Genomic DNA, 288,358 nt, shown 5'->3' with positions numbered 1-288,358 from the left:
ATTGTTCATCTTTACATGAACAGCGTCTCTGCGCCAACACAAATGGTGACAAATTCGCATGCCTTCAAAACAGTAGTGCTGATGTATGGGAATGAGCAAATCTGATATATATAAAACACAGTGTGTATGCACTTAGCAAATCCAATAAGGCCTCGCTCCGCCAAGCAACGCGTGCTATAGCTTAGCAACGCATAGCTGTACTTAGCATTACTTACTCTATGCATCTATGTGTATGCGTACATTTATGTTTAAAAGACACATACACATACTTGCAGGTATCCTGAGTCCAGCATTATACACCAGCGCTGCCTGCCTGGCTGCCTGGCTGGCTGGCTGCCTGCCTGCCTGCCTGCCTGCCTGGGTGCCTGCCTGCCTGCCTGCCTGCTCCTCGAAATGTTTAAACATGTTAATAAATTCAAATATCATATATATATATATATATCTGCAAACAAATCATACATCAACACAGGAAAAAATCCCCAACACATTAGAGAATAAATCAATGTACTCACCAGTCATCAGGGATAGTATCAACTACAATAATGAAGATATAACAAACACATAAGATCCCTTGTACAAGGTATAATAATGAGCACCTATATTGTACTTCCCCCAAAACTAAGCACATATGATAAATATCTACTATTTCTTTGCCATTAGGAGGGCAGGCTGGCTAATTGTCGTTTTGTAACACTGACAACTACCACACTGTACTTATTTGAAGGGGTGATTTTTACAACAATTGGTGTGTTCTGGTCAACTAGATAAAATGTACCTGAAGTATCTTTGCGCCACAGAGTCCCGCAGCTGGTATCCCCTCCGGCATTCAGGGGCGCGGGATGGGCGCATGGGCGGATCTTGCGGCTCAGATGGTACCTCCCACTCATCAAAGGGTATCTCACGCCGCACAGCAATGTTGTGGAAAAATATACACAGGCCCACGATCCTCGACACCATTTGAGGCGCATACTGTAAGTCACCACCAGTGCGGTGGAGCACTCTAAATCGACCCTTTAAAAGGCCAATTGAGCGCTCCACCACTTGCCTGGTGGCAACATGCGCCACATTGAATGCCTCCTGTGGGCCCGGTGCTGGGTAGCTGTACGGCGTAAGTAGCCAGGGCGTACATGGGTAACCGGAGTCACCCAGAACCCACGCATCACGGCCTTCCAGCTCTTGTAGTCTTTGCCATATCCAGGTTTGTCGGATGACATGAGAGTCATGGGCACTTCCGGGAAACTTCGAGTTGAAGGCGAGAATCTCCATGGATGGGCCACATACCACCATCACGTTCAGTGAGTGGAACAATTTGCGGTTCCTATATATCTTCTCACTTCGAGATGGAGGCACAAATGGTACATGGGTGCCATCCACAGCCCCTATCACATTAGGGAAGCCAGCAATTTGATGGAAGGCCTGCTGGCTTCTGCGCAGGGTCTCGTGGCAAATGTCATGGCCATGAAGTGCCCCTTGCGCCTGAACATGGCCGACGTCACACGCCTCAGGATTCGGCAGAAGGCCGGCTGAGATATTCCAGCAAGTACTGCCACTACTTGTTGGAATGATCCTGAGGCGCAGAAATGCAACACCGCCAGCAGCTGTGTGTGAGGCGGAATTGCTGTCGTGATCCCGTGTAGAGGTTCCAGATCACTCTTAATTAACGAGAGCAGATCCAGAATTACATGTGGCGGTAACCGGTACCTAGTAAGTACCTCATCATCGGGCATAGCAAACAGAGTCACCCGTGTGCGATAGATTCTAGCACGTCCTGGCCTCCTTGGGCGACGAGTGGGGAGAGCCGCAAGTGCCCTTAGCCTCCTTTCCATGTCCCGCAGCATTGCTTCAGCAACCTATAAAGAAATGAACATAAATACTGATGCACCTATGCACATAATGGCCATATCCCACTACAAATAGATTTGTAGGCTTCAATACGTACAATAGATGGCCGCCCCGTAAAATCCCGAAGATCCATTTGACTCTATAATGATGTAACAATAATATGAACTCAATACACACCGTCCTAAACACACAGATGCTTACAACATCGAACTACTAAACACTACTTGAGTATCAAAGGTGTCTGCATTTGTTGCCGACATCATGTACTATGAGACATTCCAGCTATTGCTGGGACATGTTGTCCTGCAATAGATGAACACACACAGGTTTCAGACCTGTGAGTGAAATAGTGAACATGTGACATGTTGCAATAATGCTACAAAGACTTTGCTGGCCCAACAATCTGTAGTCAGTGAGGCAATGGTGCATACATTCATACACTTACATTGTTAATGGATAACATATCTACAAGGACCATGGAAGAGCTTACCTTAGACCCTGACAAGTCCAGATCTGGAGACAAATGATTCTAGCAGCAATTCACTATTTATAGGCCTGTCACATGTGTGGTCTATAACAGTAGTGATGAGTATTGCATGACTTGTGGCCTGGATTTTCTAAGGGATTGGGCTACTTTTAGCTTGCAATCAAACGCCACAATACCACAGTAGTCATGAACCAAATGTCATGTCATGCTAGCAAATAGCATGTGTATTGTGCGATAGTCACAGGTGTAGCAGAAGATTCTATGCAATGTTAGAATTGGTGACCAGTATTTCATGTCGAAGTTTCGCCAGGTTTTACACAATGGAATTTCCGCAACCGTATGCGGCGCGAAAAAACAGCGACGTACGCTCGTGCACGGAACGCAGCTGCCGCTGATGTCCGCCAAACAGGATACACAAACAGTATATAAAGGTGTATTAGAAGGTGACAATGTTGTTGCTAACATGTCTGGATCACAACCAGAGGTGGACCCAGATCTGCAGCAACTATTTGACCAGATGGACTCCAGCACCACCTATGTGCCACTGCACATGCAGCCAGTGGGTAATGAGGAGGCTGCTGGCCCTTCTACAGCAGGGCAACCTGCACCTGACCATTCTACAGCAGGGCAACCTACACCTGGCCCTTCTGCAGCAGGGCAACCTGCAGCTGGCTCATATGCACCATCAGCAGAATCTTTTGGAACACAACCGGGGACTTCACAAGATAGTACCATGGCCAGCACTTCAAGTGCAGCGACACGTGCCAGGGGGCGTGGCCATGGACGTGGCAAGGGGAGAGCGAGGGCAACAGAGGAACCAACTACAAGAAATAAGGCATATGAAGCACAGGAGCTTGCCATCCTTTTTCCCCGAGCACGTGATTGGATTGAGTGTCCATCGGAGAAGCTGACACACACACGCAGATGGAAGATTTGGGAACAGATAACGGCAGAGATTAATGAAGTAGCGCCACAAGTTCGTGAGACGGACCATGTGAAGAAGAGGCAAGTTGTTTTGTGATACATGTGCCCAGTAATAGACAAGTAATGATTGAATTCATGCTTAGATGGATTTTGCAAATGGCCCGTGAGGTTGTTACGATACACAGACATTATTGCCATGTTATTTAGTTGAGAGTTAGAGTATGGTGATTGTGAATGTGTATTGTAACGGTTGATATCATAGTTGCATGTAATGTTATCTTTTGGACATTAAGCACATGTCGTAATATGTAGCACAGAGCAATGGCTGCAACAGCAAACATCTGGAGTGACATGTATTAATATGTCAACTTACATTGCAGGTGGCAGGACTTCAAAACCAACCTGAAGAGGAAGATGACCAAGCGGTGGGAACACAGCCAGACATCTGGGGCCGGGCCCATGCCATCAGGGCTAGAGCTCACCCCCCTGGAGTTGATGGCCGAGAGCTGTATATCAGTTGAGGAGGTCAGGGGGGTGAGCACGATGGATAGCGAGGCCCCAGCTGAAGTGTTTGCGTCTTTTCTGGAAGGTAAATATTGGTCATGCCATAAGCTTGTGCAAGTAATTATCTTAGAATGTGTCCTAATTGTGTTTATCATTTTCCACAGACACCCCACTGCTTGGTGACGACTCTGGTCAGGAGGTGGAGGAGTCCGTGCCACCTGGCCCCAGTGGTAGGCCTGTGCAGCAGCAGCCATCGGCCCAAGCCGATTTGGCCAGGTTGGCCCAGATGCTTGGGGACATAAACCAGCAGGGAGAGTTGGCATCAGAACGGATGCATAGGACCGAGGAGATCATGGCGAGCTTGGTCAGCACCCAGCAGGCCATCGCTGGGAGCCTGCAGGCCATGGCTGAGGCGCATCAGGCCATGGCTGCAAGTGCTCAGGTGCTGGCCGAGCAAGCCACCCGCCAAAATGATCTCCTCCTCCACCATAATGAGCTTATGGTGGAGCTGGTTAACAGCAACAGGGTCCTAATGTCATCCGTTTCTGGTGCATTACCACCAGCAACACTCCCTGCTGGCAGGAGGGGTAGACCAGCCAACCCCTCACCAGCATCTGCTCCACCTGCCCCAGCATCTGGCCGTGCCCGAAGAGCTGCTGCACAGGCCAAGGAGCCTACCAAGGCCAAACGTGGTCGAAAATGAACTTGTGGCTGCATTAATCTCCACCGTTATCTCATCCCAAATCTTCCATTGTACTGTGTGTGTCAGCTTCTTGTGTCCAATCACGTGCTGAGGGTAACCAGATGAGCCCTTGCTTCCAATGTCCTTTTTGGTTCCCCTGTTGCCCTCTTTTGCCTGCCATTACTGTCAGCTGCACTTGATGTGATGTTGCTAAGTCCCCGGTTGTGTTCCAAATGATTCTGCTGATGGTGCATATGAGCCAGCTGCAGGTTGCCCTGCTGCAGAAGGGCCAGGTGTAGGTTGCCCTGCTGTAGAATGGTCAGGTGCAGGTTGGCCTGCTGTAGAAGGGCCAGCAGCCTCCTCATTTCCCACTGGCTGCATGTGCAGTGGCACATAGGAGGTGCTGGAGTCCATCTGTGTGCAATTATATTTGTTTTGTATTATAATTTATTTTGTTACATTCCTGCCATGGTTTTTTTTTTGGGTATTTTTATTTTTTTGTCATTGCATCACAGTGGCATTGACTGTGAAATTTATATAAATAAATTGCTTTACTTTACAACAATTGTGTGGTTTAATTAGTACATGTCGCATACACATGTGTATTGCTAGTATTAATATTCAGTCATGTCCATTGTTAGCAGGTTTAAAGTGTGTCAGAAGTACAGCATATGTGGGTGATTATTAAGGTTTCCTTGAAGCAGCAATGGTTTCAATTAAAGCACTGACAAGCGTCCTATTAGTGATTAATGAGTAAAGGAGTCGATTTTATTGGGTTCAGGTGTTAATGCTTGTAGTCATTAGGCGGTCCGTTCGCCTCCCGCAGGAACGAGTGGTGTCCGCAAAGCAATAGTGGCCTTTTGGACACCGCACATTTCTTTCCTTTTTGTTCGCGTGCATTCGGAGTGGTATCCGAATGTACGCCCCCCAACATAAGTGTACTCCCCCGTGTCCGCCCATGTTTCCGCCCCGTTTTGCCCACTTTGAAACTACGCCCATGTGTCATTCCGCATGACGCCCATAATACGCCCATATTTCCCGAATGATTGCGGTGAACAGTTTTGTACGGGATTTGCCCGAACAGGTACGGAGTCAAGGCGTGGCACATGCGCGTGGCGTTCTCCACGCATGCGCAGACGCCGTAAAGACGCGATCCGAAAGTATGCGGTAAAGTACGCGTCAATCAGAATAAGGGCCATAGTTGGTGAGGTTTAGAAAAGACAATCAAGTTCAATCTAGAAGATTTCCTCAGGTGTATATGACCTGGATAAGGTTTAAATGATGCATATAAGGTCCTTGCCTATCTATAATAAACTTGGATCCCCGAAAAACCCCAAATGGTTATCCAATAACTGCTGAGTACACTACACTTTCTTAAACACCTCTTTTCTAAGAAAGGCAAAAGGTACCTAACACCGCGCCCTAGTGACCCAAAGCAGCACCTCTGAAGGTCCCCTGTTAGCTGGAACCCAGGACAGACAGAAATACAAAAAGGATCAGGGTGCGCTATGGTAAATCATACAACTTCCTTTTTCAAAAGTACAAATATTTAATAAAAAAAGCCACCAATTTGGCTTAAATGGAATCATACAGAGTTACACTGTCATTTTACAGAGTTTCTTTACACAATATGTTTACAATCTGATATAGAAGATAGGCCTACAGAAACTCTGTAAAATGACGGTGTAACTCTGTATGATTCCATTTAAGCCAAATTGGTGGCTTTTTTATTAAATATTTGTACTTTTGAAAAAGGAAGTTGTATGATTTACCATAGCGCACCCTGATCCTTTTTGTACCTCTTTTCTAATGTAAACATATCAAGCTTAGCCTTTCGTCACCCCAATGACTCCATTTTCTTTATTAATTTAGTTGCTCTTCTCTGAACCTTTTCAAGTTCCAAGATGTCTTTTTTTATGGACTGGTGCCCAGAACTGTACAGCATATTGCAGATGAGGACGTACCAATGATTTATACAGCAGCAAGATGACACTATCTTTCCTTGCCTCTATGCCTTTTTATGTAAGCTAATACCTTGTTGGCCTTTGCTGCTGCTCCTTGACATTGAGAACTGTAGTTGAGTCTAACTATGAGCACCCCCAAATCCTTCTCCATGAATGATTCTCCTAAAATTTCCCCATTTAAGCAAAAGGCTGCTTGCCCATTTTTTGTCCCAAAATGCATAACCTTAGATTTATTAATAGTAAATCTCATTTTAAATTTTTCCGCCCAACCCTGCAGTTTAATTCACTCTGCAGAGAGGCCGCATCCTGGTCTGATTTAATTTCGTTATACAGTTTAGTATCTTCTGAAAAAAACTGACACTTCTTAAACTCCTTAAACCATCTCCTAGGTCATTGATAAATATATAAAAAGGAGTGGCCCCAGTAACGAACCTTGCGGTACTCCACTTAAACCTTTAAACCATTTACAAAAAGGTCCATTTTCAACAACTCCCTGCTCCATTTTCCAGACAATTTTTAAGCCAAGTGCAGAGGTTGTATCCTACACCCAATTCCCATATTTTATCAATCAATAAATATAAGCTGGTTCCCACTTATAAACTTATTGACCCTCACATAATCCTAAATGCTATCCCTTATAATACCCTCCAGTAATTTCCCCACTATTGTGTTAGTCTTATTGGTCTATAATTACCTATATGTGTTTTATTACCCTTTTTAAATGAAGGCACTACATCAGTAATTTGCCAGTCCCTAGGCATCGAGCATGATGAAATAGAATAATTGAAAACTAAATATAATGACCTAGCTATTTCTGAGCTTAGTTCCATTAGTACCCTTGTGTGTCCATCAGGCACTGGGGAAATATTTATCTTAATTTTGCATAGACGCTTACGGACTTCTTCCTCAAATATTTTATTTTTGTTTCGCAATGCTTCCGCCACATGTAAAAACTGATTAAAAGAAATAATATAGTACCTCTGGCTTTTCCTTATCATCATTAATCATTCCTTCTTCCTTAGCCCTTAGGGTACCTAAATTAAACATTTTTTAATCTTTTTCCATTGATATATTTAAAATAACTTTTTAGGGTTTGATTTGCTTTCCATTGCAATTAGCTTTTCATTTTCCATTTTATCAGATCTGATTTCTTTTTTGCATGATTTATTACATTCCTTTTATAAATGGGAGGTCTACTCCTTCCCATCAGATTTAAATTAACACACCTTATTTTCAATTGCAGCCCATACCTTCTTATTTAGCTACATTGGTTTAAACTTAGAACTTTTGCCTTTGTTTCCCATGGGAATTAACTTTTGAGTGTAAGTTATTAGCATTTTTTTAAATGCCTCCCAAATGTTTTTTTTCCTTGAAACACTGCAACAGCTTATCATTTTCAATCCTTAAACAATGCAAATGCAGGAGAAGGTGCATGCCACCCTCTGCCTGCATTTGCGATAGCTTAAAACTTTGGTCGCGGTGTCAGTCTGTGGCTGCATGTTTCTTGTTTTCCAAACCAGACATTTGTTCTCATTTTCTATTGTCCTAAGAAAAGTAGCCTGATAGGTGGACAGGATTTGGAATGACATCAGAAATATTTCTGTGGTACTTGTTTAGTTTCAGGGTGGCAGTTACGTAGTTTACGTAGTACTGTATTGAGAATACCAATACAGCAATATGCTGCCTACGTAAACTACGTAACAGCTTCTGTAGCCCTGAAACTAAACAATGGTTAATATCCCCACTATCTACGTCATAACCCCAGTATCCACGTCGGCGTGGAGTCGATTTTATAAAGTGTTGCGAGCGCAGTGAGCCACCGAGAGTGAAGCGTGGCTACACGGCTGCTCGCCACGCTTCGGGCTCAGTGGCTCGCTGTGCTCGCCACACTTTATAAGATCAACTCCATGCCAACGTGGATACTGGGGGTATGACGTGGATAGTGGCGATAGGACGTGGATAGTGGGTGAAATATGTGTGTGTGTTGTGCGTTATACTTACCCTCCTCTGGCCCGGCCACCACATCCACTGGGTCCCTGCGACCCCCAGATGAGTCCCCCTCCTCCGGCAGTCACTCCCCGGCGCCATGGTTCAGTCCCCCTCCTCCGGCACTGGCAGCGGACAATGTACGCCATCATTCAGTCCCCCTCCTCCGGCACTGGCAGCGAACAATGTACGCAAATAGCGTAGTGCCGCTGGGGGAGCAGAGGCAATGCGCTGAATTACGTACATTGCTGGCGCCAGGGAGTGACTGCCGGAGGAGGGGGACTGAAAGCTGCCGCCTATCGCCCATGACCGTCGCCCGCGGGGATCGGCAAGTATAAAACGAACCACCAACCACCCTGCTCCCGCTGCCACCCACCACCCTGCTCCCAGTGTAGTTTCACAGCGGCACCTGCTATGCTGACAACGTAGCTTAGGCTACGTTGTCAGCATAGCATAGAGCTGCCGCCGTGAAACTAAACAAGTATCGTTTCTGCTAAGTTTATCATGAGCACAATGAAGTTGTTTTTGGGCACATTCTGGGCATGAAATATACCTGTATTAAGTATATCATACTATACTTTATAAATAGGACCATCCATTCTAACTTCATTCTATGTAGAAGCAGCAAGCCAACAGGTAAAAACAAAAAAGTCACAAGTTATGTACAGATACAGTACCGATCACTGGATGTCACCCATGACGCAGGAGTTGTGAAAGGCACACCCGTACATTAACCAGCGTAGTGTGCCATTTCTGAGTCACAGATGCGATTACTGTACCAAATGGGCACTAGTGGCCATATTGCAGCCACAATGAGTGTGGCTACATCTGCAATGGGACAAGATATAGGAACGCTTGTGCACCTTACCAATACAAAGAGAACCACAAAACCGGTAGATGTTTTGCTATACAGAGAAAAGGAGAAGAGTTGATGAAAGAATGAATGTGAGGCTTTATGTGCACTTTTTTAGCCTGAACTCCAATGTTGCTGAACTAGTTGCATTATGGGTAGTTCCTCCCCTCTGTTCTTATATAACCCCTGCATGTTATTATTTATTTTTACGTCTACAGTACAATGGTTAATGTTTCTTTATTATGCCTTTTCCCTTCAGATGTTCACCTGGAAAGAAAATGACATTTATTTTGCTATAGCGAAACATATGATAAATGAGGTGAGAAGAATAGCTAGAGCAGAGCTGAAGATGGATCTAATATTCTGCTAGGTGACCAATTAAAGAGCCAGGTGCAAGTGAAGGAACCAATGCTTCAGCAGACTGTTAGTTAAAAGCTTGAAAAAGAAGAAAAACCAGTCAAATGTTAAAGGGCAGCAGAGTGTTGTAGGAGTGAAAACATAGACATGTGCTATGCATTATGCTGAAATGCTTGCCAGTTTCTGAAGTTCCTTATAAGAAAGCCAAGTTATTGGTGCTCAAATAGGAGATACTGCATGGGGCATTTATAATAAATTATCCAGTTGAACTACAGCACATATGCCACCTGGCACTGACTAGCATTAACTTATTGTTCAAACAAAAGTGATCTAATCATCGCCCTGTGATTGATAGACATATTTCCTAGACCTAGTTGCATTAGTCCAACAAAAGCTTTCCTCCTCCCAATACAGCCAGACACATTGCAATTCACCTAGTTCAAGCCACCTTAGTATATGCAGCCGCAAATTGTCTTGATTCATTCCTCCCCTTCATTCTCCTCTGTGTGCCCAGACCACCCAGAGTCAATTTCCGTCACATGAGATGCACCACCTATCATGTGGCACGCAGACAGGGGCCCTTATTCAGATCTGATCACAGTACAAATTTGTTCTCAAAATGGGCAAAACCATGTGCACTGCAGGTGGGGCAGATGTAACATGTACAGATCATTAAATTTGGGTGGGGTGTGTTGAAACTGAAATCTAAATTGCAGTGTAAGCATAATGCAGCCAGTATTTACCCTGCACAGAAACAAAATAACTCACAAAAATCTAACTCTCTCTATACGTGTTACATCTGCCCCACCTGCAGTGCACATTGTTTTGCCCATTTTGAGAACAAATTTGTACTGCGATCAGATCTGAATAAGGGCCTGGATCTGGTTGAAAAAGGTGAATTTTGGGGAAGGGTAATTTATTAATGTGATATTTTAGGGGGATGGGTTTATTGATAATGGTGGAGTGAGGGTAGGGGTTAATTATTTAATTCTGAGTGGGAACTATGTATTGTTTAATAGGATAAGGGTAATATGTGACATCATGGTGGTATGAATAGAAGATGGTTTTAATTTAAAGATGAGCACTGACTCCCATGTTTTGATGTCATTTTCAGTTTTGTCAAAACCACCCTCAGTTGTTCTGGTTTTAATTTGGGATCTTTTTTAGAAATTTAAAACACAGTTAAAATCATACAGTATTATTAATATCATCAAATATGTATTTTCTAGTACTTTCCCATCAGTTTTGAACATTTCACAGCTCACAATATTGTTTTCTCCAATATTAACCAAAGGCTGCACCTCAAGCATATGGCGGTCTAAACTATATGCCCTTTTGGAATATTTTCATTAACCAAGAAAAGCCTAAAAGTAAAAGCCTAGTAGAAAATATATATTATTCTATTAGTAGAAAACTAGATTATCATCAAACTTACCCCAGCAAATCAGAAGCCTGTGGCTTTACAGGTGATTAGAGCTGGATAAATTAATGGAAAAGTAATGCATTTATTTATTTAATCTTAAATCAGACACATGGAACAAATTGTTAAAAAAACAAGCTTCCAAATGTGAGTATCCAAGACTTAATCCAAAGTAAATTCAGTTCAAACACAAGCAGGTGAACCCTGTGCACATTGGTAGCTACAGTGGTGCTTGAAAGTATGGGAACCCTTCCGAATTTTCTACAGTTCTGCTAAAATTTGGCCTAAAACTACGACTTAAATTTAAATAAAGAAACCCAAAGCAATCAAATAAGACAAAAAAATTCAAAAATTTTTATTGAGGAAAATGGTCCAATACACAGTATTACAATATACAGTATGTGAAACTTTAGGCTTAGCAGATATATTAGGTGTGAAATTAGAGTGAGAATGACAATCAGGTGTGAGTGGACACCTGAAAAAAAGAAGAGGGTTCTATCAAAGTCTGATGTTCACATGTTTGTGGAAGTGCATCACGCTATGAATAAAGGAGATTTCTGAGAACTTCAGAAGAAGAGTTGTTGATTCTCATCAGGATCATAAAGGTAACATAACCATCTCTAAGAGTTTAGACTCCACCAACAGACATATGGAGGAAATTCCAGGTGAATATTATCCTCCCCAGATTTAAACCAACAAGATCATGCCAAGAGTAAGGTGTCTGATAGTTTGCAAGGTCACAAAGTAACCCAAGGTATCTTCTAAGCAACTGAAGGCTTTTCTCACATACGGTAATGTAAATGTTCATGAATCCACCATCAGAAGGACACTGAATAATAATGGTGTGCATGGCAGGAGTAAAAGAACATTCATCTTCAATAAGAACATTGCAGCCTGTCAAAGGCCTGAACTTTAGCCAATCGAAATGTTGTGGAAGGACCTGAAGCAAGTGGTTCATTGGTGGAAACACACCAACTTAACAGAGTTGAAGCTATTTTGTATGAGGAATGGGGTAAAATTCCTCCAAGCCGATGTTCAGGACTAATCAATAATTACTGGAGGCGTTTATATGCAGTTGTTGCTGCACAAGTATTTTATACCAGATACTTAAAAAAAAGGTTTACATTATTTTGCCATTCATAGATGTAATAGCTGATATGTAATATTGGGTAATTTTCATCAATAAATAAAATGATTAGGTCTTGTTTTTTTGGCCCATTTGTTTGATTGGCTTCCCTTTATCTACTTTTATGACTAGTCTGAGGTAGTTTTAGGCCAAATTTCTGCAGAAATATAGAAAATTCTGAAGGGTTCACAAACTTTCAAACACCACTGTACCTAATGCTCCTGTTGGAATCTAGAGAGGTCCTTAATGTACGAAGTTGAGCCTTACAATTTTGGTACGCATAGAGGGCATCCAAGTAGTTAGCTCTTTCACATGGGTGTCGCACAAGGCTGGCACAATAGAATCTTCACCTTGACTTTCTACAGCTGCTTGATCTTGACTCTCACCATCTTCACCCAGTGTGAAAAAGTATAAGCTTTAATAAGGTCCTTACCGCACTGTGACTTCCATATTTTCCTGTTACCACAATATCTTCTTTAATTTCTTTTGCAGCTTATCACATCTTTGTGACAGTGCTGTCCCTTCTCCTTGCAATCTATTTGGGTCTCTACTGCTCCTCGTAATCTATTGAGTTCTTCTCTCCTCCCTTGCTATTGTTGACTTGAACTTACTCCAGTGGCACCATTTAGAGGGTGCAGGGGATGCAGTCCGCACCTGGTGCCCCGTCTGAGAGGGTGACAACAAAATGCAGGTTGCTCCTCAGTATCCACTGCCAGATTTGTCACTAGGCCCATGCGGCATGTGCCTAGGGTGCAACACCGATTACAGGCTGCAGGCTGTGACCAGGGATGTTCCTAGGGTCCTCATGCTGTCTGCTGTCTTTGGGCTGCTGCTCCTGCTGTGGCATAGAGTTCCGTACAGGGCAGGGTATAACATCGGAAGCCACCATGGGCCTGCTAGGTGCAGTACCTGGATGACATGGACTTATTTGCACCAACTTCCCAGAGCCCAAGAGACCCCCAGTGTACAACTTTCCAGAGACTGCCCCAATCATTGAGCAGCTGCCAGCCCTGCACAATCTGCTGGAGGCGCCGCTCAAAGTAGCGGGACCGGGTCAGGCTGGCAGAGAGAGCCAAGTAGGCTGAAATGCAGCAGGGGGCTGGAACGGCCAAAAATGTCATGCCTAGGGGCGGCCTGACCCTTAAATGCGGCCCTGTCAGTATCCCGATCCAAAATGCCGCAATGTGACAATATTGTGCATCGTCCGGTTTCAGGTCTTTATGAAACAGGTGTGTTTGAAGCCCTGCAAAGAGAAATAAAGTACTCTCTGTTTTTGGGGGCACGCTTTGAAATTAAAACGTTTATTTATTACTTCATTAAAATTGATTTAGACATGACAAGACAGACATACATAAAACATATACAAATTCCTGAGACTCCAATTTGCAGAGTTCTCTATTAATTGTGGGTGAGTGAGTTACGGGTAGAAGATCGACCAATCTAAGTCCAATGATGGTTGGGAGCTACCTTTCTCACACAATTTTTGAGGTACCACAGTATATGGAGTGGATCGCGAATATTTGTTTATATGGTAATATGACTTATTTTACACCAAATTATCACAATAATTTTTTGCTTTTCAGGCCCAGAGTGTTTGAAGCCCTGCAGGCTGCTATAGAGTCTTTTAAAGCAGTGGAGTTAATATTTATTTATTAATAGTTTTTTATATAGCGCACACATATTCCGCAGCACTTTACAGAGAATATTTGAACAGTCCCTGCCCCAGTGGAGTTTACAATCTGTATTCCCTACCACATGTACATGCTCATTCATTTTAGGGTTCATTTTTTTTTGTTAGGAGCCAAATAACCTACCAGTATATTTTTGGAATGAGGGAGGAAACCGGAGTACCTGGAGGAAACCCACGCAAGTACGGGGAGAATACACAAACTCCACACAGTTAGGTTCATGGTGGAGATCAAACCCATGACCTCAGTGCTGTGAGGCAGGAATGGTAACCATTACACCATCCGTACTGCCTTATCAATATCAAAGAAGGGAAGCAGCACAGGTGCTTCATTGGATATGAGAGTGTAAATGTATTTAGAGGCAAGAGGACATAGGAGGAACAGAGAGAGCAAGAGGGATGTTGGAGTGTTTATGGGTAATCATCCCCCAATTTAAGCTTTGTTAATAAAGTACATTTTCTCAAAGCATAAACAAATTATAGGTTGCGTTTCTGTAAAAATATATATCAACATATACCACTTTTGTACATGCAAGCCGGGTGCAACCCGGCTTGCAAACCCTTTCCCACTTGCTCCCCGACCTGGCATAAAGATGGACGGGTGATATAATCGGGATGCGGGGCCGGGCAGTGCTGGGAGATGAGAGCATCTCTCCGTGGTGGTCTCTGTATTGCAGTGAGTGGGACCCAGGTTGCATCGCCCATGTTTACCCGTTTCCACTGCCCCTGGACCTAGGAGCATCCCAGGTCCAACCCATGTAACTACCCGGGTTGGTGTGCCGGGTCAGTCGACCCAGGATTTTGCATTTCCACTAGCAAAAATTCCGGGCCGATGCGCATCCCCACACATCGACCCGGGTTATTTTTGTTAGTGGAAATGGGGTATTAGTAACAATAATGAAATTGGGTTAAGGTGAACTGAGATAAGATAACTCTTTGGATTGCCCCTTTAAATCCACTTCCAGAAACCAATTATAAAAGTATGGCCGTGAAAAGCACCACTTTAACCATGGAGTTTTTTTTTTTTTTTTTTCATGAGCTTTGGGAACATCATAGGTAAAGAAACAGAAAGAATATCAGGAGCCATGCTTCATGGCTCAGTCCTGTCATGTCTCTTTTGTGAGTTGTTTTCAGTCTGTTTGGGTTTTTACTCTCTGGTGGCCTCCGGTGGTGAGGGTGTGCATTTTCAGCTCAATATTCTGTGAGCTTAATTTATGCACAAGTCTGATAGGTAAAAGCTCGTTATCACACCTTGGAGCTGTCTGGATCTCTCCCAGGTGAAATTAATCACTTGAGCCCTTCATAGGGGATTCTCTCTAGCACCGCTTTGCTAGTGATAGCTTCTAGTGACCAGCTTCCTGTTTCCTGTGCAAGTAGTTGCTATTTCCAATTCAGTTACAGAATCCTGTCTGTCTGCTCCAGTCTGTCCCAGCCTGCTCTTTACCATCCTTAGCTGCTGGATGTCCCATGGTCCGGCTGTGTCTGTTCCAGGTCACGTAAGTGCTCCAGTGGAGCCTGGCTTGTTCTTTGTTTTGTTTTTTATAAAGTTCTGGCAAGCTGCCATATTCCTTTGTTGCTTAGTTTTGTCTGAAGTTCCTTTGATCCAGTTCTTCCAGGTGTGGAGAGGCCCACGGTAGTGGGCATACGTTTGTTTTGAGGTGCCGTGTGTTTTTGTACTTGTTATTTACTCTGACGTGTTTTAGGTTGGAGGCACCCCGGTTCAGTTGTGTCCGGTGACTCCCCGTCATTGGCCTGGTGCCGTTAGGCAGGTTGTTTCCCCAGGCAGGCCCAGTAGTTAGATTACCTTTTGACTGTACCCTTAGGGGGTCCCAGGTTCTTTGTCCTCTCACAACTCCTGGCTGCACCGGAGCTAGGGCGGGCTTAACTCACCCTTTCAAACGTGGCAGCTATAGGCGAAGCCTAGTATCTGCAGGAATCGGTCACCTTACTTTGGGGCTCAACAGAGTCAGCGTAGAGTCCCGCCATGGCTGTCCTAAACAGCAGTTCCGGCTGCGGGTTCACACCTGAAACCGTAACAAATAATCCATTATTTAACCGTTTGAGTGCCAACATCTCTGTGGGAGATGTGCAAATATCCGCAAAAAAATCGCTCACATTTGTTATATGAATTTTTTAAAAATATTATATTTACTCTATAGGGTAAGCATTTTAGGCCATTATGATGAATAAAAAAGTTTGCTTGGCAATGTTTATACCTATTTTGAAAAATTAACTTGGCACTAACTTGACAAAGGGTTAACATAGGATGTCCTATCATAGGAATTCTGGGAACTGAGACAGGCCTTACTATTGGGAAGTATAATTGTAATGCCACAGTCCATGGAAGGCTCTCGAAAATACTATTTTTTCAACTTATTTAAGCTGCCTTGCTTAATGTTTATACTGCAGGTTTTGGGAAATGTGCATGCTGGTAAGGTTTTTTATTGCACGTTACTGTATGAACAAGGCATAATTATAGCCAATGTAAGAGTATTGTTTAGTAAACTTGAATACAGTTTGTTAAAAGCCAGACATATAGAGCTAGCTTTACTACAATCTAAAGGTACCTCTGGAAACCATAATATAACTATGCTGCAGCAGAATCTCATTAATGACATCAGTAAGAGACTTTTCTTGAAGTTCATTAAACATAAGGAACTTGTAAAAACTTGGCAAAGCTTAAACACGTACATAAGACACATCAGAAGAACAAAGCATGATGGAACAGGACAAAGTACAGCAGAGGGAAAATGTTAACCATTCAAGAAGGAAATTCTACTGTATAGGCAAAAAAGATAAGGAGATAAAGAAGGATAAGACACGCCAGATGAATTTAAGACCAATAAATAAAATTTCACACAAAGAGGCAAAATGATTTATATGAACAACTTACAATAAGCAATCTACCACAGTCGGTTGTGTATTTCTCTGCAATGTTATAAAAAGTCTAACAGTGTGAATCCATTGGCAGTCAGCACACACATTTAGGCTTATTTCACAATAACTGGTATTGATTGGCACGGCAAACTCCTGGACGGCTTTATAGCCGTGCTGGGAATGACAGTGAATGGATCCAACTTCTACAAGGCAGCCGGGCCCTGTGAAAGGACCCAATCAACTCTATCATTTACTGACAATCCCATCAGGGCAAAAAGCCTTCAAGGAGTTTGCCGTGATGGTCAACACCGGCTAGTGTGAAATAGGCCACACTGAAACTTTGAGCCGGATGTAAGTACGATTTTGGCTGCTGTATGGGATGCCGGCTGAACTCAGACATTGCTTAAAAGGGACAGTCATTTACAAGGCAAATCCATGCCTTGTACATGATTTCCCTGTTTAAAAAAACAAAACACATCCGTCTTAGGTCGGAATCCCATACAGCAGCCGAAATTGGACTTCATTACATCCGGCCCCTTATCTGCAAACAAGAAAGTAATGCATTGATTACTCTGATAACGGTTTGTCAATTTCTGGGTTATCAATCTAAAGGACAAAATGTTGTCCTTTGTATTCTTCGATTACCAGTAAAATTGACATCATATTTTAGTTAAATCCATTTTATAATAACAGAGAATATGGGGAGATCAGCTCTGACACTGAGATTTCAGTTTTGAATTACTAATTTTATTATTTTAATTGCTTCTATCTTGATTCCAAATTAGCATATTATTGTTGAAAGATATAATGATTTCAAAATCATGGACATGTATAAAAACTACATTTAAACATGATTAATGAAATTAGCTGTGCTAAAATTGGTTTTAAAGAAGAAGCAAGATACATGCAATAAACTTTGTGGTGAGTCACAGTTTGATACTCTTACCATAGATAAAATCAGCCTGAATTTTGTTTGTAAGTAAAGCAAAAAGAAAGCAACAGGGCAAAAACATGCTGCACTTCAGGTGGGGCAAATTTAATATTTGAGATTCAGATTTGGGTGGAATGTGTTGAAACTGAAATCTAAATTGTTCTATAAAAATAAAGCTGTCTAACATTTGTGGGCTACATGCAAAAGAAGCCATGGCTTACCCTGCACAGAAATAATATAGATGTACTTGCTCCCCTTGCATGGTGGATGTGGTATGGGGGTCCGACAGTCATGATTCCGAAGGTCATTAGACCGATGTTGGAATTCCGACTGCTGGTACAGCGGGGCAAATCAAAAGAAGCCCCCTGCGGGCTCGTTGCGATCCCCACAGGTTATATTCTCCCTCTATGGGAGAATAGCCCCTGTAAGTTGGGATTCCAACTGTCAGGCTTTTTAAGCTGGGTACACATATGTACAATTTCATTTTTCTTGCGACCGTTCGATCGACCGAATACACGTTCGGCCGTCCAAAACATACGACCGTTCTGCGCGTACACATATGTACAATTTTACTTGCGACGTCTGATGTACTCCCGTCCAAACAATCGCAAGAAGAAGTATATGAGAGACCCTGTAACCCTTTGCCTGCTGTTTTAACTAATGTGCTTTTAATGCCTCACTGCCCAACACTTTAGAGGCATCACTTTAAGACATTAATCAATGTTGAAGTTTTAATAGTGTGTTATGGTGCCCTGCAAAGAGCTTCCAGCCCACTCTATTAAAACTTCAACATTGATTAATGTCTTAAAGTGATGCCTCTAAAGTGTTGGGCAGTGAGGCATTAAAAACACATTAGTTAAAACAGCAGGCAAAGGGTTACAGGGTCTCTCATAATGCAGCATACCACCGTGCTTTGTCAAACTGTCAAGCATATCGATCGAACGTGCGTACACACTTCACTTTATTTCCAATATGGAGCCGTCCTGTCGGATGAAATATTAAGCAGCAAAGAACCTTCGACCGACCGACCGTGGACGGCCAAGAGCGTTTTTGGCCGTTTATCGATCGCACAGCAGCAATTGGGACAGCGTACACACCTATACAATCGAACGACCGTTTGCCCCCAGATTGGAAGAACGGCCCGACGATTGTACATATGTGTACCCAGCTTAAGAGTCTGGAGTCTGATGTTGATCTACTGACCGTCGTTATCCCAACTGTCGGGAGGTCATCCAGCACCTTGCATGGCAACATGGTTTGTTCCAGATACAAAGTCACTTTATTGTTTGCTTTAATTACTAACATATATGAATCGGGCCCAGTGCTCCCTACTTTATTTTTTCTAAATAAAAACACACAGTTCTACACATTGGCCCTTATTCAGATCTGATCGCAGTACAAATTTGTTCTCTAACTCTCTCTGCACATGTTACATCTGCCCCCACCTGCTGTGCACATGGTTTTGCAAATTTTGAGAACAAATTTGTACTGTGATCAGATCTGAATAGGGGCCATTCAGCGGCGTAACTATAGCATCGCAGCCCCCGCCACCGCGGGGGGGGGGCGCTGTGCATGTGGGGGCGCCGGGGGCTGCGGTGCTATAGTTAAACCCCCCCCCTCAATCCCCCGCAGACTTACCTATCGCGCTGGTCCCGGCAGCTTCGTTCTTCTGCTGAGGACCACCACAAAATGGCCGACCCCCATATAGCACACAGTTCTCTGAAACTGTCTGCTGTATGGGGGCGGCCATTTTCTGGTGGTCCTCAGCAGAAGAACGGAGCCGCCGGGACCAGCGCTATAGGTAAGTCTGTGGGGGATTGGGAGGGGGTTTGCATGGGCGGCGGGGTGCTTGGCGGGGCGGCGATGGGGGGGCGCCCCCCCTAACGGCAGGGGGGCCCAAAACGTAGCTACGCCACTGGGGCCTTTACTCCACCATTTAAAGAATTTTACCTCTTTAATCATTTATGCTTAATCTGAAGCTCTTGCTTAATTTTTAAGGTGGTCCCTTAAATACCTCCAGAAAGATCCTTGGTTTCTTAACAGCCACTGAGTTAGGTCTACCTTGCTCTGAGAATGCTAAAGCAATATATAAGAATCAGAATCCTGCTTGATAGACAAGATGGAGGATTGGCCAACAAGGTATCCTTATTAAAGTTGTATAATGTCTAAAAGATGAAATTTGATTAACAATGCTGTAGAAAACGCTTTCCATAATTTTCATACATCACTATACGGAGCTCAAATAGGAAAGCAGGAAAAAACATCATGCATTAAAATTAGAGATGTGCACCGGACACTTTTCGGGTTTTGGGTTCTGATTACCTTGAGGTTTTGGGTTCTAATGGGTTTTGCCAAAACACCTCCTAAGTGTTTTGTGTTTGGATTTCTTGGGTTTTGGGTTCTGATTTTTTTGTTAAAAAAGCATAAAAACTGCTAAAATCGCAGAATTTTTTATTTGTTTTGCTCCTACGCTATATTAACCTCAATAACATTAATTTCCACTCATTTACAGTCTATTCTGAACAGCTCACACCTTACAATATTGTTTTTAGGGCAAAAGGTTGCACCGAGGTAGCTGGATAACTATGATAAGCCACACAAGTGTGCGGCACAAACACTAGACTGATATGGCACACTTAGCATACCCTCTAGGCTGATACTGCACACCTAGAATTACCCCTGGACTGATATGGCACAGGTAGCATCACCCCTGGACTGATACAGCACATTTAGCATCACCCCTGGACTGATATGGCACACTTAATAGCATCCCTGGACTGATACGGCACACAGCATCACCCCTGGACTGATATGGCACACAGCATCACCCCTGGACTGATACAGCACATTTAGCATCAACCCTGGACTGATATGGCACACTTAGCATCCCCCCTAGTCTGATACGGCACACCTAGCATCACCCCTGGACTGATACGGCACACCTAGCATCTCCCCTGGACTGATATGGCACGCTTAGCATCACCCCTGGACTAATACAGCACACTTGGCAGCACCCCATGAATTATACGGCAGACTTGGCTTACCCCAGGAATTATACGGCACAGATGGTGGCACCCCTGACCTGATACAGCACACATGGAATTATACGGCACAGATGGCGGCACCCCTGGACTGTTACGGCACACATGGCAGCAGGCATGGAATTATACGGCAGACAAATTCCTGCAGTAAAAATAAAAATGTGTATTCTTTTAATTATAAAAAAGAGCAGCACACCTTACTTAGCAACACCCCATGAATTATACAGCACTCTTGGCTCACCCCTGGACTACAGCGCATTTAACAGCCCTTGCAGTAAAAAAAAAAACACCTTAAATTTATTTTCATTAAAAAAAAGGGCAGCTCCCCTGGTCTGATATGGGACACATGGGGCACCCCTGGAATTATACGGCACACATGCGGGCACCCCAGGACTGATACAGGAAACATGGGGGCACCCCTGGACAAATACAGCACACATGTGGGCACCCCTGGATGGATACAGCACACATGTGGGCACCCCTGGACTGATAGTACTGGTAGCCAGTGGAAACAGCAGATTGGAATTATATACTGCAATAAATACTGGTAGCCAGTGGCAACAGACTGGAATTATATACTGCGATAAATACTGGTAGCCAGTGGAAACAGCAGACTGGATTTTTATATACTGTTATAAATAATACTGGTAGCCAGCGGCAACAGCAGACTGGAATTATATACTGCGATAAATACTGGTAGCCAGTGGCAACAGCAGACTAGAATTATATACTGCAATAAATAAAATACTACTAGCCACTGCCAGTGGCAACAGCAAACTGGAATTATATACTGTGATAGGTACTGGTAGCCAAGGGCAACAGCACACTGGAATTATATACTGCAATAGGTACTGGTAGGCACTAGCCAGTGGCAACAGCAGAGAGCAGACTGCAGCAGACACTAGGCAGTGCAGGGCAGGCAGTGGCACTAGCAGCACCAGTGGACTATCACACTGTGACTGACTATACAGGAGCAGACTCAGCAGAGGCAGGCCCCAGCACAAAGGAGAGACAGAACACAGCACCAGTCATCCTTGCAATGGTGATGTCTTGATCACTGAGCAGTACACAGCAGCACGGGCCCCAGCAGAGACCACACACAGCAGCAGCACACCCTTCCCTACCCTTCTCCGAGATTGCAGTGAAGATGGCGGCGCGAGGTTGCGGAATTTAAGGGTTCCGTGATCTCGCGAGAATCCGACGCCGGGCGATGACGTTTTGCCCGTGCGCCCGGATTCCAGTCAGGCGGGAAGCGCCGAGCACTGCTCATATCCGGGCCCGGATTGATGACGTCCGTGCTGGCTCGGATCTGGGGAATCCGAGCCCGCACATCTCTAATTAAAATATGCAACATGTAAATGTACTTATGGACAACAATAATTTCTTTCAGAGTCCGCTCTCGTTTAAACTCATAAGCTACAGTTGTTTTGTTCCATATATTTATCATGTAACTGTGCAGTGGTCAACATATGTGTGCTACATCTTTCCTTGATAGATTTTGTTTCAAGAAAATGTCCATCTATTTCATAACTCAAATTTAATGTACAGTACATCTGTATGTAATAAAGTTATACATGACTAGAAGGGTTTGATTGGTTGCTGTTTGGCAAAGAAAAAAATGATGAATAGTGAGGTTCAAAAAATACTTTGGAAATATAAGAAAACTATTTAATATAATAAATGAGTATATTATACATTAACAAAAATAATGAACTAATAGAAGATAAATAAAGTTATTTGTTTGGCTGTTATCGAATACTATATACTAGGATTCAGTATATTTTTTCGAGATTCTTAATGTCAACATTATTGTTTATTAACATCAACACTAGTGAAGCCAATGGACACTGATGAAATGTTGAACTTATTGGAATGTTGGCAAAATATCCCTGGTGGACTAACTGTGACCTACCTGGTTCCTCGGGTCCAGTGGCCTGAGTGACTTGATTTGACTGAGTGACAGTGACTTGAGGCCGTTAAAAGGATGGGTCTTGCTAACCCCTAACTTTTTCTTTAGTCAGAGATGTCGCCAGGGTTAGGTGACAGACCCTCATGCATTTTGCCTTAACACCCCCCACTGTGCAGTAGGTGTGGCAGTTCAAAAAGAGGAAATGGCTCAATTAAAAGGAGGCCTGACCTCACAGGGACCACGGATGTTGGCTGCCAATGGATGCTGGCTGCCAACGGAGACTTGACTGACTGCAGTGTCTGTGACAGGAGCCAATTGTGGCAGGAGAGTATCACAAAGCAGCACCCAACTTCAATCCCTGCAGAAGAACCGACACCTTAGTGTCACTCCTAGTGATGCCAATGCCCCTAGTGTCTAACCTTGTCCTCCCCTCCTACACTCTAACCATAACTCTTCATTGAGTGCACAATCATAACCCCTCCTTATATACTAATACATATTTTCTAGTACTTGCAGAATGTTGATATTTCACATGTTCGCATTTCACAATTCAACAATTACGAGATTCTAACTATCGACATTATGACGATTTAATGACTATATCCCCTATAATGCTTCACTTAGTGATTAAATAATGATAATGACACTTGACACTCAAAATGTCGACACAGTTCAAAAGTCTACATTTACATTGTTGACTTGTCAGTCTTCCACTCCCACTAGACCCCTGGTATTTTTTATTATCTCGTCCTTTCCCAGATACAGACCCACCTTTGAACAAACTGCTCTCCCATGAATTAACAGCAGCCAAATCGCTTATTGCCAAGAACTTGAAGTCTCCTGCAGCTCCAACCATTCCTGCTATAAACAATTATGCATGGTTTGTTGCAGGCATGGAAAAGATCACATACTACCTACACGATTGCCCCCATATATTTGACCTGATTTGGGGTCCTTGGCTCCTAGCAATGGCTGGTCATCCCCCGCCATAAGAAACCCACAGTAGTAGGTGATATCTCGATCTACAAGATATCTCAGTGCCGGGACCAACCCCTGGAGTCCTACCTAATAATAATTATTTCTGTATTGGATATCTCTGTACTGTACTTCTCTATATCCGAATATTACTATATACCCTCAACCCCCTCCTCTTGCGTTACCCCTTTCATTTTCTTTTCTTTTGTTATATACTAAACTGTAAAATTTATGGAGAAATGTATATTATTATTTATTAGCAGTTTCTTATATAGCGCACACATATTCCGCAGCGCTTTCCAGAGAATATTTGAACATTCACACCAGTCCCTGCCCCAGTGGAGCTTACAATCTATATTCCCTACCACATGTACATGCGCCCACACAGACATTCTAGAGTTAATTTGTTGGGCGCCAATTAGCCTACCAGTATATTTTTGGATTGTGGGATGAAACCGGAGTACCCAGAGTAAACCCATGGAAGTAAGGGGAGAATATACAAACTCCGCACAGTTAGAGCCATGGCGGGGATAGAACCCATGACCTCAGCGCTATGAGGCAGCAATGCTAACCATTACACCATCCGTACTGCCCAAAATCGTTATGATTTGCGAGTGCGAATCATCAGCACCTAATAGGATCGACCCCATTGTTTTGCTGTTTACAATTAAGTAGAGCGAAATCAAATTTTGCAGATGAGAAAAGTAAAATAATGAAAAGCCTGTAGTAGATGGACATATTTAATGGTGATAAGTCCAAAAAGTTACGGATTATGCTTACGATAATTCCTTTTCTTCGGAGTACTTCATGGCAGCCACACAATGGGTTCATCCCTCTCTCCCCTCGCAATTAGACAGGTAGTTTTTCCCTAGGACACGCCCCTTCTTCCACCAGTACATAGCCAACACCTTCCCCCCTTGTCTCCAGTCTTTTGACTCGTCTCCGCCACCGATCCTAGGGAAAAACACAAACACGGGGGGGGTAATAATATAGGCTGCCATGAAGTACTCCGAAGAAAAGGAATTATCGTAAGCATAATCCGTAACTTTCTTCTTCTTACTTCATGGCAGCCACACAATGGGATATACCAAAGCAGTAGGGTGGGCTACAATACCTTAAATCAAGGCCTGCTGTAGAACTCTGCTTCCGAAAGACTCTTCAGTTACATCCAATGCATAATGCTTTGCAAAGGTATGTATGGACGACCACGTCGCAGCTTGGCATATGTCTTTGACCGAGACGTTAGCCTCTCTCGCCCAGGAAGTTGCCATCGCCCTAGCCGAGTGTGCCCTTATGCCTTCTGGAACTTGTCGGCCAACTTTCTTGTAGGTGAAACAAATAACTTCTTTGAGCCACCTTGAAATAGTTTGTTTTGAAGGCGCAAATCCTTTCTTTGCTCCTTGCGGAATCACAAACAATGATCTCGTTTTCCTGAAGCTTGCTGTACGATCCAAATAAACTTTGATTATTCTCACCATATCCAGCGTATGAAGATCTTTTTCTCTTCTAGTGGTTGGATTCGGAAAAAAACATGGCAAAATAATATCTTGACTCATATGAAAAGATGAAACTACCTTCGGAAAAAATGAAGGTTTGGTTCTTAGGACTACTTTGTCCGGAAATAACTTAAGGTAGGGTTCACAACATAGTAACGCATGTAACTCCCCTACACGTCTTGCTGACGTAATAGCGACCATGAACGCTACCTTCCACGTAAGAAATTTTAGCCCCGATCTCTCACATGGTTCAAATGGGTTCGCCATGAGACCGTTTAGCACTAGATTAAGGTCCCACTGAGGAATCACTGGTCTTACTCTTGGACGGATTCTCTTGGCTGCTTGAAAAAATCTTTTTATCAATCCTTGGTCTGCTAATTTCTTATCCAGTAGGACACTAAGGGCTGAAACTTGTACCTTCAGAGTTGCTATGGATAGGCCCTTATTGAACCCTTCACAGAGGAACTGTAGAACATGCGCCAGTCTAGCTTTGGGAAAAGGGAATTTATGCTCAGACCATCTCGCGAAGACTCTCCAGATTCTATAATATATACCGGAGGAAACTTTCTTCCTTGCTTGAAGCAGCATGTCTACCACGACCGCTGACAGGCCTTTATCTGTCAGTTGCTTCCTTTCAAACTCCATGCCGCTAAATGAAGTTTCTGCGGGTCTTGGCACATTACTGGGCCCTGCCTCAGAAGATCTTGTGATACTGGAAGAAACCATGGCTCTGCCACCGCCATGCCCTCTGCCATCGGGAACCAGGCCCTTCTGGGCCAATATGGAAGGATGACTATCGCCCGAACTCTCTCCGACCTGATCTTCCACAGTACCTTGTGTATGAGTGGGAAGGGAGGGAAGATGTATACCAGGGAGAACCGCCATCTCTGGGACAGTGCATCCACGCCTTCTGACCCTCGTGCCGGGTGCCTGGAGAAGAATCGCTGAACTTTCGTATTCTTCGGAGTCGCCATCAGATCTATCTGTGGCTGGCCGAATCTGCGGACGATTTGTCTGAAGACTGAGTCCTTCAACTCCCACTCTCCTGGCAGAATTTGAGTCCTGCTTAGGAAGTCTGCCAGCTGATTGTCTTCCCCTGGTACGTGTAATGCCGAAATGGATCGGAGATGTTTTTCTGCCCAGCCCATGATCAGCCGGATCTCTTCTAGCAGTTAGGGACTTTTTGTCCCCCCTTGCTTGTTGATATAAGCTACTGTCGCTATGTTGTCTGAGAAGACTCTTAGATGGGAATTTTCTATTTCGTTTGAGAAGAATTTCATGGTCATGAAGACTGCTCGAAGCTCCCTGTGATTGGATGATAGATCCGATTCTTGGACGGACCAGATACCCTGGGTAGTTCTGCCTGAGCAATGCGCTCCCCACCCTGTGACGCTTGCGTCTGTTGTCAGCACTACATACTGTGGGCTTGAAAGAGACATTCTTCTTAACACCATGTACCTGCTTCGCCACCACTGAAGTGATAACACCACTGCTTGAGGGAACGTGATGTAGCGTTCCAGCGAAACTTGGTTTCTGGTATAGGGTAGGAGATGCCACTGCAACGTCCTCATATGCCACCTGGCCCATGGTACCACCTCCACTGTGGACGACATCATCCCTAAGAGACTTATTGCTAGTCTCAGCGGAACCTTTCGATTCTCCTGGATTACCTCCACTAGCTCTTGAATCTTCTCGCATCTCTGACCGGACAGGGTGACCTCGAACCGTACTGTGTCTATGATGACGCCTAGGTATTGGATGGTCTGTGTAGGACACAGATGGCTCTTGTTCCAATTGATCAGCCACCCGTGCTCTTGTAGGAACTGGACTACTATCTCCGCATTTCGGACGGCTTCTGCTTCTGATTTTGCTGAGATAAGTAAATCGTCCAAATAAGCCCATATTGCTATGTTCTTCTTCCTCAGACACTCTATCATGACTATGAGTACTTTTGTAAATACCCTCGGTGAGGATGTGAGACCAAAGGGAAGGCAGGTAAACTGAAGATGTTTCCCTCTGACGCAGAACCTGAGAAATTTTCTGTCTGGTATATAGATAGGGACATGGAAATAAGCGTCTTTTAGGTCTATTGAGACCATGTAGTCTCCCCTTCTCAGACCCATAAGGATAGTCTTGGCTGTTTCCATGTGAAACTTGCGTTTCCAGATTCTGGCGTTCAGATCTCTTAGGTCCAAGATTGTTCTGAACCCTCCAGAACTTTTTGTTACCACGAACAGACGGGAGTAGAACCCTAGGCCCTTCTCTGTCTCTGGAACTGGCTCCACTGCCCCTGAATCCTCCAGATCCTTTATACTTAGGGCCAGTGCCTCCTGCTCTGCCCTCAAAACTGGATTTTTTTAAACTAAAAATGTTTCCCTTCTGGGTCTTGAAAGAAATTCTAGGCGATACCCCGTGGACACCACCTCTAAAACCCAGGTGTCTTGTACCGTTTGTTCCCACATGTGGGCAAACTGCAGCAATCTTCCGGCCACCTGGAAATTGTCCACGGGACACAACACGTCACTGTTTTTTATCGCCCCTTTTGACTGTCTGTCGAAAGAAGGCTCTGGAGATACCCGAGGTATACCTCTCCCGAAAAGGCCTCCCAGGCCTATAGGCCCTGGCTTGCCTGAAACTTTGCCTGGGGAAATAATTGAAACCTCTTCCCCTCTTATCTTGGGGGAGTCTAACTGACTTCCCACCCGACATCCTCTGTATCATCTGGTCGAGTTTACTGCCGAAAAGGAATTCCCCCTCAAACGGTAAGGTTGCCAGCTTATTTTTGGAGTGGGCGTCTGCTGCCCAGGACTTGAGCCACAGGGCTCTCCTTGCCACTACTCCAGAGGTCAACGCCTTCGCTGAGTAATCCAGCACGTCTAGGGATGCCTCACATATATAGTCAACAGTGAGTTGAATTTGGGCCAAACTGCTGACCATCTGTTCTCTAGCCACCCTATCCTGTAGATCTTCTTGTAAAGAAGCGCACCATATTCTAAGGGCTCTGGCCAAAGAGGCAATAGCTACCCCTGATTTTATAGAGGTGGCGCTAGAGATGTGCAGTCTTTTCAAAGCGCTCTCCATACGCTTCTCCATAGCGTCTTTAAGAGATGCGCCGTCCTCCAGGGGGATAGTGGTTTTGGTGGTGACTTCGGACACCGCCGCATCAATTTTGGGAATACTGCACCACTTTAGAAACTCTGCATCCTCTATGGGATACATCTTCTCTGTCCTTTTCACAGGCCCAATCCGTTTGTCCCCATTGGACCACTCCTTAATCAGGATCTCCTTAACCACCTTGTGCACGGGAAAACATAACCCCTTTCTTGACCTGTCCTCAAACAGAGCGTCATACTCGGTTCTCACTGGTTGTTTATAGTTCAGTGTTTTATACAGTTCTTTCAGAACCACCTCCACCAACTCCAGATTAAAGGACCGTTCTTCTTCAACTAGTTCACCAGCCTCTATCTCATCATCCTCCTCATCATCATCCTCTGGATCTGCGGCCTCCGGCATATCACATTCCACATCCAAACTTGTCTGCGACCTAGACCTTTTCCCCTGATATTCTTTTTTGGAGACAAAGTTATCTTTCATCCAGGCCATAAGCTCACTAATCTGGGAAACAGTCCCAATACTGGTATCCGCTCCTATGTCACAGCTGCGGCACAATGAATTCTCTCCAGTGAAAATCTTATCACAACCAATACATGTCTTGCTAACATGTTTCTTCTTGGCCACTTTCTTCTTAGTCCCCACGGGCACACTAGAAGATTAATAACAGTAATCACTAACTACTCTGAGTATACTCGTAAAAAAACAACCAAGTCCTCTGAGAGGACTTACCTGGGCAGCAATGCAGATAGTTTCTGAGAGGCTTCTTCCTCCATGTCTCCGGTACCACAGGGCTTTGCACGCACAAACTAGCACGAGGAACGCCTGTAACACCGGCCAGGCGCATTAAGAAGGCTATTTCCGCCTTCCGGGAGTGTCAGGCAGCGTGCGCGTCATCCCGACGCTTGGAACGCACGCTCACCTGACTTCCTGCCCCGTGAACCGCATGCTCGCGTCACAGCGCCGAGCGGAGACAGCGTGCCTAGGTCAGAGCAGCGCGACTACACGCCTGATGACCCGTACGCTAGAAGCCCAGCACACGCCGCTCAGACATATGCTTGAGACCCAGCGGCCAGTTTGAAAACCGCCGGTACTTTCTGCCTCTCACAGCCGGGCTCCTGACAGCGCCAGCACGCGAGGTACATGCCACCGGCCAGACCTCTAAAATGGGAAAGGCACCGCCACCCCAACGCTGCCCAGGACTGGCAGCGTAACGCCTACCAGTAGGTAAGAAAAAACAACAAAACCTATACTACCCTGTCTATCTGTCTAGGAGACAGGAAAAAGACTGGAGACAAGGGGGGAAGGTGTTGGCTATGTACTGGTGGAAGAAGGGGCGTGTCCTAGGGAAAAACTACCTGTCTAATTGCGAGGGGAGAGAGGGATGAACCCATTGTGTGGCTGCCATGAAGTAAGAAGAAGAAAGTGCCATTTATTAAACATCTGGCGACAGTCAAAAGTCATCATAATGTGTGTCCTAAGGCCAAACACTAGAGACTGACATTATTATCAATGTACCATTGTTCATTTACTAGATGGGATCAATGCATTAGTGTCTGTGGTCATGTGTTTTTCAGCAAAGGCACCAACATATGACTTCTCAGACTAGTTTTTGGCCTGGTAGGTTCCTAACACATTAGCTGCAAACTACATTGCATATAATGATCATTTCTTCATATATTACATTAACAACTACAATAATATGCAGCGAAAAACCAGAAAATCAAGAAAATCAGACTTTATACTACACACTACACTATGGGCATTATTCTGATCGGAGCGGCCAAACGTGCGTACGTTCGCCATTACCGCACGCTAGCCGTACGCGGCCGTTAGGGTTAAGTCCACCCACAAATAAGCCGCTTACGTACGGCCAGAAATACCGTAGAAGGGGAGTGCCGTACAAATGAGCGTACGGCAACGTACGCGGACGGGCCAGCCCTTGCACTCCGACAACTGGCGTACAACTGAGCGTACGGCGCCGTCTACGGCCGTCTTTCCTCCGTCTCCCCACCGCCTTCTTGCGGCGATCTGAGCGTACGCCAGTTTGCACGGACGGGTCCCTATTGTTTTCAATGGAAAACTCAGCTTATGTCACCGCTCGTGAGAGTGAGCGTACGTCCGTGCACGCTGGCATACCCTTCACATATATGGACCTGCAAATCTTGCCTCTCAACTACTAATCTGACAATTGATTAATTAATCTATTTGTTATTCACTTATTGTTTTCTATTAACTCAATTGTCTACCTTAATAAAGACCTAATAAAACTACATTTTAACCCACATTACATGTATATTTGTTATGTTCTAATGTGGCATTTTAATCACTATCTATGTGTCCCCATATTGCTGTTACTTTTAAATCAAGTTATGTTGGTGTTTCTGTATATGTATTAAATTATGTACGTAATTACTTTATCCAAAATGTGTAACATGTATACCTACCCTGATGTTATGTGTGATGTTTTAATCGAACAACATTAAACATTCATGCATTTTCACTATGTGTTATTTTACTCCAAAACACACACATTCACACATCAATCATTACCCCTCACCTCAAATTACAAGTATAACTTACAGTACACATCTGTATGTACCTACCCTTACACGCCCTCTAACATATTTTTTATTAAAAACACAGGCAATTTCGAACTGTCATCAAACTTTTATTGGATACAAAAATAAAAAGGGGGGGGGGGGGGGATAAATAAAAAATTAAAGGCGGGCCTCCAGAAGGCCAAAAAGTAGCTGCAGGTAGACCAGGGTGACCATTATTTCCCGCATGAGGGCTGCCACCTCCTCCTGCTGCTGTTCAGTGTCTGTAATGAAGGGATAAAACAAAAAATTTATATACACAAATGTTTGTTGTATTTGTACATAATAAAAAGTTCAGAGTTATGTGTGAAGGCCACATACATTTAGAAACTACATTGAAGATGGGTCTGCTGTAAACACAGTACTAAAAAAAAATATGTTAACACGCACATACTGTACATAGTAAATAACATTAATTCAATTACTCCTTCATCAATGAATGTATGCTGTATCCCAATTGGTACTTTGGTTTTGGGGGACTCTCCTCTAACCTCACAATTAGCCTGTGCTATTTAAGGGTTATGACATTGTTGTGGCTTAAGCACTCCTTACTATTTTAAATTTAGGACATTGCTGTACAAATTATAGGCCTACAGCTATGTTTGTAAAGCATGCATCCGCATGGCCTCACACACTATTACCAAAACAATCTCTACATTTAAGTTGCACCAGTGGCAGATTAAGCCTTTGGGGGGCCCGGGGTACTTTAGAGCGGGGGGCCCCCTTGCACTTGTCATTACTGGCCGCACACTGCATGGGCGAATATTATACTGTCAAAACATAGAGTAAAGGCAGAATAAACTTGGTCAATGGTTACCTGCAGGGGATATATATATATATATATATATATATATATATATATATATATATATATATATATATATACAGGGGGTTGGCGGCACTCGGAATAATAATAGACACCATATATATATATATACACACACCACATGAAAAGCCTGTGTTTGTCCCTCTGCCCCTTACTCTGGAGGAGACCTCACAGTCCTAGTGCTGCCTCTGATTAAAAACCCTCCTATGACTAAGCTGCTGCTGCTGTTCTCCATGGACCTGAGAAGTATGTAATGAGCTCCACCAATCAGAGCTCAGCACAAACTTCTCAGCCTCTGTCCTCTGGTGCAAAGTGTCATGGGACTTAGTCAACTCCCAGAAATGCACTGCACACTTGTGCAATCAGTGTGCCTTGCCTCCCGATGCTCAGCACCATAAATCATTGTCACATTGGCAGATAGGTGAAGCTGCAGCACTACCCCACCCATGCACAAAACATTTAGCTAAAAAAAAAAAACATAACTTAAACATTTTCTTTTTAAAAAAAAAAATGACAACCACAGGGGGCCCCTAGCTAGAGGGGGTCCCAGGGGCACTGACCCCTTGCGCCTCCATTATAATCTGGCCCTGTGTTGCACATCATGCTGGGAACTGGAGTTACCCAACACCTGGAGCCACATAACTACCACACCACTAATGTCGGATATCTCATTGGATGTACTGTTATGTCAATTATTCAAGGGGTGAGGCATGGCCACACTCAAAAAAACCACCAAGGGGAGCCTTGTTCCTGGAGAAGGACAGGACACACCTCATGGTCGGCCTGCAGTGATATGTTGCAACTAATGTTGATGTTGGATACACATATGTGGTTGTTGTGATTGTTTATGTGTAGAAATGTGTAGGTCAACATTAGACACATTATTTACTTACGGCTACTTGAGCCATCCTGGGCGCCGCTGGTTGGCTGTGGAGTGGTTGGGGGGGGCAGGAGCAAGGAGGATGGTCCTGGTGTTTGGACCGAGGTAGTGGGTGTGACTGGGGAGTGGAGAGGTTTGGGGGTGGGTGGTGGAGAGGTGTAGGGGGGTTGGAAATGGGGTGGGGAGGGGGGGGTGGGGGTTGTGGAGGGGGTGGGGGTTGTGGAGGGGGGGGGGTTGTGGAGGGGGTGGGGGTTGTGGAGGGGGAAGGGGATGGGGAAATTGTGTGGGTCCAAACTGCACCCTGGGTCTCCTCTTCTTCCTCCTCCTCTTCTTCTTCCTCCTCCTCTTCTTCCTCCTCCTCCTCTTCCTCCTCCTCCTCTTCCTCCTCCTCTTTCTTCTCCTCCTCCTCCTCCTCCTCTTCCTCCTCCTCCTCCTCTTCCTCTTCCTCTTCTTCCTCCTCCTCTTCCTCCTCCTCCTCGGCTGCCTGGTCCCGGGCTGCCTGCTCCCGGGCTTGAATGCGTGCCCTTGCCCGTGCTGAAATGTTCATGTTGATGGCATAGAAATCGAAGATTGGGTTTCATAAAAAAGGGGGAAAGAAAAATTCACATTAGTCATGCTCATAACCTTCAAAATTATCATTGCTGTGAAATTTCAGACATTTATCATGCAAACTATTTGATATCCTACACCCAAAAACTGATCAACTACTTAAACCCCCCCCTATACACCCCCTATACACCCATATACCCCCCATATACCCCCCATATACCCCCCATATACACCCATATACACCCCATATACACCCCATATACCCCCCATATACACCCATATACCCCCCATATACCCCCCATATACACCCCATATACCCCCCATATACCCCCCATATACACCCCATATACACCCCATATACCCCCCATATACCCCCCATATACACCCCCTATACACCCATATACACCCCCTATACACCCATATACACCCCCATACTCAGGAACATATTTATAAGAAGTACACAAAACATTGCTAAAAAACGCTGACATACTAGTAATCAAAACTTACATCGGGCAATATGGCGGCGAAGGCTGCTGAGTAGAACCGGCTGCCGCCGGCGCAGGTCGGACCAGCGCCGCTCAACCTGCCCCAGGCTTCTGCGGACGCCGGTTGTGGAAAATATCAGGCGGCGGGCAGCATTATACGCCCGCCGCTTGTCCGCATTAGAAACATATGGGCCCCTGGGCCCCAGGTGACGATCCATCACTTCCACCAGGGCCAAAAGCTCTGATGTCGAAAAGGGCCTAGCTCTTGTACAAGTCATATTGGCAATGGCGCAGTTATTAATTGCAGGTACATATATCAGCTTGCTGATTGGTCGAAAAAATTGTTTGTTTGGTATTAACTTTATTAATCCCTCTTACATTAACAAACTGGATGCGAATAGAAACTTACGCGGACCGTTCCGATATACACACACCACAACCAACAGCATGCATTCAATGAAGAGAGAAGTACTGTATTTACAGTGTGCGGAAAATAATAAACGCAACCCTCTACTTATAACTACGCTGCTTAAAGGGGGCACGATACACCGATATGCATGGGGAGGAGTACTGTATATACAGTAGGCGGAAAATAATACACGCAACCCTCTACTTATAACTACGCTGCCTAAAGGGCCACAATGCAACATGTTGCTGTATGACAATTTCATACACATTACATATGCAAGGCAAGCATGATAACGTGATGTTTTGAAATGTGACTCACAAAGCATACACGAACTCCAACAGATACCAGCTGACAACACTCATCATTGGAATGACAGGTGCACACATTTCACGATGTAGCCCACAATGCTCCACAACCTGTGTATATACATATACGGGTGATTGATCAGGTGCATTGAGACCTGCGTAATTTAAGCGGCAATTATCGGCGGGAAATATCGGCGTAAATTTGCATCTACCTTGCGGGGAAAAATATACGCCCCCTTGTTCGTGGCGGGAGATTAACATATAAATATTCAGTCAGATGCAGCCCACAATTGCTGCAAACATGTCTGACTCTGACGATTCAGCAGCAGAGGACGCTCTGCAGAGAGCACAAGCCGAATCCCTGCTTCAAGCATTACAGAAGAGGGAACAGGAGCGGAGAAGGAGGGCCCAAGAGAGGAGTCGCCTGCAAGATCAAGCGGGCCCCTCAGTAACAGGCCCTGGTGAACCTCCACCAGCTCCACAAGGGCCAAGCAACCAGCCAGAACAAGAGGTTGCATCTCTCCAAACAGGTGTGACCCAGCAGGTGCATGGTGAGAGAACTGGGGCCACCAGAAAACGTGCTGCAACATCTAGGGTGATGACTGAGCAGGATACCACCACCAGAAGGAGAAACCCTGCATTTGTAGAGGCCGAAATGCGAATTCTCGTGCCCAGGGCACGCGAATGGATTGAATTGGCAACCAGGAGGCCGGGTGCCAGTGCAAGGCGAAACCTTTGGGACAAGATCACAGAGGAAGTGAACCAGGTGGCACCAGTGGTCAGAACTTGGGACGCGGTGAAGAAAAGGTTAGTGTGTTTGTCAGGGCAATTTTTCAGCAGTCTCCAGCAGGAACTGAGGCCCTTATTCTAGTTCACTCTTTCTGGCCAAATATTTCTTAGATGGACAAAACCATGTGCACTGCAGGTGAGGCAGGTGTTACTTGTGCAGAGATAATCCGATTTGGGTGGGGTTTTACACCTGCCTCACCTGCAGTGCACATGGTTTTGTCCATCAAAGAATTATTTGGCCACACATGGCAAAAAAACAGAAGATCACCCACACTAGGAAATGTCACGTAGCTACGGGTACCACCTAGTCCCTTTAATTCCGGACACATATTAATTACACAGGTTCTGTGGCTGGCTGACTTCAAGACTCCACTTCACCTAATTTTAAACTGCCACAGAACCTGTGTAAGTAACATGTGTCCGGAATTAAAGGGACTAGGTGGTAACCCTACACGTAGCACAGTGGTGCACATATCTCATGGTGATATTTGTATTTTTAAACTTGTAGGTGGACTGACTTCAAAAGTGCCCTGAAGAGGAAGATGACTGACCGGTACAACCACAGCATGTCCACCGGGAGCGGTCCTATGCCTGACCATTTGGAGTTTACCCCCCTGGAGCTGGACTCCTGTGATGTCATCGATGTGGGGGAGATCAGGGGGATCTCCAATATGGACAGTGAGCTCCCGGCGGAGGTCTTTGCTGCTGCTTTTGATGGTAAGTCACAGTAATGCATTGTATTTAGAAAGATATTTTTTATTGCGTATGTGATGGTGACATTGTTTTCAATTCTTATCCTAGCAGAAGCAGAAAGTCAGGATGTACCGGCAGCATCTTCCTCTGCAGAGCCACAGGTGGAGCAGGTGGTCCAGCCTACAGCAAGACGTCGCCCCCAGCCCCAGCCACAGGAGACATTGAGTGAGAGCCTGTTGGTGACGCTGGACAGGATCGAGCAGCAAGGGGTGGATGCTGCGATCCGTCAGCAGCAGGTGGCAGATTTTCTGGCGGAGTGGAAGGCCACAAACCAGCTGCAGGTTGAGGCGTTGAACCGCATTAATGAAACTCTGGCGGCTGGCATGCTAAGCATTGGCCAACACCTCAGCCGCCAGAATGAACTTATTGCGGAGCAGCTGTCCACCGCCAGGTCCCTAAGGGACAATCCCCCATCTGCTGCCCCACCCCAAGCTGCTCCCCAACCTTCCACCTCGGCTGACCCTCCTGTGTCGACTAGGGGAAGACGCCGAAAGCCAGCTGAGCCAAAGGCCCCTGTCCCCAAGGCCCCATCTAAAAGGGGCAAAAAAGGGCCCAAATGAGACCTGGTTCACTTCCTCTGTGATTGGAGGCCAAAGGTTTAAATTGCACTGGACATCCGCTTCCTGAGTTGCCCATCGATCCATTTGCGTGCCATGGGCATGAAAGTTCGTATTTTGACCTCTACAAATGCAGGATATTTTTTTTTTGGTGGTGTGTATCTTGCTTAGTATTCACCCTGGTTGTTGCAGTACGTATTCTGGTGTCCCCATTTCTTTCACCATTGCATTTGCAGGGTAACACATGTTTGGAGATATGCAACCTCTTGTTCTGGCTGTTTTATTATTTGTGTGTCTATTTTATTTGTTTATTTGATTTGTCACATTAAAGTGTCAAGCTGTGATGCTGAACAGCAAATAAATTTATTTTACAAATTAAAACAAAATTGTGGTATGTGTAATTTCTTGTGTGAAACAAATACTAGATTTATGTGTACTTACTGACCAGGGTATTTTTGAACATTTGTGGAAGTGTGGTGGAAGTTTCCCATGTGTAACCCTCTCCATGGCCATTCCCATGTTCCTATCCAACTTTTCCCTGCTAATTAGTTTGTGTCAGCACATGTGCAGAGCAACTTAATAGGTGAGAAAGCAGTTTGTGTGCAGGTGAGGTAGCTCCTACAGTAGTAGGTAAAAGCAGGTCCAGAACAATGCTTTCCTCATGGAGTGGGTGAGGCAGACAAACAAGGGTGAAAAGGTACATTTGTGTAGGAATGCATATGTGTCCTCCCTAAAAAAAGATGTGTGAATGGGCCAAACATGATAAATTAGCTTGTGAACAAACATGCATAACTTTTAAAATATATATGATTTGACAGTGTCATAAGCAGATGTAGGAATCCTTTGTTAGAGAGATGAGAGTGCAATAATGTGATTGGTGGCATCTTACATCCTGAGTGTAGTGAAATCCAAATCATAGCAGATGAGATAGTGGTACAGGTCATAATTTTGGGTACTATACAAAGATTGTGTGGAAAATAGTGGTCATGGGCTTTAAACATTGCTGAAACATCCTTTGTAGGTGTTAGATGTGGTTTATGTTATTGTATCCTAAATACAAAACCTATGTTAGTATTAGAGTGAACACGTTGACACATGTCGACTTGTGTAGATTGAGTGTGCTACTGCGTAAAGTCTATGAAAGCAGGTAGTGAATGTGTCTGTTTAGCAAATACCTACCTTAGCGTATAAAAAGATTCTTACCTTCAATTAAACAAACCTTTAAATGTGGCGAAGTATAGAAACATAAGCTTCCAATGTGTTTGCGTGCTGCATGTGTGGCTTGCAGGCAGTGAAATCATGGTTTGGTGTTAATAGACTGCAGCATTGCTTATTACATTCAGGTGTATGTGTTTGAGTAGTAATCAGCGTTAATTAGCCAACTCAGGCGCACGCTGGCATGCGGTATCTGTAGGGGTGGTTTTAGCTGGCGGTTGGCGGCGGCCGCCTGTTTGGTGTCCGAAACGAACGGTGCCTTAGTCTATCGTGCGGTAGTAGCACCGCTCATTTTGGGTGCACACCCCCGTGTACGCCCATATTTACGCCCATTTTCCCTCATTATTTCGGCCGCTCCCATCAACACGCCCCTATGCCGCCCCATTACCCGTACGCTCGCGTACAGGTTTTTTCGCACGTTGAGACACCGGCCGTAAGCGTTGTGGAGTGCTCGCGCCGGCGCATTAGCGTATCTGCACATGCGCAGATCGTAAAAAACCCCGGGACGTACGCGTACGGCCCGGACGCTCCAAGCAGAATAAGGCCCTATATTGTTAATACAGTACTTAAATGATACAGCACATCTGTTCCTTATTTGATTCTGTCTATCAGTTTAGGCTTATTTGTTGAGAATTTGGTATAGAAATAACAGACCCCAGACCCAGCCAGTGCACCATCGTACAGCTTGTTTAAAAATAGTACAAGCATTAAAGTTTCTCATTCAAGTACTTGTAACTCTGCCATAGCAAACTAGGCTGCTCTAGGCCGCTAAAGAGCCATTGCTTGTTTTAGACTTAATGGAGAACTGGCAGAATCCATGATGTTAACTAATAACCCTGAATGCTGCACCAGTAGCTCTGTGCAATTTTGTTTATGAATGAGGGGATCGTGGTAGAGGTGCTCTCTTCTGGAGTAGATAGGCACTGCCAAGCACAGCAGTGAAAGGTTTTAGTGCAATTTAGCCAAAGTTAGTTTATTGTACAGTGAACAAAATCTTAAGGTGCCCATACACGTTACAATTATTGTATACAATATCGCATCTCATCGCATCTTGTGTCGACCTAATGACCTGTTGACCTAGCCCCATGTCAACCTTTCTGCATGTCGACCTAATGGTGTCGGAAGCGGAACCATTTGTCTACAGCAAAAAGATAGACAACCATTAGGTCGACACCATTAGTTCGACAAGCAAAAAGGTCGACATGCAAAAAGGTTGACACGCAAAAGGTTGACCTTGTCTAGGTCGACAGTCAAAAGGTCGACATGGGGTTTTCCACTGTTTTTTTTACCCAAATGTCGACACAGTCAACATGGACACAGTTTGTAGTGAACCCCTTCGCTCGCGATGCTTCGGGTACGGTACCTCTCTGCGCTCCGCACACTATTTTATTCTCACACCATGCCCTAGTGGATGGTAGGGCATGAAATACCGCCTGTCGGCACATTTCGGCTCAAAGAACAGTAGAAAATCCGATGTCGACCTTTTGACTGTCGACCTAGACACTGTCAATCTAATGGCAGTGTCGACATTTTGCATGTCGACCTTTTTGCATGTCGACCTTTTTGCTTTTCGAACTAATGGTGTGGACCTAATGGTTGTCAATCTTTTTGCTGTAGACAAATAGTCCGGATACCATGGTGTCGACCCAATGCTTGTTGACCATTTTCTTGTAGACCTAATGATCCATAGCCAAATATATATCCCATGTATAACCTTACCAGTGCTTCTGGGCCTAATTCAGTATGAGTTGTAGTTTTGAGAGAATTTGCAAAACTGCACCTCATGGCGGCATGCTTCTAGGGGGCCGCCCAGCACAGGGCAAAGCCCCCCTGCACGTCGGGTCACACTCAGCAATATTTTGTGGACATATAACACATCACTGGCTGCCTCCCTGGCTGCACAGCCTAGCTGTGTTGTCCGCTCACACGAAACACTCGGTCACCACCCACCCAAAGGGCCGCTCACTGCCCCATCAACGCCCCCATGTGCTCTTCTGAAATTTTTTTTAATGGCTCCTGCCTGTCCCCTCTCTGCTTCCTGTGCCCCTGGCTATAGAATAGGTGGCATCACTGACAGGCTGTTATCCTGCAGCCTCATATGCAATAATTCTAACAAAGTAATATTCTAAATGATGCCCTGGTGCCATATAAATCTGCTGCTATGTATATGGCACAAGGGGGGGACGGACATTTGGGGGGCATTATGTATGTGGCACAAGGGGAGCATTATGTATGTGGCACTATGGGGAGCATTATGTATGTGACGCTACAGGAGCATTATTTATGTAGCACTACGTGGGGCATTTATGTATGTGGCGCTATGGGGGCATTTTGTATGTGGCACTACAGGGGGGGATTATGTATGTGGTGCTACAGGGGCATTATGTATGTGGCACTATGGGGCATTATGTAATTGGCACTATAGGGGGCATTTTGTGTGTAAATGGCACTACTGGGGGCATTCTATTTGTAAATTAAATTAAAATGCCATGGACGGGGCAGGTGTGATCGGGAAAGAGGGGCAGGTGTGATTGGGATAGAGGGGTGCTGGTACGATGGGGACAGAGAGGGGCAGGTGCGATGGGGACAGAGAGGGGCAGGTGCGATGGGGACAGAGAGGGGCAGGTGCGATGGGGACAGAGATGGGCAGGTGCGATGGGGACAGAGATAGGCAGGTGCGATGGGGACAGAGATGGGCAGGTGCGATGGGGACAGAGAGGGGAAGGTTTGATGGGGACAGAGAGGGGCAGGTCTGATGGGGACAGAGGGGTGGTGGTGTGATGAGGACAGAGGGGTGGTGGTGCAATAGAGACAGAGGTGCAGGTGCGATCGGGACAAAGAGGTGCAGGTGTGATGGGGACAGAAAGAAAAAAAATCTAAATATATTCATATTGACAAGAATAACATAAAACAATAAACATAAAAATATAAAAATATATTTACAAACAAAAACGACAATAAATTACATTGTCACGACAGAAGAAGTTGTTTAGTTTACATCAGGCATGTCCAAATATGGCCCTCCAGCTGTTGTGAAACTACATATCCCAGCATGCCTTGCCATAGTTCCAGCATTCCCCAATAGCAAAACTGTGGCAAAGCCTGATGGGACTTGTAGTTTCACAACAGTTGGAGGGCCATAGTTTGGACAGACCTGGTTTACATTGTCTAAAGCAGGCATTCCCAACCACGGTCCTCAAGGCACACCAACAGTACAGGTTTTAGTGATATCCAGGCTTTAGCACAGATGGTTTAATCAGAATCCCTCAGATACTAATTACGTCACATGTGGTGAAGCCTGGATATCTACAAAACCTGCACTGTTGGTGTGCCTTGAGGACCGTGGTTGCGAATGCCTGGTCTAAAGCCTGACTGAAAACTGTAGAATCTATTTAGACAATCTGACACTGAATAGATTCAATCAGATAAACATTACTGAGTTTAGACAGTTTGCAACTAAAAGTCTAAATTACTCATGTAGACAGGCGAGGCAAGTGAAACAGGCAGAATGCTTTAGACCAGGCAGGTCCAACGTTGGCCCTCCAGATGTTTTGAAACTACACATCCCAGCATGCTTTGCCACAGTTTTGCTATTACAGAATGCTTAAACTATTGCAAAGCATGCTGGGATGTGTAGTTTCAAAACATCTGGAGGGCCAACGTTGGACATGCCTGCTTTAGAATGTCTAGAAAAAATTACCTTGAATAGTCTAATTCAATAAGAATGTTTTTTCAGGCGGAAAATATGCTGTTTCCGACAGAATAGACCTAACGATCAATACTGAATACCAATACTGAATACCATACAGTATAGTCCATCAAGTTCAACCTATATTGAATCTCCTGCAGTGTACATCTTATATTTGTAAATTACCAAGATGAAGTAAGTACCTATATGTTTCAAAACAGAATCCCCAATGACCGAAAATGGCAGTTCTATTTCTTTCTAGGTCTACTACTATACATTAAACGTATCAATTCAGTCTGCCATTCCAACCTTCTTTGGCAGAGTATTGAATATCTTAACTGCCCTTACTGTAAAGAAACCCTTTGCTGGATATGAAACTTCCTCTCCTCTAACCTAAGGTGGTAACCCTGTGTCCTATGTACAGACCTCATGGTAAACAGTTCACCTGATAATTCTCTGTATTGACCCTTAATGTATTGTATATATTTATAACATTTCTTCTTAGATGCCTCTATTCTAACGTAAACATACCTAACCTGGCTAGCTTTTCATCATAACCCAATGACTCTAAATCCTTAATCAATTTTGTTGCTTTTCTCTGAACCCTTTCTAGGTCCAAGATGTCTCTGTTATGGGGTGGTGCCAAGAAACGTACACTGTATACTAGATGAGGCCATACCAATGATTTATAACGTACCAAAATTACAATGTCTATAAATACATAATCCAGACAAGTAAAAGTATTCATCTATGTGGCCATTGAAAGGTGGTTGGTGCCTCATGTAACCCACATGAAAACATCTTGTATTGGAACATTACGTCCTGTGATCCGGTGCAGAGAAAGCTTTAGCCATATATGTTAATGGCATCTGCTATCTATGACGACAAAACCCGAGACTAATAATGATCATCTTTTTCAAGTTCTTCTAAGACCTTATAATCAGCACTGCCACATTCTTCATAAAATCCCCTCCAGGTGTAAATGTGCCACAACACCATATATTAATGTCGAACCTAAGTGATATAATTAGTGTACAAGGCACAAGCAATAAAAACATAGCTATCAATATGGACCAAGGAGACTTAGGGGCTTTCCACTAAATCATGGTCTCGTTGGAAGTCAACATTGTACTGCATATTTTACATTATATTATTTTTTATTTTAGCTGACATTACCAAAAATGATCACTTTTAATGACTAAAACTACACTGAGCCAATTATGCTCCAGGGCTGAAATGTATTAGACTTAACCTTTCACTCCTAGGTGTGAAGCTACATTCTCTGTACTCTACAGTACACACATCTATCTGTGCTAAAAGGCTTGTATTTGTTATAGTAGGCAGGAACAAAAGGGGCATACACACGATGAGATTTGTGCTAAGCTTACCTGCTAAGTGATTTAAAGTAGGCTATTTTCCTTGAACTTCCTGGTAACTAGGTCACTCATACACATGTAGCAATGTGTGCTAAGCAGGAGCGTCTTTAGAGAGGAGGAGGCCCGTGTGCAGCCTTCTCAGGCTCCCCAGACACCCCACCCCCTTCCAGGAGTGGCACCATACCAGTAGAGTCTGAGCGCGGTGTGGACCCCCCTGGGACTTGTGTGCACTGTGCAGACTGCTCCCATTATAGATACGCCGCTGGTCAGAGGTGTAACTAGAGGTCTTTGGGCCCGATAGCAAAATTTTGGAAAAGTGAGAGATGAGACAAGGGGAGGATGAGTGAGGGGGGGGGGGGGTTTGAGAGGGATAAAGAGGAGTAGGGGGAGTGAGAGAGAGAGAGAGAGAGAGAGAGAGAGAGAGAGAGAGAGAGAGAGAGAGAGAAAAGTTAGGAGAGAGGCGGAAGATCTTAATCCACCCAACCAGGCATCCTGTGCCCCCCTGCCCTGCCACAGTGTACCTACAGCCCCAGGACCTCAGCGGCAGCGCAGCGTGTCCACATCAGTGACGGATTTCCTCAGCGTGGGTCCCCTCAACGCAGCAGATGTCAGGCAGCCAGCCGCGTCACGCTGTCACCCCCGCTCCCCGTTCCCTGCTGTCGCCCCGGCACTAGCTCTTTTTCGCGCCGGGGCTGGTCACCAGATTGTGACGTTAAGCCCCGACAGCGTCATAGAGAGGGGGGAAAGCAGCAGAGGCTGGTTTTAGCCCGACCAGCTCCTCCCCCGTTCATTGGCAACACCAAAGCTGCTGCGGAGGGGGGGGAGAAGAGGCACGCCGCGCTGTGGTAGGGATCAGGGCACTAGTAGCTAATAAATGTCTAATGGGTGCAGGGGATGCCTGCTTAGCCCTCGGGCCCCCCAAAGGCCCGGGCCCCATAGCAGTTGCACCCCCTGCACCCTCCATAGTTATGCCACTGCCGCTGGTGCTAAGCAATGTGTGCTTAGCGATTTGTGCTACACCAAAAATAAAATAATTTTAAATTATAGATCGCTATCAATGTTTCTGTACATACATAACATTTTTACTCACTTGCTGAGCGCTCTAACTAGATTTTAACAGCATACACGCAGGATTTGAGCCGGTGATAGTGATGTTCAGAACCGTGCAACGTTATCGCTATGCAGTGTACACATTGAGCAATTTGTGCTTAATTTCTAAGCAATCTAAACAGATCACATAGAAAATAGCCTAAAATCTCAACATGTGTATGCCCCTAAAGAGTTTTCCATTGAATTCTTCTATTTCAATTTTTTTCTATGCATTATGTTGCAATAATAAATATGAAGAGAAAGAGACCTGTTTAAATTGTATGAGATAGATAATTTAAATTCCACTGCTCATGTTGTAGAAAAGATCATGTAGAATAGATGGATACTAGTAAGTCCTAACCAGCAATTGAACAGAAAAACTACATTTTAGATAGTAAAGAACATTGTGTGGTTTTGCTGATAATTTCCTAAGGAAGCAATTCAATCATCCAGCTATAAACCTGTGAGATTATTATAAGTAGATGTGAATTCAGGCCAGGCCAGGAGGAGAATACTTGTCTAGATATTGCTTTGTGTTTATAATGCAGGATATGGTAGCACTCTAGCTTGATGGGACACAGTGATCAGGTAAGGCTATCTACCTGCTGCTACTAGAACTGTGTTGTCAATAAACAATATAATTGGGCATCATTAATGAACTATAGAAGCTACCGTATATACACTAGTATAAACCGAGTTTTTCAGCACTTTTTTTATGCTGAAAAAGCACCCCTCGGCTTATACTCTAGTGTATATGGTAACTGTAGTTTGAGACTGCTGTGGAGAGGACCAGCGTGGCTGCAGGAGACTCGGCGATGCGAGAGGAGGGGACTCAGCACAGCAGAAGCTACGTCTCCTCTCCCTAAGGATGGCCATCGGTGCAGACGCCATCGATGGTTGCCATCGATGGTGATTCTGCACCCATCCATCGATAGAAGTAAACTATTTGATGGATAACCATCGATAGTTTTAGCTATCAATGGTCATCTATTATATATGATTGCATGGCCCTTGGGCCAATCAAAACCCGGGGTGGGACTTCCGAGTGTTGGGGGGCGGAGCTATGATCCATGCCAGGCACCTTGAAAAAAAACAGGAAACCATCTGGTTCTCCCACATCAATGGCAAAATTATTTGACATCGGCCATAAACCATTGATGATTTTAAATCATCGATGGTCGATGGCCATCCCTACCTCTTCCCCATCCACCCATGAAGCTGTGGCTCCTCTCCCCCTCACCACCGGAGACACCCCCCCCCCCCCTGCCCGCCGAAGACGCAGCGCTCCCCCTGTGTGCCGGAGACTTTAACCTCTGCCTGCCAGAGACACAGCGCTCATCCACGGGCAGAGCAGCAGGTACTGTTCCTATTCGGAGGTAGGAGGGGGTGTCAGGCCTCTGGTCTCTGTATGTCAGTGTGCCCCTATACCCTGTATAATGTGTGTGTGTGTGTGTCAGTGTGCCCCTATACCTTGTACAGTGTGTGTGTGTGTGTCAGTGTGCTCCTATAACCTGTACAGTGTGTGTGTGTGTGTGTGTGTGTGTGTGTGTGTGTGTGTGTGTCAGTGTGCCCCTATACCCTGTACAGTGTGTGTGACAGTGTGCCCCTATACCCTCTACAGTGTGTGTGTGTGTGTGTGTGTGTGTGTGTGTGTGTGTGTGTGTGTGTGTGTCAGTGTGCCCCTATACCTTGTACAGTGTGTGTGTCAGTGTGCTCCTACACCCTGTACAGTGTGTGTGTCAGTGTGCACCTATACCTTGTACAGTGTGTGTGTGTGTGTCAGTGTGCTCCTACACCCTGTACAGTGTGTGTGTGTCAGTGTGCCCCTAGACCTTGTACAGTGTGTCTCAGTGTGCCCCTAGACCCTGTGCATTTCCCATCCTAGGTTTATACTCGAGTCAATACGTTTTCCTGTTGTTTTAGTGGTAAAATGAGGTGCCTTAGCTTATATTCAGGTCGACTTATGCTTGAGTATATACGGTATTTATGCAATTGTGGGTCTCTGTATTAAAAAATCTGGGCTAATAATATAATGTCAATATTAAAAGGGTAAACAGACCTATTTATTAAATGTTATGAAAAGTTTTCTGAAATGTGGATGTTATTCATTTAATATTGGGACAGGTTGGAGGGGAGAGGCATATTTATATCATTTTGGTGCTAGTGCTTTAATGTTGGGGCTAGTTGAGGGGAGAGAGGCCTAAATGATACCACTTTCACACAACACACAGACACGGCCATTATATATACCGCCGACAGTGAAGAGAGGTTGGAAGCTGAAAGGGTCGCTATGCGCACTGTGCGATATGCACCACAGACAGCCTCCCACCATCACCCGTTCGCTAGGCACAATCCGCTGGGACTGCCCACCCTCCACTGTCCGCCACCCGCCTTCCGTAGTCCTCCCCTCTCCCTCAGTTGTATGCCGCCTGTGGCTCACTCACAGCTGTAAGCTGGAGCCACTCTCTCTCCCTCCCCCTGCACTCTGGACAGAGGAGAGAGAGCCAGGATACCAAAAGGTGAAAGGCTGTGTTCAGCCAGCCTAATGCACTATAATGCATACCTGATTGGGGTGGGGTGGGAGTGCGCCCCAACCCCCCCCCCCTCCTGTGAAAAGGAACATGTTATCCCTCTTGGCAATGAGCATGAAACCCCCTTGACAAAGAACATGAAGGCACTTGGCATCAAGCATGAAACCCCTTGTCAACTAACGTGAAGCCCTGGACATCGAGCATGTAAGCAGTACTTATGTGGCATTATATGTAGTGGGCATCACGGTGTGTGGCACAATGTGTAATGGGAATCACGGTGTGTGGCACAATGTGTAATGGGCATCATGGTGTGTGGCATAATGGGCATTAAGGTGTGTGGCCTCATGTGTAATGGGCATTACGGTGCGTGACATAATATGTAATAGGCATTACAGCTTGCAGAATAATGTGTAACGAGCATTACAGCAAGTGGAATAAGGTGAAACAGGCATTACGGCATGCAGAATAATGTGGAATGGGCATTACGGCATGTGGTATAATATGTAATAGGCATTACAGCGTTTGCTATAATGTGTAAAGGGCGTTACGACATGTGGAATTAGGTGTGACAGGCATTACGGCATGCAGAATAATGTGGAATGGGCATTACAGCATGTGGTATAAAATGTAATGGGCATTATGGTTTTTGCTATAATGTGTAACAGGAATAATGGTGTGTAGCATGTGTAACATGACAGTCACAGCATGTATACACCTCTCCAGCCACTGTGTGTATGTCTGGGGTATGTGGTGTGGTACACTACACTTAAAGACACACACCTTTTTAGTGGACACACCCCTTTTCCAGAGAGCGCGCGCCTTCAGCGTGCGTATAACTACATCCTTTATTTTTCCATATCCCCACTTTAAAATTTCCACTTCGAGCACTGCTACAGAACATAAATTTATAGCAACATAAACTGATGAGAAGGTGAGGGAGTTGCTTAGAATAAAAGGGGAGGCCTCTGTGAGAGAAAGAGATGTAGTTTCACTTTCTGCCAACAGATGGCAGTGTTTCCTAGACACACGGACACTAAATACATATATTATAGATACTTGAGCCATAAAAATCCATTATAAATTACATTACACTTTTTTCTATGGGTGAACCGGGTTCAGCGTGAAAGGCACCAACCCAGTAATAACCCAGTAATAAACCAGGTCCACCATGCGATGTGAAACTTTATCAAATACCGGGTCAGAGCAGGTTTTGCAATGTGAATGCAGTATTAATCTCTTTCACTATTACCATTGATTGATTTCCAGACAAATGGTATTTGTAGTTTTAAAACAAATGCCCCAAAAAATGAAGGTTCAGTCAAGCAGAAACTGAGTATAAGATACCACATCAGTCACACAAACAGTCAGTACTTGGTCCCAACTGCAGCAAGTTTAGCATAGGCGTGCGCACATTGAGTGTTAAGGGTGCACAGGTACCCCCTAATGCTGTGCCCCCACCCCACACTTATTGCTGCTAGTAATACCAGCAATACCTTTTACCAAAGACACTTGCATTTTAGACCTATATTCCATTAAAATAAGCGCCCATCAATCAATTATTTGTGTTTTGCATTGTTAATTGTATTACACCATTGTCATATCACTACATATCTGTGTCATCCAGATATGATTTTGACTATATTTGCATGTACTGTTACACAGAGTAATTAGAAGATTAAAACTGATATAGGCAGGATATAATGGTGTGTCTGAGAGACGTTTTATATCGTAGTGAGTGCACGCCTGATTGGCGGTGTTAGACCCAATGGCGGTGTTACACATGCCCAATAGGTGGTGCTAAGCACACCGCTTTGACAGCGCACTCCTAATAAAATATGCTGCGCACGCCTATGAAGTTTATGTACAAGGTGCCGAGGGGGGTACTAATTACCTGGGCCCAGGCTTACTGGAGGGGCCCGATGCGGGTCATGGTCTGAAATCGTATGAAAGCTCATGCTGAGCCTGTTATCACAGGGACAGCACATGCTGTAGGTGTGTGCTGTGAGCAAGGAGGATGATAACACTCCCCCTCTACTGGTTTAGAGGGTTTTCACTTTTTTCCCAGCTAATGTGGCATGGCCACGCGTCCCACAATTAGGCCACAGACAAAAATTGTATTGAGGCATGGCATAACTCTTGACGGCCCTGGATATGTACCCACTGCTTTAACATATGAATGGCGGGCCACATGCAATACTGGTGTACATGACATTGGGCCTGATTCAGAGTTAATTTGATTGGGGTGTGTTCACACTGAAATCTAGATTTCAGTGTAAGAATAAAGCAGCCGGTATTTACCCGGAAACAAAATAACTCACCCAAATGAAAGTATGGTTTTATCCATTTGAAAAAGATCTGCGATCAAGTCTGAATCAGGATCATTGAAGCAATACTTGATATATCTTTGTTCTGTAAATAAGCTATGATTATAGGTTTAAAAAAGTTTATTTTATTTTGTTTTTCATTATTTGCCATTTTCCTGGTACCCAGGTTACTCTGCTATTCTGTTTTAATTAGACTGTTAGAAAAAGACACTTACTAATTTTGCCCATGAGTATAGCCTTTATATTATGTAAAACATCACACGCTGACATTCCATAAACTAGAAATGGGAAAAAAATGACTATAATGTAATTAAACACGGGAATTAATAAAATAAATAGGTTATAGAGGGCTTTTGGGATCTGTAAACATCTTCATAAAGATGCCAACCCCCCTTCCTGAGGTGGAAAGCTAGAGAAAGGAATACATGAGATTGCGTTCATGGAAAGCCCATATGCAAGCTAAGCACAAGAACAAATAGTAATAATAACTAGGGAGTATTTAGCTGAGGCAATTTCCCTTCTATCTATTGTATATACAGATAATCATGTGGAAGGGGAGGAGGGTGGGGAGCTTGAATTTATCTTATGCTGTAAAGGTGTAGAAATCAATATACTGTAGAAACATTTTCCAAATTAACAGATTATCTATGTGTAACCCTGGGAAAGGTTAATATATCAAATACTTGTAGACATATAGGGCCAAATATAATAGGGTTTGTGAATCAGAAAGTGAGAGATTTTGGGAGAGTTTTCCCATTTTTTTTTAAAGCGGCAATCATTTACACTGAAAAAACAGGTTGATTTTGCCATGTAGTAGTCTTCCAGTTTAAAAAGACTTTAAAACTATCCCAAAATCTCTCACTTTCTTATTGTAACAAACAGGGCCATTTCTAGACAGTTTGGGGTAAATTTACTAAGATCGAATGGGTACGAATTCAGTCAGTCATACCCATTCGATCTGCAATACGGTTTGGTCCTGGTGAACCGGCTATGCCATCAATAGAACATGGCCATATGCGGCCATAGTGTTCTATCTGATCAGCAGATTTACCATTATTTGTACTGGTGAATTTGAATACGGATTCACCAGTAAATGCAAATGTCAAATAGAACATGTTTTTGGTTCGTATTTGACTGTAGCCTGCATGGATCAGTCAGATCCATGCAGGGTTCCAAGTGTAAATAATAGAATAAATAAATAATTTAAAAAACAGCGTGGGGTTCCCCACCCAGCTATAGCCAGCACCAGGCTCAATGAATCCCCCGATATTTATATGACCGGCACCAGGCTCATGGGCTGGTTCTTCTTCCCAAATTATGGGGCATAATATCCCCCATATTTTGAACACCAGCACCAGGCTCAAACAATGAGCAGGCTAATGCCACTGCTGAGGGAAACTTTTTAGATAACTTCCCCACCCAAAACATTAACCCCTGACTGGTCAGCCAGGTCTGGGACCCTGGTGAATTAAGGTCCCCTCCAATTAAAGGGTCCCTCCTTCCAGGAAACCCCCCTGTTTGGGCTGAAGCCCAGGGCTGTCCCTCTAGGCAGTGGGCAACAGGCTGGTATTTAGGTGTAAAAATGAGATGAATAAACTATTGGGTTAAGCTGTTGAACTACAAGTCCCAGCAAGCCTCCCCTGCATGCAGGAACTTGGAGAACCACAAGTCCCAACATGTGGGGTATTAAAGGGCCCACTGGTACTTGTAGTTCTTCAACTTAGCCAATAGTTAAATAATACAAACAGACATCTTATAAAAATAAAACTTTAATTCATACTACATTCACTCCAGTGAATGCAGTCCTCTTCTCCTGAACAATCCATAGCACATGTCTTCAACTTGTGGCCCTCCAGATGTTGTGGAACTACATTTCCCAGCATGCCCTGACAGTTCTGGCATGCTCTTATTGCATGCTGGGACATGTAGTTTCACAACATCTGGAGGGCCACAGGTTGAAGACCCATGATCCATAGGGTACCTGCAGAAATAAATTATGCTCACCATGCAATTTGACAAGATCATGTCCTCTTTGGTCCCCTGGATGTAGGCATCCAGGGTCCCCTGGATGTAGGCATCCAGGGTCCCCTGGATGTAGGCATCCAGGGTCCCCTGGATGTAGGCATCCAGGAGTTAAAAAAAACAAACCGACATCTGGACACCATATTGAACTGGAGGAGCCCCAAATTTGTTTACACTTAGTGCTCCTCCCCCAAACTGGGGGATTTACCAGTGACGTCAGACACTGGGTCCTCCCCCAGACAATCAGCAACAGACTCCGAGGGAGCTCTGCGGCTGATTGGCTCTTCACAGCTCCATAGAAGCCCACGTTAAACTTTAACATGGGCGGCTATGGGCAGTTCCCATCATAGATGCCCATGTTAAATATTTAATCGCCCATAGACTCTGACAAGTCGACAATTTAAATGTCTGCATTTTAACCATGTAGACATTTCAGCCATGTCGGCATAATGACTTCTGCATTTTTAACTTGTCAGTATTTTGACTGTCTGCCAATGGTTGTTGGTATTTTGATTGTCAGTAAATTGAATGCATTCCTGATTTTATATTATATTTAAATGGTGTCGTGAACAAGGGCCATTTTAACAGAATATTAGGCCCCACGGCAAAAAATTCAAAGGCCCCACACACAAACAAACCCCAGAGGAGGCAGGAGGTACCTGGACAGCGTGGGGTCCAGGCAGTGTGATCAGTGGGCCGTCCGCAGTGTCTGGGAAGCGATGAATGTGTGGACACTGCGGACAGCGGCAGCAGAAATTGAAAATTCAAAAGATAGGCCAACTGCTTAACACTCTCAGCCAATTAGCGGCCGGCCTATCTTTTGAAATTTCATATTCTACCGCCGCTGTCTGCAGTGCCTGCACACTCATCGCTTCCCGGACACTGCAGATTACTACAAGCTCCCAGCCACTGGCCAGATCCCTGCTGCGGCACTACCCGGATCCCCGCTACATCACTGCCCAGATCCCCGCTGTGACGCCGCCCACCACCAGCCGCCGCAGCTCCCAGGGGCAGCCTGCAATGCATCAGCTGAGCATAGTCACCGCCGCCACAAACACAGCCAGGGCAGGAGGAGAGGAGCCCCGGGGCCATGGAGAGCAATAAGGACGAGGCAAGTCGTGCCTGGGGATCACTCAGCTGGTGCTTCTGGGCGGGAAGCAGGAGAAAGCCCGGAAATTCCTGAGCAAGGCGCAGGGACTGTACCCAGTGCCATCATTCCCATTGGGGTGGGCCCCTAGAACATTTGGGCCCCAAATATATAGATAGATAGATAGATAGATAGATAGATAGATACATAAGTACCAACACACTCACCATTCCTAAGAATGGGGTGCAAACAGCACCCACTTCCCAGGATGGGGTGCGGTGGCCTGTGACCACACACTCTAGTATGTGTATATATATATATATATATATATATATATATATATATATATATATACTTGCAATTGCAATGTTCTCGTTACTGTAATTTAGAGGTATCTGATTTATGGGATATTAACTAAACAAATAAGTCTTCCAAGCATGCTGTTCATGTTGTTTTAAGGATTGCAGAGGTACTGTACCTAATGGGTTAATGAATATCTCTACAGAGGCCTCATTTGGTGTTATTGTTTATATGGCAGATGGGGATGGAGGATTAACCTGGATAGCCAGTGAGCCGTGCGCCAACAGCTGATTTTTCTTCTTCTCCACATATGAGGTCAGCATAGTAAGGTGACTGGGACATAAATGCAATCCTGTAAAAACGCCATGTATTTTCTTGTCACATTTACACTGCACCCTGCAACAAGTGCCAAGGTGCCAATGTTTTTATACAAAGCCCAATTTTCTCAATTCTGTGATATACAGTATAATACATTCATTTATTTTATATGCTTACTCCAAAAACAAAGGGGAGTTCAAAATGAGAGAACAGAGGAAACTGCTGGTGTTTTATAAATAAATGATAAAAATCCCATAATTGCTTACGGTCACTCGGTATACAGTAGCACAGCATGGCTCCAAACACATGTAGTCAGGAAATGGGCCCTCAGACACCACAGCACAGAAATATCAGTTTGACCATTTAACAGTAATAATAATAAAAAAAAGTACAGATACAAAACTGAAATATGTTCCATGGACTATGAACAACCCCTGCACAACAAACAGCCCGACATAAAATGTAATTTGTAAGAACACCGAATATAGGAGAAAACAAAAATGACTTATGGAGACCTATGTAATCAACGCCTGTCTTCACAGCTAAATGACATTAACAGTTTATTATTTATTTAACAAAAAGGCAACAGCCGACATGATGACCAGAGATGACACAGACAATTACATTTGTTGCCAGGATTTGTATTCGTTTATATTATATAGAGCATCTGAGCACTGCAATCTGGAAATATGAACATGTTGCATGTTTATTATTAACATATCAAAATGTTAATTCTGTGTCTTATTATGATATTTCACACATAACATTTTTATGTTTATTCCTTTATGCCTATTAAATGTTTAATAACAACCAGTTATGCATAAATTATTATTTATATCTTATAGCTAGGTCCATTTAATTTTTAGATGTAAATCCTTAATTTCCATTACTATTCAGAATAGTTGTATATTTCCTGTTTGTGAAAGAAAAGGTCAACAAAAAACTGGCATCCGTCCTATATGGGGTGTTTGTAGGACATAGGGGAAGTAGGGTATGTTGGGGGTAGGGTGTTGGCATTACAGACATTTAAATTAGAGGCCTATAAATATAAATACAATTACATGAAATAAACCCCTGTTCATAATACTACAGAGTGGGAGCTGATATATAATAATTATACTACAGATAGGGTCCAAGGCCTGATAAACCAATTAGCTGATTAGGTTGCAGCCTAGAGCGCTGGGTCCTGGGTCCATGACCACTTAACGGCCACCACCATGGCCCTGTGTGGTGTGCTCAGCTCCTTGGCTTCTGTAGGGCTCAAACCAGCACTTACGGATATTTGAAACATGGCTCCTGCCCACAAGCCTCACACACCGGCAGTTAGCAAATGGCTGCCGGACCGAGACTCCCCTTTTTTGGGGGGTGGGAGTCGCAACTCACTAGTTTACAATGTTTGAAGGTATGCAAGTACATTCTATAAAATTATACATAACAATTGATTCGTTGCCATGGACAACCTCTCCGCTATTTTTGCTGCTTCATGGAAAGACCCCTATTAATATATCCTGGTCCAGTACAGTCTATATATGTTGTTTTACTATAATGCTAGTAACAGCATAAGGGTGCAGTTTTGATGGCTAAAGGTCAGTAGATTAACCCAGGGTTGGGAGTTGAGATGGTCAGATGCTTCCTCTTACTGGGAGACAATGATTACACTGCGCTATGGGCATGATTCTGGTTGACTGGCAAAGCAGCGGTATTTTACTGCTTTGCGAGTATAGTAATGCCGCCCACCGGTCATGTGATGGATGTTTTGCATAAACATCCATTTGCAGGCTTGCATGCATGCCCTAAACCATTCAATGGTCACTGATTGATTTCTGAAGCGCTCGCTAACCTAAGTCACTCTCTTGGGCCTTAGATTAGTGCTCCGAGAACAGGACGGACAGCTGACATGGGATGATTTTTCCAGCCTTTGGTCTCAAAAGGCAATACTTACTGTTCAGTTGGCCGATGACATCATGTGATGTCAGCCACCTGCCCCAAGTAGGGGAACAACCAGCATTTTTATGGCATTCCCCTGCTCCAGCCACCTGCCCTATTCCTCCCCTCACAGTGTGATACTCGCCGAAGGCGTTCTCACAGGGGGACACCAGAGAGGGGGCACAGGGGGACACCATTGTGTGCACCTTCCAAATAATTCAATGGTCGGCAACCATTGAATAATTTAACCCCCGCACCCAAGGCTGTGACTGGATGTTTATGCTAAACGGAAATGGAACACGGCGAGCGAGGGGGCGCAGGCATTCGTGCTGGTGGCGGGTGGCATTTTATCCACACACAAAGCTGTGAAATTTGTACTTTACATTTGGACCAGTATAAGGTCCAATGTGTAGGGATTGGGTGGTGCCAGAACCACTGGAAATCCTTTCCTGTCCAATAAAGAAAGCAGATGCCTGTGATGGGTGCAGTACTAATTCTTAAACCTCAGTTGAGCAGATATGTTTTCTATATCTAAAATATTTATCATGGGTAAAACATAAATGTAAAAGTAGTATCGTTATTAAATGTAATACTACTTCTGTTTATATTTATATATTGCCTCGGCCTTAGGCCTCCCTGCTTTTTTTTTGTGTCAAGTATGTATTTTTTTAGATCGACAGGGCAGCATTGACTATATAGTGTAAATCGAATGCAGATTGTATGAATTGTATGTAAATAGTACAGTTAGTAAAGATTGGCCCACACTATAAAAAGGACATGCCCCACACTATAAAAAGGACATCATAGAATTAGAAAAAGTCCAAAGGCGAGCAACAAAGCTTATTAGGGGAATGGAGAATTTAAGCTACGGGGAGAGATTAAGCAATTTGGGATTATTTACATTAGAAAAGAGACGTTTAAGGGGGACATGCTCAACATGTACAAGTATATCAAGGGTCAATATAAGGAACTGTCACACACCCTCTTTTCTACTAGAAAGGAATCTAGGACACTAGGGCATGAGTATAGATTAGAAGAAAAAATATTTCATTCAGCTAGTAGAAAAAATTTCTTTACGGTCAGAACAGTCAAACTCTGGAACTCTCTTCCCAGAGAGGTGGTAATGGCTGGCTCATTAAATGCATTCAAGGCAAAGTTGGACAAACATTTACTGGAGAAAAACATCCATGGGTACAAATAAGAAATATAATTTGTCTGTAAAATACCAGAACCTACCAAATCAGCAATGGATATCTATACCAAGTTGGACTAGATGGACGCAAGTCTTTTTTCAGCCTTACCTACTATGTAACTATGTAACCTACTATGTAACTATGTAACTAGAATCTTAAGTCAAATAGCAAAGGAATCTCACCGTGTGTACACACCATCAGTCCAATTTATTATTATTATTATTATTATTATTCTAATCTAACAAAGTAAATTGCTTTTAATAAGCTTTAAAAGTAGGCTGGAACATTAAAGGTTAATGGCTGTTTACAATCTATGCATCATTTTAGGAATAATACATGTTTTTTATACTGTTACTAGTATTTTATTTGAACTTTATGTCAATATTTCTGTCTGAGTAAGTGATGCAAAGGTTGCGCATCGAGTATATTCTTAGTGCACAGTAATCATCAGGGATCCTTCCCCAAGTGAATGCTGCTCACCTGGGACATGATATAGTGGTAAATGTATAATCATCATACTTGGTAATCCCAGTGTCACAAATGCAATCACTTGTAACGTATGTCTGGCTTTTTAACAGTGATGCAATATTTCTCCAATGTTTCATTAACACCATTCATTAACACATTCAGGGTTATATTTACTAAAGTGTAAGTTTTTTAGAAGTTGAGATGTTGTCCATAGCAGTCAATCAGATTCTAGCTATTATCTTCTAGAAGGTGCTAGAAAAGTGAAAGTAGAATCTGATTGATGATGTTGATGATAATAATAATAATATACTATGCACCACCCTTGCTGTAAAATAACTAGTAGAGACCTGTTGTAGATTTCAGTCATGTACTAACAATATAATATCACTAGTACATATTACTGTTATATTAATTGTTTAAATAAGCCATTAAGTATATTTAATACCCCTTTCATACCACAGCTATAACACGGTATATTGGCATTTTTTAAATGATTCAAAACTGTTATAGCTGCAGTGTGAAAGTCCCAGAGTGAATTTACCGGTTACAAAAACCCAGTATTTGAAACCGTGTTAAATGAAGGATCCTACACATATCAAAGCCAATCCATTTTGCAGTGTGAAAGCCTCAGACCCGGTATTTTGAACACATGACTGTGCCACAGAAGGTGATAGGCTGTCTCCCTGCCTGATGACACATTCCTGAATCCGGAAACCAGACAAATAGCATTGGAAGTAGTGGAGAAGCATTGCTGGTATATTTCTACACTACAGAACATATGTTATGGCAACCTGGACTGATGAGGAGGGGAGGGAGAAGCTTAGATAAGAGAGGAGGCAGACATTGCCAGACAAATCACTGGCACTGTAAAGGTTTCTCTAATATATAACTACTATAAACATTTGTATTTGGTCCAGTACATAATCATCAACAAACAGGCTTATTTTTACCTATAATACAAAAATTATGGTGTCCCACAGGGTTCTATACTCTCTCCCATGCTTTTTGCAGTATACATGCTCCCACTGGGTGACATAATCAGACATCATGGCCTGGTCTACCACTGCTATGCAAATGATACCCAACTGTACCTGTCCTTTGCTCCAGGCACTGATAACACAATAACCACCTTAAATGGTTGCCTTGCTGAGCTCCAGGAGTGGATGAGTGCCAGTTGGCTGAGACTGAACCCAGATAAAACAGAAGTCCTGATGATAAACCACAGGACAAAGCAACAGCATAGCCAACTGACAGGTCTTACGCTGGGGGGCACAGCACTAAAAAACTCTGATCATGTGCGGAATCTTGGTGTGGTCCTGGATAGTGGCCTGACACTTAAACACCAGGTGTCAGCCACAATCAAATCCTCATTCTATCATCTAAGGAATGTAGCCAGAATCAAGCACTTAAATCCCTCAGAAGACCTGCCGAAAGTCATACATGCATTTATATCATCACGCCTAGACTACTGCATTGCTCTCTACCGGGGTCTTCCATCAATAGAATTGCACCGCTTGCTGCTGGTACAAAATGCAGCCGCCAGACTATTAACTAACCAGCCCTGCTCCTGCCACATAACTCCCATTGTCAACTCCCTTCACTGGCTACCTGTAAAATGGAGAATTGTTTTCAAGATTGGCTTACTCACTTTCAAGGCCCTACATGACCAAGGCCCAAGGTACCTGCAGCAGCTGCTGATTCCTTACTGTCCTACTCGATTACTACGATCCGTTGAAGAAGGACTACGAACAGTACCCAGAATTTCCCTGAATTCATCTGGGGGTCGAGCTTTCAACTTTGTTGCTCCAACTCTATAGAACTCTCTTCCTCACACAGTGCGAGAAGCCCCCACTGTAGAATCCTTTAAAAATAGACTAAAAACCTACCTATTTACTCAAGCATTTTACTGATATCTACTGTTAAGCTTGTTTTGTATTTTGATCTGTGAAGACAATGGTAAAGCACTTTGAGTCCTATTGGGAGAAAAGCGCTATATAAATATTATTATTATTATTATTATTAATGAAATGTGAGCCATAAAAGTCCATTACAACTGACATCCACTGTTTTCTATGGGTAAAACGGGTTCAGTGTGAAAGGTGCCAACCCGGTAATGTATCGGTAATATACCTGTTACAACTGGCGTTGTGAAAGGGGTTTAACTTGATCAGACCCGTTTTAAGAAACGTTTGAAATACCGGGTCTAAGCAAGTTTTGCGATCTGAAAGCAGTATAAGTAAGCAAGTTTGTACATAAGTGTTATATAGGCATCAGAGTGCCCAGTGGCGGTTACCAACCCAAAAATTCCATCTCACTAATGTTCTAGTCAGCTATTATTGTGAATATATTGGTCAGCTATTTTTTGTGAATTGAGGGATTGCTGTGTGAGCAGGTACCATCCGAGAGTCAATAAATAAACCTTTTTTTGAACAAACTCCAGTTGTCAATTCATGTTATTTAATGTTGTAAACCACGTGACACTAAATCGGTCACAGTCTGAGCTATTGAATCGAATGACCGCGCACGGTACGCAGTGTGCATGCGAAAGCCATCAGCCTGAAGGCAGCGAGTGATGGCTAGGATAGGTAGATAGACAGTGTAAGCGGCGCTTTAAGGATTACAATTCAAATATCAAAATATGATTTATTTATATATAAAAAAAGAAAACAATAAATACAATGTACAGTACCACCGGCCGGCAGGAAGTATAATTATCCCAACATATATAAACAAAAATTATTTCTTAAAAACACATTACTGCATAATCAAAAAGCTCCTCCACAATTAAAATATTCCAGCTAATGGACCTTTTTGTAATCACCCAGCTGGATTTTTTTTCCTTTTTAGAGGCTCTTTTTAGCCTTGAGGTTTTGCATAGAATGCAAATAGAAATAATGTCCTGTTTGTTTCAGGGAGAATAATTAATAATCTTATCCAGCATCAAGCAATTAGTGGTAAGCAGGTTAGTCAGTCATACTTTCTGATTTTAGTTAGTCTTTTTAGACCAAGCAACTTTAAACAAGCTGTTTAGTGCTCACTCACTCAGCAAATTAGTAGAGAATGGATTTAATACTTATGCTCCGTTGGGCCCAGGCAGGAGGGTTTGAATTTGTACTTCACTGGGGGCGAGATGCGGCTCACCTGGAGCTGGTCCCCGGCTGCTGATCTTTCCAACTTGCGCAGCCCTCTCAGGGACTCCCGGCTCTGGTGTTAATGTCCTCGTCTCGAATGGTAGGGGCAAGGTGCGGCTCACCTGGAGCGGGTCCCCGGCTGCTGGTCTTCCCGTATTGTGCAGCCTTTTCAAGGACTCCCAGCTCCGGCGTTCGTTTCCCCGGCTCAAGTGGTAGCAGTAGTCGGAAGTGACGGTAGGATGGATGACGCGTTTCCCCGCCTTCAATACGTCAGCGGCTTCATCAGATCATTTTTTATATATAAATAAATCATATTTTGATATTTGAATTGTAGTCCTTAAAGCGCCGCTTACACTGTCTTTCTTTGATTGTTGTCCCTCCTAAGGGTTGAGTATCCCTTATAAGCGGCAGCCTAGGACTATAATTAGTGCCCTGCGCTTGGTTATAACATTTGTCTAGGATAGGTAGATGTATGAAGCAGTAGTCAGGGAGGAGAAGTGAGCCAGAGAAGTGGCCCATGGCAACCAATCAGCACTGAAGTAACATATGTAATTGCATAATATTAAATTATACAGAGCAGCTGATTGGTTGCCATGGGCCACTTCTCCTCTGGCTCACGTCTCCTCCCTCACCACTTCTTCATACATCTACCACTCAGCACTGCGGGCAGGGGGGAAATCATTTGATGGTGAATTCGAGGAGGTACTCCTGGCTAAAAAGAAGTGTGTTATTAGAAGTGGAGGTCGATATCTACTCATTTTTATACCTTTTTACTGGTTGCTATGGACAACTTCTAAGCTTCTATAAACCCCCACTTTAGTAAGTATACCCCTAGATTCCTGGAAGCAGTGACGTATCTATAATGGGTGCAGTGTACATGAGCCCATGAGGGGACCCACATGGCACACCCTGCACTCATTTTTTCACTACTCACCTTTCCTGAGTCCCTGCCGGCGGCGGCATCTTTGCACCAGCAGGTAAATAGTGCATCAGCCATAGAGTCTGTGCCCCTCTAGTGCTCAGACTGTATTGCGCTTCCAGGCACCAGCTACAGAGAGGGACACAAGGAGGAGGTTGCACGCCTCCTCAATTTTAAATACAACCCCTACCCAAAAGAATAGCATACCCTCCCTTCTCTATTAAAATGGGCAGGACAGGGCTGTGCTAATCCAGATGGCTCAAAAGGTGAGAGAACAGGGAGCAACTAAAAGTTAAGGGTGAAAGCCAGAGAGAAGAGATATTGAATTGCTAATGTAGGGGTTAAGGCCCTTGTTGCAGTCTGCGCGCTCCCCTGCATGTTTGCGCAGGGGAGCGATGGTGAGCGACTGCACATGTGCAGCTGCTTAGTGGGATCAGGCGCTGTGAATTGCGTCCACATGAAAACGCTGTGCATTGAAATGTATATGCGCCCGTGACGCAGGGGCGGGGGGCGGGCAGTTGACTGATGTCAGCTGCCAGCTCGCTTCCCATACAGGGTGCACGCTAATGTAAGACACCAGATAGGTGTCTTAGGTCTGCAAGCTCCTGCAAAATTATTGATTTTGTCCCAGCACGCTAGGCTGCAAATGAATGTTTATGCTAAACATCCATTTGCATGCGTGTGGGGATATTTGGCATGCAGGGGGGGGGGGGGGTTGGCCTTTCGTGCGGGCGGTGTTAAAATGACACGCAAAACTTTGACCTTTGCAGCTTTGCATGTCAACAAGAATGACCTCCTAAGCCCCCTACATACTGGCGATTTCAGCCCTATTACTAAATGATCTAACTAGATTGCTTAAAAATGAAGCACGTATTGCTCTGTGTGTGTATGCCCCCCTAGTGACAGCGATGCGCAGTCCCGCTCATCGCCAACGCTGAGCTAGATCATTCAAACATGCAGTATAAATCTAGTTATATCACCAGTGTTCTCACCAGAAATCATTGGTTAGCACAGATTGCTCAGCAGCACATCGCTGTGTGTCAGCGATGTGTGCTGAGCGATCTGTGCTAAACTGCATCGCTCAGCACAGGGCTGAAGTCTCCCCGTGTGTTGGGGGCTTAAGTCACATGCAAAGTCACAATGCTCTAAATCATGTGAATTTCTGCATACTTTACATGCTTTAAACAACCAAATTAATCCAAAGGTGCACGCAGATTGCAAACAAATGCAAAGGCCAGGTTAAGCATTCTTCTTGTGCACTAATTTGTGATAGACTCTGTGGGTCATTAATGTTCCCGGTAGTTTTCTTTATCGGTCTGTGGCTTCACAGTATAGGACCCTTTTTCAACTCTTCTGTGTTGTCCTGAGGTCCTGCTTCCAGAACATCTGCTTCTCATTAGTCTACCGTGTTCAGGTTCGGATGTCTATCTTCCCTTCTATTTTCAGCTGCTGTTTTCTGCGTCCTTTAGTGCATTGTGTTGCTAAATGCATATTTTGTCCTTGTCTGCACATTTGTTTTATATCAGGGTATTTGCCAGCCTACAAGTGCCCCACATTAATCTGCATTCACACATGGATCTGCATATTGTGAACAGTGTCAACAGAAATGTGCACAATTAAATAGACACAATTTGGAAGGGTCACAATCAATGCCAGCTACAGAGGTGGGACTGCAGCACAGTCCAAAATGCAAACAGGAGAGCCCCACCAATGCTGTCCAGGATGGCAATGTTTGGGGCTGGTGTGGCTACCCTATTTGACAGTAGATAAAATTGCTAAACTGCACAAACATTGGTACTGCGTCCACCTTTGAATTAGGCCCAAGGTTTCAAATGAAGAGGCAGAGTTTGAAAATAGGAGAGGAAGCAGGGAGGACACAGATCTACAAAAGCATGCAGTGTTGGTATAAAAAGGAAGATGTCAGATGCAACCCAGAGGTTCACGTAAGTTAGTGCAGTCTGTGAAGTGGTGAAAATGAAAAGCTTTACTAAAAAATAGTCCAATAGGTTGTGTGAGGAAGTTAAACGCCTGATACGAATATAGGGAAACTTCTTTAAATCTTTGGGGGGGAATTGGAATTGATGGGATGCTTATGCGAGACTTATCTGGGTTTGATATATTTACATTTACTTCAGAATAGGAGTAATAAGCAAATGTTTAAATAATGATTAAAATATATTAGTGTTAAATCCAGGTTTATGCATAATAGATGTGTGAAGAACTACGTTCACCTGTGACCTGGACACATAGACGAGCGGGAATAGAAATAGTGGATACTTCATTTGCAGGAAGAAAAGTAGTTGCTATAGAGTGTGGGAAGGTAATTGAGCAGTTTGTTGCTTCATAAATAGTATACTATCTTCTGTTAGATTTTGTCAATCTTGTATTTACAGTAGGACGTCGGATATAAACCAGGGTTACCTACCCTCCCAGCCCCCACGGAAAGGGGAGCAACCCTCCCGCATTGCCCCTCATCTCCCATGAAACCCACACATCCTGGTGGGGGGGGGGTCCGTGGGTACAAATGACACGATCCTGGCATTTTAGCCCCGTCCCCCGCAGTGCAATGCCTGAAATACCGGCATTGCACAGCGGGGGGTGGGGCTAAAATGTCACAATCACTCTAGACACGCCCCCAATAGGGCAGCTCACCCATGGCTCAACCCCCAAACCACCCCCTTTTCCCTATCGGCGATGGCCCCGCCCCCCACTTACTGAGCTAGCTACCCTCAAGACCCACCTCTTCATAAAGCCCATAAATCTCTCATCCTAACCTCTGTTTATGCTCACTTCTACCCCTTGTGTGTTGCTCCTGTCTGCCCCTCCCCTTCATAATGTCAGCTCTCACAAGCAGGGCCATCTCTCCACAGGTGCTTTTATACTTTAGTGTCTGTATATACTTTAGTGTCCTACTTACAGACTGTAAGTACTAAAGGGGCCTACACACATAGCGATATACAGGCATTTTCTAAGCCAGGCATGTCCAAAATATGGCCCTCCAGCTGTTGTTAAACTACAAGTTCCACCATGCCTTGCCACAATTTTGCTATTAGTGAATGCTAAAACTGTCAAGGCATGCTGGGATGTGTAGTTTCACAACAGCAGGAAGGCCAAGCTTTGGACATGCCTGTTCTAAACGATCTCAATAGATCGCTTACAAAATGCCCCTACATCGCTCTGTGTGTTTCCTCCCACAAAACCAGCAGTATACAAGTAGGTTAATTGGCTCCTGAAAAAAAATGATCCCTAGTGTGAATGTTTGTACGTGTACATGTGGTAGGGGATATAGATTGTATGCTCTATGTATTCCCATGTCGGACTAATGACCAACAGAATCAAGGTCTGAGCCTCATACCGCACACCTATGGACAATATCCCCTCTTTTCACGTTTAGAAGCTTTAGTAAAGTTATACCTTAGTTTAAGATGGTACTTGTGTGTATTATCAGGGCGCCCATTACGTAGTTTACGAAGTGGAGTATTCAGAATACCAATACAGCACTATGCTGGCTACATAAACTACGTAAGTGGCTCTGGAGCCCTAAAAATACACAATGCTTAATATCCTCACTATCCACTTCATACCCCCAGTATCCACGTTTGCGTGGAGTTGATTTTATAAAGTGTGGCGAAGACAGCGAGCCACCGAGCCTGAAGCGTGGTGAGTGCAGTACCATGAGTTTATACAGTATTAGCAATATACTGTATACACACAGAGAGGAGATTCAAACTTCACAAGAGCAACTGTTAATTTTTATCTTCAGTTAATTGAGATGATAAGAAGTATACACATTTTAGATAAGTGAGTGGTATTGACTGTTGTATGCTGCTGGATTTGGATATAAACTGATACTTCTGTTTTTGTAATTGTAGTGAATTTGGTCTACTTTTAGACTCACACAGAAAAACAATAATTTTCCAAAAGCTTATTTTGGGGGGAAAAAAACAGAGTATGTGTTTATTTATAGTTTACAGTTCAGTGAAGGGTGGCCAAATCTTATATTGGCTGGTGTCTCAGAAAAGTCATGGAGAGTTCTTTTGCACATAAGGCAACACTCACATGGGATTTTCAGTCCACACATGAGAGGCTAATGGAAAATCACTGATTACATTCTTAAAGTTTTTTTTTATTTTATAGATAGATTTTTCCCACCAAGCAGACACATACACGAAAATATGATTGTTTTTCAATGAGAAGTACCTAATGTTGATCTAGCATTCTATTATAATTAGGGTGTGAGAATCGCTGCAGCACGGGCCAAATGTAATAGGGTGAGAGTTTCAGAAAGTGAGAGATTTTGTGAGAGTTTTCCCATGTCTTTTAAAGCAGCAATCAATTACATGGCAAAACCAGGTTGATTTTGCCATGTAATTGATTGCTGCTTTAAAAAACATGGAAAAACTCTCCCAAAATCTCTCACTTTCTGAAACTCTCACCCCATTACATTTGGCCCAATATGTAATGGTTAGCATTACTGCCTCCAAGCACTGAGGTCATGGGTTTGATTCCCACCAAGGAGTTTGTATATTCTCCCTGGTAGTTTACATAGATTGTAAGCTCCACTGGGGCATTCTCTGCAAAGTGCTGCGGACTATGTGTGCGCTATATAAATAAATAAAGTGAGAGATTTTGGGAGAGTTTTCCCAATTTTTTTAAAGCAGCAATCATTTACACTGAAAAACCAAGTTGATTTTGTCATGTAATTGATTGACACTTTAAAACAAAATGGGAAGACTCTCCCAAAATCTCTCACTTTATGATTCTCTCACCCTATTATGTTTGGCCTCCAGTATCAAATTATAACTTGTAAACAAGATATTAAAACTGTCATAAAACAGAAGGGTGCGTCACTAAATACATTCGTTTATACGTTTTTTTTCCTAAATTCAAGAAATGGGCATGTTTTTGTAAATCAGAAAATACATTGTATGTGACTGCAAAACATTTTACTATACCATAGCTTTAAATAGATTTTTTTAAAATATTTATTATAATTTATGAAATATAACCGCTGTGATGCGTGTATCATTTTCTGGAGACATTTAAAATGATGCAGACAGCTACATTAATGTTCTGTTTTGGACATTCATTAAGGAGCTAGTAATGTAAAATATGCAATTGAGTGGCTACAGTCTATGAACCAACAGGAAATGGTTGGCTTACTTCAAAGAGAAAATACTGTATGTAAATGAAAGACAGATGTAAAAAAGTGTGTTGCTTTAATGGCTAGTTGTATCACATGTACATTGCCTCTGCAGTGCAGACCTGTGGCTTCAGTCACATAGCTTGCTATCTCTGAAATCCGTTCAGACATTTACCACAGCGACATAACATAGGGGATAGGTTACTGAAAGGAAATGTGCACATAAAAATAGTGTGCATTCTTGCCTACTTTGATTGTCACCTCTCTGGGAGAAGCCTGGAAAGGTAACACATCAGAGGGGGCAGGGGAAAGGCTGGCATCCCTTGGTCCCGCCCCATGCCATAAAACTCTGTGATTCGTAGGCCGAGGAGAGGGGCGGGACTTAAATAACGTGAAATGATGCTATTGCATAATTTTATCCTCACCCCCTCTCCGCAGACCAGCGATTTCTGGGGGACAGGGGGGGTTTCCCAACTCCCCCCCCCCCCTCCGCTGTTGGACACTGCCGCCCCCAGGCAGGATGCAGGAATGTCCCCCCCCCCAAAAAAAGGGACGTTCCCACAAAAAAGCAGGACAGTTGGGAGGTATGGTAGTGTGTTTTGTTATTAAAAGTGTTATTTAAAAATAATATAAAAAAATAAAATTGAGAATGTAAGGTGCAAAACTGAATTGGGGTCGACTGGAGATTGTTCCCATGAATATATTTCTGAACCAAAAGCAAGTATGTTTCTACACCAGGAATCCAAGTAGTTAAAATAACCCCTTAACTAACATATGAGCAACTTTACAGCACATACTCAGTTTGGAAAGAAAACAGAAGCCAGTAAAGTGCTGCTGATGTGCTGCAGGATAAGGAATAATTACATAAACTCACCATCGGGTATCCCCCTGGCCCACCCCGACGGTTGATACACCTAAATACAAACTTAACTCTAAACCTTATATAACTTAACTTAAAATAAAGACACGACACAAAGTGCTGGCGTTTCAAAAAGAATGTCAAATTTATTTTGACAATTAACTAAGACTATGAATGGTGGCGGCACTAAAGAACGGTCACTATAGGATAGGTGGGGTTAAAGATCACTAAGCATACATACAACGCTGGGTGACCACTCTCCCTGGTCAGCCACCAGGCCTGGTGGTGACGGCCATTCCCCGGACAGAAGCATGGCCCATGACAATCGATGTCGAGGGAGAGTGCACCCCACTACCTACACACATACAGAGTTCTTAAAGAATGACCGTTCTTTACCGCCGCCGAAGAGGAAGAGAAATAGGGAAGGGTGGGTGGGGCTTCTTGAACAGAGGGTGGTCACTCTAAACTCGTGATCATTCCTACCCTGTCTAAACCCTCCCCCTGCTCTGATAGGCCTTGTGCCCATCCTCATTACAATAGCATGTGATCAACAGCAGAGTGTACCCTGGGAGAACCCTCAGTGGTTTATGTCACCTCAGGCTTATTCAGCCTTCTGTGTTTCTTAAACTCACCATCGGGTATCCCCCTGGCCCACCCCGACGGTTGATACACCTAAATACAAACTTAACTCTAAACCTTATATAACTTAACTTAAAATAAAGACACGACACAAAGTGCTGGCGTTTCAAAAAGAATGTCAAATTTATTTTGACAATTAACTAAGACTATGAATGGTGGCGGCACTAAAGAACGGTCACTATAGGAAAGGTGGGGTTAAAGATCACTAAGCATACATACAACGCTGGGTGACCACTCTCCCTGGTCAGCCACCAGGCCTGGTGGTGACGGCCATTCCCCGGACAGAAGCATGGCCCATGACAATCGATGTCGAGGGAGAGTGCACCCCACTACCTACACACATACAGAGTTCTTAAAGAATGACCGTTCTTTACCGCCACAGCCAGGCCCTAGGCCGCAGCCACCGCCATCACTAATAGCGCTCAGCACCTTGAAGATAACCATGAAAATGTTGCCTAGAAAACTGAGCCACGCCCTGCGTGCTCAGATGAATGTCATCGCTCCTGTACAGCTCTGGACACTGGAAGTCGATGGCGTCATGACACCCCCACCGTTAACTAGCAGGTATCTCTCAACCACAGAGTTCACCTTCTTACGTGAACGCTCCAGGCGGGGGCACAATCTAGCGTTCCTCCAAACTCTCCTTGAGATCATGGAGGACCACACTAACACACAAGATGGCAAAAATTGGGCGATGATGTGGAGGTCCCGGATAATCACGGAGCGCAGCTCCAGAGCGGATCCCCGCCCAAGGTCATTCCCGCCTAAGTGGAATATAATGACTTTCGGGACCCCAAACTGCTTCACGGCCAGCATCAGCTGAGCCTGCAGCGCACACCACCTCATGCCCCGTACTCCTAGCCACCTAACCTCCTCAGCTTGTGGGAACATGCATACATCAGAGGCGAGATCCGCCTGCGAGGCCCAGTACACAAAGGAATGGCCCAACATCCACACGGACTTAACGTCCTGTCGACCTGAAATATGCACACAAGAGGTTAGTTAGTAGGGGACTCAATTGCAACCAGCACTCACACACCAACCAGGTTAGAGAGAGAGAGGGAAGAGAAAACCGTGGCCGACCAGCTCTTGAGGCACAAAACACACCGCCCGGAGTAAACTAACAGGTACGCCATGTCAGATTGTAAATGAAGCCAAATTGTGCCCCCGGGCGGATGCGAAAACACACCTCAAGGCCCCCACTGGAAGTTGGCGAGCGCTTATGCGTCCAGTCGACCATGGTGAGCAGTGATAGATAAAGTCGGCCGAATGTACCTACGGAATGCTGCCGAGCGCCATCGACCCAGAGACTGAATCTCTGAATAGGAGCGGCCCTCCGCAGCCGCCGAGGTAGCAGCCCCAATCCGAAAGGAATGCGACCCAAATTCCTTTGGATCGAGACCCGTGGCCTCCAGCGCCCGTCCCAATCCGTGGCAAAACTGATACTTGGTGAGCGGTGACCCATCATCATGCATCAACCATGCACCAGGTAGGTCTGGGTGCACCTGTGCGAAGGCCGTAACCAACGCCACGGGGCACACCCCTTCCACCGCACATGGGAGCAAAGACAGCCACCACCCCCTACCAGCCTGGCCCATCTTGGAACAGCGCAGGTGACATAGCACCGAATCCACATGGACCACCAGGTCATCCACAGTCAGTGGTGAGGGCATTCGCTTTGACGGCGTCACCAGCTCCCCGATCCTGAAGGCACCATGATAAGCCATTGCATACGCCATTCGGAACAACAGGACCTCATAGTCAGGCCAGCAAATGTCCCTCAGGGCACCCAGCAAGGCTGGGAGCAATGTCAAATCAATTGGTCGCCTGCAGTCTGGGAGCGCCGGCGAGGTGCGTAGCCATCCACGCAACGCCCTGGACACCAGAAAGGACCGGGACAGGTCCGCCCTACCATGCAGAGATGAAAAGATAGACACCCCTGCCAGCATCCTGCGTACTGAAGCAACAGAACACCCCAAGGAGTACAAACTCCAGACAAAGGACCCCATGGCCACACCAGGTGTCTTACCTGCAGAAGGGGCAGACAGCCTAAACTGTTCCCCCTCGTGCCATCCTTCCTGATAGCACCACAGTGTCCTGGGCACGATAGCCCGCATAGCTAGCCCCTCCATTCCGGGCTGATCACCTGAAGTGCCATGGACACGCCAGGGGTCCCGATAGCCGAGGTTCCAGGAACAACTGCCAGAGGAGGAGCCGGCCTGCCCTGCGAGGCCGAAGTGGCAACCGGCCTGAGCTCCCGGGCCACGGCACTAGTTGGGGACACAATTACGGGCGCCACCTGTGAAGAGGCTGTAACCCCAGGCAGCTCAGCAGGGGCTGGCAAAATGGCAGGGTTGGGAGCTGGCAGAGCTCCAGTAGGGGAAAGCCCAGACATGCGGTCCATAAAGGAAGTCAGAAGGGCCATAAACTGCTGTACTCCCTTACCGGAAGTAGGTGGCAGGGGCCCTGCACCGCGTCAGCCAACAGAGGGGAAGTATTTTTGGGAACTACCCTAGACCCCCCTTTAGTGCTGCGGGACCAGCCTGGTCCTCTGCAGCCATTGTCGCCTGGCCGGTCCTGCAGGAGGCATGTCCCCGGGGATGGACAGGAGTGACTGGGGTCCCACAATAGGGGGGTGGCCGTCCCCAGTAGCCTGCACTAGCAGCCCTACATCCCCGTCTCCCGCCACCCCGCTGGCCAGTCTTGGAATGCCAGAGAGGCGTGCAGTGCCTGTGGCAGGAGCAATGGCGGGGACTGGGCAGTGGTATCATCCAGGTGGCCCTGCCGCGCCCCCGGGAAGTTGCGCCATGGGCACTAGCTCTGTCCGACCCCCCAGGCTACTAGGAGGTCTAGGCGCCATTGCCACGGCCTACCCCTTAGTGATGGGAAATCTAGTTAATTTTTGTGACTATTATGATTATTATCATTATGATCTAGTTCACCCAAAAGATTAGCTCAGAAGATTACCATATATATACTCGAGTATAAGCCAACTTTTTGAGAACATTTTTTATGCTGAAAATGCCCGTTCCGGCTTATACTCAAGTGAGGGTCCCACTCGAGTCAATAAGCTTTCCCAGTTTTTGTTGTAGACTTAGGTGCCTAGGCTTATATTCGGGTCGACCTACACTCGAGCATATATACAGCAGTTTGTCTGGCTCATTATTCCATCACCAACTCAGAGACTGAGAGGGGCGATTAGAACTAGATGAACCAGACTACATTATTACATGCAGAGCAGGGGTTTCTTATACTAGCTCATTGGAGGAGTAATGGTCTTGTTAGAATGATCAGATAGGTTTAATAACTCAGATTATTTTTCATTTTAGAAAACCAGTAAATTATACAGCACCCTTATACCCCTTTCACACTGCACTTGTAAAACGGTATATTGCCATTGTTTCACATTTCAAACACGTTTAAGGCAAACAGAAAGTGCCAGAGTTGATTTACCAGTTAAAGATAACCGATATTTCAAAACGTTTAAAGGCAGAGTCCTACACGTTTTATGGGACATTTTTTATGCAGTGAGAATGGCTCGAAACGGTATTTAGCAAAAACAACAGACTACAGACCTGCCCCCTGCATTCTGCCTTGAAACGTGTTGAGGGGATCAAAACGGGTTGACTGATGTGAATGGTATTCAAATGGCATTCAGAACGGCAATCTACTGCAATGTCAAGGCTCAGATCCGTATTGAATACCGCCTTAAAATACAGCTCTGTTAAAATGTTTAGGAAGGGCGAAAGCGGCACTATAGGGACCTATTCATTGTTTAGCTCTGCAATATTTATCCCATTTTGGCTATTATTTTAACTTCCATAATATGCAAGTAAAATACCCAAATTCAGAGTAATATACTGTCACTATTTTTGCTTTTAAAATACAGTATTTAACATGTCCCTTTGCCCCAATGCAACTGAATTTAGAGAGAGATAAAGTAAAGAGTTTGCAAAATATCCAGTCAGTTTCTGTCATTTATCTTCCACAGTCTAAAATGTGACCTAAGCCGATCGACTGCTAGGGGAAACTGCTCCACATTATGTATTATGAAGGTTCATACATATCCCTCTTTGTCCTGTGGAGTAAACAGAGCTACAGTATATAACATACTATACATGATTGGGAGTGTAGCTCGTGACCGAATATGAAGGCAGCACGGCAGTGCATACTATAGTGCTGCTCCATACACACAATACATGTGCCTGAGCACGGCAGTGCCACACATGGCAGCCCAGAGGCACTGTACAGTCTCATTATGGCTGTATGAGTCAGAGATTAGTTTAGGGATCTGTAGGAAGTGAACTAATTGAACTACTGAACTATTTGCATGACTCATGAGCCATCAGGACAATGTAGATCCGCAGAGTCCAGACCGTGGCCCTTATTCAGATTCGAGCGGTACGGCCTGCGTGCGGCCGTACCGCCGATGTTTTCCGTCTGCACATGCGCAGAGGTCAATCTGCGCATGTGCAGGCGAATTCGCCGCACATAAATTTACTACGCCGCAAAGGGGGCGTATAGGGGAGTGAGGGGCTTCATGCCCTCATTTCCCTATGTATACGCCCCGCGTTTCATGGGCGTTCCCATGCAAACGCGGGGCGTACGCATGCTAATGAGGGCATGACGCAACTCATGGGGGCGGAAAGCTGACGTCGCCGGATGTCAGCTTTCAGCCCCCATACAAGCTACCACACGGACGATTGTCCGTGTGGTCTCAGCTTGCGGGAGCTGCCGCGGCGTGCGGACCTGCCTTCGATGGTCGACGACCATCGAATGCAGGGGGCAGCTCCCACCATGGTGGAGGCGTAGCCTCCACCATTTTTATGCGGATCGCCAGCCGTCCGTGTACGGACGGCCGTGGCGATCCGTAGGGTGGGCGGGGATTCGTCTGGTGCGGTCGGAGCCGCATATGCGGCTCGACCGCACCAACCAGAATAAGGGCCCATGTCTGAGCTCTGCACTCCCACCTGTGGTAGCTAACATGCACTGCCTCCTGTATATTACATAATGAGAGCTGAATAACATTGCTGCTGAAAAAGCACCTACACTGATCCCAGCAGAAGATTTAGCCCAGCAGTATGCTCAGGACTCAGTAACAGCAGCAGTAAGTGTTTGGGCATCTGGACTAATAGTATAGTGATAGTATCACAGAAAGGTGAGCAGCATGAGCACACATGCTCACTCACAGACACCCCACGCATAGACTTTGGCTAGGCAGTGCATACTTTCATTTCATTAGATCTATATTTGCTGGGCTTTGCTGTACATTTAACTATAGATTCAGTAATTAAAGATGCAGTAAATTAGCCTTATGTAGCTGCTGTGCTCTGTATCAGTGTGTTACACTGGGCTCTGTCTGTCTGTGTGTTACACTGGGCTCTGCCTGTCTGTGTGTTACACTGGGCTCTGCCTGTCTGTGTGTTACACTGGGCTTGCACCCAGCTAGAAAGAGAAGGACAAAAAAGGAAGAATCTAACAGGGGAGAGAGAAGGTGAAAGATTTTAGAAAGATTTAGCAAAAGATAGAGAGACAGTATAAGATACTTTTTTTAGAGAGAGTGCTGCAAATGCAGCTCTTGCCTTACCAGCTTCTTGAACAGAGGGTGGTCACTCTAAACTCGTGATCATTCCTACCCTGTCTAAACCCTCCCCCTGCTCTGATAGGCCTTGTGCCCATCCTCATTACAATAGCATGTGATCAACAGCAGAGTGTACCCTGGGAGAACCCTCAGTGGTTTATGTCACCTCAGGCTTATTCAGCCAGGGGCGGATTGGGAATTAAAACCAGCCCGGGAAAAATCTTGAAGCAGCCCTAAGAGGGGGGGGGGGAGTGTTGTTGCGCGCCGGAGGCGCGCCCGAATTTTTAGGGGGTGTGGCCTATCAATATGGGGGTGTGGCCTATTCCAACAAGGCCACGCCCAATTTTTGCCGCTGTGAGGGCATGGCTAGTGTCTCTCTTAGCTGCTGGCTATGTCCCCAGCCCCTCAGGCTGCAGAATAGGCGCATGCGTACAGCGTTTAATCTACAGCCTGTGGGGCTGGGGAGATAGAGATGGGGGGGGGGGGGGGGTGACAGGGGGTCTCCCAACACAGTAGAGTGGCAGGGTGGAAGAGGATGCAGGGAGGGAGGGGGGGATGGAGGGTGCCGTAGAATGCTGGGAGGGGAGATGCAGAGTGGCTGAGAACGAAGGGAGTGAGGACTTACACAGGGTGGCACAGGACGCAGAGTGTGAGGGGGCATGGTGGCACAGGATGCAGGGTAGGAGGGGGATGCAGAGTGGCAGGGGATGCAGGGAGGGGAGTCACAAAGTGGTGGAGGAGACAGTGATGCCCATTATAGATATGCCATACACCGTGATGGCCATTATACATATGCCACACATCCTGATGCCATTATACATATGCCGCACACCGTGATGCCCATTATACATATGCCGCACACCCTGATGCCCATTATAGATATGCCGCACACCCTGATGCCATTATACATATGCCGCACACCCTGATGCCATTATACATATGCCGCACACCGTGATGCCCATTATACATATGCCGCACACCGTGATGCCCATTATACATATGCCGCACACCGTGATGCCCATTATACATATGCCTCACACCGTGATGCCCATTATACATATGCCTCACACCGTGATGCCCATTATACATATGCCGCACACCCTGATGCCATTATACATATGCCGCACACCGTGATGCCCATTATACATATGCCACACACCATGATGCCATTATACATATGCCTCACACCGTGATGCCCATTATACATATGCCACACACCGTGATGCCCATTATACATATGCCACACACCGTGATGCCCATTACACATATGCCTCACACCGTGATGCCCATTATACATATGCCGCACACCCTGATGCCATTATACATATGCCGCACACCGTGATGCCCATTATACTTGTGCCGCACACCGTGATGCCCATTATACATATGCCACACACCGTGATACTCCATTATACATATGCCACACACCGTGATGCCATTATACATATGCCGCACACCCTGATGCCATTATACATATGCCGCACACCCTGATGCCATTATACATATGTCGCACACCGTGATGCCCATTATACATATGCCGCACACCCTGATGCCATTATACATATGCCGCACACCGTGATGCCCATTATACTTGTGCCGCACACCGTGATGCCCATTATACATATGCCACACACACATGATGCCCATTATACATATGCCTCACACCGTGATGTCCATTATACATATGCCACACACCGTGATACTCCATTATACATATGCCACACGCCGTGATGCCCATTATACATATGCCGCACACTGTGATGCCCATTATACATATGCCACACCGTGATGCTCCATTATACATATGCCACACGCCGTGATGCCCATTATACATATGCCGCACACCCTGATGCCCATTATACATATGCCCACACCGTGATGTCCATTATACATATGCCCCACCGTGATGCTCCATTATACATATGCCACACACCGTGATGTCCATTATACATATGCCCCACACCGTGATGTCCATTATATATATGCCCCACACCGTGATGCTCCATTATACATATGCCCCACACCGTGATGTCCATTATACATATGCCCCACACAGAGATGTCCATTATACATATGCCACACACCGTGATGCCCAATATACTTATGCCACACACCGTGATGCCCATTATACATATGCCACACACCGTGATGCTCCATTATACATATGCCACACACTGTGATGCCCATTATACATATGCCACACCGTGAAGCTCCATTATACATATGCCACACGCCGTGATGCCCATTATACATATGCCGCACACCCTGATGCCCATTATACATATGCCCACACCGTGATGTCCATTATACATATGCCCCACACCGTGATGTCCATTATACATATGCCGCACACCCTGATGCCCATTATACATATGCCCACACCGTGATGTCCATTATACATTTGCCCACACCATGATGTCCATTATACATATGCCCCACACCCTGATGCCCATTATACATATGCCCCACACCCTGATGCCCATTATACATATGCCTCACAGTATGAACCTCTCTCTCACACTTTAGTTACCTTAAAATCAAGCTGGCTGGCACTTCATCTACTTCTTCCTTTCATTAGATGTGTGCTCCCGTGTAGCTCCGCCCCCTTCCACTCGTGTAGCCCCGCCCCTCAACTCCGTGTTGCTCCGCCCCCTTTCCAGTCCCTGCTGTCATGACTGATGACACATGAAAGTGGGTTGGAAGTCAGGGAGAGAGCTCTGTGCTGCCGGCGCTGCTGCCTCTAATGTAGTGTGACAGTGTACTGGCAGCCGGCAGCTACAGAGTCTGAGGACAGAAGCGGCCGGGGATGTACAGCAGGGAGAGAGCCTCCCTGCGCAACCATCCTCACAGTGAGTGCTTGCCACACACAGAACCGCGGGAGCAGCTGCGTGCGGTCGCACATGCGCACCAGCACTCCCGCGGCCATTTTTATTTCTGTAATAGCCGAGGCTGCCCGCAGCCATATTTGTTTGGGGCACAGTGCTGCGGCCACGGCCGCCCGTTAACCGCAGAGATGGCGGTCTGCGGCCCCGCCAATGGGGTGAGCGGCCTTTTAGTGACTATTAGGGGCCGGCCCACCGGGAAATGGCCCGGTTTCCCGGTGGTCCAATCCGCCCCTGTATTCAGCCTTCTGTGTTTCTTTATAGATACACACAGGGTTGTAACTAGAACTTTGTGAGCCCCATAGCAAAATCTGGAAAGGGTCCCCATACCAAGCCCCCCCCCCCCCCCCCCGCCCCATGGACACTGAGAGGGGGGGGATAGGTGAAAACATAGCACATTATAAATATAAACAACCATAATTGCGGCATACATCACACAATGGTATACATTTACTTAAGCTTCTAAAAATGAAAACAGGTGATGTTGCCCATAGCAACCAATCAGATGCTGTCTATTATTTCTCTATTGTATCCTAGAAAATGATAGACAGCATCTGATTGGATTAGTAAATTTACCCCAATATAACAAGTACAAGGAACAGAAAAAATGGCATGCAAAACAACACCTAAAACACGGATGGTGTAATGGTTAGCATTATGCCTCACAGCACTGAGGTCATGGGTTCGATCCCCACTATGGCCCTAACTGTGCGGAGTTTGTATATTCTTCCTGTGCTTGCATGGGTTTACTCCGGGTACTCTAGAATGTCTGGTGTGCATGTACATGTGGTAGGGAATATAGAGTGTAAGCTCCACTGGGGCAGGGACTGATGTGATTGTTCAAATATTCTCTGCGGAATATGTGTGCGCTATATAAATAACTGATAATAAAAAATAATAATGATGTTAATGAATAAAACACAAATCGCATATACTGCTGCCTTTTTCCTGTGAATTACAGTCCTTATGATCCTAAATGTTCCAAATAGGGTTGCCGACTTTCTGGCTGCCCTCTCCAGGAAAGGGCAGCCAGTTCAGTGAGGCAGGGGGGCCCACTAATGGGACGGAAAAGGGGCGAGTCGCCATCTGACATCATGTTTAGGTCCGTGGCTCCATCTACTGAGGCCACTCCCACTCTACTTGGTCCACTGCTGCTGCGTGATGTAAAGCTGCAGCCAGCACTACCACATCAGTCAGACACCCGCCCCCATACTTTGTGACTTACACATGCGCAGTCACAGTTTATTGCCAGGCAGCTACAAACCGGGAGGATCCTGTGAAATCTCGGGAGACCGGGAGAAATACTTATAAAACAAGAGACTCCCGCTAAATGCGGGATGGTCGGCAACCCTGGTTCCAACATTTTCTGGAAATTGTGCCAAACAATTAGAACCTGCCCATGCTGGTCCTTTCTCCTCCAGTGCACTGGTTCAAAAGAGATACAGTAGGTTGCTTTCGTGGGCCCCTCCCAATAAAGTTTTCCCCAAATTGGAAAATAAATCTTTGGTGCATTTCCTTTTCACGGACACCAAATGTGATACCCTGGCTCCTTATATGGGCAGCAATAATGATACAGAAAATTCGGTACTTATGTAGTATCTGGGCGTCCGATTTTGTGATTGTGTGCCTTACCTTAAGGCATACAATCAGATGCGATGCGATGCGATTCGATGCGATTTTGCATAGGATTCAATGTTAAGAAGGTCCTGTTCATTTCCCCACTATCCAAGTGGGCATAGACTTGATTTTATATAGTGTGGCGAGCGCAGCAAGCCACCGAGCCCGAAGCGTGGCGAGCGAAGCGAGCCCCGCGAGGGGACGCATATTTCTTAAAAAGTATTCTGTGTCCCCTCGCGGGGCTCGCTACGCTCGCCACGCTTCGGGCTCGGTGGCTCGCTACGCTCGCCACAGGTTTATATCCAACTCCATGCCCACTTGGATAGTGGGGAAAGGAAAAGGACCCCTTTTTCCCATTGAATTCTATGTTAAAATGGACTCAGACCATTTTAACATTGAATCCTATGGAAAAATCTTGACCATCGCATACGATTTGGTCGCATGCGATGCGATGCGATTTCTAAATCGGATGCCCAGATACTACATAAGTACCGAAAATTCAATATATATTCAGATATATGCCACCTTTGTCTTTGCTATATGTAAGTCATTTGAAATGCAATAAACCTCATTTTAAAAACTTATGTGAAATAGTCCATAGAGAACGCAAAACAGTTCTCCCTGTGATAGTATTTCCTACAACCACTATCAACAATGCTGTTGTTGTGAGACTTGGGCAATATATTTACCCTGTCAAGAACCACCTATGACCCCACGATAAGATGCTATAAAGGGACATACACACGGGGCGATTCCAGACCCATTTGTAAGTGATATGACTTAGAAATGGAGCATGGATCACTCCGTGTGTATGACCACCGCAGGATAAGACAGTGCATGGGTCAGTGTATGGCCATAGGCAAAACCCCGCTGAACATACAGTATAACGCTCACCACACATCGCAAGTGCACCATATGTGTCCAGCGATGTGTGCTGAACGATCTGTGCGGCTCAGCACAAACACTCAGCGCCGTCCCTGTGTGTACAGTGCTTAGGAGATACTCCAAGCATCAGAATTTCCTTAGAAAATAGCACATATAATCCCAGTTGAAAATATTTAATGTGACCCCATCTGTTGGAATTCTGTAGAGTGTACTTTTATGTGGAAAAAATCAATTAGAAATGCTCTGTAATCTAACCATACATAACTACACAGGCATGGAGACACATAAAAGACAAAGACGGTGTCTGGTGGAATCAAGCGCCGTGCTTTATTTCCTTGACCATATGATGAAAAACTTTCAAAATTGAATAAATCACAAACTGCTAAACTATAGGAAAACTGATATCTTATTCCTTTCCACCATCCAGAGCGGAACGTTAGTATGCAAGCATGAAACGCTGACATTTTGGAGAACATCATGCAAGAAAAACACCCAATGTATGCATTAGGTCAACATATATCATCGTAGGTCTTAGTGGCATATGTATAAATCCAGCCATGATTCCACCCTTAATTTTCTGTAGAGCATGTCGGCATAAATAAGATATATATAGTGAAGCTTATTTGAAACTTTTCAGCTACAATATCCTGTTTTGGGTGCCATAGAGAGACCAAATGCAGATGGTTTAGACCATGGGTCCTCAAACTGCGGCCCTCCAGATGTGGTGAAACTACAAATCCCAGCATGCCTTGCCACAGTTTTCCTATAAGGGAGTGTTAAAACTGTGGCAAGGCATGCTGGGAATTGTAGTTTCACCACATCTGGAGGGCCGCAGTTTAAGGACCCATGGTTTAGACAGCAGGCAATTCAGAATTTATACATGTATAACATAAAACATTTTATTTGGTTACACTTGGGTACACACAGACATAATCATTATGCAAATCCTTCAATTTACATCCGATAATGGGGCAGATGTATTAAGCCTGGTGAAGAGATAAAGTGGAGATAAAGTAGAAGGTGATAACAAACCAGCCAATCAGCTGTGTTTGAAAAATGACAGTTAGTAGTTGATTGTCTGGTGCATTATCACCTTCCCCTTTATCTCCATTTTATCTCTTCACTAGCCTTAATACATTTGCCCCATTGAAGGATCGGCCAAGTGATTGCATTCATGTGTGCGCAGTGATGATGCAGGAGTATATGCTGAAAAACACATTAAGGTGCCCATACACTTATCTGATTTGGTCTAATTTCACTCAAAATTGGCCCAAATCGGATGTGTTTGACACCCCATCCGACCTGATGCGCAGTCCCGTGCGCATTGGGTCAACCCTACAGATTGAACCTGCTGCAGGTTCTATCTGTCGAATGGACCCATTTTTAGCACCCACGATGTGTTGGTCCGATCTGTAGGAGTGTGCCAGCTGTGAAGGGGGTGGGCAGTGTGGGGTCCAAGCTGCGTGAAGCGCCTGGGGGCTGTGGGTTCAGCGTCGTGGTGGGGCGGTCAATCTAAAGGGTCCAGGAAGTGCTGAGCAGACACTGTGGACAGCGGCGGTAGAATTTGAAAAATTCAAAAGATAGGCCTGCCGCTGATTGGCTGAGATTTGCCTTGCCACCCCGCCGCTAATTGGCTGAGAGCACTCTAAGCAAATCAGCGGCAGGCCTATCTTTTGGGGGAAAAAAATTATGCCACTGCAGTTCTCAGTGTCCACTCAGCACTTATACAGCACAGATACAGCGGACTGCCCACCCTGCCGTGACACACCCACAGCCCCGGGCGCTTCACGCAGTCTGGACCACATGCTGCTCAGATGTTTTCTTTCTCCTGCCCCTGCAGCTCCCTGGAAATTACATGGGATAAATCACATGCGACTTATCCTGTGTAAAAAATGGCACATCAAGTGCCAAATAGTAGTAAGCTCTCCCAGGCAGCTGCTGGGGGGAGCTCAGGGAAAATAAGGTCCGATTTTGGACAAATTGGCCTAATGTATGGGGGCCTTTATAATGCTCCTGCAACTGTCGGGATCAAATGTTCAAATCTTATGTGCTGCTTGATTTTTAAAGGCTTAACATCTGATCCCAGAGATATGTGTATAAGGTACTCACAGGAGCTAGAAGGGGATCGCACTGAGGCCAGTACTGGGAGTATTACCTAGTGCAGCTTACCATAGTACAACTTGCTGCTCACCAATATGCATGACAAGATGGTGTCTATTTTTCTGTAGCTGATGGGAGGATAAAGAATAGAACATTCCCATATTTTGCAATGTAGTAACAGTTTTGTAACAAGCTTCCAATATAGTTGGCTGCCAGACATAAAGACAGGAAAATATAATTCACTAGCTAAGCCCGCTCGAAGCAAAAGTGTCGAAAGCTACATTTTTATTGCCTCTGTGTTTCTGTATTTGTGACTGCTTCTGTGTTTCTGTTTATGTGTGAAAAAGAAAGACATGTAGGGTGAGATTTAATAGGATGAGAGATTCAGAAAGTGAGAGATTTGGTGAGAAATCTCCAGTTTTTTTAAAGCAGCAATCATTTACACTGCAAAACCAGTTTGATTTTGCAGTGTAAATGATTGCCGCTTTAAAAAACCTGGAGATTTCTCACCAAATCTCTCACTTTCTGAATCTCTCATCCTATTAAAACTCACCCGTAGTTTCACTTGCTGAAGATGTAGTTGTTTCACTCGCTGCCAACAGATGGCAATGTTTCAGTTACACACAGACACACACACACACATATATATATATATATGTATATATATATATATAACATTTGAAAACCCATGAATTTCAGTCTACATATTGGGCCTTATTCTGGTTGGAGCGGCCGGGCCGTACGCGTACGTCCCGGGGTTTTTCATGATCTGCGCATGCGTAAATTCGCTAATGCGCAGGCGCGAACACTCCACAACGCTTACGGACGGGTCTCTACGTGCGAAAAAACCTGTACGCGAGTGTACGGGCATTGGGGGCGGCATAGGGGCGTGATGAGGGGAGCGGCCGAAATAATGAGGGAAAATGGGCGTAAATATGGGCGTACACGGGGGTGTGCACCAAAAATGAGCGGTGCTACTACCGCAAGATCGACTAAAGCACCGTTCATTTCGGACACAAAACAGGCGGCCGCCAACCGCCATCTCAAACCACCCCTACAGATACCGCATGCCAGCGTGCGCCTGAGTTTGCTAATTAATGCTGATTCCTACTCAAACACATACACCTGAATGTAATAACCAATGCTGCAGTCTATTAAGTCCAAACCATGATTTCACTACCTGCAAGCCACACACAGCACTCAAACACATTGGAAGCTTATCTTTATATACTTCTCGACATTTAAAGGTTTGTTTAATTTAAGGTAAGAATCTTTTTAAGACCTGCTTATATATGCTAAGGTAGCTATTTGCTAAACAGTTAGACACATTCACTACGTGCTTTCATAGACTTTACGCAGTAGCACACTCAATCTACACAAGTCGACATGTGTCAACGTGTTCACTCTAATACTAACATAGGTTTTGTATTTAGGATACAATAACATAAACCACATCTAACACCTACAAAGGATGTTTCAGCAATGTTTTAAGCCCATGACCACTATTTTGCACACAATCTTTGTATAGTACCCAAAATAATGACCTGTACCACTATCTCATCTGCTATGATTTGGATTTGACTACACTCTGGATGTAAGATGCCACCAATCACATTATTGCACTCTCATCTCTCTAACAAAGGATTCCTACATCTGCTTATGACACTGTAAAATCATATATATTTAAAAAGTTATGCATGTTTGTTCACAAGCTAATTTATCATGTTTGGCCCATTCACACATCTTTTTTTAGGGAGGACACATATGCATTCCTACACAAATGTACCTTTTCACCCTTGTTTGTCTGCCTCACCCACTCCATGAGGAAAGCATTGTTCTGGACCTGCTTTTACCTACTACTGTAGGAGCTACCTCACCTGCACACAAACTGCTTTCTCACCTATTAAGTTGCTCTGCACATGTGCTGACACAAACTAATTAGCAGGGAAAAGTTGGATAGGAACATGGGAATGGCCATGGAGAGGGTTACACATGGGAAACTTCGACCACACTTCCACAAATGTTCAAAAATACCCTGGTCAGTAAGTACACATAAATCTAGTATTTGTTTCACACAAGAAATGACACATACCACAATTTTGATTTAATTTGTAAAATAAATTTATTTGCTGTTCAGCATCACAGCTTATTTCACACTTTAATGTGAGAAATCAAATAAACAAATAAAATAGACACACAAATAATAAAACAGCCAGAACAAGAGGTTGCATATCTCCAAACATGTGTTACCCTGCAAATGCAATGGTGAAAGAAATGGGGACACCAGAATACGTACTGCAACAACCAGGGTGAATACTAAGCAAGATACACACCACCACAAATTTATCCTGCATTTGTAGAGGTCAAAATACGAACTTTCATGCCCATGGCACGCAAATGGATAGATGGCCAACTCAGGAAGCGGATGTCCAGTGCAATTTAAACATTTGGGGTCCAACCACAGAGGAAGTGAACCAGGTCTCATTATTTGGGCCCTTTTTTCCCCCTTTTAGATGGGGCCTTGGGGACAGGGGCCTTTGGCTCAGCTGCCTTGCGGCGTCTTCCCCTAGTCGACACAGGAGGGTCAGCAGAGGTGGAAGGTTGGGGAGCAGCTTGGGGTGGGGCAGCAGATGGGGGATTGTCCCTTAGGGACCTGGCGGTGGACAGCTGCTCCGCAAGAAGTTCATTCTGGCGGCTGAGGTGTTGGCCAATGCTTACTATGCCAGCCGCCAGAGTGTTGTTAATGCGGGTCAAGGCCTCACACTGCAGCCTGTTTGTGGCCTTCCACTCCGCCAGAAATTCCGCCACCTGCTGCTGACGGATCGCAGCATCCACCCCTTGCTGCTCGATCCTCTCCAGCGTCACCATCATGCTCTCTTGCCATGTCTCCTGTGGCTGGGGCTGGGGGTGTCTTCTTGGTGGAGGATGGACCACTTGCTCCACCTGTGGCTCTGCAGAGGAAGATGCTGCCGGTACATCCTGGGTTTCTGCTTCTTCTAGGATAAGAATTGAAAACAATGTCACCATCACATACGCAATAAAAAATATCGGTACTTATGTAATATCTGGGCTCCCGTTTTTCTTATGAGACTGTGTCCCCTCGCGGGGCTCGCTGCGCTCGCCACGCTTCGGGCACGGTGGCTCGCTGCGCTCGCCACACTATATAAAATCAACTCCATGCGGATTTGGATAGTAGGGGTATGAAAAAATTAGGTGCATTTAACATGGGAGCCCAGATAATACATAAGTACCAAAATATCTTTCTAAATACAATGCATTACTGTGACTTACCATCAAAAGCAGCATCAAAGACCTCCGCCGGGAGCTCACTGTCCATATTGGAGATCCCCCTGATCTCCCCCACATCAATCACGTCCAAGGAGTCCTGCTCCAGGGGGGTATACTCCAAATGGTCAGGCATAGGACCTCTCCCGGTGGACATGCTGTGGTTGTACCGGTCAGTCATCTTCCTCTTCAGTGTACTTTTGAAGTCAGTCCACCTACAAGTTTAAAAATACAAATATCACCATGAGATATGTGCACCACTGTGCTACGTGTAGGGTTACCACCTAGTCCCTTAAATTCCGGACACATGTTAATTACACAGGTTCTGTGGCAGTTTAAAATTAGGTGAAGTGGAGTCTTGAAGTCAGCCAGCCACAGAACCTGTGTAATTAATATGTGTCCGGAATTAAAGGGACTATGTGGTACCCCTAGCTACGTGACATTTCCTAGTGTGGGTGATCTTATGTTTTTTTGCCATATGTGTCCCACACACACATTCATGTCTCAATTAGGAGGCATTTCAGTGTCTCATCTCATTCATTAGGCCACTAAATGCACATACATACATCACTATGCAGAAATGACATCATCCATGGCCAAATTAGGCACCTCCACCTGGTGTGAAACTACACATTCCACCATAGCTTGACAATGTGGTTATTATGGAGTAATTTAACTATGGAATGGCATACTGGGATGTGTAGTTTCTCACCAGCTACATGTGCACAGTTTGGTCATTCTTGTTTCAGTAGCATCATATGGAACATGTTACAACAACTCTTTCACACTTTCTCTTGTCCCATCACATACTTCACATGAGCAGAACTGTGCCCATAACCTCACATCACACCAATGGTGCATGTTTCATATATCAATGTGGGTTATTAGACATGGTTGTGTTCACATGTGACATTGAAGTGTAGCACTATCTACAAACACACCTTTCTATTAGTCTCAAAACATACATGTAACATATGTACACACATATGACATCAGGGGGACAAAGACCAGGGCAATTTTTCAGCAGTCTCCAGCAGGAACTGAGGCCCTTATTCTAGTTCACTCTTTCTGCCCAAATATTTCTTTGATGGACAAAACCATGTGCACTGCAGGTGAGGCAGGTGTAAAACCCCACCCAAATCTGATTATCTCTGCACAAGTAACACCTGCCTCACCTGCAGTGCACATGGTTTTGTCCATCTGGAGACTGCTGAAAAATTGCCCTGACAAACACACTAACCTTTTCTTCACCGCGTCCCAATTTCTGACCACTGGTGCCACCTGGTTCACTTCCTCTGTGATCTTCTCCCAAAGGTTTCTCCTTGCACTGGCACTAGGCTTCCTGGTTGCCAATTCAATCCATTCGCGTGCCCTGGGCACTAGAATTCGCATTTCGGCCTCTACAAATGCAGGGTTTCTCTTTCTGGTGGTGGTATCCTGCTCAGTCCTCACCCTAGATGTTGCAGCCTGTTTTCTGGTGGCCCCAGTTCTCTCACCATGCACCTGCTGGGTCACACCTGTTTGGAGAGATGCAACCTCTTGTTCTGGCTGGTTGCTTGGCCCTTGTGGAGCTGGTGGAGGTTCAACAGGGCCTGTTACTGAGGGGCCCGCTTGATCTTGCAGGATACTCCTCTCTTGGGCCCTCCTTCTCCGCTCCTGTTCCCTCTTGTTCAGTGCATCAAGCAGGGATTGTGCTGTAGCTCTCTGCAGAGCTTCCTCAGCTGCGGAATCGTCTGAGTCAGACATGTTTGCAGCAATTGTGGGCTGCATCTGACTGAATATTTATATGTTAATCTCCCGCCATGAACAAGGGGGCGTATATTTTTCCACGCAATGTAGATGCAAATTTACGCCGATATTTCCCGCCGATAATTACCGCTTAAATTACGCAGGTCTCAACGCACCTGATCAATCACCTGTATATGCACATACACAGGTTGTGGAGCATTGTGGGCTACATCGTGAAATGTGTGCACCTGTCATTCCAATGATGAGTGTTGTCAGCTGGTATCTGTTGGAGTTCGTGTATGCCTTGTGAGTCACATTTCAAAACATCACGTTACAATGCTTTCCTTACATATGTAATGTGTATGAAATTGTCATACAGCAACATGTCGCATTGTGGCCCTTTAAGCAGCGTAGTTATGAGTAGAGGGTTGCGTGTATTATTTTCCGCACACTGTAAATACAGTACTCCTCTCCATGGATATCGGTGTATCGTGCCCCCTTTAAGCAGCGTAGTTATAAGTAGAGGGTTGCGTGTATTATTTTCCGCACACTGTAAATACAGTACTTCTCTCTTCATTGAATGCATGCTGTTGGTTGTGGTGTGTGTGTATATCGGAACGGTCCGCGTAAGTTTCTATTCGCATCCAGTTTGTTAATGTAAGGGATTAATAAAGTTAATACCAAACAAACAATTTTTTCGACCAATCAGCAAGCACCAAAAGTGATATATGTACCTGCAATTATTAACTGCGCCATAGCCACTATGACTTGTAACCGAGCTAGGCCGTTTTCCACCCCTGAGCTGTTGGCCCTGGTTGACGTAATGGACCGTCACCTGGGGCCCAGGGGCCCATATGTAAGCAATGCGGACAAGCGGCGGGCGTATACTGCTGCCCGCCGCCTGATATTCTCGACGACCGGCGTCCGCAGAAGCCTGGGGCAGGTTGAGCGGCGCTGGTCAGACCTGCGCCGGCACCAGCCAGTTTTTCTCAGCAGCCTTCGCCGCCATATTGCCCGATGTAAGTTTTAATTACTAGTATGTCAGCGTTTTTTAGCAATGTTTTGTGTACTTTTTATAAATATGTTCCTGAGTATGGGGGTGTATATGGGGTGTATATGGGGGTATATGGGGGGTATATGGGGGGTATATGGGGGTATATGGGGGGTATATGGGGTGTATATGGGGGTATATGGGGGGTATATGGGGGGTATATGGGGGGTATATGGGGGGTATATGGGGTGTATAGGGGGGGTATATGGGGGGTATATGGGTGTATAGGGGGTGTATAGGGGGGGGTTTAAGTAGTTGCTCAGTTTTTGGGTGTAGGATATCAATTAGTTTGCATGATAAATGTCTGAAATATCACAGCAATGATAATTTTGAAGGTTATGAGCATGACTAATGTGAATTTTTCTTTCCCCCTTTTTTATGAAACCCAATCTTCGATTTCTATGCCATCAATATGAACATTTCAGCACGGGCAAGAGCCCGCAGAGAAGCCCGGGAGCAGGCACGCCGGGACCAGGCAGCCCAGGAGCAGCCGGAAGAGGAGGAGGAAGAGGAGGAGGAAGAGGAGGAGGAAGAGGAGGAGGAAGAGGAGGAGGAAGAGGAGGAGGAAGAGGAGAAGGAAGAGGAGGAGGAAGAGGAGAAGGAAGAGGAGGAGGAAGAGGAGGAGGAAGAAGAGGAGGAGGAAGAAGAGGAGACACTGGCTGTAGCTGGGGCCCACACCATTTCTCCATCCCCTTCCCCCTCCCCAACCCCCACCCCCACCCCCTCCCCCACCCCCACCCCCTCCCCAACCCCCTCCCCAACACTGGAGACACTGGCTGTAGCTGGGGCCCACACCATTTCTCCATCCCCTTCCCCCTCCCCAACCCCCACCCCCACCCCCTCCCCAACCCCCACCCCCACCCCCTCCCCAACCCCCTCCCCCTCCCCAACACTGGAGACACTGGCTGTAGCTGGGGCCCACACCATTTCTCCATCCCCTTCCCCCTGCCCAACCCCCACCCCCACCCCCACCCCAACCCCCACCCCCTCCCCAACCCCCACCCCCTCCCCAACCCCCTTGCTCATGACCACCCCAAACACCGCACAGCTAACCAGCGGGGACCAGGATGGCTCAAGTAGCCGTAAGTAAATAATGTGTATAATGTTGACCTACACATTTCTACACATCAAAAATCACAACAACCACATATGTGGATCCAACATCAACATTAGTTGCAACATATCACTGCAGGCCGACCATAAGGTGTGTCCTGTCCTTCTCCAGGAACAAGGGTCCCCTTGGTGATATTTTTGAGTGTGGCCATGCCTCACCCCTTGAATAATTGACATAACAGTACATCCAATGAGATATCCGACATTAGTGGTGTGGTAGTTATGTGGCTCCAGGTGTTGGGTAACTCCAGTTCCCAGCATGATGTGCAACACAGGGCCGGATTATAATGGAGGCACAAGGGGTCAGTGCCCCTGGGCCCCCCTCTAGTTAGGGGCCCCCTGTGGTTGGCATGTATTTAAACAAAAAAAAATGATTTGTTTTGTATTTTTTGTTTTTTGCTAAAGGTTTTGTCCATGGGTGGGGTAGTGCTGCAGCTTCACCTATCTGCCAATGTGACAATGATTTATGGTGCTGAACATCGGGAGCCAAGGCACACTGATTGCACAAGTGTGCAGTGCATTTCTGGGACTTGACTAAGTCCCCTGACACTTTGCACCAGAGGACAGAGGCTGAGAAGTTTGTGCTGAGCTCGGATTGGTGGAGCTCATTACATGCTTCTCAGGTCCATGGAGAACAGCAGCAGCAGCTTAGTCATGGGAGGGTTTTTAATCAGAGGCAGCAATAGGACTGTGAGGTCTCCTCCAGAGTAAGGGGCAGAGGGACAAACACAGGCTTTTCATGTGGTGTGTGTGTGTGTGTGTGTGTGTGTGTGTGTGTGTGTATATATATATATATATATATATATATATATATATAGACAGTAGTAGCGGACCGGCACTCCTCCCTTGAAAGTATTCTGCTGTCGTGCCTTCCGATACAAGTAACTACGTTAGAGGAAGAAATGGCGGCACTGGCAGTCTTGTTGAGGAAAATCAATGCATTTAATTCACATCACAGCAACCAAACGTGCATAGGTGTCCGACGTTTCGGGGTGGTATCCCCGTTTTCAAGGTGCAGAAAAACAACAGCATTACATGTGTTAGGACTCCTACCTTTATGGGGTAGAAGATCTGAAGGCGGGAGCCCGTTCTCTGCGGCGGCGTCCGGCGTATGACCGGAAGTGGTCAGTGCTCACCTTCCGGCTCTTCCGCCGGGAGCGCTTGTCGCAGGTAACCCAGGCAACCTGCATAAACAAAGTGGAGTGTGCATGAGTGAGGCATATACAGTGTCAAAATACAGAACGTATAAGTGTAGACAACATTTAGATATAAAAAACAATTTAAAAGGTATCTCTCTGTGGCTCTGTATGGCCGTTGCTTGCAGCTTCACTGCTGTTAGTACTATTTAATGCACTTTTCAAGCATAGCATTGTATTTCAAACAGAAGTCGACAGCCATGTCAACATTGCGATACATGATGTTCCTGCTCGCGGATATCGCAGGCAGTGTCACAGTGATATATGTTTGCAAATATTGTTAACTATTTTTAAGTATTATTAACTCAGAATGGGAGAAGGGGACTTTGGGGAGTGCATAAGATTAACGCTGGGCCAGTTCATGCATTCTTGATGTCTTCAAATGGTGTTGTTCAATCAGAAGACATTCCATGGCATCCTTTCGTTCATTCCCTGTGGAAAGATGGTTTTCAATTTAAATATCCATCGTGCTTCGGATTGTAGCAACCGGGTGTCCCTGTCGCCACCTCGAAGTTGTGCCGGTATATGCTGTATAATTATATGTTTAAGATCGTTCAAAGAGTGGTCCATCTCTGCGAAGTGCCTGGCTACTGGATGTTCTGACACCTTTCCTTTTGCTTTGTTATTCAATGCGGTTTTGATGGTGGACCGATGCATTGCCGCCCGTTCCTTAAAGGGCCTAATGGTTTTACCCACGTACCCCTTATCGCACGGGCAGGTTAGAAGATATACCACGAATGCCGTGGAGCATGTGACTACTTCATGGATCTTGAAGGTGCCAGGTGCTGATTTAATTGTGAATGAGGAGCCAGTTCTCATATGGTGGCACGTCGTGCATTGGATGCATTTATAGCACCCAGGTGCTTTTGTTAGAAATGTGTTTCCACTTGTCGTTTGTTTAATACTAGCAGCAAATCCGGTAATGTCCGTATGGACCACCATGTCCTTGATGTTTTTGCTTCTAGTGAAGCACGTCATGGGTCTCTTGTTCTTAAAACACGGGAGTCCTTTGTCAGTACTGACAATAGGCCAAAGTGCCCGGGTGGCCCTGGGTATGACTGGGCTTGCAGTGGAATACTTGCTGGTCCAGGTGATAACTTGGTTGGTGGTACGTGGCTGTCCATCTAGGAGGGTTTGTCTAGGTGTGTTGAGAACTTCCAACTTCTGTCGTTCCAATGTTTTGCAGTCATAGCCCCTATTGCTGAATCTCTGGACAACTCTGTCCAGTGCTTCCTCCACCATTTCAGGGTCACTTGTGATCCGGGCACTGCGTATTAGCTGTGACTTGGAGAGGCCCACCTTCAGGGCTTTGGGATGATGGCTGGAGGCTTTTAATAGAGTGTTTTTACTGGATGGTTTGTAGTAGACTGTGGTACTTAGTCTACCCGCATTAAGAGTTACGAGTACATCCAGATAATTGATTGATTTCTCCTCAATTTGTGAGGTTACCCGGATTGGCGAGTCCCTCTCATTGATGAATCTTATCAGATCTTGAAGAGCGTCTTTCCTGCCCTGCCACAGCAGGAAGACGTCGTCTATGTAGCGACAATAGCTGTATATGTTGCTCGCCCATCTGTCATCGGAGAAATACATCAATTGCTCCTCCTGTTGCATGAAAACATTCGCGTATGATGGGGAGACATTGCTCCCCATCGCACACCCACTTGTCTGAAGGTAATACTCTCCGTCGAACAGAAAATAATTCCTTTTAAGGATCAATTCCAGCAGGCACATAAAGAGATCAATGTCCAATGTCACATTGCCTACGTTGTTTAGGAATCGTCTCATCGCCAGTAGACCTTCACGGTGGGGTATGGCCGTGTAAAGGCTGCAAATGTCCATAGTACATAGCAGGGTGTTTTCCCCTACTATGTCATTTTGTTGTAACCGTTTCAAGAAGCTGGTCGTATCTTTAATATGATTGGGTTGTTTCAGAATCAACGGTTGGAGGATACCATCCAGAAATGCTGATATTGGATGATACAGGCCATTCCTGGCAGATATTATTGGCCTGCCAGGAGGGTGTTCACTGTTCTTATGCATTTTCGGCACCGTAAAGAATACCGGGCAAATGGGGAATTTCTGCTTCAAGGCTGCTGACAATTTAGTGGAGATTTTGCCACTCTTTTGGGCTTCATCTAAGACAAGGTCTAGCTCCTTCTTATATTCTGCGGTGGGATCGTTAGACAATTTGCAGTATGTGCTGGAGTCGCTCAATTGATTAAGGGCCTCTGCCCGATAGTCATTGGTGTTCATAATGACTATCCCTCCGCCTTTGTCGGCTGGGCGCACCACGATGTTTTTGTTGCTGCCCAGAGTGCGGAGGGCCAGTTGCTCGTCACGTGACATGTTGGCATGTGTGACCGTAGTGGCTTTGGTGTATTTCGTGACTGAGTCATCCAGCAACCTCATAAAAGTCTTTATGGACGGGTTCGTGGAGGATGGGTCGTATTTTGAACTCTTCCGAGAGTTAATAAACGTTTGGTGCGTCTCCACAGGAACAGAATTTGTAGAGTTTTGGAAGTGCTCCCCAAGTCTTAGTTTACGCCCTAATTTGTAGGAATCAATGCCCCATTGTAGCTCGTCATGTTGATGGGTGGGAATGAAAGAAAGTCCTCTTTGTAATGCCGATTCCTCAGCTGGGGTGAGGGTATGGGTAGACAAATTAAATATTACCGATTCCTCGGTGTTGATCTTATCGGGGTGCCTTTTGTTTTGTCCCCCCCTGCGGGTGGCCTGCCTCTTCCTCTGGCCACCGGGGTGGGTGCGCTGGGTGGGTTCCCTAAAGGGACAGCCGTAAGATTTTCCGGGACTGAGTCCATATCATTAACGGCAAACTCACTGTCACTGTTGGACGTGGCAGTTTCCCGACCTTGGCCCTCGCGTCTGCGCCGCCAGTGGTGTTTCGCCCTGGCATTGTAGGGTCGTTGCGTGGCCTGTTCGCCTCCCATAGCCCAACGGTAGACTTTGTTACTATCATAGTCCTCAACAACCGCCGCATATTTGGACCGTTTGAATTTGACCAGGTCACGGTGGTATTTATCGACCTGGCTTTGTAATTTAGTGAGCCACTGTTGAGTCGTGTCCTCTTGTGCTGCTGCTCTAAACAGTGGTTCAACTTGTCCTATCTTAGTCTTAGTGATCGCCAGTTCACGTCCCGCTTCTTCGATCACCAAAATGACCAGGTCCAAGCTGCATCTGTTGAGTATCCCCACCCATTTGCTGCAGAATTCAGGATTGTAACGCCCGATGGTCGGGACGTTACGAATCCTGAATCCCCGGGGGATCATTTTTTCTCTAAAATAGTCTGATAGCGCTATGCCATGCAGTTGAAAATCAGATTCCCTTTTCTTCAATCTGATCAGCTGTTGGAACAGGTCCTCCGCCCCTTTATTATCCTCCTGTGATGACAATTTGTCAGAGAACAGTACCCTGGGTATGTCATCCTCTGAAAAAGTGTATGTGTAACCCTTGGACAGGTTAATATTAGAATATCCCCGTGCCTCATCTCCTTGTTGCATATTGCAGGTAACGTTGAGTCGTAGTCAACGCGTGTCTGTGTCGCCTCTTTTAATTGCAGAGTGTAAAGCGTAGTGCTGCACGGCAATCAGCCAGTTTGAGGGCCACCGGGATACTGATAAACAACAGTGATAAGTGTCCGTGAAGAATAAAGCCTCCCTGTTATAGTGGCGGTGCTGGTGTGTCGACCAGGAGCTGTCAACACTCCGTGAAGTAAACAGGTGCTCAAGATTAAAACGTTGCTCCGTCTTCTGCTTGTTAATAGGTATAAACAAGTAAATACCGGGGTGCCTTGTCCCAAGCGGAATCCTTGCGGTCCAATTTGTAGACAGTAGTAGCGGACCGGCACTCCTCCCTTGAAAGTATTCTGCTGTCGTGCCTTCCGATACAAGTAACTACGTTAGAGGAAGAAATGGCGGCACTGGCAGTCTTGTTGAGGAAAATCAATGCATTTAATTCACATCACAGCAACCAAACGTGCATAGGTGTCTGACGTTTCGGGGTGGTATCCCCGTTTTCAAGGTGCAGAAAAACAACAGCATTACATGTGTTAGGACTCCTACCTTTATGGGGTAGAAGATCTGAAGGCGGGAGCCCGTTCTCTGCGGCGGCGTCCGGCGTATGACCGGAAGTGGTCAGTGCTCACCTTCCGGCTCTTCCGCCGGGAGCGCTTGTCGCAGGTAACCCAGGCAACCTGCATAAACAAAGTGGAGTGTGCATGAGTGAGGCATATACAGTGTCAAAATACAGAACGTATAAGTGTAGACAACATTTAGATATAAAAAACAATTTAAAAGGTATCTCTCTGTGGCTCTGTATGGCCGTTGCTTGCAGCTTCACTGCTGTTAGTACTATTTAATGCACTTTTCAAGCATGGCATTGTATTTCAAACAGAAGTCGACAGCCATGTCAACATTGCGATACATGATGTTCCTGCTCGCGGATATCGCAGGCAGTGTCACAGTGATATATGTTTGCAAATATTGTTAACTATTTTTAAGTATTATTAACTCAGAATGGGAGAAGGGGACTTTGGGGAGTGCATAAGATTAACGCTGGGCCAGTTCATGCATTCTTGATGTCTTCAAATGGTGTTGTTCAATCAGAAGACATTCCATGGCATCCTTTCGTTCATTCCCTGTGGAAAGATGGTTTTCAATTTAAATATCCATCGTGCTTCGGATTGTAGCAACCGGGTGTCCCTGTCGCCACCTCGAAGTTGTGCCGGTATATGCTGTATAATTATATGTTTAAGATCGTTCAAAGAGTGGTCCATCTCTGCGAAGTGCCTGGCTACTGGATGTTCTGACACCTTTCCTTTTGCTTTGTTATTCAATGCGGTTTTGATGGTGGACCGATGCATTGCCGCCCGTTCCTTAAAGGGCCTAATGGTTTTACCCACGTACCCCTTATCGCACGGGCAGGTTAGAAGATATACCACGAATGCCGTGGAGCATGTGACTACTTCATGGATCTTGAAGGTGCCAGGTGCTGATTTAATTGTGAATGAGGAGCCAGTTCTCATATGGTGGCACGTCGTGCATTGGATGCATTTATAGCACCCAGGTGCTTTTGTTAGAAATGTGTTTCCACTTGTCGTTTGTTTAATACTAGCAGCAAATCCGGTAATGTCCGTATGGACCACCATGTCCTTGATGTTTTTGCTTCTAGTGAAGCACGTCATGGGTCTCTTGTTCTTAAAACACGGGAGTCCTTTGTCAGTACTGACAATAGGCCAAAGTGCCCGGGTGGCCCTGGGTATGACTGGGCTTGCAGTGGAATACTTGCTGGTCCAGGTGATAACTTGGTTGGTGGTACGTGGCTGTCCATCTAGGAGGGTTTGTCTAGGTGTGTTGAGAACTTCCAACTTCTGTCGTTCCAATGTTTTGCAGTCATAGCCCCTATTGCTGAATCTCTGGACAACTCTGTCCAGTGCTTCCTCCACCATTTCAGGGTCACTTGTGATCCGGGCACTGCGTATTAGCTGTGACTTGGAGAGGCCCACCTTCAGGGCTTTGGGATGATGGCTGGAGGCTTTTAATAGAGTGTTTTTACTGGATGGTTTGTAGTAGACTGTGGTACTTAGTCTACCCGCATTAAGAGTTACGAGTACATCCAGATAATTGATTGATTTCTCCTCAATTTGTGAGGTTACCCGGATTGGCGAGTCCCTCTCATTGATGAATCTTATCAGATCTTGAAGAGCGTCTTTCCTGCCCTGCCACAGCAGGAAGACGTCGTCTATGTAGCGACAATAGCTGTATATGTTGCTCGCCCATCTGTCATCGGAGAAATACATCAATTGCTCCTCCTGTTGCATGAAAACATTCGCGTATGATGGGGAGACATTGCTCCCCATCGCACACCCACTTGTCTGAAGGTAATACTCTCCGTCGAACAGAAAATAAAAGCCTCCAGCCATCATCCCAAAGCCCTGAAGGTGGGCCTCTCCAAGTCACAGCTAATACGCAGTGCCCGGATCACAAGTGACCCTGAAATGGTGGAGGAAGCACTGGACAGAGTTGTCCAGAGATTCAGCAATAGGGGCTATGACTGCAAAACATTGGAACGACAGAAGTTGGAAGTTCTCAACACACCTAGACAAACCCTCCTAGATGGACAGCCACGTACCACCAACCAAGTTATCACCTGGACCAGCAAGTATTCCACTGCAAGCCCAGTCATACCCAGGGCCACCCGGGCACTTTGGCCTATTGTCAGTACTGACAAAGGACTCCTGTGTTTTAAGAACAAGAGACCCATGACGTGCTTCACTAGAAGCAAAAACATCAAGGACATGGTGGTCCATACGGACATTACCGGATTTGCTGCTAGTATTAAACAAACGACAAGTGGAAACACATTTCTAACAAAAGCACCTGGGTGCTATAAATGCATCCAATGCACGACGTGCCACCATATGAGAACTGGCTCCTCATTCACAATTAAATCAGCACCTGGCACCTTCAAGATCCATGAAGTAGTCACATGCTCCACGGCATTCGTGGTATATCTTCTAACCTGCCCGTGCGATAAGGGGTACGTGGGTAAAACCATTAGGCCCTTTAAGGAACGGGCGGCAATGCATCGGTCCACCATCAAAACCGCATTGAATAACAAAGCAAAAGGAAAGGTGTCAGAACATCCAGTAGCCAGGCACTTCGCAGAGATGGACCACTCTTTGAACGATCTTAAACATATAATTATACAGCATATACCGGCACAACTTCGAGGTGGCGACAGGGACACCCGGTTGCTACAATCCGAAGCACGATGGATATTTAAATTGAAAACCATCTTTCCACAGGGAATGAACGAAAGGATGCCATGGAATGTCTTCTGATTGAACAACACCATTTGAAGACATCAAGAATGCATGAACTGGCCCAGCGTTAATCTTATGCACTCCCCAAAGTCCCCTTCTCCCATTCTGAGTTAATAATACTTAAAAATAGTTAACAATATTTGCAAACATATATCACTGTGACACTGCCTGCGATATCCGCGAGCAGGAACATCATGTATCGCAATGTTGACATGGCTGTCGACTTCTGTTTGAAATACAATGCTATGCTTGAAAAGTGCATTAAATAGTACTAACAGCAGTGAAGCTGCAAGCAACGGCCATACAGAGCCACAGAGAGATACCTTTTAAATTGTTTTTTATATCTAAATGTTGTCTACACTTATACGTTCTGTATTTTGACACTGTATATGCCTCACTCATGCACACTCCACTTTGTTTATGCAGGTTGCCTGGGTTACCTGCGACAAGCGCTCCCGGCGGAAGAGCCGGAAGGTGAGCACTGACCACTTCCGGTCATACGCCGGACGCCGCCGCAGAGAACGGGCTCCCGCCTTCAGATCTTCTACCCCATAAAGGTAGGAGTCCTAACACATGTAATGCTGTTGTTTTTCTGCACCTTGAAAACGGGGATACCACCCCGAAACGTCGGACACCTATGCACGTTTGGTTGCTGTGATGTGAATTAAATGCATTGATTTTCCTCAACAAGACTGCCAGTGCCGCCATTTCTTCCTCTAACGTATATATATATATATATATATATCCCCTGCAGTTAACCATTAACCAAGTTTACTCTGTGTTTTGACAGTATAATTTTCTCCCATGCAGTGTGCGGCCAGTAATGACAAGTGCAAGGGGGCCCCCCGGTCTAAAGTACCCCGGGCCCCCCAATGGCTTAATCTGGCACTGGTGCAACATAAATGTAGAGATTGTTTTGGTAATAGTGTGTGAGGCCATGCGGATGCATGCTTTACAAACATAGCTGTAGGCCTATAATTTGTACAGCAATGTCCTACATTTAAAATAGTAAGGAGTGCTTAAGCCGCCACAATGTCATAACCCTTAAATAGCACAGCCTAATTGTGAGGTTAGAGGTGATTCCCCCAAAACCAAACTACCAATTGGGTCTCAGCATACATACATTCAAGAAGGAGTAATTGAATTAATGTTATTTACTATGTACAGTATATGTGTGTGTTAACATATTATTTTTTAGTACTGTGTTTACAGCAGACCCATCTTCAATGCAGTTTAAAAATGTATGTGGCCTTCACACATAACTCACCACTTTTTATTATGTACAAATACAACAAACATTTGTGTATGTTATATATTAATTTTTTTTTTATCCCTTCACTACAGACACTGAACAGCAGCAGGAGGAGGTGGCAGCCCTTATTCAGGAGATATTCAGGACACTCCTCTATCTCCAAATCCTTTTTGGCCTTCTGGAGGCCCGCATTTAATTTTTTTTTATCCCCCCCCCCCCCCCTTATTATTTTTGTTAAAAATAAAAGTTTATATTGTCTTATTAACCCCTTCATGACAGAGCCAGTTTTTGCCTTCCTGACAGAGCCCTTTTTTTCAAATCTGGCATGTATCACTTAAGTGGGGATAACTTTTTTTTGCTTTTACTTATCCCAGTGATTTTGAGATTGTTTTCTCGTGACACATTGTACTTCAAGTTAGTGGTAAATTTTCGTCGATACAGTCTGTGTTTTTTTGTGAAAAATACCAAAATGTCGTGAAAAAATGGAAAATTTTGCGATTTGCAAAATGTCACATTTTCTGCTTGTGAGACAAATAAACATACCACTCAAAATAGTTAATAACTAACAAAGACCATATGTCTACTTTATGTTGCCATCATTATTTCAACCTCCTTTTCATTTTTTTGGACACTAGGAGGCTTCAAATATGAATAGCAAATTCTCAAATTTTCAAGAAAATTTCAAACTCTGATTTTTTTAGGGACCAGGTCAGTTATGATGTGACTTTGAGTGACTTGTATGTGAGACACCCCCATAAATGATGCCATTTCAAAAACTGCACCCCTCACAGTATTCAAAAAAGCATTTTGGAAGTTTGTTAACCCTTTAGGTGTTTCACAGGAATTAAAACAAAGTGTAGGTGAAATTTCAAAATTTCATTTTTTTTGCAGATTTGCAATTTTAATACATTTTTCTAAGGAACACAGTAGATTTTACTAGAGAAATGTGACTAAAAATTGATTCCCCCAATTCTTTGGTTTTCATAAATATCCTATATGTGGCCCTAGTGTGCACGGTGACCAAACCACAGGCTTCATAATAGAAGGAGCACCTACTTGATTTTGGAGCCTCCTTTTTATGAGATTATTTTTTAGGCACAATGTAGGTTTCTAGGCACCATAAGATGCTAAAAGTTAGGTACCCCCCCACAAGTGACCCCATTTTGCAAACTACACCCTTCAGGGAATTCATCTAGGGGTATAGTGTACATTTCAAACCCCCAGGGGTTTCACCAATTGTGGTACAACTGGGCAGTGAAAATGAAAAAAAAAATAATTTTTCATTTTCACAGCTCAGTTGTATCAAAATTGGTGAAACCCCGGGGGGTTTGAAATGTACACTATACCCCTTGATGAATTCCCTGAAGGGTGTAGTTTGCAAAATGGGGTCACTTGTGGGGGGGTTCCACTGTATGGGTGTTTTGGGGGTCATTCAACCAGAATCTGTGCTGCAAAATCCAAAAATCACTCCTTCCCTTCTGAGTCCTGCCATGCACCCAACTGGTATTTTTGGTCACACATGAGGCATTGCCGTACTCGGGAGAAATTGGGGCACAGATTTTGGGGTGCTTTGTCTCCTTCATTCCTTGTGAAAATGATAAATTTTGAGCCAGATCTGCATTTTTGTGTAAAAAAATGTAATTTTTTACAGAAAAATGCAGTTCTGGCTCAAAATTTTTTATTTTCACAAGGAATGAAGGAGACAAAGCACCCCAAAATCTGTGCCCCAATTTCTCCCGAGTACGGCAATGCCTCACGTGTGACCAAAAAATACCAGTTGGGTGCATGGCAGGACTCAGAAGGGAAGGAGTGATTTTTGGTGGTGGAATGAATGGTGGGTGCTATGTCGCATTAGCAAGACCCCCGAAGCACCAATACAGTGGAACCCCCCCACAAGTGACCCCATTTTAGTCACCAGCTTTGGGAGGGGGGCTGGCGCTGCGGCTGGCGGGGGGGTGGGAGGGGTGCTGGCGCTGCGGCAGCCGGGTGGGTGGGAGGGAGGGGGGCTGCCGGGTGGGAGGGAGGGGGGGCTGGCGATCGGTGCTAATCGGTGCGGTATATACACACACACACACACACACACACACATATATATATATATATATATATATATATATGTGTGTATATATATATATATATATATACATATATATACACACACATAAATATATATATATATATATATATATATATATGTGTGTGTGTATATATATATATATATATATATTTTTTCAGTGCATATATTTTTTAACTTTTTCTGCAGCTTGATGCTGCTGCTGCTGCTGCGGGGGGGAGGGGGGAGGAGGGCAGCGCTGCGTGCGCTCCAGACGCTCCGGGGGAGCCGGGGGAGCTGCTGCTGCTGCCGGGTGAGTGCCCGGCGGGTGCGAGGGGGGGCTGCACATCGGTGGTGATCGGTGCTGTACTTGACAGCACCGATCACCACCGATCCCTGTGTTACCGAGCGGCTTAGCCGCCGGTAACACAGGAAACGCTGTGAATGGCTGTTCAGATTTGAACAGCCAATCACAGCGATCGCCGACCGGGGGGGGGCACCCCTGCCCCCCCTGGGCGGCGAGGGGGGATGTCTGCTGTCAGGGACAGCAGACATCGCCTAACTGTCACTGCGTCTCTAGACGCAGTGACAGTTAGAAGTCATGACGTATATATACGTCATGTGTCGGGAAGTACTTCCCGACCATGACGTATATATACGTCAAATGTCGTGAAGGGGTTAATTGCCTGTGTTTTTACTAATAAATATGTTAGAGGGCTTGTAAGGGTAGGTACATACAGATGTGTACTGTAAGTTATACTTGTAATTTGAGGTGAGGGGTAATGATTGATGTGTGAATGTGTGTGTTTTTGAGTAAAATAACACATAGTGAAAATGCATGAATGTTTAATGTTGTTAGATTAAAACATCACACATAACATCAGGGTAGGTATACATGTTACACATTGTGGACAAAGAAATTATGGACATATTTAGTACATATACAGAAACACCAACATAACTTGATGTACAATTAACAGCAATATGGGGACACATAGATAGTGATTAAAATGCAACATTAGAACATAACAAATATACATGTAATGAGGGTTCAAATGTTGCTTTATTAGGTCTTTATTAAGGTAGACAATTGAGTTAATAGAAATCCATAATTGAATAACAAATAGATTAATTAATCAATTGTCAGATTTGTAGTTGAAAGGCAAGATTTGCAGGTCCATATATGTGAAGAGTATGGCAGCGTACACGGACGTACGCTCACTCTCACGAGCGGTGACATAAGCTGTGTCTTCCATTGAAAACAATAGGGACCCGTCCGTGCAAACTGGCGTACGCTCAGATCTCCGCAAGAAGTCGGTGGGGAGACGGACGAAAGACGTCCGTAAACGGCGCCGTACGCTCAGTTGTACGCCTGTTGTCGGAGTGCAAGGGCTGGGCCGTCCGCGTACGTTGCCGTACGCTCATTTGTACGCCACTCCCCTTCTACGGTATTTCTGCCCGTACGTAAGCGGCTGATTTGTGGGTGGACCTAACCCTAACGGCCGCGTACGGCTAGCGTACGTTAATGGCGAACGTACGCACGTTTGGCCGCTCCGATCAGAATAAGGCCCATTATGTGTAGGGAAATAACAGTGGGAATTGGAGAAGTAGCCAACCTCTTAGAGGGCATTATAAAGGGATAATATTTCAGTGGTGCTCCCAGTCTAGAATTAGGTCAGATTTTTTATCTGGATAGGAGTAAAATTGTCTTGCATATGATGGATGGAAGAAACTGAACCTAGTGTACAAAGCATAGGAATATGCTTGCCCTTCTGTACCAGTTCTATGTATTATAGGTTTTGCTCAGATTGACTTGTTGGAAAATCTAATCCTTTTTTTTTTAACTGATGCAATCTCTACCATCACTCATTTACAAAAAAAATTTTTGCTTTCCATTAAATACATTTTACTCCACTCCAGACTGGGATCAGTGATGAAATGTAATTCTTATATCAAGAGAAGATTAAATTAAATTTGCCATTTTTAAAGGTAAAAAACCTTGAAATGTATGGGAGCAACTGACAATCAAAAAATTGTTCCCAAACACTTGAAAACAGGCAGTGATCAGTCAGACATTCGGATTCAGTATGAAATCCCGGCGGTCAGGATCCCGGCGTTCAAAATCCCGACGCCGAAATCCCGACAAGGGGGGGACGTGGATCACCTCTTACAGGGGGGCACTTACAGCCTGCGCTGCTGTCTGCTATACTCGCAGCAGCGGGTGAGGCGGAGGAGGTGAATGGATGCCTGTGTGCAGCATCCATTCACCTCCTGGACGACGGCTGGGGGGGTGCACAGCTTACCTTGGTGCTGGACGGCCCACGGCACGGCGATCAGTGTATCCGACAGGGATCAGCGCGGTCCTGGCGCTTCGAGATGATGTTATCTCCAAGCGCCGCCTCCGTCTACACTGCGGGCGGGCACAGCAGTGTACATGGAGTAAATCCCGGATCCGACCCAGCTTGGATCCTTCTTCCAAATGCCGGGTCGGATCCGGGATTTTTTGTGCAAAAGGGGTATTATTAATATATAGTGCAGCAAATTCCATTGCACTTTACAGTTGGAAATCGTGATAAAACAAACTGGGTAGATACAGACAGTCAAATGGTAGGAAGAACCTGTTTGCAACCTTACAATGATTTAAGGCGTTTAATCCCATACCCTGTATAAATATGTAAATATTTATTTGAAAGGTACTGTATGTATCTAACAATTGAACTAACAAAATGACTGCCTTAGGTGGGTACAGATTCAGTGCCTTCAATACAAGAGAGCACTCCACTCCAACCCAAGGTCACAATATGCCACCCTGCAGTGTGTGGCAGCAATGGCCCCCTTAGGGGTACCGGTGCAAAGCACCTGCTGCACCAATGGTATTTCCGCCTCTGAGAGAGAGGCCGTTTAGGTATTCAAATGAAGAACAGTAGCTCCAATCACACAGTAGCATGTCATAGTAAATAAATAAACATTGTGTAGCTATATTGCATTAAAATAAAGACAACATGGATGGTTATTAATGCAAAATTAATTATTCTTTGTTCAGCTTTCTATTATTTACATACAGTATAAATGGCCTGAAAAATGCTCTCACTTTGAAGATGGGTGAAGATTGATCTGAAGAGAAGGCCGGTGGTGGTCTGAGGAGTAAACTTGATGACAGTCAATTTTGATTTTCAGGCGATATTGAAAATGACTAATGGCAAAACTAACAGAAAATAGACTCTACACTACAACCGACCATCTAATGGAGCATTGGTACTTTTCCATAGACTTCTATATAAACCTCACATTTAGTGACTGTTATTATGCAAACAAACTCAAAATAGAGCCAAAATTCCTTAAATGCAACAGATCTTTTCGGCACATACATAAAATGGGTCTTCCACTGTACATTTTGAATAGAACTGACAAAAACTGACTGACTTTAGAGTTTAAAAATGGACTTTTTAGTAAATATGGAATTCTGACCCAGATGATGATTGATTTTTAGACTGGTCACAAATAAATCAAAACTTAATTTTTACTAAATGTATCCCGGAGACTCAAGAGTTCATCGTTTTGACAATAGCCATAACTGTGTGGAGATTGTATATTGTCCCTGTGCCCAGGGCCGGCGCCACCACTAGGCAAATCTAGGCATTTGCCTAGGGCGCTGGCCACTGGAGGGCGGCATTTTGCCCCCTGTGCCGCGGGGGTGCCTGTCCTGCGACGCTGTGTATTTAAAGCTGGCGGCAGAGGCAGCGAGGGGTCCCTGCAGTCATTAAGAAATAACGAGCGCTATCCGCCGGGCTATGCGAAAGCGCTTCTGTTGTGAAAACACTGTCTGCACGCTGATTGGCTGAGATTCAGCCAATCAGCGTGCGCCGTGCGGCCAGTGTTTTCACAACAGAAGCGCTTCCGCATAGCCCGGCGGATAGCGCTCGTTGACTGCAGGGACCCCTCTCTGCCACCTCAGCCAGCTTTAAATACAAAGCGCCGCAGGACAGGTACCCCCCCTCTCCTGGGGCGCCCCCACCCCGACTCACCTGGGGCGCTCCGGTGCCTTGCACCGGCCCTGCCTGTGTGGGTTTTCTCCATGGAAGTATATGTCACACATTTAGCTAATCCTAATTCTGAAAAGTAAAAGTATTATTGTATTACATTGCCTACCATCAAATGAGGGCTTAAAAAAAATCAATAAAATTAATACGCTGGGGGTGGGAAATGTTATTGCTGTGCCTAGGGGCGCCCTCACCTCTAAATCCGCACCTGCGTATGAATGTTAACATGCTCAGGGCAAAACATATCCTGAGAACTGGGAAGAAAAGCTCTGTCCATGCATGCAATATGTTGTACAGTATATCCATGTTATGTATTCAAGTATCGCATAACAGATTTGGGTGAATTTCTCTCATCCAGTCTGTATCCGAGATGCGGATTGTGATAAATATGCTCAATAATCACAATTTCATGCTGAGCTTTTCAGCACACTATCAATTACCTCTGACATGGGGCCTAATTCAGAACTGATCACTGGGCTGATAATTTTTAGAGCCCTGAGATCAGGTATACGTTGCGGAACCAGAGTGAAATCACGCCCTGTGCAACCCTGAGAATTGCTTAGCACGGCTTGCAAAAGTTAGCTGGATCAGCGATTGGCTGCAAATGCATTCGCAAGACGCTCAGCACAGAATGATTATTGCAGGGTGTGCAGTCTGTGCATAGCCCAGGACTAACTCGGTGGCTGCAATAGAAACAAGCTGTTCAGGGCCTATTACAAGCAGATCTCTCCTGCTGCAGTAGCGATCTGAGCAGTGTACTAGGACGCAGCATTGGATCACTCAGTCACCATTTTGAGAGATCCATGACCTCTTCTCTCCCCATAAACGGTGGCAACATGCCTCCATTTTTACAAACGGAGGCCTTTGCCGCCACCTTCCCTGCCCCAGCAGTGACAGTCAGCTCTATGTCCTATTGTTTGAAGCCGCTACCACAGCTCATCTTCCCTGCAGATCCCGGCTGTTGCTAAGTACGTTTATGCTGTGGTGTAAGCTGCTGGTCTGTGGCCTAGTTTCCAGTACCCAGTGTCTGCAGATACACTGCACATTTTGTGGATACTCTGACTGTCAGAAGTTAAGTCTTTTTGCTTCAGCCAAAACGTTGCCTTGCTCTTGTCTCGTTAATCCCATGTGTACTCCGTTAATCAATTTACCCTGTGTTCAGCCTGCTAGTGTATTCCATCTGCACAGTACTTAATATCAACTCACTGTGTTCATCTGCATCTGCTGAGGTGCTGCCCTGGCCTAATCCTTTGTGTATCAGTTTGTCCGTACTTTTGTATATTACTCCAGCCTTCTATCTTGTGGTCTCCAGGCAATTGTGTAAGCCTCCACTGAGGATTGTTTATGACCTGGCAGCATCCTTAGTACCGGTGTATGTCGACAGACAGCTGTTGTAGGCAAGATGCCCTGACAGTGGCTCTAGAGGCCTTATGTAATTGTGCTGGAGTTCCCTAACACCTATGTTGCATGAACCATTCGTACCTGTGCATGTGCAAAATACCAAAAGTAGGTTCTGCGCAAAACCAACTGGACCTAAAATAGGCCCATTGTTTGAAATTAAAATGAGTGATTGTGATTATGTAGACCTTTGTTTTCTATTAGAATATCTCTATGTACATACCTTAATTGCAGAAATTGGACAATCGCGACATGCTTGCAAAATTTATTTTACGCTAGAATATCGATGCCATAGGACAATTCAAATAGATATCATTATTGCCTACTTCCATTCAACAGCTTTTCAACGAATATTTAGATGTAGCTAAATTGTTATGCACTTTTTGTGCTGCTACTATTATCAGTAATTTACTGTTATGAATACTGCATTTTATTAAATAGTACTTAACATACTAATGTGAATACCTTGACTGTGCTTTTATATGTTTATTGGTTTGCTATTTTCATATTAGAGGTTGACAAGGGTCTCTTATTAGCATATCAGTCCCCCCTATTTTTTCTCTTGATCTTTAAGATTTATTTTTTTGGTTGATTCTTACCCCCTTGAGTGCCAACGTTGCGGTGAGAGATTCTCAAAATATTTGCAAAAAAATGCCAGAGTCGCTCTGAGCGACTGTTTTTGGGTGCAACAGTTAACTAAAACTTCAATCAAATGACTTTGTTGTATTTGTATTTATTTATACTAAAAGAACAGTCCTCAGTTTTTAGAGGATATTTTGAGGATCTCTCACAGCGACATTGGCACTCAGACGGTTAAAATAGATAGCCCTATTTTTAATGTATATGTAAGCTCTGCTACTTATGTTATTGATGGCTAATCAAACAATGGAATAACGACTTTAGAGTAAGATTAAATACGGTAATCAGAGAAAATGGAATGATCTATTTTATTTAATCTATTTAGTACAATTTCATTATTTCCATCTTTTTATATTCAAAAAGATCAGTTATACCACAATTACCAATGTATCACTTTACTACAAAGAGGCTCTGTACATAGAACAATTTAGCACTCGAGGCATCACAAATTTAGAGAACTGGACTTTTTAAAGAATGTACAATAACTTGTAAATACTCATCCAAAAATCACATGTTCAGTCCATTCATTATTTCATGTTAAATAAAAAAAAATACGCTGAGAGAAGAACTCTCTCTTTTCTTTGCTACTTATTGCCACGGTGATGCAAAAAGAGTAATTAAGGAAGAATGGCAAATCAAAGGCTTCAGTGTTGGGATCACAAGTTATAAGAACGATACAGCAAAACCGGGTGAAGCTGACTAATTCTTTGTGGGCTTAAATCTTTACTTGCCTGCGTGTTCAGATCAAACATTATCACCAGAGGCTATGGATGAAATGATTTCCACTTTCAAAGAAAACCACTTTAAAAGAAATTTGCCAGGCCCATATAGCAACATTACATTTTGTCTCGGTTCCCAATTGTTTTCCCCCTGTGAGGAATGGTTTTGTCATCACATAGAACACCGCACTGCAAAGCAGTTCCTGGAATGATCTTTATCCAACAGAGAGTGATGACTGTTCTTTATAAATGAAAACAATATCTTTCCTATTTGAAAAAAGAAAAGGTAATGTGTCACACACACTATTTGTGTATTCTACACTCGTTATTTGTAAGCATTTTAGTGTCACAATTGTGCCGAAATCAACTTTATTCTGCATTGTAAAATAAAATCTACTGTGACATCTAGCTTTAGGACAGATCAAGGTTCGGTATGCCATTTACAATGTTACAAAAACAATCCTTTATAATAAATTGCTAAAAAGATAATGGCTGTCTGCTATAGAGGGCGATTACAGTTTTGGTTTTATTTTTAAGAATCGATACATTTAAAAATGCTTTAAAGAAACTGATATTTACTTTTAAGATTTTATTTATATAGAAATAATATTCTATATTTTTTATACATTTCTCCAAGCACTGAGATCATGCGGTCAAAAATATAAAATTGCAGAGAAGTTCGCACGCATCAGGGCGGACAGAGGGCTGAAGCATTGGGACGCCCAGCATTTCCTGGGCATTCACACAAAAATGGTGGGCTCGTCCAGAAAAACACTGGACATCTCCATGTGAACGCAGGTATGCCAAAGCCTGCTCAGGCCGGCACAGGACGTCAGCCTCCCGCCCTGGCTGAGTACAAGCACTCGCAAATAATAGTCAGTCTAGGCTGACTTGTATTCGCGAATGGGTGCCACAATCACCTGTACACTCGCCTGCGAATGGATGTGCGAGAAACATTGTAATGATACAGCTTAAGGGCCTAATTTTGGTTTGATTGGAAGGGGCCAAATTCGGGCCCGATCCGATGGTGAGGGGTCTGTGCCTTCAGTGAGTATCACACTCACCAAGGTGTTCGCATGGGTAGCGGAGGGAGATTGGGCAGGCAGGAGGTGGCTGGAGGGAATACCCAGCATTTTATGGGAACGCAGGCATGGCATTCCCTGCTCTGTGGAGGACAATGAGGGTTATCTTTATATACCTTAAACAACGTATTGCAGAAGTTTGTAATTGCTGCAGGAATGATTTATTGGATGTTGAAAAATTAAAGTTGATGAAGATCATTCATGATATGATTGTGGTCATGATGCAGTGGGAACAGGCAAAACACACACACACACACACACACACACACACACACACACACACACAAGCAACTAATGATTAGAGGGTCTGTTGATTTAGTTTAACCCAAAAAAATGTTAAGGGTCGTAACCCCTCCAAATGAAAAAAAAAACACACAACAATTTTCATTGAGATATTTTTGAACCTGGAATGTGCTTAATCTTCATTTTTTGTTGAGTGCAAAGTAGAAAACAGATGAAGAAAAAGGTTTTATTGAACATATATGGGGCTATGTAATCAATACTTGTGTTAGAAATAAGGTAATTTGAGACAACATGCCATAGCATTGATTCATTCATTCAAAAACCTCTCCAGGACCAATGAAACATTAAATTTGATATATCTGGTCATGGCTGAGCTGCATAACTTTAGTGATTATTTACTGATTTAATGGTGATAGTGAGAAGACTTGCATCAGTTAGTTAATATATCGGACCATAGACTTAAAACTTGTATGCGGCACTATCTTAGCTTGTATGCGGCACTATCTTAGAGTCTAATCTCTTAAGCCACTTGCCTGGCGTCGCATCAGATGAAATAAAGCCAAGTTGTGCTTTCCATGCAGTAGCTGCTGGCTGGACCTTTGGTTGCCAAGGCAATCTTTCTTCTGCCTTCTCCTACTGCCCATGCCACTAAAGGGGGCCAATCCTTAAAGGATCGCATACCTGCGTCTGTGGGAAGTTTTCTTGCAGACCAGGCTCATGGAATCTACAATTGATATATTTAGTAACTACAGTAATCTCTTTATCTACGGGTTCTAGATTTGAAACTTCATCAAAACCCATTATATTCAGTACTGCGGCCACAACAATTTAAATAATATACAATTTTTTTTTTTTAAATAGTAATTTCATACAATAGAAGAGTTATAATTCTAATACTGATTTGGGATACATAGCTGTACAATTTTTGTAATCCTACCGTCAAGATTTTTCAACCCTAATAAAATAAAAAGGTGCAGCCATTCAATTGTGACTCCTAATAATACACGACATAGTTTTTTTAACCTACATGTTTCGTCTTTAACTTTATCCCCTTATTGAAGTCTTTGGAATAGGGCAAAAAGCATTGGTTCTACATTGTAATTTGGAATTCCACCATGGACAGATACGCTCTTAATATTTTTATTTCCTGAACGTGGGCCATCTGTTTGTTTTTTATTAGACTGTGCTAACTTTAGAGGTATCTGTGGTGAGGAAGTTCTTATTCTGCTTTTGGACTATCTGTTTCCCCAATTAATACAGAGTGATTATTATGCAACCCTGATTTTCATGGCGCTCATACGTTCGAAGATAACACAAAAATGTCACAAAGCTGTTCTTATTGTCCACCACATAAAATGAATAAATCATCAATGTATCTGATAATATTTAATCGTTATGGCATTAAGCATATTTTTGGACACTTCCGTACAAAGTTTTGTTTGGTGATAAGATTCACTAATGTCGAATGACTTCATCATATCGTATAATAGAGTCCATAAATTTGAATGTATTCCTCCGATTCCTATAATACATGGGTCTTCAAACTGTGGCCCTCCAGATGATGTGAAACTACATGTTCCAACATGCATTGTCACATTTTTTCCTATAAGAGCATGCCATAACTGTCAGAGCATGCTGGGACATGTAGTTCCACGACATCTGGAGGGCCACAGTTTGAAGACCCATGCTATAATAGATCACTATGGCTGTGTCAACTTCGAGTTTTGTTTTTCAGCTTTATGTGTGACATTTATTTAGAGACCTGTATACCCTAGCTATTTATAGCTTAGTGGAGACAGTACTGCCATCCGATCTGCCTGTCATTTAGTAATTGGTTCCTTCCTGATCACAGCGCTGATGCCTTTTGGACACATAACTCATTTATTATCTATTAGTGTGATTGTCTCTAATCTGGGCTCATTAACACTATATGTTGCCCCCCTCAAGGATTGCACAGCGACTGGGGACAACATCCTTAGCGGCAATGGGTTGCCGAGGCAACGTGGAGGCGGGATGACGTCAGTGGTAGGGGAAACAACCAAATCCGTAAGCAGGACTCCCTCCACACCCAGCAGATACTCGTGGATGGGTAAGTATTTAAGATTGTCTCTCGCATTGAGCAGGTTGGTTTGATATTGTTTTAAGGTAGTCATTAGTCTTTAAAAAAAATGCCAGGCTGGCATTGAAACGTCAACATTGTTATGTGGTAACCTGCATGTTTTTATATAAACATACAAAAAAGAACCCAGGAGTGACGCTTTTTCTTGTCTCTTGCAATTACCATCGAATGGCACCCAGGGCAAGTTCAGCAATTATAATATGAGGTGCCGATCTTTCCTCTCTGGATTGCCAGAGGTTTATTACTTGTGGTTCAGTTTCTGATAACCAGTTACACTAACTGGAGCTCAGGGATGCTAATGGCTCAATAGCTTCTCCTACATAAGCGGGATATTTTCATTGAGTGGGGCTTGCGATGCAGTCACCAGGTCTGCCTGACATTTTATATTTACATCAACTGTGACTCAAGGTTACCATATATACTCGAGTATAAGCCTACTTTTTCAGAACATTTGTTATGCTGAAAAAGCCCCCTTGGCTTATACTCGGATGAGGGTCCCACTTGAGTCAATAAGTTTTCCCAGTTTTTTGTTGTAAAATTAGGTGCCTCGGCTTATAATCGGGTCGACTTATACTAGAGTATATACGGTAACCAGTTTCTGTTAGGCTTAGTCACACCTACTGGTGATATGTTGACAATTACAAAGCCAACACCATATATATCAATCTTTTCCAGGTCAAACTATTAGTTGTGTTGACCTTTTGTCAATGGCAACCTTTTTATACCACCCCCGAAGCACACTGCTCAGTAGGTATGGTTTAAGAACAGTAGTTGGAGCTCTGGACAAATAGTGCTTGTTATCAATACATTTAAAGAACAGCAGCACAGTATTGTGTATCTGTATTGATGCAAATTGACATCAGTGGCTTAATTGAACCAACTGCAGCTCAGGATACTCAGTGTACCTAGTTTGTTATCCCTTCCAGAGGTTAGATATCCTATTCATCGCCAAATTAATTACAACTGACATAGCTGGAGCTTGCATATGCTAATGTATCCCTGCATTTGCCAGGTAAGCTGCTTGTAAGGACTCTTCATCAGCTGGAGCTCAAGACAGTCAGAATTAATCAGTGTCTACTCTGTTCTGTCAGTATTGGTTTTCTACCCCAGTCAATGGTGATATTTATTCATTCAAGTGGTTAGAGATGCTTCCGAGGAATTTACTATGTTGTATGGTATACCCTATTCACAGAAAACCAAACTGTTGGGTCAAACATTTGGACCCAATCATTTGCCAAATCAACCCGGGTTCCTGTGTGACAAAGCATGGACTGAAGGCCCATTAGGCTATTTTGAGCTCAAAGAGCTACATTTTCAGCTACTTTCCATAATCTCTTACTGTAAAGTAGTACACCCCCCCCCCCCCCGTGCAAAAATCATTGGGATAGGTAAAAATCACTCAGTGTATATGGATTGAGCAATTTTCTGGCCAGGGATTGTCACATGATCACTCGGCATACACGCTGAGCACAAAAACGCCCAGAGTGTATACACCTTAAGTTCCCGACCATGGTCATGGAGCTAAAATCCGGAAATTTGCCTGCTTGCTAGACCCCGTAAATTACTGAGTGTAGTCTGAAAGCGGCATAAGGGGAGTAACTGATAATAGTGTTTTTCAACTTTTTGGGAGAGAGCTCAGGCTCCAATTTCATTGTATTCAGTAGTACCAAGAAGCTACATATTTGTTTTTTTAAAAGCGATCTACAAATAAAGGGGTTTATTCTAGTTCATTCTTTCTGACAAAATCCTTCTTAGATGGACAAAACCATGTGCACTGCAGGGGGGCAGATGTAACATGTGCAGAGAGAATTAGATTTGGGTGAGTTATTTTGTTTCTGTGCAGGGAAAATACTGACTGCATGATTTTACACTTCAATATAGATCTCACTTTGAAGAAAAACCCCACCCAAATCTAATTCTCTCTGCACAAGTTACATCTGCCCCACCCGCAGTGCACATGGTTTTGTCCATCTAAGAAGGAAGAATTTTGTCAGAAAGAATTTTGTCAGAAAGAATGGACTAGAATAACCCCCAAAGTTACATAAAAATGACTGTCAATTATTCTATTAGTGTAACAACGTTTACATACCTGGATTCAGCCATTAAACTTTCAGCAGACGGAGAAGAAATATGGTCCTACTTCTAACATTAAATTAGCCATTGCATTACAAACTTTTTAACCTGGTACACATTAGATATTTTAAATGAATTTGCCTATAACGACATGTGGTTATGAGAAATTCTTAAAATTGTCCAGTACCCACTACATCATTTGCAATGCCTACTATGAGTCACTAGTGACATTCCCCAATGTCTGTACATGCAGCCCTGACAGAGCTGTCACTACTGATGCCATGCTGCCGAATTAAGCACAAAGGTCCGTTCCCCCACTCCACAGACTTATACCATAAAGTCCATCCTCAGAGCTCCCCTCCTTCCCACTCATGCTCCTCTGCTATGGCTGCTTTCTGGAACCGCCTCTCCCGGTGCCTGCGTATAACCCCTACCCCACAGGCTGCACTTTCTTAAATGAGGTTCTTCATTGATTTAGAGTTCTGCTTATTGAGAGTTGGCTCCTTTGAGATGGACTATTTCATCTGTAAGTTTCCTACAGTTCAGAAGACCCAGGAGTGCATGCACCACCAGCTGTGTTTCCCCTGTAGATATCTGCATGTACATGAGGAATCCAGGAATTCAGCTCACTTGGGCAGTGGTGGCAGCAGCTGCTGCTGGGCAGGACAGGAGAGTCAGCACACTGGAGTGGGGGGTGAAGCTGCATGAATACTCCTCAGATCTCTAAAGGCCCCCATCGACTGGCCCTTAGCACAGGCATGTCCAAACTGTGTCCCTGCAGCTGTTGTGAAAGTATGCATCCCAGCATGCTTTGACATAGTTTGAGCATTCCCCAATAGCAAAACTATGGCAAGGCATGATGGGACTCCATTGCATGTAAACTCCCAGGTGTTGCACGCCGCCGTCCGGGACCCCCAGCACCCGGACGGACGGCGGATGTTGGGCAGCGCGGCAGGGCATGTTGCCGGGCAACGTCCCAAGCCTCTCTCTGAGGTCGGGCGTCGGGACGTAGCTAGGCAATGTCCCCGAACTTCCGCCCGGCGGCATCTGGCGCGCGCCTGATGTCACGCAGGCGGCGCCAGTTTCAAACAAGAAGCCGGTGTCTGCTGGGCACAGACGCTCTCATACATACATACTGTGCTGCTCATGCATACATATAGTGCAGCTCACAAATATACATATATACATATTGTGCAACTCATACATACATACACTGTTTCCATATTCCCCCGCACCACCGAACTTACTGCAGGCCAAGTTGTGTTAGAGGTTTGCAATTCTGCAAACTCCTGATGTTGCTGGCTTTGGGGGCCAGGCGGAGCGCTTCATGATCTTGCGGGCTCCTTCGTGTTTCTGCTGCAGGCTTCCTCTATCGTGCTGGCGGGGGACGGATGTTGCCTCCAGAAGCACGACCTATAAATAAATAAATTGCAGAATAACAGGGTACAGGGGTGCTTCCTTGGTCTCCGGTCCCCAAAGCGGCTGGGCCCCATAGCAACTGCACCCTCTATAGTTATGCCCATGGGTCTGACGCACAGGGCCACACATCGGGTCGGAGAGGATGTCAAACACATCTGCTTTGGGGTGAGTTCTCGGCCCGATCTGTTAGGATTGAGTAAAATAGGCCCAAATCTTACTAGTGTATGGGGGCCTTAAGAAAGGGATCCAAGGAGTCCAAACCATTCAAGTGATTTTTGAGGCTTCTTGGATCACTGGCTGAGAGATCAGAGGTCTGAATCGGCTCCATAGTGTGAGCATGTGCAGAAGAATTCAGAGTTTGCAACTAATAGCTGATGGCTGGCAATCTTCAAATACACACAACTCAATGTACAAAAATCATAGGTACTTGTGGCGCCGTGCTACTTCCGGGTTCTACGCTCGCCACAAACTATGTTAAAAAAAGTAACTTAACTCCATGCCAACATGGATAGTTCATACCTCCACTTTCCATGTTGGCATGGAGTTGATTTTAAATAGCATGGCGAGCATAGCGAGCCACCGAGCCCGCAGCATGGGCGAGCGAAGTACCAAAGTACCAAATCATACTTACCTACTTATGAACACTAGTTTCAGGGAGATTATAGTTGGTAGTAGAATTTTATACAGCATCCCATTGAGGGGAGAGTATCATGCGCCACCCAAAGGGCGTGTCTAGTTCTATATATGGAGAGATTGTGAACGTGGCACCTAGAAGCGTGGGTGTGTACTGCTACATCTGAGAGGAATCTTTTAAAATGACTTATATCCAGATGTAGATGAGCCACAGAGCAGTTAGTAAGAGCGACTATACTTGGTAAAGTGCTGGGAAATGGTGCTGATTATTCAATGTAAATGTATCTGTCTCTCATTCCTTTTTCCCCCCAGAAATGTAAACAGTGTAAAGTGGGCTAGGTGAAATGAGGGAGATTGCTAGACTAATGAGGGAGATTGCTGCTATTTCAGAGAGTCTCCTGCAGAATGCAGGAGGGTAGGCAACTATGACAAAAATATTTACCGATGCTGACCATCAGTCTCAGATCTAATGGCATTTTCCAGGGTGTTTACACAGGCTTCATTGCTCGTCCTAGTAAGGACAAAACCTAGATTAGCAGAAGACAATGTAGCCCAGTAGAGAAAATAAATGTATACGCGCATGTACCCTCACAAAGTTGCACAGCATTCCCATACAGCTACAGTACAGGAGCATAATGTAATAATATAATAAGCATCGAGCTGAGCATGCCAGCGGGTGACCTCCTGTACCCATCCAGTGTGACGGCCAGGTCAGGAGGTGCAGCAGAGGGTAGGGAAGCAGCTAGCTGAATAGTAAGCAGGCACCGAGAGTGCTGCGCTCGGGTTACATGCAGCCTGACCTCATCCTACCCCGGCGCGGCTGTCCTGAGATGGCTCCTCATGCACTGCGCATCAGGAGACACGTACTATATGCCAGACACACGATGCAGCGCCGCCATCACATGTCCCCTGGCTGTGACAGCATCCTAGCATGTATGTGACCGTGCAGCTGTGTCCCCGGCGACAGGCAATTAGCTAACACACCATTACCGGACGGCGTTTACCGTTCAGGAGACGTCACCACCGTAACGGAACCGCCCACCCACCGCACTTACAACCAATCCTGTCTCTGCGCTGCACTCAGCATGCAATAGCAGCGCAGCCATATCACAGACTCGCTCGAGTCCTGCTCTGCGCAGTGCCAGCTGTAGCAGCCGATTGGCTGCAACCGCGGCCAGGTCACTGCTACAGGCGAGACAGGCAGGCACACTGACAGCAGCGCCTTCACGCTGAGCAGTAATGTACTAATGTTCTAACGCAGCGAGCGCTTGTCACAGACACCAGCTACACACGTTACGTGACTATTGTAAATAAAAGCAAAAGCGGTCCTGGGCCTGGGCAGGCACCATGTAGAGGCCCGTCACACAATTGCCAATTAGTGGCAGAGAATGACAACACGTGAGTATGCGGCTAAGTGCATGCTGGGAATTGTGGTCCCTCACTGCATGTCACACGCCTGTATGTACAGCTTTAGAACTACAACTCCCAGCAGCGCGGGACCCCCCTCAGCGTGCGAGACAGGAGGCCTCTCATCCCACCATAATAACAGAACGCACGGGCACATATGTCCCAGCGGCACAGTGGGTTATAGCAGCAAAGGTGAAGCGGCCTCTGTCCGTGCTCCAGTAACGCGGCTGCACACAGAGGGCGGCTACACGCGAGTGTCACCGGTGCTGAGTGTGAGTCGCCCTCTCCTCGGCAGCGGCTCCTCCTGCATAATAATGATAATAAAGCCTCATCCCCGCCCCGCAATCACGTGACTGCGCTGACGTCACGGCGGCATCAGAGCCCCTTTCTCTGCATGGGAACTAGACACCACCCTGCCGTCCCTGTGATTGGCTGTAGGAGGCCAAGGAAAAAAAAAAGCAATCCGGAGCAACTCACAGAGCGCAGACCTCGCCGCCGCCGCCGCCGGAGCGCACTCTGGTGCAGGCTGGACGTGACTGCCAACATTTGCTAGTGTTTTTAGGTTTTTCTTATTATCTATGCGCAGCCTGTCCATATGCACATCGCGCTCCTGCCCGCACTTCCCCTGTGACAGCGCTGTGCAAGATGTAGCCGCTGCTCACAAGCCACAACCATGCTCCATCTGCACCGCTGACTACTGACAATAAGAGCGGCACAGGGCGTCGTGCTTCTTTCTTACCACCTTCTTCGGTCGAATCCAGACCTCTCCCCGCTATGATTATTTGATGAAAGTGATTATCCGTGCAGCAGCAGCAGCGGCGCCTCTCCTCCTCTCCCCACAAAGGATCGCTCTCAAGGTGAATCTGGTGACCGAGGCGGAGGAGAGACTACACGTAGAGCCGGGATTATCTCACCCAGCAGGATCGGGGTACTGTGTCGGGGCTCTCCTGTCTCTTTGCTGGGGGGTAATACATGAGGCAGCTGCTGACCCTGTCTGGATATCATGATGAGCAAAGAAAGGCCCAAGAGGAACATCATCCAGAAGAGATATGTGAGTAGTGCTCGCTCCCCCGTGTGTTATTGTTTTGCGTGGCCGTGGCAGCTCTCCAAGCGGACCTTTAAATGCCAAGGCTGTTCCCTTCCCTGCTGGCCGGCGGCTCCCCCTCCCCACTGGCTGGGGCTTTAACCCTTCCGTGGTGGAGAGTGCCGCATACCCCCTGCTCTCTCACACCCTGGGAGCCGCGGGGAGTACGTGCTGCTGCTGACCTCAGATGACACGGCCATACTGCACGGGAGGCCGGGGGGTGCCATGATTACACAGCCAGGATATGCCCTTTATCTGTGCCAGCGATCTTATAGCCGGGATCGCTGGCAGCCAGGCATCGGGTTACACTCGGCTGCATAGTGAGCAGGGCTGGCGACTGTTCGGGCTTTCCTTTGTGTTGGTGTAACGTCACCCGGTGTGGGCTGCTGGGGACCGGCCGGGGGACGTTAAATGTGCATGGTGTCACAGATGTAGCGGATGCTCCATCCGCATTGCAGGGGGCTGCTATGTGACTTCCCGTAGGGATGACCGTGGCCGGGTCACGCTTTGTTCGGACTACGGGGGTGATGGTGCTAATGTATCGGTGGGATGTAGACGGCAGAAACTTGCAGCGAATGACCCCCTGCCTGCCCCCTCCCTCCTCCCTGTATTCCTTCTTACACCCGTGCCACCCTACAAGGAATCGTGTCGCAGAGATTCTGCCTGGCAACATCTCGGCTCCCCCAAATGGTGACGGGGTGGTGATTGTACGAGAAGGGGGGGGCCAGGAGGTATATACTCGCTGTGGATAGCTGTGCTGAGCAGACCGTGCCCCATAAACCAGCCCCTTCCCTCCCACTTCTCAGTCATAAGCATGGCTGCTGCCGTCTGCTCGCCGGCCTTGCCCCCTTCTTCTCCTCCTCCCCTTTATCTGTCCTCTCTAGCCGGAGGTGAGCCACAGGTTGCGCCGGACTGGTCGCCCCAGCTGCCATAGTGAAGGACGTGACCGGCCGGGGGCAGTGACTGCATCTCTCACTGTGCCGTCGCAATACCCTGTCCAGTTCTTAGGCACCTTTATGGTGTCATGACATTCTGACGTCACGCGTACTGTCTGGCAGGGCAGAGGAGGATATGTTGGCTGTAAGCTGGCATGTCATGTAGAGGCGGGGCGGAGTGCTCTTGTCCTATGGGCACATAAGAGGGGGGGTGAATCGTTGTTTCAGGTTACGTCACAGACTTTCCAACACTGTAATGTCTGCTGTGACTGGTGCTGGCAATCCTCTACCATTACCTTACTGCTCACAGGTGTACTGTGTGTGTAACTGCATATAAAAGACAAACCTCTATCATGTGCAGTTTACACACTGTCAAAATATCTGAGAATAAAATGTCTGTGATATGTTTTGTATGATATATTCTTTGGATTATGTAGTAGTTTTTGACTATTGCTCATAAAAATACCGGTGTGCATTTTATATACTGTACAGTTTCATATGTACTTTCGGTACTTATGTTAGTTGGGCTCCCACTATAGTTAGTACGCTCACCCACTATCCACGTGCGCGTGGAGTTGATTTTATATAGTGTGACGAGCGCAGGGAGCACCGAGCCCGAAGCGTGGCGAGCGGACGAGTAAAACTAAGCAAATAGCTTAGTGGGCGCCCAACTAACATATAAGTACCTTACTTTCTTTACAGACTGTTATACATTACGACCCCAACAATAATTGTGCATTTTGATGTACTTACATGCAGATTATATATGACTCCAGTCTAGTAATGCCCACATTGGTACAACATTGACTATTTAAAATATGACACAAGTTTAATTTCTAATAGCTCTAGATGACTGGCATGTCTCAGGACTTCACAATCTAGTACATTGGTTCCAAAACTATGGGGGTTATTCTGGTTCACTTGCAAAGGCAAATTCCTGTTCACATGAACTGCAAAGGCACTTCATGTGGAAAAACCACATGCACTGCAGGTGGGGCAGATGTAACTTGTGCAGAGAGAATTAGATTTGGGTGGGGTTTTACTTCAAAAGTGAGATCTATATTGCAGTGTAAAAATAAAGCAGTCAGTATTTTCCCTGCACAGGAACAAAATAACTCACCCAAATCTAATTCTCTCTGCACATGTTACATCTGCCCCACCTGCAGTACACGTGGTTTTGTTTATTTGAGAAGGATTTTGAGTGAACCAGAATAAGGGCCTTTGTGCCGTGGCCTTAGATTGGCAGTCAAGGACCAATTCAACTTGGTTATGGTCAATATAATAGTCAAAACCAGTACTTGTGGTCACCAATTAAAGAATATATGAACAAACATAATTGAATCCTATCCCTCACCTCCTAATTAAACAGAACGATGACCTCTAAACACAATTTTTTTTGAGAAATTTATAAATAAAAATATTGTGTGGCCTAGGGGCACCTTGAAAGAATATTATGGTACTCTAGGGTGCTTTGACTGAAAAACAAATTTTTGAACCACGGTCCTAGTGTATGTGTACATGTGTGGGATATTTTTCCTGGCAAAATTCAATATCAAGGAATCTTGAAAAAGGCTTAATGAAAATACTGTACTCCAAAATAAATACTTGTTTTGGCTACGTGTCCACTAACATAGCCACTCCTAGCTTTTTTGTATAATCACTGTGAGGAGCACTTGCTTGTGTTGATCTAAGGTAGACCTTGTCTATCCACTGACTGCATACCATGCAAATCACATGGACAAGTTTGAAATGCTATTTAGAATATATTCAGTATGGTACTTCAAATTACAATTAAAATAATAATTTTCATATGGCCATAAGCTGTGTTTTTTTTTTTTTTTCTCCTCTATAGTGCTTCCTGCACCTTGCATCTGTCTCTCATACCATGTATTGGCTTATGCCTCTTAGATAAATATATCCTGCTGTTACCTATGTGAAAGATTTATATGTGATAAAACATGTTTTGTATTGTTGCATATGGCGACAATATAGATTGTGATAATGCTGTATTTGTCAAGTTGTCACTCACAGGAGAGTTATTTTGCAGACCTACCTTTCTTGGTGATGTCTTCCTCTATCTTGTGAGAAAGATGGCCTCCAGTCTCCTGCAGCCAATAGGACCACGCATGCCCTGTAGTTTGCATGTATGGACTGAAAAGCTAGTACATGCACAGTAGCTATCCAGTCTGGTCACCTGTGGGCCTGTATGGTAGCATTAACGCTATCCTTAAAGTTTACAAATGGCAATGGATAAACTATACATTAGTATAAACCCTGCTTTCATGGGCATTTTTATTCTCAGAGTATACAGCAGTTTGAACGCGTCTTGCTGGTCAAATGCCAAGATATTGGGCTGAATTTATTCCAGACCTTTCGTCTATTAACCATTTTGCTTAAGATATGTAGTAAAGTGTGGTTGCGTTAACCACACGTTGGGCATGAGAAATGTGTTCTACATCCTAATATGAATGGAATGCTGGCTATTCTTCATCATACTCATGAAATAAATAATAAGCATTACAATACAATTTATAATTGATCTTATTTAAGTTTTTTTAATTTTATAGGAAGGTTATACATCAAATGGCCATGAGCAATGTAATTTGGCTGAATTTGTACAGAGGCAATATCCTTGTATTTCCACTCCCTTTATCGGTTCCCAGAACAAGCTTTTCATTTGTGAGGACTATTCTACACTGCATTTAATGGGAACTGTGGTTCACGTGTGCTGATTAGCTGCTGAGCTCACCGACTATCAGGAGATCTGTATGGCAGTCAATTTGCTGCAGAACACTTCATCTTGCTTCACCCTAATGCTGGCCATACATCAAACCAACTTTCTTCCAACTAGTTGGTTGGATGGAATAAAAACCTGATACTGGATAGGAGCAATTGTAATTTGTAATGAAGTCATTTGTTTCCCAAATCGGAAAATGGACAACAACTGTCACTCAGACAATGTATTGTCGTTGGACCTATTTGTTTTAAACAATTTCACTAAATGTTTTTGTCCATTCTCCTGAGTTTTTGAGCAAATTGCTTATTGGCACTTGCCCCATCCAGCACCAGATTTTCAGTCCAACCAACCAACTAGTTGGATGAGAGTTGGTCTAGTGCATGGGTCTTCAAGCTGTGGCCCTCCAGATGTTGTGAAACTACATGTTCCAACATGCATTGCCACATTTTTTCCTATAAGAGCATGCCAAAACTGTCAGGGCATGCTGGGCCATGTAGTTCCACAACATCTGGAGGGCCACAGTTTGAAGACCCATGGTCTAGTGCAGGGCTGGGCAACACCAGCCCTCCAGATGTTGATGAACTACACATCCCAGGATGCTTTGCATTAGTTTTGCTATGTAGCCATGCTGAAACTGATGCAAGGCATGCTGGGATGTGTAGTTCATTAACATCTGGAGGGCCGGTGTTGCCCAGCCCTGGTCTAGTGTATGACCAGCATTAGGGTCTCCTCATCATTGGGGGTTTCATGTGCTTTACTGCCATGTGAATACTTAAAAATACGATGATGCAGTAACTTTTTTTTTTTTTTTGCTTTTGTATCAGGTAGAATGCATCCTTCTGTATTTAAACAACCTAAGAAAACTGGACAAACACATTTATAATGTATTTTGGTAATTAAATTTTGAGGATTTCTCTAAAAAATGCATTGGAATGTGTCTAAATTGAGTACTAAACTATTTATTATTTAAATCTGAGGGGTCAATGTTAAGCCTTGCAGAGTGATAAAGTAACATCATCTCTTGGCTGTCATGTTACAGGCTATGGGCGGGATGCACTAAACCTTGCCGGTGCATTCTGCCACACATCACATAGGCAGCACCACAGAGTGATGTTGCAGTAACTTTTTTTTTTTTTTTTGCTTTTGTATCAGGTAGAATGCATCCTTCTGTATTTAAACAACCTAAGAAAACTGGACAAACACATTTATAATGTATTTTGGTAATTAAATTTTGAGGATTTCTCTAAAAAATGCATTGGAATGTGTCTAAATTGAGTACTAAACTATTTATTATTTAAATCTGAGGGGTCAATGTTAAGCCTTGCAGAGTGATAAAGTAACATCATCTCTTGGCTGTCATGTTACAGGCTATGGGCGGGATGCACTAAACCTTGCCGGTGCATTCTGCCACACATCACATAGGCAGCACCACAGAGTGATGTCAGTGACTGCGGGGCATGCTGGGAGGGATCCCTCAGCCAGCGAAGAGACGCACATAGGCTTCTATAGGAAGGCAGATTTAGTGCACATTGGGGTAGATGTATTAAACATGATAAAGTGGAATGTTATAATGCAGCGATCAGCCCCTAACTGTCACTTTTGAAACACAGCCTCCACTATTTCACTTCACCAGGCTTAATACATGTGCCCCCATTGCGAGCCCATTATACTTTGAAAGTTCCTTGTTTTTATTTTTTTTTACTTGTTTTAATTCAAGATTTTGTCAACTGTTACAAATGAAGGATCCAATACATATTGTACATGTAACTAAGTACGGTACTTACTATTTATATGTAGTAGAGTTAGTGAAACACGCATTTACAAATTGTACAGTATATGGTGCTTTTTTTTTTTTCTTTAAATGAGGGGATGCTACTGCTATAATCTGCAGGCAGCTTATGAATACAAGCATATGGGCGAATACAGATAACCTGGAACATGCCCCGAAACTTCTGCCGAATTGAACATCCTCTGTGTTACAGTTCATATCCTCCACCTTCTGGCTGCTTTGTGTTGTACCTGAGCAAAATCCAACAATCCATACCATTTCCTCTCCCGTGACTGACTTCCGAGATCCTCTTCTGAGCTGCTGCTTTGGCTTGTCACCTTGTCGTTTAGTTTGTCTCATAAAGGAATGTCTGTTGTCTTTTTTTATTATTTCTTTTGTTTCTGCACTGGTATTTTAGATTGTTTTGCTTTTGTGTAGGGTAACCGTTCTGCAAGTGTTTTCATTTTGTGCCGAGAGAAAGTAGCATAGCAACCGTTTGCTAATTCTTCCAGCTGTTCTGTTATTCATTTTGCATTTCCCTTCCCCCATTTGCTTATTCTCCTAGGCCTCTCACACTTGCACCTGTTTTTCACTATGCCAGACACCATGCTCTTTGGTGAAGTAATTTGTTATTGGTACATCTGGATCTTTGGGATTTCATTTCAGTTACTCCCTGCAAGTGAACCACTTTTGTTATTTAATATTTGTTCCTAAACATCCCATAACCTATTTACCCCCTCTTACACCTGGTATAACCTGTTTGGATTGTTAGTTTTTTTTCACACCTGTGTATCACTATAGGCATAGTCACCTGGCTGTACATATGTGCATAGATCATTAAATGGGGTTGGTGTACTGAATCAGTGCTTTCTCAGTGGATCTTTATTTTCCTTTGCTGTCCAGCTACAGTAGGTGTGGAATAATACTCTTTAAATAAAGTGGATGCATACTAGTATTTGAGTACACCTGCAGGTGGCTGTATTCACTGGATCATGCGACTAGTCTCCCATTACAGCTTTCAGGCTGTTAGGGCCCCCATACATTAGGCCGACTTGTCCAATGGACAAGTCGGACCCAATTCTTGTGCGAGCCGCCCGGCAGCTTGGGCGGGTCACATACAATTTGGCACATGATGTGATTTATGACATGTAAAAAAAAAACAAGGAGCTGCAGAGCGGTGAGGGGCAGCGGCGGTAGTGGGGGGGTGCCGGTGACAGTGGGGCGGGTGGCGGTGATATGTCTGTGCGCCACAGCGGGTGGGCAGCATCGGGCGGGTGCTTTTTTTTTGAGGCATAGGTCTCCTCTCAGCATTAGTGAGGAGTTATAAATGTGTTATGTGTCTCAAACTTGACTGCTAGCTACGTTATCACAAATACAACAATTTAATGTTACTGTTGAAAGAAAAAAGTTGTGAAAAAAAAGCAAAACTAAGTTGATTCTGTTAACTAAAACAACCTAGACTAGTAAGCTACTACAAATAGAGAAAATAATAGTATTTTTTAATATTTTTTTATTACTTTGAAAACGAGCCAATTCCGCTACAACAAAGATTTAATGCGAGTACTCGCAAACCAAGGTTAAATCATTGGCAAAAAATAAAATATATATTTTTATGTTCCCCAGTGTAATATATGCTTCCACTCTTAATGTGGGTTCCAAATGCTCATGTAACCTTTCTGATACCGTTGATACCCATGCTTTTACTGGCTGGTAGGCTTCCCAATAGTAATGCTTTGAAAATGACCATCGGAAGAGATGGAATGCCGAAAGAATACTGCAGCCAGCATGAGAATGTTTTAAACAATTATATCTAATGTCAGACTGTATATATTCTATTTGCAAATATAAAAAATGTGTTTAGAAGTGACAATAGTTATGACACATGAAGTTTGCTTTGTACGGATTTGGCATTGCCCTGTAAAATTTACTGGTTTCATTTGATTTTGTGGATGCAATGCTTAGGAATGGTTCTAATTGCATATATTTTCAGAAGTATCTCCGTGATTGATCATTTGGTGTGTGTTTGTGAGGCATGGTGTGCAAACTTTGACATATAACAAACCTTATCAGTCACCATGGTACAAAACCTCTGTACTCTGTTGCATTATTTAACCTTGTCCTTTCACTGTGAAACTTCCCATAAGGGATGAACATTGTTGGCTGAAGGAGAAAGATGTGTCAAAGTCGTCTTAAAGGAGTCGATCTGCCCACGCTTTGGAGTGAAACTATTTGTAAAGGTCCTTTGGGGATAAAGTATATATAATCTATCAATGTCTTTTAAAGGCTGCAGAGTGCAGTCCGAAGGCAGGAACCCAGACATGAAAGAATGCATGTAATAGCAAAGAATAAATAAAACTTCCAGCAAGTTCCTGCTTGTGGGTGTTTCCTGTATTGCCTGAGTGTGTTTCTGCTGATTGGACCGGGGAGAATGCAGGACACAATGTATAGGCAGGCGTCAGTTGGCCATGTATCATCATGTTACTATATAGCCTAGGTCATACATGCTGCCTAAAGCGCTTTGCTCATATCATGAGACATACTGATCAGCATTGTGTTTTGAGAAGCTAGCTGTTGAATATGTCAGTCACCTGGCTGTCTACGTAGTCATCCGTTAGTAAAACATTTCTGAGGTTATTTCGGGTGTCGGTATGTAACAAATATGATCAGACTGTAAAGTAGAAAATCTGCATTTATTAAATAAGGGTTTAGAAAGGAAGAAAGTATGCCTCAGCTGGAGCTTCTTGTGAGCGTTGTTTATTGTGCATCAGGCCAGGGGTTGTTCACAAGAACCTGATTTACAGACCATTGATTCCATTTCATCCCGTCGGGGACCACACCTTGAATGTGGTAAACTATGTTCACCGTCTGGTTAGTGCTTGAAAATGTGTTGGCAATTGGTATGTTTACAAGCCGTATTGTTGTTAAAATAAGGGCTTAACATTTCCTAACTGGGGGAGCGATATGGATGAAGAAGTGAGCCAGTGCAAAGGTTGCCCATGACAACCATTCCGCTTTGAAGGAACACTCCTCACGTGCAGTCTATTAAACCATACATTGCGGATTGGTTGGCATTGGCAACTTCCACTTTCCACTGCTTCACACATTTACCCCATTGTGAGCAAAGTATGTTGCTGTATACCTTTTCACTAATCTATTCCTTATTTACATGCACTGCCCACTAGCGCTAAACCTAAGATTAGTACTAGCATTTTTTTAATGCTAGAAAAAACAGATGTAAGGATAAAATGTACTGGTTTCGGTGCCCAATTCCTATTGCCCCTTAGGTATAGAGTGGCGCAGCAGTGTCTTTTGAATGCTGCCTGCTTAATTCACTCACAATGGAGCCTCTGTTGCACTGGATGGGCAAATGTTCATTTGATATGAGTTATTACTGGCTTTTCCATAACACCAGTGGGTAATCACCCTAAAGGTATGGACTGACTTCACGTGACCCTGTCTGGATAGATCAAGCATCTTCCATTTATTCTCTTTGTAATTTGGTCTCTGTGTCTTGCTTATCCATGCAACTAGTTTTTTATTTACTGCTTGAATTTTATTGATGAAAGTCTTGGTTGGCTATATATCTGAAGTCTAACTACTGTTCTAATGCTGTGCAGCTGTAAAATGGCTCAACCCTTGATTTTATGAGCACAATCAGCAGTTGAATATTAAAGTGACCTGCAGGCTTAAAAAAAAGTTTGCAGACTGTTAATGAAGGCAAAAAAAAAGCACCTTGAATTTACGCTCTAAAGGCCCATACACACTAGAAGATATGAAAGACGAAAGATATGGTAAACAATTTCCCTTGAGCTGAGCATGAAAGATATATGGATTGTACTGACAGTTTTTTTTTTTGCGGATGATTTTGTTTCTCACACTCCACTCCCACCTAAAATGACATGAGCTATTATATTCCCTGTCACTCAGGCACTTCACTTTAGAATGCAATCCCTAAAATTCAGGTGATTTGCGGCATAAACCAGATTTTGCTATGCTAAGCTGCAAGTTCAGAAACTCCTACACGTTACTGCAATAAGTTATGGGCACCCAAAACAACTGAATAGCTCCTAGACACTTTAGATGGGAACTATGGGCCCGACAGACAATTGAATTCCACCCACCCCATATTATCATATTCAAATAAAAACATACTCAATTATTGTAATTTCAGTGTAATACAGATTCTGGGCCGGATGCACTAAGCTCAAAAAGTGATAAAGTGGAGAGATAAACTACCAGCCATTCTGATCCAAACTGCCATGTTACAGGCTGGGCTTGAAAGATGACAGCTAGGAGCTGGTTGTTTATCACTCTCCACTTTAACACTTGTACATGGTTTGTTAATGGTGGTCAAATATTTGTAGCTGCTTTATTATAAGAATAATATTTTAAAGCTTTGTCCTTCTGGAACCTAGTATTAGAGTATGCAATTATTATTGCTTCTGTGTGGTTTCACAAGTCACTAAAATGCTCATTAGAGTCAACTTTAAGGTTTTCTAAAGAAATGGGCACTAATGTAATGCAGGGTGTTTGGAGGGGGGTAGTGTGAGTGCTTTGGTTGACAATGATATTCTTACTACATTGTGAAAAACAGTTCTCTGTAAAGGGTCCAGCTGGGTTGCAAGCTTAATTCATTTCTCCATGGTGGGATCGCCACAGCTGCTGGAGGGCCTTTACAAATGCAAAAAAGCTGTCAGTGTTTGTTCATCAGGGACACATGTGATGGGACCATGTTTAGGAACCTATGGTATGGTGCTGCACGTATGCTGGCAATGCAAGTGAGAGAAGCGTTTGTTGGCTTTTTCTCTGCATTCTGGACTTAGGTTTGCTTCACTTGGATTACTAATATTACATATGAATTTAGTCCTGATTATTGTATTTCCTATTTGTAGGAGAAGACTGCACATACAGTAACCTGTGCTTGTGCCCATATACGGATGCGCCTTATAAATACCAATCGCAGTGTTATGAAGAAGCACTGTACATGGAAATATCCATATGCAATAAATTGATGCTTGTGACACTGTTGTATTGTCTGTGAATTATGGGCATATTCAGAGATTTAAGCTAACCATGGTCTGCATTTATGTTGACATGTTCAGAATATTGACCGTGTGAATGTCGACACGCGATTTTACGGTTGGACCAACATTCAGACCATGCTGACATTATGCTGTCATCATTCTAAATGTCCACATGATGCACCACTCCCATAAAAAATAAAAAAAAGGTGCAGATGCGCTTGGAAATATAAAATGTAAGTGCTGAATGCAGTATGTCATTATATATCTGTATTCTCCCCCCTTTCTTCAGAGAAAAAAACACGTACCCTGTTTGAAAATGCAGTGTCATCCTGTACAGCCATGGGAGCTTGCTTATACTGCCTTCAGAGCGCAAATGCAGGGTCGCACCGGGACTTTTAAACGGTTCAGTCCCGGTGCGACCCTGTATGTGCAGTCTGTTCAGATCGCATCAGCGAACTGGGAATATTGACGGTTCACTGACGTCATGTGGGGGTGTGTTGGAGCATCATCGAGGGCAGGGGAGGAGTCAGCGTTTAGAGCTGGCGCTGCTCCAGGCGCTGCCTCCACCATAGTGTGAATGGGAAACGGGTTGCTCGACCTGATTAACCTGTTCACACTGCACAGCAACGAACCGGTAAGAACCCTTCTTCTTACCCGATTCAAATTGCCGTGTTGCTACTGGTTAGCTGTAACCGTTAACCCCTTTTACATCGCACAAATTACCAGGTTGAACCGGCATGAACCCGGTCATTTTGTGTGATGTAAAATATATACATAATGTAAGTGCACTGTGCAAACGGCACATTATCTCAAACTTGGCAGTTCCTGTTTTAATAAAAACTATCTTGTGCAACAACTTCTATAGTTTACAAACAAAACCGTTTTAGTATCAAACAAGTGATAATGTAGCATGTCTGTTCTGGTGTTAAACCAACCTTAAAGGTTTGTCTTTAAACTTTTTGTTGTGTGATCTGTTTATAAAAAGTTCCCTCCGTTCTAGTTTGTGGAGAATGTCTCCCCTCCCTCGCTCCCCCCCCACAGTTTGTTCTATAGAGAGGACATTCAGTGTGGGCCTCTGCACGTACCAGCTGTGTGCCAGTATCTCAGGGGAAGAGTGGACCCATTCACTGTAACAGTTTATTAAGTACTCAACTGCCTTAACTTGCCATGTGCTTAGCAGGGTGTAATACTGGGATATCTAACAATTAGGCCTTACTGACATTTTACTACAGCTGTTTCCCCAGTGCAGAGCATGAGCCATACATAAATCTTCCTATTAGACATGTCATTTTAAACTAGTCACCATAAAAACAATATACAAAGTATTGCCATGCCACTCCCAAGTATTGTCCTGTTAATGTTCCTTTAAGTGGAGTAAAGAATGAATATGCTTGAGGCATAATTACTGCTTTCTCTTGGTAACAGACGTACCCTATGCAACGCCAGCCTGTTTTTTTTTTTTTAATGTTGGCAATAGTCGTCTTGATTAGATGAGGTAATGCTACAGAAAGCAGTTTCCGTCAGTGAAGGTTAATGGCAATATTTCTTTCCTGCCTTGCAGTGGAGTCCGAGCAACTTCCTTTGTTACCACCTTCCAACTTCCTGGTAACACGAGTAGCTCAATTGATCTGGATTTCTTTGTCTTTTTTTTTTTTTGTACAAATTGCAGAACTTTCGTTAATATAAATAAATAAATAATGGTCGTGAAGATTGATTGCCAGAATATTCATTCGCAGCTTTAGTTACACGATTCATAATTGAAATTATTATTGCATTTCCATGCCTGCTCTGCCAAGAAATCCTCATGCTGCCACACTAGCTGTCCCTATCTAGGCGTGCAGCTACTTCTAATGTGCTCTCATCTGAGACTGAAAGGAAGGCTGCAACAGAGGTTTTTGTGGATTTTCTGCTTATTACATAAGTATCATATTGGAGATACAGTTTGTGGCGAGCATGGAGGTCCTGGCAAGGAACACTGAGTGGGTGGTTACAAAAATACATTTCAGTTAGATAATGGGCTTTTGTGTCCACGAGATTATCACACAGTACAGCTCATACCAAACCACTGCCCTGGTAGCCACGAGAGCGAACTTACGGCTCCATTCTTCTGCATGCACCAGCCCAACAACATGCAGCTGTGATATGTACGTTGCTTATCTGCTTGTTAAACAATTCTTAAAATGGACGACGTGTCTGCGCTGGTTCCTGGGCCGTAGTATTAAATACCCTGTCAATTATATGAGGAAGAATCTGCTTCCTGTATTTTATTTGGCAAACCTCACCTTGTGCAGCTGCTCTGGGTTTTCTTTTATTTTCCATTCTCTGTAATTTAAAGCAACAAGCATAAAGTGTTAATTAAGTATGACAGACGATGGCGTGGTACAGTCATGTGTTTTGGGTTTCTAAAGTGTCAAGTCTTCTACAGTGCAATTCTAACACAGACAGCGGCTTTTCTAGTGTTCAGCTTGGCAACTCTAGGATACAGCTGCCATGCATTTGTTAGATCTGGCAGCGCTGACTTTCAGCAGTCGATGATTTCATTAATGTACTGTGATTATAGCTCTTAAAATCAAATAACATAATGCTGCTACAGCTTCAGTAAAATAATGATACAATGGTTCTTTAGCTAAAGTTTTATGTTGTAGTCTACAGTATCGCTGTACCTGTAATAGCTACGGTGCAGTGTCCCTCATCTGATACCACAGGCTCTGCAAGGTGTTTGCTTGAGGAGTTACAGGGTGATCAGTTGAATAACGCTGACCGGGTGCTACATATGAATGGCATAATCATGATGAGTTTATTTTATAAGTAAAGCTATTAGGGATACTAATGCTGGCCAAACACCAGACCAATGTTCATCTAACAGACAACCAGTTGGTTATTAATAATATTTATTATGCAAATGATGTCTGCCCAATGGGTCACATATGCAAGCTCCATATCCGCACCATTTTTATTTACTGCCTTGAAAATGATGACTGAACTCTTATTCTCCGTACACACTAGGCAATCCGCGATGCATGCGAAGATGACAGGGTGGGGGCGGTAAAGGTGCGTGGGAGTGCGCATCTTTAACAACATTGAGCATACACAGTAGACCTTAAAAGCTATCATTCAAAGGGGCTCTTTGTCTAGTATACAGGGCTTTAGAGTCGTCACATCCTCGCTTTGTAAACTGTTGATTAATATCTCAAATTGGCTGTTATTTAGCCACATCTGAACAAAGTTTTAAGACCCCATTGACTGCAAGGGTCATTAGGTCGACACATGCATTATGTCGACAGTCCACGGTCGACGTGTCCTTTTTATTTTTTCCCCCAAAATTTTGACAGTTGACATGGACCCTCAAACATATTATTGCGTCCCCTCACATGGCTGGCTACGCACGCCATGCTTTGGGCACGGTGCCTCGCTATGCTCGGCACACGCACCAGTGGATGGTAGGGCATGAAATACCACCTGTTGGCACATGTCGGCTCAAGAAAAAATGTGAAAAACCCCATGTCAACCTAATGCTTGTGTTAACCTTCAGTGGTGTTGACCTAATGCTTGTAGACCTAGTGACCGTATCCCGCTGTGTTCATGTATAACTAGATGCATGTGATAAAAGCACCAAAACAGGCACCCCCAATTTACAACAAAATTCAAATAGATAACCCACCATGTTATATGATATATGTAGTGGTCTCTTCTACCTTTTATTCACTATGTCTTTTTGTGCCTTACTGCAGTGGTAGAATATACACTGGTGTTTTGACAAATTATTATGCTTTTATATATTGTATTCGATGCACAAACTATTTGTATAGTATTTTCTTTTTTACTCTTCCAATAAAAGAGAGTCTATAAAATAAATAAATAAAACAGAAAAAGAAATAGGGTAGTGGCATCTGGGTGAGGTAAGATTTGTGAGTTGGCATACAAACCTTTAGTAATGTTAGTGCATTTTCTTTTATGGCAAACTGCGTTCTCTGACTGATTCTGGTGTCCTTTTTTATTAATTTTTCAGAGATGGTCCCTGACTTTTTGGAGTTGGCCATAAATGTAGGCAGAGGTGGGGGGTGCTATTGGTGGAGCAGGTTTATTAGATTGCTAGGTATTTACATGTTAATGAATGCCTTCTCCTCCCAGGATCCCTGTTATGCTTTACACCGCAGGTCAGGTCTCCTAAACTTCAAAGGCTAATGTTACTGGTCTATGAACATGTGTGTCTCATGCCCCAGGAGACCGTATTGTCTGTGTAGCAAGCAGAGTGGAACTGCTGGGGGTTATGTTTCAAAATGTTAATTGAGAAACATTTCAACCTGAAAATGTGGTAATTCCTTCCTGCCCCCAATTCCACCATTTCCTGTTTAATCCGAAACCAGTCTTTATCTTTAATGGAAGTTCATTTTCTCCAGAGGATTCATGATGGTTTACAGTAGCATATCATTGTGCTGTTCTCAGCAATGTTGCCTCTGTGTTAACAACCTATATATTTTGTTTTTTAGTCTATTGTATAATATTTATCTAAAGACACCTTCCGTTATATTCTTTGTACTTGAAAGCTCACCTCAGATTTACATCTATTTTTTTTTTCTTGTGAGTGTCATGTGGATGTGACAGACCGTTTAATGGCGCTAAAAATATACAGGTTTGCATACAAAGACTTTATTGTAGGTTCCGTCTATACAAGTAGCAGTTAAACAGCACATGTGAACCACCACTTTTGTTCTTCACAGATAAGCCTTTTGCTATATTTAAACATATTCCAGCTCTTTCTATACCAACCAACATAGAATATGTAGACGTTATTCAGTTCTGATCGGTAAATTGTCTACAGCAGGGAGCAGACCTCATTGTATGCCAGTTATATCTGTGCAAATAAAACTTCTGTCTCCCGTTTCTCCAGAGAACATAAAACCATAGGTGTGTTTTTTTTTTTTTTTTAAATAAGTTACTGCCCTGTTTAAAACTCTGACAAATCTTTATTGTCCCTTTTACATCCTAAAATAAAGATTTTTCTTCAGGTGTCTTGTGTTATTAGTATGAACACAGGGGTTTGGTAGGATTTACTGACGGTCAAAATACCGACAGCAATTGACCGACGGTCAAAATATTGACATGGTCAAAATACCTACATCTAACATCTAGACAGGTCAAAAATTAGACAAGTTTTTCATATTTTTTGGGGTCTGTATGTTGACATGAACACCGTGCTTCGGGTACGGTGCCTCGCTGTATGTACAAGTCGGTTTCAATGACAAAAAAAAAAATCGGTATTTTGACCGTCTGGAATTTGATTGTAGGTAAATTGACCGCATCCCCAACACCGTAATCCTTGTACAGCCAATGCCTTCCATGACCGTGTTTTTGTCAGTGCTGATCCAGCGAACGGTATATGATGCATGTATTGAGAACCTACTTGGAAACATGAGGAAGTTAATATATCTCTTCCTGACAAATGTATGAGACCTCATCCTAATACATAATACAAGCAGTGTCCAGCCTGTTGTCATTGTTTCAGATACTGCTGAGGTGAGTTTCTGTTGCCTGATGATGGCATGTTGTATATAGCAAAATGTATAGATCAAAAAGTACCTACGTGAGCACGGCCTCAGCTAGGGGCTGCTGTTTCTATGTGAGTGTGCATGTCATTTAATTATTCAAACCAAATTTCACCACACCTTCTATGCTGTGGGAATGGTAAAACGTGTGTGTGTGTAGGTTCAGTTAAAATGGTTTCTACTGAAAATGTATCCTTCCTTGAGAGCTGTGATTTCAAATTATGTAATGTTGCAAATAGCTTCATTATATCATCACTAGCTAAGCCCTCGAAGCAAAAGCTTTGAAAGCTAGTCTGCTACCTTGCAATTGCCTCATACCCTCTATCATAGCCCATTCCATTAGGTACAAAGGGGTAGATTTATTAACTGACGATCAGGGGAATATGCGCTATCCCCGTGGCTTATCGCAGGGGGTAGCGCTTCCCCTGATCTATGACACCCGCTGAGTGGGTGTCTAGCGTGCGGCGGTGTGGGGCAGGAGGCATAGCGCAGCTACGATATTTCGTGCTGCGCGCCTGCCTCCTGACCAATTTATGAACAGTCAGCATCGCTGAACGTTCCGCCGCCTGCAGCTATCAACGTCGACAGCTGCAGGCGGCTATGCCCACAGCAGGGACAGCGCTGTCCCTGCTGCTGGCTCTGAGCTGCGCTGGGGATCTCGTGTGAGTAGCGAGTGTTAACTGATGCGCGGTCAGCTGGAGGAGGCATCGCCAGAGGGGGGAGTTAGCGCTCCCCCGCTTCGGCGGGCAAGATCTTAATAGATCTTGTCGCTCTCTCCTCCTGCTTTGCCTCGCTACTGAGGCGAAGCAGGAAGTGTTATAGCGGCGCTTTTAGCGCCGCTATTATAAATCTGCCCCAGAATGCTCTGTTCCTGGACATCCCTGCCAGTGGCAGTTGCAGAGGTGGGACTGCAGCACAGTCCAATATTCTAATAGGGGAGCCACTCCAAACATCACTGTCCTGGACTCACTGGCAGTTGATATGACCCCCCTCTTGCTGGAGTCTGTGCTGGAGTCCAACCTCTGTAACTGCCACTGGCAAGGAAGTCAACGAACAGAGCATTTTGTACCTAATGCAATGGGTCATGTTGGAGGGTATGCTGTCTGTGTTTCTGTATGTGCCACTGCCAGCAGATGGCAGTGTTTTTCTGTTACACATGCACACTAGAATATATTATATTACACAGTTCTGTACAACCACTTTATCCCATGTCTGAACCGCGTGTGTGGTAAAGCTCACTGCCCTTGTAGTGGTTCGTCAGATATGATAACCTTTCAGCGTTTAATGGTATTGTAAAAATTCACTTTAAAACTTATGCTATGGATTATATGCCAGATAGCCTTGTAAACTGGGGCCTCCATCACTGCACATAAATATCCTGACCTCTCACTTAGGACACAGCAACAAGGACAAACATGTTTCCAAGCCATCCCCTCGTTAGCAGTAAAACATGACTTGGGATAAAACGAGGAAAATAGAGGGGGGGGGGGGGGGGGTGAATGTAAACATGCAATCCTTCAAGCTGCAACAGAAATGTGTTTCACTCACTGCTGCTATTTCATGCCAAAGTAAATGTTGGCTCTTTATCAGCTGTAGAGTTAAAGGCTTACTTTACCTTTTTTTTTTCGGCCTTAAAATAGACCTGGTTTATAAAGTCCAACCTCTGTAAATCAAGGGAATGTGTTTGTATTTATGGTATCCAAAAAATGTGTAGCTGGCTCATTATTTAACGCTCTATATATGTCGGCCTCTGTGTGTAGAATTTGGGAGGGAGCCTGATAAATGCAGCGCGAACATAGTGTTTTAGGAGCCAGTAGAGAGCGAGAGCACTGCTGTCCTTCGAGGCGTATAGAAAGTATCTCTCGAACGTAGGCTCTGATTTTTGCTTTCAAGCTGAGATTTTTCAGTTTTCTTGCAGACACACCAGGGACGTGACCTGAACGTGTCTAACTAGATTCTGTGTTCTGTATTGTGCAGTGAATTGGGTGCATGAAAGGTTGGCGATTTTAACAAAAAAGTATTTTACAAATGATTATTGATCATTAAGAAGATGTCATTTCTGTGCACAGTCCTGTTTTTTTTCCTACGTGTGTGTGTGTGCTTGTTCTTATTTAGGGTTTTCGGGTGTATTTTTGTCCTCATTAAGTCGTGTAGGAATGCTAGAGCAGGGCCTGTTGGAAATGCTGTAATCATATCTGTGTGTGATGTGTTTACTGAAAAGCTGCAATTTTATTTTGGATAAAACTTATTTTATATCCAAAGATTTGAACGCTAAGGGCCAGATTCAATTTCATGTGGTAATTTACCACACCAGGGAAAAGGTGTTGGCCTCTGCCTTTTTAACGCTGGGCCTATTCAAATGCAGCTCTAGTCCTTAAATGGAAAATGACCAGCTTCCGCTCATTAACCTATAGAATACCGCATACGTTCCCTGGAGCTATAGGTTTACAGATTTGCAGCATGTGGGGTTATGGCATATAAAGTGGATTTCTGCTAGAGCCTCCATCAGACTCCAACAGAAATCTGGGCTATCTCAGCATATGGGCTGTATTTGAAAAGCCCCAGCCGATAGGTTTTTCTGCTGTCATTAACCGTGGCTAATTGAATTCGGCCTGAAGTCTGAGTCTCTGGGGTGAATCAAATCTTATAGTGTCACCCACCAGCAGCTATGCAATTCTTAAGGCCCCCACACACACTAGAACGATATTTTGTCCGATTTTCCGTCTGCTCGTCCGATATATCGGACGATTTCTAGCGATAATCGGCCGGTTATTGATGATTATCTTTAAAAATCATTTGAAAATCGGACAGTGTTTGGGGGCCTTTACTGCTGATGGGTACGCTTAAATCATTTCTGCTCGCGGCCTCCTACGGTAGGGAGCAGAATGTGTGTTCTCTACGGGCACCCAAAGAGCACTTTTTGTAGCACATATAAGCTAGTTTGTATGCACTATATCATTACTGATTCAGGCTCCTGCTGGTTGCTAGAGATATCCACCATCTTCTGTATATGCAGGATGATGGAGCATATCGCTACCCCACAGCCCACAGGGTCCGTCTCTTCCGATATCAGGCTGGGTACATCTATGAATACTGCCAGACCTTAAATACTGCATGAAAGCATTCCCTATTCTGCCTTGATTTTATAACCTAGGTAAAGAAAAGCTGTGTTTGCCTAGTAACCGCCCAGCTGTAGCACAAAGGCAGGTGTAGAGACAGTTCTGTGCAGAATTGTCGTGTACAGCTAGCTGACTCATATGCATGGCACAAGAACTGTTCTTAGCCCTTCCCTTTAAAATGTCTAAAGATTAATAACTTATGATCTGATTTTCCTTGTATTCTCTAATTATCTATGGGAATCATTATTTTCATGGCACTGATGATCTTTTATAACTGAATACATTATGTGAAGCAGTGCTAGTTGGATTTTTTGTGGCTTTGTGAGGTGAGGAAACGTTCAGCATATTTGTTTATTATGTTATTTTTATAGGGCCTAGATGTTTCACATTGCTATACATACATATATTAGGGTTATATTTATAAAAAGCCAATGTAATGTAAGTTATGGGGCGTGTGCGCTGAGGCAACAGTGCTAACCATTGTGCCACCATTCTTTTGCACTGTAGCATGAATATACAAAGGGGCTCTCCAGCTGCTGTGAAACTACATATCCCAGCATGCCTTGCCACAGTTTGAGCATGCCCTAAGAGCAAAGTGGTGGCAGCTGGGATATATAGTTTGACAGCAGTTGGGGTGTCACATGTTGCCTACCCCTATATTAATTTGTTTCTTTGCATGCTTATGGCATGACTGGAAAACCGCTCCCCTTCACTGATACCACTTTCACATCGCCGACACGTTTTAAAAACCGGTATTTTAAAACGGTAATTAAAACGGGTCAGAGCCTTAACATTGCCGCAGATTACCGTTTTAAATACCGGTTAAGTCTCATTCAACATAGCAGTAAAACCGGTTCATCACGAACACGTTTCAAGCCAGAGTGTCAACATTGCCTGTCATTTTAAAGGGGACAGCCTATCACTGCTCTGTAGCTTGTGTTGTTTGCCTGAAATACCGTTTCAGACACATTGTACACATTCACATTGCACAAAAAACGGCAAGGAACCGTGTAGGACTCTGCTTTTTACACGGTTCGAAATACCAGTTAACTTTAAACGGTAAATCGGCTGTGGTGCATTCACAGTGCAGGCTTAAACGTTTTAAAAAGGGAAAAAAACGGCAATTTACCGTTTTAAAAGTGCGATGTGAAAGGGGTATTAGTAGCATGCTAATTGACTTTCCTGACGGCTACACTGCTATATTTACTCTTTGTGCATTGAATGCATCCAGAGTCTTGTCCCTAGCCCACATTGGTAATGAGAAGGAAGAGAGACTGAAAGAGGAGCTGTCACCACTATTTCCTGCAGGTGTTCTGTGTAAAATTACATTCAAATGACTCCACATGGTAGGGGAGCTGGATCCTTATATGTAAGTATTTATTTATAGTAATTATCTTTTAAACGTGGAATGTTAGGAACTGCTTAAATCATAAAAACAGCTGAGTTAATTGGCTTATAATAAAAATGTTAAATGTAGTGTTTCATCCAATTTACAAGGCTACATGTAACTCAAACACATGATTATTATTTTTCTACTTTATAAGCCCTTGAAAATGACAGCTTCTGCAATGTACCTTCACTTTGAGCTGTGACAGCTTTTAGCCCACAAAATTTCCACCCCTAGTCCCTATCTGTTCCTACCTACAATCTCGGTCTTCACAGCAAATTTAAAACAGATCAGTGTCCCTTCCAAAATGGCAGTTAATTTCCATTATGTCAACTTTTAGCACACACAGGAGTAATTTGGTTTGTCGAGTGGCCTCTATTGGTCACCTGTTGATACTTTAACCCATACAGGTGAGGAGTAGTTTTATTATATATATATATATATATATATATATATATATATATATATATATATATATATATATATATATATATATATATATATATATATATATATATATATATATATATATACAGAGAAAGACTTTCGTTTGCGCTAAAATGAGCAGCTCTTCTATAAGACCCCCCTGTTAGTGGGGGACAGTATCAACAGATATGTGCACGAGAGAGATATAGAGAGCGCTATTGTAGAAACCTCCACCTTAGTGTATTGGTGCAATAGTGAGGTACAGATTTTTTCAGTTTGTAAAATGGTTTTATTAAAACATATAAAGTTTGGTCAATGTCAGACACAATTTACAGCATGGTTTGTACATTTTTGGTACATAAATATCAGGTGAGTCGAGACCCAACGCGTTTCGTCGCTGCACGACTTCTTCAGGGGTGATGAACTCTACAAGAATATATACAGCCCTTAAGATATTTATCTTAATTTGAAATGGTAAGTATTTAAGCGGTATGGATAAGTATGTATACATACCGAGTTTCCTGAGCTTTAGAAGGTCTATAATTAGTTTTTAAAAATCCACCGATAAGTAATATGACACATCATCATTTAGGTATTTACTATAACCTGGGACAGCGAATCCAGCCTTTCTGCAGGATCTCACTTCCCGTCACCTATGGGTATGTATCCTATAGGAGGCCTAAAAACGCCATAACCTTTTTCTTCCAACACATGCTCACTCCTCATCTATCATTAAAATTTAAATTTTATATATGTTTTTTAATATTTTAGACATCATCACAACGTCAAAATAAAAGTTTTTTTTAAAAACTAATTATAGACCTTCTAAAGCTCAGGAAACTCGGTATGTATACATACTTATCCATACCGCTTAAATACTTACCATTTCAAATTAAGATAAATATCTTAAGGGCTGTATATATTCTTGTAGAGTTCATCACCCCTGAAGAAATCGTGCAGCGACGAAACGCGTTGGGTCTCGACTCACCTGATATTTATGTACCAAAAATGTACAAACCATGCTGTAAATTGTGTCTGACATTGACCAAACTTTATATGTTTTAATAAAACCATTTTACAAACTGAAAAAATCTGTACCTCACTATTGCACCAATACACTAAGGTGGAGGTTTCTACAATAGCGCTCTCTATATCTCTCTCTCGTATATATGTGTATATATATATTTTTTTTTTCCTCCCTCTGGCTTACCTTGCTGCAGATCCTCCTGGACCCGGAAGGTAAACCCCTCCTCCCCCTAGCAAGGCAGCCAGACGTCCTTCCGGCTGCAGGGGGGAGAGGAGGCGCCAGGAACAGCCTGCTTAGCCGTCCCAGCACGAGGGGAGGAGAAGGCATCCAAGGAGGTGGGGCTTCCGTCACCGCAGTGCGATGCTAGCCGCATATGTTAATACATATGCGCTAGCATCGTGGCGGCCGGGTGGCGATGTATATTAATACATCCCGCCCTAAAGCTGTGGCAACACTGTTTGATCTGCACTAGCAATTTTGACTATATATTCAAAATTGCATAGCACATGGTGCAAATAGCATAGTGTTAGTCCACAACAAATTTTTTCCCCAAAGTGTGGCATCAGAATCTGATGTACAAATAGACTGTACAGGACAGTCTGTTTCTACTAGATTACAAGAAGGGCCACGCTGCTCAATGCAGCATGGCACCCCACCTGGTCCCTGCAAATGGCGCTATCTGCCTCTGTAGCCACAACTTTGTACTATTTTTTCATGCTCCTTTGAGTGAGCCCTAACCATAGTTCTCTGCCACTCTAAAGATTATTTCAGTGTCCTGTCCCCTGATTCAACAATCTTTATTTACCATGTACTTGACCGAAATTGCCCTGTACTATAAATCATTGTTATTTTATTTTTGTGCAATTGTTTAGGTATTATTTTAGGAGCTGCGGAACCTTGGTGGCACCATATAAATAATTATTATGAATAATAATTGGCATCAATAAGCTGCTGCATGCAATTCTGCCTGCACATGATGTAGAAAGTCTGGTGATATTGGCAAATTGATATGTGACCACAATACTAGTTTGATATATGAGAATAATACACACGAAACTGCACTGACAGTCTGCCATTTGGCTGAGCACCAAAAGATAGTGTCTCCTGTTTGGCTATCCATGCGTGTAGCCTAACTGGAAATGGACCTTGTCACTTGTGATTTATTACTGGCTCTGGGCTCACTATCACTGAGTTTTCCACTGTCATTATTCACTTTGCAGAGCTTTTAAGAGCTGGACTTATAAAAAATTAATCAAGCTATGTCTTCTGGGGACTACAGCACTGTGTAATGCACCAATCCCAGTTTGTATCGTAGAAGCACATATCTTTTAGAACAATATAATTATTTGCATGCATCATTGAGGCCATGGATTTAATCTCAACCGGGACCTCTCTGTATGGGGTTTGTATCCTTTCCCTGTAATTGAGTGGTGTCTTTGCGGGTACTCCAGTTTTCTCTGACAATCTATATAAGCATACCCTAGTGCAGGCATGTCCAAACTATAGCCCTCCAGCTGTTGTGAAACTACACGTTCCATCATGCCTTGCCACAGTTTTGCTATTAGGGAATTCTAAAACTAAGACAAGGCATGCTGGGATGTGTAGTTTCACAATAGCTGGAGGGCCATAGTTTGGACATGCCTGCCCTAGTGTGTTTGTGTGTGCCACATCTTCATGTGGTAGAGAATATAGATTGCAAGCTTCACTGTTGCAATAATGATTAAGTAAAAGCTTAACAACAATGATAATGGCATTTATACACATAATGGCATAGCCAGAAATATTCAAATGCATTAATAAATAAAAGCCAATACCACTTTCAGACAGAAAAACCTCTAAATCCCCAGCTTGCGCTCTGCATTTCAGTACCATGTTGTTTTGCAAGTCCCTGCCCAACCCCCCCCCCCCCCTTCATACAGAAAAGCAAATGACTACCTTTCTACCCAGTAATTTGCTGATTAAACAGGTATTTCTTCTGTGTGAAAGGGTCAAACGAGGCCGAAATTCATGGGTGGAATATTTATCTTCGTTGCAGACCCAGATATTTCGGCCCCGTTGGACCCTTTCACAGGAAAGGCTTGACCAGGTAATTTGCTTTTCTCTGCGAAAGGGGTATAATTATTTTGCGTTTTCATGTTTGTCCTTTTTAATAAATTGCATTATTCTTTATTTTTATGACCTAATTGTTGTACACTTTGGGGGATATTCAATCTCAGACAGCATTGAGCAGGGTATCTCGGCAGAACGAGCCCGACATCACTAGCTGTCAGGCTCGTTCTGCCGGGAAGTGACGAGCTGCCGGCTGCAGCTCGCCTCTTCCTGGCCGCAACTCGCCACGCCCCCTTTTCGCTCCCCGGCAGGCGGGACATTGAATCCCGCCTGCGTGTTTTCGGTCGAGCTGACCGAGAACGGGACTGGGTCACGGCGGTCGAGCAAGCTCGACTTCCGTGACCCTGACATTGAATACCCCCCGTTGTCGCTCTACTTGCATTTTTTTTTTATAAATACTTTGGAAATGAACAATGTTATTACATGTGATTTATCTTTTGTCTTGTTCATTCATATTTCTTTTTCCAAACATTTTTTGTATAATGACTAGTTTCCCTTATTAATACCCCTTTCAGACATAAGCCAAAACATTTTGTTGTTTGTGTGATTTGTTTTCTAATTGTTGTGCACGCACATCTGCCTTTGTCTGTCTTATGTCTGGAAGAGGCTGACCTGGGGTCACAGACCCAGGACCGTGCCCCTTCAATCGAACAAGATTATTTCTGGGAATTTAACCTGGGTCTGTGCTTTGGCTTGTTTGTGAAAAATATTACCTGGGTCATGCCTAAAAGAAATTCATTAATGGGGAACAGTAGTGCTTATGGCCCATACACATATGAAGATCCACGCTGCTGCCAATAGGGTACCCGCATCCTGAAGTGCATACACACTTGAAGATGGCGACGAGGGGAAACAGGGGCGGAATGCATCATGGCCCGCATTAACTAACCACTCCCTGGTCTGTACATGCACAAACAACAAAGTGGGTCGGTAATGATCCGCGGAAGCGTGCATCGTCTATCGGCAGTGTGTATACACTGGGCATTTTTATAGTGAGCAATAACTATCACAAGGGATAATAAGCGAGACCTCTAATTTTATCAACCATTGTTTCCTGGGCTTTAGGTGTAACATTATCTCTAAGCACCCACGGAACATCCATATTTACAGCTTTAAGGGTTTTTCTAAGTTCTAAATACAGATGACAATGGTTGATTTTTTTTTTTTTTTTTTTGTCATTTGTGTAATTTTTTTTGTCACATCCTCCTAACATTAACGAATACACTATATGGACAAGACGGCAGAGCTTACTGTGTGCACTGTGATTAGTACAGGCTGTGATCAGGCAAGAGTATAAATATTCTCAGCGTCCATTACAAACCACGTGGCAGAGGGATCTTGAGCATTGTGTGTGCACACTTCATTCTATCCTCTTAGCAAACCTAGGTCAAGCTGCATGAAAACAGCATGAAAACAAACATTCTTCTCTTTGCTGCCGAAGCTATAAAGTCCTTGACTAAATCAAGCAAAATGACAATGCTTCGTTCCTCAGCCTGCTGCTGTTTACGGAGATGATTAGCGGATGAGAGACCATATGGGGACCTTGCTTTCACATTCACCAGGTTTTATATAATGTTTCTTTGTAAACATAATGTAGCCAAATACCTTTTATTATCAGTGTGGACTCCAACTTAACATTTCTGTATGATTTAGAATAATCTAGGACTGTTTATAATATTTCTAACCCCTATTTTAAATGATATGGGTATTGAGACACAGCTATACTATATGTGTTTGTATAATGTTTATAATCCCCAAGATAAGCAGGACTGGCAACATAAATTTAGGGACCCTATACACTGATATTTCTGGGGTCCCCCGCCCTGTAATCCAAGACCCACACAACCCTCCCCAACAAACCTTGCAGCCACACACACCGTAGTGCCCATTACATTATACCACACATCATAATGCCTACTACATAATGTCACACTGTGTAGTGCCTGCTACATATTGTCACACTGTGTAATGCCCATTACACATGCCATACATCTTAATGCTCATTACACATTGCCACACACACCGTAATGCCCATTACACATAATGCCCCATTACTCCTACATATGATGCCCACAGAAGTGTCCCTTACACAATGCTTTGGCGAGCTGTTGCTGATGAAGCGACAGATTGGGAGCAGAGGAGAGTGGAGTGCTTTCCTGCTCCTTTCACAGTGGGCATTTGAAATATGGAGCTGGCCCTTGAGCCAATTGGAGCTCACCATCCGGAAGCCCACCATCCGGAAGCCAATCACTAACTACGGTTGGCTAGGACCCCATTTGAAATGTCCGCCAAAAGGAGGTGCCAGGGATCTGGCAGGTTGCACTGCAATGGGGGTCAGGGAAGCCAGCAGAGGGAAGCAGCTGACCGACCGGTGACACACATTAGTCGGCCATGCGGCTGGGGGCACACATCAAGCGGGTGGGGACACACATCAGGTGGCTGAGTACATAACTGGGCCCATGGCTCTGGGGCCCCTCAGGTCATCAGGGGCAGTCACAGCTCTCCCCCTTGACCCCCCCCCCGTCTTCCCTGTCGCTGGTCCTGACTGTAACTTATGGGTATTGAGATTATATAAAGCCAGAACCTGCTACAAAAGTACATTGTGACACCTAAATTCTCCCATACACTCGAAGGGAGAAGTCGCTACCATGAACTGCCCGGGTGGCGTGATCGCATGTGGTCCTTTTGCATGCGATATACCGCATGAGATCCCATTCCCCGCTGCCAGTGTCAGAGGTTGGACCAGCAAACAGGTCCGATCTCTGATCTGACTTCAGAACTCACTGCACATTCTGATGGACATTATTACATAGATTTTGTGTACGAAGTATATATTAATGGTGTATTTAAATATTTAAACGCATACTTTGTACTACATGTTCCGCATTTAGTTAGACCATGGAAAAGCAAAGTGCTCTTAGCTCTGCCTGAATTCTACAAACACTTTTTTAATAGCTGAAAGAGTTTTATGTCCGGTTTTGGAGTACGATCTAGTTAAAATTCATGATATCAAATCTCTTGAGTGTGCGCTACTTGATAATGATAACCTCTATATTCAAAACATCAACTCATCCTTTTGCAACTTAAGGTATTTTATCAAAATTTACGCACCAATGCCTTTCACACATATTGTTCTTTGGAATCCTTAGTGTGTACACACTAGTTAATCTTTTGAACGACTTACCTGATTCTGACAGATCGGAACAACAATTTGATCAAAAGTGTCCAGTGTGCATGCACTATCCACTCTCTCACACAGTCGTCCATCACATCTTTAGGTTGCTCCTACATACTGTTTATTCTGGAGATGTGGCTAATGACCCCATTCTTTTGGATGCGATAGGGGAACAATATATTGTGCAGTTGTTTACCAGGGAGCACAGTGTGTATGGACTGCACAATATATTGTTTATTGTGCCATTGATTGGGTGCACAGGTCACCAGTTGTGTTTCCAGCTTAAGGCTACCCTTTATTTTTATACACAGCATACATAAATATTAACAAAAAACTGTACAGAATAGGAAAAAAATTGGCACCATCTCTCAAAGTGGTATCCGGATGATCTATGGACCCTAATTAGGTTGTCAGTCATGGTCATTTGGTCAACATGCATTGGTTTGAAAGAGGTAGATAGAACTTCTTTATGCATTTTTTTAAATCAATTGTTTCATACTTTACCATTCACGTTGACTACAACTAATAATCTTGGTGAGTAAAGAGGTACAATAATTGGGGTCCCATGTCACCCATCAAAAATGTACAGATATTGTTGAAAATTTCCATGTTGACCTTCAGGTTCTTTCTTTTTTACCTGCCAACTTATTGACTCTGACCTTTTCCGTGTCGAACATATGAAGTCAACCTATTTATCCATTTCCCCCTCAAAGCACCTCATTAGGTAGACCCAGGTCATTTATTGAATATGACTGGCACAACATACATATGTTTTAACTGGTGATTTTTTTTTTTTTTTATATAATGCCAACGTATTAATTTCAGGCATGTGTCTGAGGAAGGGAGATTGTCTTCTCTGGGTTTGAGTGCAGTGGCTACAGTTCTGTATAGTCTTACCAGGAAGTGTATGAACGTTCAGGGAGGGCAGTGCAGCTCAAAAACTGGACATAGTAGGGAAGTGCTGGGGGACCATACCCTGACCACATTGCCATTGCCGCTCATCCGTATGTATCACATAGTTTTCATGTTGATTTTCGGGTGGTCTGATATTATTGTTGCTGCCTCACATCACTAGAGCCACAGATTCCATTATGAGCACCATCTGTGCAGAGTTTTATATTTTGCCTTACTTTGCATTCTTTTTTTTCCCCTGGTGCACCAATTACTTCCAACAAAAAGAGACTGCTTGGTTAATTGGTTTCTGCTGATATGAACCTGTGTGAGTGGTAGCGCATAAAGTCTGTATGCTGCTCAAGGGAAAAGTGTCTGTAATGTGTTGCAGCCACTATATAAAGGGAATTAATGTATGTTTTTACTGTGTTGATCACTTGACTCCTTCATTGACCATAAACGTATTTAAATGACCTTCTATTAAATTAATGGTATGTTTTGTAATGTGTATGTCAATATTTGCTGTTCATTTGCAGTACAGTGGTGCACTCACTGATTGCAGGTTATCCATTTTCATTCTACACATGCTCATTCTCTGACACTTATCCTAATTTGTTTCCCTATTACTGTGACAGCAATGATTTTCACACAGACCAAGATTTATTTGTCTGACCTTTCACAGGGAAATAATATAGCATTTTGCCAGTCTTGGGATAAAAAATACATCCTACAATTTTTTTTGATTGTTATTTCTTCTGAAATTGTAAAATGCTACGTGGTGCCAGTGATGAAGAAAGCAATGTTGCTATTACTGATGTTGTTTAAATGTAGAATTCCTATTTAAAGGACAGTAATGGTCTCTGTTACCTGGCTGCCTAATAATTGGCCGATGGAGCCTGACTTTCCAGGGAAGTGTTTCCCAAACTCTGCCATTACTGTTTCTAGGTTTTAAGAATATCCCTGCTTGAACACAGATGATTCAATCAAATTAACTGAAGTACTAATTGTTATCTCTGCTCAAGGGGATGCAGTTAAGATCCCGGCGGTCGGGATCCCGGCGTTCAGAATCCCGACGCCGGAATCCCGACCGCCGAAATGCCGACACTTTCTCCCTCCTGGGGTGTCCACGACACCCCTGGAGGGAGAATAAAATAACGTGCCGAGCGTAGCGAGGCACCGGGCCCGCTGCGTGGCGAGCGCAGCAAGCCCGCAAGGGGGGGCGATCCACGTCCCCCCCTTGTCGGCATTTCGGCTGTCGGGATTCTGAACGCCGGGATCCCGACCGCCGGGATTCAATACTGAATCCTGCTCAAGCATGGATATCCTTAATCCTGGACTATTTTTAAGGTAGGATTTTATGTATTTTATTGTTTTTTTCCTGGCAGTTAAAGCAGCAATCCACCACAAATATCCAACTTTTATTCAGAAGGCGATTCAGTTCTTTCCCTGGTGGTTGCCACTAGTGGAGGCCCAACAGAGAAGATAAATTGTTGCTCAATTTGGGTGCTGCGGGGGACACGTTTCTGTTCCCAGCCTTCTGGTTGCTTTTGGGGCACTATAACCAGGAGTATAGATGGGTGCAACCTGGGCTAATTGGATGCGTAGCTAGAACAGCTACTTGTAGGTCCATTGTCTGTTTAGACAGGAGATCGGGAGGTGTTAAATAATTCCCCCTATTAGAAAAAGTTTTATAATAATAATAATAATATTTTTATTCTTATTAGTTTGAGTTTATTTTTCTTTCTAGCTATCTTTTATATATTTTTATTGCCTGTTTGTAGCATCTAAGCCTGGACGGAAAATACCTCTCCATTTCCAGAGGTGTTAAATTATAAATAAACACTTGCTGATAGTAATTTTATTGCACATTGCTCATTGATACAGGATACTTGTTAGTAACATATACACTGTTGTGTGAAAGACAATGATATATCTGTATGTTGCTGATTTTTGGTTCCACTCTGGCAGATTAGTCGTACGCCTGCCATGTGTTTCATGCTGTTTTCTTACTTGGTGTGAGGTTTCGGCTTGTGACACGTACATCCTGTAGATACGTTCCATAACTCTGCAACAAGTATACTGCTGGCGCTCCATCCAGTTGTGGTTTTGGCACCAAGAGAAGAATTTAATTAGAAGAAGTTGGTTTACATTTAGTTCCCCCAGCTATCCATTCTTCATTTTTTTTTTTTTTTTTTCATTTCTCTGGCTTTTCACAAGAATGTAAAAACTATACTTTGATGGAATGGGGGCCTGAAGCTTCACCAAGATTGCTGACTTTTTGCAGATAAATGGTTAACAGATTCCTTATTAGGAGACCTATATTTTTTTTTTTATTTAGAATGTTGGTCTCCTATGCACAATGAAAATCTTCCTGTGTTTCTTTTCCTGTCAGTCCTAATTTCCATGGCACATATGCACCGCTCTGTGTCAAGACTCAACTTGACATTGCCATTCCCTTTCAAGACCTGGCCCATATGGGACTATTATAACTATGTACAATGGGCCTTATTTTGGTTCATTCTTTCTGACAAAATCCTTCTTAGATGGACAAAACCATGTGCACTGCAGGGGGGGCAGATGTAACATGTGCAGAGAGAATTAGATTTGGGTGAGTAATTTTGTTTCTGTGCAGGGAAAATACTGACTGCTTTATTTTTACAGTGCAATATAGATCTCACTTTGAAGTAAAACCCCACCCAAATCTAATTATCTCTGCACAAGTAACACCTGCCCCACCTGCAGTGCACATGGTTTTGCCCATCTAAGAAGGATTTTGTAAGAAAGAATGAACCAAAATAAGGCCCAATGTAATCTCAGCTAGCTGACACCGCTAAATAGCCTGCTGCCACTCAGTGCCTAGTTAATGGAGTTTGCTTATCAATGAACCACATCTTATTTAGTCTTTTTTTCATTTTTATTTCATGTGCTGACCGGTCACTAAAACCGCACTAAGCTATTATTTTTTCTCTAAAAATACATTTAACACTTCTGAATTTTTATTTTTTGTGTATTAGTCAGTAGGGTTTGAATGTATGTTTAATAAATACTAGTGTTGATTGAATTCATGTGTGGTCCGCTGAGGATTTCCTTTGTCTGGCCTGTGCAGCTAGAAAGAAAGTCTTTATGCTTGCGTTTTAGTCAACACATGTGAAGGCAGTTGAATTGTCATTGGTGGTCTTGCAGTAGCTTAATCAACAAGCCAATAATACATTGTTTGGCCTTGCCTTATCCTTGCCAGAGTAAGTACCTCCAGGAGGAAAAAACAAAAACCTTTCCCTACATTACACAAAGAGGCACAGGGAGACTTAGTTATAATTGCATTCTTCTAGAGTTCTTTGAGTCCGAAATAATGCTGCAAGGAATAAAGTTTGTTAAATGTATGTATCGGTAATGCAGCTCTGGATAAATTGTTACTCTAGCACTAAAATTTGTTTGGCATCAAGATTGTTTATGTCTGCATTTTAAAAGACCATCACATTTGTGTGTCAGTGTAAAATATATATTTGTGTGTGTCAATCCTGAATGGCCAGCTGCAGGAGTGAGAGGACGCAACACTGGACTCCGGACTGGGTAAGTATTTATTTTTTATCCCCACTGTGCCACCATCGATTAAAAGTTTGCTGGGCAGTGCCACTTGCTACTAATTTTGTATTTGGTTGAGGCAGGGGGTGGGGGAACACTATGCCACCAATGTTTATTTGTTTGGGGTGAGAGGGGGGGGCACTATGCCACCAACGTACGTTTAATAAGAAAATGTATTACTTTTGTGATGAAGTGCAGTTTTTTACGTCACATTCTGTGACCGTTGTGACAGATTTGAAATCTCCCATGCTGAATCTCCCATTATGAATCAGACACAAATTTCTGCGTATGTAGGGCCCTTAAGACCGAATAATAAAAACATTCTGACAGTGCATAATATCAATAAAAAGCAATAAATAAATTGTATACCAAAAGCAATAAAATGTAGAAGGAATGTGATATGAGTCTGCTTATTATGCCACTGTTATTCTGTTGAAGAGGTTAAATTTGCCAATATGTTGATGCACTTTAGGATTGCAAAGACAATTGTTAAAATACTGGAAGTCTGCAACTGAGACCGTTTATTCTTCAGTTGGTATACAGTGGGGAGCAGTCCCTAAGGGACACATAGGGAATGTACAAAGCATTAATGGAGTGTTAAATAAAAGTTGACATATCATTGATACCAAGAAACAAGGTAGGATGCAGGCAAGGTATGGAGGTTTGGTAACTTCCTATTTCATGACCGTCAGTTGCTGAATGTAACTAGTAGACAAGGAAGCAAAACTAGTGTGATGAATGAGCAGGAGAAAGGAATTGCATGTGTTCAGCGATTATTAGAGGGTTTTTGTAGTGAATTTTTCAAATGAATTACTGCGATGTTACATATTTATGTAAAGAAAACGAGATGCCTAGGTTTGCTGGAAAATTCCTGATCAAGAATGACTTCATAAATAAAACTCTGCAAAGTGCTGTTTAAGCTATGCTTACTTTATTTACGTCAATAGGACTAGTTCAGTTACAGAATCGGGTAAACAAATAAAAAAAGATAAAGCTGTTATGTCCTTTTTTTTTCTTCCGTCAAATATTCCATACTTGTGAAATAGAAGATAGGGTACTTATGTAGTATCTGGGCTGCCGATTTCTAAATCGGGTCGGATCGGGAGATCGCATCGCATCGCATGCGACCATGCGATTCGATGCGATGCGATGCGATGACCCGATTTTTCCATAGGAATCAATGTTAAAATGGACTGAGTCCATTTTAACATGGAATTCAATGGGAAAAATGGGTCCTTTTCATACCCCTACTATCCAAGTGGGCATGGAGTTGGATATAAACCTGTGGCGAGCGTAGCGAGCCACCGAGCCCGAAGCGTGGCGAGCGAAGCGAGCCCCGCGAGGGGACGAATACCGTCCCCTCGCGGGGCTCGCTTCGCTCGCCACGCTTCGGGCTCGGTGGCTCGCTACGCTCGCCACAGGTTTATATCCAACTCCATGCCCACTTGGATAGTAGGGGTATGAAAAGGACCCATTTTTCCATAGGAATCATTTTAACATTGATTCCTATGGAAAAATCGGGTCATCGCATCCGATATCGGATGCGATGCGATGCGATGCGATATCGCATCGCATCGCATCTGATTGTATGCCTTAACTTAAGGCATACAATCAAAAAATCGGCAGCCCAGATACTACATAAGTACCGAAGATAGTATTTAATTACTAATGACAATATTACAAGAAAATCCTGCTAGTCATGTATAGACATCAAATAAATTCCAGGAAGTACAGTAATTTACCTTGAGTCTAGCTGCCGATCACCCACGTCTATAGTCATAATGGAACAGAATGAGTGATGCTAGTTACACTTGACAGTTCAGTTTGGTCACATGTTCCATGAAATAATGTTTAGTCACTTCCTGCAGCACATGACCTGTTGCAACTCCTACTGCTACTTGACTGAAGCCTGTATCTCTCACTTTTATTAGACTGTGGCCCTGTGCAATTTAGACCAGAGTACCTCTACACACACACACACACACACACACACTAAAGAGTGAGACCCATTGAGCTGCTAACCCTATTTGATCTGTCTTATGCTTCTACTTACATTTGGTGTTCAGCAATTGGAAATAGTTTTTGCTTTTCTACTACCCAACAGCCAGACATTTGTGGAACTGATCCTAATAAAGTACCCATGATCTCATGCCATGTGGATGGATGCACATCTTTATTTTCACATCTTTATTTTCCCTTAACTACTATGTAACTATGTAAAAAATGATCATATGTTTGCCATAGTAAAGTCACTTTTTACTGTTTGTGTTACATTATTTTATATATTTGAGGGACTGTAAAGGGAAGTTGAGCCCAGTGTCTACAAGCTGGAGCAATTTTCCAGCAATCTAACGCAGCATTGGTCCATAGCAAGTAGTCAATGAAGAATTGTGGGCCTTCTATGCTGGGTTGCAGCAGCTTGACTGCAAATACCCAGATGCAAATGGTTCCAGGTGTTGGTTTATAAAACTGGTTCCATTTGCAGGAGTGAGCCTGGCGGTGGCTGAGCATTACCCATCCAAGATGCACTGAGAAGAGACATTAAATTGCTATTAGGCTGTGAGAGGGAATCCTTATCTCCCAAGGGTAATGCAGTAAGCCCACTCCCGTTGCTCAACAAAGAGTACCCTCTGCACCAGGGCTGGGCAACACCGGCCCTCCAGATGTTAAGGAACTACACATCCCAGGATGCTTTGCGTTTATGTGGCCATGCTGAAACTGATGCAAGGCATACTGGGATGTGTAGTTCATCAACATCTTGAGGGCCGGTGTTGCCGAGCCCTGCTCTACACAAATATGAGTCGCCTGTTTTGACCATTTGTATTTTCTCTATCATTCTTATGGGATACAGGGAAGTCGTTCTTAACGATGGGGAAAAGAGCTTATCCGAAGGAGACAGGCACATATAAAACTTTATACAGGGTGTACTGGCTCCTCCCCTCTGCTCCCCTCCCTCTAGCTTCAGTTTGAGAACTGTGCCTCAGGAGAAGCACGCATCAGGAAGAGCTCCAGAGAGTTTTTTTAGTCATGCAAAGTTCATAAGTTTGCTTGAACAGGCTGGTTTATTTTTTTTTTTTAAATATCAGCATTTGGGTTATTGGGCCATTACCTAGGCTGGTTTAAGTGCTGCTTCAGTTGACTTTCCTGCCTTGGAAGCAGTCGCAACAGAGAGGATTTGTGGCTGGGGTAGCCAACCCTAGTCCTCGAGAGCTACCAACAGTGCATGTTTTGCAGGTCTCCTCACAGAATCACAAGTGAGCTAATTAGCTCCACCTGTGGATCTTTTAAAATGTGTCAGTAATTAATGAGTGCAGCTGTGCAGCAGCTAGGTTGTCTGGAAAATGTGAACTGTTGGTAGCTCTCGAAGGCTAGGGTTGGCTACCACTGGACTAAGGTTATTGCAGACCTTAATTGCTTGATGTGTTTCTCTCCTGAGTCGAGGGTGTATGGGAATTTTATGTGTACACAAGACACTAGTAAACCGAAACTGGCATGTCCACTTCTAGAAGACCATCAAACTGTGTTTGCCAATGCTTCGAATAGCATCACACTAAGAGGAGCCTGTTGTAGCTAGAAAGCTCTATTACTTTATTAACTCTGAGTAAGGGACTGCTTGAAAATCACCATCTGGTTATTTTTTCCCTAGTAATATTGAAGTATGATCGATCATCTAAAAGACAAATTCTGATTCTGCATGAATGTCTGTGTGTGAAACCTATACATTCGGGTCTCCTAATGGCTGAAAAACACGTGAGGCTTTGTCGAGAATTGAGTGAGAAAATGGAGTTTCAGCGCTAGTGTTCGGGAACCGTGCACAGACAATTCCTAGCATCACCTTTTGTCACAGATGTCACGTACCTTCTGTTGTGTCTTGGAAATTAATGCAGTGCTTTGAAATCTCACCATGAAAGATCAGACTTGAGCGTGTTACAACGGTATGCTAGTTCCTGCAGAAACACAAGTCTGAGATCAACAATTCATGTTGGGTAATTCAAATATGATAAAAGGTACTTATGTATTATCTGGGCTCCCATGTTAAATGCACCCCATTTTTTCATACCCTTACTATCCAACTACGCATGGAGTTGATTTTATATAGTGTGGCGAGCGCAGCGAGCCACCGTGCCCGAAGCGTGGCGAGCGGACGCGGTCTCATAAGAAAAACGGGAGTCCAGATATTACATAAGTACCTGATATAGTTTTGATTTTTGAAAAATACTAATTTTAATTTCAAAAGGCTTCTTCTAATACAGTTTATCTGTTCTTTTTGTTAAACGCAGAACTTTTTAAATTCCACTTTAAGTAGAGACAAGGGATGCCATTTGCCACAAATGATCTGGCCTTATTAATAACTGAAACTGACTCCTAACCTTCCCATCTTCAAATGGTTAAATCAAATTTTGTTGTATTTTAAGTAATCCTGCATATAGGAAACCATAAATAGAATCACGTCGGGAAGTGCTGTGAATGAGCTCATGCTGACCTTGCTTTGAAAATTTCATTAAGCTGGTAATTCTCCTTGATTCATAAACACAGACGCCATCTCAGCGTCTAAGCTCCCATTTGCAGCCTGTAGGAGCCTTTGAGTTGGGACTTCCTTTTCCTACTTTACTCCGAAATAGCTGTGACACTCTGGGATTTGGCCATCAGGCATTGCCATAAAAGCTACATACATTTCCCAATTAATTATTATTACTTTTTTTGTTCTCTTAGAAATTATTCTGCATGATGTTCCCGATCTATCCCTGAAAGGGATTCTATATTGTTGGCAAATATGAAGTACTAACAATCTGATAGAGACCAGTAAATATAGGTAGTTAATAAATAACTTCCCTGAATTTTAGTTAAATCCCAAACTGTTAGACTGTTCTAGATCAACTGTTTCAGCCTTTCTTATACAGGATATCCAGTTAAATTTGCTAACACTTCTCATGAAATGTTGACCTACGGATCAGTAGTCCATTACCTATCATATCCTCACTATGGGGTTTATTCTAGTTCATTCTTTCTGACAAAATCCTTCTTAGATGGACAAAACCATGTGCACTGCAGGGGGGCAGATGTAACATGTGCAGAGAGAATTAGATTTGGGTGAGTTATTTTGTTTCTGTGCAGGGAAAATACTGACTGCTCTATTTTACACTTCAATATAGATCTCACTTTGAAGAAAAACCCCACCCAAATCTAATTATTTCTGCACAAGTTACATCTGCCCCACCCGCAGTGCACATGGTTTTGTCCATCTAAGAAGGATTTTGTCAGAAAGAATGGACTAGAATAACCCCCTATGTTCATACTATACAGAGGAACACAGGTTACTGGAAAAGGTGCAGTTTCATAACACATTTCCAAGGGACCCTCTCATATATGGAACACTAAGACGTCCTGCTTCACTGTCATAAGTGGTGATGCAGGTGCTGAGAAAGGGGACATCTTGCTACATCTGCTCTCTAATTACTTACATCTGTCCCTATCCCAGTGGATCTAAAAGGTAAAATAATATACTAGAAACTCTTAATAATCGTCCGATTATCTCTAAAAATCAGGTGATATATCGGACGATCGGTCGGACAATCGGACAAAAAATCGTGTGGGGGCCTTTATCTAACCAGTATGTTTTTACACTGATCCCCCACCCCTATTTCTATTCCTGAAAGAACAAACGATCTTTTATGTGTGCTGTCCAGACTTTATTTAACTATATAGGTGATTTATTTAGCTACGATGCCTTATGCCACTTAATTATCTTATGGAGTTCAATTTTACATTTCAATTAACCCTTTGAGTACCAATATCTCTGTGAGATGTGCAAAATATCCATTAAAAATGCCAATGACGCTCCTATTTGTTATATGAATTTAAATAAAAAATATTGTGTAAAAAAAAAAAGGTTGCTTGCCAATTTTCACACCTGTTTTGACAAATTCACTTGGCACTCAAGGGATTGAGGCGGAACGGCAATTTGTCTGACATACAGGTGAGTAAGTTTTACAAACACATATTTGAACCCACTCTAGAAATACTGTTCCTTACTTTAAGGGAAGATCTATATATTATATTATACAGTTCAAAAGAAAAACATCTTTCTATCCCTCAATCCAGAGCAGCACAATGGCTTTCTTGTTGTATAAGCTAGGTTTGTAGCCATGGTAACACTATTTTTTTTAACTTTTAGAATAAACAAAATTGTCCCTAATTGTATGCCATTTTTATACACTGTCCCAATGCTTGCATGGTTTTCCTCTAGGTACTTGGTTTCCCTCCATAATTTAAAAATATACTGGTAGGTTAATTGGCTTCTGACAAAAATGAACCCTAGTGTTTGTGTGTGTGTGTATGTCTACATGTTGTAGGCAATATACATTGGAAGCTCCACTTAGGCTGGGACTGATGCGAGTGTCAAATATTTTGTGCTGCTGAATATTTGTACTCTATATAAATAATTGCTAAGTAATAAATGTTTCAGTTATGGCACATATATTGTGTTTAAAACAAACTTGCTTTATCCACTTACCTGGCATTGTCGCATCAGATGCGACCACACCTGTGTTTTCTCAGACCTGTGTTTTCTGATGAGACCTGTCAGAAAGCTCACTGTCCGGCTGCTGGAAGAGAAATAGCCCCAGCCATCCATGTGGAGCCCCAGAGGCTGCATATAGGATCAGGTGCCGGGAAACAGTGGTTGCGATAGCCGTGGTGTTAAGATCATCAGTGATTTTGCGATGTCACTGTGGGCAGGCCGACCATGTTTGTATTGATGTCTCTAAAATGTTAGGGTTTTTACATTGTTTGTATAGTTATTTCAGAGAAAAATAACTTATTACCTATATTTTTATTTAATATTGACCTATTTCAATAATTACAAAAATAAATAAATTACAATCTAGAGGGTTTTTTTTTTTTGGGGGGGGGGGGGGGGGGGGGGGGAGGGGAATAGTCAGTTAAGTGGTCGAAAAACCATTTTTGGCTGCACACCTATGTACCATATATGGTAAACATAATGTGCCTGTAGATCTATGTTGAATGATTATAAAAAGCGGCCTTCAAAACACTTTTCTGACCATGTCCTATAAACTGTATTTCATAATTATAATCATATTGCTGATCAATTCAGACATCGCCTTCACTCTGTCTCCTGACGTTTTGTAATCTCTTTCAGTTAGATAAGAAATGATTGGGTTGTCACGTGTAAGGCCAGCCTTAGTGCTTCCAATATTGAACAGTTCAGTGAGGTAAAATCGCATCTACCAGCTCCTGCATGGTCTGTGGTTTCCCCTGGTGACGCCTATTGATTATCTGCCATTTTTCTGTCCTTCAGAACAATGCTTTCAGAGTGCAGTCTCCAGCTAGCTCGGGATGTTGTAAACCAGTCACTCTTTTGATCTGCCACAAGTCGCTATTGCCCTGGCCCAGTGACTTTAAAAAGCACACTGCAGAGAGCCTCATTTTCCCTCCTATTTCCAGTTTCCGTGCCTGCGGCACCCGTTATTAAGAAGGTGAAAGGAAGCCGTCCAGACAGACTTCCTTTTCAGGCCTGATAATCATTACTGGATTACGGAAATTTGCTGTCCATGACCTCTGCTCTCGATTTGTGTGTCTGTAGACATACCATAGAGATGCATTGTGTTTCTAGCTTCTGACAGTATAGGTCATTTTATCTGACTTCAGCTTCATTTAAAATGTCCAAGTGCTGTTTGCTTAGCGTTCTCGCAATACCTCTGTTTCTTCTTTTGGCGTTGTCTAAGTGCCTCTGTTTAATTCCACTGGTCACTCTTATTTTTTTCCTTTTGTCTTCCTCTTTAATTTCGCTAAAAGATATACAATGGAACTCATTTATTTGTTTGTAAAATTGGCTTCTAAGCACAAATTTATCTGCAGGGAAAGAAAGACATCTGCCTTATGATTTGTGAGTAGCGCAAAACACATCCCATAATATGCATCATGCCATTTTGTAGTGAGGTGGTTTTAGCTACTGCTCTTCCATAGAGTGCAGACTGAAGCAGTACCTTTTTTTATGAGGTTTGTACACCTGATGATCCCTATATTAAATAAATCTGAGATTTTCATTTCACTTGAAGTGGAAAATGAATGCAACCGTCTCATAAACATCTGTACAGTCAGATGATCAGTCATAGCTCTAATCTAACAGAAGCATTGTAAGAGTCCATGGCTTCTACTCCCCGTACATTGACAGGAGAAAACAATTGTTGTGTTCTTGGTGAATGCATAGCAGAAAATGCCTTTAAAAAATAATAAAAATAAATTGTGTGTGTGGAGTTCGGACTCCCAAAGCAGGAATTTAGATGGGTTAAGCTGTTTTCCGCAGAACAACCCTTTGGGCAGTTTCACACGCTCCGGCTCCTGCCAGGCAGCAAAACGCTGGGTAACAGCCAGATTTGACCACTGCAGAGGACGGCTGCTGCGCCGTGGTCGTCCCGTCCTGACAGGTCAGTGTGTTCTGAGGGCGATGGGGGGCCTTTCACACACACCGGTCGTTAGGTGAGCGGTTTTAGCTCTCCACCGCCACCAAACTGACATCACTTTAGTTTCCACCTACAGATTTGCACAGCAGGTGAAAGGAACAACTGTCATGCAAACAGCCGGACAAAGTGTGTCCGGCTTTTTGCCTTCAGGTTAAAACCAGTGTGAGAGACAGTCCATTCTGTTTGGGTGCAGTATGCAAGGACAACCAAACACAGTTGAACTGTTACAATTGTTTGGCGTTTGGGACAGTAAACAGTTTGAATTGCCACTGTATGTTCTGTGCACCCATATCCAGCAGTATATTTGTTGCTTAAAGTGGATTACCGTTGCACTTACATGACATGATTTGTAAACCAAAGCTAATCATTTGTCATTGAGTAACATTCTTGTATGACGTTCACAGTAAGTTCTGGTTATTGTGCTTTGACAGTGTGTTCAAAAAACCTTCTTCTTAATCTCCTATTGGGACATGTGCAGGTAAGGAACAGCAGTATTTATAATGCTGCAGTGTAGATGAATGTTTGGTTGCTGCCAATTATCATGAGGAGTGGGCACTAAGGTTATGAATGAGGAAATTCCACATGAAAGACTTCGATGTTTATAGCTGAGCCACTCCTGTCATAAAAGCAAACAATTGTCAGAGGTGTATATTTAGCTAGCTCTCCCAAGCCAATTATACCATTGTTTGTCACTGAGTGTCTTTTTCTCAGATATATATTAAAAGACTACAGCGCTCACAGGACTTTGCAGGAAGACTCAGTGTCGTCATTCAACATTTCAACTGACCTTTATCAATATACATATGCACATATCCCTTTAACCAATAGTTACAGTTGCTAGGTGTAGGATACACTGGGTTCTGAGCAGGGCTCCCGAGAAGGTACTTTGGTTGTTCCAATGATATATAATATATATTTTGATTCTCCGGCACTCCTATTAATGTATTTCATGTGCCGGGGTGCCACGTATAGAAAAAAAACTCTGCACTTAGTGGACATTCTCAAGTAAAGACTCCACACTATTGCATCCGGGTGCTTCTCTTCCCCAGGTAAATGACACACTCATTCCCAGCTGATGCATCCTGTTACAGCCTTGCTTACATTCATACACATGGCAGCGGATGTCTCGGCATTGTGTGGAGCAGGCGCTAGCGTGCTCCTGCAATGCCACAGAAGTGAATGGCAGCTGTTATGCGCAAACACTCTCCTCCCATCCACTTTAGTTGAACCTAGCAGTGCATTAAGCTGCTATATGCAGCAACAATATAGCGGGGCACACTTATATGTTAAAGAAAACATGAACTATGACCCGATTCTGATGCTCACGTGCCCATTGTTGGTGCACTTGGTGGACAGGTGTCAGCAATGGGTACATTGACTAGTCTACTGCAACACAACCCCATACACAGCAATCTGCAATACATTGTATTGGCTCCTTTCTATCATAGCCAAGCATTAGCTTTTTCATCACTTTGTTTTTAAGATGCTCTGGCCTAGTTGTGTAGTCCTTACAGTTTGGCCCTTGCAAAGTCACCCAGTCTTACATTTGCCCATTTTTACACTTTTACTGCTACCAAAACCTCAACGAATACACAGAGGGGCAGATTTATTAAGCTTGGTGAAGTGATAGTGTCTGGTTTTTATCACCAGCCAATCAGCTCCTAACTGAAGTTACAGGCTTGGTTTGAAAATGACAGGTAGGAGGTGATTGGACGGTGATAAAAAACAGACACTTTTACACAGGCATGTCCAACGTTGGCCCTCCAGATGTTGTGAAACTACACATCCCAGCATGCTTTGCAATAGTTTTAGCATTCTCTAATAGCAAAACTGTGGCAAAGCATGCTTGGATGTGTAGTTTCACAACATCTGGAGGGCCAACGTTGGACATGCCTGCTTTAGCACTTCACCAAATCTACCCATGAGTCTGGTTTGCTCAGAAAGCTGAGATGTAGATGCTGCCCTGATGAATTACCTTGCACAGTTGCATTGTAACCAGATCAACCTGTCATTGGTTTATTGTTACGGCTTGTAAGTCTCTACGTCTAATAAAATATATAATCCGTAACGCCCAGTAATGAATGAAATTGTAGTTTGCGATAAAATATAATGTAAGTGTTGAAGCCATGTATCAAATAAACATAAATGCTTATTTGACCATCACTTTCACAGGAATTGATTGTTTGATCTTTCTACTTCAAATTTAATAAATATCATATAATGTTGTAAAAAAAAGTGTTCTGCAGAAGGTGATTTCACTTAAAGTTTTATCTGAATAAAGCTGGAAGCTGGGGGATAATGATCCCTTTTCCTAGCAGTTATCCAAGGAAAGACATGATGACCTCATTGGAGTTGCAGTGATGTATAATGCCGCAATAGCACTTACTGCTTCGACTTATTACCGAGGAGAAGCAAGAAGCTACATGATGAGATGTATTAACATTCTTGTATGACGGAGTAGGGAAGCGCAGGGCCGGCGCCACCACTAGGCAGCCTTAGGCATTTGCCTAAGGCACTTGGGAACAGTCCCCCCCCCCCCAGGTACAAGGTGAGCATCCCTCCCCCCCCATGGAGCGATGCTGCATCTCCTGCCGCCGTACCCGTGTAGAGCCGCCGCGGCCATCTCAAAATCCCCCCCCCTACGCATTTCCCGCCGCCTCCACCTTGGTACCCCCACTCCCTTTAGTCAAAGAGGCACCTGTGCTGGGATCTGGTCCTCCTGTACTTGTGCTTGTGCTAGCAGCGCTGAGTCTCCTGCTGACTAGCGCAGACAGCTCCTGGTTTAGCAATTAGCAATCCCAGATCTCCTGCTTGCACGTGGCTGGGTAGGAATGGGGAGAAGACCACAGCAGCGCAGCCGCCGACTGGTCGCACAGGACAGGCATCACCACCACTACCCATGCGGCAACTTCAAGAGGGTGCAGGGATACGCTGCTTCCCCCCCCCGCGCCCCCCAGGGGCGGTGGGCGGGCTTGCACTGGACCGGGGGAAGCGAAAACTCTCCACTCAAGCAATCACCGTCACAGCACATAGGGCCTTATTCTAGTTCACTTTTTCTGACAAAATCCTTCTTAGATGGACAAAACCATGTGCACTGCAGGGGGGCAGATGTAAAATGTGCAGAGAATTAGATTTGGGTGAGTTATTTTGATTCAATGCAGGGAAAACACTGGCTGCTTTATTTTTACACTGCAATATAGATCTCACTTTGAAGTAAAACCCCACCCAAATCTAATTCTATCTGCACAAGTAACATCTACCCCACCTGCAGTACACATGGTTTTGTCCATCTAAGAAGGATTTTGTCAGAAAGAGTGAACTAGAATAAGGCCCATAGTGCATCAGCTTAGTAGAGATGCTCTGTGTCTCCTGCCTGGCTGGCTCCAGTGCCCATGTGCGAGATCTCGCTACTCACTCGAGATGCAGCATGGAAATTCATTGTCTGTGCTGTGGTATATGTACAATGTCACCTGCAGCTGTTGACGTGTGCTAGATTGGGTGCCTGTGCTGGCGTTTATACACCGCAGCAATGGCAATTCACACACACACACATTGGGGGAAATTTACTAAGATGTGTATTTTACTTCACATGTGATGTTGCTATGGGCAACCAATCAGACCCTGTCTACTATCTTCTAGAGGGTGCTAAATAAATAAAAAGTAGATTCTGATTGGTTGCCCATAGCAACATTACATGTGAAGTAGAATACACATCTTAGTAAATTTCCCCCATTGCCAGCAATTGGGTTAGGGTTCTTTTTACCTACACAAATGGAGAAAAGCATGATCAAAACAGTTTATTCATGGTTTTCTCTGTTGCTTCGGCTCCGTTCCCCACCTGCTCACTCCTCTGCTTCCAATCAGAGTCAGTCTTACATACCATACACCGGTTGGCGCATATGCTGAGAGAATGCAGATGTTTTATATTCATTTGCCAGGACAGCCTTTTACCACAGGGACATCCCGGTACTTAAATATTAATATGGAAGTAACAGCTAATTTTGTTTGTGTGCCTCTTTTTTTGCTTTGCTTTGTTGTTGTTTTTTTTTATGACGAGCATGTTAATTCGTCATAAAAAAATTCACCCTAAAAAGTCATTGCAAAAAAAACACTGTTCATTTGCATTTTATAACATAGTCATTCTGTAAGCTTTTCCAATAGTATTGTGTTTTTGGACATTGTGAATTTCAGTCACACTTTCCAACAGCTGCAACCCTAAAATCCTGTGTTATGCTAGAAATACAATCTGCAAGTTTTATGTCTTATTGGACTTGATTAAATGCACTGTTGTCTGAAGTTGAGTATGTTGGCTGTTGAAAAGTTTAGTTTATGGTTAGTAGATTTGTTAGCCATGCAGTTTTATACAGCACAGCTCCTTATAAACTGCACCCTGAAACATATATCACCTCAAATGAATAGTAGTTGAGCATTTTGCTGTGAATTACCACTAACATGTGCGTACCCAGAATCCCTAGCTGCGGTAAGAGGTCTGTACGCTGTGGGATTATGTGGTAAGGCAGGTTTGTAGATCTGTCTGAGGCACCTGAATAAGTTCTACTGTACTCTGCTTCAACGTATTGAGTTCTAACCCTAAATGTATCCCTTACAAATTGATTCCTCATTATGTAATTTGTGTATGTTTGTTCTGGTTCCATACCAGAATTTGAAATATTTCCAGGACCCCCTAAAGATTTAATTTGTTTTAATTATTTTCATCTTGTGTGGCCTGAGGTTGATTTTATAGTTCACTTCTCTCTTCTTGTTACTACCACCTTGTCTATATCCTGCAGGCTTTTTGTCATCCACTTGTGTGGTCAGATCTTTGCTATAGTCAACTGCAAAGCCTAAAATAGCCCTAGTGTGCTACTATGTTTTTATTATGCGTATAAACAAAAGTACATTGATTTTATTTGCTATTTTATAAAGTGTTCTGTCATATCAGCATCTCTGCTACTAGTCCTTTGTAAGTATCTTATTTTAGGTACTGTATAAGTGGTATAATTTTTGTGGCATCCTGGTACTATTTCTATATATAAAAATATCTTGAGATTAAAAGGGCTCTACAAACACGGCTTGGAGTGATAGATTTGCTGTAACTTAATAGTATGGCATTAATACAATATATCCTGCCACATTGCACATTAGATAAACCAATCCAAATACCACAGATGGATATTAAAAGGCATTTCTGGGGGATATATATAGAAAGTAATAAATTATATATATATTTATATCTAAATGGTTTAAAATATATATGGTATATAATTTGTGTAAGTAATAAGTACACAGGCACACACAGCATACACATCTACTGTATATCTAGGCCAAGGACATTTGCCTCTGGCTACCCAAGCCTCATGTTAATCATTGTGACAGAGACTGGGTGGGCTAGTAAAAGAGGAAGCACTTGACTGACAAGCACTCCCCCACTAAATCACTACTAAAATGAAAGTTTACTTTACAAAAAGCCCTTAGCAGCCAAATATTTGCTCCTGGCATAATTACTCTTGCTTAAGGAAACTGGTTATAATTGAAGTTGCTTTGAAAACGTAGATTTTATGTTGCCGAGAATAATCACTTATTTAACTATATTCTACAGTGAAAATACTGTTGAGGAAAAGGGTTTTGAAAGTAGAACTGTGACCTTGTTAGGGGTTTTTGTTTTGCTGAATTATGTTGTTCCAGTTACGGAATGTGGTAGCTAATATATATGCTGTATGTTAAGGTTTTTAGGACTTTATATCAATTTGATAGAGAAAACACTGCTGTGTTACTTCAATTTCCTTCAATTGCCAGTGATTCTGATATACTTTTGTGTGCATGTGCAGCTGCTTGGTGCGAGCAGGCGCTGCAAACTGCTTGTTCGCCATCCTGTTCGCACCTGGCAGTGCGAGGGGCTGCGCCCTTGAGAAAGCCCAGCTTTTGGCCATCCAGGTAGTTTACATCTATTACCATATTTCATATGTTTAATCCAGACACTCTTCAGTATTCAGTATTAGTGTTCATTCTAGCACCCGCAATCTTTGAAAACCCATGCAGTTCCTCTTCCCTGCCTGGGGTGTCGCTGTCTGCTGTGGTGTTTCTAGCACAGGTCTGGTTTGCATGTCAGTGCTGATGTACAGACCACACTGTGCTTAAAGCACTACAGCAGACAGCGACTCCCCAGGCAGGGAAGAGGAACTGCATGGGTTTTTGAAGATGGTGGGTGCTAGAATAAGTATGTAGAAATTGGTGTTATTTATAACTCCAGTTGTTAGTCTTCTGTACGAGATTAAGAGATCCTGAAAACATGAGCTGTTGAGGGTGCGTGAGGACCAAGTGTGGGAAATACTGATCTATTACAAGCCAAGTAGGTGTCTATGGCATGCATCTACGCTGTGATAAACAGCTAGCTTTAAACGAGATCTTGGGCAGTCAAATATGGTTTATCAATTATGACAAATATAATATATAATTATATACAAGAATCCTAAATGGTCCAATACGGAACCAGTTTATTAGAACTACAGTATGAAATATAAAATAGGTATAATACATGTACGATAAATAATAATTTTTATTTTGTTGGGCCTTTTTAATCCTAGTTTCTTTTTGCCTGGCTTCAGACCATCTGTATTGTTTTTGTGGCAGTCCTATGTCATAGTAGCCTAATAGAATAATTTTAAACATTCATGGTGATTAATTTCTAGTTAGTAGTTAGTATATAGATCTGTATAAGGGAGAGCTCTTTAACTCACAGGGTATTGAGCTTGTCAGATATGACGAGTGCCACCCATTCTCATTGCCACAAAAATGGTTTAATGTCTTGCTCAGATGTTCTGATGATCTGTGGAGCTAGATTGTGATGATTTAGTGCTGGAACTTGTGCTCTAGTAGAATGGTATCCATATTATTGAGTTCTACTATGTGACCTCAGCATCTAGGTGAAGTGCTGACTATAGAGCTGGCATATATCTTGAGAAAAACCTTTATATTTCTTACAGTTGATTGATGTTCTGATTATCTCTGGTGCTATATTGTGAGGCTTCAGTGCTGGAACTTGTGCACTAGAAGAATGGTATCTGTATTATTGAGTATGTGACCTCAGAGTCTAGGTGAAGTGCTGACTGTAGAGGTGGCGTATAATGAGCATGCAGTGGGGAAAACCTTTATGTTTCATACAGTTGATAGATGGTGAGATGTCTTTCCTATATAGTTAAAAACTTTCCTATTCAGCTGTTGAGCTTAGCCTTACGGTAAAATAAAGGCAAGTTTCATTATTATTATTATTTTTTTTTTTGTGCCATGCAGACGAATTGATTTACCATAATTCTGCCATTGTCGTTTACCCGTAAGAAGGAAGAATAAATTACTTATCAGCACAAATGCTTTTTCCAAATATTTGTTAAACTTTCTTAATTTTTTTTAAAAGAAATATTATAGACCTTTTTTCTGTACCCTAAATATTCTGAAGGCTTTATGTTTGTTGAAAAAGTTTTACAATATTTTTTTTTCACTGACAATTAAAATAAATAAATAAATCACTAAATAGACTTCTGTATTGTCCTCCCCTATTCTGGAGTTCAAGGTACTTCCTAAACTTATTAGTTCTCTTCACCCAACCCCCCTCACCTCCCCTCTCCCGGTCGTGCATCGTACAGGTATCACTTAGGTCAGTGTTTTTTAACCACTGTGCCGTGGCACACTAGTGTGCCATGAGCTGTTCTCATGTATGCCCCCAGATCTAGAAGTGCCCAAACCAGGTTACAGCCACCACCAGTTCAACTGTTAATTACTGGTCACTTCTTTTCATGTAAAGGGCCAATGTATTTTAGTTTTGTTACCTGTGGGGACCAGTGTGATTTTTTTTTTTTTTTTTTTTTTTTTAATATGGGGCCAATAGGTTTTGTTTCTTTTCTGTGGGGCCCAATGTGTTTTGCTCTGTGGGGATCTCATGGTGTGCCTTGAAATCGTATTAAGTGTGCCGCACAGGTAAAAAGGTTGAAAATCACTGACTTAGGTGGTGGGATAGATATATTATAATTGAATAGTGTGGCATGCGGAAAATACCCGCAAAATCAAAATGTGCTTCAAGTCATCATCATCATCATCATCCTCCTCGTCGTTGTCGTCGTCAGTGTCCACCTCCGTCGTTACTTTTAGATGGCATTTGTGGTACGTACACCTACCACAATGCTTTTACTGTCAAATAGGAGGTTAATCAAATATGACTCTGTCTTTTGGAGGACTGGTATTTATAACTTGACCTTCAGCTCTGGTAACTAGCACTATTAGAATGTACAAACGAATGCAATTATATAGGGAGCTGGCTGCAGATTGGATTAGAAAAAAAATTCTTTGTATGTAAAGAGAGAGTACGTTAATTATTGACCTTGCATATGCTTAAAACATTAATTATCTATGTTGTAGAGATGGAAAATATTCCTGTAAAACGGAAACGATTAGTACACCTACTCAGCATGCTATCATCCCCGACTATTTGCTAAGAGACCATATAAGCATTTCAAGGGATGTTTATTGGAAAGGTCTTTCATCACTCAGGAATTGTGAAGGACAAACTTGTTCAGTTAATCTGAATGATTCGCTTGCACTATTATGTATATGTAAATCTAGTTACCAGCACGTTAAAATGATGGAACAACATAACCGTAATGTCCGCACCGATGACTGTCACAATTAGGTAGTAATAGGTTGACCATTACAGGCCAACAGTCAAAAGGTCTATACATGAAAAAGGACGACATGCATTGGGTCCAAAGGTCAACATGAGTTTTTCACATTTTTATGTATGTTGACCTGGACATCCTATAAGTGTACAACAACCCCTCCCATGGCTTGCTGAACTCGCTATGCTTCAGGCATGGTGCCTGACTGCGCTCAACGCACTATTCTATTCCTCGCCATGTCCACTGTGATGGTAAAGTATTAACTGGTAAAGTGTTATTTAAAAAAAAAAACCTTGAAAAACTCATGTCGACCTTTGTCACTTTGACCTTTTACACATGCGACCTTTTGACTGACAACCAATAGTGGTCGACCTTTTGACTGTTGACCTAGGCACTGTTGACTTAATGACTGCATCCTGGCTGTGCACGCCTAAACAGAGCAGCACTTGAATTGCTCCGTCAGGCCCCATCTATTGGCCCCATCTATTGGCCCCATCTATTGGCCCCATCTATTGACCTCCAGTGCGCACAACATATTCCCACCATAGAGGTGAGCCCTTTATTATATAGGCTGTAAAGGCATCTACACTTACAGCTTGTTCCTGCAAGACCGGTGTCTTCAGCTCCATTTTATGGACACTTTGGGCCATGTTCAATTGATATTACACTCGATCTCCCATCTATAGTGATCAATTGATGGGATTTTCTACGCTGATCACACTGAAGATTGGCTAAACCTGACCAAACTAATGGACACCCAAAGTCACATTTCAGTGGTAAAATGGATGACTTTTGCACATTTCAGCTTGCCACATCCAGTGCTGGCAGCCTCTTCGCGCCCAGACTGAGATACAATTGAATAACTCCATTGGGTGCCCTCTTATGGCTGCCAACGTAAAAACATTTGAATACGGCCCTATTATTGTCACTTGGATTGCAATTATCTGCTGTGAATTGGTCAAAGCTCCCGATTCCTTTCCATCCCTAGTGTAATAAACATCTAGTTTAAATGTCCCCATTTCATTATCTCTCTGTTGCATTTAGGTACATGCTGCACAGCGCCTGTATTAAAAGTTTCGGTACTCTTTACCTAGCACGGCGTCCACGATTTTGATCGTGGGCATCGCAGGTAAAAAAATCGCGGCCATTGAATGCACTAAAAATCGGGTGCGACGCGATGCCCGCGATTTCCCATAGGGAACAATGTTAAATGTCTCAATTGACCCGATTTTCCTGTTCAATGCCTCAATTGACCCGATTTTTCCATAGGAAACAATGTTAAATGGCCCACAGAGGCCAAATAGCCACCCTGAAGTGTGAAATGGCCCCCACAATTGTTAACGCCACCCCACGATCAACGTCAACCCGAAGCGTGGCGAGCGCAGCGGTACGCGTCCTACGACCTTTTCATACCCCCACTATCCACGTCGGCGTGGAGTTGAGAATAGAATAGTGTGGCGAGCGCAGCGAGGCGAGCGGACGCGGATACCTTCACAGGTAAACGCGTCCCTTCGCGGGCTTCACAGGTATCCGCGTCCGCTCGCCACGCTTCGGGCTCGCTGCGCTCGCCACACTATTCTATTCTAAACTCCGACGTGGATAGTGGGGGTATGAAAAGGTCGTAGGATGCGTACCGCCGCCCCATGCGGGCTCGCTGCGCTCGCCACGCTTCGGGTTCACGTTGATCGTGGGGTGGCGTTAACAATTGTGGGGGCCATTTCACACTTCAGGGTGCCTATTTGGCCTCTGTGGGCCATTTAACATTGTTTCCTATGGAAAAATCGGGTCAATTGAGGCATTGAACAGGAAAATCGGGTCAATTGAGACATTTAACATTGTTCCCTATGGGAAATCGCGGGCATCGCGTCGGTCGCGTCGCACCTGATTTTTTTTTTGTGCATTCAATGCCCGCGATGGGCGCCGTGCTAAGTAAAGAGTACCAAAGTTTCCATGACCTTTTCATTGTGACTGATGATCCCTCATAAAGCTACATGAAGGAGTGATGAATTATAGAAAAGTTAAGGCCACATGTATGATTTTACGTTAGCATGCACAGCAGGAGGCTGCCATGCACCATTACCATGTGGCATGAACTTGTATACCTAAAATTGCCCATGGGACAGGTAGGACATTTTTTGTAAACAACTAGCCTGTTATGAGTAAGTAAACACATACATATTCCTTTGCTTGGGCTTATAAGCTTACTCTTTACTGAGACTATTCAGTCCTCTATCTATTGACCTTTCCTATCCAATCCCATTTTACGCACTGGTGTTTCTGAGAGACGTGTTGCCAGCAGACCAGATGATGATCATAATTCATTCCACTGCGGCAAAATGATTTGGCAATCGTTTATCTGAGCAAAACAAAAACATGAACCGCCGCAGCATGCAAATTAATTTAGTGTTTTCTAAATAGGGCTGCTGATTATGAGAGGAATAAATAAATAGTTCAGAATCAAAATGAAATCTGTCATGGCGTACAGTACTTACAAACATGTTGCTGTTGCAGAACACGGGTAGGACGATGCCTTCATATGCCACTTTATCTGTAGCCACATTCTCCTTGGCAGTGCATGTGTCAGATCCTCCAGATGATGCAGACCAGTGCACATTGATCTTGGCACACTGCGCTCACTTGTTGGCCAAAGCAGGTTGTCAGGGAATTTGCTAACAAATCAATTAGCAAGTAGTAAATGGTTCTGACTTCAACAAATGCTGCCACTGTTGACAATTTGCTAGAGATTGCAGCATCATGTATAGGCCGCATGGTAACCGTAAAGATTGGGGCATTTTTTTATATATACACATATATATACACATACATATATATACACAGCGGCTGCTCTGGTCCAGTTGTTCATGGGGTTAAGGCCCAGTGATTTTCATTTTGGCATTATGACTCACATCACTCAATTCATAGCTAATCTTTTAACAACCTCCGCTCTTGTTGAGGGTCCCCTGGCTATTGACATGTGGGAAAAGTGTGTTTTATAGATCACAAGAGGATTATGACCACAAAAATGTGCCAATTCTAGGCATACCAGTAGCTACAGTATATTCCACTGTACAGGCCTATAAACAAACTAAAGGGGATTAGTTCAGTTGTGTACAAGGTGACTTCGGAGCAACCATGTCTGTATACCTGGACTGGAAGAGCTGTGACAAACCATTCTATTCTCCCTCCACACCCTAGTGGACGGTAAAGAATGAGCCAGTATAAACAAAAAAAAAAAACATGAAAAACTCAAGCAACCATGTCTGTCGACCTTTGCTTGTCTTGACCTTGAGTATGTCGACCATTTAAAGGTGTTGACCCTACCCAGCGTCGACCATTAATGGTTGTCTTAATGACTATCGACCTAGAGTCAATCTATCATTTATACCATAACCATCAAATCGACCCCACTCAATACCCCAATTCTCAGTACTCTATTTTGTGTTTTATTCTCGGTGTTCGTTTATGTTTTAAAGTAATTCACTTTGCACAATACATTTGCCCTGCAGTGTTTTTATCAGTGATTTATTTGCAGTCATTTGCCCAGGAGATCAGAGATCACTGATGCCAAAAGCAGCTGTATGTTAACCCTTTGGTAGGGGCACTAATTTGTATGCAAGGCACACCATAAAGATGATGATGATGTTATTGTTGGTGTTTCCAATGCCTTCTTTTTCTTATGTCATAGCTAACCCAGGTCTGTGATTCTATTTACCTCTGCAGCATTACATTGTAAGCCGCATAGACCATCACATTATATGTCTTTTCAACTACACATAGGGGGTAATTCTGGTTGATTCGCAGCCTTGCCAGTATACCCGAGCCCCCCCTCGCATGTCGCTTCTGTTCACACTGACTGGATGTTTAACTTAAACATCATTCACAGGCTATGTGTTGCCGACCATCAAATGATGTGGTAAGTCCACGGCGCATTTCTAAAGTGACTCTCAGGTCACCTTCGATGTGTGTACATTCTCCAGGAGGAGGGTGGGCAGCTGACGTCCGGTGATGTCAGCTGGCAGATTACCATGGCAACGCCCATGTGACTATCCACCGCAGACCCACACCCGCAGTCTCGGGTGTGTGCGCCGTGGCCACAGAAATGCACCTGTGCATACGCACAACATCGGTCCCCCGTGCAAATGTATGTGGGATGTGAAGGAGTCAGAATAACCCCCATAGTCTCCTGCTGATCATGCAGCAGAGCAGAAGGGTGGATAGAATTATGGAGCCACCTTAGCCTCTGAAAATTGTAGACATTTACTATTAGGACAATCAAAGTAATTGGTATGGTCTGTGTGGAGAGAGTTCAGAACATAATGCCTTGTACGTTTGTGTGAAACCTTATTACATGTCAGTAGGATAGATTATGTTCACTACAATAATGACTGCAGACATGGTGTCTCCACATTGCGGCTGCACAGATCACATGTCCCTGGGCCTCCGCTCCCATTGTCTTCTGTGAAAAAAAGAGGAAGTGCGCCTCTTATGAGCAGAACTGTGAAAATGAACAATAGGCATGCTGGCAGATCAGTAGATGTCACCTCATGTACACTGTATGTTGCATTGCTTCCAAACAGAAATGTTGGTGCTGCTACGTACACAGATGTTTGGGGTAAAAATGACAACAACGTTTCTGCCTGTTTAACAGTTAAAAATAACGCAACCGCTCAGTCAGCAGCAGAGACCAGGCACGTCATCCCTCTGGCACAGACTTTCCTTTTTGAGAAGCATCATGAGTCTTGTATGTCACTGACAAACCGCTGGAGTTCGTAATTATTAAATGGCAAAAATAAACATTTTTTGGGAGGATAGATTATTTTTTTTCTGGTAGTGATTTTTTTTATTTTTGGACCACAGTTGTTTGTACAGGTGAAGATTAGCCGCTGCGTGAGTTTTCACAATATTTATATATTTTATGGGTTTCAGTCCCACCAATGTCCTATCTTTTTATGGAGTTTGTATGTTTTCATGTGCTTTGGGTGCTCCATTTTCTTCCCACAGTCCAAAAAAATATATATAAAATAAAGTGTAGTGTAATAGATGTGTCTGGTTTGTCCTAGTCACACCACATTGCATTGCTGTTAAGACTCTATTGGGGAAAAAAAAAACCTTTATGCGAGCAAATTTGCACGGGACCTTAAAGCTCCGTAGTGCCAGATATCACGCTCTACATGGCGTGCTGAGGCGAGATGTATGAGGACACATCTCTATAAATTTTAATAAACAGTGAAAAAACTGACTAATATTGTGGGCCTGATTATCCTGACAGGGAAGATGATCTTTGCATTCTACTCTATAATAGCCTCTCAGTATAATTGTTGGAGAAGAGGGTACTAAGTTGGCCTACTACTGCTAGAGATTTAAATTCCCGTTTAGACCAAATGTTCTCTTCCCTTCATGATTTCCTGTTATTGCAAACCTGTTTTATAAGGACAAAGCTACACGGAGGCAACAAATTATATGCAGCAGAGTTCAGGCATTCCCAACCACGGTAGTCAAAGGCACACCAACAGTGCAGGTTTTAGTATATCCAGGCTTCAGCAAAGATGGTTTAATCAGAATCACTCATTTGGTTTGGAATGCCTGCCATAGACTCTCCGCTTTTCTCTTGAGATGTATCAAGCCTCTGGGAGAGAGAAAGTGTAAAAGTAGCCCACAACCAGTCAGCTTCTAGCTATCATTTATCTTGCACACTCTATTAAACGAGCTGGGAACTGATTGGTTGTTATGGGCTACTTTTCTACTTCTGCCCTTGTTTTCAGTTTCATCTCTGTGTCGGTGGTGCCTACATCTATCTATTCACCATGTGCGTCTGACCATCTAACCTCTGAGTATTTGAAAGCACACATTTTCTGGGGATATCTGGATATATTTAGGATCTCCCAAATGTATGAAGGAGGGACCTCGGCTGCAATCTTAGTTATCTGTTGTGGCGCTCCATTTTCCACAGGAGACCGTCAAAGGGCTAATAAGTTTGTATGGGGGCTGCAAAGCTGTCGGTATTCTTCTCCATTACAGAAATTGATACTGTAAACCTATGGTCCACATTTCACAAATATTACCAGACAATAATTGGGCCACTGCACAGCTATGATCACTAGACCACACATGCACAGCACTCCCTAGGGATGTGGCCGTTTCACTGTGAGCACATTTCAGGGTACTTGTGTAGTTTCACAGCACCAGCATGGCCGTGCGTCTGAGTCCCCTTGCGGGGCTCGCCCACGCTACGGGCTCGGTGGCTCGCCACGCTATCTAAAATCAACTCCATGCCAACGTGGATAGTGGGGATATGAACTATCCACGTTGGCATGGAGTTTATTTAGTTTATTTTCGAAAGTTTGGCGAGTGCAGAACCCGGAAGTAGCGTGCGGCCATGCTGGCCCCATGAAACTATACAAGTACCCATTTCAGGGTTGTGTTATGCTCCCAAAAGTCTTTTGTCAGATCATATTGTGCGTCCTCTTACCATGCTATTAATTTTTCATCCAGCCATATGGTAATAGGTGACAGAAGGACAGTGGGTGACAAAAAAGGGGATGGGGAGGCAGTGGGTGATAGGTAGTGGCAGATAGAGGGAGGTAGAAGGTGACAGCAGAGAGGTAGTGGATTAAGAGATTTCCTCTGTTCCACCTTCAGATCCACAGATATATCCCATAAAGTCTGCTCAGTGCTCCCCTTCCTTCTCCCAATTCCCGCATATGACACCTCTGCCAAGCTGCACTTACAAGGGACTCCTCAGAGTCCTGCTCAAAGGGAGCTGCGTGTTTGAGTATGGTCTGCTGCTTGCTACCTGTTTCATCTGTAGGTTTTCTATAGTTAAGAAGCCCCAAGACCTGGAAGTGCCCTCGCTGCCAGCCGTGTGGCTCCTGTGGATATATGCATGTAGATGTGGGAGCCAGACATGCAGCCTTCTTGTGGCGGTAGCAGCAGCTTCTGCATGGGACAGGAGAGGCAGAGCACTGGGGTAAGGGTGTAGCTCCTGATGACTCCTCAGCCAGTGAACTGAGGAATCTGAAGTAACTGACAATTTAACAAATTTTTCGGATGCCTCGGACCACTGGTACCCCATTCACATCGCAGTGCTGGGCCGGACTCGGGATCTCAGCAATTATCCGGTTCTGAGGTGCGTTGTGAAAGGGGTATAAGAGATCAGAAGAGTGATCAGCCTAGTGGCCAGCAACATGGAGTCGCAGCCCCATGTGGAGATGGTAACAACCCACTTTGGGGTCATGAACCACTGTGCTATTGGTTTCGAGGAAACTTAGCTGGAATGATGGACATAGTACTGTGCTGTTCTTTAATGCATTTTATGTTTAAAAACATAATATAGATTGTTGTCACATTACTATTGCTATCAATTTAGTAATTCTAAGGGGGGTATTCAATGTGAGGGTCACGGCAGGCGAGTGATGGTTAATTGAGCTAAAAACTATTTCCCAAACCAAAACAGAGAATGTTTTGCATATAAGACCTGATTAATGAAAGATTATTTTTGCAATTCATTATAAGACATTTTGAATAATTCATTCCTTGTTCTGTGCAACAATTGCCCAAGCGGTTTGGTTGCATTAGGGCGCCAAAGCAAGTGTCGAACGTACTGTAATCTGCAATGGGAACTGTTAATTATGGACCAGTACAGGGCTCTGTAGGTTTGCTGATCAGCCGTTATTTAATGTGGCCATGTGCTAGTGCAGCCCAGGTCATTAAATCATGAGTCTCAGTCTTTTTTTGTTCTCGCTTGTGTCCCCTCTTATTCTTTGGTGTAGCAAGATGCCTGTTCTAATTAGGGCACTGATTAAGTTCATGGCTTGTTGAGCATATTAATGTTTTCAAAGTTTCCTTTCTTTTTACTTGGTCACCCCCAGCACATTGTTTGTGTGTCTGCACCTGTATACATGGTGGTGTGAAAAGTCTTCTTTCCCACTGTGCAGCCTGTGCTGGACTTGTGGAAATATACACAAAGCCTATTCCCTCAGCAGAATCCAGCTTGCCTCCAATCTCCCGACTCTGTAATTGCCACAGATGCTTCCGTCCCTCCCTCACCACACTCACTTTTGTTTCGTTCTGAGCTTTCTCTAACTGCTCCACATGTTGATTACGTGACTAAAATTCCATCTCTCCTATTTGGCTTTAATTGGCTGATTTCATGCTTGTTTGCAAGAGCTCGGATAGTTTTCTGAAACCATTTTCATTGCAAACCAATGTCACTGTGGTACTAGTATGCGAGCCTAAAATCTTTGCTATTTCTCATAGATTTGCTTTTTTCTGTTTACTGTAAGAAACCTACAATTTGACGGCAGATAAGAACCACTTGGCTGTCCCTTTTTTTAAACATGTTACCTCAAACCATATTTGATCCTTATTTCTTTGTAAGGATATCAATATGCCTATCCCAAGCATGTTTAAATTTCTCTACTGTATTTGCCTCTACCACCTCTGATGGGAGGCTATTCCACTTATCTACTACTCTTTCTGTGAAGTAGTTCATCCTCAAATTTCCCCTGAATCTTCCTCCCTCTAGTGTCAGTGCTTGTCCTCGTGTTCTGTTCCTCTTCCTGTTAAGAATCATGTCTCCCACCTGTACCTTGTTAAAACCCTTGATATATTTGAAAGTTTCTATCATGTCCCCCTTTTCCCTTCTCTGCTCTAAAGTATACATATTAAGATATTTTAGTCTTTCCAGGTAATTTTTTTGTGATGTAGACCATGCACCATTTTAGTTGCTCTTCTTTGTACAGTCTCTAATCTATTTATATCATTCTGGAGATATTGTCTCCAGAACTGAACACCGTACTCTAGATGAGGATGTACCAATGACCTATACTGTATAGGTATCTATTCATATGTAAAGCTAAACACAACTCGTATGGCAGCAACCCTTCCCCATCTAATTATATATATGTGTGTGTGTATATGTATGTATGTATGTGTGTGTGTGTGTGTGTGTGTATATATATATATATATATATATATATATATATATATATATATCTATCTATCACGCGGCAAATGGCGTACACCTTGCTATTATACATCTCAAGATGTCTATTTCATGAGATGTATGCACTGATGGCTGTTCACATGTCTTGACAAAGGCTCAAAGAGCCGAAACGTTGACCAAATGGTGTGGCAGCGTGAATAAATAAAAAGCAGTATTTGAAAATTTCTTCAGTCTGGAGAGTGGCCTCATTCTGTACCCACATAGATAGATAGATAGATAGATAGTGCTGGGCCCTCTGTATTTGTATTTACTAGAGTGTGTGGTCACAGGCCACTGCACCCCAACCTGGGAAGTGTGTATATGTATGTATGTATTTTTAAGAGCCCTTTTCACCTCACTCTGGATTTTTGTTATGACTTTGATATTTATGACCCTCACACATCTGTGTGTTTGATCAGAATCACCAGAATACCACTAGTGCTTAAAGGTTTGTAATGAGAAATGGATGCACATATTAGTTGCTGTGACCGGCGGGTGTGGTATGGGACTCCGACAGTCGGGATCCCGACTGCCCGGAGTCAGACAGCATGGCGAGCGCAAAAAAGACCCTTGTGGGCTCGCTGGGCTCGCCACGCTGCGGGCACGGTGGCTCGCTATGCGAGCCACCTATTCTATTCTCCCTCTATGGGGGTCGTGGACCCCCACGAGGGAAAATAGCGGGTGTCTGTCGGGCACCCGGCTGTCGGCATTTTGACAGTTGGGAACCCGACGTCGGGTAAATGACTGTCGGGATCCCGTCCGGCACCCGTGACCGGCATGGAGCTGATTGCATTTCTTAACTTCCAAGTCAGGCTGGAAACATCCCCCAGTTGTAACTATTAGTATAGCAGGTTCTGACCTTGTAAACTAAAGCCTCTCAAGTAAATCAACCCCAGTGTTTCGATAGCGCAGTGGAGGCATCCATTAGATTATATAATATATATATATATATATATATATATATATATATATATATATATATATATATATATATATATATATATATATATATATATATATATATATATTTTTAAGGAGAAACGTGGTTTGCAGCCCTTATGTATTCTTTTGTTGGAAACTCCAAATGCTGCGCTGACATTTTGAACAGAAGAGATAAATGTAGCATACATCCATATAGAGAAAAAAGCTGGTGCTGGGGACTAATGCAATAAGCAGACATCTTTTTCCTTGCAATGTGTGATCTCAGTACAGCCTAATCTCCTCTCCACCACATGTGACCGCCTGCAATTCTGAGCCATATACATGGGAAGTAGAGCAGCAAATATCATTTAGCTTTGTGCTGAATAGTCTGTAGCTAAAATTGGCACAGGCTTATATGGTGACATGCACTCAGCTAGCAGCACGGTCTTATCTAACATTTGTTTTGTTCTAGATCTCACCATTAACCGGATTGGTTACCCGTTCCTTTCCATGTTAAATGCTTCTATGCATAGTTTTATTATTCACAGGTAGGAGCCAGCATCTCCATATCCCTTACATCAGCAGACTTTTTAAATCCACAGCAGGCTGGGAAGGGGAGGGAATGTTCTGACTGTTTAAAAAGTGCTGCTGACGATAATGTGTGATTATACTCTAGCTGACACACATTAATGGTCATTACTGTACTAAGTATACTATACCAAATTTGCAAACCACAATTTTGTTTGCATTTGTCTATATGAACCATTCTGGCATGTTACATTCATTAAGGGAGCGCGTGCGTATATGTACAGAACTACACTTTTATTGCTTGCTTGGTTAATGCCACCAGCACCACTATGCTAATCAGTTTGATATACATTTTTGCACTGTGATCACTTTATTAATGTTTAATAATCCTAACAGCAGAGCTCTGGGGGTAGATAAAGAGATTGTGGGGAATGGAAGCCAAACCATGGCAACTGTACTGAAGAGTGAGGTCAGCATGTAGAGTAAAAACATTAAAGTGGTTATTTAAAATTTTATAAAGAGCATATTTTATGCATTTTTCTCTTGAGATTTACATTTGATAGTGTGGGATAATAGAAATCTAGGCTTTCATCTTTAGAACTATAGTACAATTGTTTTTCCTATACTGGAGCAAGTTATTAGTTAGACTACAAAAGATAAAAGTGGACGGTACTTATGTATTATCTGGGCTCCCATGTTAAATGCACTCCATTTTTTTCATACCTCTACTATCCAACTACGCATGGAGTTGATTTTATATAGTGTGGCAAGCGTGGCGAGCAGACGCGGTCTCATAAGAAAAATGGGAGCCCAGATATTACATAAGTACCAAGTGGACTTTATTATTAATGTCAAGACTAACCCCCCCCCCCCCCCCCACACACACACACACACACACACACACACACACACACACACACACATCACCCCTTCCATGCCCAGCCAATGTCCAAATATAATTAGCACGTGAAATAGAATTTTCAGTTGACTGAAAGATACACATGGGGGGTGATGTACTGGATACCAGTTTATACTTAGCCCTCTATTAAAAAAACAAAACTGTTCGTTTTTGATATGCCAGAGAAAATTTGTCATACATAATACTAATTTATTTCAGGACTGCATTTGTCGGTGAGGCCTTTTCTCGCGAGATTGAACAGTCTATAGTGAAAAAGGGTCAGACCTGAATCTGTAAATATTTATGAATATCATCCACGGTGTGTGCCCAGTTTAAGATTAGGTTGACTACATACTTTGTCAGTTGCATAATATCTGAGTGCAAGTTGTCCTTTCTGCATATAAATACATCTATTTTGACGAATATTCTCAGATCGTATCTTGTGCGTGGGATTTCAGTTTTTGACGTTTTGTTGCCTACAAGTAACTCTTATGTAATACACCAGTTTTTTTTCCTTTTTGTCCTGAGTTACGTAAAATCCTTCAGTCTAAAGATGTGACTGCACATGCGACTGCCTTGACTACTGCCTAAGAAGCCTGACAAGCTGAGACTCCACAAAGACGACTTGGCTGCTGCCCAACTTATTTTTAAGAAGACTCAGCTGGTGGTCAGAATGCTCAGGATTTGTCACAGTTGTGCTCTGCCAAAAATTGTTTTCCTGTAGCCGCCTAATCCAATTTTAACAGCAGTGTTAGAAGTGCCTCTTGTCTCGATTCTGTAGTAATAAATGAAATCCTAGGTTTGGTGTCTTTTGGTTTTATCTTTTACAACCGGCCTTACTGTCTTCTGTACATAGCCAGATTCTCATTTTTGAAATATTTTATCCACAATTCAAAAGTGTTGCCATGACTGCTAGAGAAGCAAACCAATTGTAGGTGCTGGGGGCAGCCACATGGCAGAATGCATACAACTTTGCATTTGGGTGAATATACACATTGTAGAAGCATAAATGGCCAATTTGCAGTCAACCATGAATCAAACTCGGATGGGAAGAATTTAGTTGTATTTTCCTGTCGCTGCCACAAGATGGCATCTGATGGGGCAATTTAGTTGCAGCGGGAGGCGGGACACACACCATTTTAGCATTCAGCCTACCAAAGCGGTGAGAAAAAGTAGGTAGGAAGTAATATGTGAGTTTCCCATACAATACTATATATTAATTGCTCATTTACAATCCATGCTTTGATTCAGTCTATAATAAGGGGTTTGGATCAAAGAAGGTTAACATTTCTTTTTTCTTCTGGAGTTCCCAGTCAGTCTCCGTGGATATTTAAAAAAGTCTAAAAAAAAATTGTGAAAAACTCATGTTGACCTTTTCATGTGACCACCACTGCTGTAACTACCTTTTAGTTTCGGCCTACTAGCTGCCAACCTATACATATTCGACCAAACATCTGGATCCCATAATAAAAGTGCAGTTTTTACATAGTCCTGTTTTTGTAACCCTTTCTTTTTCAATATAGAGACCTGCTGCATCTCATGCCTGAAATGTAAAACGTCATTGATATTAAAAGCAGAACTTGCTGTGTTTTGTTTTCAATATCATTGTCTTTTTATATTTCGGGCTTAGGCAAGCCGCCATTAAGTTAATTTACCCCTTACAGTTAAACATAAACTTCTGCTAACGTCAACCAGACAGGTATGACCACTGTCACTAGCAAACTCCTGTCTATGTACCCAATGTATCAGTTTCTTTAAATATAAGTTGACCTACAGTATCGTCCGGTATATCTATATACCCGTCTACCGGGAGCGAGCTACCGCAGCTATTCTAATCAGTGCGCCATGAATTCAGAGTAGTGGATTTCTGCTGGCATACCTTCTGAGGTTTAAGCAATAGCAACAGCATCTCCAGGAGGAACTTAAGTTAAAAATTGTTGGTACTGGCACTTGCGAGTGCCGGCATTCTCAACTTACTACTTATTGAACCGACCCCCTGTATGTGCGTTTGTGTGTATATATGCATATACATACAGATAAGAAAGGAAACAATATTTTGTCCTCATTTGTGTCTGGAAGTTAAAAGTTTTTGAAGAGAAGTGAACAGTTATGGGGCCTACAAGCACGGGTGATGTGCTGTCTCTTGCTAAGTGATCTGGCTAGATTTATCCAGCAAGCTGGTTTGGGGCCACGCATCGATATCGCTATGGGCCTTACATAAAGGGCCTAATTTTTGTTTGTAAGCAATCTGCGATTTTTCTAGGCTACAGTACTTAGTGCTACAAGTGCTTACTTTCTAGCATTCGCAAACTCATTCACACATTTGAAGTGCATTCACATTTAAACAAAGAACATCGAGGTTAAGAGTAGCACTAGGGCTACGCAGACTGGACACAGCAGTAGCAACACAAATGCCATGTTTTGAACATACAAGCTTGCAGCCGATGGCTGATACACTCCAGGAAAATGGCTATGACATGCTTGAGCCTTTCTAACCGTTCCTACTGCCAAACGGTCTCTTCTCCATGAATTCCTCATTATGATCAAGATTGCAACAGCACCTTTGCACATGCACATTGTGATTGTAACACATGCGCTGTCCGCTGATATCCGCTCTGTTGCATACAAATGTGAATTAGGCCCAGAGTGGGCAAATATTCATGTAACACAAGCATACAGAACCTGTTTGCCCTTATTCTGCTAAATTGAATCTACTCCTAACCCACAAGATGGCATCTGATGGGGCAAGCAAATGCTTCCAAAGCTAGTAGATGTAGTTTCACTTGCTGCCAACAGATGGCAGGGATTCGGAGACACACAGACACTAGACATATATAATATAGATTGAAAATGGTAATTTGCCTATTCAGTGTCTCTTCAATTACCGCTATGACCAAAATCTTACTCATGTCCAGATCTGATTTAGTCTGAGTAGCTCAATTGCGTTTTAATGTCCTCTAAGCTATATCAAAAGGCCCCGTCGTCATACCCGCTAGGCAAACAACGCCACCTACCCCTCCGGGGCTGCAAGAGTTGCTCTAAAAACAGGAAGCCTCCTGCCGCACCCGGGATGGCAGGCAATCTTGTAATAAGCACATGTGTAACTGCAGTCCATGTTCGATCAGTCGGCTTTGACCCTGCACACGAATGATTCCAATTAATCTGATGAACATATTATCCAAGGATTGCACATCCGCTTATTGCATCTTGAAACAGATGATATTTAAGCTGCACATATTGGTCCAATTTTTTCAGTAACAATGACAAGTTTGTAGAGTTATATGAGCACATTTAAAAAAAAAAAAGTTGTTTGATCTTTCTATGTCCTTTGGTAGCCACACACTACCCAGCAAACAGGAAATATAATTTGACAAGATAGTATCTGTAACTATGTGGCTAGGCTCCATTCCCCTATTTACTTATTATTTGTTATATATTTCAGGTTGTCTTTGATCTGAATAAGTTCCTGTGCACAGCAGTATGTATGGATGTGACTGTTTCCTATAAAAGCCTTTTGTAATGTTGTGCTTAGCCAGTGGTGTAAGGACATGGGTTGCATGTGACCACTGTATGCGCTCTTCATATTTAATTTGTGTGTTTTATCCTTCATCTAATCTTCGGGCTTCCTTAGGGACTGAGCGTAGGGCTTGTAAATGATTAACAGAGGAAGAGCTTGTATGTAGGTATAGTGGTGTACAGAGATCACTCCCACATCACTTGTCATTTGAATTGCCCAAAGCCTCTTCCTGAACAGAATTTGGGTAGTTTGCTGGGAATTTCTGTGATAAAGATGATATTGTGTACAGCGCACACAAAGCGCTCGAATTCGCACTCCACGTGAAACATTATTAGCTCAAAATCGCACAGAATTACTCCGAGCCATTTTGTGTGATTTCAGGCAGCCTTCAAAGTGTGCAGTGATTATTCGCTGGTGTGAGTTTATCACACCTGATTGGATCGAGCCCTCTTGTTGGTGTCAGTACAGCAATCATTTCCTGTAATTGTGCCCTGGGGTAATGTGTTGTGACATCATAGGCCAGATGTAATGCAATGCGAGTCCAGTGGCTGTGCCATGTAAATGACTGCCCCGATAGAAAAAAAAAAAAACCTTTCTGTTAGGCCGGCACCTCGCGTGGCCGCCAGACTGGCACTACATTACATCTGGCCCTACATCTCTTTGAGGCAGTATTGTACTTAAAAAATAAAAAACCATCATCAAATACCTGTTTCCTAAGAAGACTTTGTGTACCAATATGTAGGAATGGCTACTGAATGATTTGCAGCTGGTTATCTGTGTGCTGAATACGCAATTCCTAATACATTTTCCCTTGCTGATTGAGAGGACTCTAGAGTCAGAGATCACTTGACAAGTGAGGACACAACACAGAGCTTGGACTTCTGCCAAAGCCAGAAGTTTAGGTTAGATTGTGGGGTTATGAGCTAACAATGAGCACGTTGTTACATAATGTGATCACCCCTCCTGGCTTGGTAGCAGTGTATATGCATAATCAAAGGTTAAGCGGTGAAGTGTATAGTTTTGACCTATATTTAAAGAAACTGTATTAACTGTTTTTATTTATTTATTAACAGTTTCTTTATATACATATTCCGCAGCGCTTTACAGAGTATAGTTGAACAGTCACATCATTCCCTGCCCCAGTGGAGCTTTCAATCTATATTCCCTACCACATGTACACGCACACACAGACATTCTAGGGTTCATTTTTGTTCGAAGTGAATTAACCTACCAGTATATTTTTGGATTGTGGGAGGAAACCTGAGTACCCGGAATAAACCCACACAAGCAGGGCGAGAATATACAAACTCCGCACAGTTAGCCACGGTGGGTATCGAACCCATGACCTCAGTGCTGTGAGGCAGTAATGATAACCATTACACCGTCCGTGCTGCCCCAACTTTTCAGTACTGTTATAAGCCACAGATATAGAACTCTAAATATTAAAGTAACATTTCTGAAGTAAGATGCAACATGTGCTGATTTGTGTGATGTAAAGTGATGGCAGGAACATACTTATTTATAAGGTTCTCCAGCTTATCCAAACTAGTATGGGGTCTGACTTGTACAAAGATGAGCAGTCTACTGATTTGTAGAGATTTACTACACTAGTGAATAAATGGAAAATAATAATGTGAGATGCATCTTAAGTGATGCAAACTTGGAGATGTATCAATCCTTGGAGAGCGAACACAGAGGTGTTGCCCAAAACAAAAAATCAGCTCCTGTCATTTTTCTAGACAAGCCTGTGATATGCTAGTTAGAAGCTGTTTGGCCGCTCTAAAGGGGTGTACACAAGTAGTGTAGTCAAAATCTCCCAGCATTTCTCCTGCTTAGTCAATATTGTCTAGCATAGCTTGCTTAGCATAGATAGGCAATTTTGACTAGATCATAGACTGTCATTACTTAGACAAAATCTCTTGTGCATCTAGTTAAAATTGGTTTCTCAAAATTGTCCATTAGCCGATATATCACCATGTATACGGGGCTTTATACACTTTACAAGGCTAAATTAAATTCCTTTTGAGCAAGACAAGTGCAATAATTAATGGGTTCCCAGAACAACTGATCTGCTCTGGCGAATGCCTATTAATTATAGTGGTGCCTGAGAGATTTGTATTCTCTCCCAATAATGGATATCTTCTCCCCTTATAATGTGATACCTAATACAGTTTATTCATTGTGGGTGTTCATTTTATAAACTGCAGTGCATAAATATTGTAATGTTTGAAGAACTATTTTTTTTCTCCTAATGTAGACAAACTTGACATGATACTTTGAGTAAAGAAATCTGAGTTTACTGTATTTACTATAATTATATGAAGGTTAAAAATGTATTTGTCTTTTTTTACAGGATGACAGTGATGGAATCCCATGGTCAGAAGAAAGGGTGGTGCGTAAGGTGCTATACTTATCTCTCAAAGAGTTTAAGACTGCGCAAAAGAGACAAAGCGATGACTGTATTAATGGGAGCTTCAAAACTCCTAAAGGTGAGTTTATCATGTTATCTTATAACTATTGTGTTTGCAATTACATTTATCCGGAATTATGTTCATTATTTAAACTAAGCAGAGACATAAGATTATTAATGCAGATGGTGTTTGGTGATATGTTGCTGTACAAGCCTTCAAAAGAAAATACCTGTATTCTATATTCTTCAGTTCTCACTGCAGACATAAGGTAAGATTTCAGGTTTTGATATGTAGCCATTCTTCTCTCTCTCTCTTTAAACTTGTGTTAGACCCACTGCTGACCTGAATTACCCTCGGAGGTAACCGCAGTAGAGAGATGAGTATTCTGGACCAAGTTATTTTGTCCTCATGTTTGGCTCAGCATAAATAAGCAATCCCGCTAGTCATCAATCAGTGCAAAGTTTCTGCCAACACCTATTACCATTTAAGCACAGTGGAATGTATGCATTATTTCAGGGACTCTGGTAGTATTTACATACAGAGATTTATGGAGCTCTTGTCAGCGAAACAGTATTGTAAAGTGGAGCCACAAACTATCCCCTTGGTTACTATAACATAGTGCAGACACACTTGTCTGGCTCCCTAGTTTGCAGCAGCTGTAACAAAGGAATGATGTCGGTCTTAAAGCTGCAGAATACAATCCTGCTTTTATTTCTTTCCTGTGCTTCTTTCTGTATCGCAGATCTTCCTATGTGCAGTCTCTTTAAATTAATTGGCAACCTAGTACTTTTTATGTGCTGGGTGGTGGTGTCGCTGTACAGTACTCGCATAATTCATCCTCTGCCAGTAAATCTGTAGCCTTGTAAAAGTGGAAATAACAGATCTATAACCATTATTTATGCTTTCTTCAATCCAATTTTCATTAGACTAATAATACAGTGAATGTGTGATGGTTAGTATGCTCTGCAGCTCGTTTGCAGTGCTGTCAAAGCTCATGATGGTGGGAATAACAATCATGAAGTGAGTATTGATGTGAATAATTAAAGGGGCTCATTTGTCAACGAGCGATAAAACACAATCCGCATCTGTCTGTCTAGAACTAATCTGATTGGTTGCTATAGGCGACATCACATATTTTCATTTTTAGAAGTTTTAGTAAATTTCCACCTCCATTCTCCTCATGCCGTTGGAGTAATAGTAGTAGTAGGCAGGTAAACTGATCGTATTTGGCCTTGATTTTGCCTTTTAGATGTGACAGGGAGATTTGCTGAGCATTCTGATGCTACATCGCTGAGTCTATAATACAAATCGTTCTGGGAAAATCATTGAATTTCTACATATCCGAGCTCCAAAATATAAGCATTGCAACCTCAAACTTTTATACATTTGATGCCAAAGTAGATTTTTTTTGTAGGGTTCCAATTCACTAATCCTATGACCGGACAAGCAGATATTTCACTTTACCTGTTTTTTATTAATTTACCAACCTTGAATTGACTTTCCCAGACACATGCCATTGTTCTGTCAGCTGATACAAAATAGGTCCTCTTACATACAGTACATGAAAGCAATTTATTCATACTAGAGTAGGCCATGTTGTTTCTTGGATCACCTCACATGGAGATAACCAACCATCACCATCATGGCTTTTTTCATAAATTTAGTACATAAACATGTTTACAGCATTAGCAGTGGTTCAGCATTGTGAAGAAGTGATTGATCTTCAGAGCTGTAGTGCTTGTGGATATACACCAGGAAGTACATTTCTGATGTTGTTCTTTGTCCTTTGACCCCAGTGTAACCGCTTATGCGATACTTGTTTACTGCTGCTAGACAAAGTTGATGTTATTGGTGCGTTGTTGCAAAATGACTGGTTATTTGCGGTTTGCCTGGGTATTTATAATTTTCTGTGTATGTAAATTCTGCATTTTAAAAAGAGATGTTTGAGCTCTGAGCTTTCAAATGGCTTTCCTTTGGTTAATGCTCTGATCTACAGTCTTATTCTAAAATACTGCCGGTAATAAAGGACCTAACTGCTCTTCTGTGGATACTAAATTCATTTTTGTAGACTCGATGACAGCAGTTAAAATTAGAAGCTTTGTGCCAAATAGCCCTTTCAATAATGTTTGTGTAGCGTTCAGAAACCTGTAATATTTGTGTTACATAAATATCATTAGGTGGTTTAACAAAGGGAACCAGTCATGCCTAAAGGAATTATTATCTCTGTTTCATAGGCCTATCAAGTTACTGTTGCTATAAAAGGCTCTTTAAATGGTTTTTATTACAGAGCCAATCCTCCCTTTTCCTATGAGCGTAATTACAGATTTTCTGCCTGCATTTATTGGTATCTTGGCACTAATCTTCACACAGACTTTAATGCTGGTACACCAATGTTGCTTGTCATGTATGTTATAACATGGATCACGGAAAGCCACAGAAGGATGGGCTGCATTTACTCTGTGAACAAGGATTCTTGGAGGATCCGTGCACTTCATAAAGAGTGCAGCAGTTGGTAGCAATGGGGCAGATGTATTAAGCCTAGCGAAGAGATAAACTGGAGATAAAGTGGAGAAAATGTGGAAGGAGATAATGCACCAGCCAATCAGCTGTGTTTGAAATATGACAGTTGGAAGCTGATTGGCTGGTGCTTTATCTCCTTCCACTTTTTCTCCACTTTATCTCCAGTTTATCTCTTCGCCAGGCTTAATACATCTGCCCCATTGTCTCTAGTGGCCCCCAGTAAGAGAATATGACGAAGAGGGGTTTAGTCTAACAGCGCTTCTCCTCGGTACCATGATCTAGATGGGATAATCGGTATAAGAATGGGGTACGGGGGTGGATAGAATAATACGTCCCTTAGGTGTAGTTCTTGTTGTCGACGATTCCTTACTCATCCTCCTCTTTCTTATATCGGAATCCTTGATCCTGGAGTAGATGTGAGAATAAAATCTATACCATTTGCAGTACTGTTGATTCTAAGGTAGTCGGTTATACAACACGGTCAGGGGAATCAGCGTTCCCCGACTTACTTGAATTAGGTAGGCTCTGAGTATATATAAAGGTATATTTTTATTTGTAGAGAGAAGAAAATATTCCAGTGCGCACCCCACTCACTTCTTAGGGGGGTTGATAAAGCACATCAAGCTATCTTTTAATGGTGTAGCGGTACTCACGTGGCGGTGATGCTTTATCCTGTATATAAAGGTTTATTTCCTTTACCTTTGGTATAGATTCCTCATGGATTTAAAATTTTCAACAAATTTATTTTTACAGGAGGTACTTATAAAATCACTCTATACATTGTTCTAAAAAAGCTATTTCTAAAAGGTTTGCAGGTTATATGGAGAAGAGTAAGTAGGCCTTGCACCATTCATTAGACAAACAGGTGCATAGGTCCGGATTGGTGGACGTTTTTAAAAAAAAAATGAATACAGGGTGCTTACCTTTTTTTCTCCTCTGTTAGCTGCTCAAACTGTCTTAAAATACCAATATGTTTTGAGACTCTTCGGTCTTTACCTCAGGGTTGATCAGACAGTCTCAAGATAGGGTTTTTATAAGGGATCCGTAGGTTGACTTCTGGTTTATCTTATCATACCCCATTGTTCTATCTGCACATTAGAATAATGAGATACAATAAGATATTGTATACAATTTCCCTTGCTCTTCTGGACATGTGATATCTTATGGACACACTATACGATGTGACATAGAAGTTAGTTCATAATATATGCATAGCAATATCTTTCCATGTAACCTGCACGCAGGACTGTCATACAATGGAAGAAAGTTACTAAGATGGGAGTTCTATTTTAGATGGGATGTTGTTATCAGTTACTATCTATCTTCTAGAAGGTGCAAAATAAGAAGTAGATTTTTACTGCAAGGAAGGAATCTAGGACACGTGGGAACGAGTTTAGATTAGAAGAAAGAAGCTTTCGTTCCCTTAGAAGGAAAAATGTATTTGCGGTCAGGGCAGTCAAACTTTCTTCCTGGAGAAGTGGTGTCGGCAGACACATTAAATACGTTTAAAATAAGGTTGGACAAACATTTATTGGTTAAAAACATCCAAGGGTACAAATAAGCATCATAACCTGTCTTTAAAAATATCAGAAATATATATATATATATATATATATATATATATATATATATATATATATCTATATCTCCAGGGAAAATCTATTAAAACCTAGGTTGAACTCTATGGACACAAGTCTTTATTCAGCCTTATCTACTATGTAACTATGATTGGTTTCCCATAGCAACATCCCATGTGAAATACAATGTCCGTCATAGTAAATTTCTCCCACTATCTCATAACATCTCGTGTGTACACATTATGCAATATCGTACTGAACTTAATCGCTGCAATCCTGTACAATATTGCATAATGTGTATGGGACCTATGTGTGGCTACACATAACTCTAGATTTTTTTATATTTGTTCACAGCTACATAGGGTATATGATATATATTTATCTGATGTAGTTTTACACAATTTACACCGTTAGCAATATACCAATAGAACACCATATTCTCTGAAAGCAGGGACGAGTTTAGCTGTTTGAGAATTAGTTACATTTTTGTTTGTTTTTTATTAACGTAAGCCTTGAATTTTTTTTTACTTTACTCTTGGTAATTTGAATGCTAACTTGTGTGCTCTAAGTAATAAACTGTCTATACCAACTGTAAATAATAATAATAATCGTATTAGATAAATAACGTGATACAAATTGAATAATACGATGTGCTTGTTTATAAATAATTCATGTTAATTCTCTTCTTACAGGTCTACTTCTAAATGGCCAGTCTAACGGATCAGGCCAGTCCTCTGAAAATGAGAAGGATGACACATCTCAAGGGTCTTCAAACACCAATAGTGTGACATCTTCAGATTCAGAAGATGGGCCAGTGAGGAAAAGGTCGGTCATTATCATTTCAACACACTTATTATATGTTAATGTGGCACTTTTTCTATGGAGGATTCTCTGCGCCCTCTTTACATTAAGTATAATAATCTTTCCTTTTTTCAAACATGAAAAGCCCCTCTTCAGGATGTAAAGACCCCGTGAGAGCATTCTTGTTTAGATAGGCATACTTCCTGGTAATTAAAGGAACTTGAGCAGAACATCTCTTGTTGATAGAAGTGACCATCAAAGGGTGTAATTGCTAATGCTCAACTCCACACAAGCTTGACACCAATTAACTCCTAACACTATAAGATATACACATGCGGCTGTATTTGTCATATCAATTCGGTGGCAAAGAAATGTCTCTGTATTTATCATCCTTTCTTCCTATAGCACTAATATAAACCACGGTCATGTAGCAGGGAGACCAAAACTGTTTTTACATAAATCTGTTCTCTAGCTGTTTCCTGATAAATAATACCCCTTTCAGACATACCCGAAAATCCCGGGTTTTTTCACATGAACGTGCCCAGACCCGGGACTAGTGTATGTCTGAAAGGGTATACCCGGGATTTCACTCCCGGATACTGAGCACCTGCAATTGACCAGGGTTTTTCCCGGTATTTAACTCCCGGGTGTAATACCCGGCTTATGTCTGAATGGGTTTACCCGGGTTTTTCAGTTTTAAACATGTCATGTTGCTTTTTTTTGCTGCCAGGGCGTGTCCCATTTTAATGATGAAACACTGAAATGCTTGAAAAGCCTGGCTTATGTGTGAAAGGGGTATACCCGGGTTTTTCCTGGATTTGAGGTGTAGTGTGAAAGGGGGTCTGTTACTAAAATCCCGGGAGTGACCTGGGTTGAAAATCCCGGGTAAACCTGACTAAAATCCCGGGTAGTATGTCTAAAAGGGGTATTAATGAACACACTGCGCTACTCCTTGTATGCCAATAAAATCTTATCAGTGCCATGTCCGAATATATAATGTGTGTTGCTTATTGTATAATACACAAAAGTACTGTACAGCAACAGTCTACATTTATAAAAGCAGCACTTTCCCAATGCCACATCTGACCTGGTATGAGGCGCACCAGTTTTTCTTAATTAGTGAACTCTCGCCACAGCCCACCTAATACACGCTGTCCATTTTAGTTAAATCACTGTATATGGCTGTAGCTGTCAGGCCGAGCTTCCAAAAGGGAAAGCATTTTCAGACCTTTAGAATATTTTGCAGTTCACTCTCCCCATAGAAATTTGTGGGGCCAGCAAAATAGAATGGTAATTTGGGTAAAGCCCAGATAAAAAAATGTTGTCTTCATTATGCGGAGTCTGTGGTTTGCATTATTTAAGGCAAGTACAAACGTAATATACAATATAGGCCTTTTCATATCTTGTAGTCCACAACAACTACAACCTGTTGTAGCTTTTTATAGCGGAGTGAACTTTTATGACTTAAGGAAAAGCTACAAAAATCCCAATTGTAATTTGGATAATGTATGCAGTACACACATATAGATGCATGCCGGCTGCTATTGAATTGTTTGTGCCCATGGGTGCCAGTTCTGCAGGTGCCGATTTATTTCTACTCACACCCTCCTGAGGTGGCAAGCGGATATCTGCCCACAGTCAGGCTTTAGGGCGCCTAATCTTCTGTACGGTTTTGTCACTTTACATGTCTAATGCTGATTCATTTGGGCGCATCAAGTCCGGTAAGTAACGCTTGCCCATGGAATATCACCCATCTGGCTCACATGATTTAAACATGCCCGAATGAATTGAGTCCTGCCTCTATGTTGGACAAATGGCTGTAAAAAATAATTACAATTTGGTAATTTGTGGATTTCCTCATGTTTTGTGCCTATATTTCCCGGCACTGCCAATATCGTTAACTATATTGATGGTGCTGCAGGGGAACGATAAAGTGCATAAACACTGACTGATCGGTCAGTGATGGCGCCCACCTCCCACTCTGTACATGCATTGATAACTGGATACTCTACAATGAGCTGCATGCACAGATTGGGGGGGGGGGGGGTTACATCTGTGCCTGAGTTTACATATTTTAATAAAATTCAGTCAAATACAAACATTATATAAAAATCCAAACCATAGATAATAAACACATTTATAATAGATCATATTAATAGATCATTACACCATTACATATCCTCACAGAGAGCCAGATGGACTAAGCTTGAAAAAGTGATAAAATGAAGAGTGATAAATCATCAACCAATACGCTCCTAAGTGTCATGTCACAGGCTTGGTTTGAAAAATGTCAGACAGGAGCTGATTAGTTGTTTTTTTTATCACTCTCCGTTTTATCACTTTTTCAAGCTTAGTGCATCTGGCCCAGAGTATGGTCCGTTTTGAAACATCAGAACTTTGAAATTAGCCAAATGAATCAGCAATTTATTCCCATATGCCTTTGTAAGTAGGTGCAACTTTCAGCAAGGCTCAGTGCGTATAACAGTGACTGCCAGGCTGTAGAGCTACAAAGTTGCACCTACTTGCAGGAGAATATGGGAATATACTGCTGATTCATTTGACTTATTGCAAACTTCTTAAGTTTCAAAAAGGACCATACTCTGTGAGGATACTGGCGCCGTGAAAGTACACAAAATTTTATTAAATAAATATATAAATACATATAAAAAAAAAAAAGAATGTTTCAGAGGGTGCTGAAGTAAACAAGCAACTGTATTCGAATGAATATTTAATACATAAAAGTGTTATAACATAAAAGTCGCCAATAGGGCACACAAATGCATACATTTACAAATACTTCTTTGTGGTATGTTAATACAGCATCGTTTTCAGCAGATTTTTATTGTACATCATTCGGTCAATGCAGAAAGCCCAATGCGTTTCGTCATAACCATGACTTCATCAGGGGCATGTCAACCGATTTAACTGTAAATCATGATGTAATATTGTAAATAAAAACATAGTAACAGTTAATATACATAACACTTAATGGTTAAACAGAGCATACGACATTGGTACAGACAGGTCAAAGAGGGAGGATGGAAAGAGAATACTGGTGGAAGTATCACCTTATTGAATACCATCAGCCATTGGTGTACAGAATTTATTCAGTTAGTGGTGGGGTCCAGTAGCAATTTAGGACATAGAGGGATGGAGAGCACATACCTAGTTGCAATCCATATATAAATATATATACCTAGTGATAGGTTTATTTCTTTGCACTATAGGTCACTAATATCAATATTGTTTATATCATTTCACAATCTATCACCTGGTATGTACACAGCAAAAGAGGCTTTGTTGTCTGCAATTATGTTTGTACCATATACTTTTTTTCTTTTTAAGACCCTTTTACCTATTTTCCCTTTTTGCTAATGTTTGTTCATTTATAATATGCCTAGTCATGTGACCTGGGTGATATTTTATTTCACACATGGACAATTTGCTAAAGTGACTATTACAATTGTCATAAGCTACAGTATTATGTACTGATAAGGCAGATTGTAATAGTATATTTGGCACTTTGTACCATTTGATATGCTGCAGTGAAGGATACAGTCTGGGGTTTGATAATTCAATTAGTTGATTGTGCCACTGAGCGTTTTTATTTCTCAGCTTAGATGAATGTGTGAAAAGCATTGTTGACTGACTTTTCATCGCTGTCTCCATGTAAATGGTATAATTGATGACATGGTGGAAATCTGCGTGTAGATGCTGGCTCAGAAATTGCTTTTTCAGTTGGATCAACCCTAAATGGCCAGTCAAAAGCTAATATTCATTCCTTTCCTGAAGTCTGTCTGGGGACCCCTAGCTGCTCGGGAAAAGAGCCATACGTGCGCCTTCGCAGCCGTTGCCAAAGCTAATAGGGTTAAGGTTGTAGAAATGTGGAATATGCTAAAGATTCATTCTGGAAATTAAATAAGCTGATTTTATCAGGATATTGTATATCCTCTGAATATATAAGTAATGGGGCAGCATTGTGTGGATAGAAAGAGAATACTAACTGCTGGGGTGCATAATCTTTTTTTTTTTTCTTGGAGTTGCGTATCAAGACAGTAGATTCTAGATGGAATGCCTAAAATGTTTCCTTACTGTTAGCCTACCAGCAATAACTGAATAAAATATCTTGGAATAGACATATTTTGAATTTTACATTTGAGTTTGCTCTGTGGCATAGTATGCATCCCATAAGAGTGAGCCAGTGTCCCCAATTCATAATGTCACATAGTAATTCCCCCTAATTGCTATGATATGCTATAATGCTTCCAATTCATAATATGCCACCCGGTAGTGCCCCCAATTGCTATGACGCAATAATAATCCCAATTCATAAAGCATTCCATTTGTTAACGAACCCCCAGTCATGCCTCTTTATGTTACTGCCTCAGAGACCCCTCAGCCATACCTCTTTATATTACTTCCTCAGAGCCCCTGCAGCCATGCCTCTTTATATTGCTCCCTCAGAGCCCCTGCAGCCATGCCTCTTTATATTGCTCCCTCAGAGCCCCTGCAGCCATGCCTCTTTATATTGCTACCTCAGAGCCCCCGCAGCCATGCCTCTTTATATTGCTACCTCAGAGCCCCCGCAGCCATGCCTCTTCATATAGCTACCTCAGAGCCCCCGCAGCCATGCCTCTTTATATTGCTGCCTCAGAGCTGCTGCAGCCATGCCTCTTTATATTGCTGCCTCAGAGCCCCCGCAGCCATACCTCTTTATATTGCTGCCTCAGAGCTGCTGCAGCCATGCCTCTTTATATTGCTCCCTCATAGCCCCTGCAGCCATGCCTCTTTATATTGCTACCTCAGAGCCCCCACAGCCATGCCTCTTTATATTGCTGCCTCAGAGCCCCCGCAGCCATGCCTCTTTATATTGCTACCTCAGAGCCCCCGCAGCCATGCCTCTTTATATTGCTACCTCAGAGCCCCCGCAGCCATGCCTCTTTATATTGCTCCCTCAGAGCCCCCGCAGCCATGCCTCTTTATATTTCTGCCTCAGAGCCCCCGCTGCCATGCCTCTTTATATTGCTGCCTCAGAGCCCCTGCTGCCATGCCTCTTTATATTGCTACCTCAGAGCCCCCGCAGCCATGCCTCTTTATATTGCTACCTCAGAGCCCCCGCAGCCATGCCTCTTTATATTGCTCCCTCAGAGCCCCCGCAGCCATGCCTCTTTATATTGCTCCCTCAGAGCCCCCGCAGCCATGCCTCTTTATATTACTGCCTCAGAACCCCCGCAGCCATGCCTCTTTATATTGCTGCCTCAGAGCCCCTGCTGCCATGCCTCTTTATATTACTGCCTCAGAACCCCCGCAGCCATGCCTCTTTATATTGCTGCCTCAGAGCCCCCGCTGCCATGCCTCTTTATATTACTGCCTCAGAACCCCCGCAGCCATGCCTCTTTATATTGCTGCCTCAGAACCCCCGCAGCCATGCCTCTTTATATTGCTCCCTCAGAGCCCCTGCAGCCATGCCTCTTTATATTGCTGCCTCAGAGCCCCCGCTGCCATGCCTCTTTATATTACTGCCTCAGAACCCCCGCAGCCATGCCTCTTTATATTGCTGCCTCAGAACCCCCGCAGCCATGCCTCTTTATATTGCTGCCTCAGAACCCCCGCAGCCATGCCTCTTTATATTGCTGCCTCAGAGCCCCCGCAGCCATGTCTCTTTATATTGCTCCCTCAGAGCCCCTGCAGCCATGCCTCTTTATATTGCTGCCTCAGAGCCCCCGCAGCCATGCCTCTTTATATTGCTGCCTCAGAGCCCACACAGCCATGCCTCTTATATTGCTGCCTCAGAGACCCCTCAGTCATATTCATGAAAACTGCATATATAACCTGCCATCCACTAAGCAATACCACTTTTGTGGTTCGCCAGCCAGCATAGCTTTGCTGCAATGTTTGGCACACACATCTCAGAGTAAAAGCAATGACCCAATATGTGTCTGGGCATCACTGACCAAATAATAGTACAATGTCCACATGGCTCTTTGTTTATGGGGTTACTTATGTTTTATATTCTTGTTATGTTCCGTATGTCCCCAGTTTCTTGTTATTGTATGAATAGAAACGTTACCAGGAATGGTGATTGTGTGGTCTTCATACTCAATCTCCGCAATATAATTAGGGCTTGGGCTATCATTAGCAGACTGTGGGTTCATTGTTGTGCCTGAGGTTTGTTTGAGGTGATATAGCAAGCCATGGCGTGCGAGAAAATTGCGATTTTGCCAAAAGCAACCAATTAGCTTTTGTCACTTCAGAGCAATAACTGCTTATTGGTTGGTAAGGTAATTGGTTGCTTTGGGCAACCTATCCACTTTATCTCTCTGCAAGGATTGCTGCATCTCCCTGCTGCCTAGAACACCGCTTTTGTTGGACTGTTGATGCTACTGGCAAAGCCACCTTGTACTGTCCCGTGTGATCAGGGTTTGATAAGAATGTAACAAACCAAGTAATCCCCTCTTTAGATCACTTATAATAGCAAGCAAAGTATGTCCAGATCCTCAATCCTACATGAGATTGATAGCCCTATTCTCACTGCTAGAAAACAGTGCTCAGAGTCCGATTTCTATGTGCTACCTGTAGAAAATACCCACTGCAGTACTTAAATAATCAATTCCCAACTCCAAAATAGAAGTTCCTCTAACAATGTTAGTCCCTTCCGAGGTTCTAACCATAGTTCTGTGGTGCCAGAGGAGTTCTTCGTCCATGATATTCCCCCAGACTGGGTTCAGGGAGCAGACACTGTCCATTGGCATCAAATAGTGAATGCATGGTATCTGACATTTTCAATAAGTGGACTTAATTGGGTCTGCAGAAGAATATAGACGATGCAGTGTGTCTTGGGTTTTTGTATACAGTGCTCAGAGACCCATTTTAATGATTGTCATAGAGTTTAAAGAAAATATATGTTGGCCAGTGTACAGCATGTAACACAATAGTGGTGGACAATAGTGGTGTTACATCATTGAATCCTTTAGTGAATCCGAATGACCCTAGGAACATTTAGACAAAATGATGCCTGTGAAGGGCATTTCATGTGTCTGGTGTTTATGTTATGGCATTCTGGCTTCCTCTTCACACATGTTGAGGCTGTGAGGTGAGGCTGTGAGTAATACAGAGCTTGTTTTGTGCACATACACATTCCTTCTATGAAGACTGCAGGTGGAAGAAACATGTATTTGAGTGAAACCTTTCCTTGCACATCTGTGGGACTAGTTTGCCCTCATTTTACATCCATTTCAGCTGTATGCTAGACCATTTTTATTTGGTGTTGGCAGAAATAAGAGCTCCACAAATAAAGAGACAGTTGTCCTTGATAGGGCAATGCTGTGTGGATGTAGCAAAATGAAAGCATCGGGTTTTAGTTCATATCTTGATCAAAACATTTTGTTTGCAACTTGGCATCAGGGATACCCAGTCTTTTATATTCCAATACACAAGTCTGACATCTGTGCTACTTTTACCATTAAATTGGAGTTAAAATCAAATGCACAAACCCACAAGGTAGAGCTTACATCTTCACAAGGGCCGGTTTGAAAACCACACTGAAAATGTTCTCATACTGGCTTCTAACATTATTGGGCAGCATTCAAAACAAAACAGCAACTGAATTGTTCACAGTACCAGCTGGATGGTAATATAATTGCTTTTTATGTGATATCATTATAAGACAATAATGTCTGACAAACATTTCTTTGTCTGTTTTGTCATTTGTGTTATAGTGGGTACACAAGGTACGCATATGCACTATTTTTCTATTCCATTTTACTTATAGAAGCTGTGAAAAGGATCACAAACACAGGGTCTCAGATGATGACTTTGTTTATTCTCAACAGCAGATTAAAGCACAGTTGCTTACCCTCCTTTATTCTGCAGGAGACTCCCCGAAATAGCAGCAATCTCCCTCTCTCCCTCATTAGTCTAGCAATCTCCCTCATTTCACCTAGCCCACATTACACTGTTACATTTTTGGGGACAAAAGGAATGAGAGATACAGTTACATTAAATCATCAGCACCATTTCCCAGCACTTTAGCAAATATAGTATATCTTACTAACTGCTTTGGGGCTCATCTACATTGGGATAAAAGTAATTTTACAAGATTCCTCTCATATGTAGCAGTACACACCCACACTTCTCGGTGCCACATTCACAATTTCACAAAAACTCCATATATATGGAACTAGACACGCCCTTTGGGTGGAGTATGACACGCCCCCTCAGTGGGGCGATGTGCAAAATTCTGCTTCCAACTATAATTTCCCTGAAACTAGTTTTCAAAAGTAGGCATTACATTCATATGCAGTTGGTATCACAGGCAGTAGCATACAGGCTTTTTGAGCATAGCAGACTCTTAAAAGGCTCCCATGGTCCCTATTCTGCTACTGCTACCAAATTCTTGTCTGGATTCTCCACATTACTTTCAAGTGGGGGAATGCTGGCTCTGCCACAAAGCAAAATCGAATTGAATTTTTTTTAGCAGAATTCAATGCAGATTCGATCCCGATGCGTGCTCCCGTGTAGTTTAAATCGAATAGAAAAATAGTCTTGGCAGGCAAGAGTATATAGTACAGATGTGTACTATGTAGTCCAAATTGAATGTGTTTTGTGTGCCGTTCGATTCCGATTCGATCCCAATCGAATCGCCAGCAAAATCGCACCTGTGTACCCACTATATGTCAATGCACAGTACTGTACAATGATGTTCTATACAAACATTCAATTGGTGTATGGTACATAAATGTTAATGCAGGTTAACAAGTGGAGAAAGTGAAAGGAATAGTTTGTGTTGCTTTTTGTGTGTGAAACCTGTAGTGCTCTAAATATTACTTGTACCGCTAGCACTCAAATGTATCCCAGCTGGCTAAGTGAATGCGGAATGCTTCTCCCCTTTAATGGTGAAACCATACCCTGTTCCTCTGCCTATCTGAGAATGGTGCAATATAAGATATATATGAATGATGGCGCTATACGATCAGCAAAGCACTAGCATTCAACTTGTCAATCTGACCCTAGTTTAGAGCTGGGTGAATACTAGGCCAACTTTCATCCAACCATCTAACTAGTTGGTTGGATGAAATAAAATGTCTGGTACTGGATGGGAGCAAATGTAGTTTGCAATTCACTAATTTGTTCCCAAAATCTGAAAACTGACAAAAACTCTTGTTCGGATGAATCTGATTGATTTCTACCATTTTGAATGAATGTTTTTGACCATTTTCCTGGGTTTGTGAGCAAATTGCTGATTGTCATTTTCTCCCATTAAGTACCAGATTTCCTGTCCAACCAGCTAGTTTAACAGACATGCACAGTAGCATCTCAATTCTTACACATAGCAGTGCGTATACGCATGTGCATATGCGCACATGCACCCCGACCCCAGGTAAGCCAGACTCAGGATGAAATTCAAACAAAAGTAGTGTACACACGGTGCAATGTACTTTGTGTTGAATCCCGATCAACTCGGGATCGAATCTCACAGCGCCTTGTACACATTCGATTTAGACTATATAGTACAGATCTTTCAAATTTGATGCCACAGGGCCACACATCAGGATTGAATCGGAATAAAATGCATTTAATTTCTTTTTGATTCGAATTTGATGATATAAGCAAAATTGAATAGAAAAATAGACTACACTGAACCATGTGTACGCCCTAAAACAGTCTCTGTGGTTGTAAACATTTCATTGCTGCCACATTTTCATCATATTGTCCTGATGATAATGCTGACAACAGAGTCTCTTTTTGTGTATAGCAGCACTCACTGGTGTACGGACTATCGCGGCCAATGGGGACAGTAAACGCACAACCAGCCTTTTTTATCCACTGTTCCCCCATGCCAGCCTCTGTACTCCTATCATCCAATGCTACCATCTACCTGGTCACAAACTGCCTCTCCTGTAAAAAAAAATTCCATGGCGGGGACCCAGAACAAAATAGATTGAGAACTCCTGATCTATAACATTAATGGGCATAGCCCAAAACATAAAATCATTAAGTTAAAACAAACAAATAATATTTTTTAGATACTGGACCGGAGAAAAAAAAAAGGGGTTCTTGCAATTAAACATTTTTTGTGCAGAGCATAAACCCCAAACTTTTTAAAATCCTGTCACCCTAAAGTATCAGATTTGTGTTTGTTCATGGCACCCACTGGGCCAAAACCTTCCTAATTCAATATATTTTCTACATTTTTGATTAATGAGATAGTGTGTGTCATCCTGAAGTTCAATTAGTGGTGAGGGACAATGTTCACTTCTGTTTGTCCATATATTTTTTATGACTGGAAGCCACCAGCACTTGTATTATCAATGTTACAGACAAAACATCATTTGAATTGGTCCTGGGCCACCAATCCAAGGCAGGTGCCACCAAGGTTGGGAACCACTGACCTATATGGGCAAAATTCGAAAGGCAGTATAGAGCCACATTTTTTAAATTGGGGTATACGCTATTAATAGAATCTCTGCCACAGGTGGTGGTTACTGTGAAATAAGCCACACAACAGCAAGGGAAATGGTATGTCTGTGTTATATTCCAGTTATCATAGTTCTGTTCACATAGCTATCTCTGTGTAACCCGGAACATCTGCACTAATCTATTAATTGTGGTTTCCATTGAAGGCTTGATGTTAAAAAGTACAGCTCCATACATGGTACACTCCACAAACAAAACAAAAATGAGAAGTGCGAAGTAGGTTTTCCTCATCAGTAGGGTGAAACGGCTCAGTCACTTTCCTGGACAGTTTACTATTGCAGTTATTTTCCATATACATGTTTTATTATCAATATCATTTATTTTTGTCATACGAATTCAAGTTCTATTTCACTTGCTTCTCTTACTGATTCTCTGTTCTTGTTAGACCAGGTGCCCAGAAAGTGAGGTCTGTTTCTTGTACACTTCAAGCAGTATTAATGTGTAGCCATTAGGACAGACAGAGGGGCCTGTTCAATGTTAGGTCACAACTGTTGAAGTCGAAAGCTTTTGCTGGTGATCTCTCAGTCCCTAAAAATTCCTGAAAGCCTCAAGGTTTCAGCCATTTGAATGTGTCTCGGTGAAAGCAGGTCAAATATTGTTTTAAAGAAAGAACTATGCCTGAAAATAGAACAGACTTTCAAAAAACATTACCAATGTTTCCACAACTGATTTAAAGTGTGTATTATTTAAACATTTATTTTAGTTTTCGAAATACAGACCAAGCATTTATGACAGATGCTGTAAATAATAATGTATAAAACTCTGTTTCACAAAATTAAGTATAGGTTTTCAGAAATATGTAACTCCATCTTGATGTTCTTGTCAGTTGGGTGAATTCTTCATTATTTACTTGTTTACACTCTTTTCTTGGAAATAAAGTTTTTTTTTAAGTTATGGTTTTCCATGAACGCTCCATTTCTTATGCAGAGACAGCTGCAGTAACATAATGAATATAGACATGCTGCAGATCATTTTAATCAGCAGAAGCTACTTGTGCAAATAAGATGCTATTTAACGGATAAAGTCGCAAAAAAAGCCTTGTGTTAATCACACAGAGCTCATGCAGCAGAGACAGTGACACCCCAGGCAGGGAAGAGGAACTGCATGGGTTTTCAAAGATGACGAGTGCTAGAATGAACACTAGGCTTGTATATTTTGTCAAGTTCATTTAAAAATGTTAACAAGGGACACTTGTAGAAGATGCTTGTAAATATCTCTGCAAAATGATGCAGTTATATTTACTTTAAGGTATTTAGGGCAGGATGTAGCAAGCACTTGCACATATGTTAGTACAGCTCTTACAAGAGCTGTGCTTTTTGTTCAGTTTTGATACTTGGACTTCTGGGAATGTTTTTTTACTGCATTTCTTCTTTAGTATATACCAGCCTAAGAGAAACATTAGGGATGATGGTGTTGGAATGTATATGTCCTATATGGATCTGGTCACAACTCCGCTTTTCACTATAGGCCGCGATCTCATGTGGCCCTTAATCTGGCCCCGATCCAATGATAAATGTATTATTATTGAGGAACAGATGTGTAGATTTATAGATCGCCCAATTGCAAACCACTTTGCGCTTTACAAATGGGAGCAAAACGGTCATAAAACAAGAATGGGTAATCGGAGATTGACCGAGGTAAATGGTGATTAAACTATGTCTCCCACATTGTATGTCCACTGTAAGGGCTTTTATACATGTGTGAGCTAGCACACCCTCCCATCAGTACCTGTTCTGAGGTAAGAAATGGTACCGTGTTCTTGATGGGTTGCGTCTTGGCCTTATTTTCTGCATTTTCTCAGTCAGGAACGCTGTGATATATATGTAGCATATTGTTTCATTCTGTTGAACTAGGTGATTTGCTGATTTCATGACTTACATTCCTCTTTTCTACAGGCCCAGGCTGCAAGCACAAAGAAAATTTGCCCAATCCCAGCCAAACAGTCCGAGCACAACCCCCATTAAAATAGTGGAGCCACTGCTACCCCCTCCGAATACTCCGATTTCTGACCTCTCCAAGCGCAAGCCCAAGACTGAGGATTTCCTAACATTTCTGTGTCTTCGAGGTATGATCACTTGCTTTGTAGCAGTATTTAGATTTTTCATTGAAATGAAGAATAATTTTGCTTACGCCAGACTTTATATGTACTGTAATACCATGCAATGTAATCTGTGGCCGTATTAAATGCGGCCGCCAAGGGGGTTAAATGGCGGGGATCACTGAAAACAAGCAATCCTCGCTGTTGACCCCCTCACCGGCCGTTCACCCTATTCTTCGTTCCGGTAAAAGCCTCACGGTCACAGCGAGGCTCGTGGCTAATGCAGGGAGCCCACTGCATTTAGCCACGCGTCTCGCTGTTTCAGCGGCCGCATACGCAGATTCCCCCTCGCTCCAAATACGGAGCAACGGGGAACCGGCGTATGCGGGGAGGTTAGTTGAATACTGACAGGGTCAGCTGTGACAGCGAGCAGGCAGCCCTGCTCGCTGTCACAGCTCGCCCCCGACATTGAATATACTCCTATAAATGACCAGGATCGTTTTGGGTTTGTGATTAGCTGCTGACCATTGACTGGACTTGCTGCAACTTGCTGGGTATTACACTTGGCATCAAGTGCCATAGAAATTATTTGATGTAACACCAGATAAACGTTAGATCTCAGCACTTGCTGCCGCTCACATTCTATAAATCACTTGTCTGGTGTTACCTGTATTATGTGATCTGGCTATATTGGATAAAGAATTGATCATTCAGTACTTCATTCCAATAGCCTATATATAATGCACAGTTTAAGTTCATGCAATTGTGAATTATGTTACAGTTTCAATTGTATCCACATGAAAAGCTATGATTTCTGCTAGTGTAAACATTGGCCACATATTTCCAGTGTGCACTGGGAAAAAAACTAAAACACTCTGGGCATCAGCAAGTGATTTTCAGTGGTTGCATCTAATCCCACAGCCTTCAGGACTTGGATTATTTCATCAAATCTCTAAATAGTAAAATTAGTCTGGAACGTGGAGTTCTTGTAGCTGCGATAGAGAGAAAAAAACCTGTTTTTATCAACATCCACAGCAGTTCTCCGCACAAGCTGTAACTGGGACTATTTGGCTGATTATCATGGGAGGTGTAGTAGAGAAAGATCAGTATGAGCAACATGGAACCACCCTGAATGATGCGTCTCTTTCCATTCTTTTGCAGACATCTGCATATTATGTATTCATGAGAGCATGGGTTTTTTTCCTTTTTTTTATTTTTTGTATTTTTTTTGTGTGTTTGTTGCATTGCTTTGTAATTGCCCCTCCACTGGGTTCACTACAAATTTAGTAAAGCTGTTTCCTGACACTACCACCTAAACTGCTGGCTGCACTGGCAGCTTAAATGTATCTTTTTTTTTTTTTAGGGAGCAATACTGTGAAAGGGGAGGGGTTACAGTAGTTATGCATAATACAAGTTTCTCAGTTTCGAAACAATGAGAATAGTCTCTAAAGACCAGAGATGTTGGTGACGAGTAGTTCTAGAATCATAATGTTATAAGGATTACAATTCCATTAATGTTTTGGTCCTTGACCACCAACCCCAGGCACTCGTGCAAGTGGCTCTAAGCACCCAGTTTGGGAGCCTCTTCCCTTAATGAATTACACATTTAGTTTGTCCTGACGATTATATCAGATTGACTGCAAAAGGGTTGCGGTAACCACAATACCAACGCCGGCATTCCGAGTAGTGTCAGAAGAAATGAGGATACTTGTGCTGGAATTCCAGTGCCATAAATATGCAGGGTTTAGTCTAGATTAAGGCACAAGCATAGGATTAAGGGTTAGGCTGTGGGGGAGGAGGTTAGGTTTAGGCTGTGAGAAGTGAGGGGTTAGGACTTGTGGGGGAAGGTTAGTATACCTATCTGACCCATGTCCGGGTTCTCTGAATGGGAATGCTGGTGTCGTTATTCTGATCACCGGCATCCCCACTGCCAGTCATCCCTATGTATTTCCAATAAAGGGGTAATTTTCACCCCCCTGCTTCTATTATATATTTTCAGAGTTTGATGTAAATACAGTACTAAAGACATGTCTGTGGAATGAGACATCTGTACACTACTCACTAGCATACACAATGTGTATGATCTTGTTTAGGAGTGTCAATTGTGTCTCAGGAAAATGTCAATGACTGCATAAACTACATATGTGTATATAAATGGATCACCGTAGCATCATATAACAGTTGTGGTTTTGTGGATATTTCTATCATTTTCTGCATCTTTTTATTGGCTTTACTTAATTTTGTTAAATGTTCTGTATGTTGAGCTGTAATCCCATTGTGACAGCCAAATGATGCATGACAGAAGTGTGCTTTAATTCATATTCACAGTCCGGCACATAAAGAGCAGCAGAAATGATCCCTGCACCACATGAATGAAATATTGATTGAGTACAAAAAGCCTTTCACAAGCTGCCTTGTATATCTGTAGTGCATTCTTGGTGCCCCTGTGAGCGCTTGCTGGCACAGAATAGGGCTGGCAAATGGCTCACAGGGGATATGGACTGCATTTGTTCTCCTTATTAAGGTGCTGACTGTGTGCGTCCTCATTGTTCAGAGGCCGTAACATTAATATTGTCTTACTTGTAAGCCACAGATGACATGAAGAGAGTGGAGAGAATTCTTTATCATTGCTTATTACATGTAGAACTTGATTTCAAATACAACTGCTTACATCTCATAAGGTAGAATGGCAAGATGATGATCTATGAAATCTTTATGATAGGGCATGTATGTATCAAATTATTCTATTCCTGTTACTACTGTTTGTGGATAGGGACTAGCACTGAGTTTCTTGTCCCCCCACACAGGTTCTCCTGCATTGCCAAGCAGCATGGTATACTTCGGAAGCTCTCAAGATGAAGAAGATGTTGAAGATGATGATGTAGAGCTTGATGACCTGAAAATGATCACCACTAACACTTCATCCTCATGCCACTCAACACCTCGGAAAGGCAAAATGCATAAGCATGTTACAAATGGACATGGTGAGTATTCTTCTAGCTTATTATTGATGTGAAGGTTTTGTGTATCTGAAGTGTCATACCTACGCTGTGCATATAGGCACTTATGTGCAGCAATGTGCATGTGGAGGTGTTGCAAGCTTACACATGCTGGGGAAGATGTTCTAGCCTCACCTCATAAACCAGAAGATGGCTCATTTCATATAGATATTACTAGTAAGCCCGCTTGAAGCAAATACTTTGAAGCCTAGTCTGTTACCTTGTGATTGCTTCTGTGTTTGTGCATGTGTGTGAGAAGAGAGAGAGAGAGATGTAGTTTCACTCACTGCCAGCAGATTGCAGTGTATCGGAGACAAACAATCAGACACTAAACATATATATATATATTCATCCTAATGGCCTGAATTGATTACCTTACATAGGAAATATAATCTTTTTTTACACCACATTTTTTATTTGAATTTATAGAACAACTGTGAGCGACACTGGCATTTTTAGCAGATATTTTGAACATCTCTCACAGAGATATTGGCACAAAGGGTTAATATTTTTTTTGACACAAAGAACAACATGTTCAAATACTTTAGGATGACCCGATTGTGGCTGTCCCTGCTTGTATTAAGAATGGTGTTGCTATTGTTCTGTATGCTTGTTATATGTTTTGCGAATAGCCGATGCTTCAGGACCTGCCAAGTTATCGCACTGTGTGGGACATGAACCAATCCTTGGAAACAGATAAAGTGAAGTTGTTCAAAGCCGCACATCCCCGCTTCTATCTATCACTTATCTTGCACAATCTTTGAAATGATAGAAGCTGCTGAATATAATGACTTCACACTGTGTCTTCTGGTTTTCCAAAAGAAAGGATGTTGGGTGCCCTGCCTTATGTTACGGAGTAGGGAGATGTCTTTGTGGGAATGTCGTTAAAAAGACGTTTTAATCACATAATGCTGTTTGCTGCAAGCTATTGAGTGTGAGAAAAATAGTGTCCATGTCTGGAAATCCTTCCTTTTTGGCTTTTTAAAGTGTTCAGTGACCCAGATAGTTTAATATCTTCCTTTACCCAGAATCTAGTAATTCTGGTTCTTTTTTTTTATTTTTATTTAATCTGAGCAGAATGAGCAAGACTTGTCACAGTTAGTCATCCTCCTTTCTATTGTATGTGGCAGACATTCCGGTCAGCGGCTTTGCATTTCATCATTTGTTTTTTGGGTGTACTATGACTCTTTTGCCTTTTTTATGTTATGCAATTATCTATAGACTAGGCGTGCATCATCGTGATGAGTTTTCTATTGTTCATACTTCCAGTTACTATATAATATCTAAACCACAGGTTCTCAGTCTGTCCTCAGGATCCCACAGTGCATGTTTTCCAGGTCTCCTCATAGAATCACAAGGGAAATAATTAGCTCCAACTGTGGATCTTCAAAAAATGTGTTGGTAATGAGTGCACCTTTCGGGAGACCTGAGAAAACATGAACTGTGTGGGTTCCTGAGGACCGAGCTTGCAAACCACTAATCTAAACTATGTATCTGCCAAACCAGCTTACATAGCAAATAAGAATGCTGTAACAGTAAGTATGTCTGGCCACTACTGCTTGTGACCACACCACCCTTCAGATTTCTGCAAATCCTTTATTCCCACAGTCTGCCCACTCTTGGCTGTCCTCCGGCCTCTTTTATCATCTTCTCTCATGACTCCACTTCCACTAAATCTACCTACACCCAGACACTTCAGCATTGCACTCTCCTTGTTGGCAGCTCCATGGAATAGCTGCAGGCTCCTTGGAACCCTTCTGTCATCCGCAATTGCAACATGGGCAGCAGACATACAAAGCATTTCTTTCAGGCCCTGTCAATGTACACACATTCTATTATTAAATGTCTTTAACTTACAAAGCAACCAGTGAGGAACAGCTTTACTGAATTATAATTACACATAGCATCAGCATACAGCTTATCTCCTGAGGATAAGTCAGACCAGTTTGTCCTTGAGAGCCCTCTCGCTCACTTATGATTTTTACATGCATTAAATCGCATATGATATTCCCATGGTAGCTGCAGCAGCAGGGGGGTTCGGGCAGTGGCGGCTGGGAGCTTGTAGCGGTATTTGCTGGACGGCAGGGCAGGAAGCACTGCTGAATTTGAAAACCTTTTTAAAAGACTGGCCGGACGCTGATTGGCTGAATTCGGTCAGCAAATCAGCGTCCAGCCAGTCCTTAAAAAATACTTTTTCAAACTCAGAAGCGATTCCCACCCGCCACCCTGCAAATACCACTACTAGCTCGTCCCAAGGACTCCGCTGACTGGACCCTGCCGACCAGACCCCACTGCTGCACCATAGGTGTGTGCCAGTGGTGCTTCACCTACGGATCGGACACACACATTGCGGTGCTAAAAAGCGCTAGTGATGTCCCACTGATGGGTCTGGTAGATTTAATGTGCAGCCCGTCCGACCTCCCCACTCAGACACGATGCACACGGGACCGCGCATCAGGTCAGGGGATGTCAAACATATCTGATTTGGGCCGATTTCTCAGCCTGACCCGTATAGATCGGCCCAATTCGGACGAGTGTAAAGCACCTTAACTCTGCACATGTTACATCTGCCCCATCTGCAGTGCACATGCTTTTGTCCTTTAGCAAACCAAATGTGCTTTGTGATTGGACCAGAATCAGACCCTAAGAGGGTTGTTTGCCATCAAATGACTAGAGTTCTGGTTGCTGGCAATTTTATTAAGTATGTTGCTGTATCTCTCTGGTTTTAAAAGATTGTTTTTTTGTAATTTGCTGAGTACAAACCACTCTGAGAAAGCCAGCTTGCGGTGGAAAGCTCTAGGAACTTCACATACTGTATACACAAATGTTATTTGAGAAGAAGCACATGCAGTATGTGATGCTCCTTGCTACAAAATGGCAATAGCCAAGGCAAGCCTGTATTCCATGTGCATATACTTGTTCCACATCGTGTTGCTGACTGGGTTACACTCTGAGCAGAGGCATCAGGGGGTTGGCCTCATCTTGAATTACTTCTTGTTACTACAGTCCCAGTAATATTTTATTAAAAGCAAGATGTGTTTATGGCATTGATTGAGATATATTTGCTCAGCTGTATGTGCATTACTTGCTATCTTATTATCCATGTTTTTATTCTGTCATACAGCCTGTGTGTGTATAAAATCTCATTAGAGCATTGAAGTGATTTGGCTTTTTGGCTCCATGCTGTTCAGCTGATCTCCAACCTGTCCAAACTGCGATGAAAGCTTCATTCCTTGTTTTCTTATGACCTCAATTGAGCTCTCTCCTTGTCATTTACACACTTAGCTAGTTTGTGTGGGAATATAGTTGCTGCATGTTTTTTAAGCCCTTAATACATAGTTTCAAGTGCCACTGAAACACAAACGTGTTTTTTCCCCCCTTGTGTTCAGCGTTAAGGTAAAATCCATTTCTTAGGATTAACATTTCAACAGATTTTCAATAAAAAGTTAATAATCTCATCCTCACTCTACTATATACGATAGTAGACCTAGAGCTGAAGTGCATTTGTTTTAATATATACCATGCAAGTTAGAAATCCTGAGACTGCAGTAGTTTGAGCTGCTGTGACCTCACTAATATTGCCTGAGCAGGAGTCAACCAATTCACGTGTTGCAATTTAACAAAACACTGCCAACTCTGTCACTACTGCTTCTCATAACTTGACAACAAGTGAAGTGATAGCATATGATGGAATGGGTTCATTTGGTAGACAAGCATTAGGTCGACAGGGTCTTTAGGTCGACATGAGGGAGGTCGACATGGCCATAATGTCGACGTGGGTTTTTTCGCAGTTTTTGTTTTTTTGTGCCGACAGGTGGTATATCATGCCCTACATCCACTAGGGCATGGTGGGAGAATGAAAGGCACCTTGCCCAAAGCATGGCGAGCGCAGAGACGTAGTGCTATGTTTCAGCGTCCATGTTGACTGCGTCAACATTCGGGTAAAAAAAAATGAAAAACACCATGTCAACCTTATGACCCTGCCGAGCTTCCCCATATGGACCTTATGACCCTGTTGACCTTCCGTCATGTCCACCTTAATACATGACGCCAGTGGTGTCGACCTAATGCTTGGTGACCCAGTGACGTATCCCCACATGATGGACCTGGTTAGTAAGTTGTAATATCTGCTATTAACACATTTTTTTTCAGCATATTATTCAGGCCATGCGATCACTTAGGAACTGATTTCTTTCTGACAGACACTGACCCAGGAGCTGCACCACCATTTTACATACATTTCTCGCAGTTCTTAAAGTCACACAACTGTTTAGTAGATAATAACATGTTGCTAAGGTCTGTTGTGCACACAACTTGACTACAGTACTTGATGCCAAAACTGATGATGGGCAGACTTATTCTGTATGTTTTACAAATAATGAAGCTGTCTATCCACATGAAGTAAATCAAATGTTTACGTAACATTGTTATTTATAGTGACTGCCATATATCCATGTGTGATCAGACCATTACTAAGGGGCAGATGTATTAAGCCTGGTGAAGAGATAAACTGGAGATAAAGTGGAGATAAAGTGGAAGGAGATAATGCACCAGCAAATCAACTCCCAACTGTCCTATTTCAAACACAGCTGATTGGCTGGTGCGTTATCTCCTTCCACTTTATCTCCACTTTATCTCCAGTTTATCTCTTCGCCAGGCTTAATACATCTGCCCCTAACATTCTAAACAGTATAAATAGTAACAATTCTCAGCTGGTCAAGAGAATACTCATACTTGAGCTCACATTGACCAATACAGCATGGGTAATCCAGAAGCTCCCATTTTAACTAGGCAGGTCTTTGAAAGCACACACACACACACACACACACACACACAATATTTGTACACCAATACACTTTTTTTAAAATATTGCTGTCTGAAGATGGTGTGATTACAACAGTCAATCAAACCTCTGTTGCCCCCCAGTTGCCATACTAGGGACAACCTATCCACAGGAATGTTGTTCGTGCAACATATTTCTGTTCACATCTTTCAGTGAAACATTTGTGTTTTCAGCCTCTGCAGTAATGTTGTCATATATAAAGGGGCTGTATTCTGGGAATTTCAAGGAAATCCCCCATAAGCCTCAGCATACTTTCAACTTATTGGGCGAGTCATTCCATGTCAATTCAACCACCCATCTGATTTTTCTGAAAATGTTTTAGTTATGAGATGATGTCGCATCAACTATTTCTGCTAAATATCGCGACTGTCTGACAATTTCGTTATTAAATATTGATTTTTTTTTTCAATTTATTAAATGATTTACTAATCATGGCTTTTTTATCCACTTTATGAGAAGTATCACAGTATTTATTAAGGAATCGTTAAGAATTTTCTGCCATTTCTGTGGTTTTTATGTATGAAAAAATGTATGTTGATTTAACCTAGCATTCTTAATCAAAGGAACGTGCTTTTTTGCCATAATGCGAAACCTAAGGCAGATAAAGGGCGAGATGCTCTATGCAAAAAATGCAGGAAAACCTGCACGGCGGGTTTTCGCTGCTTGGGGTATCCGCAGCAAAAGCTGGCGATATCCCGTAGAAGCCAATGGGCTTCTTATTGCAACCTCCGATGCCCCGCACTGACGCACACCGCCTGGGTTGCCGTGCTGCCTGGACCTGTGACCTCCTCCTCCCTAGCTCCTACATACCCTTCCGGGTGCATGGAGGAGGACGCTGTCAGCAGGGCCGCAGCAGCTGCAGGATCATCATCATCATCCTGCCAGGTAAGGGAGGGTGGGAGAACCGCCAGGGACTCTCTGCACATCACTGGAGCTGTCCTTTGCAATAATTCTCGCATACTTTAGGGCATATGCAATAATTCTCTATACAGTAGCCGGCGATATGTGGTGGACTGGGTCATTTGGTTTTGAGTTTAGGAAGAAAAGTCACCAAATGTCATGGTTATTCCATAATGAACACCTGTGTTACTTCTAATAATCTGGATAAAGAGGCCGAATCTGGTAAATGATTTCAATAAATGTGAACATTAATATTTAAAATAATAGTTGGACACCCTAGATATTGGGCTGAAATAGTTGTTTTGACAAAATTTTGGGGAAAAATTGAGATAGGCGGTGGACATTTGTGTGGGTGATCTGATGTGGAATGTCCCTGGAACTAATTTCATACAGTAGTCCTGGGCTAAACCATTTCCCGCTATCAATAAAGGTGGGTCAATGGATATCACCCTTAGTCTGTGTACTCCCACTTCCATTCTAACTTTGACAGTTACTTCCATTACATGCAACCCTGTCCTTACAAACCTAATCATAAGTGGGCCCGATGCTTGCCTCTCACCGAACGACTCATACAGATGGAGCCACTGTCCTCTATCCCTATAATAGGATTAAGTGAGTAATTGGGATTACTCTGCTAATCCCCTACTGTATTGTTCTATGTATTGTATTGCTGCTGAGAACAATAGAATAGCCATGCTGAGCCATGCTGAGCCATGGCCAGCTATGCTGAGCCATGGCCTAAGGAAGATAGAGGAGATTGGCTCCTACTGTATTCTGGTGATATGTTCGTTTCAATTCCAATTTAGGAACACAACATGCCCTGCCTCTATGCACCTCAAAAATAGAAATATTTTAATAAAGCCAACTTCTGACCTGGTTTGATAGTCTACCATGGGGATAAAATAAACTAGTATATGTGAAACGATCACATAACACAATACTGCATCTGTTGTTGACATGTCCTATATTTTTGCATTCATGTCCAGTTGTGTGTTTTGTGGTTTCTATTACACCATAGTGACCAATCATCCCTTTCTGCGCCTGTGGCAAGTTTTTGTCCGCTAAAGAACTGTAATGCATTGCCTCTAGAAATGCTTCTCAGCAGGTTCTAATCACATCTTCTTTTTAATGACTTTCCTTGCCCTCCCTGTGTTTATTTGCAAAATATGCTGTTGTGACCAATAAAAAAGTTAATGTTGTATAGGTGTTTGGTGGTTTGACTAGTGATAATAAATGATCTAGATGAGCAGGAGAGAAACCAAGTTAAAATAATTTTCTCTATCATTCTTATGGGATACAGGGAGTCGTTCATAACGATGGGGAAAAGAGCTTATCCGAAGGAGACAGGCACATATAAAAATTTATACAGGGTGTACTGGCTCCTCCCCTCTGCTCCCCTCCCTCTAGCTTCAGTTTGAGAACTGTGCCTCAGGAGAAGCACGCATCAGGAAGAGCTCCAGAGAGTTTTTCTTCTGTTTTATTTTCTTTATTATTTTGGGGCTGCTGTTTGGACTTAACAGCAGTCCTGCGTCGTGGGAGACTAGGGGAAGGGTTCAGCTGCTGGCCACTTCAAGGTACCGAGCTGTCCCTGCCACAGGACCACCGTCCTGAGTGGGTGATGTTACCGCGGGCATTGCGCTGCAGCGCGCACACCCCTGGCACGCCGCACACCCCTAGTCCAGTCTGAAGACGTCAGTGGTATTACCCCGGGGTCCCCCGCCGTGGGGTCCCCGGGTTATTGTGCGGCAAGATGGCGGCGGTATGGCGGTGCCCTGCACAGGGACCGCGTAACCCCCTGCCTACACTGAGACAGGGTACAGTTCCTGTTTTGTCCAGGGCAGTTACCAAAGAGGATTTGGACATTCCCCAATGTCAGTCTCAGTATAAAACGCAGGTAAGCTCCGGCGCCATTACGCTGGGCGGAGCTTACCCAGAGTGAGACCAGCTCTGTGAGGGCGCCAAAACCTGCTTCCTGCTTCTTCCCTGGCTGCTGGAAACGCCATTATACTGCTCCAGACACTCCTCAGCGGTGTGGATCAGAGGGAATCTGCTTGCAGAGACAGCTTCAGGTTTTCAGCGCTTGTGTACTTGTGCACTTGCCTGCTTACACTGTAAAGTACTGTTATTGATTACTGTACTGTATTACCAGCTCTTCTAATCGGAGAGCTAAGGTTATCAGGTGTATTGGTCTCCTCCATTATCCTCTGTACACCACCCCACTGGCTTGTTAAGCTGTACAGATCAGATAAGGCTACACATAGTATTTATCTGGCTAATTTCACACTGCATATCCACTGTGTGTGCGCGCTGTGTGAGGGGAGACTGTTTGTTTGTCACAATGGTGAGGAAACTTACATGTATGGTGTGCAGTGATAAGTTTGTGCCAGCATCTTCATCACAGGTTACTTGTGAGCCATGCATGTCCCCTCAAAGTACTGGGGTCCCCCCACAACTAACTGGGCAGCAAAGTAGCACACAGGACAGCTCACAGGAGCCAGCCTGGGCTACAGGTATAAAAACCATGCTTGAAACTGTGACTACACAGTTAACTGCTACTGCAGCACAGACCCAGAGAGTACAAAGGGAGCTGGCTATCCTCTCTGCCAGAGTGGATGTAATTACCCCCACCCTGGGGATACTCGTAAGAGAAAGGCCCCCTCTCAAACCCCTGATTCCGGGGCTGACGATGGGGATGATGATGATGATGTGGAGGATGCAGACGCAGGTGATGACGAGCCTGATGCTTCACAGTCACTACTGCGGGGCACAGAGCCATTGATTATGGCAATCAGGGAGGTGTTGGACCTTCCCTTGGCTGAATCCACAGCAGGGGATGCCTTCTTTGCTACTCAGAAAAAGCAACAGGTAGTTTTCCCTGAGCAGGCTGACCTGGAAAGTACATTCAAGTCAGCGTGGAATAACCCAGAAATGAGGTTTAAAGTGGCTAAAAAGTTTAAGTCCACGTTTCCCTTTGATCCTGAGGGACGTAAGGTGTGGGAGGAGCCACCAGAGGTTGATTCTTCTGTGTCTCGCTTAGCCAAAAAGATGGTACTCCCAGTACCAGGGTCGTCTTCATTAAAAGACACCACGGACAGAAAGGTTGAAAACACTTTGAAGTCCATTTTTACTGCTAGTGGCGCGTGTCAGCGTCCTGTGTTAGCTAGTTGCTATATGGCCAAGTCCATATACACGTGGGCCTCCCAGATCCAGGAAGGTCTTCTGGGCGACATGACAGTTGCACAGGTGTCTGAGAAATTACACCATATTCAGGACACTGCTAAAGTTCTGTGTGAAGCGCAGAAGGAGTTAGGAGCCATTAACGGCCGTAACTCAGCCATGGCAGTGTCAGGGCGCAGGTCCCTCTGGCTCCGGCAGTGGGTAGCTGACGCTGACTCCAAGAGGAGTGTAGAAAGCCTCCCCTTCACAGGTGGCAGGTTATTTGGGAGTGATTTAGACGATTTAATCTCTAAAGCCACGGCGGGAATGTCCACTTTCCTACCATCCACTCCACAGGCGCCGAAGCGTCCTTTTCAGGCTCACTCCCAGCAGTCCTTTCGGGCAAGCAAATTCCGCCCTAAAGCCAGGGGTGGTTCAAACGCTGCTAGAGGCTCCCGTGGTAAATTCAGGAAGCCATCCGCTTCAGCCACCGCAGAGCGGCCATCCGGGGCAGCTGCAGGGAAACCAGCAGCATGACGGTGGGGCTCCACCATTAGCTCCGGCAGAGGTGGGAGTCAGACTGGCGTTCTTCGGCCAGGTTTGGGAAGCCTTGTGCCTCAATTCTTGGGTGCAGGCTCTTATTACGCACGGCTACAAGCTGGAGTTTGCAGTTCAGCCACCTCAGAGGTTCTTCAAATCAGGCCTCCCAGCGTCCCCAGAGGACCAAGTGGTGTTGCAGCAAGCAATCCAAAAGCTGGTACAGGCCAAGGTAATAACCAGGGTCCCTCCCCTAGAGAGGGGGCAGGGTTATTACTCGAACCTATTTGTAGTTCCGAAACCGGACGGGTCAGTACGCCCAATTTTGAACTTAAAATCCCTGAATCCCTTCTTGAAAGTAACCAAATTCAAGATGGAGTCCTTGCGGGCCGTGATAGCGGCACTGGAGGAGGGGGAGTTCTTGGCGTCCTTAGATGTGAAGGACCCCTACCTTCACATCCCAATATGGCCCCCTCATCAGAAATATCTGAGGTTTGCGCTGCTAAACGAGCATTATCAGTTTCGCGCACTGCCATTCGGCTTGTCCTCAGCCCCGCGCATATTCACCAAGGTGATGGCGGAGATGATGGTGGTCTTAAGAAAAAAGGGTATCTGTGTAATACCATACCTGGACGACCTGTTAGTAAAGGCGCGGTCGCCACAGGAACTACAGACAGCCTTACAAGTTACCATACAGACCCTGTCGGGCCATGGTTGGCTCCTGAATCTGGCAAAGTCTTCTCTGATCCCTTCACAGAGACTCCAGTTCCTGGGCATGGTGATGGACACAGCTCTCATGAGTGTCCCTGCCACAGGACAAGGTGTTGGACATCCAGCGGCTGGTCACAGACTTGCTAAGGACCCCCCAGGTGACGGTGCACCAGTGCATTGTCCTATTGGGAAAGATGGTCGCCTCTTTCGAGGCTCTCCAATTCGGGAGGTTTCACAGCAGGATTTTCCAGCTCGATCTCCTAGGGAAGTGGTCCGGTTCACACCACCAGATGCACCGGCGTATTGCGTTGTCATCCCGGACCAGACTGTCACTACAATGGTGGCTCCACACGCCCAACCTGCTGGCAGGGCGTCGGATTGGCATCCAGGATTGGGTCTTAGTCACCACGGATGCAAGCCTCACGGGATGGGGGGCAGTGACCATGGGTCAGTCCTTTCAGGGCAAGTGGACCCTATGGGAAACACGCCTCCATATCAACAGCCTGGAGTTACGTGCTGTGTATTACGCACTTCTGAAGGCGGGCCCTCTCCTCAGCGGTCAGGCGGTCCGTATACAATCAGACAACGCCACCACTGTGGCATTCCTGAACAGACAGGGCGGGACCAAGAGCAGGCCCTGTATGAGGGAAGCATCGAAGATCCTGTCCTGGGCAGAGAGTCATTGCCAAGCGCTCTCGGCCATTTTCATACCCGGGGTGGACAACTGGGAAGCAGACTTCCTCAGTCGCCACGAGCTCCACCCCGGGGAATGGAGTCTACACCACCAGGTATTCAATTCTCTGGTGGCTCGGTGGGGGACCCCACTGGTAGACTTGATGGCATCAAGAAACAACTGGAAAGTATCCAGGTACTTCTCGAGGGCAAGAGACCCTCAGGCAGAAGGAGTGGACGCCCTCTCCATACCGTGGACGTTCAACAGCCTGGTCTATGTCTTCCCACCGATCCCCCTAGTGGCTCGGGTGCTAAAGAAGATAAGAAGAGACGGAACCGAGGTGATTCTGGTGGCCCCAGACTGGCCACGAAGAACGTGGTACCCGGAACTTCTAAGTCTGCAAAGGGACTCGTGGCGCCTACCCCTGCAAAGAGATTTACTCATGCAAGGACCGTGCGTCTTCCAGGCCTTGGAACAGCTGCGTTTGACGGCCTGGAAGTTGAACGGCAGATCCTGACTCAGAAGGGGTTTCACACTTCGGTCATCAGAACTATGACAAGTGCAAGGAAACCGGTAACAGCTGCACATTACCACCATATCTGGAAAAGATATGTGGGTTGGTGCGAACAGGGAAAGTTTTCTCCATCAGAGTTCAAACTTGAAAGATTTCTTGGCTTTCTTCAAGCTGGTCTGGATCTCGGCCTACGCCTAGGCTCTTTGAAGGTGCAGGTATCTGCGTTATCGGTTTTCTTCCAGAGGAAACTGGCTAATATTCCTGAAGTGCAGACATTTCTGCAAGGAGTATTGCATATACAGCCTCCTTTTGTGGCCCCTACTCCACCGTGGGACTTGGATGTTGTGCTGAAGTTCCTTAAATCCTCCTGGTTTGAACCCTTGGAGGAAATTGACCTGAAATATTTAACCTGGAAGACAGTGGTCTTACTGGCCCTAGCTTCGGCTAGGAGGGTCTCGGAGCTAGGGGCGTTGACTTGCAAGAGTCCTTATTTGATATTCTTTGAGGACAGGGCAGAATTACGCACTAACCCGCGTTTTCTACCCAAAGTGGTGTCTGCGTTCCATGTGAACCAGCCAATTGTGGTTCCTGCTGGTGGGCCTCATTCTGAGGTGCCGACGTCCTTGGACGTAGTAAGGATTCTCCGTGTCTACATCAGGAGAACAGCAAGGATTCGAAAAACTGATGCACTTTTCGTCCTCTATGACGCCCAAAAGATTGGACGTCCTGCTTCCAAGCAGTCTATTGCACGATGGATATGTGCAACCATTAAACAGGCTTATGCGGTAGCAAAGCTGCCTATGCCTGTTGGGGTGAAAGCTCACTCTACTCGTTCCGTGGGGACATCCTGGGCGGCTGCCCGAGGAGTTTCGGCCTTACAATTGTGTAGAGCAGCCACATGGTCTGGCCAACACACTTTTGTCAAATTTTATAAGTTTGATGCTCTGGCCACTGAGGATACTCAGTTTGGGCAAGCGGTGCTGTGGCAATAGGTTCCGCACAATCCCGCCCGTTCTGATATCTTTGGTATATCCCCATCGTTATGAACGACTCCCTGTATCCCATAAGAATGATAGAGAAAATAGGATTTTAATACCTACCGGTAAATCCTTTTCTCGAAGTTCTTATGGGATACAGGGCACCCGCCTCTGTGCGGAGGTTTGCCTTGCTCACTTTGTGAGATATGGACCAATACTGGGTCCTTCTGCTACCCTTCTTGTTCCTGGCGGACATAGGGAGTAGGTTACCTAGGTAACTTAAATCTTACATAGTGTACCTTAAAGGTCCACGAATGTAAATTGTCACTTAGGTGATAATTCTATACATTGTTCCAGTTGGAACACAGTTCAAAATAGTTGTCATGTTGACATGTTCTTAGGCCCTTAGACTTCCCAGGTTATGGGGTTGCTAATGTGGTCTGTTATGTTGAATGTTGGGTGTGCTGGATGAATCTCACCACGGTAAATATACACATATTCCTCTCATATTGTTCTTCTCCTTCGGCACAGTTCACTTAACTGAAGCTAGAGGGAGGGGAGCAGAGGGGAGGAGCCAGTACACCCTGTATAAATTTTTATATGTGCCTGTCTCCTTCGGATAAGCTCTTTTCCCCATCGTTATGAACGACTCCCTGTATCCCATAAGAACTTCGAGAAAAGGATTTACCGGTAGGTATTAAAATCCTATTTTAAAGATTTTTTTAAATTGGATCTGAATGAATCTAATCTATGGATAGAATAGAATACCTTCGTTACCTTCTTATAGATATAATTGAAAAAACGGTATAGTGACCATACAAATCGTTCACAGTAAAAGTGGTTGTACAAATTGTCCACAATAATAGAAGAAAAACCGGTACTTATGTAATATCTGGGCTCCCGTTTTTCTTATGAGACCGCGTCCCCTCGCGGGGCTTGCTGCGCTCGCCACGCTTCGGGCTCGCTGCGCTCGCCACACTATATAAATCCACTCCATGCGTAGTTGGATAGTAGGGGGTATGAAAAAATGGGGTGCATTTAACATGGGAGCCCAGTTAATACATAAGTACCGAAAAACCTTAAAAGGACAATGGCATAAAAGTTTTTATTAGAAACCAAGGTACTTATGTTAGTCGGGCGCCCAGTATAGTAAGTACGCTCATACCAACGCTATCCATGCCGGCATGGAGTTGACTGTATATAGTGTGGCGAGCGCAGCAAGGGGACGTGTAAAACTAAGCAAATAGCTTAGTGGGCGCCCAACTAACATAATTAGAAGTAAAAAAATTGCCTTTTTGTTAAAGTGCACATAATAGGCATATGCTATAAGGCTGGTGGTGTGCGTGTTAAATGGATATTTCCACATCCAGATTGCGCTTATTCAGAAGCACACCACCAAGCTTAGCCTCACTGTTGCAGATGAATGATCGCCAGAAAAGTCCCCTCCACTGATAATCAGGTTCTTGGTGCCAAGAACCTGATTATCCATGGTGGGGACTTTTCTATGTAACCAAGTGAACGCTTATACAATAACAAACAGCGTTAAGTATAAAACAACAAAATATCCACCCTTTGGAACCAAGCTAATATAAAATTAGTGTTCATTCTAGCACTCGCCATATTTGAAAACCTATGCAGTTCCTCTTCCCTGCCTGGGGTGTCGCTTTCTGCTGTAGTGCTTCTAGCACAGTGTGGTCTGTGAATCAGCAATGATATGCAAACCAGACCTGTGCTAGAAACACCACAGCAGACCGCGACACCCCAGGCAGGGAACAGGAACTGGATGGCTTTTCAAAGATGGCGGGTTCTAGACTAAACACTAAAAATATGAAAGCACCCTACTCACAGGGTAATTAGAAAATCGACTAGGGAGACCACATGGCTTTGAATGGGAAAAGGTGAATAACGTTAGAATGTATTTGTAGATGTACTCTACTTTAGTAGCTTTATGACACTATAGACTCTCAGTGGCACCATTTAAATAAAAGATAATTAAGTCTTAGTCTAGCTAATGCAACAATGTTAAGGTCTTTTTTAGTTTTATATTGGCACACAAACATTCACATTTCTTAATATATTACCTATGTCCTATGGTGGACGATTAGGTGTATCCCATTACATCGATAATATTGGGGGAAAAAGGGGAAAGGGAAAAAGTTCCGCACTGAAACGTCCTTTTGTTCGCCTTATGTAGACTATATCTGCATTCTCTCGTTTTAGTTTTTCTTGTATTGACCTTTTTTATAAACCTTTTTATTCAAAAGGGGGAGAATAACGTGTGGTGCTACCCTTCTCTAAATTTATAGATATACACAAAGGAAAGGGGAGGGAACAGTAGAATGGGCGGGTGCACTCTGCAGATCGCTATGTAAGGCGTCCAACTGATTTCATATACTTTAAAATTCAACTTTTATTTGGTATACTTTAAAAGAGAAGAAGTAAACTAATTACTAGTTCTCATTAGAACAAATATATAGAAGTGCATAAAGTTTAGAAAGGTGATTAAAATAAATCGTGGACCAGAGGTGGCCAATATATGCCTGTCACAATACTTAATATTTAATGTCTGAAGTGACAACGGAAGAACAGACTGGTTAATGTGTATCACTGACACAATCCAACTGTCATATATTATACTTGTATAGTGGAATAAGCGCATAATAAAGAAAGTAAAACACTTGGTCGGAGCCAATAATACGGTCAGAATAAACATATAACTAACAAACAAAAGCCCCTTCTCCCAAGTGGATTAGGGATTAATATGAGACAGTAACACATTTAAATTGGTTGAGCGTCTACATCACGATTTATTTTAATCACCTTTCTAAACTTTATGCACTTCTATATATTTGTTCTAATGAGAACTAGTAATTAGTTTACTTCTTCTCTTTTAAAGTATACCAAATAAAAGTTGAATTTTAAAGTATATGAAATCAGTTGGACGCCTTACATAGCGATCTGCAGAGTGCACCCGCCCATTCTCTACTGTTCCCTCCCCTTTCCTTTGTGTATCCCATTACATGCAGTACTTTTTTAGCCAGTAAAAATAAGCTTAAGGCAAGGCTTAAAGTGGTCCTTGAGAGGCAGTGGAACCCATTTCCTATGCCCCTTTTCCCCCCAGGGATATCAGCACCCCCTGCAATCTATATATTTTGTGCCCTACCACCTACACTTTAGGACAGTGGTCTCCTAAGGAAGGAGCATGGTCCCATAATAGTACCTCCAATTCGAATTACCCCACCAAGTAGAACATTCATATTCACACGAAAACGCATGTAGTGACCCTGATTCATATTCTACCATATAGTAGTGTCCCTTTTAATCACGTTATGACACACTGTAGTTAGTAATACTCTTTATACATGTATGCCACACAGTAGTTTCTCTTATGCACAATGCATAATGCCCACAGCAGTATTGCCACTTATACACCTAATAGCCACAGCAGTAGTACCCCTTACACAAAATGTCAACAGTAATAGTGCCACTTACAAATAATGCCCACCATAAAAGTGCCCCTTATACCCATAATGCTGCCATAGACTCATAATCCAGGCTGGATTAAGGGACTAATGGGTCTAGATCTGAAAATGTTCAATGGTTTGTTATGACAGATGGAGTAGGTAAGGCCAATGCCATGTAGATCACAATTATGCAATTTCTTTAAGGAGATATTGTGGTGTATAGGGCCACAATGTCACCCTAAATATATAAAAGTACAGAAATTGCATAATTGGAAATGGATATACACATGCAATTTTAATACTCATCACTTATAGCCAACCATGTGGCCAGGTCATGTCTGTATGGTGATCATCATGCTGTCATGATGATGGGCCTATTTTTATGTTGGGACCTGGAGCTGTTGCTTGATCCACCGATTTATGAATCTGGTCCGGCACATAATGCCTACACTGTAATAGTGCCCCTTACACACATAATGGTCTGTCACTCCAGCAACTCCATTCCCTGTGTCCCTCAAGCAGCTTCTCCACCACTGTCACTCTTCATCACTTCAGCGGTGATGATAGCATGACATCACATATGCCGTGTCAGAAAAGGAAGCCACTGGGACAGGCTTTTCTTTTGAATTACTGAGCATAGCTGCGGTGAAGGTGGAACTAGTTCCCCTTCCATTACAGGTGATGGAACTTTGTCATACATACCATCCCCTAACCCCCCCCCCCCAAAAAAAAAAACTTTAATCCCCACATCTGACGGTAGGATTTTTGATCGATGGCCTTCACACGTTATCCGGTTATAGCCCATGTTTAGCGGCCCATGTTTAGCGGCCAAATAATGTGGAGACTTTATTCCACCAGGTGTCTCCTAGTGAAGGGGTGGGATCGCTGCCACGGTTATAACTATGAGGTCGTTTTATAACCATATTAAAGTGGACTTGTTTTTCTAGGCAGTGCATTTACTTCCTGACCGTGATCTTCAACTCGATATCTAGAACCTTTTTGTTAAATTTGCAACGTTAAGAAATATTTCACCAAATTACTGTTTTCCACATCCACTATGATTTTGTGCAGTTACATAACTTAAGTAATGCTTTCTTGTTGTATTATGTAGAAAACTGAACAGAACATTACATTTTAATAACCAAGATTTTAAAATATTGATTTACTGCAAATACCACACATATATATATATATATATATATATATATATATATATATATTTATTTATTTATTTATATATATTTATATATATTTTTTTTTTTTTAATTTTTTTTTTATTTATTTTTTTCTGTGGTTTCAGCCCTTAATGACCCATTGCATGTTTCCGGTGTATCCCTGTGGTTACACTGGTAAAGTAGATTAATGAGGCCCTAAGTAACCATAACATAAGTTTACATAACATTATTTATTTTAATTCATATTACAAATTATTATTATATTTATAAGGCGCCACAAGTGTTTCGCAGCGCCGTACAAAGGAACAATACAGGGAGACAAAGCTTGGCATAACATTGAATAAATAACAAAAATACAGTACAAATAAAGAGCGCCACAGTTCAATACACATTACAGCTTGGATATAAGTAGTGAGGACTCAATCAACATACAACTAGAGGCTTGATGCCAATGATGGAGATGAGTATGCAGACGAAGATGGTCACTGAGTGTTGGAGTATAGGAGAGCTGTGAGTGACATGTGAAGAGAAGTGGGCTTTGACAACAGGAGGGAAGAGGGCCCTACTCGGAGGAGCTTACAATCTAGTAGGAAGGGGAGACAGACAGATTACAAGAGGTGCAAGCAAGTGGGTGGTGGTTAGATAGCAGGATGTAAACAGGCAAGGGGTCGGAGAACCATCTGGTTTATGCAGTGGACGGGTATGCTTTGATGAATAGGTGAGTTTTCAGTGCCCGTTTCAAGCTTTGCAAGGTCGGGGAGAGTCTAATGGAGCGAGAGAGTGCGTTCCACTGAAGGGGTGCAGCACGGGCTAAGTCCTGTACTCTAGCAGTGCTTACATTTTTAGCTTCTATTTGGAACATCTCTCTGAGATTTTGGCACTCAAAGGGTTAAATGGTCATTGGGACTGCAATGTCAGCCGTCATCACAATACAGTGTACGCAATACATTTTTTAATAATGTCCATTTAAATGAAAAAGGGGTCATTAAGTGTTAAACATCTGATAATATCTTTGTTGTATCAAGTGTTTGATCTAATTATTATTTTTTATACTTTTTTTTAGTTTTTAATGGGTCTTGCAAATCATCAAAGTACAAAGAATCCTCCCACAGACACAAAAGCAAAGAAGTCACACCGGGAAAAGAGAGGAATGGTTATCACAAAGCCGAGAGCCGGAGAGAGTCTACCGCTGCTACCCACCAACCTGCTTCTAATACGGGCTCATATGCCAAAGGGCTCAACGCTAACAACCACCACAGTCATCTTAGATCGGCTCAGGACTTAAGGAAACAGGTGAAGAAAATAATTTTATTGTATTGTTTATCTTAAGTTTGAACAATTTTCCTGGTAAAATAATGACTATAAATGTTGCGTGGCTGCTTGGATAGTACGGGTTTGCTGTTTAAAAACAAAGAAAAAAACATTCAATTATAATTATTATTCTTATTATACTGTGACTAGTGGCACCATGATGTCACTTCTTAAATAAACAAAGACAATTCTATTATACTAAAACAAAGTGTTTTTATTCACAATGTTTAATGCCCGTGGCATGTCCAGTGCTAATGCTTAACTCCTCCTTTTGTGTGTTTCTTTGAAAAGTACTTTTGCATTTTCCATTTTGTATTACTATTCAAATTTTAAAGTATCGCATCGCTCACAGCGACTGTTCTTTTTTTGGGTGCAATATTTATCTAAACTTCAATTAATTGACTTGGCTGCATGTATATTTATTTATACTAAAAGAACAGTCATTGTGAGTGACGCTGGCATTTTTAGTGGATGTTTTGAGGGTGTCTCACAGCAATTTTGACACTCAAAGAGTTAATATAAGTTCATATAAGTATATTTAGATGTAATAGGAATAATCTGTAAAAAATTGGTTTTATTGGAAAATGCAAAATAAATCGACTCAAAGCCCAAGAACATTTATATTAGAAAGCAAAAAAACATAGTTAGTGTTTAGAACTGGTTTAAACACCCCCCCCCCCCCCCCCCAAAAAAAAAATATTTGTTAAACTTTTTTTTTTTTTTTCAATTCCCGGTTAGTAGGTAACAATACTGCAGGGAAAAATTGTTTATTATTGTTATTATTACCGGTTATTTATATAACCCACACATATTACGCAGCACTTTCACCTAAAAAATTACCTGTCAATGGAAATGCTCTATTTTTCCATTTCCAGTCATTTATTTATTTATTAACAGTTTCTTATATAGCGCAGCATGTTCTGTTGCGCTTTACAAAAGGAGAGAGTGATACAACAAACAGGGTCAAAAGGTAGGAGGGCCCTGCTCGCAAGCTTACAATCTATAGGGAAATAGGCATTGATACATAAGGATAGATACTGAATTCTTTATTGCATCGATTCCACCAAAATGCAAGGTTCTGTGGCTCGTTCTGGAATTTGATAAGCTTGCCTGAAGAGATGAGTTTTCAGGAAACGTTTATAGGTTTGGAGACTGGGGGAGAGTCTTATTGTGCTTGGGAGGGAATTCCACAGAGTGGATGCAGCCCGAAGAAAGTCCTGCAATCGGGAATGGGAGCGAGTAATGACTGTGGATGAGAGACGCAGATCTTGGGAGGAGCGTGGAGGTCGGGTTGGAAGATATTTTGAGATAAGAGAAGATATGTAGGTTGGTATAGTTTGGTTTATGGCTTTGTGTGTAAGTAAAAGAATTTTGTATTGAATACGGTAGAATACAGGTAACCAATGAAGTGACTCACAGAGTAGCTTTGCAGACGATTAACGTCTGGCTAGGAAGATTAGCCTCGCAGATGCATTCATGATGGACTGTAGTGGTGAGAGTCTGTCTTGGGGAAGACCAATAAGGAGACTATTGCAATAATCAATGCGCGAGATGATGAGAGCATGGATTAGAGTTGTTGCAGTGTCTTGTGTAAGGTAAGGGCGAATTTTGAATATGTTTTTTAGGTGCATGTGGCATGATTTTGAGACAGATTGAATGTGGGGTACAAAGGAAAGTTCAGAGTCAAGGATAACACCTAGGCAGCGAGCTTGAGAAGTAGGAGTGATTGTCATCCTCTCAACAGCAATAGAGATATCAGGTTGGTAACTATGATTTATTCGTGGAAATATAATTAATTCTGTTTTTGAAATATTAAGTTTGAGGTGGCGTGTTGACATCCAGGATGAAACAGCAGAAAGGCATTCAGAGACATGGCTCAATACAGATTGGGACAGGTCTGGGGAGGATAGGTAGAGCCGGGTATCATCCGCATACTGAAAATACTGAAATCCAAAAGAGCTGATTAGTTTGCCAAGAGATGAGGTTAGAGATTGAGAAAAGCAGAGGACCTAAAACTGAACCCTGGGGTACTCCAACTGAAAGAGGTAGTGAAGAGGAGGTAAAATACGAGAAACGAACACTAAAGGAGTGGTTACATAGGTAGGATGAGAACCAAGAGAGGGCTTTATCTGTAATGTGTTTTCTTTTGCTTGTGATACAGTAGGAATTTTCTTATGTTTAAAAAAATATATCATAAAAATAATAAATGATGTTGAAAAGGAAGAGTAAGGCGGAACACCATATTTAACCTTATGCTACATATATATCGTTGTTTAGGATTGTTTGAAGTTTGGATTTTTTTGTTAATTCCAAACTTCTTTGGGAATAGCCACTGAAGGCAAGTTAAATCTAGCTTTCTTTTGTCACTAAATGATAAAAGGTAATTTCATTTTATTCTAAAACTTTATCTACTGCTTTACTGATGAAGCAACAGAACAAATTACCTGACCATCACCATTATCTAATTGCATCATGCGCCATCTTTTCGCATAAGTGTCCGGTTCTACCTTTATTTGGATGTCTCTTACATAACAATATATTGTCAATTCACGCTGATGGCCTATTCTGCCACAGTTAGAATTGAATTGGATGTAAAATGGCATTCAGGTAAGCTATTGTTCTGGCAAAAACTCTTCTGAGCTTATTCATGGAAAAACTGTGGTGATTTTAGAAGAAGGTTAGGGCTAAGTTCTCTATTACTTTGGATGACCATGTCCTTCAGCAGTGGTCCACAGTTTAAAGTATTCATTATTGTATTTGTCTATACAGAATTATGTTTGTGTTTGCATTTATAACATTGGTGTATTTTTATTTATGCAATTTTATTGACCTCACTTTATTACATAACAACATAGTTGTTAACGTTGAAAAAAAGACATTAGTCCATCAATTTCAACCTACACTTGATCTCTTTCGGTGCATAGCTTATATTTATAAATGACCCAGACTACCCATCTGTTTTAAACCAGAATCTCTGATGACCCAAAATGGCTGTGTGATTTCTCTGTTGGTCCACTATTATACATACAAATGAATGGTTATAACCCTGGATACGGTTTCTTCTAAAAATGTCTAACCCTTTTATTAAATGTATCATTTGAGTCTGCCATCACAACCTTCTCTGGCAGAGTACCATATCTTAACTGTCCATACTGCAAAGAAACCCTTCCTGCACTGGGTGTGAAACCTTCCTCTCCTCTAACCTTAGGAGGCGTGTCCTGACCTCGGGGTAAACAAGTTCACCTGAATTTTTATTGTATGCTTGCCTCGATTTAATTTGCAGGGTCTCCATTTCAGAACGTACGGATAGTAAATATGTATCATTCTTAGCTAGTTCAGTAGATCTAAATGTTTGTATGTAGTGTTTTATTCATGCTTCCATCTGTGTCTCTTCAATTGCATATGAAGTATTTATAGTCCGCCTTTATAGATTTTCTGTATGCTGACAATACCATGCATATATCAAATAAATATATATATATTTTTTTCTCTTGCCTAACTGTCCCATATAATTAATCTATACCATTGTTTTCTGGGGATGCCAGCATCACTCTATGGACACCGGCATATAGGCCACTGCCGGGAAGCCGGTGCCGGATTACCGACATCAATTGGAATTGTGGCGCCGAAATTCAGTAACCCAGAGTCCATATCTTAACCCCATTGAGAACCTCTGGGATGAATTGGAGTGATTGGTGCCTTCTAGGCAGCCTTGACCTTCTTCAATGTCACTGTGGTTATTGTATTAAGGTAGAATGGCAAAATGTTTTGCCTGCTGTTGTCCAGGAACTTTAGGACAGTTTGCAAGAATGGTTTCTGCAGTAATCAATGCACATGGTGGATTTACAGATTTACACTTTTGTCCACATAGTCTATTTTTATGGACATTTTAGTGATATCACCTTTAGTATAGTTGCCAACGGTTTCAAATAAGTTCCAGGGGTCTATTTCTGCTGAACGTGGTGCATTTAAAAGCATGTTGTCTTTTTGTGCTGTGTCTGTGGTCCATGGTGTTTGCCTTGTACAGTCTATGGTGCTCTCTTGTGCGGTCTCTGTGGTTCATGGTTCTGTCTTGTATGGTTTCTGTAGTTTATAGCTCTGTCTTGTGCTATCTCAGTGGTACATGATGTTATTGTTGTCTTGTACTGTGTCCATATCGTTGTATTGTATGGTCTCTGTGGTCTATCGTGCTGTTGTGTACGGTCTCTGTTGCCTTTGGGGCTGTCTTGTACGTTCTCTGTGGTCTATGGTGCTGTCTTGTGCGGTCTCTGTGGTCCATTGTGCCCTTCAGACGCTGACATCAGTCATTTATTGCACTATATAAAAATGACTTTTTTTTTTTTTTTACATATTCTTCTACTAGCAAAACCATTACAGTAAAATGATAGATTTGTAAAAGGCACTGTGCTGTGCATTTCATGCAATTTTTAAACATCGGCTGCCCCTGGAAATGTTTCACATTCTGCTACAGCTGTAAATGGATCTTCATAATATAATCTTTCTTTAAATGTAATGGTCTTTTTAAGTGGTTGAGGGTCACATGTGAGGACCCTGAATATGATCTTGTTGCCACAGCCCATTAGTTCTCGCAACTGACAGCAGTTAAAGTATTTAGGTAGATTTATTGAAGAACTATGCAATCGTAGTTGTAATAATACTAATGTGCTATATGCAGTAAGCTGGCAGGCACATGATCCAAAAAGAGATGCTGCCTTAGGCATAATGAACACAAGGGGACTGGATTGCTTTTTTAATAAATTGTTGTCCTCCCCCATTTAAAGTTTTCTAAATATAATGTGAGTATGGAGACAGCCCAGCATGTATTAATAATGAAAAAGGGCACACCTAGTTATACGCTGTGAGATTGTGCAAATCTTATACCCCTTTTACAACAAAAAGCTGGGTCCGATCCGGTATTTACACCGTTTACACTGTGGTGCACACCCGCAGTGTAGACGGAGGCGGTTCTTGGAGATGAAACACCAATCGCTGTGCTGGGCAGCCCATCTCCAAGGTAAGCTGCTGGGCTGCCCCCAGCCCCCGTGCACCCCTCGTCCAGGTGGTGAATGGATTCCGCACACAGGCATCCATTCACCACCGCTGCTGTCTGCAGAGTATAGCAGACAGCAGTGCAGGCTGTGTGTGCCATGTAAAGGGACACAGCGTGTCCCATTTACACCGCCGCTGACCCGTCGAAGACCCGGGATTTTGCGGCGGTGTAAAAGCGGCTCTGCTCTATGCTAAATTCTTTAGTAGGAGACAGAAAACCCTAATTATTATCCATCGCTCCTTCGTGTGCCTATGACATGAGTACATATATTACACATTACTTTTCTCCAGGATACTGAGATTGCACAATGCATACTCAAAGGGAATAGATGGTCATTTCATCTGACAGCTACCAAATATATTGTGGCACATGTCGAAGGTTTACTCTAATGGTAACACAACATATTCTTTGCAAGAGAGTTAAAGATTTGTTGGTTTAAGTAATTCAGCTAAGGGCACTTGTAAAATTATGGAGGAAGTATATATATTTAGGATGTATTATAAATAGGATTTTTCTGTATATGCAGCTATGACTAAAGTAAATTAGAGAAGAGAATGCCTGTTGCCATGTCATACATGCACATATTAAATAACTGTATATAATCATTTTAATGTGCATGTACCCATGTTAGAGCTATGCTGTTACTTAGCAATTCATGAGAATTGTTTAATAGAGTATTAGAAAACCACTGCACTGCAAACCATCCACCGAGTTTATTTTTTAATTTTAAAATTTTTGCTTTCTGCCATCCCACAATTCTCCAGGTTTCCAAGGTGAATGGAATAACCCGATTATCATCATTGGGTTCTAATGCAGTCGGTGCCAAAAAGACAAGAGAAGCGAGACCTTCACCGTCCAAAACTGTGAAGTATACTGCAACGGTGACTAAGGGAACGGTCACGTACACCAAAGCCAAGAAAGAACTGGATAAGGCAACCAAACTGAATCACAGCAAAACCAGTTCATCTGTTCACCACACAATCTCAGGGACCACAGAAAGCAGCAATGCAAAAACTCGTAAACAGGTGCTATCTCTATCCACACCCAAGCCCAACTGTGCCACTGGTATTAACTGTGTCAAGGTGAATGGCAAGTTGAACAAAAAGACATGCACTAGGGAGGAGGGTAGGCAGCTAAGGGAGGGACTGCGTTACTCAAAAAGACGTTTGGAGGAGGCAAACCTCCCCAACAAGGCACAGCCTTTGGTAAAGAAAATGAAACTATCCGCCAGCTTGCCAGAGGTCAGAAGCAAGAGGTTAGCGGCGGAAAAAATGGTGCTTAATGGACACATAAAAAAAGAAGTGCCAGAGAAGATGCTGGAGAGAAACAGGCCAAAGCGGGCCTCGGCAGCAAAGAGCACACCAGTTACACAAACCCGGAGTAAGACTGAAGATGCCGGCTGTGAAAATCGCTCTACCTCGCAGACAGATTGTTCGCACAAACCTCCGGACTCCCCAAAACCAGAAAAAGTTGCTGGGAGGGCCAGGTGCGTAGCCATGTGTGAGATCCCTGTCCTCCGACCTTCTGCCAAGGAGTTCCATGACCCACTGATCTACATAGAATCTATCCGTGCCCGAGTGGAGAAGTATGGAATGTGCACAGTGATCCCCCCAACAGACTGGAGGCCAGAGTGCAAGCTGAACGACGAGATGCGCTTTGTGACACAAATGCAACACATTCACAAGATTGGCCGACGCTGGGGTCCAAATGTGCAGCGGCTTGCCTGCATCAAGAAGCACCTCAAATCTCAGGGCATCACCATGGATGATCTTCCACTTATAGGTAAGGGTAATATGGTGACAAAACTGCATGGATTGTTTATCCATCTATTCTGCCTTTACTTTCGTTCTCTCTCAACAGGCTGATTTGAAGGGAATCGACAAAGTCGTATTTGTGTTGATTTAATATGCACTAATAAACTTCCACTCTTTCTATTTTTATCCTCTATGAAAATGTTTTCTCTAATAACTTGAAATGCCTGCTATAGGATTGCATTATGTAGTTCCTATGTACTATCCAAGAATATTCCTAGTGTCGCTGTGGGAAACCTAAACTTATCCCTGCAAATAAATATAAATATATATATATATATATATATATATATATATATATATATATATATATATATATATATATATATATATATATATATATATATATATATATATATATATATATATATAAAAATAAATATATATATATATATATATATAAAACTTGTGGGGTGTCCGGCACTCCTCGCTCAGTTGGTGTTCGTGCCCGGGTGCCTTCCCAAGTAGCCTTGCAGCTACTAATGCAACCTCCAATATACTAGGCGTCACTCCAGGTCTTAGGTGAAAACGTGATGTTTATTAATCCTTCTAACGGTCAACGCCGTTTCGGGCAGTCGCCCTTCGTCAGGACCAGAAGAACACAAAATTCACTGTTGAATTTTGTGTTCTTCTGGTCCTGACGAAGGGCGACTGCCCGAAACGGCGTTGACCGTTAGAAGGATTAATAAACATCACGTTTTCACCTAAGACCTGGAGTGACGCCTAGTATATTGGAGGTTATATATATATATATATATATATATATATATACCTCCAATCCTTTACAGGAATAAACGGCACTCTGAAGACTGATTAAGTTATCAACTTATATTTTCAAAACATAGCAGGAGAACGTTTCGGGGTATGAGCCCCGTCCTCAGCTCCGACCTACAGCACACAAACAGAGTACAATACATACATTTATACTCACAAGTCACTTTGCTTGGCCCAGGAGCCGCCGCACACGCCGTCTCATCAGCCGGAAGTCGTCATCACCGGCATCCGGCGTGACCAGCAAGCTGCGTTGCCAAGCAACCGCTAGCCTGCGTGTCACTACCAGGAAGCCCAGTGACACGCATAACCCGGCAAGGAGCACGGGCGTGTGTGACTGCTACCCCCAGGCCAGCCTGCAACTAGATACTACAGGGATACGGAGGAACGGCACCAGGTCCTACCTGCAAGTGTGGTGCGGGGTCTAAGAGGCTGTCACAAGAGAGAGTGTAACGCTCATCTCGATCTCACCTCTAATCCCGTTTCCATCTGACTTACAGCGTTGAATCTGGGCACTCTATCATCCGGGCGTCCCTGCAGAAAAATACAAAAAAGAATTACATACAAAAAGATTTTATATCGGGTGTGAGGCAAAATGCCATAAATACAGCAATGAGAAATATCCCAGAAAAAAACAATGACAGAAAACATGAATATAGGGTAAATATCATAAACAAATATACTTAGAGAAACTAGAAATAGACAGCTACCTTCTACATGCTACATGAGACTATTCCAATTTAATTTGTCATTGAGTCCATCAGGCCTGATGGTACCCAATTTAAAAATCCATTTGGACTCAAGGATCAATAATTTCTTAGCCCTGTCTCCGCCCCTCATGGTTTCTTTCACATGATCAATAATAAAATATTGTAGAGAGGAGATAGGATGCTTTTTACTTTTGAAATGGCGTGCTACAGGGCGATCTATCAGCCTGCCTGAATTGGACAGACTAATGTCGGACCTGTGTAACGCCATTCGATCACGGAATGGACGCGTGGTCTGTCCGATGTAGTAAAGACCACATGGACAGACAATCGCGTATACCACAAAAGAGGATCTACATGTGAGGACAAATCTTATGTCAAACATTTTGTCAGAGCCTTGAGTCCAAATGGATTTTTAAATTGGGTACCATCAGGCCTGATGGACTCAATGACAAATTAAATTGGAATAGTCTCATGTAGCATGTAGAAGGTAGCTGTCTATTTCTAGTTTCTCTAAGTATATTTGTTTATGATATTTACCCTATATTCATGTTTTCTGTCATTGTTTTTTTCTGGGATATTTCTCATTGCTGTATTTATGGCATTTTGCCTCACACCCGATATAAAATCTTTTTGTATGTAATTCTTTTTTGTATTTTTCTGCAGGGACGCCCGGATGATAGAGTGCCCAGATTCAACGCTGTAAGTCAGATGGAAACGGGATTAGAGGTGAGATCGAGATGAGCGTTACACTCTCTCTTGTGACAGCCTCTTAGACCCCGCACCACACTTGCAGGTAGGACCTGGTGCCGTTCCTCCGTATCCCTGTAGTATCTAGTTGCAGGCTGGCCTGGGGGTAGCAGTCACACACGCCCGTGCTCCTTGCCGGGTTATGCGTGTCACTGGGCTTCCTGGTAGTGACACGCAGGCTAGCGGTTGCTTGGCAACGCAGCTTGCTGGTCACGCCGGATGCCGGTGATGACGACTTCCGGCTGATGAGACGGCGTGTGCGGCGGCTCCTGGGCCAAGCAAAGTGACTTGTGAGTATAAATGTATGTATTGTACTCTGTTTGTGTGCTGTAGGTCGGAGCTGAGGACGGGGCTCATACCCCGAAACGTTCTCCTGCTATGTTTTGAAAATATAAGTTGATAACTTAATCAGTCTTCAGAGTGCCGTTTATTCCTGTAAAGGATTGGAGGTATATATGCACTATTCGGGCACCTGAAGCAAGCTGCACCATTATTATAACGGAGTGCCGGCAGAAGTGGAGTTGTGTATATATATATATATATATATATATATATATATATATATATTTGACTTATTTACTTTTTATTCCTTACTGAGAAATGTCAGCCAGACTGGTGCCGTAGTCTTTAATGGTCATTTCTCCTCCCCTGAGTACAAGGTACAAATTTGCCATTATTGTTTAGCCATTCCAGAGTTCATATTTGTAAATTTAATTGTGTGTAATACTGTATAAATTAATGAACCATTTTGTGCATGGTTTTACAGTTCTAGTGTTTTTAAAGTTTCTCCACATTCCCTTTTTGTTCATTAGGGGTAGCTACCTCTATCACTTCATCAGACTAAACAGCTTGCAGCCAAACCCTCTATTCTTTTTATCACTGCTTGTGCTATGCATAACCCACTGTCACTCGTATTTCTTTGTGTAAATCCCAGTATTCAAATTGACTTTTTGGCCAGTATTCAATGATTTTTATACACTCACTCGCTGCACATTCTCTGCATTCTGGGGTGCTGTAGGATTCGCTGCCAGCCCTCCCTCTCCCCCTATTCAATGCGTCAGGGGCTCGCTGTAATTGTAAAAACCCCCCCCCCTCGGATGATGGAAGCCTCCCTGTCTGCGCCGGGCGCTGTGTGGGGGAGAAGGAGGGCTGGCAGGGACACAGGCAGCACAGGGTCAGGCCGGGTAACGCTGACGGGCAGGGGGCCCCTACGGTGTATATAAGACCAGAGGCGGGGTCCCTGCGGCGGATGGGAACTAGTAGTTCCCATCCGCCGCAGGGACCCAGTCGCTGATGTCACATACACTGTATGGACCCCCTGCCCACCAGCGCTACCCAACCTGACCCTGCGCTGCCAGACCCCGCTGCATGCCAACCACCAGCAGGCAGGTGTTCCCTGCAACTAGGGAGGAGAAGGAGGGCTGCTCTGGTCCCGCTCGCATAGATGTAATGAGCCGGACCAAGTGCAGCGAATATGTAATGAGCGGCTCCACCTACTGACATCATGTAAAAAAAAAAAATCTAAAATTAAATGTATTGCAGCACATGAATCCAAATAGCATGCCCCTTCCACATAATAAAATTATTGATTTTTTTGACACCAAAAAAACAACAACTTTATATTAAAAGATCACATTCCAGTTCACCTTAAAAAGATGGCGAATGCTAAATGGTGTATCATGGCGAAAATCATGCTGAAAGCACTTCTCTATCCTAGCATTGAATACACTCTCGGCGAATCACAGTGAAAACCCCATTGAAATACACCAGAGAATTGCAGCGAGCATGAAACGGAGAACTGTCCGGCATTCACTGTTTGCTTTCGGCGAACAGTGAACATTGATTAGGGCGAATCAGATTTTCACTGAAAATAATTCACCGCAGAGAGTGAAAACAGCCCGATGCGCCCCCCAAAAAACGGTGAATCCAGAGCATTGAATACTGCCCTTTGATTGCTTTACGTACACTTTTCTTGTACCTTTTAAAAACACATGCATGTATTCATGTGTGACAGACATCTACAGGCACGTTATTGAATTGAGCATTTAAGACTACTCGATTTAACATTTCTTACTTAAAATTAGACTTTTTTTTTTAAGATTCATTTTGAATTTCAGAATATTGATGGAATGCTACAAAGAAACTACAAATTTGAATGAATAGCTAACCCGTTCTGTCCTGCAATCAGATTGTTAGCTTTAGGGACCTTTGCTCAAATGTGACCATCAATTCTCCTAAGGACACAGATACTCAACGCAAGGACCAACATTATGATGCTCATACTGTTCCCTATTCGATGTTTTCTTCTGCCTGTGTTCTTCTTTTCAATAAGTTTGCACAAACATTTCTCGATTTGAAAGGGAGCCTTGTACTAAGATGGCACATAAATAGCAGGCCCAAGATCTGTTGCTGATTAGCACCAAACTATGCTTGTAACTTTTCAATGGATGCTTTATAGTTGATAATGAAACAGCCAAGATCAAGTTATAACTATATACTTGTCTTCCATTATTGTTCCACAAATTCTGACATGGATCTGTGTGTATGATTGTAAGGCAGAGAATCAAACCGATCTTAGATCCTTGCCTATTCTACCAAATGAGGCGTTAAATAGCACAGTTTGAAAAAAAAAAAAAATTCAATTGAATAAGTAGTTGCTCAAACCTTGATTCACCATGTCATTAAATATAAAACAAAATATTATTTCTGGAATCAAAATAGTCAATGTGCGTAAGCTGGATATGCAGTAAAATGTATATAGTAAAGGTTGCTTTAAAGGAATACATGAACAATGCAGTCACCAGCCATTTGAAATCCATGTGCTTGAAAGAATGCTAGCTATTAAATCTTAGCACAAGATTTTTCCCAAGCACATCAATCAGTGTCACTTTATGTAAGATATCTCGGATTGGTGTGTTTCTGTTTAATACCAGATAACCGCAGGTGATCAGCACTAGTGATTTGTCTGCTGGCTTTATATATGGTGCTAGACGAAAACCACATGTAATCTGAAACTGATGCTTGACTTCATGTTAGTACATAGCCCTTTCATCCTTACCCCAACCACTTTTATGTATGTTACATTTTTTTTAAATGTTGTATTCAGATAGTTTTTTTAGGTTTTTCAACTTAAAGAAGTACATTTCACAACCTGGGTGAGACCTGTTTTTCCTTAATTTGTACAATACCGGAGACATGATTCAGTACATAATCAACGTTGGTGCCTGATATTAAGAAACTAGAATTGATTGGCTGTCTAGCGTTTTATTGCACCTTTTTCCAAGTCTGACCTTACACCGAGATCGTGACCTACTGCGATGTTTCGCTGTTGTTTCTGCCCAGTGCCTTTTTTTTTTGTAACCTTATAGAATCATATATTAATGTAATAAAGTCCGTCTTAATCAAGATGTTTGTTAAAGGCACTAAGGTTGGTTGAGGTTTTGAATCATGTCGCTATTTTTACATAGAATGCAAGTGTGTGTCAGCACAGACACTATAGATGGCAGGCACATAGTGTGCCAATGTCCACTGTCTCTCTGATAATAGTGCAACCTTCTTCATGCAACATTTGCTTATTAGCATGAAACGTATGGAAATTTGAGGAATACTTCCTGAATAGTTGAAATAACAAAGGCAGACAATGGATTGAGACAAGAACAAAAGGGCTTTCAAGCTTTGATTATTACCTAATTTAGTCATTAATACAGGGGTTCCCAAACTTTTTGAATCACGGCACCTCGAAGCATCAGAAATCTTTTCACGGCACCTATAGGCTAAAGGTTTCTCATTGAGAAAGTCAGAAACAAATATTAAGTTAAGTAAATTTGTGTTTCTCATCCTTGGGATCTGTTATGTGGTAATGGACGTGATTCTCTGTTTGTCCACAATTTGACTATTATATTGGACATGAATAACTTGAATTAGTCCTTTACCACCAACCCAGGGCACCCCTGCAAGTCCCCTAAGGCACCCCAGGGTGCCACGGCACACAGTTTGGGAGCCACTGCATTAATAGATTTTCTGTATGCTGACACTACCATGCATATACCATATATATATATATATATATATATATATATATATATATATATTATTGTAAAATAAGGGCTGTCACAAGTTATTGGTGGGTGTACGCAAATATTATGTGCATCGCATGCAAGGATGGGCGGATTGGTTGGTGGGCGGTTTAAAATCAAAACAAAACCAGACGCATTCTGAATCGTACTGAATTGTAGAATCAGAATCGTATAAAATGAGAAAGAATTGAGAAGAGAAGAAGCCTGGTCCCTGTTTGCAATACAAGGATCAGAGATATTTTACAGTGGCAGAGTTCTCACTTGTGACAACCCTAAGCACATATTCGGGGTTCTCTAAGAAACCACTAGTATTTTAAAGGCTGTAAAACTGATCTCTCTCTCTGTTTCTTCAAATGTGCCTAATAGGCAGTCAAGAATCTTTTCACAGCGTTTTATCCTGACAGAAGACGTGCCAGCTAAAAGTGCCGCTGGGTGCTTTTACGATTCATCTTTGTAATCATTTCTGTATGGAATCATCAATACATTACCACCATGCTGACACACAGGCAGAATGGGAGTGTTATGTATTGCTAATCTTGGGCAAATTCAGCAGTGAAGCAGTAATCAGAATAATGATCTCCAGAGTGTGTCCAAAACCGCGTATCTTGATCTCTGCTGCCTAACAGTGTGGGGAAGATACCTGCACGCACCTCTGACCATTCCAGTTGTCCAGAAAAATTGCTACCTCCAAGCAGTAAAAGGCTGCCGGACAAGGTATCTCTCACTCCTAATGTTAGTCAAGACCTTTTGGGATGTGGTAAGTCAAAATATGAGACAAAACGACTGGAAAAGAAATGCAAGTCAATCCTCTTATTAATTTTGTTTACATGTGAGCATCCTCACCTGAACGTGAGTCTGAACTCAGGAAATTTTGCAGTTGATCACCCATGTTCTCCTTCTGATTTAGAATATTTAAGCATCCTCTGGTTTCCGTGCCCATTGAAGTGCTCACTGACCATAATGTAGACAGAAGCACCAAATGCACTGAACAGAATCTACTAGCACCTCTTACATCGATGACTTCTGATTTGTAATGTACCACAATTTCAGTACTTTTGTCTTTACCACAAACTGTAGTCATTAGGCAATACAAAGTCTATCGCACAGATGCCCTAGATTCTCAAAATGATTTACTTTTACAGCTTTGGAAGAGTTTAGTAACCAAAGGGAGATGGTATTAGCTGTCCTATCTAATGAGAAATGCTGCTGTTGTTTTCCAGGGCCTTATGTAAGGTTATTATTTCGAAAATAACAAGCAAACAGAGTTGATTTTAAAAGTTTCAGTACAAACCAAAGATTAACAACTTCTGTCACTTACACAATCTAAACATGGAACTAAGCGCCCAGCTAGTCACTAAGCCAGATTGTTAACAACACGTTAGGAATTGCAGCGCTGAAACTTTTATTCCTATGAAGTCATGGACCTCAGCACTGCATTGCTTTTTTATACTTCCGTAAGGAACAATCATTTCTATTTTGTAATTGTGATTTTTTTTTGTTTTGTTTCCCTCACAACTTTAACATAGGAGGCTGTGAGCTAGATCTGGCTCAGTTTTTTCAACTCATAAATGAAATGGGTGGCATGCAACAAGTGACGGACCTCAAGAAGTGGAACAAACTGGCAGATATGCTTCGCATCCCAAAAAGCGCACAAGACCGACTGGCAAAGCTGCAAGAGGCCTACTGTCAGTACCTCCTTTCCTATGACTCTCTTTCCCCAGAGGAGCACAGAAAGCTGGAGAAGGAAGTTCTGCAGGAGAAAGAGAGCCTTGAGAAGAAGAAAGGTCCACTGGAGGGGCATGCCGAAAATGCATATAGATTACATTTGCTCCCTAGATATGAGCCCAAAAATGGATTAATTAATGGAGTGGTGCACCGCAATGGCCTCCGTGGGAAGTTGAAAGAAATGGACGTTCCTCCAAAAAATGGCAGAAGGAGGTTATTTGCTCAGGAAAAGGAATGCACAGAGGAGCAGCCTGAAGACAAAACATTATTTGGTGACCTACACAAGTGCATCTACAAAGTGAGTGAAGTATTTATGAGGAAACTAAACCAATACAGACTATTGCTCTGACAGATCCTATAATGCTTAGAATGTGGCTTTTAATCATGTTTAATAGTTTTTAGGGATATCATTTTAGCATATGTTTATTTTGTAGACTAGTCTTAGGATATAATACTGTCCAGCATCCATAGCCTTATATAGTGAATTCGGACCGTACCATGACAATTGAGTAAAAATATCCCATATGACACAAAAACAAAATCTGTAGCTCTGTATCCTTTCACTTTTCAACATACTGTAGGTTGACAGATTAAATCATAACTTCTTTTTTATAGGTTCTCATAAAAAGTAACTTAACTGGGAGTTGACGGGATTTATCAAGTAAAAATGTCCTTGACAAAATGGGGGAGAATTTGGCTTGTGCTGTACGTGACAACTACATTTTATGATAATTTTGTTGGGTATAAAGGAGATATTTTTTTTAATCTACCTTAAAAAATATACCCATTTAATACAAATCAGTATTAAAACTTTTTAAAAAAGTCCTGTGGTATGGCCCAATAATATACTAAGTTACATCTGGCAGTGAGACTCTGCCTTGCCTTTCCAGTACTAAATGGATGACAACCATCTAGCCAAGACTAGTCCAATCTTGCTTTCCTAAAATTGCAAGATCGTGTTGTGCCATCCTCCTGGGCACATGTTTCAGGGGGCAGCATGGTTGCTACTCTGAAGGCAACCTTTTCCGTAGTCTGGAGAGTCCGCCCCTGCTTACAAAAGTACTGGACACATCATTGACCTCCCTCTCCCTGCTTCCTGGGGGATGTGTAATAACATGCCTGGAGATTGAGGGTTCCAGGATAAAATGCCTTTTTTCCCTACTAAGGAACTGATAATAACTTGCTATGGCAACTTGTACAGGAGTTCTGATCGCCTGTGTGTCTGCTTTTGATTTACAAAACATGGAAAATAATATTTACTCAGCAGAAAAAAAAAAATAGAAAAGTCAAAGGGATCATTAAGCAAAATTTCTCTTTCACATTTGACTGACAGTATAACACTGTTCCACAGCCAGACAGGCTCAATGGAAAATAGGCGTGGTGCAATTGTTGGTGTATATTGTATTTTTCTTCTGATGGATTATGACAGGTATAAAATTGTAAAAATTACACTCCAAGCTTAAACACTGTAGTCTGGTAGGAAATTTCCTTACAAACCAGTCATTGTTAGACTACATGTCACTGGCTTCTAAGTTAGTAACCGCTGTTTCACAGGGTGCTATTTTTTTTTTTAATCTTTTCTGTGACCTAATGGCCATCATAATGAAGATGGATTAATAACACACAGTATGATCACATTTTTTTGGGTTAAAAACATGTCAAGTGTCTACCCGTCCAGGATGTCACTATTCCACAGTGACCCAAGTGGGCTTACCACTTTGGCGTATAAAGATGATCTATTACTGACTCCTTATACTGCATTATAAGCGGTTTCACCATTGCACTCCTGATCTATCACCTGGAACCTGTTACTACAGGAGGTATGGTTGACGATGTGTTTCTGCAGCACATCCTGGATAGTGAGGCCTAATTCTCCCACTTCTCCTATCCGACGTACTGTGAACCAGTTTGGTCACAGGGCAAACCAGAAACGGATACATTTTTGTCACCTATCTGGCTACTAGTAACAGAATGGTACTCTTAACTTAGTTGGGCGCCCATCGCGGTGATCGCGGGCATCGCGGCCAGTACATTAACGGCCGCGACGCGATGCCCACGATCACCGCGATTTCCCATAGGGTTCAATGTTAAATTTAGTGCTGCCCGCGATTTTACATTCAATGCTTCAATGGCCGCGATTTGGCCATAGGAATCAATGTTAAATGGGCTACAGAGCCCAAATAGGCACAATTAACACTTAAATGTCCCCCCAAATTTGTAACGCCACCCCACGATCCACGCCAACCCGAAGCGTGGCGAGCGCAGCGAGCCCGCGAGGGGCGGCGTGACGCGTCCTCCAAGCTTTTCATACCCCCACTATCCACGTCGGCGTGGAGTTGAGAATAGAATAGTGTGGCGAGCGCAGCGAGCCACCGAGCCCGAAGCGTGGCGAGGGGACGTGGATACCTGTGAAGCCCGCGTAGGGCCACGTTTACCTGTGAAGGTATCCGCGTCCCCTCGCGGGGCTCGCCACGCTTCGGGCTCGGTGGCTCGCTGCGCTCGCCACACTATTCTATTCTCAACTCCACGCCGACGTGGATAGTGGGGGTATGAAAAGGTCGGAGGACGCGTACCGCCGCCCCTCGCGGGCTCGCTGCGCTCGCTACGCTTCGGGTTGGCGTGGATCGTGGGGTGGCGTTACAATTTTGGGGGGACATTTAAGTGTTAATTGTGCCTATTTGGGCTCTGTAGCCCATTTAACATTGATTCCTATGGCCAAATCGCGGCCATTGAAGCATTGAATGTAAAATCGCGGGCAGCACTAAATTTACCATTGAACCCTATGGGAAATCGCGGTGATCGCGGCCATCGCGTCGCAGCCATTAATGTACTGGCCGCGATGCCCGCGATCACCGCGATTTCTTTACCCACGACGCCCGCGATGGAGATCGTGGGCGCCGTGATAGGTAAAGAGTACCAACAGAATACATACAGATGTAGGTGTCTTTGATGCAAGTGCATTATTCTTAGCTTCAATAAAATGTCCTGAAATGGATATTCTTCCCACTTGATCCAAGAATAGCATGAAGATGTTCTTAGAAGTTCAGTTGATAATGTTCAAAATACAATTTCAACAGACACACATTGGCTGCACATATATTAGTCCCCTGTCTCGTCAACCCAATTAAAATGTATTCATATTTATGATCTTTCATCAGGAAATTATACTTTCCAAATAAACTCTATTGACTGCAGTCAATCAGTTATACACATTTTCACAGTATTTACTAATTAATACACAGAATATTTAATCTATTTGTATTTAAACCATAATAGACAGGATTTAGGTGACCAGCGGTTGGGATGCCAGCAGTCAAATGACTGACAGCAGTATTCCGAATAGGTAAATCCTGTCAGGCGCTGGGTAAAGAGTGCTTACTCTCTCCACCTACCCCCTAACCCTGCTTGTTCTTAACCTTAACCCTCCCAGTTAGTATTTAACCCTTCCCATTAGGGGAGAGCTAGGGTTAAGCACTGTGATGCCGCGCTCCCGCTTCATCTCATCGCACAGTACAAAAAGTATGTGCTGCACATACTTTTTGTACTTGCTTTTCATCACATCGCATCGCATTGCATGCACAAGGCATGCAATGCGATGGATGCTATTTAAGCCCGGAACGCACGCTGGTAACGCAGCATGTATGAGCAGCTTTAGTGTCTGACCCTCCCCACTAGTGCCTGAGCCTGACCCTCCCTTCCCTAACCTAACCCTACCTCGCCTTCACTTTGTTCTGCAGGTCATTGAGAGTCTTGACATGTGTAGAGAAAAAAGTTTCTCCGTGCCGCTGGTTTCCACGGCCACACAGTAATTCTCCTATTTGTAGTCACCATCCACTTACTTGCATACAATGTTATTGAGTGATAAGAGATGGGAGAAAAATGAATACAAATAAAAAATACAATAAAAGATGTATTGTTGAGTTAGAACAATGGTGGTTTATTATTACAAAGATAGTGGTTTTCTGTAACCTTCAGCCCTGACCCTACAGTGGTATAATACAGCTAAAATAATAACCAATTCTAGTTTTGTCATGTAGACCATGGCAGTTTTGACATTCTAAGAATTTGCTAAATGCTGTTTAGCATTTTCCGTCTTTATCTGTAGGAGGAGAATGTGTGTATGTGATTCTCATTCACAGTCTGTGTTGTCCACAGGGAAGGTCCATGTCTCTCACCACCTTCTTCCGGACAGCAAGGAACGTCATGAACATGTGTTTCAGCAAGGAGCCAACAGTAGCAGAGGTTGAGGTCAGCTGCTGCCCTAGTAGGAGTACTTAATGAGTAGCTGTAGTAAGGCATTGCGCATGATGACATACAGAAATTAAAAACCCCAACATTTCAAACTAAGGGGCAGATTTAACAAACGAATGCTAAATTGTTCTCCAGCCAATCGGCTACTGCCATTGGCTGGAGAACCATTATTCATTTACGAGTGATAACAAAAATATCACTCGTTAAATCTGCCTAAATGTTCTAATCTAGCAATGTGCAATCTGTATAATTAACCTGAAATTATATGCTATAAACAGAAACCTGTACTGGTCATGTTAGCATAGCATATTTGTATTGTGTCGCAACACTAAAGCTGGGTACACGCTGGAGCAACGGGGAATCGTTCTGACATCGAAACTAATTTCCAGCAAGCTAGAATGTGTGTACACACTGGAGCGATGTTAATGAAGGGCAAAACGATCACTGTTCCAACCCTCATTAATATGCATGATGTCGCTAGGTTTAATGTGCATCCAATCTAGCGTCATGTGACATTGGGAGCTCGCATATCTCGCATAGACATTGAGCGATATGTGTGATATTCCGATTCAACCGACCGAACAGCATATGGCCCAGTCTGTACCCGGCTTAAGGGGAAGATGTACCAAACCTAGAGAGAGAAAAAGTGGAGAAGCTTCTAACTGCCATTTTATAGACTGCTAGGTGAATGATAGCCAGAATCTGATTGGGTGCAACATCTCCACTCTCTCCAAAGTTTTATACATCACCCTCTGTAATACACCAAAAAATATAACATATTAAAAAAAAGTGCCTCTGAATGACAGCTACCCTGTCACCAAATAAGGTGATTCGGTACTTGTTTCCTATCTGGGCGCCCAGGTTTTCTACGTACGGCACCATAATGAAATCGCATCGCATCGGATTTGGTACTCGATGATGTACGATGGTATACGATGCGATCCGATTCGATTTCCCATAGGAAACAATGTGAAATGGCTCAATTTAGCCAAATTATCATAGGAACAATAGTAAATGGGCCAAAAACACCCCTGAACATTGAAATGTCCCCCCAAAAGTAGTTGACGCCACCCCGCCATCAACGTGAACCCGAAGCGTGGCGAGCGCAGCGAGCCCGCGAGGGGCGGCGGTACGCGTCCTCCGACCTTTTCATGCCCTACTATCCACTAGGGCGTGGAGTGAGAATAGAATAGTGTGGCGAGCGCAGCGAGCCCGAAGCGTGGCGAGCGCACGCGGATACCTTCACAGTTATACGCGTCCCCTCGCGGGCTTCCCAGGTGTCCATGGCGACGCGGACACCTGGGAAGCCCGCGAAGGGACGCGTTTACCTGTGAAGGTATCCGCGTCCCCTCGCGGGGCTCGCCACGCTTCGGGCACGGTGGCTCGCTGCGCTCGCCACACTATTCTATTCTCACTCCACGCCCTAGTGGATAGTAGGGCATGAAAAGGTCGGAGGACGCGTACCGCCGCCCCTCGCGGGCTCGCTGCGCTCGCCACGCTTCGGGTTCACGTTGATGGCGGGGTGGCGTCAACTACTTTTGGGGGGACATTCCACTGCTCTGTGGGTTTTTTTGGGGTTTCTGGCCCATTTACCATTCTTCCCTATGCTGATTTGGGTAAATTGATCCATTTAACATTGTTTCCTATGGAAAATCGAATCGGATCGCATCGTTCAATATCGTGTATGTGTATTTGTGGTATCCGATGCGATGCGATCCGATTTTTATACGGAGAATAGCATGGTGCGCAATTAACTTAGCGGGCGCCCAGATAGGAAACAAGTACCGGTGATTCTATTATATTGCCCATTGTAGGGTATTACTGGTGTAGCTTTTAAATAGGGAATTACTGTATTATATAAGTGCACCTTACATGAACCCCTCCCATCAGTGTTCTACATTATGTCTCCTGAAATCTTTGTGTTGTACTAAATGGTGTTCCTGCACAATCTGGTTGGGATATACACAACCTTTCTGTATGACATTTACATGTATAGGACCACTTATACATTTTTTTTAGTAATAATGTTTTTAACAGAGCTTAAATATGAGTTTGAGTATTTTTTACTCAAAAGCACTAATACAACTAAATTACAGCTTCATCCATGCTTCTATATACTGATATATTACCCACAATTACCTTTGTGATCTTGATGGTTTTCCTACTATGATGGTGACTGTATGATGTTGATCAAGATCATGTTAGCCTAATAGATGCAGCAATCTAAATTAATCGTTATCATGTATTTGTAATACCCCGTTCACACTGCACAAATAACCCGGGTCCAACTTGGGTTGTTGCCGGGTCAACCGGGGCGACTGTGCGGTGTGAAAAGGCCTTTTGATAAATCCCGGGTCCATGCAACTTGGCAATCCGACCCGGGTTAAAAGAATGGTTTTACCAAGGTTTGACCCAGGTTGCTGGGCAGTGTGAACGGGTGAAGACCCGGTACCGTTCACACTATAGTGAGGAGGCAGCATCCGCTCCAAGTGCTGCTTCTTCTCCCGCCCCCGGAGATGCTCTGCCCCACCCTCCCGATGACGTCAGCTGCTGGGACGGACCTGTGTCCAAGTCCCGGGTGCGATCCGGCATTTGCGATATGAAATGGGTATAAGGTGTCACAAAACTTTACAGAATGAGAAAAAAATAGATGTACATGTTGTGCATAGGAGGTGAGGGTAAAGAAGGTTCTGATCTTGTGATTGCTCTCTTCCTATACACCTTTGTGAGGGTAGAGTATGCTACAATGAAAGTAGATTCTGAGAAAAAAACTTTGAGAGACTGTGCTCAGGCAGGTAGGTAGGTCGTTTGTAAGTGAAAGAACAGCACTAGTGAAGTATTGGAGGTGGGAGTAAGAGATGGTTATCAGAGGGAAGGCGACCTAAGTAGAGGTAACCTATGTATGAATCGTAGAGGTGTTGGGAAGTAGCTTGTTGGTAGTTTAGATACCCAATTGCATTGCAACATATAGCTCCTCCTCCCTTTCAGAAATATAATGACTCGTCTACTGCTCAGGATGTGAAATTCGAAGGAAACCGGTTTCCTCAAAGAACTCCGCCTCTACATCAATAACCAGTTCTTAAAACATTTGGTTCAATACATTTATAAATGGTAGCAATAGTACTTCCAACAATGTGTCTATATTAAAATGTAAATAATGTAATTATCTTTGCTGCATTAGCACTTGGTATGCTCCTGTTACATATTCATGTTGTACCTGCACTGGATAATACCATTTAGTTTTGTGGATGATCAGTACCAGATGCTTGTTAGCCTCTTTGCTGTACATGATGCATGTACTCATGTTTGGCTGCCTGAAGCTTCTTGAACAGCATAAATCTAAGTCATATAGGATTGTGAAATCTGAAGGAAACGCAAGAGCCCTAGCATTATTTTAGAGGTTAGATTAGGACATTGTATAAAACAAGCTGCTTATTATTATGTTCTTGCCATTGTGCCATAATGCACTAGTGACAGATTGGTTTTAATATATATGAATATAAATAACATGTGACTTGTGTGCGCTACAGCTGAATATATATTAGGAAACCTTATACAAGAGGTAGACCTGCAGTCTGCAGCAGCCAGTCTGTGTTTGGCTGGGGCCTGACGCCTACATTGCCTTACAGGTCCTCACAGCTGGGGGGGTGATTGAATTGGGATTTTGATTAAGTTTCTGTGGAATTAAAGGAATACATTTTGACTGAAGTCAGCTGCAGTGAAACAATAAACAGAAGGCTAGTCATGACTAGAACAGCCTCCAAATATATTAAATACAAAGGCGCACACAATATAATCTGGGTTCAGTCAGGTTTGATTGTCCTCACTCAATCAGTAACCTGAAATTCTTTTTCTTGAACTCCATAGAAATAGTTTACAAAAAAAATGGTTCTCTAACACTCATAATATAATACATTAGCCTATCAACAGGTTTTGAACCCTTTGAGTACCAAGTCAATTTGTCAAAATAGGCGTGAAAATTACAAAGCAAACTTTTTATTCATCATAATGACCAGTAATGGTTACCTTCTATAGGAACAATAATATTTTTTGACAGGTTTTGTATTTGAATTTAGATAACAAATGTGAGTGACGCTGGAATTTTTTTATATTTTTTTAACGGAATATATTTATTGAGAAAATTTTCCACAGAACAATCATAAATGGTTAGGGAGGGTGGGAAGACATAGGGAAGGGAAGGGTAGGGCAATACAGCAATTCACATACAGGATAAAACTATATTATCGCTCTACTTACATATGCAAAACGTACATAGGCAGCAATACCAATGATAACCGAGAAACGGCCATGGACCTCCGGAAAGCATTATTTATACAGTAGTTTCATTTCATTTACACGGAGACAAAAAATAATGGGAAATCTGCAAATAATATATATTGTGAAGTCAGAGGCCATAAGTCATGGGGGGAGGCAGCACCATGGAAGGACAACCAGGGAGACCATTATTTCCTATACTGGATAGATACTCCATCTGATAAGTATCCCAAACAGCAGAGGTTATGGTGGCCATGGAAGGGACAGAAGTACACTTCCAGTATAGGGAAATTTAGCATTTAACTGCATTTATAATGTGCCAAATTAATTGTTGTGTAGGTCTATGATTTTTCTAGGTTTGTAACATTTCAGGGTAGTGGGAACATTGACGCCTGTGACACGAGTAATAAGCCCTTGTGTAGCTTTCTAAATTGGTGCTAGTTTGGGACATGTCCAGAAGACATGGAGGAAGGGATGCCACACCCTCTCCAACATAAATTAGAAGAGGAAGGAAACAGTCGTTTTATAAAAAAAAACGCCCCTGCCCCGCACATTTACATACCAGGTGGTGTGTGTGGGAGCGGGTGGTGCGGCAGAGCTGGGAGCAGGCGAGAGATCAACATACCGGGAGCTGCGGCAGAGCGTTGAATTGTTGGCAGTGAGAGCAGGGGTGCTGCCGACGGGCGAGTGCTCAGGCGCTGCCCGGGATTGGACTGTCCTGTCCAGTCTAATCCTGAAATCCCAGTCATTTTTGGGCCAAATCTCTGGATCCCGCAGATCCCTGAATTGGCTACCCTAATTAAATCTTTCATTCTTTTTCATATTAATCTGATTTGTTTATTGTCATGATCTTATTGTCGTCATGTGGAAGCTTATCAGGTGGAAACCCTGTGGGCAGTGGCAATTGAAAGCTTAGCAAAGAATTCTAGCCATTTGCGTTCGCTTCTTAAGCGGTTGTGGTTAGAGACACAAACATGGAGCATATTACACACTGGTGGTTAGGTGAGAGAAGTCATGTAAGTGATCTCTGCTGTTAGTGACCATTACACCCATTCCATTATTTTGAGTCCTGGCATTCTGTGTACCACATATGTTTTCACGAAGATATGGCATAGTTTATCTTCTCTTAAGTTACAGCCACTGAAACATGTTAATAGCCATAAATGTGCACATCCCTTTTGTGATCCATTTTTACATAATACCGATGATAGTTTGCTTCTCATTCATTTGTGCTGAAAAGATGAAAAAAATACATTATTAGGATTATGTAGTGCTGTAGAGACTCTCTCTAATGATCGCACACAGCTATCTATTAGTCTGTTCATTTATTTTGTTCTTCACTACATGTTGCAAGAAAAAAATATGACCGTAGTTTTCTTCATTTCAGCAAGAGTATTGGCGAGTTGTTGAACAGAAGAGTTGTCATGTAGCTGTGCATTGTGGGAAGGTGGACACAAATACTCATGGCAGTGGATTCCCTGTGGGGAAAGCCGAACCCTTTTCACGGTGAGTAAATGGACATGAAGTGCTGAATTACACTGAGCAGTACAGAGATTTACAATGCAGCTTGTTCATTTGCAGACATGGATGGAATCTCACAGTCCTTCCCAATAATTCAGGATCGATCCTGAGACACCTTGGTGCTGTGCCTGGTAAGTAACTGTGGAAACATTATAGTATGACACTAAATTAGTAGTCCTCATAATTACTGTGCTACTAAGGGTATTTTATGTGATACACCCAGACCCTTCTCGCATGCATAGCGGCCTTTATTAACATTGTATGCATGAACAATTGTCCTCAGGACAGTTCTTCTGATAAGAGTTGGCCCTTGTGTTCTGAGAACTTCTGGGTTTATGGCCCAGGAGTTCTGTTGCACATAGCTGGTCTTTTGAATAAACAAGGGGGGGGGGGGGGGGTGTGTTCTATCAGATCCGGGTTCCTCTCTGGGCCTTTGTGTGAAAAGAATCTGAAAAGAAAGCTTTGCTGTATTGTGCTGTACAGTGCAGCATGCTGCGCTCATTCGCATCCCTGACTGCTCCCATAAGAATCTATGGACCCCAATAAAGTTAATGCATTGTGGGATTGTATGCATAGCCTATATCCTGGCCACGTATTACCGCAACAGCATAAAGGGCACATCTGTATTGATGGCTTTGCCTACAAGGCACAAGAGCCCGAAAGCTTCAGTTTCCAGGAGCTTGATACATATGTGGATTGCACCAACCACTGAAAACAGATATAGGTAGGGGAATTAAGCTTTAAAAAAAATCTATTGCATTGGAATGGACCAGCTTGTGACCATATAGGATTTCTTAACCATCCTGTCCACTTATTACTGATTATCTGCTCAGGGTTCTCTCTTACCATTAGTAACCGGCTATTACTGGCCATACCTACTTATGGTACCTGGCCGACTACAAGTGCCAACTGCTTTGTATAGCTGCTGTTCAGCATTGACTCAGAGCGAGGAGTTCAGTACAGGATAGCCAGGAATAGGCTACTCACCATATTACAGCATATAGTAGGTGCTGGGCAGGATGTTGTTTGTTGCTCATATGTAGACCTTACAAGGGCTACATTTAGAAGTGTTGATACACAAAGCCGGCAACCAAGAATGTGCACACTTGCATGGAGCTTTGCCGCAATCTGTATACATTGGATACACATAGACTGATGTAGGTTATCAAGCCCGCTGCCTCTTAGCAGGTTCACTTCAATTCACGCATGTATAATTTGAATCATTCCCAATGTTGTCTCATACTTTTACATTGTACTTGGCAAACGTGTCCCTTTATAGTTTTATATAAAAAAAACAAAAAACTTCATTTTGTTTTAGGAGTAACAATTCCTTGGCTTAATATTGGCATGGTCTTTTCTACCTCATGCTGGTCTCGAGACCAAAATCACCTTCCCTACATTGACTACTTACACACTGGTGCTGATTGCATATGGTAAGTCCTCCCATCTTTGTATATATGTGTGTGTGTATATATATATATATATATATATATATATATATATATATATATATATATATATATATATATATATATATATATATATATATATATTTAATGTGTTGTCTGGTATTTGCAGTCTGTCTTATCCTAGTAGTGTACAATATGTAATGCCAATACATGTTTCTCAATAGTTTGTTAAGCTTCCGATATCATGAACACACGTAAAATAAATCAAAGGGAGAGTTTACAAAGGAAAGCTGCTAGCCATTTTATTGGTTTACACTGGATCTGTGCGTCCATGGGAACCAGTAACACTACCAATCAGTGCTTGCTTTGTGTTGCATAAAACATTGACATTGTTATATGGATATATACACATTGCATTCACAATACCAGGATTTATGCTGTTGTCATGTGATTAAATATTAAAAATGACTGATTAACTTTTCATAACTAGCTATATTTAGGATTATAAGGACACTGAAAGTTAAACAGAATACAGCTCTATTTGTGATATAGTAGCTGTAGAACATAATAAAGTGAAGCAAATTACAGCAGTTATTATTATCTGGCCATGCATGGTTGGATGAGGAATCTGGTATTTGTACCTATTCACTTGTTACATTGAGGGGGAAATGTATCCGGCCCTAGAGAGAAAGAAAGTACCAACAAATCTGATTCTGTCATTTTATAAGCACAGCTGGTAAAATGATGGTTAGGAGCGGTTTGGCACTATCTATTGCCAATGCTTGATATAGCTCCTCCTGAAAGTGGTGCATTGAATATTGAAGTCCAGTGTACCTGTTTTATTAATACACAGCTCATTTAGTTGGGATCTGTCATACTGTTAACCATATATTTTATATTATATAAATACATTTCTCTATCATCCATATGGTATACTGGGGTCTCAGTATGATGGGGTATAGAGGGTCCTCTGTAGGAGACAGGCACATATAAAATCTTCAACAGGGTGTACTGGCTCCTCCCCTCTACATTCCAACCCACAAGCCAATTTAGATATCCTCTCCAGGAGAAGATGCACACTCCTGGAGCTCCAGAGAAGTAGAGAATGGTACAAGAGAAGAACTTTAATACATAGCTGTTCTACTCATAGAGTGCAGAGACTTTGTTAGAATATGACTGTGTAACCACACTGACTAATGTAAAGTGACCTTGGTGTTTTGGCTTCCTTGCACTGAATATTGTGTATCTGACTGTGTAAATGATGTATCACAGGTATTGCATTCCTGCTGAGGAAGAGAGCAAACTTGACAAAGTGGTACACAGTCTACTTCAAGCCAATGGTACTCCTGGTCTGCAAATGCTTGAAAGCAATGTAATGGTAAGTCTTAGCTATGCCACACCATATGGAGGAGTCTTAAGCTGGCCATACACTGGGGCGACTTCTCCAAGCAGAGAAGTCGCCCGTGATCGGGACCTTCCTGGGGGGCAGTATTGTATGCAATATTTGGTATTCGGTCCTTTCCCATACAATAAATTGCATTTGATGCCAGCCAAGCCTGCTGGCAGTGCGACTCGCACGGGACCGCTTATCGCATTGGACCTGCTGTGAAGTACATGCGATTTGGCTGATGTATTTAAGTGATTGATAGCCGCAATTCCATAAAAGTGACCAAATCGCATGTTTGTGGAGTACCTTTAGGGCAGGTCGATGTAAGAGTGGACACATGCACATCATGATTGTACAATGATGCTCCGTTAATACGTCTTATGTGTTTTGTCGCTGGAGGACTTTGCAACATCATATCAGTTTTATTTGTATAAAACATAATATTATACAACTTGAAATAGTTTTGACACCAATTAACAAAACCATGTAAAACTCCAGTATGGGCGTGTTCATTATAAATGATACAGTTGCGCATATTGTCAGAGCTTATGAAGCATGGGACAGCACATGAGTCATTGATTGGTAATGGAGAGTCACGAGACAAAGACTGCAATCTGGGGAGATGTACCAAACCTTCCATCTATCATTTATCTACTACCGTACATTCTATAACGTGATATCTGGAAGCTGATTGGTTGTTATGGGCAATTTCCCCATAGTTTATCCTACCGGTTCTTGCAGATTTCAATATCTTCTGGTGTTTTAAGGTCAGTTGGTAATTACCGGTATCCTGGAATGTTGCAGCCGCGCTGTTTGCAGAACTGAACAACAAGTGCATAATAAAAGGCTTATTACCCCTCAACAGCCCATATACCAAATTAGATGCGCTCACATTGAACAATGTGATATTAGGACCTCCCCTCCCCAAAACATTATTAGCGCCCGCATTTATTAAATAGGATCTGCCAACCTCACATTACAGGGGAGATAATTCTAGCATTGGAGAGAGATTTAGTAGTTGTCCTATGCGACCAGTCAGCATATAGTTGTCATTTCATATTACATATTACGGCTATAAATCCCCCCCCCCCCCCCCCTCATCACACACACACACACAAACACGTATATTGTGTAATCAAAAAACAATGCTACATGCGCACACTCTTATCATGAATCTTCTGCTTTTCTGTGCGCTCTCTGTCCTTCCTCCTTAGAAAGGGAGGGACCCACTGCTTATCCTTTCCGATTGACCGGGTGGTTTAAGAGCAGGATGAATTAAAATATATCGCTGCATATGCATTAACATTTGTGCCTAGCATCGCAGTGCGGTGACTGAGCCCCCCGTGGTACCTCTGATGTGGTGTGCGCGGGTCTCTGTCACCTCCCTGGGCACCTTCTCCTCCCCTGATGCTGGGAAGCCTAAGCAGGCTGGTGCGACTTCAGCAAAGCCAGTGACATCTGTGCATCAGAAATTTTAACGGGGATATTCAGTCCTGGGTCCCTGGCCTGGTTTTGGCCCGCTGCTCGCCTGTTTATCGGCAGACGAGATTCAATGTCCCGTCTGCCAATCAGGGGAAAGGGGGCGTGTCCACAAAAACCGGTTGTGGATTGTTGAGATATGGCCGTCATCTCGACAATCCATGACCATGCTCGGCAAAACAGGTTCGCACAGGCTTTTAAAGTCGGGTCCGTGCTGACAAGATGCCTCTTCAATGTTGGTGAAAAGACAGCATTGAATAGGTGCCCGCTGCTATTTCCCCATCGGATATAGCGACGGGGATTGAATACCCTCCTTAGTGGATACATCCTGTGTTTCCACCTTCCTTACTCCCTGATATGCTTGTTTTGATTCCTTGGGGTACAACCAATTCCACGCAATTTAATGGGTTGGACATACTTTACGGTGGCCCCGATTCACACAAAAGTGTTTGCTGACCCATTGTTCTCCGAACACTTTTGTATGAAGCCGGGCAGATTTCAAGGGTGCGAGTTAAAGCTGCTATTGCCGCCGTTGGAATAGGATTGACCCCCCTTGAATAGTACACCCAAATATACTGTGCACACGGTCCAGTTTATTAAATGCAATTCAATCTTTTTAATTCAAATCGCATAGCATCTAGTTCAAATCGCACCTTGTTTATTTTCTCCTGTGATGCAATGCGCACCCCAGCAAGGAAACCTAGTATGCACATGCAGGTATTATTGTACTACATTGCATGCTATTGTACTACATACTATTGTAGTGTGGTAAAATCTCATGTACCGGTAGTTCAAATCACACAGCAGACTTTGTATATGCTTACATTGCTTCTAACACACATCTCACAGTAGGGTAGATGTATTAATCCTTAACAAGAGATAAATGCAAGGATGATAAAGAGAGATAAACATCCAGCCAATCATCTGCTAACTGCCATGTTACAGCCTGTGTTTGAAAAAAGTCAGTAAGGAGCTGATTGGCTGAATGTTTATCTCTCTTTATCACCCTTGTATTTATCTCTTGTTAAGGCTTAATACATCTGCCCCAGTGTGTGGGCAGTCCTAAATGCTGAAAAACTGACAAAAACAGTAATTCAGATATTGCCAGATTTTTGTTCCAACCAGCAAGATTAAATAATAAGGGGATTATTCGAATTCCTTTGCATGTTGTGCGCAGGCACATTTCTGCGCATGTGCATCTGCCGGGTGCGTGTGGTCACTGTTCGCTGGACACACGCCCCCAAGATTTGGGGGCGTGGGGTGGCGGCGGATAGTTTCGCCCATAGGAACATGGTAATTGACCCTTGATGTGGTTGCCAGGAGTGGGCAGCTGACATCACCGTATGTCAGCTGCCCACCCACTTCCTGGCGAATGTGCACGCATATCTAAGGCATATCGGCGGCCATCGAATGATGTGGGTTTTTCTACATAGCCTGCGATTGAATGTTTTATGTTAAACATCCAATGACAGCCAGTGCGAACAGACGCGGCGTGCGAGGGGGCAGCATTTGGTGGGCAGCAACTGGGGGACTCGCACGGCTGCAAATTCACAGCATAGCGAATCAACCAGAATAACCCCCTAAATCTTTAGGTGTATGGCCAGCAACAAGATCATATATTGTATAATCAGCCTTTTTATGTTTTTTACACCCTGTCATTATAAACAAAATGTCCGTAATGTCTGCTTGTCAGAGGAGATTTAGCAGCCTATTGTGTGGAAGGATTGCATGTATAATTGATGTGTAATCTAAATGACATGTGTCTCCCTGTAGATCTCCCCAGAGGTGCTTTGCAAAGAGGGGATCAAGGTGCACCGTACTGTACAGCAGAGCGGACAGTTTGTCGTCTGCTTCCCAGGATCCTTTGTGTCAAAAGTGTGCTGCGGCTACAGTGTTTCAGAAACTGTACACTTTGCTACCACCCAGTGGACAAGCATGGGCTTCAAAACTGCCAAGGTATATACTGTACTGCACATTAGTACTACTCCTCCTGTACAGACTTTACATGCCCATAATTTCTAGATCTCCAATCCGTTATTGTGGTAAACGAGGCTATTTTCTTGTACTTGACGCTCAAATATATGTTTCTCCAAAACAATAACAAAAAATTATTTTCTCATCTTTTTGTATAGGGTATTAAAATTAGAGATGTGCAGTTCGGATTTGTTCGCTATCGGCTGTCACATGTTGTGGATAGCCAATAAAATATCACTTTGAAATCCAAGCCAAATCCGAACCGCAAATCTCACTTATACCGCAGCAGTGGTAGCTACACAGCAATGCCAATCACCAGTGACTGCTGTATAATTACTGGTTGCAGTAGCCATTCACACGGCCCCACCAGCAGCTACAATTGTTACTCCACTGCCTTATGTATTCGTTGTTCCTCACAATGCCCATGGCCATCTTTACCTTGTGTTTCACTTCATTGTACAGTATGTATTTCTAGAAATAATACTTTAAAAGCTAGTATACACATATATTCATTACAGCTCTTTTTGTGTTCTAGACCAACCTGTGGCTCTCCAGCTTTTCTGGAACTACAAATCCCAGAATTCTTTACCAGAGAAATAGAGGGGAGGGTGTGCTGGGACTTGTAGTTTTTAAAGGTTGGCTAGACCCTTTCTAGACAGATTATAAATGGAATTCAGAAAGCAAAACAGGTCTGTGTGTTATTCTGTATTGCTATTGCATGCTATATATTTGTTATGCTTTTTTATGGTGGTTGGAACACATTTTGGAAAACTGCTAAAATAAAATGTGGCTTTCTAGTACATGGACCTCTCTGTAATCCTTTAGCTGAATACACGTGATTGGTGTTTTCTTCATATAATCAGGTCTCAAACCTAGTATTTGCTGAATGTATACATTTCTCTTTGTAATCAGGAAATGAAACGTCGTCACATAGCAAAGCCATTCTCGATGGAGAAATTACTGTATCAGATTGCAACAGCTGAGGCAAAAAAGGAGAACAGTCCAACTCTGAGTAGCATTTCGACTCTGCTTGGAGAGCTCAGGTAATAGAAAAGAGGCCTCTTTTGTGTTCACTGTGACCTTCTAACAGTTTCAAATTAGTTTGATATGAACTTGTTTAAAGAAGAACCCGACAAGACTTATAATGAAAAGCAACCTGTGGTACAAGCGATCCTGTGATACACTAGTCCTTCCAGTTACTGGTCCGAGCCCGCACTGATCTTCCCTATGGCATTTCCATTCTGGAATACTTTGTGTCACAGGATCGTTGCACCATAGGAAACTCTGATTGTATTGTTAACTTGGTGACCTAAATAAGTTCTAGAGTGTTGCCGGAGTTCTTCTTTAAATTTACCCTGTGGGTGACCACTGTGGACCACAATATTTTCAATGGTCACCTGCTTTGTTACCTAGTATGTTTCTTTGGTATCTCCTGAAAATTCAAACAAAAATACCTTCCTTGTGTTTTTGTATTCTTTGGAAAGATCGGCGTGTCATATCCGAAAAGTGTCGAAAGTCGTATTAGAGATGCTCGAAAATGTTTCAAAACGGTTCTGGAACTGTTTACAGTGGACAAAATTTTTGCGCACAATTCTTGAACTTTACATGGACTTTAAACCAAAAAGATGAAGCTTAATTCGGGAAAGGCTAACAGGTTTGACAAAGTTCGAGCCTGTATAGCTGCATCGTTTCGCATTTTTTTTCCATCATGCGAATGGTGAGCGTGAGCACCACAATATTCGCAACGTTGTTATCGGGTAGTAGTTCCAAAATTGGTTTGGTTGAACCAATTGGCAATCTTAGACACTTTTAAGATTGTCATTACCAAAACCTAAAGGTTGTCGTATCGGGTCGGTCGGTCGATCAAATTTCAAAACAACTCGAAAAGTTCAAGCATCTCTAGCCAGTATTATATTTCTGTTGATAATAAACATCGGTTTCTCGCCATTTATAGAGCTGGTATGTATATATTATTTCTCTCTGGCTCAACTGAGGTCCTGCAGACAGACAGTTTATAACTATCGCATAACTGAGGAAAGGATGGGTACGGTATATCCTCACGGCCTGTCTGTTAGCCGACAGCCTATAGTGAATGATAAGCGATTGGTGAGTGAGATCTATGTTTTTCCGAGCGCTGGCATGACCTCGTTAAATGATGCCATTTTCGCTCTTGTTTTTTTCATGTTGGTATGTAGATATAAGATTGCCATGCAGCTGTTTCGGTACAATCAAGGCAGCAACCAGTGAATTCTGTCTCTTTCATGCCATTGCTTTGCCTAATGACGTTTTTGTGACAAGGTTTCTCATGTAATAATGTTTTTTGTCTACTATGTAGCGTCTTTGTTTCCAAGAGGTGACTGATGATCATTATTCGTAACTATACAGTATATGTATAATCTCTGCTGTGGAACTGTCCATTAGAGGACCAATCTTTTTGTCTAATCACTGGAAAATTGAATTTAGCATGAGCAATATAGAAATGAAATGGTTTACGGAATCATGTTTATATACTGTGCGGTATGCTAATAACATTTCTTTATAGGTGATGCAGAATATAATTTCACTGTCACTTCACCCTCATTACAAAGCGGTAGAAGAGCTCACTGTAATCGGGGTTGAGTGATGAGCCACGCAGTTTCTGACTTACTGTTTTGTTGGTCAGGGATACAGAGTTGAGGCAGAGGAATGAGCTCTTTGAGGCCGGCCTCCACTCATCTGCACGCTACGGGAGTCACGACACCAGCAACTCAACGTTGGATGGGAAGAAGAAACCTCGAAAATGGCTGCAATTTGAGACCTCAGAAAGAAGATGTCAGATCTGCCAGCACCTCTGTTACCTTTCCATGGTGAGTGTGGATGTGAACTGCATTAGTGCTTATTTTGTCCTCGCTTTCATCATATACTGTGTTTCTGTATAGAAAATAGCCAAGTAGTTATACAGGTTGAGTATCCCGTATCCGAGTATCCGTTATCCGAATTATTCCGAAAACCATACATTCCAGAAAGTGAAAAAAAAATATTTTTTTGCTAAAAACTCACTGGGCACATATGTAACAGCACTACTGAGGACATGATATGTAAATGGCACTAAATATGTGCAAGAAAATGATTGCTTGGCATTCAAATTCAATATCTGAGATAGTACACAAATTTTGTTTCATGTTTTGAAACCTTGTTTTTTGAACAAATAAAATATATTTGTGTGTATTTTATGTGGTAATAAAATATATTTGTGTGTATTTTATGTGTTTATACAACATACATGCAAGATACTTCAAAATACATAATTGAAATATTAAAATATTCCGAAATACGGAATAATCCGTTATCCAAAATTCTCCTGGTCCCGAGCATTTTGGATACGGGATACTCAACCTGTATTACATTTATTAGAACACACTAATGTTCTTACTACAAATACAAGTCAGCTAAGTAATACCCCTTTCACACTCCACAAGTAAACTGGGTCTGACCCAGGTCTCTGTGCTGTGTGAAAGGGCCATTTGAAAAACCCGGGTCCAGGCACCCGGCATTCCTACCTGGGTTAAAAGAAGGGTCTTTCCCGGGTCGGACCCAGGCTGCTCGGTAGTGTAAATGGGTAACCCAGGTCCAGCGGGAGGAGGCAGCGTCAGCTCTAAGCGCATCTGGCATATAGACTTGCAGACCATATGGATATACTGTAGATTTGTTAAGTCCTGCAAGGGTTTTAGAAGAAACGGCAGATTTTATTTATACTTACCAGCCTCTGAGTGGTAACATTCTGGATATATTATGAAACGTGGGTTGGTATTAGCACTACACCTACAGCTGTTCCTCATACACTGCTACACTGCTGTTGCCACACCAACAACCCCCTTCTCAGCAAACATGTTTACCTGAAAATGCATATTAGTCGCAAACTGATATGACAAATGACTTCACAAAACTACACTGAATCATTTGCTATACAACACTTTTTTCTGAGCTGTATATTAAAGCAGTCAAAGCTTTTTTCCATTCCAAGTTCCATTGTGCTTTGTACATAGGCATAGAAATGTCATCTAAGGTTTGAAAGAAGTTTGGCGTAAGCTGCGTCATATGGGACATGGCGCACATGAGAAGGGTTGTTTGGCATGACAACAATAGTGTATGAGGACACATCTGTAGGTGTAGAGCGGATGCTAACCCTTGGGACCTCGCAGCTCATTTGCAACACATGGTGTCTCGCACCACATGGTGTATTAGGACACACATATTCTGACAAATGAAAGCTGTAACACATGGTACGAATTGTTATTTTATTAATGTAAGATTCCAAAATATTACAAATATTACAAATAGTACACCTTGGTAATGAGACAGTGCTACCAAGGTAATAGCCCAGTGATCAGGTGTCGTCATCCTTCACTGTGCACTCTTTAATCATACAGAAGTAAGAGATTGCTGTACACCCTTCATTTGTTTATCACAAGGGGTTCTAACATCCGCTGCCCCACATCTCTCCTCGTCGCTGGGTACCGCATTTTTACTAATTGCACATGCTTTAACATAAGCGATTAGTATTACGGGCTTTGTTCTACTCTGGTTCCTGGGTGGAAATGTAGCTACATATTTCAGTGAACACTCTCTTAGCAAAGTAATAATAGAACTTTATCATCCATCGATCAAATTAATTGTTGAAATCTATTTGGTATATTTAACAAATGTTCTATTGCCTCTGGTGAATCCTATATGTCTCTACACTGATTCTGTTCCATTTTTGGTAAAAAATCCACATGGTGCGATTCATTTTCTTTTCAATCTGGTTTCCATCAGGATTGAATCAGTATCGTATTGCACGGCGCAGTGTACACATACCGGGTAGACTATATCGTACAGATCTGTACTATATAGTCTTGCCTGCACAGCCTATTTTTTTTCGATTTCGATGCAGCGAATCAGAATCAAATGCGGCTCAAAACCGTTCCATTTTGACTATATAAGCAAAATCAAATTGAAAAATAGTCAAAATCAAACCATGTGTATGGGCTCATCTCTGGATGTGATTGATGATTATTATTGTGAGTCTTAGCCTCGCCCAAACATATGTGCTCTTCTAATCGCAGAGACCTGTTACCATATTACATACAGTATATTATCTCACAGGGAAAGGCTTTTCAAATTGCATTATGTTTGTTTAACAGCCCATGTCAGTCTGCCTTACTGGTGAATTGCTGCTGGGACTGGCTTGGGTCTAATAAGATTACATGTCGCCATTTTCACAGCATTTACTTTTGTAGTTCCAGAGTAATAAAGATGGTCATTGTATCTCAACCTAAATCCTCTGCAAGATGTTCACTTCTTGTCAGTAACTCATCTGAGTCCTTGTATAATATTTGTTACGTATTGTATTTTATTTAGGTGGTGCAAGAAAATGAGAACGTTGTCTTCTGCCTGGAGTGTGCGCTGCGTCACGTGGAGAAGCAGAAGTCATGTCGAGGGCTAAAGCTCATGTATCGCTATGATGAGGTGAGCTGGTGAAATAAATTATACAGATTGTAATAAGAAATGAGCAAATTCCCAGATGCAGGATGAATTTACCTTGGTGGGAGATAATACATAATAAGTAAGGTATTTAACTAAAAATCTTATATTTGATAGACCCTGACTCATAAAAAAAAAAAAAATATTTTGGGGGGTTTGGTACCCCTTAGACTTTTTTTTTGTGTCTCAATTGTACTACAATGGATTGCCTTCAAGAAGCAATCAATAAGTATAAACATGCCAGTATTTTCATAAGACTTAAGAATGGGTTATTTTAGTTATTATAATTTTATTTATAAAGTGTCACAAGTGTTTTGCAGCTCCGTACAAAGGAACAGTACAGGGAGACAAAACTTGGCTTTATAATGAATAAATAACAAAAATAGAGTACAAATAAAGAGCGCCACAGTTCAATACACATTACAGCTTAAATATAAGTAGTGAGGATTCAATCAGCATACTATAAGAGGCTTGAGGCCAATGATGGAGATAAGTATACAGACGAAGATGGTCACTGAGTGTTTGAGTATAGGAGAGCTGTGAGCGAAATGTGAAGAGGGCTTGGTACTTGTATGTTAGTTGGGTGCCCACTAAGCTATTTGTTCAGTTTTAAGCGTCCCCTCGCGGGGCTCGCCATGCTACGGGCTCGGTGGCTCGCCGCACTCGCCACACTATATGAAAGCAACTCCATGCCGACATGGATAGTGGGGGTATGAGCGTAATTACTATAGTGGGCGCCCAACTAACATATAAGTACTGAGGGCTTTGACAACAGGAGAACTGCTCGGAGGAGCTTACAATCTAGTAGGAAGGGGAGACAGACAGATTACAGGAGGTGCACGCAAGTGGGTGGTGCCTAGATAGCAGGATGTAAACAGGCAAGGGGTCGGAGAACCAGCTAGTTTATGCAGGACTAGTTTATGCAGTGGAAGGGTACACTTTGATGAATAGGTGAGTTTTCAGTGCCCGTTTCAAGCTTTGCAAGGTCGGGGAGAGTCTAATGGAGCGAGGGAGTGCGTTTTACTGAAGGAATGCAGCACGGGCAATGTCCGTGATTCACAAACTCAGTCCTCAGGTCACTTTAACAGTCCACAGTGCAAGTGGCTTAATTAGTACCTTAATTAATTTCTTTTAACCATTTGTGCTCCTGCATGGATCTCTTTAAAATCTTCACAGAGTTTGGTGACCACTGGTGGTGTCCGTAGTTTCATACTGGTGACCACAAGATGGCACCCATAACAAATGTTTGCAGTGAGTTAGTGCCGTGTAGAGTGCTTATCAGTCTGCAATGTTAGCAGAGGCATTCTCAGATTGATATAATTTATGCAGCGTTATATAAATCAGAAAATCTAGATATAACTTGGATAGCATTCTTTGTAATTTTTTTATTCCTCAAATTAAATCTGCACTCAGGCTCAGACTGGCTTCTAGATTTACTATCTGATCCCCAATAATATGTACAATCAATACAAGGAAACCATGTCATAAGTTAAGTGGGGGCCTGGCACTGCACATGCTCTAGTTGGACACAATAGTAAATCAGATGCAAACTCATATGCAAATTGTGTACTGTATATGTATAATATATAATTTGATGGACGACACCTGAGGTGGGCACCCAGCTCCACTCTGAGTTTCAGGCAGATTGTTAGCCACAGGGCTTGCTGCTTGGCTGAACCTCAACCTGGAGCTATTCAATAAGTGCAATTACTACATATGGTAAGCCCCAGAGGTTGCACACTGGTTAAATGCTTCTTCTGGGTCTTACCACATGGGGTAGCCCATAGATTCTAGGCACGTTACCTTAAATCTTTGGGTCAACACATGTCAGTCACATACCTAGGTCTCATGTGTCTGCGCATGTCAGAAGATTACAGGACCCTGAATGGAACTTTGCTATAAACAAGCCGTTATTCTTGTATTGTAGCACCTCCATATAAAAATTCAGATTTAGGAAGAAGTTTCACTGCATCACATTGCTATTAAAATGCAGTCACGTGACAGGCACTCCGCACAGTCACTCAGAATCTGAAATACCGAGCAGGGATGTTTGGCGCGACTTCAGCAATAGTGTACTAGGCCACATCTGGACTTCTCTAATGAACTGTTTTCTAAATTAGCCTTGAAATCTTTTGACTGTCCTGGAAAAAAGATTTCAGGCAAGCGCACATCTTCACTAAAGACTTCTCTTAAGATCCCATGTGCGTTCCTATGGATCTTTTGCTAAAGCGTCTGATCTTTCATGCAGCATGTATGATCAAAAGATTTAGCAAAAGATCTGCGGGAGCGCGCATCTGATCGAGATGTGAAGATTTGCAGTAAAAATCGTCCGATCTGCAAAAAATTTATTCTAGTGTGTGGGCACCATTAAATCTCATTTTGGATGTCCCAGCGCTTTCTTTAACTTGGCATCTTAAAGACTGAGCCTAGTGCCTTGGATCTCTTTTCCATCCTACCTTGTTCTTCCAGTAATATTATGCTCTCTCCTATTCTTTAAGTTTGCTGCCTGAGATTTGTCCGTAACTGCCCCAATCTCCTGCACATTTCACATTTATGTTCTCTTTCAATCCAGCCAGTTTTACCTCTGCGGAATTTCAGAATTAAGGGCCCTACATACGCAGAGATTTGTGCCAGAGATTCAGAATAGGAGATTCAGCATGAGAGATTTCATTCTCAGATGATGAGCCACATACAGAGAGATTTGTGTCAGAGATTCATAATGGGAGATTCCAAATCTGTCACAACTGTCACACAGAAAGTGATGAAAAAACTGCACTTCATCACAAAAATAATGTTCTTTCCCCTCCCCCTAGTGTACCCCCCACAAAAAAAACACCAAGTTTAATCATTGGTGGCTAGTGGAACCCCCCCCCCCCTTCCAAAAAAAGTTGAATGATTGGTGGCTAGTGGTCCCCCCATAAAAACCTTTTAAATCATTGGTGGCTAGTGCCCCCCCACCCATGCAAACTTTTAAACGTTGGTGGCACAGTGGGGACCGACAGAAAAAATACTTACCAAGTCCGAGGTCCAGAGTCGCATCCTCTCAGTCCTGCAGCGGGTCTTCTTGGCAATGTCATCAGTGGGGCTTCTCAGCAGCGGCAGCAGCGGGGACCCTCAGTGGCGTTCTCCGGAGTCTTCAGTGACAGTCGCTCAGAGGGCCCTGCTCATCCCGCACCACTCATGCGGGAGATGAGCAGGAACTTCTGAGTGACTGCACTGAGTTATCCGGCGTGGCCGTTCTGAATCTTGGGCAGATTTAGAACGGCGGGGCTGCGCATTTAAAACGCTGTGTGGTCTACATACACAGCGATTTACATGCGTTTTCAGGGATTTTCTGAGTGATTTGTTAAAATTGCTAAGAAAATGATGGAAAATTGTGCCATGTGTGGGGCCCATTAGACCCTTTATCAACCTGGAGGCTACTTAATCTCCTGTCTACACCTTTGTTATCTTCCGCTAACCGCTAATCTTGGCCCTGATTTCTTCCTCCTTTTCAGTCTTAAATCTGTCCACAGTTGAATCCTAGAAACCTAGAATGTTACAGCAGATAAGACTCTTGCCCAATCTAGTCTGCCTTTTTTTTTGGTAACTTTAGCGATCTGTTCCTTGGTTCTTTGTAAGGATTTTCTTATGCCTTTTCCTATTCCAAGCATGTTCACATTGCTTTACAGTCTTAAGCCGTGTACACATGGGGCAATTCTTCTAAGCGTGTGTGTACACAGCAGGCGATAGCGATGCGCGGCCTGGCAGCACCACAATCACCTGTCCAAATAGACACTGCAGGCAAGAATATTTGAACTAGACACTGCAGTGTTTATTCGGCTGTACACATGGGCTGCTGCTGGGGATGGGCGCCATCTCTGGCAGCGACATCACGATTTTGACTAAGCAAAATCGCTTAGCCAAAATCACACCGCCTCCAGCCTGTGCATACAGCACTTTAGCCTCTACCACCTGAGGTGAAGCCATTCCACTCATCCTCTACCCCAGGGGTGGCCAAACCTGTCCTCAAGATCTACCAACGGTGCTTGTTTTCCAGGCAGCCTGTGGATCTTATAGTAGGAATGAATGCAGCAGGCTTTAAAATGTGACAGTTAGTAATGACTGCAGCTGTGCACCAGCTAGGTAACCTGGAAAACGTGGACCGTTGGTAGATCTGGAGGACCGGTCTGGCCACCCCTGCTCTACCCTTTCTGTCTAGTCATTTTTTCCTCATGTTCTTTGGACTTGCCTACCTCCATCCAGTTTGGGCACGTCCTTGTATTTTGCTGCTATTCTTCAAAGCTGCTGCTTGTCTCATGTGTCTCTTAAGCTGTACACACGGGGGAGATATATTGCTCAGCAATATATCTTAAATGGTCAACAAAGCCTTTCGCTCTCTCCATTCTCTCTCACCCGCCTTTCCACAGATTACCTCCCACTCCCTATGCTGTTTCCATCCTCTGCTATTCACTTCTCACTACTGTCAGGGCACATATGAAGCACTATAGGCTTGTAGTCTAAGTCACCCCTGTATATTCAAGCCTACAAGATGTCCACTTTCACCTCTCACCCTTTTCCATCCCCCTCATCTCTTCCTAGTGCACCCGCCAATCCCCTCACTCCCCAGGACTATAAGATCTCCTAAACTGGTCCTGCCACCCTCTAGGTCTCTAGTGCGCTCCCACTCAGTGACACTTCAGTATTTCCTTATCTTTAGCATTGTCATTGAGAGCTAGTTGTGTTATTACATCACTGCTTGTTTTCTCCCCTTAGGGCTATTTCACACGCTGACAGCATTGTGTCCTTTCACACGGGATGGTCACAGCCCAGCCGCCAGGTTGCAGCCGGATATCACCACTGGAAAGGATGGCTGCGGGGCAGTGACCGTTCCGTCCATTATAAATTTCTGTGTACGGCATGACTTTTGGCCGTGCAGAGTTTTGCTGCCCGTCGGCAGAGCGTGTGCAATAGCCCTTATACTGTCGGTTTGAACCATAGAAATTGTATTGATTGTACATATATCTAGAATTTTCCCTAAATGATACAAATAATAAGATACAGATGTAGCATATTTGCCGCAATCCTTATTCACGTGCATACACATCACAGCATGCTGCAGTATTTGCCGGGCGCAGCCCTGCGGCCGCTTATAGAAATGAATTGTGTGCACAGGCTCTCACTGGCATACTCGTTGTGCCATACATGCGCATTGCAGGACGGATGACAGTGACTACATCTTTATATGATACAGGCACCATAAAAATAAAACCTAATAATTACCACATTAAATGTATATTGGGCCAGATTTAGCTTCAGTTACCGTTTTGCTACAATAGCAATACTGCAACTGATATAGCTGCAAAAAGCAGATGGCCTGTCATTTTTCATGTTGCAGCAGTTGTGTGTTGTCACGCAGCCGCCCAGAAACACCTGTTGTATGGAAAACACCCAACAAGTGCCACCGTCCATCATACTGCGATTGTGTCCTTCCTAGATTCAATTGCACATTGAGCTTTGCCATGTACAGAAATGTGAAAAATCACCAGATTTTTGCACTTCTACGGCCTCCATTGAATCGGACCCATTGTCAACAGATCTCAACAACAGGCCTGTTTCAATTTGAAATTTATAGTGTGTTCTTATTGTTTTACAGGAACAAATAATAAGTCTGGTTAATCAGATTTGTGGGAAAGTTTCTGGGAAAAGCAACAGCATCGAGAACTGCCTGGTTAAATGTACACCAAAAAGGGGACCAAGGAAGAGAGCAACGCTTGACGTGCCAACATCTAGACTTTCATCCATCAGTTTGTCCAAAAGTGCTTCAAATTCATAATGAAGATGCCAACACTCCCATTTCTCTGAGCATATAATTATATATATAAATATATATATAATTTTTTTAGTTTGTAATTATACCATAGTTTGGAGTACTTGCTGTAGAATACAGGCTGTCTTTGCACTAGCTCTAAGAAGATTTTTTTTTTCCTCGTCTTCTGGTTTTTAGAAAAGTAACTTTGTTTTAGCATTAAACTGATTTTATTTTCTATTTAGACACTGCAGTCTGAATTTCAACACTGCAGTCTAGTCACTGTTTTATGATAATCTAAGGGGACAGTCTGTGTTTTTAATTTAATTTTTTTTTTCTGCAAACCCCATAGACTGAATGAAAAAGCCTTCCTTGACAACAATGTGTGAAAAAAAAAACAAGGCTTTTAAAAAACATTTTTGATAGGTTTGAGGTGCGTCTTTTTCTTTTGTAATTCTTTATCCAGCTAAGGGAGCAGTTTTTTCTAGAGAAGAAAAAAAAATGAAACTTGAACAAACCTGCTTCTCCCTAGTTATGTCTCATTCTTTCACGTGCAAGATGAGTTTTTTTGTATTTTTTATTATTATTATTATTATTATTATTTTTTTTTTGTAAGTGGGATTTGAAATATAATAACTTTATAAAAACAAACACAAAAATTGGAGGATGGTTTGGCAGCTGATGAACTTTTTCACACAAAACCAGAGGCAAAATTGCTGAGATTTGGAAATGGTTCTCTGTTACCAGCACATTTCTATGCATCTGTTATAGGAGAAGAGGAAAATGAACTCAAGCAAATGCCTGTCTGGCAGAAGTCATGTGGTGGGGTGGGCGGGATGGGGATTATAAACTGTGCCTGATTTCATAAGGAATCCATTCTGTTATTTTTGGTGCTGTTGGCTACTTTATCAAAAAAAGAAAGAAATGTTTAAAAAAAAAAATTCAATAGCATCCTTTGGTAAAGAAAAGGAAAATTAATTTAAAGTATATATATATATAAATGGTTGAAGCCAGAAGTGCTTCTATGTCATAGACGTGCAATCTTTCTAACATTCCATTTCATTCCACTGCTGTCTCAACACATCACACAATCAGCATTAATATATATGTATTTTGTTTTATGTTGAACCCCTCTCTGTTGTAGACTCTTGCTGTGTATTACTTTGCTAATTTCTGCGACAGAGATTAATTGCTTCAGTGATTACCTTTTAGAGCCACTAGGGTCTGATTTTATCAATTTTTTATTTTTAATTTTTCTTTTGTGAATGTGAACAATAATTTTACTTCATTGTCTTGTCTTTTTTTTTTTTTTGCTCTGTGTCTACCAGAAGAGAAAAATACAAATCACAATTGTTTTGTACATATGCTTGTAAATTGTTTAAAATACTTGAGCCTTCTTTTGGGGATAGGGGTGGACAGGGGACGGTGAAAAATAAAGATGAAGAAAAAGCCTTACATTTCAGTTTCTTCATCGGATGGTTTGGATGCTTACAGGGTTATTCTTGTAACATATATAAGTGCTGCTTACATCACTGAACAACTAAAAAGAAAAGAATAATGGTGTAATTTTTTTGGCCCCTTTTTTTCTGGTTGGTTATATACGTGGGACTAAAGAAAAATAAAGGGAAAATGTTTTTTTCAAAAAATTGTTTATTTCATGGTTGAAAGAAATCTGAAAAACCGTAGCTAGCCATATTGCACTGAACTCGCCAGTGGTAACTATTGGGAGAGTGTCCTTTAATACAATTTGTTGGTTGTTGTTGCAGAAGACTGAACTGTTTTTTTGAATATTTAACAATAACATAAACAGAGTCAAGTGTTTTTCAAATGTGGTTGTCCAGTTTTATGGCCTTGCTGTGTGCTTTTTCCCTCTTGACAGTAACCTTCTATGACTACGGCTTACAGGTTGACATTTTAATTTATTGGCACTGCTCTCTTTCCTTGTGGTGGAAAGACTCCATGTTGTTTATTGCCAGTTTTGTTTACTTTTCAGGTTTGTACAACAAGGTTTATTAATAAATAAGACAAACTTTTTTGGATATGTGCGTTGCTTATTTTGAGACTCCCCCTAGCGGAACTCTTCGAAGACTGAGTATGTACGGTTACCAACACTAATACACTAGTAAGCCCGCTCAAAGCAGACACTAGACCTATATATATATCTATATAAGAGAGATAGATAGATATATAGAGAGAGAGATAGATCTATATAGTTAAATCATTAACCCACCTACATGTACAATTTTTGTCCTTCTGACTCCTACAGTCCATTAATGCTCCTACTGTTTTGTACATTGGACTCCTATACACAGCTGAGCTGTGCCAGCAACCAGATCTACAGCAATCGCGGAAATGTAAATTTCCACTAGTGGGAGTTGGTTTCTTTTTGTCTTCTTCATAATCTGTGTTAGTGGCCGTAAGGATTCTGTTGTTGTGCCTTGGGGATGGAGGGTTTATTGATTAAATAAAATATTGTGGGTGAAGTAATATTTTAAAGTATTATTTTCGCATTATTTAGTTCTAACATATTAAATTATATTAGAAATGTATATTCCCCTGCAAAATATTACATTGTATTATTTATTCTACTAACAGCAGTGTTAGGAACTGCCAAGGAAAAGTCATTCTAGAACCACACCTTTGCTTTGTGACACCAGTGGAATGGAAATAAATTACTGAACCGATGCTTCTATGTCTTGTTTATCAAAGAAATGTAAAAGCTAAGGATCTTATGATTTATTATTACCAGTTATTGATATAGCACACACGTTCCACAGCACTTTATGGAGAATACATACAAATATGTCAAAGCAATCTGTGGCCCTTGACTGCAGCTTAGTATGAACTCCGGATCACCACCCCTTCCAATACAAATCAATATGAATGAGTGGCCCCAAATAAGACAGGTATCCGAGAGAAACTTTGTTCCTGATGAGATATTCACACTCTCGGGTCACAAGGAGAAACAAAACTGGTTACATCAACTTCCCGGCTGGTACTGCTAATTATTAATAATCCACAGTTTAGTCACCAAAGAGTGAGATGCATGCGAACATAGAGGTATCTTTGAATCCACCAGTATTGAAGCAATATTAGCCCTTCCGGTACATATGTAGCTGCGCTTATCATTGCCTGATTGCCACTACTCCTGCCTGTTTCTCATTCTAAATTCCCACCCACAGCACGGAACCTCCATGATGCAATATCGCCGTTCACTACATTTCTATGAGCTACAGCAGGGGTGGCCGGACTTTCGTAACCCGGGATCTACTTTTTGTGCACTTACTCACCGGTGATCTACCGGCGTTTCCCACTTCATAAAATATTCCCCTCCCAGTGAATAACCCCCCCCCCCCCCCGTGTAATTCTACCCTGTGCAGAATACCCTCCATATGCACCAGCATCATCCGCAGTAATAGCGGACAAGCTTTAATAATTGTAATGGTGGTCAAGCAATTGTAGACTTTGGCACACCAAAAGATTAAAGAGACAGCGTGCACTGAAGGTAGGGAGATAGTGGGTGACTGGCGAGGCTGGGGAGACAGGGAGATAGTGGGTGACTGGGGAGGCTGGGGAGACAGGGAGATAGTGGATGGCTGGGGAGACAGGGAGATAGTGGATGACTGGGGAGGCTGGGGAGACAGGGAGATAGTGGATGACTGGCGAGGCTGGGGAGACAGGGAGATAGTGGGTGACTGGGGAGGCTGGGGAGACAGGGAGATAGTGGATGACTGGCGAGGCTGGGGAGACAGGGACATAGTGGGTGACTGGCGAGGCTGGGGAGACAGGGAGATAGTGGATGACTGGCGAGGCTGGGGAGACAGGGAGATAGTGGATGACTGGCGAGGCTGGGGAGACAGGGAGATAGTGGATGACTGGCGAGGCTGGGGAGACAGGGACATAGTGGGTGACTGGCGAGGCTGGGGAGACAGGGAGATAGTGGGTGACTGGCGAGGCTGGGGAGACGGAGATAGTGGATGACTGGCGAGGCTGGGGAGACAGGGAGATAGTGGATGACTGGCGAGGCTGGGGAGACAGGGAGATAGTGGATGACTGGCGAGGCTGGGGAGACAGGGAGATAGTGGATGACTGGCGAGGCTGGGGAGACAGGGAGATAGTGGATGACTGGCGAGGCTGGGGAGACAGGGAGATAGTGGATGACTGGCGAGGCTGGGGAGACAGGGAGATAGTGGATGGCTGGGGAGACAGGGAGATAGTGGATGACTGGCGAGGCTGGGGAGACAGGGAGATAGTGGATGACTGGCGAGGCTGGGGAGACAGGGAGATAGTGGATGACTGGCGAGGCTGGGGAGACAGGGAGATAGTGGGTGACTGGCGAGGCTGGGGAGACAGGGAGATATAGTGGGTGACTGGCGAGGCTGGGGAGACAGGGAGATATAGTGGGTGACTGGCGAGGCTGGGGTGATAGAAATAGTGGGTGACTGGCAAAGCTGGTGTGATGGAGATAGCTAGTGACTGGGGAGGCTTGGGGGATGGAGATAGAGGGTGAGTGGGGAATCTGGGGTGATGAAAGGAATATATATATATATATATCAGTATTTTGGCACTCCCATAGACAGGTAAATTACTGCAGCCTGTTCCCCAACAAATACTATCCATGGACTACAAGGGTGCAGCATAATCATAAATACACACACTATATTTAAATAAAGGCTGCTCCTCCACCCTGGCCTCCATGACCCCTCACCTTGTCAATTGTCTTCAATTGCTCCGTCCCCGACAGTCATGTCATATCCATGTTCAGTGCCCCAGCAGCAGACACTTAATTCAGCTCTGACTTTTCCGCTCCGGATCTGACCCAGCCGCCTGCTGTATTGCTCTGGGAGTAGCTAGCAGGCGGCATTGGCAGGAGGGCAGATGACTGGAGGCATAGGCAGGCGAGTGGACAGCATAAGCAGCCTGCTTATGCCTCGCATCGCAAGCAACAAGCACGCGGGTGGACGGCATACGCAGGCGGGCGGGCGACGGAAGCGTGACGTGCCATATGCAGCTATTTAACCTACTGGCACTGCTTCCTGTTCTGCCGTAGCTGCCGCCGCTGACCTGTCCCGGCAGCTCTGCTTAGGGAATCAACATGCAGTACGCGGGTGACATAACGTCACCCGCACACCGCGATCTACTGGCGAGAGGTCCGCGATCTACCAGTAGATCGCGATCGACCTTTTGGCCACCCCTGAGCTACAGGATTGATTTAGATATACATGCATGGTGATGGGACTGCACCAATCGTCACAGGAGTCACACATGGTGATTGGTACAGCAATGATGAGCGTGGCTACATCAATAGGTATTAAACTTAACCCATGTTTTTCTCCTTAGAGCAGTGGTTCCCAACCCTGGTCCTCAAGTACCCCCAACAGTGCACGTTTTCCAGGTCACCCGGCAGGTGCACTGATTATTCAGGCATATTTTAAAAGATCCACAGGTGGAGCTAATTATGTCACTTGTGATTCTATGTGGAGACCTGGAAAACATGCACTGTTGGGGGTACTTGAGGACCAGGGTTGTGAACCACTGCCACAGCAAATGTCTACTTAGACTTTAAAAATTATTTATTCCACATTTATCACAAAAATGCAAGAAACACAGACGTCCAACAAAATAAAAACAAACGTTTAGCAATCCCCATGGAGAACCCTAAAAGAAAAAAAATCCCTAACAAGCCTACAACCTCTCACCCAGTCTGAGTGGGGGCAGGAATGTCCATAAGATACTGTAATTGGAGTCTTCAATGGACCCTCCTGTTCCAGCAGATTTTTGTAATATAATATAATGCTTATTGCCTGTATTCTCTGTTAATGCTACAGTATATGTTTATGGATTCATTCATATATGGAAGGGCTCATGGAAAGGAGAAGGCTGAGAATAAGAGGATGTAACAGCCCAGAATGTTGTATAGTGTTCATACAGCTGGGACTAAAAAAGCTTTGTATCCCCTTGGAAACAGAGCAGCCAGCTTCCCTGAGGCGAGAGTCTGAGGTAACTGTCAGCAAGGCTGGAGCCCACACCATCGGCTCCAGAGTTCCCCCAAATAGTAGTTGCTTGTAAATGGATTGAGTCCCATCAGTATTACCTGTGCAGGAGAGGAAGTGACACTGATCACAGCAGGGAGCCTTCCCCCATTTCCACAGCAGCGACAGAGAAGCAGTTCAGGTGACCGCTAGCAGCTGGGGGAGAGGGCCTATGTTGGACTGCAGATCACCCATTTTGTGACAGAGTACAAGTCCAGCTAGTGACACAATCTATGTAAATAAGACAGCAGGGAGTGACTGGAGGGGATTACAAGGAGGTAAAGGAACAGAGTGTGGGGTGAATTTATGAAGCTTGGAGAAGTGTTATCTATCCCCATAAAGAACGTTATGAGCAAGGTGATAATGGTTCAGCCAATCGGCTACAATATGTAAATTGACAGGTAAGAGCTGATTGGCTGAACCATTATCACCTTGCTCATAACGTTCTTTATGGGGATAGATAACACTTCTCCAAGCTTCATAAATTCACCCCTGAGGGTGCTGGAAAACAAAGACTCCACTCCCTTGTGAGTTTGATGAGTTCAATGACAGACTTTGTGTACAAAGGAGGCAGTATATATATATATATATATATATATATATATAAACGTGGTATAGATGTAGACCCCTGGGGGTTAGAACATCACACGGCACTCCGAGGATTTTCGTAAATACAGTGAAGTTTAATGCAGCAACAGTTTCGAGGCTCAAAGCCCCTTCGTCAGGCTTACAGCATCCTTGCTGTAAGCCTGACGAAGGGGCTTTGAGCCTCGAAACTGTTGCTGCATTAAACTTCACTGTATTTACGAAAATCCTCGGAGTGCCGTGTGATGTTCTAACCCCCAGGGGTTTATCTATACCTGCAAGGGCACCCAGGTTATTGCATTCAGTCTCTGGAAGTGCCGGGTCGTCTACATCTATATATATATATATATATATATATATATATATATATATATAGGATCTTGGCAAAAAGGCGTCACTCGGAGTCTTAGTAGAAATTCAAAAGTGCTTTATTGCGTTGTAACCGACACCAGTGTTTCGAGCTCAAGGCTCGTCCTCAGGGTTCAACAGGGTTCAAGCCTTGAGCTCGAAACACTGGTGTCGGTTACAACGCAATAAAGCACTTTTGAATTTCTACTAAGACTCCGAGTGACGCCTTTTTGCCAAGATCCTGCATTTGGTCTACACACCTGGGAAGGCACCGGAGCAAGTTGCGAAGCTGTATATATTGGTGGAGTGCCGGACTCACCTCCCTGTCTATATATATATATATATATAAACGGGCGTCTGGCCGGCACTCCAAAGTGCTTGGTGCTTTATCTTGCCTGGTGCCTTCCAGAAATAACCTGAAATCAGGTATCCATAGCTCACTCCCACGGCGGCACTCCAAGGACGACATAAAGAGTCGACACACACTGTATGTGTTCAACGTTTCAGTGCTGTGCACTTTTATCAAGAACAGTGTAACTGTGTTACACTGTTCTTGATAAAAGTGCACAGCACTGAAACGTTGAACACATACAGTGTGTGTCGACTCTTTATTTCGTCCTTGGAGTGTATACAGGTAGCATCCCAGTGTTATACAAAGAAGCAGTTACTGACTGGAGCACTAACTGATTCTGTTTCTACATAAGAGTTATTAAAGGAACAATGCAAAGTATGACAGTCATGAAAGCAACCTTCAGGAGACCATTCCATTATTAATGGCCACAGCTTCTCAATGACAGAATTTGTCCCCTCTATGTGAGTTTTGGTAAGCAGAACAGAACTTCTAAGTGAACACTGGTGGAAGTATTATAACAGTGCAAATTACTAGTGCCCCTGATTCTAGTACTACTGAAATAGTTACAGCACTACCTACAAGTAACAGGAGGTGGAGCAGCTTAGAGGATGTCTATTCCTTAATTATATTTAATCTGCAGATGCAACTTTATGCAGTACCTTGATCACCTGAGAAGCCGAGCACCTACTTGTACAGCGAACCGTAGTTATGTGTGATATAATAATGTTACACCAGTTCTAAGATCGGCAGAACTCACCAAAGATATACCTACTGTACGTCTTAGTGGAGACCAGATGGACTGTTTCTTAGTTTGAGAGTCTTCATTAAGCAAACAACCACTGTCCTAGGTAGTACAGCCTGGAACATTAAGCACTTTATTACCAGCAGAGATGGTACATCTTTGAAAGCATTGCTGAGAAAATAGGGTACTTTCACTACTAAACTCTACAGCATCATCAAGTGCACCACCGTTTATGGCCTAATGCATGGACTATAAAGGGTAATTTGGGATATGTTTGAGTCACTGAACATTTAAAGCTTTAAAGTGTATTGTTGCCATATGTTATTTGTGATTACTTTTCTTATAAATGGTTGGTGTGGTAAACTTATTTATTTTATTCTTTGTTTAGCTAAGAAATTAGTTTGAGTAAGCTTCTGAAGGTGACAGTCTTTCGAATTTATATATATAAGTATTACCTTGATTTTGATCACTTGTTAATGGTTCTTCTGGTTAGGTGATATGACAATATCTTTTTAGCCAAACAAATTGAAGCAGAACAATAAAACAACGCTTTAACATAGTCTGAATACATTTCTTCAGATATACTGTATATAAAAGTGATTATATAAATGTCTTAAATGCTTTCAGGCTACCTGTTAGAAATATTGGATATATATATTGTTCAACTGGTAACCCTATTTGTTTTTCCAATGGGTTTTCCCAAGTAGGCCCATGAATATTTACGATGCTTGGGTGGAGGCACTGACATTTGATAAGGTACATCCTTCAACAGATCAAGGGTGGGGTACCTTTTAGACATCAAGGTAATTGGTAACCTAGAGTCTCTCTATCGGTAACAAGGGGTTACATGAAAAGGGGGCGTGTATTTAAAAAATAAACCTTATTAGGTATTTAGCTGCAGTGCTGAGTTTACTTCCCGGCAGGGGAGCATGCTGTTTACATATCTACTAAGCCATGTATATATACGATGCTCGAAGTGGGCGGTATACAGTGTTATGGCATACGCCCCTTCAAGCACTGTTTGTCAGATAGTTTTACAACTGTCTAGACCAGGCATTCCCAACCAAGGCACACCAACAGTGCAGGTTTTGTAGATATCCAGGCTTGAGCACAGGTGACTTAATTAGTACCTGAGTGATCTGATTAAACCATCTGTGCTGAAGCCTGGATATCACTAAAACCTGCACTGTTGGTGTGCCTTGAGGACAGTGGTTGGGAATGCCTGGTCTAGACTTAAATCTCAACTCAGTGCATTCACTTCAGCACTGAATGTCTGCTGCAGATATAGACTCTTCCCTGCTTCTCTGATTGGACAGTGGATGGGCTGATTTTAAGGCTAAAATCACCATGCAACAGACCTGCCACTGCCTACCCTCGGGAACCGCATCCTGTTTATGTAGGCACAGTTGTTGTGGTGAAAGGGGAAACTCTGATTCACTAAAGATACAAGTAGAAAGTTATCCCCCCTAGTCCGCTGGTCACAACTGAGGAAGTGAATACAGGATATGAGAGGTGCGGAAGTAATGCTGTGTACACACGGGGGCTATAGGGGCTATAATCGCTGGGAATATGGTCGCAGGCGACCATATTGCCAGTGATTGGGAGTGTGCCCCGGCGATAAATCGCCGGGTGCGCGCTCCCGTTTTCTGCCCCATTGTAATCGCTGGTCGCAGGAGCTTGCTCCTGCGACGAGCTAATTACCTCTGCGGCACCCCCAGCAGAGGTTCGTTTTCAACAGCGACCATCTCTGGTTGCTTGTTGAAAAGGAGACACTGAGCAATATATTGCTAGCAATATATCTCCCCCCGTGTGTACGCACCTTTAGAGTCCAGGTGACATCAGGGATACAGTAGGGATCGGACTGGATCTCTCCCAGTATTCTGTGCATGTGCAAATGGACTCCTTTGTCATAAATAGCAGAGGTTGTTTTTGGGAGCTGCACTATGGGCAGTATTCAATGAGAAAAATTTGCTGTGTTTTTTTTTTTGTGCTTTTCTCACGTTGGACTGAGAATTTTGGTCTCAAAAAGCGAACAACCCTATTCAATGTGCACTTCTCGCCATCTTTCTAAGTGATTTTCGCCGTGTCTCTCCTTGTAGCAATTCTCCATCTTTTCATGGAGAAGTGGAATGTGAACTTTTAAAAATAAAAGTTTTTTTGTTTTAATTTTGGTGTCAAAAAATCAGGAATTTTATTCTGTGAAGGGGCATGCTATATTTATTCATGTGCTTATAGCACATGAATATATATTTCATTTAAAAAATATATTATATATATATATTTGTACACAGAGCAGCCAGCAGGGGGCCGGGAGCAGAGCCGCTCATTAGATATTCATATATTAACTGCACCCGATCATTACATATGCATGATCGGGTTCAGTGAATACCCGGTCCCCTGTTGGCTCTCCCGGGGGGCAGCCTGTGCTGCCTGGCTCCCGGGGAGCCCACCTCCCCCCCACATACGTTCTGGGGCAGGCAGGGAGACTACCATCTCCCTGCCTGCCACCGTCCAACTGCTCCGTGCAGTGGACGATCGTCCGCTGTGATGTTCAGTGGTGTACCCCCGAGTTAAACCAGGTGGGGTGCACTTTAGATCCCCCTAACTGAAATTGTACTGTTCATTTTTTATATATATATTTTTTCTGCTGTGCATTATTTTTTTGTATTTTTTATTTCATTAAAATGATTTTATTTTGATATTTTAATATCCCCACACTTTTTATATTAAAATATCACAATAAAATAATTTTAATGAAATAAAAAATACAAAAAAAAATGCACAGCAGAAAAAATATATATTAAAAAATGAACAAAATAAATTAACAGAACAATTTCAGTTAGGGAATCTAGAGTGCACCCCACCCGAGTTTCTTTTTCTCTTTTTTTTTTGTGTTAATCTAACCTGAGTTTCTATTTTTGTGTTAATCTCTGCTTTGTCATAAACCCAGAAGTCCACTGACCACCGCCCATCGCAAAGGAACACTTTTATCGGGAGAGCTGCCCTCTGCATTACAAATTGCATGTTAGTACATATGCGCATAGTATCCATATGCGGTGTGCCCAAATGTACCAGAAGAGGTTGGTACATTCTGCCCCATGTCGTACCCCAAATCACCAGGCAGTCTAGGAAATCTTTCATACCCACAGTTAGACCACATGTATAATGACATTATTAATAAATTCGAACAACACTTAAACTCAGACGACGAGGTGAAAGCAACAAAAACCAGTTTTCTTTTCCAACTGGTTTGCCTGACTCATCAAGCGTTGGTGTACATGCTTGGAAAGGGATGGGGACTATGTTGAAAAGTGAATAGGATAACATTCATTTATACAAATAAGGCGCACACACACAATAAGAGAAGGCATTTAATAAAATCATACGGTACAGCGAAAATAAAATGGTCAGAAAATGTGTTCATATTACGTTTGGGCACACACACCTAATATAAATGTATTATAGATGTGACAGTAACAGCAGCACTATTGTGGGATTGGTCTATAACATTTGTGTTCTTTGCCTGGACAGAATTATTGGCTGCAAGCAACAAAGGTGGAGTATCATTTTTGCACCTGGCAAATTGGTATACTTACTGTACAATACAATAACCTACGTAACTCTATTTTATCTCTTATATTCATATATTCCACACTTTCAGTGCCAGAGTATGCTATCACTAGTAGCCAGCACAGTATATACAGTGGCGTGAATTTTTTTTTTTATCCTTTCCTGATTTCTTCTATATTTGCGCATTTGTTTCAGATCTAAATGAAATATAATTCAGACACCGTGAGTAAATACAAAACATAGTTTTTTAAACTCATTTAATGAATAAATAAAGTTATCCACCAATTGACCTGGTTTAGAATGGTAATGCCATTAAGTACTAATTCAACCAATGAACCAAATTGTACTGATAATTGGATTCAATGAACCACAGTGAGAGCTATTATATTCCCATCGAAGAAACGAAAGTTTTAATAGTGGTGAATCCTCCAAAAAAAAAAAGATAAAAAATTCAGCCAAGAAATCACAAAGATCCCCCCCCCCCCCCCCCCCCCCCAAAAAAAAAAAAAAAACACACCAAACCTTTTGAGTTATGGGAAGACTCACTTTAGACCTGCTCGCTGGGCTGCATGTGTTCGGAGCCCAGAGAGCAGGTTAACGCCCCAGCGCCCGAGTCCCTGTGTAGGGCTGAGAATAAATGGACGCTTACACATAGTGCTGCACAGAGGAGAAATCCTTTGATGATTACATCAAAGGATTTCTACTCTCACTGGTGCTCACAATAGTAAAGTGCTCACTGTAGCAAAGTCGGGGCAGGCACCAACGCCATGCACCCGCTCCCTGAGCAGTAAAAGGAACGCAGAAAATCTGTTTTGTGGCCATACCCATGAAATCCCGGGGGACCACCCAGTCATCAGGCTGCGAGCGCCTTACCATGGGAGAAATTGCCAAAGGCGCTGGCAGCCATACCCTGCACATGCAAATGACCAACAATGCGCATGTGAAGTCAAGCCACCAATGGAAGAGGGGCCAAAATAGGACCTGTGCATGCAGGTCTGAATCACCCCATGGTGCTAGTAATGTGATGGTGTGGGAGTGCTATGCTGTTTCAGGACATACGTTCACTCGCAAAGGCAAATTCCTTCTGAAATGGACAAAACCATGTGCATTGCAGGTGGGGCAGATGTAACATGCAGGGAGTTAGATTTGGGTGGAGATACTTTAAAGTGAGATCTACATATATTGTAGCAGTAGATACTGTATCTACTAAGCCCACCATGGCTCTAACTGTGCAGAGTTTGTATATTCTCCCCGTGTTTGTGTGGGTTTACTCCGGGTACTCCGGTTTCCTCCCACAATCCAAAAATATACAAGTAGGTCAATTGGCTTCCAACAAAAAAAATCACCCTAGAACGAATGCATGTACATGTGGTAGGCAATATAGATTGTAAGCTCCACTGGGGCAGGGACTGATGTGAAAGCGCTGTGGAATATATGCGCTATATAAGAAACTGTTAATAAATAAATATTGTAGTATAAAACTAAAGCAGCCAGTATTTACTCTGCACAGAAACAAAATAACTCCTCTATATATATAGTAAAGATATATTTTAAACTGCGTTCACCACATTTAGGTACCTTCATTCTACTTTTTTGTGGTTATACTTTTCTATGGAATCTTTCATTGAAATATGGCTAATATGTATGGTGCCACAAAAGTCCTTCAGCACCGAACATTGGAACATTAGCAAGTTATTTATTATAAATGAATACATTAAATTAACAATTTGGTAGAATTACAATGTTTAATTAGCATAATCATGTAGAGAAGACAAAGTGGAATGGAGTGCACCCAATAGGTAAAGGAGGAGGACAGTTAGGATTGATCAAGAAAACTGGGTACATTAGATGACACCACAAATGATGCAATATCATCAGCGATATTCCTTGAGCTGAATGTTCTCCTGGAAAAAGATATAGTGCATACACATGAAATGATTTTACAAACAATATTGTTTGGTGGCCACATCCAGGAGCAGGTGCTGGATTGGGGGTGATTACACGGCGCTCTGAGGATAACTCTTAGCAGCCTGCACTAATGGGGACAGTCCTGGTTCCCCTATATAGGCAGAAATAACAAAAACAGAGAAGTGCTGGCGCTCTAGGGTTAGGGCAGTCAATATGTTGCTGTCTGGTGATTTCAATCCAGACTGGGTTATGGAAGTGGTGTTGCCGGGAGCAAAAACTGTGGGCTGGGTGTTGTAGGTGTTGTCCAACGTCAATATGGCACACCTTGAGATACTGAAACTGTCCCACAGATCTGGTAGACTTGAGGCTGGGAGTTCATCAGAGATGTCCTGGCATCAGGGTGGGGCTGGATGTTGGTACCTCCGGTCTAAGGGCATGAATCAGTAAATGCTGCTAAGTGCAGAATAACAAAAAAAAAGGTAGTATCTTACCAGTAGGCATGAGTCAATCAGCAGGCACTCATTGTTACCTTCCTACCGTGCACCCCACCATTGAAAAAGTCCTGTCTAGGATGAAACGCGTTTGGGCCAGCCGCCCCACTGCACACATTGGTAATTTTAATAATCAGTAAATATAGGAGAGAAAGTAAAAACACTGAGTATTACATTTACCAATGTGTGGAGTGGGGTGGCAACCCCACTCCACACATTTGTAACCCCGGCAACACCACTTCCATAACCCAGTCTGGATTGAAATCACCAGAATTAAACATATTGACTGCCCTAACCCTAGAGCACCAGCACTTCTCAGTTTTCTTTACATCCAGGAGCATGATGTCACTGACGACATACTGCAGTCAGAATTTTACTGCAAGTACAGATGACAGTGGCTGGTAACGACTCCATGTATTGGAGAAAATAATTCCAACGTTTTAATACATGCAAGCCGGAGGAAACCCCAAAAACAATTGTGGTCCTCAATTCAATACAATATTCAACCGAAAATCAAAAGTGTAAATACAAGTCCATAAAAACAAATTCATACATACAAATGGTGACAGGATGCAAAGGCTGCCTGCTGACAGACCATGGATCTGGCAGCTTTTTTATCCTGTCATCAATTGTATGTATGAATTGTTTATGGACTTGTATTTGCCATTTGGATTTTCAGTGAGGACTAGATCTTGAAGTGGTTTCTACAAGCAATGTATATACTGTAGATGTGGGATTTGTACCTGTGACTTTCTTTGGGTTTTAACTCTACATTTGTTTCAGTTTATGTTGAGGTAATGAAACTTACCATTCCTACAAAGGCATTTATGGGTTTACAACTGAAGTCCAACTGATGAAAGTCCACTGGCACCCATAAATGTTATGGATCTGGTCATCATGCTGATTGGGAACAGGATATTGATAAATCAATATAATCAGCATTGTGGCTACTAATATTATCACTGGAAGTACAGCAGTGGAGTAAGACATGTGAGCTTGGATCTTGCCCATAGTGATCCTGTTATCATGCCTCCAATGATGTATGCAAGCCACGGGTGCTGCTCTGCAGAACAGATATTGGCACAGCAGACTCCTGAATCAGAAATCAACTGTGCAGCACGGACAGAACTGAATGTACAGAGCTTTTCTGGGCAGGATGGACAAGCTGTGGACAACTGCTTCACTAGCTTGAAAAAGACCTAAGGCGGGTTAAAAATATGGACAGTCTTTATTCTTTTTTTATAATGCTAACCGATAGAACCCACTAAAAATATCCATTGTTTTTATGATGTTTTTTAAATGTATTACCCTATATCCATCTTACCCTCTATATTTGGGTATATTAGTATTATTTCCATACTATTGAATTAGTGCTGTTCTAAAGTTTACTCCAAAATTTATAAAACATGCAAAAAATAGGCAGGACTGACACTTAGGAGACTTACTAGATAAGGGGGCCGACAGGAGAAGGAGAGTAATACACACATCCACACAAACTGTACATAAAGGACTAAAACATTTCAGTATGTGTATTTTAAGAATTTCCTTTTCAGGGGAACTATAGGTACCAGCAGGCTCCTAAGTGCCTGGGCTTGCTGCACTTGTGATTCTTTAGTGCCAGCAAGCAGGGCAGGCTTCCTGCGACCTGACGCAGACAATATTTTACCACTGTTGACACAAATAGTAGTGAATCTATCGGTAGAGCTGCCAATTAGTGTATTAGTGTGTCCTTTAAGGTCCCTCAAACATTCACCAAGTAGAAAACAAATATTGGAACATAACCTATCTGGCACTCTGAATCTTCAATATGGTGATTTTCTCCCACATAGGTATTGTATAAAAAAGAGATGGGATATAATAGTGAATTACGTTTCAACAAACAATTTAATGACATTAACCCCTTCCTGACGCAGCATGTTTTTGCCTTCCTGACAGAGCCCTTTTTTTCAAATCTGACATGTATCACTTAAGTGGGGATAACTTTTTTTTGCTTTTACTTATCCCAGTGATTTTGAGATTGTTTTCCCGTGACACATTGTACTTCAAATTAGTGGTACATTTTGGTCGATACAGTCTGTGTTTTTTTGTGAAAAATACCAAAATGTCGTAAAAAAATGGAAAATTTAGCAATTTTCAAAATGTTAAATTTTCTGCTTGTGAGACAAATAATCATACCACTCAAAATAGTTAATAACTAACATAGACCATATGTCTACTTTATGTTTCCATCATTATTTCAGCCTCCTTTTAATTTTTTTGGACACTAGGAGGCTTAAAATATGAATAGCAAATTCTAAAATTTTCAAGAAAATTTCAAACACTGATTTTTTTAGGGACCAGTTCAGTTCTGATGTGACTTTGAGGGACTTGTATGTGAGACACCCCCATAAATGATGCCATTTCAAAAACTGCACCCCTCACAGTATTCAAAACAGCATTTTGGAAGTTTGTTAACCCTTTAGGTGTTTCACAGGAATTAAAACAAAGTGTAGGTGAAATTTTAAAATTTCATTTTTTTTGCAGATTTGCAATTTTAATAAATTTTTCTAAGGAACACAGTAGATTTTACTAGAGAAATGTGACTAAAAATTGATTCCCCCAATTCTTTTGTTTTCATAAATATCCTATATGTGGCCCTAGTGTGCACGTTGACCAAACCACAGGCTTCATAATAGAAGGAGCACCTACTTGATTTTGGAGCCTCCTTTTTATGAGATTATTTTTTAGGCACCATGTAGGTTTCTAGGCACCATAAGATGCTAAAAGTTAGAAACCCCCCCACAAGTGACCCCATTTTGCAAACTACACCCCTCAGGGAATTCATCTAGGGGTATAGTGTACATTTCAAACCCCCAGGAGTTTCACCAATTGTGGTACAACTGGGCATTGAAAATGAAAAATTATTTTTTTTACACAAAAATGCAGTTCTGGCTCCAAATTTTTCATTTTCACAAGGAATGAAGGAGACAAAGCACCCCAAAATCTGTGCCCCAATTTCTCCCGAGTACGGCAATGCCTCACATGTGACCAAAAAATACCATTTGGGTGCATGGCAGGACTCAGAAGGGAAGGAGTGATTTTTGGATTTTGCAGCTCAGATTCTGGTGGAATGTTGGTGGGTGCTATGTCGCATTAGCAAGACCCCCGAAGCACCAATACAGTGGAACCCCCCCACAAGTGACCCCATTTTGCAAACTACACCCCTCAGGGAATTCATCTAGGGGTATAGTGTACATTTCAAACCCCCAGGGGTTTCACCAATTTTGATACAACTGGGCTGTGCAAATGAAAAATTACATTTTTTACACAAAAATGCAGTTCTGGCTCAAAATTTTTCATTTTCACAAGGAATGAAGGAGACAAAGCACCCCAAAATCTGTGCCCCAATTTCTCCCGAGTACGGCAATGCCTCACATGTGACCAAAAAATACCATTTGGGGGCATGGCAGGACTCAGAAGGGAAGGAGTGATTTTGGGATTTTGCAGCTCAGATTCTGGTGGAATGTTGGTGGGTGCTATGTCGCATTAGCAAGACCCCCGAAGCACCAATACAGTGGAACCCCCCCACAAGTGACCCCATTTTGCAAACTACACCCCTCAGGGAATTTATCTAGGGGTATAGTGTACATTTCAAACCCCCAGGGGTTTCACCAATTGTGGTACAACTGGGCAGTGAAAATGAAAAATTTAATTTTTTACACAAAAATGCAGTTCTGGCTCAAAATTTTTCATTTTCACAAGGAATGAAGGAGACAAAGCACCCCAAAATCTGTGCCCCAATTTCTCCTGAGTACGACAATGCCTCATGTGTGACCAAAAAATGGCAGGACTCAGAAGGGAAGGAGTGATATTTGGATTTTGCAGCACAGATTCTGGTGGAATGTTGGTGGGTGCTATGTCGCATTAGCAAGACCCCCAAAGCACCAATACAGTGGAACCCCCACACAAGTGACCCCATTTTGCAAACTACACCCCTCAGGGAATTCATCTAGGGGTATAGTGTACATTTCAAACCCCCAGGGGTTTCACCAATTTTGATACAACTGGGCTGTGCAAATGAAAAATTACATTTTTTACACAAAAATGCAGTTCTGGCTCAAAATTTTTCATTTTCACAAGGAATGAAGGAGACAAAGCACCCCAAAATCTGTGCCCCAATTTCTCCCGAGTATGGCAATGCCTCATATGTGACCAAAAAATACCAGTTGGGTGCATGGCAGGACTCAGAAGGGAAGGAGTGATTTTTGGATTTTGCAGCTCAGATTCTGGTGGAATGAATGGTGGGTGCTATGTGGCATTAGCAAGACCCCCGAAGCACGGTGAAATGATGAACCTAATAATCCAGAGATGTGTGGTATATTTTAAAACACTCCTTTATACATAGGCCGGGTTTGTCGGGCAAGTTTCACAGTGGAAAATAGTATCCTTTCTTATTCCCTTTTTATAGCAAACTTTGCACCTTTTTTGTGTCCTGCCCTTTCTTGCAGTGGAGGGGATTTCGTTAGGAAAATGCTGCCCTGGTACAATACGGGGGCCAGTACTAGAAGTACTGGGGCCCTCTGCCTGCTGGTTCACAAATATTAGGCCCTTTACGACTTCCTCTTGAAAGTGCATAAATGTCCCCCTCTGGCTGGTAGAACGGAATAGCACGTAAGCGTTATACAGTGCCATCTGGATGATATACACGGCCAGCTTCTTGTACCAGATTTTTGTTTTCCGCAGGGGATTGTACGGCTTCAGTACCTGATCTGAAAGATCCACTCCGCCCATGTACTTATTGTAATCTAGGATACAATTAGGTTTTGAGGTGTGAGTACTGGTACCTCGTACAGGGATGGAGGTGGTACTGTCTCCATGAATTGTTGTCAGTATAAGGACATCCCTCTTGTCCTTATATTTGACCAACAACATATTTTCGGTGGATTGTGCCCTGCTTTCACCCCTTCTCAGTACTTGGGCAATGTGCGTTTTTGGGAGGCCTCTTTGGTTCTTGCGCACAGTACCGCAAGCTGCTGTACTGTACCTCTTGAACCAAGGGCCTTAAACAGGGGGATGCTAGTGTAAAAGTTATCCACATAGAGGTGATAACCTTTATCCAGGAAGGGGTGCACTAAATCCCAGACAATTTTTCCACTAACACCTACGAGGGAGGGGGGGCATTCTGGCGGTTCAATTCTTGAATCCTTCCCTTCATATACCCTAAACCTGTGGGTGTACCCTGAGGTGCTTTCACACAGTTTATACATTTTTATGCCATACCTTGCCCTCTTACTGGGAAGGTACTGGCGGAATTTAACCCTTACTTTAAAATGTATAAGGGACTCGTCGATAGAAATAAATTTTTCAGGGATGTACATCTCTGCAAATTTGGCACTGAAATGATCAATGACCGGCCTGACTTTGAATAGCCGGTCAAAGGTGGGATCATCTCTGGGTGGGCACTGTGCATTATCGGTGTAATGTAAAAATTTAAGGATTGTCTCAAAACGAGTCCGAGTCATGGCCATACGGTAAAATGGGGTGCTGTACAGAACATCTGTACTCCAATATTGCCTAATTTCTGGCTTTTTTACTATGCCCATATGTAACACCAGACCCCAAAACGTCATCATCTCTACTGCATCTACAGGGGTCCACCTAGCAAATGATGACGTGGGGTTTTGAGCAATAAACTGCTGGGCATATAAATTACTTTGGTCCACCATTAAATTTATAAAATCATCAGAGAAAAATAATTTGAAAAAGTCAATTTCTCCGAGACCTGTTGAATCAAATTGGATTCCTGGGATGGCCAAAAACTCAGGAACCTGGGGCTCAAAATTGTCTGGTGGTGGGGTCCATACGGGATCAATCATTTGGGGGGGGGGTCTCAGCTGCTCTATGGGGGCGTCTTTGAGGGGGTCCCTCATCACTAGAGGAGGAAGAGGAGCTTAAGACGAATCCTTCAAATTCCCCGCTTGCATCACTGGCTGTGTCAGAGTCAGAGGCAAGCATGGCATATGCCTCCTCCGCTGAATACATTCTTCTGGATGACTGGGATGACATTTGGGATGCCATTTTTATTTTTGTGTTTCTGTAAGTGTAATGTTTCAACACGTGTATAGTGTAGGGGGGGTACAAACTTTATTTCAACACGGGGGGTATGTAGTGTGTAGTGTGTATGTAGTGCAGAAAAAAAAATACTTTATACAGGAATTTGATCCCAATAAAAAAAAAAAAAAAATTGAAGGGGTTAAAAAAAAAAAAAAGGTCCTGCGCCAAAAATTGAGCACAGATGTTGGTCAGTAACGTCCGTCACTGAACAGCGCTCAAAGGCAACAGGACACCCACAAAAGCAACGTGGGTGTTAAAACAATTTAAAAAAAAAAATAAACCACAGCACTCTCCAAAAAAAAAACAATTTAAAAAAACTGCAGAAAAAAAATTATATCAACCCTGTGCCAAAAATGCTGTTCAGTGATGTACGTCACTGATCAGCGGCCACAGGACACCCACAAAAGCAACGTGGGTGTAATAAACCACAGCACTCTCCAAAAAAAAAAACAATTTAAAAAAACTGCAGAAAAAAAATTATATCCACCCTGTGCCAAAAATGCTGTTCAGTGATGTACGTCACTGATCAGCGGCCACAGGACACCCACAAAAGCAACGTGGGTGTAATAAACCACAGCACTCTCCAAAAAAAAAAACAATTTAAAAAAACTGCAGAAAAAAAATTATATCAACCCTGTGCCAAAAATGCTGTTCAGTGATGTACGTCACTGATCAGCGGCCACAGGACACCCACAAAAGCAACGTGGGTGTAAAAACAAAACCCCACTGCACTCTCCAAAAAAAAAACTGCAGATCAGTGATGCAGTGATGCAACACTGATTAGCAGTGAGGGGCAGCAGGCACACAACTGTGGGTGCAACCTGACAGGGTATATATATAAAAAAAAACCTGGACCCCCAAAAAGTTGCTGATCAGTTAATTAATTTAAACTGATCAGCACAAAAGGGGGGGGGCAGCAGGGGGGGCAGCAGTCAGTTGCACAGGCAGAACAACCTTTGGTGCAACTGACAGGTATATATATATAAAAAAAAAAAAAAAAGTTGCTGATCAGCACAGATATACTGATCAGCACAAAAGGGGTGCAGCAGACACAAAATATAGCACTCTCTATCACTCTCTGTCACTGTCTCTCACTATCTGTGACTCTATGACACTGCAGCAGCAGCACACAGGAAGTCACAAGATCCAGGAAGCATCCAGCTGCTGGCAGCACGCTACCAGCGGTGATCAGCGGTGATCAGGTAAGTATCAGGCAAGGTTCAGGTATGTATAGCACGACAGAGTGGCCGGTGACCGCTCTGCACGCAATTCCAGACCGGAATGGCGTCTGCAGCGCAGTCACCGTTAGTTTAAATGACGCGCCTTGGCTGTGATTGGTCTGTCGGTCCGACGGACCAATCACAGCCTTGGGGGCAGGTGGGGTGAGGTGTCGTCATCACCGGTGACCCCCTCATGCCCCCTCACACCCGGCGGTGATTGACACCTGTGTTACCGAGCGTCATATTCGCCGGTAACACAGGAAAACGCTGCGATTGGCTGTTCACATTGAACAGCCAATCACAGCGATCGCCGACGGGGGGGGGAGGCATCGCCACCCCCCCTGGGCATGCAGGGACATGTCTGCTGTCAGGGACAGCAGACATGTTTAAACTGTCACCGCGTCTATAGACGCGGGGACAGTTTAAAGTCATGACGTATATATACGTCATGTGTCGGAAAGTACATCCCGGCCATGACGTATATATACGTCAAATGTCGGGAAGGGGTTAAAATTATAAACAATCTCCACAATATGGCAAGTTTAAAAATGCTGGAAAAAAATGCACTAAATAAATAAAGTGCACAGTGACAGGTTTCAGCATGGGGATAGATGCTGGTAATTACCAAATATCTAGGAACGGAGTTTAGGCAGTTCCACATAAGCATGAACCGTGATCTCATAGGTGGCAATCAGCTGGGCCTCTGGCTCTTCCGTCTCGTCCCCTGACAATTCAACTGTTAGTGTTCATCAACGCGTTTCTTCCCCACACTGGGGACTTTTTCAAGGTGTCCTGATGCTATGCAGATGAATCCTTCATATACCCAATCTTTAGTCCATTTCCCGCAATCACGCAGGACTCTAATTAGCCTATAAACTACATGTCCCATAGTCCTCTGCGTGATCGCGGGACTTCCCATTGCCAAATTAAGTCATAGGCATCTGGCATAACCATGGCACTCATCGTGGCTCTGATGCAGCAGGCTACGGAGTGCCAATAGTCATTTCCGCCCCTAGGTGAAATTGATGGATGGTTTCCGGTAAACTGCATCATATGCCTGTCTCTGACAGAAAGGAGAGAAGACTTATTTTTTGTAGTTAATTTGGGTAATGTACTGATTGATTTATCTCCTACTGTTGGATGCAGTCTAGTCGAATATTGTTGCAATTAAGCTTACAATTAAGTAGCCTTTGCTTAAATTTTCACAATTTAGTTAATGCACTCAGGGGTGTAGTCTCTTGCCTTTTAATAATTGTATTTTGTGTGCTGTGTGTTTTTTTCATGTTCTATAACTTTTTATTTTATAGATAACTTTATTAAAAGCTAAGTTTTAAATTGATAATAATCGTTAATAATAATCGATAATAAAGCGGACTCAAATTTTTTCATCACACTTTCTAAACTTTCATCAACCAAAATAATTGAATCTCCTTCCTCCCGAAATACATAATCAAATTTAGATTTTCTATTTTTTCTTAAGGAGAACATAATGCTGCAAATGATAAATCCACAAATGAGGTACAGACAATATTGACACAAATAGTAGTGAATCTTTCAGGGCGGAAATTACGTTATCGGCACTCTGGAGCCTGCTGCGTCAGAACCCAGATGAGTGCCATTGTTACCCCGGACGCCTATTACTTAATATGGAGGACGGTACTTATGTACTAACTGGGCTGCCGATTTTGAAATCGGGTCCATCGCATCCGACCATATCGCATGCGATGCGCCCGATTTTTCCATAGGATTCAATGTTAAAATGGACTGGGTCCATTTTAACATGGAATTCAATGGGAAAAGGGGTCCTTTTCATACCCCTACTATCCAAGTGGGCATGGAGTTGGATATAAACCTGTGGCAAGCGTAGCGAGCCACCGAGCCCGAAGCGTGAATACCGTTCGCTCGCCACGCTTCGGGCTCAGTGGCAGTCCATTTTAACATTGAATCCTATGGAAAAATCGGGTCATCGCATCGCATGCAATATGGTCGTATGCGATGCGATATCGCATCGCATCTGATTGTATGCCTTAAGTTAAGGCATACAATCAAAAAATCGGCAGCCCAGATAATACATAAGTACCTGGAGGACTTTTGGACATGTAGTTTATACGCTAATTAAAGTCCTGCGGGAAATGGACTACAGATTCGGTATAAAAAGGATTCATCTGCATAGCATCAGGGCATCTTGAAAAAGTCCCCAGTGTGGGGAAGAAACGCGTTGGTGAACACTGGCAGTTGAATTTCCAGGAGACGGTGACCGATGAGCCAGTGGCCCAGCTGATTGCCACCTTTGAGATCACGGTTCATGCTTATGTGGAACTGCCTAAACTCAGTTCCTACATATTTGGTAATTACCAACATCTATCCCCATGTTGAAACCTGTCACTGTGTACTTGTTATGAATTTTAATGTCATTAAATTGTTTGTTGAAACGTACTTATATCACTATTATATCCCATCTCTTTTTTTTATACAATACCTATGTGGGAAAAAATCACCATATTGAAGATTCAGAGTGCCAGATAGGTTATGTTCCAATATTTGTTTTCTACTTGGTGATTTGGTGAAGGTTTGAGGGACCTTAAAGGAAACACTAATCGGCAGCTCTTGCGCTACTATTTGTGTCAACAGTGGTAAAATATTGTCTGCTTCAAGTCGCAGGAAGCCTGCCCTGCTTGCTGGCACTAAAGAAGTGCAGCAAGCCCAGGCACTTAGGGGCCTGCTGGTACCTATAGTTCATTTGTTGGTAAGCTGCTCAATCAGAGGTGTGTCACTCAGGTGCCAAAAGGGAGGGGTAATTCTGGCTAGGAAAAAAACATTTTGTATCCCAATTGCACACTGAGTGAGAGATATCTACATAATAATCTGACTCCAGAATGCCATTGGAGAAGCCAGGGGTATGTCCAGGTAAGCTGGCTCTCAGACGTTATACTCCATTTATCATGTGGCCTTACACTGGGCTATTAAGCCCAGACATATAGGTTACTGCTTATGGGATAGGTTTGGGAGTGTGGTCCCTCTTATGTTGGTTTGGCTGGTCTGCTCCAGGTTAGCACACCCTAACACTTTATTAACACTTATGTTTTCCCTATGACAATGTTTTCCCTATGACATTGTATTTATTTTAATCACACCTTCAGTTCCCTATATAGCACTTATGTACTTCTTATTAACCCTTACTAATTTTCATTTGTGTGCTGCCCTGGAGTACTCAGCCTGTGTCGGCATGTTGGGGGCCCACACACCCATACCCAGTATTAGGGACCCCGAGTGACACAGATGCCTTGACGTACGACCTGGGGGTTAGCCCTATATCTGCAACCAAGATCTCTGTACCTATAGTTCCCCTGAAAAGGAAATTCTTAAAATATGTTATGGTTATGTTCCAATTTTTGTTTTCTAATATTTTACCACTGACCTTAACCTTTGGCCACAGGTATACTTGAGAATGGGTGCTCGTTTATTGGGGATGTGCACCCCCACATCTGTAGGAAAATCCAGACTGTGCTGACTAGTTGTAAAAGGGGAGGAGGGGGAATGCTTTGGACTGAGTGACCCTGTCAAGTATGTTCTTTTGACCGTGACACCTTCTCCCTGCTATTTGGGCATGGTCCTGGTTCTTTCAATAACCGGATCCCCAACACAATTTTTTCCATATCACCAGTGGTGATTATGCTTTTGGACAGCAATTATTTACTGACGGTTGGACCGTTTCATTTTACACAGGGAAGCATTGCACAGATCACACCAGAGGCGAATCTAGGTGGGGGATTTCAAATTCAGACTCCTCCCTCTGTAATAATTATTCCTCCAACTTAAAAGTCCTTCCCCTTTCAAATTCTTGATACAGATCTTTAAGTTTTGCTGCCTCAGAACCTCTGACTGCTGAGTTCTGCAGTTGCACCTATGTATTCTCCCCTCACAGCTGGGCACTGGTCTGGTGAATGCTTTCCCATGGATCCACAGCATCGCACTTAAACCCTAGGCACCACTGTCAGAATTTGTAACTGCCCCACTGTGCTGCCCCCACATTGTCGTAGCTGCCTCCTGGAAGAGAAGCCACCCCCCCCCCCCCACACACACACACACTGGTTGCTGACTCATAATACAGGAATAGGGTAGAAAATAAAGAGATGATTTAGGAAAACCCCACTGCTAGGTAGGACCAGCAAGCCAGCACATTCGATTACTACTTCTCTTCCTGTGATAGTGTGGCCAGCGCCTGCTGCTCACAGAAACCCTGCCGCAGCACCAATTAGTATCAGTACGTGGGTGTGGCTTTGTGCTACAGAGGGGAGGGGGGAAATCACCATCTTCACTCCCCCCCAGATTCGTGCCTTTATCACACGGATCTGTTGAGGATCTGCAGAGCATAGGGACATCCATGTGAAAAATTTACTTAGGTCTGAGTTTGCTCCGTGTTCATATACATGGTTCTTTGTAAATTTCCATGTTGCATTGTTTTCTAGGGAAAGCACTTGCAAATACAGTAGTTTCAATGGTATATTGACTTCTATTTGCGGGTTTGGCCTTGTTTTCCAGTTGAAAAATTGTGATTTTCCTCCTTTTTGGCTTAAATAAATCTAGTAGAATGTGTGCACTGGCCGTAACTGAAACTTGCCTGCAACAATTTTCCTTTGCTTTAGGAACTTATCAGCATCATCCACAAACACTAATGATCTACCACATTCGCACTGCTACATTCTGGGGGCTGAAGAAGAAAGGCCTCTTGGAGTTTTA

General features: G+C 43.0%; 1 protein-coding gene and 1 long non-coding RNA gene across 3 annotated transcripts; one reads left to right on the top strand and one right to left on the bottom strand.

Annotated features, from left to right (window-relative positions):
• Positions 1-106,358: 106,358 nt before the first annotated feature.
• Positions 106,359-114,248, bottom strand: LOC146080513 (uncharacterized). Of its 2 annotated transcripts, none has more exons than XR_014474898.1 (3): positions 113,373-114,248; positions 111,701-111,866; positions 106,359-106,985 (listed from the first exon to the last, which is right to left on the bottom strand). It is a non-coding gene; the product is annotated as an uncharacterized LOC146080513 (long non-coding RNA). The 2 variants fall into 2 exon arrangements; XR_014474897.1 differs by having other exon boundaries at positions 112,948-114,247.
• A 74-nt stretch (positions 114,249-114,322) lies between these two features.
• Positions 114,323-264,316, top strand: JARID2 (jumonji and AT-rich interaction domain containing 2). The gene is made up of 18 exons (XM_083187885.1): positions 114,323-114,963; positions 181,072-181,207; positions 185,919-186,051; positions 198,399-198,568; positions 201,349-201,525; positions 219,554-219,783; positions 225,616-226,633; positions 234,493-234,989; positions 238,847-238,939; positions 244,605-244,723; positions 244,799-244,869; positions 246,057-246,171; positions 247,420-247,525; positions 250,787-250,969; positions 251,900-252,030; positions 253,650-253,833; positions 256,367-256,474; positions 262,125-264,316. Exons 1-18 carry the CDS (start codon positions 114,916-114,918, stop codon positions 262,302-262,304), a joined length of 3,699 nt encoding a protein of 1,232 aa, XP_083044011.1. The 5' UTR covers positions 114,323-114,915; the 3' UTR covers positions 262,305-264,316.
• The last annotated feature ends 24,042 nt before the right edge of the window (positions 264,317-288,358 follow it).

Source organism: Crinia signifera, chromosome 5 (assembly GCF_055691185.1).
Source record: "Crinia signifera chromosome 5, ASM5569118v1, whole genome shotgun sequence".
NCBI classification, from domain to species: domain Eukaryota; kingdom Metazoa; phylum Chordata; class Amphibia; order Anura; family Myobatrachidae; genus Crinia; species Crinia signifera.
The sequence above is the reverse complement of the archived record's forward strand: the minus strand, read 5'-3'. Positions and strand labels throughout refer to the sequence as shown.

Coding starts and splice junctions, on each gene's coding strand:
- JARID2 (XM_083187885.1), top strand. CDS start 114,916: ATGATGAGCAAAGAAAGGCCCAAGAGGAACATCATCCAGAAGAGATAT. Junction 238,940..244,604: donor CAACAGTAGCAGAGGTTGAG/GTCAGCTGCTGC, acceptor TCTTCATTTCAG/CAAGAGTATTGGCGAGTTGT. Junction 246,172..247,419: donor ACTGGTGCTGATTGCATATG/GTAAGTCCTCCC, acceptor GATGTATCACAG/GTATTGCATTCCTGCTGAGG.